Raw genomic sequence first — 227,218 nt, 5'->3', positions numbered from 1 at the left:
CGCCGACTGCCTGTCAAGAGCTCCTGTCGAGGCCGGACCTGCCTGTATTGAAGACGACGACGATGAGTGTTTCCTCGGCGCTTTGGACGTCAGCGACATGGCAGCACTCCAACGAGACGACCCTGAACTGCGAGCGCTCATCGATCACTTAGAGGGACAAGCGAGTTCGGCTCCCCGTGCTTTTCTAAGAATCCTGCATACATTCTCCATGCGGCAAGGGGTGCTGTACAAGGAGAACTTCGTCAACAACAACACAGCATGCATGGCTGTTGGTTGTTCTTGCCAGCCTTCGAGATGAAATATTCCAAGGATGCCATGACGACCCAACGGCTGGACACCTTGGCTACAGCAGGACGCTCGCCAGGATTCGAGAAAAGTACTACTGGCCGAGGCTACCGAAGACCGTTCACCTATACATTCGATCATGCCATGAGTGTCAGCGACGCAAGAAACCGCCGACGAAGCCGTCAGGACTTCTGAACCCGATTTCTCCCCCGTCTATGCCGTTCCAGCAGATCGGAATGGATTTACTTGGCCCTTTCCCGCCGTCAACGTCGGGAAACCGCTGGATTATCCTCGCGACCGATTATCTCACACGGTACGCCGGGACGAAAGCCCTTCCAGCAGGCACGGCTGTTGAAGTCGCCAAGTTTTTCATCGAGTCCATCGTCCTCCGGCACGGCGCTCCAGAAGTTTTGATTACAGATCGCGGATCATCGTTCGTGGCGCAGCTGACCCAAGAAATCCTCCGACTCAGTCACACCAGCCACCGTCGTACAACTGCGTACCACCCGCAGACCAACGGGCTGACGGAAAGACTGAACAAGACAATCGCCGACATGATCTCTATGTACGTCGACGTTGAGCACAAGACGTGGGACGAGGTGCTGCCCTACGTCACGTTCGCCTACAATACGGCGCTTCAGGAGACCACTGGATTCACCCCTTTCCAGCTGGTACATGGTCGGAAGGTGACGACCATGCTGGACGCAATGCTGCCCCATGAGCCATCTGACAATCAGAGCGACGACGCCCAGGTGGTTGCTCAACGCGCCGAAGAAGTCCGCCAGCTCGCCCGACTCATGATTCAAGACCAGCAACGCGTCGACGCGGGCCGCTAAACCCTTCGTCGCAGGGACGTTCACTTCCAGCCCGGAGACAGGGTGTGGGTGTGGACGCCCATCCGTCGCCGCGGTCTCAGCGAGAAGCTTCTGAAACGCTATTTCGGACCCTACAAGATCATCCGACGGCTCGGCGATCTGAACTACGAGGTCCTTCCCGACGGAACGCGCCCATCGTCAAGACGTCAGCCGCGACCCGAGGAGGTGCACGTCGTCCGGCTGAAGCCGTATTACGAACGATAGAACTTTCTACTCTTGTCGACGAGTGAACTGTGAACTCTGAACTGTGAACTGTGGCTCGCGATTCTGCTGTCGTTTTGTTTTGGATTTTTTTTTTTTTTTTTTTTTCGTTTTGTGCTGCATCGGGACGATGCGCTTTTAAAGGGGCCCACCAACACTTTTTTGACCGGTTTGAAGTTGGCGCTGAAACGGAGCTCCATGAAAGCAGGAACACCGAGGAAAAAAAATATTACAGAAATTCGCAATATTTTGTGAGCTATTAGAAAACTAAATATTGCAGAAAACAACTTTAAATAAGCAAAACATTGCGCTTCATAACGTAAAATGAAACAGTATAGCGATTGGAGCAAAGCGTTTGGCCAACGGGAGCAAAGCATCGGCCCGGGCGATTGGAGCAAAGCGTCGGCCCGGTCGGCTCGTCGGCCATTAGGCCTAGCTGCAACCATCGTAGCTTTGGGATCGGGTTGCCATCATTGATGAATTTACCGGGCTTATCGGATTTCGAGTGCGGAGCTGGGCGTCGCGCCGCACGAGGACACTCCACGCATGCGCCGCGACGCGTCTCTGCCTCAGTCCGCTTCGACTGCCGCTGAAGACTCGTCTCCCGCAACTCCGCCACCGGAGCCACCTCGGCGAGTAGGAGCTATAGCGGTCCCGTTTGGCAAAAGCTGGATCCCGTCGCCGCACTTCACTCGAACAGTGAAAACTCTGTCACAGCATTAAAAGAAAATAAGGGTTCCCCTGGCTCCTCTTACTGCTTTTAGTTGACCGGGACCGGGGGCACACAAGTGAAAATACGATGCGCGTTGACTACACGGATCACTTGTCGTCTGCTCGCGATGGTACGTCGCGGACGCCGCTGGGAGGCGCGCATGAGCGACGAGGCGTTGTTTTCGCCCTTTTTGAACTTTACTTTGCAACTTTATAAGCTCTATAAAAATGACTTGTTAGAGAAATAACGACGGTTAACGTGTGATATACTTTATTTCGCTTCAAAATTCCTGAGACGGCTCTCGCCAATCACGAAACCCAGAGAATGTGACGTATTGTGAAAGGGAGCGCCGTTATGCGCGCGCATTCGGCACCTCGCGGCGCCACCGTCGGAGGAGGTGTTTCCGAGTTGTCAAATTAAAATATGATGCGCTAATATTTTCAAACTCTTTCGTTGTCCACTGGGTTTCCGGGACCACTAGCGTGTAGAAACCGCAAAAAAAAGTCGACGCTCAAATACTGTTGGAGGGCCCCTTTAAAGGGGGGATAATGCCGCGCGCAGGGTCACGGACTTCTAGAACTTTCTGGTTTATTCTTGCTCCGGACAAAACTTCTATCGTTTATCCCTGCTTATGTTGTTCTAGGAAGTGCGTGTTCATTCTCGCCCGGAGCGGGCTACGCTCGAACCTTCTCCGCCGAATCTTCGAGATAGTGACTCACTCTAGATAAGACGCCGCTCGCGACCTTGTCGAGTCAGTTTCGCCCCAGCGCTCGACTCTGCTGTCTCGCCGACTTCGACGCTCGCGACGCTTTGTTATTATTTTCTATTCCATTTTGTTTTGGCACAAGTTCGCCACATTAAACGTTTATTTCTTCCTGTTTATTTATTGTTATTCTGGTCACCACCCGTGACATTATGCCCGAAGCATGTTCGAACATGTCGGCACCTTTGCACTACTTGCATTATGATCGTGTCTGCAGACAGGTTTTGTATGACCAATGTGATATGACAGCCATGCTAGAAAAAAAAAAAGCCTCGGACAGTGTCTGCACATTGTATTTTGTATGATGTCTACTGGCAGTGTGACCAGGGTCATAGCCTCTTTTCACCCTCCACCGCATGGGCGCTGCCATCTTGAAATCACGTGATGCGGCCGCCATTGGGTTGCTTCAACTTGTCGCTCCGCTCTCCCGTCCGCGCCTTGGCGGATGCGTTGAATTCGTGTTTTTCGTCGCGTTTCACCGCGTCTCTTGCCTTACTCCGTAAAGTGTCGTCCGACACTTCTACTTACCATGCAATTGCATTACATCATTATGCGCGCAACTTCTGTAATTGATTTTGTAACACGTTTTGAATATTTTTTACCGTCGGCGTGCGGGATACCTGTGAAAAGGTTTTATAGGAACGGGAATCAGCGTTAGCACTTGCGCACATTGAGAACATATAGGACTTGAAGAGAGCCTCGAGGGTTCAAATACCAATAACTTATGAGAACTGAAGTTTGGTAACTAATAAGGGCGGAACATTTGCAATAGGAAGCCCAATGTTATTATATATATATATATATGAGTGCGCATTGGTGTCAAGGAAGAAAACAAAACCACTCAGCGTAATTAGCCACATGTTTTTCCTGAAAAAATGGTGTTTTGTAGTTCCAACAGATCGAAAACAGTGTCTTTTGATTACACTAGGGAACTAGTGGACAGGGCGCGGGAACAAACATTTAGTTTGAATAATTTTTTATGCTAGAAATAATGGTACCTTAGCATTAGGCAACTCGTTTGTTCGCAAAATCACACCTATATCTGTTTTACGTTCTTAATCGCGTGTGTGATATAAGCATTCGCTTTATCGGTTTATTTATGAATACCACGGAATTGTATATCGTGCTTGGTCCCATGTCCATAGTTTTCAGTTGCTTTAGTAATTTTTTTAATATAACCATGCAATTTCAATTAATTTATTTCAACACAAATAATTGGACTCCCCGCGTAAGAAACTACCACAGCCAGCTTGATAGTGCCTATGATTCATAAAATGTGACGCCGAAAAGAATCCCTCTGCATGAAAATCACCGGAGTGCAGCCAATTGTCGACGGCGCATAGGGAGTTACTTTCAGTAGATGGCGACGTCAAAATGTGCAAAGAGCATCGTTTCAAATCAGTGAACAGCTTTCTACACAGGTCCATTGGGTGGCGCCTGGCGTTCGACTTCAGCCAAACTTATCAGAAATCATTTCTTTTGCGCTCTTCGATTTCATTCGGCAAATTTTACGTAAAATGAATATCAGACTTTATTTGAAGCTGGCATTCACTTATCTTACCATTCTCATACCTTGAGAACGTCGTAAGCAAATGTCCAAATGACAAAAAGTTTATTTCATAAGGCCAATATTTTGAAATGCTGTAAATGAGTACTTTAGTTAAAGAAATTTTATAGTCAGCATAGGCTGGTCTATCAAAATATTTGTCGAGAGCTTAATTTCTTCAAATAAAACAGGCCGAGACAATATCACTTTTTTATATTATCTATGTGATTATATTAAACTCGTCTAGTCATTATAAAAGACATTTCCAGTCTCGAAGTTAGAAAAGGTTGGTGTACGGAAACCAAACATCGAACAGTAAACTTGTCAGTTCATCTGTTCTTGGTGATTCAGCAGATTGTTAATCATGTTGTCGACCTGATTTTTCACTAAGCACTCAATTAATATAGTCTGTTGCAATATAAGATGATCAGTTCAATATCTGACTTGAGCGCGAGCTATCTACTTCCGTACCGCTCGGTGCACGCACAGCCAAAGCACGGCGGCAGGCAACGAGCGCACCGTGCAGGCGGAGCTTGTCCTGCTCTTTATTTTTTTTTTCTTGAAATTAGTGTCCGCGGTTACGGTCGTGAACTATGGTACTCCTCCCTGTGCATCAGCGCAGTTGTTTCACCGCCGAACCTGGCCGAAATTAATGATGGACGGAATCAGACGCATATAGTGTTCGTAAAAAAAGATCGCAATTTAGGCTCGAAACCACTTCGTGGTTTGCCAAGTGGCTCAATATTATTGTTTCATTCGCTGTGTGCTACTAGAAAGAAATTCATATCGCAAAATTAATCGAAAGTGGCATAAAACAGCATCACAATCGCGTGTACGTTGAAACCGAAACCGACCAAATTGAAGCAACCTAATGGCGCCGAGTGCGCCAGCGCCCTCTACCCGCCGCTCAGGCAACTACTGTAATGAAAAGGTCTATACGGAGAAAGCCTGGCACATCGACGACGGAGCCATAGAGAGCGCGGCCGCAGGAAAAAGGAGAGGAGGAGCGCGCCGAACGGTGACCAATATGGCAGCGCAGAGCAGAAAGGGCAGACCTAGACAGCGAGCGCTTGGGTCATGAGCGGCCGCTCCCCGAACCACGCTTGTTTTTGTGTTTTCGTCACCGTCGTTTTTGTACTCCGGGAGAAACGGGCGCGGCGATTCGAAAGGGCGCAGGGAGAAACGGGAAAGGGTGGACGTTGAGTTTCTCCTCTCCACAATAGCAACAAGAAAAGAAAAAAAAAAAAAAAAGATTGTTTCTGCGTTTGGCCGCTTGCTCTTTTGCGGCGCTAGCGGACAAGGTTCTCTCCGCTCCCGTTTCTCCGCCCCTCCTTTCCCATTTACGGCGGCCGTCTTTTCACACGACGCGCCAGGCTTTCTCCGTATAGAGGAGGCTATGCCAGGGTCTAAGAACCAGGGGGCGTGGCGATTCCCAAGCATTTTATAAACGCTCCCGGCAGTCAGTGACCCTGGGGCATTAGTCGATCAGAACGCCAGAGGATAAATCACGAGGTAAGAAGCGTGAATGTAATAATTCCCGTGGCTCTTAAGTTGTCGGTGATAATGTTACGTAAGATATTTAAAGTGTAAAACCGATGTCACACTGTTCTGACATTTTTATTATATAACATTTAAGGAGAAAAATAAAGTATGTTTTAATATTCACTCGTTAATTATCTAATTAAATCAACACCTATTACTATAATGACTTTTACTAGAATCAAACTACGAGGAATATGCTAGTATACTTCTATACATTTATTTTAATATATTAATTACTGTTTTGTAGCCATTCAAGTTCAGCGCCATGGAAGCGAAGCCTTAATAATAACTGGGGTTTTGTGGATATTTATGCAGCGTGTAGTTGGTCAGCCATTTAAAAGTTGCGACGAGTCACTCGCTGTAGATGAGCAATTTAGCCAGTGCAGTACAACCGCTAGCCTGGGGTCTTTAACGTGCACCACGCAGTAGTGATACACGACCGCACGCCGGTACGATGCTCATCCAGGTCGAAACGGGCAGGGGTGGGGCTCGAACCCAGGATCCCTGGGTTCTGCAGCGCGAGCTTTCGCTCCACGCGCTTCGAGCTGGGTGTGCGCTTCAGCCCACTCGGCCACCGATCCCCGGAGCCGTATCAAGTGTCGTGCAGCAAAGTAGACGTTGCACGCGCCCCGGCGTACGTTCCTCGGCTTTTGAGCGCGCCGCGCGCCTCGAACGCGCGGCGCTGCTATTCGCCGAATTCAGTCACGTGAGGAGCTGTATCCACATGCCATGCATGAACGCGCAACTCTGGCTCCCGTAGGGAGCCTATACAGAAACTTTAGTGTGCGCTAGCCCACTCCGCCACCGATCCCCCTAGCGGAGCCTTATAGGAACATTGACAGGGCATTTATGCTCGTCTGCTGGGACACATTTCCTGTGCGCTCCTAATGTGCCAGAGTTTGTGTGCAGGTAAACAAAGGAAGACAAAGAAGACGCGAACTGGGCCGATCAGCGTGTTCCATCGTCTATATGTTTTAGGCTTCCTAAATGATCCGTGACGCGGGAGAGTCATGCTGCACTCTGGAGCTGTAGCCTGGCTGCCAGAAAGTTATGGACGCGGCCGGCCGTACTCCTCGTTAAGTCTAGGCATATTCTAGCGAGTTCTGTCGCTATTTCTATGCAGTGCTGAGAGGCACCACTTCGTCAACGCGGCGATCGAAATCGAAACCATGCAACGCCTCTCCAAGGTCAAAGGTGCTCCATAGTGCAACGCGCGCACTGTTGCTTGCAGAGATATATATTGTTAACGTAGCAGCTTGGGCGAGTTGGTTGCTCATATTAACACAGATTACAGCGCACCACTGCACAAGTACACTCACACCATACACTTCCTCCTTACACACAAAAAAGAAAGGTAAAATCAAACGAAATGCGATGTTCGTTTGATGTTTCCCTTCTTTTTTGTGTGTAAGGAGTGAGTGTACGGTATGACTGTACTTTTGCAGTAGTGCGCTATAGTGTGTGTTAATGCTTGCGGCGATTTTTGGAAGTAGTGTATTGGGCTAGGCGGTTTCAGTCGCGCTCACTCTTTTTTCTATGGTCAGGGGGCGTTCAAACTATAGCGCACCAAATATATTCAAAGTCGTGGGTCATCTAAGTCACACATTCTATGTTAAACGTACAAAAAAATAGAACCTCATTTTCGTGGCCTCCAAGGAGCTGAAAATACGTTAATCGAAATAAAATGCTTCACAGGTCACAGGAACTAGATGCACTACAGGGTGGCCCTGTAGTGTTGATGAACTACGCATCGCCGAGCGCTCATTCTCCGCCCAATGGTAGCTCCAGAGCAGACTTGTACACGTCACTAGAAAATAGTAAGGAATTACATTTACAATTACTCAAGGCTAAATTGTAATTTATTACAATTACAATTACCCGACCATGAAAGTAAGTGACCGTTACCCCAAAAAGTAATCCGTTACTTTCGTGGCGTTACTTTCAACAATATTGTCTCCAATTAAGAAACAAAGGAATAAGGGTTATTCATATTCTTATTGTTGCAACCTGTTCCACTTGCGCACAGGCGGCGGTGGAGTATCGGGTATCGTTAATGGAGTCATCGGACCGATCGACTAAAATTCCCCACTCTCGAAATCGAAAAACTGTAGAAGTCATCATACATCTAGCCAAAACTAGAATAAGAATTGAGTTATGTCCATGTTACTATATCGGCATATATTGCCAGACAATAGCAAAACACAGTTGTAACAGTAAGGTGATAATTAAATAATAAATAAGGTTTGGCTCGATATTCTTCTTCCTTTGGTTCTGAACAGGTCGAGCCTCGGTTGAGACGTTGGTGAAAAAAAAAAAAAGTTTCCAGTAAATAAACATAAGTAATCGAAAAAAAGGACACTCATAACAACAAATAATTAAAACGTCGTTTAAAAAATATGAAATGTAAACGCACGTTTGCCGTGTGTACCTTGTTTGGTGCGGTTCAAAAACGCACGGAGCACAAATCGACTGCAGTTTACTCCGGTGTTCTCCAGATAGACGTCCGCTGATGCCACGGGCAGCGAAGGGCAGAGTACTAAGTTAGCCGCGCTATGGCCCCACTCACGAGTTTCACTCTCTCCCCAAGCCCAGAATATCAAGTCTACGTCAGCCACTATTGTGTTTATTTGTAAAAATATCTGCTCCAGATAAGGTGCGTCCTGCCGGGGGAAAAACAGGACGAAGAAAGGAAGACTATAACCATTTTCAAAGTGCTCGCAAAAAGCTGACTCTCAAAAAGGGTGACTTAGATCCAGATAACCTGGCTGTAATTCACAAATAAAGTGGGCCAACTCTAGAAGTTGGACCATAAAAAAGTAAGCAGCTTTTAAAACAGGGTGAAACAAGGTGAAAGAAAAATATATATCCTGTTTTCGGAGAAGATAATAAGTGTGCAACAACGAACGAGGATGCTTGTGGCAATAGCACCTTCACGTATTATCACATCTTTTTTAGTGGATTTTAGGGTATACGGAGCGTTGTCTGGCGTTGTGACGTAATGAAAATGGTCGTAGTCATTATAAACGAGAAAGACATTGTAAATTCTTGTCTGTGCATTTACCGTCTGTAGCTTCTCGAAGAGGTACACAATCACTTCGCGTCCTCATCTCCCCGTTTTCGATCACAAAAAAAAAGGAGTAAAAAAAAGTGGATATAACCTGCCGCCCCCCCCCCCCCCCCCCCCCTTTGCTCTTTTTCTTTTTTTTTTGTAAAAATGTCTTTATGGGTTTTTTGACATTGTTGTTAGGGTCTAAAAAATAGATTTAGGGGCTTAGTGTTGCAAACAGAAAAGGCTTTGCGGGGGGGAGGGGGGGGGGGGTTGTCCTAACAAAAAGTAACGAATTACAAGGAATCGGTTACGTAAAAAATGTAAGGGAATTACTTTAAAATTACTCTAGAAAATATGTAATTATTCCGTTCCTAAATTACTGATAAATGTAAGGGATTACAAGTAATTCCGTTACTTGTAACGGATTACGTACAAGTCTGCTCCAGAGGTCCGAACCGGATGCCAAAGTTTCAGCACGAACCGATATCTCGTTCAAAAGTTATAAGGGATTTTCTGGGCATTTCAACGGGAAAATGGTAACCGACGGAGCTCTGGACTATATGCAGTTTTATCAGTGACCACGGAAGCTAGCGCTCGAAATAAAGTGTGTGTGTGTGTGAGGGGGGCGGGGGGTGGAGTGGGGAGAGGGGGAGTGAAAACAAATTAAAATTGAACAAAACAACCATTACCACGATTTTACTTTTATAGATGGTTTATTATCACTATTTACCGTGTCTCCCCACATTCATTCACAATTCCTGTCTCGAAGCAATAGGATATGTTGACACAATCTGATGAAGTAGTAGTAGCTATACAGTGGCATAGATCTACAGTGTCGATGTAAAATGCACTAGAGAATCGGGCGCCTGTCCGTAGTAAACTCAAATTTTTAACGAAGGTGGGTTTTAATCGTGGACGCTTTCCTATGAAATTTCTCGGCGCAGCTCCGTTCCTGTGAAAAGTTATAACAATGATTCTTGGTAATTTAAAAAAAAAAGTTTACCACCGGTGGACGCGGTTGTCCTTCGGGGGTAAGCATCCACCGGCGATGCCCTTTTTAATTTCAGCATGTTTTCTGTTTCTAATAGGGCGCCCGCCTGAACGTAGCAGGCTGGGTCGCAAAACACCAAACGATGTTTCGAAAACCAGACACAGAAACATAGGCGAGAATGCCGCGATTCTTTGATGTCTCTGACGACCACCGCAATAGCGGCGCTTCAACACAGACTGCAGTGCGATCTCTCCCCTGACAACCTGTGTCGCCTGCAAAGGCCTCGTCTTCCTAGGGAGTTGGGGTACTTTATTTCCTCAACTTGCTACATCTGTAGGCAATCGCTCGTTCAAGAAAAAAATATTTTTTTTTTGTGCAGATTATTTTTTTTGCCTCGCGCTTCGGCTTTCCCCACGCAAGCAAATACCCAATCCTTGTAGTTGCTTAGATTGCCAAAACAACACAAAAAACAAAAAACGCCGCTGCAAGAAGAAAAAAGTTAGAAGAAATTTTTAATAAGAATAATTTTTATTTGCACAAGAAAGTTTGCCCACTCAGCGGCGTGCAAGGCTAGACTGAAAGGTTAGTACCCTTACGCATGTGCGCCTGCTAGACCGCCGCTGAGTAGGTGTAAACATAAACAAACAGTAGTCGTAAGTACAAGCTTAGATAAGAATAACACATATACACGTATGGAGACAACCAGTAATCATAACCTAGAGGGGAAGATAAGAAAACTCGATGTGCCCCAACCCACCCCCACGCAGACCACGGCGGAGGCCCCAGCCACAAGTCCAAACCCGCGAGCGCACCGCTGTCTGTGGCGCACCCTGCGCAGCCGAGCCCGCAACCGCGGCCCCCGGCACGCCCCGCCCCACGGTGACACGGAGCGCGCGCGAAGACCCTTGGGAGAACCCCTTACGGGCCATCAACTTGTGAACAGATGCTGGCCGTATCGTCTGCATAGCTCACGGGATTCCTCCCTGCCCCGCGGAAGAGGCTTGCGCTCCCCTAGCGGAGCAGAGAGAAGCTCACCTACGCCTGCAGGGATCGCGGACAGGCCATGCTTTACAGTCCTGGCATGCAGTGGCTCAGGCTGGCCAGTACGTCTATTCACACGCACTGCCGTTGATAAGTAAGACCCAGTCAGTGAGCCGTCAAGAGCGCGGCAAACCAGGCGCACGTGAGCCATTCTCCGACGTTGTTCAAGTGGCCGCCACCCCGCAAGTTTGAGTCGGGTTGAATAATCTCCGTCCGTGGAGCCCGAAGCGCGTGCGCAAAGCGTCCGGGAAACGCGTCTCTGCACGCTCTCAATGCTATCCACGAGATGGCGCTGAGACGGAGACCACACAGAGCTACAATACTGCAACGAAGGTAGCACAATCGAGGTGTACAAGGTGCGGAAGGCCGAGGGTCCAGATGGCCTGGACTCCCGAGACACAGACCCCATGGATCGTCGAGCCTTGGCCACGACACTGCCATATATGTGGACAAACAAATCCGGTGTTCTCGTAAATGTGACCCCTAAGATGGTGAGAGAGTCGCATGTGGCTAGTGCCACACCGAGCAGATGGTAGCAGGGTTTGTCCACCTTACGGGCGCTGCTGAAGCGCATCACGGCACTTTTCGCGGTGCTAAGCCGCAGGCAATTGTCAGTCGCCCAGCATTTTATGCTGTTGATGTGGTCTTGGAGGAGGAGGCGGGTGTCGGGGGAAGTAAGTGGGGCCAATATTGACGTGTCCGCGTACTGGACGAGAGGGAACCTGCCGTCCCGGGCATGTCATTGACGTAGATTAAAAATAGTGTAGGACCCAGGACCGACCCTTGCGGAGGGGACGTTCATCGCAGCCGAGCGCGCACTTCGGTAAACGACTTGTTGGATTCTTCCGCTCAAAAAGTTCGACAGCCACTTCAGCAGGAAACCCCGGATGCTGGCGCCCGACACCTTGCGTAGCAGAAGACCGATCTCGAGGGTGTCGAACGCGTTGCTGAGATCACGCTGAACAAGATCTGTCTCTGTGCGATTGTCGATGCAATTGCTTACAAAATGGCTCAGGGTCGCCAGGGCCGTCTCACAGCTACGGTTGTGTCTGAAACCATGCTGTGACTGCGATAAGTAGCCAGTGCCCTCAAGGAAGTCGAGAAGCTGGCCGTTCACCACGCGTTCGAATGTGCGACAGATGATCGATGTTATTGAAACCGGACGATAATGCGTGACGTCGTCTGTAGGCTTTGCTTTCCCCTTGTGAATAGGGGTGACCAAGGCGTGTCGCCAGGAAGCAGGAACAGCTCCCACATCTAAAAGACTTTGAAGAATGCACACAGGCGAGCGAGGGCAAATTGTGCTGCGTGATCATCCTGAAAAAGGCAGGTGCCACACCGTCTGGGCCAGGACATGGCGAATGCTTGATCTTGGACATTGCAATGCTCAGTGCTTCCGTTGAGAAAGTGATCTCCTCCAGGCTCGAAGCATCGGTGCCAGATGATGATGGTGCGAAAGCAGCGGAATGCGCAGACAGCCGCTGTCCGTCGGTGTTGTAGACAGACGAGAAGTGGTCTGCGAAGAGTGTAGCAATCTCACCGAGGGCATCGATCATTCTGCCGTTGGCGCTAGCTGGGACGTTGGTAAGGGCCTTCTGAGGCGACTTACGTACGACCAGAAGACCTTAGGGTCGTCCTTTGCTTTTTGTGCTATCGTGGAGGTGTAGCGCTGGTGTGTGACATATATGGTAGCCTTTAGAGCGTGCTCTGGGAAACGTAACCGCTCAAGAAAGAAGCAAAACAAAGAAGCCGGCTGACTGGGTGTACAAAAACTGTGCGCTGCGCGTTCCCCTGCATCGCCAACCCGCAAGTACAGTATGAAAGTGTCCCAGGAAAATGATCAAGCAGTTGAAGAGAGGAGATCTCCCTGACCGTGCTATGCAAGCCTCTGGCGCCGGCTTTTTTTTTTTTTCTCAATTTTTTTAGAGCTGCCACGTCCGCGACACTTTGCTTTACTTTGTAACTTTTTTCCGGAATTTCGATGGCGAAGGTCGTGCCGTGGTTTGGTGGGTAACCACCCGTAACAAAAACAGAGCCACGTGCTTTCCCTTAGCCAAGTACGTGGCTTGGCGGAGTTGAGCAACAATGGGAACACGGAGGGGAGGGGGTAGGGGGAGGGGTGTAGGCATTGTTCAGTAGCTTTGAGCCAAACGCACGGGGGCTCAGCATATTTCCCTGCGCCCCTCAGAAAATGTCAGCGGAAGCTCAAGCCCCCGTTGACCCCCCCTCCCCAAACTCTATGCAGCCAGAAACTTAAAACGGACAGAAATGGGCCCCATTTTCCCATTGAAATTTTCAGAAAATCATTTATAACCTTCGAATAAAATATTGGTTCATGCTGAAACTTTTTCATCTGGTTCGGACCACTAGCACTACCTTTGGGCGGAGAATGAGCGTTCGGAGATGCATAGTTCATTTTTGCGATGAAAAAAAACCCTGCAAATCTTTTTCGGGGCACCATGGTATGCATCATACTCAATATGGTGACGTGCCGCGGGCTGGACGACGCGATGGCGGTGCACTACTGACCAACGTTGCGATGTACGTGGGGCCGCTACTTCGGAACTGTCGTTCGTGGTACCGGCCAATCGATCTTGAAGCGTAGATCATTGAGGGCAAGGGATATGCAAGAGCGAAACGATCGCACGACAAACGGTGCACCAACTTCGTTGTCGTCACCTTTACACGAGAAAAAAGCAAGAAGAAAAAAATAAAAAACCGCGGCTTCGTGTATTGGCGCAACTTCCTGCCACTCTCTACTCCTCGGCATTTCTTCCTCCACCTTGAAACAGGTCATCCACATATCGCAACCATGAGCTTCCTTGCTCATGTTCTGGTATCGGTATGAAGAAGTTTAGTTTTCCTCTTTTTTTTTTTTGCTTTATTAAAAATATACTTGCTCTTGCAAAATATTTATTGGGTAGTCTCCTGACACCATAATAAATTGCCTGGCAAATATATATATATATATATATTTGCAGCGAAGCTGTTTATGGTTAGGGTTCTGTGGATTTTTCATGTGCGTCAACAAAAACTCGCAGCGCCCTCTCTTTGTTGTCATTCCAAGTGCTTGCGTCTCTATAGTTTCCTTCCGCCCTCCCGGGGTGGTGGTCCCGTCGCGCGTGTCTACTTTCTTCCAGCTTCTCGGCGCGGCGATGGTCATCGACGCGAATGTATATAGAAGACCAGAAGGAAAAGTTGTCGCTCTCTATTTTCAATTTCACTTCTGTTCTCTAGTCGTAATGGGGAGGCCGCGGATAGTCCGGTCTCCCGAAGAGCAACGCGCCTACGAGGAGCAACGGCGGGAACGGCAAGGATGTCAGCGGCGGCGGCGGGCAGCAAACACCACCGATGAAGATTGTGCTTAAATGTGTTCGTATCTTTGCTAAAAATTCTGTGTCACGTCTATGTCTTGTTTTAAACAGCTTTGCTGGTAATTCACCTTCACAGAGGGGAATGTAGTTGTCAGTGGTTTTTTGAAGAGTGTAAACTAGCTATATTAGAGCTGCCTCTTTAAGCCGCGGTCCCACTGCTAATCCACCACATAAAAGACGGTCTGTAGATACTGTCTGATCCGTGTTTATTTCTTGTAGGATGGTCCTGTCACCGTATCTTGTATGATGTATGAGAAAAGGGTGCTACAGCAACCCCCTTAGGCAACATCTTTACACCCTTAGGGTGTTAGAACAACACCCTTAGGATGCTGATGCCTACCCTACAATTAGAGTGCTGGTGATCTTAGCAGTTACCTATAAAAATATATTTTTAAGTCGAGCAAGATGTTTAAAACAACACGCGCCACATGCAAATATCACGCGTCCAAAAACAGCAAATATGGACACGATGAATCAAGCACGAAAGAGGAATCACGACACTGTTGACTGCTCCACCGCCCTCTAACTCGAAAATTCGAAGCCAATTCGTGGGAGACAGCTTCCGCAAATTCCGAAGATTATGAAAAGTTGCTTTGTTCTCGTCAATATTTAGCGTAAAAGATAACATGCCTAAGTTCAAGGAATGTTTCTCCGAGTAAAAAGCATTCTGACATGTATTGCTTAATTGAAAACGCCGTTAAAACAGCCTCCGATATTGCTGTTTGACGTGGGTGTTGCGAACGCCCTTCAAATATGAAGGGTATTTGCCTTACTTCAACGTAGCACACCCTACCACAGCCTTTTTACACACACTAAAAATGAAGGCCGTGCCATGCAAGAACGCCCTATTTTACGATTAAAAAGGGTGTATTACTCGAAATAAGGGTATACTGAGAGGATGTTGTAATGAGTCCTCTGGAAAGCTCTCTTTACACTTCTTAGCCTGAGAGTTGTGGCAGTAAACCATCCAGTACTTAATCAACAGATGGATGTATACAAATATGCTCACCCGACGGTGCTTTCTGTGGTATCCTGCCACGAACGTCTGCACCAGCACAAAAGCCATAAGAGGAAGGTCGCCTTCATATTAGAGGCTCTCAGCGCTCACGCTCTGTCAATTACGAGGTGCCGCATTCTCTGGTTTTGTCTTGGCGAAAACCTGTCTCTCTTTCTCTTCGTATATCTACGTACCGTAAATGGGCAGGAAAGATGTATAGAATCAGGAACTTTGAGATGATCCCGTGGTACGTTACGAGGCGTGAAATATCTAGCAAAGGCACGGTTTTTATTATCGATATAAACGCTAGCTCCTTCCGGCAGCAGCTTTCGCCTGGGTTTGGATTTCTAACGATCGTTGATGTCCTTTATAATTTTTTTTTCTTCAGGAACGCGTCCCGGATAGCGAAAGTAACAAATAACAACATGTACCTTTTTTGTCGTCGAAGGGTGTTCAAAAAAGCTCCAACCAGGGCGTGCCGGATAGCATTTTTCGTGATCGGCGGAGTCGTTAAGGCCGATTGTATATATCAAAACGAATATATATAAAAAAAGAGATACGGCCTTGTGACATCAGAAAAATTGGCCAACTGCCTTGTCTGAAGAAAACGAGCGGCTTCAGGAAGAAACCTGCCGTCGTCATGAGCCACAATGTAATAAAACGCATAAACATTTGAAATGATGGTTTTGTAAAGCGTTGTTATCAACGTCACGACGAAAATATGAAACGGTCAAGCTCAGCGAGGTACTACCTTTCATATCTTTCGAGAGATGGACCAACGCAAACGCATGCTCACGTTCAGTGTCGTTCCACGGTCATTTTGAGCAATGGGCTTCTAGCATTAACCAGGCGACGCCACCACTCGTTGCAAGCTAGAGCCATCTCTCGCTAGAGTTTGTTTTTATTACTGTGGCGGTTCAGGCAGGTTGAAGTTCGCAGAAATCTATAGGCCGGCTAAGTTTACGTACGTTTTTCTAGAATTTCTCACGTAAAAAAAGATTAACGGTTGGAGAAATCTGACAAGAATACATTTATAATTCGGTTGCGGAGTGAAGTGTCTGAAGGGAGTGGAAAAAAAATTGAAAAAAGGCATTGTTAATATTTTGCTATTTATAGGAGGTTTATTATCGCTACCTATAACGTGTGCCCGTAAATTCAGAGGACGAGTGGGCCTCTTCAAAGTCATCAGCATTCCAACCCGATATCATCTCATGACCCCTTTAATTATTGACTTTTTTTCAATTCATATATTTACTCATATCTTACATATGGGGGCTTGAACAATAAAGCAAAACACACAACAAAGTAATCTTGGTGGTTAAAGTATTTAGGGCTCAAATCGCCTCGTCCACCCTCTTCTAATAACTGAACTCTCGTGTACCAAACTAACAGACTTCTGCATACATATAATACAAGAAATAATTAAGACTAAATGTGATTCTGATATAGCAAACTATCATTTTGGGCACATTCACGGGCATTCCTTATGAAGATCAAGGAGGTATTTTCAAACCCCTCTCCTGCATCCTCTGTTTTAAAGGTAAAATGTTTTCATTAGTTTTGGAAATGGTGTTGTTTCTTCTAAGTTCAGTAATTGAGAACCTCCCAGCCATTTAGACGTATTACTTTAAGCCATAAGTGACCAGACTGACTCGGCCTAAGAGCCGAAAACAAAACCACAAAACTTCCAAGGGCCGCCTGAAAGAGCAAAGGCGGGGGAAAAGAAAAGAAAACGGGAGGGGCGTCCAAACATTTTTTTAAACCAATAAATGAAGCTTGAACTACTTTAGATCTATCCAAATCAAAAAAGTCCAACTGCACGTACGTATGGTAGCGGTAGCACAGGACCAAACCACAACCTGTCTCAATTTAAAACTTGTTCCTTTTCTCTTCTAGGGTAAGTGCTCATGTGACCGGGAGGGAGGTGGGAAAGGAGGGGGGAGGAGTTGATACTAGGGAGCCACGAGCCGCACTTCAACACGCAGAGAGCCGCAGCTTGGCCACCCCTGCTCTAAGCTAAGAACAAAAAGTCATACCTCACACGCTGTAAAAAAAAAAAAAAAAAAAAAAAAAAAAAAAAAAAAAACAGCGACAGTGTCATTTTATGCCTGGCAGAAAAGGTGTCTCGCACTGGCAGATCAGACACGGGCTCCAGAGCAGTTGCTTGCAGTCACTGCCTCTCGAAAACTTTTGGGGGACCTCTCAAGAGCCGGCTCCTTGAAACGCCTGTTAGTGATTAGAAAAGAATGCTTCGGGAGGTTCACCGATATTTCTTTTTGCTTTTTTTGTCATTTGGGAGGAAACTTTTCATATGGAACTACGTTAAAAGACCAAAAATATATAAAAAATAATGTGTAGCATGTATGTTGCTCATGTAGCCTTCGGCAACACTGCACAATAGAGGCCGTGGCCGTCCTTCCGTCTGGTTTCAATTAGAAGAGACCTCAAAGGGACCGCCAACGTCGACAGCTTTGCTCCCTCCGACAAGGAGGGTGGGAGGCAACGCTTCATTTTGTTGCTCTGGCACAGCTTTTTACAACGAGCTCACAAACACCAGCTCGTCTAAAAAAACCGCTTCCCCGTCGAAGAAAAAAAAAAAAAAAAAAAGGGGTGGGGGTGTGGGAATTGGCACGACGTCACAAAGCCAGGGCCCAGTGCTCCTCGTAGTTTTATTCCACCTTTAAAGGGGCACTGACACCCGAAAATCGAATTTTTTTTTATTGTCTAAAACGATGCAAGTTGCAGTCATAGACACGCAAAAAAAAAAAAAAAAAAAAAAAAACACCCGCATCGCGAAAAAAACATTTTTCGCGCGCGCGCGCGCCTTTTTATTTTTGGCGTTTGATTCTCCCGCCACTCGCCTCCTCGCTTCTTTTGATTCGTGACGTTAAGAATCCTGAAATTGAGAAGCTTTGTAGGCGACATCTCTATAACATTTAATAACGGCAATCCTAAAACATGTTTTTTAACTCAACTGCGAACGCACTACGGCCCTTCCTTTTGAAATACCAAAAGTCGGAGTCCGTTGTGGTGCCGTCTCCTGGATTTGTATCCTCCCACAGAAAACAGGCGACACCGCTGAAAACCGGTCCGCCGGCGCTGGCTCCTCCTTTCCTCCTCACTTTGGGTCGCCATGGCAACAGCACGGAGTCGTGAAAGAAAGTGGACTCTCAGGACTCCGCAATATTTGACGCCAACGCACCGGCGCGGATAGCGCGGGAACTTCGAATTCGGCATTTGGAAATTGTTTTTTTTACTTCACAAATACTGAATTCACAGATTTCAAATTTTGAGGGTAATGTCCCGGCATCGTTTTCAATCGTTTCGGATAATAAAAAAAAATGATTTTGATGTGTCACCCTTTAAGGCCCGTTCACACTCTTGTGACCGAGTAAGACCGAGAGAGACCAGACCGGTTTTTAAGCCCCAGCTCCGCTGCAGCGCATCCGGTCCTAGGAAGTCGCAAAAGGCTTAATAACCGGTCTGGTCTCTCTCGGTCTTAAAGGGATACTAAAACGAAATTTCGGCGCTCATTTTTTGGTCTATATGTGTTCAAAGGAGCAGTATCACATGGAACATACCAATATCTTGTTCAAAAAGTCACGAAAAGGAATTTTAAAACGAATTAAACGATTAGCAAAGAGCACCTGGTGGATGTCGCTAACGCCTCGCTTGTAATGCCCGTCTAGGAACCTTGACAGCTAGTGACGGAGGTTGTCTCGCCTCCGGCCACGACGAGAGAAGAGGCGCAGGAGGAACTCCCCTCTTCCCGAGAATGCCTTTTGTTTGTCGCAGAAGTCGCTATTGTCCCCCTACAAGATTACAGAAGATTAACCCATCACTCAAAATTCGTACAAAAGCAGCCGCTTCGGTGGCTGGAACGACTATGCCATCCTCTCGACGTCAGCCTCGCCGTAGCTTTGCTCGTCCTGAGACGACCTACGTCACGATTGCGTTGGATGTCACGTGGTCTCCGCTGGGCCTTCTCCGAGCGCTTGCCAGAGTGGGCCGTTTATAACGAAAAATACGGCCACCAGGCTCAAAATTCAAACGTGCGATTGTCATTTACGGATAGTGTGGATCATATTGAACCTATTTTTGAACACGACGGTAATATCAAACTGCATGTCTATAAGAATCGAAACGTTCGAATTTTTCGAATTTTAGATCCAAAAAAATTTGAAACATTTGAATCTCTCGAATTTAAAGTTAGGAAAGTTCGAAATATTCGAAGTTCTCGAACCTGAAGTAAAAAAATATTCGAAATACCGAGAGAAACCAGACCGGATTTAAGCCTTTTGCGACTTCTTAGGACCGGATGCGCTGCAGCGGAGCTGGTCCTAAGAGATCGCAAGAGGCTTAAAAACCGGTCTGGTCTCTCTCGGTCTTACTCGGTCGCAAGAGTGTGAACGGCGCTTTAGGTCTGAGTAGGGTGCCTACATGTTTCCGCCATTCCGCTGTTTAGGGTGGCGACAACGTTTGCGACAAACCAGCGTTGCTTACCTCGTTACCAAGGCAACCTCCGCTGTTTTCGTCGACCATTTTGTCACTTTCGCCGGTCGTGCGCTCGAACTACGCCGCTAATCCTCCTTAGGGCTAGGGAGCGCTCACCCCTCTCGTTCCGACGGCAAGGTTTCGGCGTGCAATACCGGTCTGTTGCGTTTCATTTTGTCGCGGGAACTCGCGTTTTGTTACAACCAACGCACACTTCCTGCTCGCAACTTCAAAATATGAAACACCCGAATAAAGAGAGCGACAGCCACCACGACCGCCATCCCGCTGAGCCTCCGACTCGTCTTATGAACGGAAACGGAAGTGGCTTCACAGTGTTGCCGGTGTTTCGAGACTACAGAAACTCAACGTTGTGTACGTTTAGCGTAATAAAAAGTGAGAAAAAATGGCGGTAAGAGAGGATCTGGGAAAGGGTAACAAGAAGTTGGCGCCACCCTAAAGCGGAGCGGAAGCATGTAGGCACCCTAGGTCTGAGCTCTTCTAAACTAAAACCGAATAGCATAAATATTTTTTTTTAATTTCTGGGGATTAGAATTGCACTTCCCTTAGCCCGTACAGCCCGTACCTTAATTCGGCCCTGGGGTAGAGGGAGGCTTTGAGCCAAATGCAAGAGGGCTCAGAATATTGCCCAGCACCCCCTGGAAAATGACAGCGGGTGTTCAAGCCTGAAGTACCTGAAGTTATGTGATCCTCCTAACTCTCAGAGCTTTCTTTACACTATTTTTATAGAGTTAAAAACATAAGCAGCAAAAGTCAATAGACGGTTTATCGTAAGAACAAAAAAAGGTAAAAAAAAAAACACGAAAAAAATCTATGGCTTACAATACAAGCCACCCCTCTAGGAGCGTCTGTCCTTTTTTCGCATAGTGTCATACGTTTTTATTTATTTCACAAAGAAGTGGAGGCGCATATTTGCATAAATCTTCACAATGTGGTTCATTAGGTGAAGCGTTTGCGCGTCAAAGCCAATGAGCATAAGAGGCCTCAACATTAAGAATAACAAAAAATCGGTAAGGTTGTCCTCATCCAACTGTTTAACGCGGAAGCATTGAGTGGATGTTTCCTCCAGGGATAAACGTTAAGGGGGGAGGCTGGTCTTTAACTTTTTGTTTTTTATTTTTCATTGATCCTGCTGAAATTTAGAATACTGATGTATTTCTCAGTGGTGATTTCAAATATGCAACTAGTTTTCAGATAGCTTTACTAGATCCCGAGTTATTAACAAATTTGTCATTTTCATTAGGTCATCCTTACGGGCCTTTAGCATAAAATTGTTCACAATGTATCAGAAATTTTTATAGGATTGCATTCACCAAGACATGTTTTGTGCGGTGATGCTATTTTAAGTCTAATCTAATTATATTACATTGGTAAAACACATCTGCAACCAAGTTGCACAAAACGGGAGGTTATATCTTTTTGAGACTAATTAATTAAAATTATTGTATGAGATAAAAAGCAACAAAAATAGCATCACCGCACAAAACATGTCTGGGGGAATACAATTCTATAAAAATTTCCGATATATTCTGAAGAATTTTACGCTAACGACCCGTAAAGAGGACCTAATTAAAATGACTAATTTATTTATAACTCAGGATGTAGTAAAGCTATCTGAAAACTAATTGCATATTTGAAATCATCACTGAGAAATACATCAGTATAGTAAATTGCAGCACGATAACTGAAAGATAAAAAACGCGAAGTTAAAGACCAGCCTCCCCCCTTAAAACCAGCTTGTTTAATGATTGAGAAGGATACAGAATCCCTCCTATTGTCAATAATAACAAAATCCCGCCACCGTATAGATCTGGTTGCAGAAGAGTGGGACGGAGAAAAAGCGTGACGAGTTCAGTAACTGATATGTTTTGTGTGTGTGTGTGTGTGTGTGTGTGTGTCCGTGCGTGTGTGTGCGTGCGTGCGTGCGTGTGCGCGGGTGTTTGCGTAACATTTTTTTTTTCATGCGAAAGGTTTATGGGCCCCATTACACGAAAATCCGGCGTCGTCGGCCGCGCGACCGAGCGTTGGTACCAAAATTGGCCGACGGCGCAAAAAGTAAAAACATATAAAAAAAATGATCGGATTGATGTCAAATTTTTGAAGGAGGTTTCTGTAAACAAAGTAAATTAATGGCTTTAAAAAGCAAATTTGGTGCATTTGGGTCTGGGTGGGAATCGAACCCGGACTTCCGGGGTGCGAAACGATCACGCTTCCCTGGCGCCAGAGCGGCTTTTTTTTTTTTTTTTTCTTTATTGCCGTGTTTTAGCAGGCTAAAAACGCAAAAACAAATCCAAACACACACACGAGGTGAGACAATGCTAAAATGCAAGCCTGCTTTTGGCCAGCACGATGGAGTTAAAATTTGCTCATTGTAATCAACCCTTCAATACACGGAAGCCACTCAGGCACGCTCTGCTGGGCCTTATAGGTTTCAACGAATGATATAATGCTTTCCCGGAAATAATCCCCAGCCTCACGCGCATCCTGTTCAGCATGTCGCACAGCCATCCGACACCTCCAGATGCTGTGCAGGCCCAGTAGCATAATGCAATCTACCGGGACGTCTTCATCGGTCTCTACGGGCAGGAACCTGATCCCATGCTTGTCTAGCGGGAAGTCTTTCTTCAAGGTGCGCTGGAGGACATCCCACAGAAAGACGCCATCCCAGCACTCCAGGAAGACATGTTCGATCGTCTCCGGTTTCTGACAAAGGAAACAGTGTACACCCCAGGGAACAAACAGTCCCTTCTCCTCCATCCATGTTTTGACCGGTAGGGTACCGGTGTGTAGTTTAAAGAAAAAGGTCTTCACACCGGGCGATACTAACATTCTCTTCACGCGTTTTAAGAAGTCCTGTCCTGGGCCTGCACAGTACAGAGCTCTATACAAAGGAACAGGAAAAACAGCATCACAAACATCCTTATACAATCTCTTGCGGGTTACTGTACTCAAATATTCAATTGAAAAACGAGTTAACCAAAACCGGCATGATGCAACCACTTCCTTGAGGTAGCCATGAATACCACCTGACATATAAGTTGAAGAAACTACCAACTGGGGCATAACCCGACCCAATGTCACTTGGCACACAGTGCGCAGAAAGGGATCGCTAACATCGCGAAAAAACAAAAAACGGTTGACTACTTGACGCAAAAACAGATGTGACAGACCTAGTCCCCCTTCGCGGACTCGCCGAAAAAGGTTCATTCTGCTCGTACGCTCCCAAGAAGAGCCCCAAATAAACACTGCTAATACTCGATGTAACTTCTGCACATTTGCTCGAGAACAGTGCAACACTTGAAGCACGTACCACAACTTGCTCACAAGAAACAAATTGCAAACGGTGGTACGTGCGAAAATTGAAAAACCGCTACCCCTCCATTTTTCTGCTTTATCTCTAACCTCCACCGCTTGATTACGCCAATAATGCTCGCTATCCCGATAATGCTCAAGGGGAACGCCCAAATACTTTGTTGGTGTAGTTTCCCACTTAATGTTAGCAAACACTCTTGGAGTCAAATCCCAGTCACCATGCCAAAAACCCAGGCACTTATCCCAGTTCACAGCACTTCCGCTAACGCGGCATAACCGTTTGACTATGTTTACGACTTGGTCTATGCTCTGGTGATCCGTACAGAACACAGCAATATCGTCAGCATAAGCTAAGACACGTATCTCAGTTGACAAAAAATTAAACCCTCGAACACTGTAGCTTCTGATGATACTTAAACATAGTGATTCAATGTAGATGCAAAAAAGCAGCGGTGACAAAGGGCACCCCTGGCGAACGGAACGTTGCACATGGATACGCCTTCCAACGGAATGATTTACTATAAGGCTCGTCGTACATCCGCTATAGGCCATACGTACCCCTTCCCGAATAACTGAGCCAACATTAACATGGTCTAAAACTGATAGCAACACGTCATGTGGTACGCGATCGAACGCCTTCTCTAGGTCTAGTTGTAGCATTGCTACGCCAGTGTGCATGGCGTCACAACACTCCAACACACTCCGCGCAGTATGAATATTTGTAAATATCGTTCTCCCTTTTATCCCGCATGTTTGGTGAGGGCCAACTATATCTGTTATTACTGTCTGTAGCCTTTTGGCCAATATTTTCATCAGTATTTTGTAATCTACATTTGTTAAACTTATGGGACGATAAGATGTAACACGCCGAAGTTTTACGGTGTCCTCTGTTTTCGGGATCAAAATAGTGTGAGACGACAAAAAGGAGGGAGGGAGAACACCAAGGTCAAAAGCCTCATTGAAAACATCAGCTAAAACTACAGAAAATTCATGCTTCAAGGCTTTATATAATGCGGCGCTGAGTCCGTCAGGTCCAGGAGATTTTCCTGGGTTCAGAGCTTCAATAGCGGTCACCACATCCTCGACTGTGATCCGGGCTTCTAGAAACTCCTTTGTCGCATTATCTAATCGCGGCATAAAAAGTAAGAAATCATTTTTGAAACCATTGAGATCAACCGCAATAGGTGCGAATAATTTACTATAATAATCGAAAAACGCACGCTCGATTTCCGCTTTCTCGCTTGTAATTGCCCCGTCACGTTCAATCTCGGTTATCACATTTCGCCGGGCGTAGCTTTTCTCGATGCTCAGCGCTCGTTTAGTGGGAGCCTCCCCCAAAGTCAACCGTTCGGCTCGCGCTCTCACGAGTGCCCCGCGATAACGGTTTTTATCTAGAAGCTCTATTTTTTCTTTCAAAGAATGAATGTCATCTTTAAATGCTCCGGGATTTCTGCATTCCTCTTTGACCAACGTCTGCAAGTTCGAGCGCCATAACGTTTCGTTCTTTCTTTCTTCGTGTTTAATTATACCAGCTCTTTCTAACGCCCTCATTTTTAGTTGCTGTTTAAAAATTTCCCAGTTAGCTCCACATTCAAATTTGTTTCCTGTACTTAACTTTTCTACAGCTTGCTTGACAAACTCCATGAAAGCGACATCCTCCAATAGCTTACTGTTGAATTTCCATAATTCCCATTTAAAGGTTTTCCTATTTTCAGTTTTACCACCGATACAAAACTTAACCAGACAATGGTCACTGAAGGAGACAGGACTCACAACATAATCGCGACATAACGGAATTAATTCCAGCGAGACGTACACTCTGTCTAAGCGGGCGTGGCTTGTGCCTTGAAAGTGGGTGAACTGAACACCCCGACCGTTACTAACACATTCCCCAACGTCTTCTAGGTCAAAATCATTTATTATGGCCCTCAAAACCTCTGTGCTCGCGTCATTATGAGAAGAGGAGCTGGTTTTATCGTGTGCTGAGCATACAGAATTAAAATCGCCAACCAAAATAACGAGTCGCTGGGTGTCACAATACTGCCGAATATTCTCAAAAAATACACGCCTCTCGTCAACTCTGGTAGGTGCGTATATGGAAATAACGCGCCATTCCAAACCTGATAAAGAAAAATCACAAACCACAAGCCTTCCCAACTCACACGTCGTTACAGTTTGAATAACTGCTCCTAAACACTGGCGAACGAAAAGAACACACCCCGCTGACGTCCCATTCGCGTGACTAACGCAAACGTCATAACGTGTTGTAAAAGGGCGCACCATACGCTCCGTACCGTCCTCACTCTCGACTTTCGTCTCCTGAACAGCGACTATGTCTAGGTTCTGCTCTGTTACAAGGCGATACAGCTGGCTTTGTCGTCTTCTGGCTGCGAGCCCTCGAACATTAAGGGTAGCAATTCGGAGGGACCTTTCTAAAGAAACCATAGTCTAGTGTATAGGCACAGACGGAGCGCACGGCGCTTACCACTCTAGTTCCACGGCCGGCCCGGTGTGTTCCCATCCCGCCAGTGCTCAAGGAGCCTGCTTATCGCCGCGTGGAAGCGACGACGGCCGTGGCAAGCTGGCGACTCGCATCTTCTTCTCAGAAGAACCGCTGACTTTCCACTGCTTTTCCAGCTGACTTAGCCGTCGCTCCTGCGATGCCGCGAGAAGATCGTCACAGCGGCGCTTTGACGTCGCCTCCTCGACTTCCATCCCAGAGGAGCTGCTGTTGTCTCCGTGAGCTGAAGCGCCCTCTCCAGCGGCGTCCACGTCCTTGGGGACTGTCTTCGGCGACGCCGGTTGTCGGGTCCCAGTGTTTGGAGTTGACGTTCCCTCCTCTGGCTTCCCACCACTCGTCTCGGCGGCCGGCTCGGGTTGAGTCACATCAGGCGCCGCCGCGCGTTCCGCCTCGTCCTCGTCCATAAGGAGCTCGTTCTGGTCCCCGTCCGTACCACGCCCGACTGCGCCCGCGTACGAGCGGGTGCAGTCTGCCTGCACGTGTCCGTATGCGCGGCACTCGGCACACCTGGGTACATGGCAGACTTGTACGTAACGCGTTACAAGTAATTGATTACTTGTAATCAATTACAGTTAAGTGTAATTTTGTAACGCTTCAATTACATTTGTCAAGCTGTAACGCTCGGAGTAATTCAATTAATTTTTTTCTGTAATCAATTACAAAATCAATTACACAATTACCAATTACATTTTTCATCCCACAATTTTTTTTTCTCACAAAAATCAGCATAGTCACTCAGCCATAGAGCAAAAATGATTGACATTTTTTTAACATCTAAAAAAAATAAAACTAGGATTAGTCGGCAAATCCTTTTTTCTTTTACGCCACGCTCTTCTACAAGCGCGCCACCAGCCTTGGCTGGGGAGTTCCGGATCTCGTTGCAGATCGCTGATAAAGTCGACGGGAAGCGGGAACTCGCTATTGACTTTTTAGTGGGCTTTGTTCCTTAGGTCGACGCGTCAGCTACACGACAAGGTCCGGGTCTGAAAACAAAAAAGGGAACAATAACCAAACAAAATTGTGTACGCAATATTTTACTGTGTATTTGTGTATTTCTGTCATCGCAATAAAAAGTAACGTGAAAGTAACTTGAAAAGTAATCAATTACTTTGCAGTAATTGTTCAATTACTTCTGGGAGGCAGTAATCAGTAACGGTAATCGGTTACTTTTTTGACTGTAGTAATTGTAATTGTAATCAGTTACTTTTTTTCAGTAACGTGTACAAGTCTGGTACATGGCAGTCACGCCGTATATGCCCCTTGGTACGGCACCGTAGACAAATCGGAGCCCTTCCAGGGACCACCACCAACACCGTGCCACTGCCGAGGCGCAGCTCAGTGTTGCCAGGTCTACTGATTTATCAGTAGATCTACTGATTTTGTTCCGGGTCTACTGATTCACTGAAAAACAAGAAAATCTACTGACTTTTTTTTGTAAACATATTAAATATTTATTATATGGCCCCTTCAGTTCCCAGTGTCGCCCATCAAAGGAAACTCATAATGTCCCAGAATTAAAAATGAAGCACTGGCTAGATGGCCCAGAAGCCCGTCCTATTCGAGTGACGTAGCCGTATATTCATCTATCTATTCACCCAGAGCAGGTTCGGCAGTTTGGGCAGGTTCGACGGTGACATCCGGGCCAGAGCCATATATGGAGAGAGTTTGGCTAGTCTATGATCTCGCCGTAACGTCCCTCTCCCGAGTGAGCCAATCAGCCCGCGGCGCAGAGCGAAAGGTGTTTGCGCATGCGCCTGAACTCTCGGCTGCTCCTATACAATCTACTAGAATAGCTTCGAGTTGAGCGGAGAGAGCCGCAATTTTCATTCATTCGTTCGGCGGAATGCATGGGATCGACATCCAAATTTCAGTTATTTTCTTTTATTTGGCAGGCTGTGGCAAGAAAATGATATAATCCTATTCCTCGGTGGCTTAAAAAGCTAACGAATGAAGTTTCTCCACGTTTGAACGCAAACTTTGGGTCAGGCGAAAAAGAAATAAGCCCGCAGCAGACGACGCGTAGCCTCAACAGTGCTCCGGACCAATAGCGTTGCTTCAAAAACCTTCCTCAGCCCAGTAAGGAAAGATGGCAGCATGCAGAGGACTTCCATTGGACATGTTCGCGCGCACTTGCCGGAGCGTCTTGTTTCGGTTTCGTTTCAATAATAGCGACAGGTGAACGTCGCACTGTCGCCTTCATCTGTGATCCCAAAAGTGCCTCAGTCTGGATTTCAAAGAATAATCCTCGAAACAGTCAATAATGACTAAAACAAAAACATTTATGGTGCCATTTTAATTTGTTCTTCATATAAAGTTACTCGAGAACTCGTCTTGTTTTTTTCTTTCATTTTTATTTGTGTTTATTACCATGTTATTTGTTACTCTATACTATTTATTCGAAGTGTGTATTAATGGAGATAGCAAAACATGGCAAAACACACATTTCGTGGAATCTACTGATTTTTGTGCAAATCTACGGACTTTTTAGGGATCAATCTGCTGACTTTTTTTTTCTCCATCTGGCAACACTGGCGCAGCTGGTGCGGGAGCCGGTCGAGTGTGACACCTTCACGAAGCACCAAGCGGACGAGCCGAGTGGTAGACTCGACGCCTTCGAAGTCGGGCACCCTCCACTTTTCCCGCGCCACCTCCTTTACCTCGCCGTACTCTCCGAAGTCTCGTCGTATTGTGTCGTTGGACACGTCATATGCAACCCAGTGCAATTTCAGACGAACTTCTTGCCTTGTAGGGTCCACGACAAGGCAGGTCTTTTCCTTGACAAGGAGCTGCCCAGCGTCGAGCAGCTTCTTCTTCGCCTCGTCCGAGCGCATATCTAGGAGCCAGACATGAGACATCTGATATGCCCCGATTCCGGCGACCTCCCGGATCACACCGACGTCTTTCAACGGCTTCCGGAAATCTTCAATCCTGTATGGTCGTCCGGCGATGTCGGAGTGTAGTACAACTGCACGCTTCATCGCCTCACCGGTTGGCAGCGGGGGCAGAACAATCCTATATTCCTTCGGTACGGTAGTTGCCGAGTCACCGCGGCCTTGAACGGCCGCTATCGCTGCTCGCACGGAGCCCATTCTGCGTCCGCTCCTATCGGCAGCCAGAAACAGAATCCGCCAGGGCGGCTCCACGTTTCTGGCTGACTAAAGGTGTGCCTAGTGCGTGCGTCGTTGCGGACACCGAATTAACAGAAATAACTTTAATGCATGTCGAAAACATCAGTCGAAATCTTTTCTCCAAAGGGACTATAATGCTTTCGCATTCCTACACGTAAGCAGTCTTAAGTGTTTGAACGGTATTAGCGCACACGTATGGAGAAGAGAGAAAAGACAGGAAAGAGCGCTCTTTCCTGTCTCTTCTATCTTCTCCATACGTGTGCGCTAATACCGTTCAAATGTTTAATTACCAACTAGCCAAGTTATCAACCCTTTTACAGTCTCAAGTGCCTCTGCCGAATTTTTTTGTAACTGCTCTAATCAAAGCCCTATTAATCCTTATATTTCCAAATAGGGTTTCTGCTCTAATCAAAGCTCTATTAATCCGCATATTTCCAAATAGGGTTTGTCAAATAACTTCATACTGCATGTTGCAAATGCTGTCTTCTATGTAAGGGACTTGAAGTAACCGAATACAATTGTGTGAGTTTCAAATGTCAGGGCTATGCAGCATTAAAACACTTTATTAATGACGTGCACTAAACAAGATTTGATCGATTGCTGCAGTATCAAATACTAAACTGTTCCCAATATTAAGTGAACAGCGATATCGTAGGTCAAATGTTAAAGTAGTTTACGCTGTTCTCTTTCTTATTCCGATTGTGATGTTCTTGGCGTTGAGAACCCCAAACCCTGTAACAAACTCCAGCGGCACCTGAAACAGAAAGAAAAAAAAAAACATTCAGGAGTATAGATGCCTATTGTCTTTCTTAGTTATAGGCGCTCCATATGGAATAAGACTTCGAGGAGCCATGCCCACCTTTGTGTTTTTGGTACGAACGAATTCAACGCAGTGAACGGAGTGCAGGAGGGACAACTTGACAGCCTCGAGGGCGAACCTCATGCCAATGCAGTTCCGAGGTCCCGCTCCAAACGGAAGGTATGTGTACGGGCGGATACTGTCAATGTTCTCATCACTGAACCTGTTGGTCAAATATCGAAAACATACAAGTCAATCCATTTGATGCAAAGCCTTCTAACTCACACGTTTATCGTCGATGTTTGCCCAATTAATTAGCCGCCTTCGACATAAAAGTGCTGTTTCAAAATAAAATAAAAAGTTAAAGATATTATCTTTTTGCACAGATCTATCACTTAATGATTTGGGATAGTAGATGCCGACACACGCTTCTGAGGTCACATTGCTGCGGTGGCACTGCCGTCAGCACGACACCTGTGCAGACGCATCCCCTCACACGCACGTTTCTGCGCATGCGCAGGGTCCCCGCCAGGTGTGCGAAAACGTGGGCTTGTTTGTAAACGATGCTTTAGTCTACAGACTTCTAAATATATATTTAAAACGTACATCATTTCAGCTCACGGTGAACCGCAACGGAAGCTATGAGCAAACTTTGTCGATTTATCGCTCCACGCATAGGACATACTTCGCGCTCACCACGTCGCTTCGCCCAGCTGGAATGTCAGGTGACACCCTCCGAGCTACGGATTGGTTCCGGTGGCTCGTAGAATCCATTGCGTTTCATCGTAAAGTGAAACAAAGAATGTCTCGAAAGGTCAATTTTCGAGTTCGACCAGGTTGTACTTTTTCGAAGTTTTAACACGAAGTTTAACAAAAGTTAAAATGCAGATTGTGTCAAGTTCGACTTTGCGCGCATGCGTGATGATTGAGAAACGAAATGACGCCACCTGGCGGGGGATACGTGCAACATTTGTTGGGTGTAATGTTTCACCGTTTCGCATTAATACACTCACAAAAGTATTAAAAGCACGTATGTTGGCGTCTATATTGTGTGGAGATTGGTAATCACTTCATCTAATATAAAATAAACAACTGTATCAATTATATATTTCACAAATTTAAAAATTTCGCTGCATAAGTTGGGCAAGACTGTCCATGAGTCGAACTTTGTCGAAATTAGCTGAATGTCCGAAGGTTCGACGAGCCAGTCGAACCTCGAGGTTGGAAAACAGCTCGCGACATTCGCACCTAAAATGAATATATATATATATATATAAAAAGAAAACTGTTACACGAACCTGTTTGGGTCGAAAGTTGCGGGATCAGGAAAGTATTCCGGGTCGTGATGCATTGAATAGATTGGTACGGCAACCACGCAGCCTTTCGGAACTTTGATTCCGGTGTCACCCAGAACGTAGTCACTGAGAGCAGCTCGCTCTATCCTATTAAAATATCAATATATATATGACACCAATGACAAATATAGCATATTTTGATAAAACTTTAGGCACGCGATATGATGAACAGTGAACCAGTGCCTTACCGAACTGCGGGGGGATACATTCTCAGTGATTCTGACACGACGCCGTGGAGGTATTTAAGCTTTGATACAACATCCAGGCTTGGATCCGGTCCCTTCATGTAACAAGAAGAGAAGCATGAAAGCATTCTACACGCATCTACGAGTTCAAATGCAAAGATTAGCCAGAGTTCTTGAAAAATGATGCATCCTGTTATATTCCTGGTGTTTCTGCAAAATCTTTCAGGCATACTTAAAAATAACATGTTCGAGAAAACAAGAAACTATTTTCGGGAACGAATCACCAGCCGCCGCGGACGTCATAGATTTAAAAAAAGATAGCAATTAGCAAAATAATTACCTATATTGTACTAGTACACTTTTTAACTAGCGAAAATAAACATGTTTCAATTAAAAATATGCTTATCGTCATTGCAAAACTCTCAATCAGTAAATTTTATGACGACGTAAATCACCTGGGAAGTGCGGGTGTGTGCTTAAGTTCCCACTTGTGCAGATGTAAGGCCGGCGTTGTGAAGATGGGGATTCTAAGAATATCATCCGCACTTTTGCGCCCCCGCCTTTGATTCTGCTGCACGGGTGGTAACTTTAGCGCGCTTCTACGCTCCTAACGTGCCTCAAGTCGTCGAACAATTGACGGATTAATGGAATATGGGTGTTCAATGACGCTCAGCAAGTTTCTACTTGGAGCCATGTGTTCATTTTCGCGAATTAAGAAGTTAATTAGTAACTTCTACGTAAATGTTTTTCTAATTAGTAGTTGTTTTTTTCACTCCTCGACGTTTGCCGTGGGCAGCAGTTGGTTCCTGTAAAAAGTTTCCTTTCCTCCCGACGGCCATAGTCTAGAAAAATTTGGAAAGTCTTGGCAGAAACACCCGGTAGGTTGTTTTATTTCAATTAGGCATTTTAATTAACAATATGCCTCTTCAGTTCTTGTTCATTTTAATACGCATTTTATACCACAATATATACTTAGTGTAATTATATTTATTTTGGTATTTTCATCCTAGTAACTTTATAGTCATATTGGCTCGTTTCCTTCGAGATGTTTTCTTGATATACTGCACAACCTATGTGATTATACTGCTAACGCCATCAGCCTGCATAATCAACCGAATCTTATGTGTCATGGTGGCATTTCCAATGAATAACCTGCCAATGTTGCGGCACTATTCAAACCTTTACTTAAAAAAACAAAACAAAAAAAACTTTCAGCCTTTCCGCTCTGGTGAAGGAAGAAGACCAGCGGAGCTGTACACTGGAAAGTAATGGCCGGCCACAAGTCGGCAAGGCAGAATGAAAAGGCTGCTGCCATCTATGAGCGACGGCGGCAACCAGATATGTGGCTTGCCGGCGTCGCTTATAGATGGCGGCAGGTGTCCAGAGTTCGGTGTCTTCATTTCTTTGCGGGGGACACGATCCTGGGGAAACTAGCCCTGAACAGCTCCGCTGTAAAATTATAATTTTTTAGAAGAAAAATCTACCCTCAGAATGCACTTGTTCTTTTATAAATTGTAGAACAGGTATTAATTTTATCAGGATGCAGTAATTTTTTCAGTAAAATGATTCAAGTTTCCTATATCATGTTTCACCGAACATTGGCCAACGTTCCCAGCGTAGTAAGATGTGCAGAAAGGCGATTGGTACCGTAGTAGTCAATGCTGAGGGTCCAGTTTAGTGAGGTATACATAGAGTTTCGAATAATATAGTGTTTAATTAGTGTTGCATGATTAAATTTAAATTAGCAAAAGCAAACAATATATAAATAAAAACTTGCTGAGCGTCATCACAAATCATTAAATTGGTAAATTTTTGAACTACTTAAGGAGCTCGTGGAAAGCGTGGTAGAGCTCGAAAATTCCTGCTCTAGCTATGCGTGCTAAACTGGCACACCGAAAATGCTGATAAGAAATAAAGAAAAATGAGCAGGCGCAGAAGGAAACGAAGCACGCACTTTAAATCTTTCTGAACTTAGCTAATATCGTGGTGTTTCATGTTGTAGCGAAAATGTATAATTGTATTGTTTATTTTAAGAAACGAACAACTTCATTATACAAAAAGAATGAAACCTCGGTTACCATAAACGCTAAGTGTCACCTGATAATCGCAAGAAGGGAACGAGAACATAACCTCTCCAGTCGAAAATAAAATTGCCTTCCGCCTGTTTTCGTTCGCTGTTTCCTTTAAAGGATGAAATACTCCAAATACTCCAAAGCTATTATTTTCGACTCTAAACAACAGATGTGGCGCATCACTAAAACCCAAAACTAGAATAGAAAACACAAACACGAAGGAAATAACCGGGTTCAGATTCTTTGCTTCGGTATTGATTGCCAGGAGCCGGTGTCTTGGAAGCAGGAAATGGAACTATGGTAACGTCTCCCCCCACCCCCCATAGACACACACACAATAAGAAAAAGTGGTGCGGTGCTTCTGTTTTTTATGCGCTAGAGTGAAAGCAGACGGCAAATGCATCTGTTTTCTATGCGCTAGAATGATCAGACGGCTAGAATGAGAGCAGACGGCGCTTGAATGAAAGCTGACGGCCTCAGCCTTGCTACGGTTTTTGGAGCCAAGTGATAGCTTCTAAAGTTTCGCGTTATGGATGGTCTGTTACGCAAGCTCGCGAATTGGGTCCCCACAGGTCAAAATCGTAACTACTAGCTAGAAGAAACCGTATAACAAATTGTAATTGAAATGTACAGGACTGGAACGAGCTACCGGGCGATGTTGTGAGCAGAGAAAATTTTGCCGCTTCAGAGGATAAGCTGGAGAGGCGAACTTGCATTATACCGAAGCTTTGAGTGTCTTGCTATTATTTTTTTTCACACACCCTAAAAAAAGTGTACAAGGTCGAATGTTACACGGTGCACTCACGTGGGTTGTGCTAATTTTATGTATAAGAGTGTGATTGATATGTGCTGTTTTTTTCTTTCCACCCTAGTAACTGCCCTGAACAGGATGAACAGTGTATGTGGATAAATAGCCTAGATAAATAAATAAATAAAATTGCCTAGAGGCAAATTAGTGAATTTCTTGAATAGTGACGCCATACGCGTTATTTAAATTAAAGAGACGCAACCCAGAATTAGATGTGAACAGTCCCTAAGGTACATACATCATTTTTGTAATTTAGCGTTTTATGCGTTCTAGTTTTGAAACTGATTTAGAGTCAAAAGTTACGTTTTTGGTGGTTATGTTTCAAATTGACTATACTCATAGTGTGTCTGAGACCGGTGTCGGAACGTATGTTGATCTTTTAAGTACAAAATTAACGGAACGAACCGCGTCTAACCTATGCAACTTTTAAAGAAATAGGATTACTGTGCATTGTCAGGTCTAAGAGCACACTATTTCTAATGGAGCAAACATTATATTCTCTCCCCGTATATTCCAAATGGAAAAACTTTTAGAGGTTGGCCACTAGGAACCAGGACATCTCCCCTCGGCAATCACGATGCCTGCTTTTGCCTAAAAAACACTGCCAATGTACGTGTTATATAGCTATCATCGTCATATAGATGACCATGGTGTTCAATGAACAAGGCGAGCATGTTGTATAGAAAAAATCAGTTTCAAGGTTTTGTACTAGATGCATATGAATGTGTAATTGAACCAGACTTGTACCTTACGCATTACAAGTAATCAAATTACTTGTAATCGATTACTTTTTGGAGTAATTTTGTAATCAGTTGATTACTTGTATTAGGCAGTAATCACAAGAGTAATCAGATCACTGTTTGAAGTAATAAAAATTACTTCTAACGATTACTATTTTTCTATTTTCTATTTTTTCGATCCCCCCCCCCCCCCCCCCCCCCCGCGCACACCTTTTTTCTGAAATGACAAAAATAAAATTTTCTTCTTTTTTCGAACGAAAAAAAAGAAAGATTTTTGTGCCGCTGTAGGAAACGAGGTCAACCCCTTTGTATGTACATTTTCTGTGGAAAGTTCGTTTTTTTTTTTTTTCCGAGCTGGTACTGGGAGTGGGAATTCCCCAGGAAAGCCCCAGGGAAGCGTAACAAAGGCCATTCAGGGCGAAGTCAGAGGGAGCAGAATCAGACTTGTACGTAATCCGTTACAAGTGACGAAATTACTTGTTATCCCTCACATTTATCTGTAATTTAGTAACGGAATAATTACATATTTTCTAGACAAATTTTAAAGTAATATATTAAAATTTTTATGTAACGAATTTGATGTAATCCGCTACATTCTTTTAGGACCCAACACTCCCCCCTTTTCTAAATAAAAGGTTGTTTTTATTTTCGTAAACTCGAGCGAAATGACACTGTCAAGCGAATTGACCGGCGCAAAGGGAGGCTTGCCACTCTTCAGTTCCCAAAGCCTTTTTTGTTTTGCAAAACCAAGCCTCTGAAGTTTTTTTTAGACCCTAACAACAATGTCAGAAGGTCCAAATGCATTTCTACAAAAAAGAAAAAAAAAAGGGGGGGGGGGGGGAGCAAGCTATACCCGATTTTTTTAGTGCCTTTGTTTTTATTTGCGATCGAAGACGGGGAGAGGAGGATACCAGGTGATTGTATGCCTCTTCGAAAAGATCGAGATGGTTAGTGCACAGACAAGAATTAACCATGCCCTTCTAGGTTATAGTGACTACAACCATTTTCATAATGTCACAACACGAGACAACGCTCCGTCTGCCCCAGAGCCTTCTGGTCTACCCTAAAATCCACTAAAAGAGATGTGATAATATGTGAAGGTGTTATTGCCACAAACATCCTCGCTCGTTCCTGCACACTTATCTTCTTTTCTTAGAAAACAGGATGCCTTTTTCGGTTTCTTTTACCTTATTTGACCCTATTTTAAAAGCTACTTGCTTTTTTTTTTTTTTTTTGTAATGCAACTTTTAGGGCTGTCACACTTTATTTGTGAATTCCAGCCAGGTTATCTGCATCTCAGTCACCCTTTTTGTGAGTCAGATTTTTGCGAGCACTTCGAAAATGGTGTCTTTTTTTTTATTACTTATATTTATATATTGTAAACTATTTCTTATTCACCAATTTCTCAACCGAGGGACGAACTGTTCAGAACCAAAGGAAGAAGAATATCGATCCAAATTTCATTTATTATTTAATTATCACCCTATATGCCGGTATTGTCAAATGTACATAAATAAATTATTATTCTAGGTTTGGCTAGATGTATGACGACTTCTACAGCTTTGCGATTTTGACAATGGAAAATTTTAGTAGATCGGTCCGATGACTCCGATAACAATACCCGATACTCCACCGCCGCCCTTGCGCATGCATCATATCGTTATCGGGGGCATCGGAGGTTTCGCAAGGATCTACTACAATCCGCGACAACTTTTCTTGGCAATGCAGTGGAAGGCAGAGGCCCGCGTCACCTCTCCCATTTTAAATGTACGCAGGCTCTCCTCCTCCCCCATTTCCGGGGAGAGGAGGAGAGCCCGCGCACACTCAAAATGGGAGAGGGGACGCGGGCCTCTACCTTCAACTGCATTGCCAAGAAAAGTTGTCGCGGAGTATACAACTCTCGAATATCAGGCAACGGCTGCGACGACGGAGCTTTGCTCTATCTTCGAGGTAAATAGTACTTCCATTGCTTCGCTGAAAAAGCTCAATGCAGAGCACAAAACATTCATGAGGCACAATATGGCACTCCCGTCCAGTGCCTCAGTTCAAAGGGTTTTCAGCGTAGCAGCAGACATATTTACAAGAAAACGTGAGAAAATGGGTGACGCAAACTTTGAGCGACAACTCTCTAAAACCCCCTCCGCCCCCCCCCCCCCCCCCCCCGCCTCCCTCCCCCCAACTGGCGAACGCCCAAATCATTAAACTTTTTTCAAACGACTTCTATGCTTGTGTCCGCACTGTGAAGGTGCAACGACCACGAAGTGCGAACCCGTTTTTTCTTCTTCAATACTTGTGAAAATGTAAAATATAGGTTGGAAGTGGTTCGTTGTTTTGAGCGCTAAAGATGTAAGTCTTCCCACAATGAAGTAATCGGAAAAGTAACGGTTACTTCTTAAAGTAATGTCCAATTGCTTTTGCTGTCGAGTAATGAAGTAATCTAATCGAATACCTTTTCGCCAAGAGTACTAGTAATTGTAATCGATTACTTTTTTGAGTAACGTGTACAAGACTGAATTAAACAAAGCTAGGGCTTAACAATCGTACGTCAGCATAGCTTAAAAATAACCGAGAATTCGGACAAGACACTGCAATGGTGGAGTACTTAACCTTTCGCCCGACTGTACGTCTGGAGTTGTTATAAACAAATCCAGCCTTTTCAATTTTCTTTTTTTAAAATCTAGTAGTTTTACATGCATGGCGGTGTGTTACGAGTATGCATCCAACGGCTTACGTGTTGTCTGAAGCACTCATCCGCTTCTTCTCTCAGTTTCGCTTGGATTTCGGGATGCAGCGCAAGAAGGTAGACAGTGTATGAAATAACGGATGACGTCGTGTCTTGGCCCGCAAGAAAAAAGAGAACGCACTGGGCCATGGCCTCGTCTTCGGTTAAGGCTATAAAAGTTAAAGAACATTGAAAATTAAGAAATGTCAACAACGTCACATTTATTAATTTCATAGTGTTAAGCAATAATGACGCTAGTTTGCTTGACTAATCTTGATCGTGTACATCAGGGGTCGGCGTCCGGCTTCCTGCGGAGCAATATTATACGGTCCCCGGCACACCATTAAAAAAGCCCCCCCCCCCCCCCCCCCCCTTCAACACACGTACAAGAGGTATGTATTTTCGGTTGGAAACCCGGTATAACCAATCGAATTAACTCTGAACAAGTTCGAGAGATTTTCCAGATAGAAGTCCTTGATTATCTGATACCTGAATAGGCAATGAACTGGGGAATGCATCTGTAGCGAACGACCCTGTTAAGTTTTCCGCTGGCCTCCATGAACAACATATTTTAAATCTACGAAATTTTTGCAGAGGCCTTGATCCAAGTGTTTTGGACAGCCGTGTTATCGTGGTCATCGCCATTTTGAATACTGTGGCGCCATCTAGCGAGCGTCAGATTCCGCAGCCATGCCGAGTGGTTAGAAACTTTGGGTGTGCTGGTTGAGCGCTCCAAAGTGCTGGGTATCCGACTTAAGGCGCGTATTGTATTCTTGTGTGGCGCGAATGCTGTTTTTCAACTCATTGGGAACATTTCTTGGCCTGCGTTGTGGCATCCGCTAGTGCGGCGATGCCGAAAAGAGCGGCACTGAACGCGGCACTGAACGCGCAACCGTTAGAAATCGGACGGGAATACTCAAAATACTATTTCAGTTAACAGCGATTAAATTTTCTTTCAGTTTTTTTTTTGTCGTCTTGTTTACAACACTGCAATATAATGTGAACAATATACTTCGATTGAGAGTGTTAAATACAAGTTAAATACAAGAAATGATAAAACATGAAGGACAGACAAATGTGTTTTGTCCGTCCCTCATGTTTTATTCTTTCTTGTATTTCATGTGAACAAGGAAGCGCGAATTAAGAGAATTGCAGGGAACGATTGAAGGCAGCTCCCTCCGACTTGCAGATGTTTATAAAGGTTTCAATTGAGGATTCCGTGTCGACAAGCGTGTCTTTTGTCTAGAACTGAAAACAGCGAAGTCGAGATGGGCCCATTGATATAGAGAGTCGATCAATGATTCAACGATTCGAAACCGATGCATGAGCATGCTTCAGCAAATACAAATTGAAGTGTGTTTTGTTTTTCAGCTACATTATTTACTAATTTGCAAAATAAGAACACAGTCGCGTTGTGACATTGTACGTAAGTTCACAGCTCTATGCTATGGCGCAGGAGACCGCGATTAAGAAAGACCAGTAGACCTAACTTTTGGAGAATTTTCGGCCACACCCGGCGGCGGAAATGAGTCTTCAACTAAGCGTTGTAGATAATAAACTCGAGTCATTGTTACCACTGTAATATATAAGCATTAAGATAAATAAAGTTTGAAAAGTTAAAAGCTGAAACAGCGGCTGTCACGAGAAAACTTGCGCCCACCTTGCGAGCGTAGCCCATGTTCATCGAGGGTAGAGAGGTAAGTTCGGTGAGCGCTCTTTTTGCGAAATGTTCCGAGCGCACTCCAGAGGATGGTGTCGGGGAAAATTATTTTTTGTATACGGACGCAATTACTGCCGCCGGAGGTTTTAGTCATTTGGAAAGCAATGAAGTTTGAAGACATTGCAGCCGCGGTTGCCTTGTCGGATCTTGTGCGCGATACAGATGGCATCCGATAATATTCTGCGCTTTCGGCTGCTATTCCTGCAGCCTATCAACAAATAATGATGTCCCGATGATCAGAGAATTGTCGTCACTGATTCCTTGAGCTTTAACTACACTCGGAAGTAAGTAAAATAGAGCAAACCGCGAAGAAAATAACCGCCCTTGAAGGAACACCGGCGTCCATACAGGTATTTCGCTCGTTCCTATCCTAACCACTCAGGAAAGGAGGAAAGCGCCGGCAGCCCTTTTTACTTTTCTCTCTAGCCCTCTTTCAGTAAAACGGTCTATATCAGCGAAAATACTTTTACAAGATGAACACCGAGGAGTTAAAAGTGGTTCTTGCGACTGACAGATGAACACCTCCAAAGTATTTTACGACTCTGGGGTACGTGTCTCAATATGAATGTTTGCATCTTGGAAAGCAATAATGAACACGCAACACCTTACTGAGGGGTGACTCCAGCAATCTTCTGTTACGTCTACCTGGATCAATATGACATCTTGGCATATCACTTTTAGTATTAAAGTATTTTATCTTCCAATTTTTCAACTTGACCCCCCCCCCCCCCCCCCCCCCCCCCAACTTCCTCCAATCTCCGTCTCTCCGTCCGACCCGCTAAATCTTCGCTTTGTGATGATTTTGCCCACTGCAGCAAAAGGTTGCCGACCACTGGTGTAACTATTCTAGCTGAACAGATTCGAATGCTGTGAAAAGAGATGGTGCATCAACCTATCAGAACTTGGGTGCAGCAAAACCACGCATGTTCCGTGTCATGTATCCTTAGAGCAGTAATTATGAAACACGCAGTGCAGTGACATGTCGATTGGGTAGAAGAAAGAAATGAAAGAAATAGGCACCAGGGAAAGAGATACAGTTGAACTGTAGAGAGTAGGGGCTCTAAAAGGCGACATAAGGAACGAAAATGGTATAGTGGAAGCAAAAACAATTACAAAACGATGGCAAAAGATTAGAGGAAGAACGAACCAGGAAGTACGGACACTGAAAAATAGAGGAAAAAAATCGAAGAAGCATCAGGTAGAAGGGGGCACTCGAAAGGGTGAAACCAGACATGTGATAACTCAGGCGAGTCCTTTTGGCCAAAATTTGGGTTTTCTTTGGGAATAAAGGTCCTTAAAATACCTGAAGGAGCCAAGGTAGAGATAAACTTCACCTTCTTTCGCGACGGCTTGGGTGTCTTTCACCAATTTCGCCAAACAAGTGCCAAAGTTAGGCTTCACTGTTGATGGCTTGGCTGTTATCTGGCACGTTTGGGCATAAATCGCCAAAGTGCCGGATTCATGCATTACTGCTGCCGGATTCATGCATTAACGCCAAATATGAGTACTTTGGCACTAATGCCTTGAAGCAAACCAGTATTAGTCCCAAATTAAGAACCTAGGATTGCCCAGCTTGTACCAAGTTAGGCGTGGTACATGAGAAAGCACCGGGGAAAGGAAGGAAACTCAGCATGGCTGCGATTTATATCCAGCTGTCTTGCAAAACAACGTAGACAAAACAGACCTTTAATGCCTCCAAGAAAAGAGGTGTCCATCTTGATCTCCGAGTCAAGGTTGAAGAGTTTCTCTTCGGTCGATTGTGCAGTTTCAACCGTGGTTGTTATGCTACCGTCTTGGGCATCCATCATTAGTTGCAAGAAATCCTCTTGCCTCTAAAATAAAAAAAAGCAAAAAATAAATATTACAGATGGGTGTGCACAATGTTAAAATAACGATATTGTTGATGTTTCCACTCGCTCCCCCCAAACGTATTTTCATATTATTTTATCTTACTGACTTAAAGGGAATCCTTATAGAGAATTCATTACACAAGGAAGAATAAAAACAAAAACGCACGCACACACATACACAAGAAACACATCGTATCACACCGCAGAAAAGAGAACAAAAGCAACGCAAAAAGTGATACCGGGTTTTAGTCCATTAAGATATGGCCAGTAAAGTGATAATAACAAAAGTGTTAGAGGTGATAACTGAACACAAAAAGAAAACTATTTTAGTAATCTCGCGTTACAATGATGAAGTGAAATACAAGTTCGGGTCAGGCAGCCTTACAATGGTTTACATTGGTCTTTAAGTAAGGTAAAACTATGATTGTTTACAATATGATCAGGCAAATTGTTCCAGTCAATGATACAATATACTAAAGGGAAAAAGAAAAGTAATAGTGTAGCATTGCAATGATTCTAATTTAGGGAATAATTAAACCTCTATGCTGTTGTGTTAGTAAGGCAGAAATGAATACATTTAAAATTAAATGTTGCATAATAAGCGTCGTGAAAAAATACAATCTGTCTATTTTTCTTGCAGCAGAGAGAGGTTAATTTCTGCATTTCTTGGAATTTAATTGCAGGAAAACACTTCGGAAACACAAAAAAAACTGCGCGAAGTCGAGATAAATGCTCATCAATGGAGGCAGAGTACAGTACCACGTCGTCTAAATAACATAAACATGTTCCCCACCCGAGGCCGCGCAATAAGGTATCCATCGTTCTTTCGAATATCGCGGGTGAATTGCTAAAAAAGTGGCAATTCGGGCAGGTTATTTCATGATCACCTAGGTAAGCGCCCAAAAACACAGGTATAGTTCCACTGATTCTACAGATTCTTTCCAAACCAGGCTTCGCATCAAATACACGAAGGGCACCACGGGAATGGAGTTTGAAATACGTACACATCGCGACACTGCTAGCGCGAACACGACATCGGCGCATTTTCGCATTTACTTCGAAATAGTATTAGCGATCACGAAATGTTATCGCTTACATTATAGAACTAAATGAGCTCTTTCAGGAGCAATAATAACTTGGATTACATCCCTTGGTTTCAAAAAGAAAAACTGAAAAAAAACGACGATCGCTTGTTCGCGCTAACACTGTCGCGCTCTGTACCTTTGTCATGCAGCTCTTATATCGGCCGGACAGGCAAGTATTTCAATGATCGTGCGCTCGGCCCCATGCCGCGGCCACGCGAACCAATTCAAGTTCGCCGCGACACCTTGCCACTCACTGCAGCCGTTGCCCATGTGCCGCGTCATTTAGCGACAGCAGGTTTTTGGCTAGGTAAGCACAGGCACGTAGCCAGGGGGGAAGGGGGGGGGGGGCGTGGCCCGCCCCTCCCCCCCCCCCCGATATCTTTCATTATGCTGGGACCTCCTCTCCCCCTCCCCTCATACAGCATTTTGTCATAGGCGGCGGCCCCCCCCTCCCCTCCCCCCCCCCCCCCCCCCCCCCCCCCCCCCCCCACCGAAACAAAATCCTGGCTACGTGCCTGGGTAGGCAGATTAGGTTTGTAAAGAGTTCGAAATCAAAGCAAAGGGCGATAAGTGTATAAGTGACACGCAGGGACGGGCAGTATTTCAAATACAAGTATTTGAAATACGTATTTCAAATACTTTGTGTATTTTGCATTTGTATTTAATTACAAATTGAATAATGTATTTGACGTGTGTATTTAAATACTAAAACGTAGGTATTTCAAATACAATTGTAATTAAATACAATTTTGTGGGCGAAAATACATCCCTCAAATTTATTGTCACTGTCCAGAGCAGGAAGAAAACTACGTTCTGCACCGAATGCAGTGTCTCTCGATCAAGCACAAGCGTTTGGTGACTTTGTGATTACGGTGCTAGTCCAGTGCAAGAATAGTGACGAAATCGACGTTCACAGGCAGACTGGCTGAATAAGTGCCTGTGACACCTTGTGATGCTTTCCAGCCTGATTTCCATCCATGTTTTTGCCTGGAACATTCTAAATGCACGGGTCGTCCAGATTTTCGTAACTGGCGCGAGTTGCAACAATAAAACATTCTCTAGCTAAAGCTGCGCGCCTTGGTTGTCTCGGTTCTTTGTTGGTCTATACCAAAATGTAATCGTCAAAAAAAGCTGCTTGAAGCTCTGTACTTTTTTCATTTATTACGTCCGAGCTGATTACATTTTTTGTGATTATATTTCTATTACGTTACTAGAGCCTCGCACACTAACTCTCGAGTGTGCGATGCCAAATTAAAATGAGATACCCAGAAACCCGTTGCAGGTGCCCTGAAGTCGCTGACGCAAATTTTGAGGAATGTATTTGGAAAAGTATTTGGAGGAGACCAAATACATTTGGTTGTATTTGCAGCTTGTACTTAAATTCCTTTTTGGAGATGTAATTAGATTTGTAATTAAATACTTTTTTGACGAAGTATTTTGTATTTGTATTTCGATACATATTTGCATGTATTTTGCCCATCCCTGGTGACACGTCACTGTCTTTCCCGGCAAACTGGTTATTTTCCTTTGTTACGGAGGTTACACCGGAACTAGCCGTAACTGTTTTGTTGGCCTGGGGTATACATATATATATGAGTGTTTTTTTTTTTTTTTTCAAATAAACGTTAATTTTGAGTGCGCCCTTGTTTGTCTACTTTCTAGCCCGTGTGTTTTGGCGCGTGCATTGTAGGGCCCGAACGGCATTACGGGGAGTTGGTACGAGCCATCAGGTGTTACAAACGCTGATTTTTCTCTACCTCTCTCGTCCTCACTTAGTCGCCAGTATCCTTACCACATGACGAGTGATGAAAGGTAGCTGGCGCCATGCAATATAACAAGGACATCATCTATACGCGGCAAAGGATAAACACCTATTTTTTGTGATGCAATTTTAAACGACTGTAGTCAACACAGAATCACCGGCTACCATCTTTCTTTTTAAAAACTAGTACAACCGACGAAGTTCAGGGACTGGATGACTCTTCAAATATGTTTTGGTGTAGCCTGTCGTTAACCTCCTTTTAAATAACTTGTCGTGCAGTTTGGGAACCGCGATAGGGACGACTCGGTAATGGACGGTGGTCTCCTATGTCAATAGTTTGTTGTACAGTGCTGGTGTCACCTAAAGTTTTCGGATCGAAGTCATATATATCCTCGAAGCCATCTAGGAGGTTCATTAAGAGACCACGAGTGCAAACCAATAAACAAGAATCAATCATCGCAAGGAGGCACCTGTTCTGAACTTGTGTGGTTTGGTATGTGATGAACACGACTGGAATGGTGTGTCGCTAATGGTATTGATGTGCTGAATTTTCTCAATATCGGCCGTGGCTACACAGGAACCAGTGGGCAGAACTTGACCGATATGGGGTTTGTTGGTGATCCATACAGAAGTTTGGTGGTCACGCGAGGTAGCAAGTGCTGCAGGCAAGGAGATTAATTTTTGGAAAAGAAGTTCCCTTTTAGGCTCAAGTAATTATAGTCCTAGTCAGTTGCGTTTGCATTAATCTGGATGAGCACGATGGACAATGACGGATCGAAAAGCGACGGTTTCGCCGAGAATAGAATCCGAATGGTTTTCAACGTCACTTACATATACCTCGTTTCTCCCGCAATCAATAAGTACGTGATGTGTAGCTAAAAAGTCCAAGGATAACGCTCTAACTGCGTTAGATTCCTTCGAGAGTCAGTTCCAATGGTGATGGACACGGAAACTACGCCAACTGCATGAATCAGAGATGCATTAACACCATGTAGACCACCTCCTTTCCAAAGTGTACCAAGAAACCGTAATTTCTTTCTAACACTGTTCTTAATAATAGATAGATGCACCAGTGTCGATTCATTCCGTGAATCTCACCGTTCTTGGGGATATCTAGCAAGTTCAATGATGAAATGGTCAGTAAGGAATGTTCCTTAAGTCCACAAGCGGCTGCACCCACTTGAGTTGCTTCATTTAGTTTTCCCCGCGAATGAAGGCTTGGGAAAGGTCTGGTCGGACTGAAATGGTGAAGACGACCAATAGCCGGGTGAAGGGCTCCTGCTGCTGCGACCATGGTTGGCGGGGATGCTGAACGTCGCGGCGAGTTGAATCTAGTAAAGTAGTTTGTATACGATCGCCGTGATTAAGATTGTCGTAGCGGTCCTGGTCTAGATCATACGAAGAAGTTTGCAGCAAAGCGTAGGCGGTTTTTGAAGTATCCCACTTGCGACGATGACAATCCCGTGCAGCATGTCCTTATGTGCCGCAATAAAAACAATATGGCGCCGAATTTCCGGTCGATACTGGTTGTCTCAGCGGCGTTCTCCGTTGCTATTCCGCTGATAAAAAGGTCAAGAGGACTCATGAGGTTGATGCGAACAACGATGGTAATGGCGCAAAGGTGAAGCGGTTCATACTGTTTCTGTGAGTATCGGGGAGGAGGTCGATAATTCTTCACGAATGAGACGTCTCAGGCTGTCCTTCGTGACGGCTTGCTTGTTAGCAGCGAGGAAGGAGGGAGGCGACGGCAATAGTAGTGAGAATTCCTCTTTAATTAAGCCACTGACGAGGTTCTTCAGCTCGTTCGTGGGGCCAGTATGAGGCGACGCAGTTTTTTTATCCTGGAGACGGTAGATTGACTAGCGATGCGTAGGTTCCTATGCGCTTCCCATCGCCGACACTCAGGACTTTGAGTCACCATAGTCGGGTTCCGTGAAACGATCATGGCAAACGCGTCTTCCGCAATGCCTTTCAATATATGTCCTACGATCTCTGTCTCAAGCATGGCAGCATCGGTTCGCTTGCAAAGATTGTGGGTCGCCTGTCAATACCGCCCGACCAGGCCGAGTTCCATTCGTTCCGAGGAAGTCACACGGGGAAGCGCTACCATCAAGAAAGTTTTAGAGCGCAGCTCTTAGGGGCCCGTTCCCGGCTTGAGCGGTGTCGGCGTCGCCGTCGCCGTCGGCGTTGTTGTCGGCGTCGCCGTCGCCGTCGGCGTCGGCGTCGGCGTAACCAAGGTCATCCCAAGGTGACGTGGCCCCCAAGGTCATCACAAGGTCACGTGACCCCCAAGTCACCCCAAGGTCACGTGACACCCAAAGTCACGTGACCCCGGAGGTCACGTGACACCCCCAGGTCACGTGACCACCCCAAGGGTCACGTGACCTCCCCGATGACGTCATCGATGACGTCACCGGGGAGGTCACGGGTGACATCGATCGGGGAGGTCACGGGTGACATCCCGGTGACATCGATGACGTCACCGGGGAGGTCAATAAAGCGAACTTTTACGTAGCTGGCTAAAAGCAGCCCCATGGGGCTGCTTTTAGCCAGCTACGTAAAAGTTCGCTTTATTGAACATGTTAAATATGCGGCCCCTAGCTAAAAACACGAGACTTATATTCTTTGTTTATTTTTATTGGCTGACAGCTGACTGGCGTTGCTTTTCGAGTTTATTTCACTGCACTAATATTGCTGCGTGGCGCATTTAGAACTTCTACAATCACGTGGCATTTCATTACGAAAGTTGATATTTTCTTATGCAATCAAGAATAGAAACCTTTTACCAGTCAGACACTATTATTTTCTCCATGTTTGTAAGCTGTCTTGAGCCAAAAACAATGAGAAAGGTGGCCCTTAATTCTCAGTTACGTGTGTATCATCAGAGTATAAGCTTTAGAATACTACAACATAAAAAAGACAAATCACACTGTTGGACATTTTAGAAGACGGGCCCTGCAATCTTGTAACATGACCCTCGGTCCTAATCCACGACTGACCCCTCTGTATGTGTATCTGCTTCACAAGCTGGACAGTTGGACACCTCATCCTGCTCGCGCATCAAGGGGAGAGAGTATGTGTGGTGTTGGCAGAAACATTTGAAAACTGAGCTGACCGTTTTGCTTGTTTGAAGTGATTAAGATTTAGACAGTCGAGTGAAAAACGTTGTCAGAAGATGGTCGCCATCAGTGTTGCGGAATGGGGACCCCCATTCCACTCCCATTCCATTCCGGGGAATTAGAGTTTTCGATAATTCCATTCCTTTCAACTCCTAAGAATGGGGACACTGGGCCCATTCCCACTCCTGGAATGGCTGAATCGTTCCATTCCATTCCTCTAATTCCTAAACGTTAAAAGTATCACTTGGCAGCCGCATTATGTTGCAAGGTTGGACAGAAATATTCAAAAATGTATTCGGAAATACAAATACTGGGATAGATGAAAATAGTTGCTAAGATACTGATACTCAAGTCTCAAATATATCTGTAAAAATGTATCACGATACGTATCGGAAATACATTCTAAAAAGAGGCAAAAATTCTTTGGAAATGCAAATACACGATTACATTTTAGGGAGGGCAGAAATATATCTACTGATAATGCAATACATTTTTTCAAATTTCTTTGAAACGCCAACTGAGATGAGGCTTTAAGTTTGAAGTAAAAGTTGTTGTTTTTTTTGGTCCCAAAATTACTTTTTCGCAGGCTTGGCACTTCGCCTTGAAGGTAGTGGTTCCGGACGATGAGTCCTCAATGGGTTTAAAAAAACGTTCCATGAAGGACTGACTGCGGTCCCTTCCCTGGCATCCTGTCTCTCTGACCAGTGATGCGAAAAGACTTCGACCGGTAAACATATTCCTTCAAAACATCACCACTTCCCTGTCCAATAAGGGCACCCCTGTCAGCACTGATCACATGACGTCACGTTGGGATGAACTAGTATTCTTGAATCTGTAGGTGTTGCCTTGAACATGAAACTTTACCCACGCTGCTGTATGAAAGGACAATGCGTGCTTTCATTGTAGGTGACCTCGTTGAAGACCATGCAGGCAGTTGCATTTGGAATTTTCGAGAAATGTGGACCACCTGAAGCATACTGAAGCACATGTCTTATCTTCTGTTACGGTTGAAAAATAGATACGGTGGCATTCCTGTTGTGACGGTCCTTCCTGCCGACTCTCCGCCTCCAAAGCATGAATGGCAGTCATCAAGTTTCGCCTAGCATCATTCAAACAGAGACCTCGTGGATTGCGACCTGAGATGGCGGGCACAGGTGCGAGCTCTCCGAGAAACAGCGTGCTCGAGACGAGTCGCAGGAGTACGAAGTCTGGGTCGGAACAGCGAGGCCACGTCTGGCCTCCTTCCTTGGTATCGGATCACCAGAACAGCGGGTCACGTTCACGTCAACTGATGACATACCCTTGAGCCATGCAATATCACAGTCGCAGACGCATTCAGATATGTATTGAACTTCACTGGTGAAAGTCGCCACCGCCCCCCTCCTCCCCCCTCTGTTCTTTGCTTTGACGCTTGTTTTTTGTGTTGCATTTTTTTTTTTTTTTTGCGTACAAGTCTGGTAGGGCCTTACGCAGGTTCGCAGTATCCCGCTCATTTTATTTCTGAACAACCGACTCCCTGACTGGCTTGGTATAGCTGAACGTAATAAATAAATAAATAAATAAAATATAAAGAACCTGGCCCATTTCATTCCCATTCCATTCCGGGCAAAAGGAATTCAATTCCATTCCAATTCCATTCCCCTCAACGTTGCCGCCATTCCATTCCCATTCCATTCCGGGGTCGCGAAAATGCAGAATGATTCCGGAATCATTCCAACTCCGGAGTGGACACTCCGCAACACTGGTCGCCATGTTCTTGCTCTCTCCGCAACAAAACCTAAATGCGCAACATGGTAAAGCACACCTAAGGAGATACTTACACTTTTCTTTTCTTTGCGACCCTCAATAATCTTGAGGCAGAGGTCCTTAAAGTAAAGAAATACATCTGTGTTGAACGCCTTCAGTTTCAGCAGTTTGAAGACTCCAGGAAACAAAACTGAAATAAAGAGATGGGAAAATAGCTAGGTTGTTTGCGCAATACACAACTATGTTTAAACAAATTTAAGGGTGAGGCAATTTGGATCAAAAATAAAATGAAACCTGTGCTCTGAGGTAATGATAATAGAAAGCGTTTTAAAAAGTTATGATTCACCGTGAATATGACATTGATAATATCCGTAAACTAATGCAAGCATTGCCATCGTAGTATGATCAACGTATTTGCCTGCCAAGCATTTTAGAAAGTTATTCCAAAGTAACAGTCAGTGTCTAAGTTATACGCCCCATACTTCAACTAATCCTCTGTTTACATAGTACTGTATGACACTAGCATCAAAATGTCATGCATAAATTAAAACAAGCAATTAAATTCAAAATTGTTTGTTAATTTTATGTAGCGTGCACAGGCTGCCGAACCCCTTTGGCGAACAACAAGAACAATAAACTAATAAGAGCATAATACCGCAACCAAAATTGTTATCCAGCTAAAAGTATTGGAGGAACACTTCGCTCCTCTAATACTCGCTTAGCAGGAGCTTATATCTCTGATCGCATCAACAAATCACAAATATATTTTAATACCTAAAAAAAAAAAAACACCACTAGCATATCTATCAGACATTCTCAATATAGATGTTGTCGCTACACGTGCTACCAACGTTTACACCTTGTATACGTGGGTAGACATGTTCGCTTCTCAACGAAGAACCGAAAGCTGAGGTAATCAGAGCACGCAATAAAAACGGAAATACAAGAACGGGAACAAATTTTTTGGGAAACAGGACAAAAAAAAAAATAATGAAGAAAAAGAATGGTCGTCTCTAAAAGACAATCCCGGGCCCGAAATTGCATAAACTTACATAATACGCAGCTCTATATAATTTTAATTTATGACAAAGTGAGTGTGTCTTTATACCTTGTGGGACTGAACAGTATGCTGGTTGGTGGAGGAGGAGATAAAAGTAGACAATGTGAAAGAGATGATGCATTGGCGCCAATAGCTGCCTCATCATAATAGTAAGAAGACAAAGGTAAAGAAGTAGCGTCAAAAATAAAGTACATTATAGTCACAGCTTAAGAAAGACAGAGTGTGGTGAATCGAGGCTATTTTTGATATTGTTTCTTCGCCAATAAGATTGCGACATAAATCGATAACAACTCTAAAATTACGAAGTTGTTTGAAGATAAGAAGCCGCTCCCTGCGTTTGTTAAGCTGTCAGTCACTAAATAGAAGAGCGATAACGGAAATGTGCAAAATATACAAAAACAGAGCAAACGAAAGTGGGGACTTATACATACTCCTCCCTCCTCCTTAAATACCAAAACGCATTCATTCTCGAACGAAATGGCGTCAGCATCCATGATCACATCCTTATCGTTCCATTATATCTGTAAAAAAAATCTATGGTCTCTTTTTTTTATGAACGACACCTTGACCTGCGTGGTCTCTCATGGGAATCGTAGTAGAGGATAAAGAACGAACTCACGCGTTCACTTTCGTTTTCAAGACAGGAGTACAGCAATTAAAAATAAGTTCCCTTCTTAATTTTCTTTTTACAATGAATACGTTCTTCACTGCATATTTCATAAAATTAAGCACTTCACTCAAACTTTAACATTTTCTCACCGTATACAGAGGCCTGAATACCAAACGTTGCAATTAGAAACGGACCGAAAACAAATTGATGTTTTGTAAATCGGGCATTGCATTAAAGCAATATTCTACTTACACAGTAAGATTAATGGCAGCGTTATTTTGCCTGAAAAGGCCTGCCTGGCTTTGGTGACAAACTCATTGGTCTCCTGAGTGTGCGAGTCCAGTCTAGTGGCGAAAGCGCATCTGGCAATCACATCGAGAGCGTAGTTTCCGTAAAATCTGAAAATAAACAACCACATGAATATGAAAGGTAACCAGCAAAACGCATCCCCCATTCCGTCCTCCTCCCCCCCCCCCTCCCTCCCCCGCCCCCCTTCCAACCACTTCTTCGAAGAAAGCGCGAGGGCCGGCGCTGGCCAATCGGGACGACGGATCCTGCGTCGCGATGGGACCAGCGCCGGCCCTCGCGCCAACCTCGAGGAAGTGGAGGGGCCCCTCAATTGGAGGGAGGTTTGTGAATACGGCGGTAATTAAGTTCTTCCTGAGTTCTTGAGTTTACTACATGGTGCTTCTTTGACCTGAATTCTACCAACCAGAACACCAAACGGTACATACTTCAAATGTTTCCGAGAATGTTTCCATCCCGTAACTCACCCCTGGATTCACTCGCACAGTTAGGTTCTCATAGATACGGTCAATTCCCAAGGGAGCGTGTGAAACTCTTAACTTGGGTCCTTCAAGGTATGTATATCATAATATAAATTAAAAAAAAATCTCATTAATGCTTTTACGATTATATACGTCCTTTTTTTCGCAACAGTTTAAGCCTCCTAACAGAGATTGCAACAAAATCTCACAAATGATATCTATTTTGATGGCTCAGGCACAGATCATTGCTCATACGTATGTCCAAATCTTATAAATGTCAGATATTTTCATAAAACTGGACAGAGCGCGACCAGACCGTTATATTGAAACACTTTTGGTGCGATAATTTCAGAGTACCTCATGTCGTATCTAGATCACTTCGACATACCGAGCGCTATGAAATGCCTTTTGCTGTGACAAACTACGGAAAAAGAATTCGGAATTTTTATGTTCCCTATATATTTAATAGCCTACCGGACGATGTTTACACTGTGGACTCACTAAACAAACTGAAGCAAATGCTCCGATCTAAAAGTGCAAGTTTTTAACTGTGCTGTGTATGTGCATGTGTTTGTGTGACCATAATCGTTTATATTGTGATGTATGTTGAGCTTGGAAGCTTACGTGTGTGGGGACGCTTTTTAATCACAAACTGTAGGGTCTTGTCCAACAAGCCTTTTGTCTGGCTTTGACAGACCCGCCTCACTATGAAGTGAACTACACGCGTAAATAAAGATTATTATTATTATTATTATTATTATTAGTCTACTGATCAGTACGGCAAACTTGGCCCATAACTCCTTGCACCGCCTAAACAGAAGGAGAAAGGGAAGCTCGCAATAAATGTCGAATAAAATGCAATGCAGCAGGCGCATTAATAGCAAAAAGGATATACAAACCACGGGTACTTCAGCAATACTTCTAGATTCTGAGTCAAGAATAGTCATATAATATATTCATATCTAAAGCGAGGGAATAAATGATAAAATCTTTTTTTCCTGTATAATCAAGTTCATGGCTTCTTAACGCCGGAGGAGTTCGGAAATAAAAATTAGAGGGTATAAAATTAAGCCTCTACGTTACCTTTTACACGTCCTTACCAAGGTATTTTCCTCTCCGTCTTCGCTTTTGTAAGAACGTTCCTGGTAATTATAGTGGACACACTTTCTCGGTGTAGTATATCACTCAAGGCAACAAATAACTAGGGCCTGTCGTCCGCTTTTAAAATGGAGGATGTCACAAAACCCAAACTTTCCTTACAGCAGGCCATTATAAATTCAATCACAGCGAAGGTATTGCTGATCGCTACACCGGAGCATTTAAACTCTTTGAACGCACACTAGCGTAATGCTTTTTGAATATTTACAATGGGAAAATGGCAACTAGAGAAGATAACAAATACATGGAGATAAATGGCGTCAAAAACGGCGAACCTGTGCCATTTTTTTTTTTTTGAGAAATTTAAAGAATTCTTTACATGTATCTGATGAGATTGCGGCAAGCTCTGAAAATATGGCTTCTCTTCCGAACCGCTAGCGCTACATTTGGGCGAAATGATAGTGTTCTGTTATGCGTAGTTTTTTCTTGTAGTAAAAAACTAAGTCTGTTCAAAGGCTAATCTTGTCAGATATCATAACGAGTGCGTTCAGCGTCATAGAAAAGCCGTCCTGCACCACACCCAATCATTGAGAGGTCCACAAACCCAGGAACCACAAAAAAGAAAAAAAGAACCTTTAATACGCTTTCATTTGCAGTATTTATTCTTATGTGTGCCATAGAAGACACTATTTATTCATTTTGTACAAGATTCTTAAATATCGTATCCCCGGAATGAGCCCGTTCTCGGGAGATAGAAAAGAAAATGTTCAGTGCGTTCGTATATTCACTTACTGTTTAATGTCCAGCAGCTCTCCCTCTTTTTCAGCGGTCATTTTCAAGTGTTCTGCTGTTTTCCTGGCACAGTCGGCGATCAAGGAATTCATCTGTAGCAAATATTGTTGCGTCGTGAATTCAACACCAAATCACTTTTTTCTTGGAATAACCATTTGTTTAATTGAAATGATACATAAAGATAGGCCATTCGAAGATTAAGGATAGACAAAACGGCTTTAATTTTAATTACAATGTAGGCCCTGCAAATTTAAGTAACGCGGGGCGTGGCAAGTACCGTGCATCGGATTATCGCAAAAAATAAGAAAGCGGGATTGTACCAAAAATAACGTGAAAGAACGAGTTGCGATGCAAAAGCGTGAACATAAGAAACCGCGCCCTACGTTTGTTAGGTTGTTAGCGCCTAGGAACACAACTTGCCTACTGAAAGAACACGGCAAATTTCTCCGTCTTTTTTCAATTCAACATATGCTTTGTGGTTCTTGGTTTACGCCATTCTCAGGGAGAATTTTACGCCATTCTCAGGGAGCGCACTGCTCTACATTTATAGCAAGTATTCTTCACGCGTACTAAAATAGATATATTGTTCAAAACTAAGCATGACTTATCTACGTGTCTCACTTGTTTGACTTGATACTGAGCAAAGGCCGTTCCCTTTATTTATTTCCTTCTTTTACTAGATTCGGCTCATCTGGGTACCAACAATAATAACCAAATTTATAAAAAAAATCAAGATTTTTTTGTGGTAATCACGTCAGGACTGCGCATGTTTAAGCAAGAATGGGCCATTAATGAGTAGAAAGAGACATATATATCTGTGCACGATTATGCTGCCATCTGCATTAGGACACCCATGGCCAGTATGAACGGCGCATTACTACTACTCCACCTTCAACGGGCGCTCGTGCGTGTATATCTTGCGGCGTATCCATTTTTGGTCGCAGACATATCGCGGCATATATTTGCCTCAAAAGGTCCTCTAAACGCCCATTCTTTCGCTCTCTTCTATATTGTATCAGTTACACATCCGTAGGGGCGCCGTGAGCAGCCAACAATATTGGAATGCTGAAATAACCGATTGTTTGATTACACTGATGAAATGTAGATTACGATTGCGTGTTGGAGACTGTTGAAACCGCCGTGTCATCAAACACGAGCTGCGCGGGCTCCTCTAGAATGAGCCATATTTCTTTCTCTCCAACAATATAGTACACAACAACGCCTGTCCTGTATACTTCTTGTCCTTGTCTCTCTGTTGCGCTATTTTATATGTTTTACTAAGATGAACCAACTAGCCCAACAACGTACCCTACTAAAAATCTTTTGATTTTTGCGTCACCGGTGCGTTAAGTTCAAGAGCCTTCGACAATTTAGCCGCATACGGTGTTGTATACAAGTAAAGGGCGAGAGGACCTTCACTGTGCAGCGCAATATATATTTAAAGAAGGCATATATCCCCCCCCCCCCGCCCCCCCCCCCCCCGGGCCCCTTCAAGAATAGACCACTTCAAAGTCGCAAGGAACTCAACACGCACAACCCACAGCTAATCGCAAACATAACTGTGAAGTAAATATTGAAAGTTTACTGCCTAAGAAGTTATGATGTTGGGTCTCACGTACACTTTGACTCTAAGGAATTGAAACGGTGAAACCTAAGTCCATGCTCAAAAATAAAATATTTGCTTCAACATCTATTAAATAACGGCACAAACCTTGCGCAGCTTTCCAGTAGAGAACGCGGGGCTTGCTGCTGGTCTGATTCTTCTCCATCTCTCGACAGGGAGAATACTCATCATGTTGTCCAAAAGAGAATCGTTGAAAGTAAACGCCTGCGCATCAGAATTACTCTCACACCCTCTTCACCTTACATGTGAGCACAGCCAAAGGCTACAGGAGCGACACACGCACTTTGAGTGTGCCTGCCTGCCGTGCACCCGCGATTGCGCAGTAGAAACCTTATACAAGTAAACGTAAACATGGCGACGCGTGTGGATTTGGATATAAGAGCAAGTACGACCCCGCTCCTAGCCATTTCGAAACGGAATGATTATAGCAGCGCAGAAACACGCGGGAGTTACGCGGTAAAACAAGGAAAGCACGTGTCGTGCCAAATACTAATGAACAAGCAGGAGATAAATTGGGCATGACAAAAGAAAAACGCTGCCACTGCACAACCTGCACATTAACGCCATGGCTCGACACCTACTCCCTTCCTTCCTCATTCGGTAATTTCTAGTAGTAAGGTAGAGAATAAAACTAATTAGCGCTTAAGCTAACTTATTTTCTGAGAGTAGAGACTTCTTTAGTTAGCCACGCTTCAAAAGCTAGTCTGGCCATCGCGGGTTGAAAATGCTTTGTCTGGGTACCAGTTTGGCAACCATGGTCACGCCTTAACAAGACTTGCGCCACCTCGGCCGGGTGGCGCAGGCTACCGCCCGTTATGACGGTTACGTTCATTAGCATCCATTTTTCCCGACTTGGCTATAGAATGATCTACACACTCTAGTAGCAAGGTTACGGCGCCCAGATGCCATACTTGCAAATGTCTATACTCCCATGCACCTTATGACAGACCGCAGCACCGGGCGCTTCGAGCCATCGCAGCCCAAGCGGCTCTATGAAAGTGTCACGGGACGACGCGCCTCGCGCATCGCGCATCGCTCTCACTGATCTCTATTGTAGTAGGCTGGATCGCGGACCGTGGCCTCGGCAGCTTGGGCCGAGTGTCGCCACCGGCGGCCATTGATTGACACCAGCCAATGCATGGGACTCTATGGGAAGGACGAGAAAAAGTTCCGCTTCCTCCGTTTTTAAGCTGTTGTCGGCATTGAAACTTTTTGGCTGCTTTTCGATAAGCACGTCAAATAGCTTGCGTACAAACATTAAAACTGACAGCCCTTGCAGTTTTTAAAAATAATTATTTTGTGGTCGAGGGTGACTGCGCTGGGCAAAAAATGTAGTGCAGCTGAATGAGGCGAGAGCCAGGCACGTAGCCATGGGGGGGGGGGGGGGGGGCATGGGGCCCGCGCTCCCCCCCCCCCCCCCCCCCGAAATCTTCCATATTGCTGGGACCTCCTCTCCCCCTCCCCCTCATACAACATTTTGTCATTAACGGCCCCCCCCCGAAACAGAATCCTGGCTACGTGCCTCGCGAGAGTTACCTAGAGTAATCGCGGAGTCGGTGGCGGTTTCGTTGAGTTGGGTTCAGCAGACGACAAGCTCGAAAGATTTGCTACGCGGAATTCGCTCACTCCCGGAAAGCCGCTGTCGAGATGGAACTTCTTTGTCATTCAACAACTTCTGGGCTTCCCCGAGGACGGTCTCATTGACGGCAAGTTCCTTTGTTTACTCCACTACGAGAGCAAGCTTGCCAGCTCAGCCGTAGATGCTCCGGTACGTTTGATTTTTTAATCAGCGACCGAACATTTGACAAATACCGATTCGATCTCCATACACCCGACATAAGGATCGCAGCACACCATAAAATACTCGCCTCCGAGCACAGCGTATATGCTTCAATATTCTTATTTGTGTGCGTTTCTCTCATAGACTTGCGTGTATTGCCTGGTGTCAAGCAATGGCCGCCGGTGGCGACACCGACGGGCTCCCGATCCGCGATCCTGCCTACTACAATAGAGATGAGTGATCGCTCTGGTTCCTCCCGAAGGCCACGTGACGCTCACGCGGCATTTCATTCGCTTGAACTACTCGCGGCATGGTCTGCGGTCCATCGTTAGGCGAAACACCAGTATAGGCACAGATATACATATATACTAGAGAGTTTTAGGGAACCGTTTTTGCACATCCGATACGCTATGATGGGCCCTCCGGTACAAACTGCGCATGCGCTACCACGAAAGACTCGCACATGCGCAGTTCGTACCGGAGGGCCCATCGTACCATATCGGATGTGCAAAAACGGTTCCCTAAAACTCCCTACTGTCGAGCCCGGTTATAACGAAGTCAACGGAAATCGGAAATCACTTCGCTATATCCGATATTTCGTTACAACCGATTTCGGGTAAGAAAGTGCAAAAGGGAACGAGAAATCGGGATCGACACTCTGTAGACACTATTTCCTTATAACCGACTTCGTTATAACAGGACTCGACAGTATATATACATATATTTATATATATATATATATTTTTTGCGTAATGGCATTTAGGCTGGTTGAACTCTCAGATATAGTGATGAACGGCGTGTAGAAGTCAAACTTTACATATCTCACTCACCCTTCTATTCGGCAAAGAAGGAAAGTCTTTCACGAGAACGCGCTTCACCAATTCCGGATCGGCCACAAAGAGCACGGGTTTTGTGCCTTCATAGACGCTGCAAGTAGGTCAAAAGAGCGCGGAAAGCGTGATTAGAACTTAGTTTTAAAGTCTGGGAAGGATGTGTGGACTCACCCAAATAATTTCCCGAATTCAAGGTATCTATCCTGGTCCATTTGATGAAATGGCTGAAATAAATGTCAGTCATTAAAATACACCAGGCACGAAATATTGCGTGAACCTCAGATTGCATGCCTCTTCGTGGTAATTGCGTTGCTCTCTGTAGAGCTGTTAGATATTTTACGATAAATAAAACTTCAGAGGACCAACTTTAGATTTTTTTTTATATATAAAACAAGCATACAAGGAAGAAAATACTCATATATGCCTACATATTGCGATGTAATGGGTTTTCACACACAAAATAGAATGCGTGTGTTCGGTATCTGCATCAAATCATGAACTGCGTGGAGCTAATTTTTCAGAAGAGTTATTTATTGTGAGGCATCGTTATTTTAATTTACTTTTAAGTTATAGAATACAAGTAAGGAGCGAGAAATGGATATCTCTGCATGCAGTGCAGACTGTTAGTATATCCACATAGTATATGGCTATACCCGTTATTCGACTATTATAGCTTAAGAATAGGCACATAGAAGCAAACACTGTCCGAAGTGTTTGAAGATTCTCTACCAGACACGCATCAAGAAATTCACGGCTCCATCATTAGTTTTAACGTGCTTACTTCAATGAATATAGCTCAGATTGTTCGAGAGTTGTACAGAACAGGTTTGTTGTTAGAAACTACCGCGGATATTGTTCGCAAATGCCTTCGTTGTGGAGGAACAGCTACGTTTTCGAACTGGTAATCCACTAAAACTTGCTATTCGCGTCTCCAGCTCGACGCTCGCCCTCCCGCGGCGGAAACGGGAAGCGCTCGAGTGAGGGTCCCCCGATCCTCCTGCTCAGCGGGCATGGCGGAACTGCTCGCGATCATGGCTCGCAAAATGTCATTTCCAATGCAAACAACACTCTTCACTGTCCCAACGTAGTGCTGCAGCCGGTATGGGATTGTACCTGGAGAGTTTTAGTATTGCGCATAGAAGCAAACGCAAGCGGTGTGCGTTTGCGTTAGAGTTGCGTGCCCCACGTTGTGCGTGCGCCTCATCGCCATGCGCCATCCAAGACCGCCATTGCGGGCTCCGCGCACGCGCTGTGTGGAACACGCAAAGCTAACGCAAACACACAGCACTTGCGTTCGCTCGAATACGCAATATTAAAACTCACTACTGTTTCACCGGCCTCCAACGCCAACGAAACGTGCTGCAGTGAGCAGACGTGCAAGCAGGTGGGCGTTCCTTCGAACTGGAAAGGTTGAGCTAGGCAAAACGACGGCGAGCAAATACAAAAGTAAATCAATGTTATAAAAAAACTAATAACTAAAAAAACAATTTATTTTTATTTATTTTTTTTTTTGGGGGGGGGGGGGCATTTGGTTTGGAAGTATATTAGTGGCGACTCTGGACGTTTCGCCGATTGTCAAATGTGTCGGCTTTGATAGCACAACATACTTTATCCACAATTAATGTAATTTTACATGAATTTTACATTAGTTAAAATGTTCATATTTATTTTAGACTATTTTTTTAATTTTATTGGTAATTAAAATGCAGCAATTGGAACCAGTGAGGATAATTAGCACAGTTTTCATTGTCATATTTCTTCGCGCGTTTCAAATTAGATCGTAACCAACAAATCATATTAGAGCTTGAAGAATTACTTATTCAAATATGTGAATTTTAATATTATTATTTTTAATACAAATCGCGGCAATGTATGCCCCCAATTAACACCAACATCACGAGAATACTCTATTTAACCATAATAGTCTTTCCAGAAAGGTATAATTCTGTTTTCTTTTCAGCATATGAAAAACTCTGACATAGTTATCAAGAAAGACAAACAGTCAAACACTGGATGTGATATGAAGTCCTACGCGTCACGCGGTGCTATAAAACACACACACACACACACTTCAGCTGTCTGACTCGGATTCCGTCTTCGGGTTGTTGCAGTGAGAGCAGCGTTTATTAGTTTATGCGTTTCGTGGACATATTGTAAAAATTTGAATTATTCTCTTATCCTTGTGCTGGGATAATTGTCATTATTTCCCATGACGATTATCTGAGCGAGAAAAAGGCAGCGAGAACGCACATATATCAGCACTGATTTTTTCAACTACAAATATCAGCCTGGATCGAACAATATGTCACAAAATAAAGTTTCCGCGAACAACTTTTCTAAGTAAATAATTACGATGTGAGGCACATCTTGAGTCATGAAAGAATTCGAAATTAAGACCTATATCGAGAAATTAAATTCAAAATAGAGGTAAGTTTCGGTTTCGCTCCAGAATAAAAACGCGCATCCTTCCGTAAATAATACGCTAAACACCGTTCTTGTTTTCAGGTTAAAGAGGTGACCTGCGCTCATAAAACATTAGCTTCCTCGTATTACCAGAAATAATTTATGTCGCTCAGTGAAGCCAGCACACTAGACAGGCTCAACAGCGGCACGCATCTCTGACCCTCACTAAACCCGCCATCTTGGAAAATGAGTGGCGCCACCTATAGTTAGTTGGAGTCGCGAATACCTAGAATTCAGTTTATTTACGTACTTTTAGAACATCCAGAATATAATTCTCACCTTGAACATCATTCGTCGCACAGCTGCAAATATGAGAGAGAATTCTTCTTGGATGACATTCTGGTCTTTCCAGTAGTTTCTGTGTCTTGCTGCATACCTTAGAAAAAGCAAAGAACCAAATGAAACTCCACATATCTGCATAAGGTCTGCAGGATATACAGTATTTGACCCGAAGGGCAGGAACCGCGAGAATATTGAAAAAAAGCCGATTTCTGCACCGCAGAAATCGGCTTTTGTTTTGTATTACCACATTCTACTCTCGATTTTATAATGGTGTTGCTGGAATGTGGTAGAACGTTCACTGCACGGGTGTAAATATTCATTACAACCCAACGTATTAGTAAATTTTAGGAAATTGACAACATACCCCATAAAATATCAAAATAACAGTATGCCCTCCAAAATACTGAAAGGTTCTTGAATTCCATCACCAATCAAACTTCCTGTGTATTATTGAGGAAGCATTACGCGATGTCATCCAATAATCAAACAGTAAAAGTATCACTGCGCTCTTGAAAAAAATAAATAAATAAACCGAGAGCACCGACATGCGGCGAAATGTCAAAAATGATTTTTTTAAGTACTTAATAAATATCCTTGAGTCCCAATCTGGCATTTTGAAACCGGTTTGGATTCTTTTTCATCTTGCAGAGATGCGTATTATGTTGGTTTGCATTTTGCCTAACGCGCTATTACGGCCGCATAGAGCTACGCATACAGCGTGTAAGTTCGCTCGCTCCTTACGCACCCCGTGCGTTTGTTTACCCCCAAATCCGTCCACGTGCCTTTGTTTCCCCCCGACCTTAACCAACGACAGCGCGCTTGGTTGCCTCGTTATCGTGCGTTCCCTACGCGTTATCTATGTTGTCCTTTGATCGGCGTGCCCGTCCTCGCGTTTCCTATCCGCCAAAGACGCATTTTGGAACACTTGCTGGCCGTATTACACGGAGAGAAAGTTAATACTCTACGGCTAACGCCTACTTATATTATGTATTTTTAACGTTAGTCCCCACTGACGTATTCGCTTTTTTTACATTACCGTAGTCCTAAACAAAGCTAAATCAGCAAACAATTTTCGTACACTAGTACGAAAAGAAAGGAAAGAAATGACACCACCAGGAACCGCAATACCTGCAATCGTCTATACGTCCACGTACACTGACGCGCGTGAATTTATTTGCCTACTTAGTCAAAGAAACACATACTATATCCTATTAATTTTATTGTCACATTTGTACATCCGTCTGCTTTACCCTTTAACCACAGTGTACCTTTCCGAGACGAATGATCAACAAGAGGTTTTTGTCAGCAAACCCTGTCGCTATTTTACCACTAATCACTTTGTTGAGCATGGTTCTCAATATGCTCCTTCGCACACTATTTTATTCTTCATTTACACCGTAGTCATTCAGAAATTTAAGGGGCACTGACAGGTCAAAAAAATTTTTTTTTAATTATCCGAAACGATTGAAAACGATGCTAGGACATTACTCTCAAAATTCAAAACTTGGAAATTCAATATTTATAAAGTGAAAAAAAAAAGAAAAAAAAAAAATTAAAAGCCGAGTTTGTAGTTCCCGCGGGGTCTGCACCAGTGCAGTGACGTCAAAGATTGCGTCGTCCTGCAACTCGAGTTTCTCTCACGCCTCCGTGACTGCCGCCTATCGCTGTGAGCACATGACGCTTCACTTTCGAGTTTGAAGTTCTTTTAGGGCCCTTTCAGCGATCTCAAATTCTTTGGAACGGTGCGAGGCCGAAGATAACGCGAAATGGCTTTTGTGAGCGACGGGAGGGGCCAGGTCGCGCAGGTTGTGCGTGAAAGGGTGCCCCGGCAGTGTCGCAACCAAAACTACGGTACATAGACACCAAACCTAGTTACTTTTACCGTTTGACAACTTCCTTTTCGAAGTCCGAGAGGACGTCGGACACCTAAAAAAGAGAACTTCGTCCGATTCCCCAACTCGCCGATCATCCTCAGTGCTACATGCGTCTAGCGCCGCCATGTTTTCCGAGGGACGATAGAAAGCCAGGAGGCGACACCACTCCGGACTCTGATTTTCGGTATTTCGAAAAGAAGGGCAATAGTGCGTTCGCATTTGCGTTAATAAAGAGCATCTTTTACGAATGCCGTTGTTAAGTATCATAGAAATGTCACTTACAAAGCAACTAAATTTTATAATCGATTACGTCACAAATAAAAAGAAGCGAGGAGGTGAAGAGCGGGAGAGAAGGCCGCCAAAATAAAAAAAGGTGTGCTCATGCGCAGAGAACGTTTTTTTCGCCTTTTGGTATATTTATTTGCGGGTCTATGACTACAACTTGCGTAGTTTTTGACAAAAAAAAACAAAAAAAAAAACGACCATTGAGGTTTTAGTGCTTCTTTAAGAAATGTGGGTCCTTGCTTATTGTGTCCACGCTTTCTGTTTTGTGATCTCTTTTTTTACTGCTCTTTGCGGTCGACGCCGGAATCTTACAGGCCGTGGCGCGATAAGAACTCGTCACGCCCCCCCGTTTTGTAGGCTGTCGGTGGCTATACCGGAAACCTCGTGGAAACAATTAGCGCAAGACGAAGATACGAACAGTACAAGCGCTACTATCAACTAATTGTTTAACATTAAAAAAAGGCGAGGAGAAAGTGAGGAATGTTTTCATTAAAAGAAGAAATGAGAGAATGTTAGATTGAAAAATGCATCATTAATTTCCTCGTCTTGTCTTTGCCCTTTCCGCTAATAGGCTCGGCAACTATCGCGGAGCGATGACCGCTAAACTGTTACTCCTCGTTATGAAAGTTGGTGAACCAGGGGTTTCCCCACAAATTGAAATTAGGGGGGGGGGGTCTAAATTTCTAGGGGGGGCATTGAGAGTAGAGGAGTCGTTGCGAATTAAGGGTGTGCCTTCAGAAAAACAAGGGGGGGGGTGTACAACCCCCCCCCCCCCCCCCCCCCCCCCTAAAGGGTCTGTAGGGAAATCGGGAAATCGTTGCGGTGAACCGAAATCGTTGTTTCCCTCTCTGAAGTGTATCTATACCTACGTTCTGCCGAGCCCACGGTCATGCCTAGTTGCTATTTGGAAATGGCTGCTCTTACGTACATGTGGTGACATTGAATCCAATCCGGAACCCCTCACTAAGGCACAAAGTGAATAACTTTTGGTTAAGTATTCACATCATTGTACAAAAACCTTGAAACTGGACAAACTGCTCTGATGGACCAAGTAAAGGTACTAGGAGAAAAGCAGACGCAAACGGACATACACGTAGCTAGTCTGTCCTCCCGAGTCACAAACCTCGAAGCTGAGCTGGTTTCCTTGAAGTTAAATCCTGCGCCGGTTTCTGCTGAGGATCCTAGGACCAGTGTCGCTGAATCTCAGCTGAGGCAACTAGAAGCACGCTGCGACGACACAGAAAGTCGCTCACGCTTGCTGTTTTATAATCTTCCTGACAAGGCAACGGAAATTTGGGCCGAATCAGAGGAGCTCGTTCTCTCTGTGTGCGCCGAAAAACTTGGTATTCAGTTGGATGATCTTGCCATAGACAGAGCACATTGCCTTGGTTCCTTCAGCCCCGAAAAACAAAGACAAATAATTGCAAAGCTTTGTTTTTTCTAAAACATACAAACCACTCCTTCGGCTGGTTTCAAGCTGAATGGCAGTACTACGTCTATTGGCGAAGACTTTCCGGCAAACCTACGCGTTGCCAGAAGGAAATTGCTTGCGTTTGTTAAACCAAACAAGTGTCGTTTTAGGCTGTGATTTGATAAGCTAAACACGGATTGAAATTGTTTCGTTTATTATTATACCAACCGATGTGTCATTCCCCCGAGCGAATAGCAACCCAAGAACTAAGAGCAGGGGTGCCAAACTCGTCGAACACAAAGTTTGGGCCGAAGTTCACGGAACGCACCGATTGGACGATCACGACGATGACTTGGCGCTTTTTTCGGCGGCGTCCAATCGACGCGCTCCGCTAACTTCGGGCTCCAACTTTGTGTTCGACGAGTTTAGGGCCCCATGGGCCCTAAACTCGTCAAATACAAAGTTGTAGCCGAAAGTTGGCGGAGCGCGCCGATTGGACGTCGACGAAAAAAACGCGAAGTCATTGTCGTGATCGTCCAATCGGCGCGCTCCGTCAACTTTGCCTCCAACTTTGTATTTGACGAGTTTAGGGCCCCAGGTCTCTTCTGCTCCTCTTGCTTCGTCAATAAAGCAAACTGACGAAACATTCTGCTGTTACTCTTTTTTTTTTTACTAATACAAGGAGCTTGCTTTCTAAACGTGACAACCTGTACTCTCTTATCGGTTCATTGCAAACCGATTTTGCTCTTCTAACCGAAACGTGGCTGACCCCCGAGGTTCATGACTGAAATATTTCCTTCCAACATAAATTATGCAATATACAGATGCGATAGGATTAACAGAAGGGGCGGGGGAGTACTGATAGCGATAAAGAACCGCTTGTCGCCATCGTTAGTGATTGGCTTGGAGATGGTTTGGATTTATATTTTCATCACCTTTAGCACAGACACTGCTTGGACTTTGTTACAGACCACCAGCCATAAGTAGAGACTTTGTTCCTTTATTACACGAATGTCTTAGCAACTTATTTTCAAAATGTCCCCAAAGCAACTCCTGTACTTCTCGGTGATTTTAACTATCCCGCCATTAATTGGTGCACCATATCTGCCAGCAATAATGAATCAAAACAATTTATGGGTATGTGTTTAGATTTCAACCTCAATCATGTCAATAATCAACCAACAAGAAGCACTGTTCAGGGCAGCAACATACTGGTTTTGTCTTTCTACAGATCCTAGTATTAATAATAACCTTTCATTACTTTTTTGGCTCAGTGATCACCTCAAAGCACATTCTAATTTTTCCTTTCTTCTTACACGCAAATGCCTTCACCAGAAACACATTAGAGATGATAATAAAGCTTACAACGCTTGAATTAACACTGAATTAGAAATATTTTATGAATAATTTCGCGAAACATTTCGCTTGCGCACAGTTCAACAAAACTGGATCCAATTTAAAAACAAGTAATCCTTTTAACCCGGAAATATGTAACCCAATATTAAAACCGGCGGGCACAACCCAGTGTTCACTAAAGCAATTAATAAAATAGGCAACACAAATAACAGGTTATTTAAGAGGGTAAGCTATCACCCGCCAATAAGGAGGCACGGGATAAACATGAAGAATGTGAAAAATTCTGCGGAGAAGAAATTGCAAACGCAAAATCGAATTTTTATGAAAAAGATCTATTAAAAATATTGTCCGACAATCCCAAACAGTTCTGGCATATGATCAATCCTAAACCTTTCGCCCCTCTCGTTGTCACAATCATTGAAGGACTAGCTTTAACTGACAAGCAGTGTGCTGATTGCCTAAATAAATAATTAGTTCTGTATTTACCAACGAAAACCTTAATACTGTTCTGGAGATTCATATTCCTAATCACCCGTTAATGGAAGCGATTATTATCAACCCGTTCGGTGTCTTGAAAACTATCGAATTTCAGGAACTTACCTCAAGTACAGGAAATGACCTCATCAATTCCAAGATACTATTCAACACTAAACACATATCAACTCTCTTTCTGTCTTACATTTTCCGTGAAACCCTTGGTTCTGGTTACATTCCCCTTGATTGGAAAATCTCCAATTGTCATCCCTATACGGAAGTCCGGAGACCGAAATGCACCTCCTCATTATCGTCCCATATCGCTCATAAGTATCCCATCCAAAATTATTGAACACATCATATTTTCAATTTTTATAAAATATAATGAGTCCAATAACTTTCTCAACGTTAATCATCATGGATTTAGGAAAGGACCATCTTGTGAAACGTAACTCCTAGAATTCGTACATAACATTCGCTTTAACCTTGAACATGAAACACAAGTCGCTACCGTATTTCTTGATTCTGCAAAAACCTTCGATAGAGTTCCTCATAATCATCTTCTTGCCAAACTTCACCATTTTAAAATTGATCTCCTTATCTCCGCCTGGATATCGAAATTTATTTCTGGTCGCTCCCAATACACCGTCGCAAAAAGGCTCGAGGTACACCTAAGCACTTCTTATGAGTTGTGAATGCGAAAGCACGCACGCCGCTCTTCGCTCCCCTCTTTAATCTGCAGAGTACAATGCGCTGACCTTCGGCGTGGAACGGTGGAGCCGCTGCTTCGCGGACGCGCAGCGCCATCGGGTGAGCGATCGTTTAAACTGTAATGTGCCTTGCGGCGCGAGGAAGCAACACACAGCAACCTATAGTTCCCAGCAGAACGAACCTCTCGGTTTATAGCCAGCCGGCAGAGTGAGTTCCCACGGTTATACCCCCTCTCGTTGTAACTTGGCAAAGGGGTGAACGATAAGCCCCAGACTGCGTGCCGAAGGCTTCGAAATGCGCGACGTACCCGAGCGCAACGCACACATATTGGAGCATGACGCAGCGAAAAGCCTGATACTTCTTCGGAGTAGAGGCGCGCTCCGGGGATGCGCACTCACGTTCCCATTGGCCCGCCAGGGCCGTAGCTTCCGCTGTACTGGCATGTTACGCAATCATGGCTTCCTGGGATACCCAGTACCCCAGGAAGCCATGATTGCTTCAGCCATAGGCTTGAGCCATAGGCTATGCGGCGCCACCAGAGTATAAGCTCACGTTTGAACAATGCACCCGCCACTCCCAGGGGTACTCAATATTTCTTGCTTCAGTCGCTGGATTGCGCCAAACCAAACAGCATTGCAGGTTGCCTATTCCATGCGCCGTATATATTGCCACGCCCCGTACAACCGATAAGAGGCGAGCGAACACGGTGATCAGTAATAACTAGGGCTGGGCGTCGATTAAAAATTTTAACCCGATTAATCGCCATCCTTTAATCGATTAATCGGTCTCGTTTATTTCTAAGATAATAATATTGTTTAAAAGTAAAAATTCCATAGATTTTTTAATTTTTTTTTTTATTTTGCTGGTTATCTGTTAACGGCGAAATAATTTCGGTTATGAATCAACTTCGATATACAGTTAAAAACAGTTCAAAAGCACTCACTCTCACAGATTATTACTTCAGCTCCATGCAGAAAACATTGTTCGTTGATAATCTCCGGGTAGGAATTCGACCTCCTTTGGGATTGCTCACAGTAGTCTCTACTGCGCTAAGCGTACACTCGCACGGCGTTGAAGTCGCTGGGGCACGTGTGATTTTTTGCACTTGTCTGGAGTAACAAATCTCGCTCTTACAGTTTACTATAAGTTAATATTTCACATAAAAAAATTAAAGTTTTCACTTCATATATGTGTTCTCGTCTATGTACGCATGGTGAAAGCGTTTAATTGGTATTTTATTTTGGTTCGTCAAAATTTTACCGATTAACCGGTTAAAAAATTAATCGCGATTAAAGCATTAATCGATTAATCGGTAGGTTAATCGATCAATTGCCCAGCTCTAGTAATAACAGAACAGCGTGATAATGCATTCAGGATGACACCACAGAAACTGACGCGCAGCGGCCAATGGGAGCCTCGTCGACGCGTGCCAGCCAATGGGATTGAAGTGTAAAAGGTGCCGTTGGCTAGCTTCGCGCCTGGTTTCATTAAGGTGCCGTTTTGCACGGTTTCAAAACTGATGACGTCGGCTCGCTCCATGAGACAGTTAATGCTTTCGCATCAATAACTCAGAGTCTAACGTAACATCAGGCGTCCCTCAAGGTAGCGTACTTAGACCACCTCTTTTCCTAATCTACATTAATGATCTCCCTCTCTGTGTCTCTTCCACCATCCGCCTTTTTGCAGATGACTGCGTAATTTATCGCACAATCACGAATACTGACGATCATTGACCTCTGCAAACCGACTTATCATCCACTGCTCATTGGTGTGACAAGTGGCAGATGTCCCTGAACTTAGGTACATTCTAACTGCTAACTTTTTCTCGTATTTTATCACTATCCTCTTACACCTACAATATTAACGACGCAGTACTCAGTAGTGATTCACCCTACAAATATCCTGGCCTTCCTATAACAAGCAGTTGAACATGGATCACTCATATTAATCACATAATCGCTGAGGATAATAGAACACTGGCTTTTCTGCCAAGAAGCTTAAGACCCCCCCCCCCCCCCCCCACCCCCCCCTCCTCCTCCCTAAAGTGAAACAGATCGCGTACCTAAACTTAGTCCGCCCAAAGCTAGAGTACGCTGCATCTGTATGGTCCCCGTGGCAAAACTGCCTTAAACGAGAACCAGAAAGTGTGCAAAACAGAGGTCTGAGATTAATTTTTTTTTATTATTCTTTTCACATTAGTGTTTCTAGTTTGCGAGAGCGAGCGAATCTTCCTGAGCTAGCTTTTAGACGGAGGATATTTCGATTTATTCAGTTTTACAAGGTCTACCACCTCAACCCCACGCTTATAAAAATTGGACTCCCAGGTACAATTTTGTTTTTCCCAAGAATAGACAACAGCTGCATAATAAAGCGCAGATTTGCCTCCACCACCTCCTACACCAATTCTTTTTCCTTTTTGACAATATTAGAATGGAATGTTTTACCTGATAACGTGACGACTAACAATGTTGACGTACTTAAAACGCCACTAGGTGAACATTTAGGTCCCTGTGCAAACGATGCTGAGTCTTAGCATGTTAATAACGTGCCCTTCATTTTTTTCTTCTTTTTTGTGTTTATTTGTATTTTTCTTATCGCTACTCACGGGCTTGCATTACTATGTTTCTATATTGCAATGTTTAGTTTCCCGTTCCTTGTGTCGCTCTCCACGAGTTTCTATTACTATGTTTCTCTATTGAAACTTTTAGTTTCCCATTCCTTGTAATGGGGCCTTCGAGGAATTATGAAGTACATAAATAATTGTTTTGACGGTGTTTATCCGGTTAGCCCAGCGGTTAGTTTTGAATGTACCGAGTATACTCTGGGATACTGTCTCCTCGTGTGTTTTGTCTTTCGTGCCTGCATGATCTGAGTTCTCATTGATCAGCTGCAATGAGTGGCGCATATCGCTCCCTTTCCTTTCCCGGGTAGTCACCGCTCCGCCTATTTCGGCCATATCAAGTCAAATCAAATCAAAATATTTGATTGGGCATCTGCATTCGCACTCTCTAAAAACTCTGGAGCTACTGCTGTCCCCTAGGGGAAACTAAACGCCGCCATCTACGGAGGAAGCTCGGCGATTAACAAAAACTAATATGCTAAAATAATACAAAAAACAGTCCTAACTGTGGCGCAGAGAATCAAGTCCGGGCCCTGATAAAATGAAACCGAGCAAGGACGGGATCAAACGCAACGTCGCATTGCTTCATCCCTGAACAAGACGCACACTGTGCCCGTTACGAAAGCGATCGGGGATTTTATCAACATTGACGTTTTGGAGGACATCTCGAGGGATACATCGCACGAGACGGCCGGCAATAACACGAGCGCAGCACTCGGGCGACAACGTCTCGGGAGACGGGGACGGATATAAGCTGACGAACGAAGAATGCTCGAGCATATTGGGGCAATCGACCTTTATCGAATTTCAGTCTGGCCACTTTGATCGCTATCATCATCTCTGGAACGGCGTCGGTGCCGTACTAATGGCGGTCTTTTAGTGACTGATAATGGAAGACGTCGAAGATGTTCCTAAGCGGATGATGCGAACCCTGCACCTTTCGGGGGGGGGGGGGGGGGGGGGGGGGGGGGAGTTTGTACGACGCGACGTAGAAATGGAACACAAGAGCTACGCAATCGTTTATTTCTAACTCATTTTCAGTCGATCAATCTGTTGGCGGCACACAATCGACTTTAAATCCCCTTGGTGTATACCATTTTATCGAGGCGTCTGTGTGGGTTGGAGTTTTGTTCTCACTGCAGGTTCTTGCTCACTATCGAACTGAAAGTTATCTAGACATAACTCACAGTGAACAATTCCTCGCGTGCCTTTGACTTGCGAAAGTGACGGTGACCGATAAAATACAAGTTCATTTCCGCCATTGATATTGCAAAACCTAAACTGATATATGAAACACCAGATGGCACTGTATTTCGGAAAGGACCTATTATTGGCCAGCGTTCTAAACGAACCAAGGGAGGTCAGTTACTGGCTGGAATTGGGGACAAACAGAAAAAAAAGTAAAAAAAAAGAAGAGACCGAGCTCATAAGTTACCGGTAAATGAAAGTGTTTCGGGTAATGTAATGAATAAAATAAATCTCGAGTACGCAGCTTGTTTGAACTCTATTAGGTTTCATACTAAATATAATAGAGTTCCTCACAGACCTGAATTTGTAAATAAATGTCTAATATCCTTTGTTCTTGGTGTCAATATACAAGATAATAAATACGCGCATACTACCTGAGAAATTCTAGGAAAAAGTGCTCAACGCGTCGATACATTCCATAGAAGAATAATAATAAAAATTTTAGCTATTCTGCAGAGAATTATTTTTTTCCTAACCATATCACACGTTGGGGTGAGTTAGCGGCCTTCAATTTAATTTGGAGGTACCCGGTCACGTAGGGTACACTTGCATTCAGTCGGTTCCTCGCATGAAACAGTTCTTTCTTTGGCGGCAAGTCCGATTCCCTGATTGAGCATTATAACATCATTACCTGCTCCTAATGTATTTCCATGTGCAGAGCTCTGGAGAGAAAGCGCATTTAAGGTCATTTCACGAAGAGTCTGAACAAACAGAATAGGCTGTGGATGTGCGCTTATGCACAAAGCCAGTTGCTTGAACCCACGTGCTACTCAGAAGGCCGTTCCTAGAAACGCAAGGTCGTTTATGTCGACGGTCTTTCTGATTTATTCGCTCTGTCGACGTCGTGCTCTAGGAAATTAATGGACAAAGCGTGGGATGAACAAAGTCGTCTCAGGGTCTTTCTGAACACGCAGCGGTATCATAAGTGAGCACATCCCCAGGACAAGGACCTGTCATGCACGACAGCACAGATCAGCTGGAGGTTGGTAGTCCCAATGTTTCACTAAAGAATCATTTTCATTCATTAGAAAACCGAGCTTGTTTGCTAAATAAGACAACGTCTTGACGCAATTATGCAGTAGTTCATTTTCCGTATCATGTTCTTTCGTCCACGGTACACGCTCTTTGAAGCCGAAAGTAGAGATTACAGGAGTGTGAACGGAGAAAGCAATAGCAATATATGTTTGTGTACAGAGGATATAATCATATAAGCGGGCGCTCTCGCTCTTAAATGCAACGTCCAGTGCACAACGTTCAGAAATATTTGATATATAAGGTTCAAGGTTTTAAAGCAGGACCAAAATATTTCTAATTGAGGGTTCTATTTTTTTTTATTTGCTTCAAAAACACTGGGAAGGGACGTAGTTATTTTTAGGTAGACAGTTTGAAAGAAAGTAACCACCTTCAGAGTGTTAATTTAGTTCTCCTTCCGTACCACTTTGATGAAAGTTTGGTATCCCAAGCCTCCGCCGTTTTTTCATCGGGTAATCTGTATTGTTGCTTATAGACATGAGCCAAACTATATATACTGTTTGCAAATTCAATTCAAACTACGACTTCAATATATCATGTTACTGTATTAACCGATATACTCATAATTTCTTTGAAGTACTTGGCTCTAATAATAATAATATTAATAATAATAATAATCTTTATTTTTCGGGTGCCCTAAAACGGCCGAGCGGCCTTCTCTTAGGTACACCAACTCGTACAATAAAAACTCTTAAACAAAAATCCTACTCATTAAAAAAGAAATTGATACGCATATACACTGACGCACTATGAAGTGACCAAAAGTTCGTCCAACTGACAGCGAAATGTAGGCAGGGGTGTGGTGATGTCAACTTGAGGTGGCACAATGCTGTTATATAATGTCTGTAAACGAGAAAGAGGTGACACACGGCATGGTGAGCAAATATCAAAACAGGTGAGCTGTCACGTCGCGCGGAAAGGAACATGGAAATTGATTTTACTAATAAGCCATGAAGAATCAATGGCACCATTAATGATCTTATGCAGGAATAGCAAGTCAAGGACTGTTCTTCTGTGTGATAAAAGCTTCAGCGATAATCTATTCAGTAAGCATTCATAGTCATAATACACGCGTCGTCCAATCCATCTATCATAAACAATTCGAATAAATCTTTTTTGCACACGTTCTATGATCAAAGCCTGTGTTACAGATATTGAATTCCAAATCACAGAAGCAAACTCAAGCCTTGAAACCACTAAGGAATGAAAAAGATGTATTGAACAATGGGGCTTTTTAAAATGCTTGGTCAAACGCGATATAACTCCTAGAACTTTCATTGCAGAGCTGACAACAAAAGAGACATGGTTTTTAAAAGTTAATCCGCAGTCAATGAACACACCAAGATCCCTTACAATTGACACTTGTTCAATCGGATTTCTCTCAAGATGATAAGTGTTATTTATGATCGCACGCCGTCAGACAAAGATATCACCTTTTTTTTAAAGGATTAAGAAATATCTGATTTTGTTTACACCACTGTGCTATACTAGACACATCATGTTGTATCAGATCACAATCTAAAGGACAGTGAACACTCTTGAACAACTTGATGTCGTCAGCAAATAAAAGTAGTTCAACGTTATTTACACATGACGCTATATCATTTATAAAAATTGGAAACAGTAGAGGACCCAAAATTGAACCATGGGGCACGCCTGATATTGAAAAAAACTCTTTGGAATAGCTGTCAGCGACCCGAACACTATTTGATCGAAAAGACAAATAACTCTTAAACCAGTTACACAATTCTGGACAGACACCATACAGATGTAACTTGGACAAAAGCAACACGTGACTCACTTTATCGAAGGCTTTTGACAAATCGAAGTATATTGCATCTACTTGTTCTCTCTTTGAGACAAACGGCACACAGTAATCTAAAAAGGTACACAAATTTGTTTCCACAGACCTACCCTTTAAAAAACCGTGCTGCAAGGGCGTTAATTTTTGACGGAAATAAGAAGTCATCCTGCTATGCACAACAATCTCAAAAACCTCGGAAAAAGCACAAAGCAGAGAAACTGGACGGTAGTTCGCAACTATAGATGCGTCACCGCCTTTTAAGATAGGAACAACAACTGCTTTTTTCCAGAGCGAAGGGAAAACGCCTGAACTGAGTGACATATTAAAAATGTGTTTCAAAATAGGAATGAACAGCTGACTGCAACCTTTGATAACAAAGCCTGGTACACCATCCACGCCAGAAGAAAACTTGGGTTTTAACTTTCTTATCGCCTCGGCAATATCAAGAGAGTCCACCCTTATGGAACTGAAAACATCGTGACAAATCAGCTCCTTACCCTCCGGTTGAACTGATTGCTTATTGTCAGAGAAACATTTGGCAAAATAATCAACGAAAACATCTGCAACTTCATGAGGTGATGAAACATAACCCGGGGCGTTATCTGAACAGGCACGTAAGCAGATGATAGGACTAACGTCACGTGTATGTTAACATACACGTGACGTGCTTCGTGAATTGCTTCGTGTACTTCCAGAAAGTCTTCGGGCGGCGAAATAAGCTATTTTCTACGCTCTCAAGATGCATGCGTTTATCGCGCTTGAACAGTTTCTTCGCCAAGGCCCGAAATAAACTGAATTTGGTGTACATAATTACAAGAAGAGGCGCATTTTTTATAAAGACGGTGGAAATGTTCTTTCTTGACCAAATAACATTTTAAATCCCTGGAAAACCATTCAGGATATTTGGATGGCTTTGTTGAACGCTTCGGTACAAAAGTGTCGATGGCATCTTTTACAACTGTTGTTAGAGTCTCGGTAGCACGATCGACATCAGACATGGCGAGAACGTTAGACCAGTCGAAAGTTTCAATATATTTATACAAGCCAAGGTAATCTCCTTTTAAAAAGCTGTAAGCTAATGGCTTTGACGATATCCGCGACTTCCACAGAAGAGATAACTGCACTATTAAAGGTGGATGAAACTTATCAACTTGTACCAAAGGATCGGAAGCCAGACTTAAGCTTAGAATGTGGACATTTGAAAGAACGAGATCTAAGGTATTACCTGCGCAATTCGGTATTGAATTTAATTGTTCTAGACCACTCAAGTTAATAAAAGACAACAAAGAAAAGGCCTTTCTAGCTGTTAACGTATTATTGTTTAAAACTTGCAATGACCACTCTACACCCGGAAGATTAAAATCTCCGTATATCTGAACACGAAACTTGTCAAAATCGATCTGCTTACCGAGAGATTCAAAATGTTCAACAGAACTGAAGTAGTTACTGACCGTCATCCTACCACCAGCAGTAGGATGAATTATCGCACCGGTGAGAACCACTTACCCATCTACTTGCTCCAAAAACCTATGAGTAGATAATACACTCCATCCGACAAAAAAATCACAAATTTCTCAAACCTCACCGCTCTACGCTAGCCTTACCATTGGGCAACGAACAATAAACACACTATTGTAGCTATACTTAGAAAATTAGTGTTGGAAATCGTGTAATGGGACATTGTGTTTAGAAATACGATTAAGGTTGGTTTACACATTCAAGTTTGTGTGTTATCTAGTGCGTTATGGTCGCTTAAAACGAGACCGCTTACGACCGGCTCAATCTATAATGTACATCTCGGAACACTTTCGATCCGCGTATCACTGGACTGAAGGTTTGGCTGTATTTTAAATATCACATCTAGTCATCCTCTATGAGAAATGGTCGCTTATAAAATTACTAGCATAATTTCAAGCGTACGACGAAAGGGTCTTGCGCAAACAAATGAGGAAACATACAGAGGTCAAAAGCGCTACCTGATAGATGGTGCGATTGTGTTCTTTTTTCATAAGCGGTTACAAGCAAGCGCCACACACTCTCTCACACTCAAACGCCAATCTGTAAACCAGCCTTAAGAGGCAAGCAAAAAGGAAGAAAAAACGCAACAAAAACAGGTATTTTTGTAGAGCAGTCATAACGATATGTGCAGGCTAACCTTTCTATACTTTCGTCATTAACGCCAGTCGATCAATCACTCTTTTTATCAATATATATTTAGCTCAGTGGCCCAATTTAAAACACGTCGTATTATAAACATTCACATCATTGTCGACGACGTGACGCGTCCACTACCCAATGTATACAATTAATATATTTTTCAGCAAACACCACTTCCTATGTTGAATATACCTGAGACTGGGGTAGAAAAACATAAAAGTCGAAGAAACAGAACGGGACAGGACGACGTCTCAAGACGTCGTCCTGTCCCGTTCTGTTTCTTCGACTTTTATGTTTTTCTACCCCAGTCTCAGGTATATTCAACATGGTTAACATCCACCAGCTCGCCTGCACCCTTACTATTGTACCACTTCCTATTTTTCTATAATTTGTGGCATTTCAAAGGATCACATGGCCTCGCTCGTAACCTTGATTTTATTTTGCATGCAATGTGCCGTGGCGTGGCAGCGTCAGTTCGACTTTTATCCAGGTAGCACAGTTCTTTGGGACAAAATTTGATTTTGGTTTAGGAATTCAGGGCCTTACAAAGCCCGAAAAGCCAAGGTAGAGTCCAACCTGACCTTCTTTGGTCAGAGTCCTGATTGACCAAACAAGTGCCAACGTTAGACTTCACTGCTGGTAGTTTGGTTGTCATCTGGAACAGCTGGGCCTAAACCGCCAAACAAGTTTGAGACTTAGGTTTCACTTCTGCTTGGTCGTTTCTATATGAGAACTTTGAGCGTAAATTGCCAAGCAAATTTTATATTTAGGCTTCACTGATGGATCTTTGTTTCAAACAAGGCATTTCTGGCTTGAGCCCCGCACTTTAACGATATTGAGTCAAGCGAAAGAAAAGTAATAAAAACGAAAAAGAGAAGTACTTCGACAATAACACCTTGGAGCAAAACCGTATTAGGCCCAAGTTAGCTTCCTAGGATTGCCAAGCTTACGCCAAGTTAGCGATTCACTGGCGTGACACTGTTCTTAAAGCTACATCTGATATGCTGCTCCCCAAAGTTGCGATTTCACATCGGCTATTCTTGATGAGGAAGTTGTGTATGTTGCTTCGTATTAATAAGAAAGGTATTTCCTTCCTTGACGTATTAAGCGGGAGGAGGAGAGTCCGTATGGGTCACGGCGCCAAAGGAAAACAGCGAACCAGTCAAATAGTTTAAGATTATTTTGGCTAATTTTTTTAATATTTCAAGCCTGAGCTTACATGACAGTGAGCTATCTATATTAATTAATTAATTTATTTATTTTTATACTCTCAAGGCCCAGAGGCTCTGCGGAGAGGAGTGGGTGATACAGATGAAATCGTTGGCAAACTTCTTGAAGTATGTAGTGTCCTGGATGGACACGATGGAGGCAGGGAGGTGGTTCCAATCGTTAGATGTTCTTGGAATAAAAGAGTCAAATAGATGTTCGTATGGCAGGACGGCTTGCCAACCCTACACTGGTGATCGTTGCGAGGTGACACATATGAGGCATGAAAAAGTAGTTGATCTATTAGAATTGGGTTAGTATAATAAATTTTATGGAAAAGACAAAGACGAAAGTATTTACGGCATAAAGTGAGGTCAGGTAAGTACAAAGTTGTCTTCATTGACGAAACACTAGCAGCACGAGAGTAATTAGAAAGGATAAAACGGGCTGCTCGGTTCGGGACTAATGCGATAATGTGTGATAATGTTACTTGTCCCGGATCCTAAACGGTATAGGCGTATTCGAGTTTTGGCCTGACTAAGGTTTTACATAATTTCAGCTTGACCGGAAGATTAGCGGAACAAAAGTGGCGGCGCAAGAACCCAGGAATACGATTATCATTTTTAAAGATATAGTCGACGTGCATGTTCCAGGAAAGGTTATGAGTGATATGAATGCCAAGATAGTTGTATAAAGCAACAGAATTTAATGGTATATTATTAAGGATGTATATGGCAGGGTCAATGTTTTCAGAGAGTCGGGAAACACGCATGCTTTTACATTTAAAAACGTTATGCTTAATTAGCGATTCAGCGCACCATAAATATCTTATTTATGTTAAAAATCACAAATAGTAATCAAAAGAGCGCTAAAATAATGTTCCGAGACATTGAAGACTGTGAGCTTTTACCCAGTTTCGACATGCATTTAAGGAAATTTAAACAAATTATGCTCTATATAAAGTTTATTTATGTCACCATCAACGAATGCTATATTGAGGAGTATAGAAGATGTGCGCATATTTAACGGATTCAGTTATTTAATGAAATAATTTTGAGCGAATGTTTTATAGAATAATAATATATCAGCCATGTAAAACTTTATTTTTGCTAAAAAACAAAGTGCTATTAAAAACTGAATATCAAATACTGGAAAACGTTTTTTCAATCGTATTATTTTTGCGCCTATTCAGTTAATGAAATTCGAAAGAATTAGTTGAGCGTTTCGTAAGCTCATCTTCCTGCGGTAGTCTGGAGAAATGAGGGTTATTTTGAAAGTGGAGAAATTCCCTTTAGTGTCTAAAATACACGCAATAGCCACATAAATATTGGTGTAAGTCAGTGAGTGCTTCAAGCGCTTGTGGGGATATGTGAGAACGTATCGCCTTATGGACATCACAAATACTTTCAATGAACACAAAAGATGGGAATAATTAAAATGTCAGGCGAGATTCTTTTTTTCTGAACGGAGTTCTTTTGTATACTCTCTGAAATAGTTTTTCGCTATTTATACTGAAGTGCTTAAAAATCTGATTTTCGGAAGCATCTATTTGAATCGACCCTCAAAAAGCGACTTCATCAAGTACAAGGCCGTTACTTGATATTTCTTGAACAACAAACAACCTGGAATTAACAAACCACCATTAAACAATACATTTAGAAAGTCAGTTGCAAATAGACCTCTACTTCTTTGTTTTTGCTCAATATGATGGTTATTTTATATCCTTATTGATTTATTCTTTTACGCTCAACATATCGGTTATAATAGAATCGGAAAACCCCTTTCACGAGAACTCTTCTTTGTAGAAACAACTTGCAAACAAACACTCCCGCCTATTAAAAATACCACATTAGCCGTAAAGTGGGCGCCGTGAGCGCTCCCCCGTCCCCCTTCTTTTTTTTTATACCAAAAGAGTCAACTGTACTTACAAGTACAGCAGGACCAAGGCAGTCGCCACTAGAATTATCCAATCCGGAACGCCCAGGAACTTCATCTTGCTCCAATCGAAGTCTTGTTTCGCGCGCGCAGAAGGGTCACAACAGCGCAGAACAAACACCTGCAAGTATAATTTCTGTTTTTTCCGCGTTCCTTACCTAATGTCAATGCGCAATGACACAATAAAGAAAGCTAACCGAGTCGACAAAAGACAAAGCCGGAAATGAAAGCACTAACCGAAACCGCAGGTACCACAGTCGCCTCACAACAACAAAGTCACAAGAAGGTGTCCGGCTCCACTCGAGCATCAAGGGTAACTGGATGGAAGGCAGTAAAGGCGCTACTCGCACGGGCTGGAGAGGGGACACGCCGAAAGCGAAGGGCAGCTCGGGCAAGGGAAAAAAATATGCTGCCCTTGAGCGACACCGCCTCGCGTGTGCATGGCAGTCGCTGATTATCTTTTTGTCGTTGATCGGAGGGAGAGGGCACTGGACGATGTCACAATATCCTGAAGAGTCTTTCTTTGCGACCGCCCTGAGACTACGTCAATCGGAGGCGGATTGCGTACGCCGTTCGGGTCGACGGAGTCCCAGATGATCGTAGACTATGCATAGGGTTCCATATTTTCGCGGTTATTAATCTTAGAATTCGAGAGTGTTTCGTAAGGGTTTATTTTTTGTGCAGATTCGGTGTTTTTCGGTGGACAGTGCTAAATGTACAGAGTAGACGGACACAGAAGAGCAACAAAGAAAGTAAAGAAAGAAAAGAAGGGACATAGGAGCACAGAAGATATGATGAACTAAGGTATGCAATCTAATAAAACAATTAAAGTAAAGAGTAGAACTACTAAATACATTCCATGCACACACACACAAAAAGACGCTCAGACATGCACGATTTACATTTCTGAAACAAGCCAAATAAAGAAACTGCTTTTTCGTTTAATTTTATTCTCTAAAGCTAGAAAGAAACCATTTTTTAGACCACCTGAGACTGGGTGGAAGAAACACGACGACGTCTCACCTGCGACGTTGAGACGTCGTCGTGTTTCTTCCACCCAGTCTCAGGTGGTCTAAAAAATGGTAAACTTACACCAGCTCGCCTGCGCCCTAACTGTTTTTTCTAGAAAGAAAATCAGACCTTTAACACCTCCAACGAATGTGCCTTCTTATCTACAAGTCAAATGTAAGAAATTATCCGCAGCTGATTCTGCATTTTCAGTCGTGCCTGCAATGTTGCCATCTTCGGCACCCATCATAAGTTGCAAGAAGTCGTCCAGCCGTTAGAAAAATGAAAAAAGTAACCACTTTAGGGTACACACCGGAACAAAAACTACACAGAGCGTAAAAGCATAAATCAATAAGGATATAAAATAACCATCATATTGAGCAAAAACGAAAGAAGTAGAGGTCTATATTGCAACTGCCTTTCTAAATGTATTGTTTAATGGTGGTTTGTTAATTCCAGGTTGTTTGTTGTTCAAGAAATATCAAGTAACGGCCTTGTACTTTATGAAGTCGCTTTTTGAGGGTCGATTCCAATAAATGTTTCCGAATATCAGATTTTTAAGCACTTCGGTATAAATAGCGAAAAACTATTTTAAACAGTAAACAAAAGAACTCCGTTCAGAAAAAAGAGAATATCGCCTGACATTTCCGTTATTCCCATCTTTTGTGTTTATTGAAAGCTTTTGTGATGACCATAAAGCGATATGTTCTCACATATCCCCACAAGTGCTTGAAGCCCTGACTTACACCAATATTTATGTGGCTATTGCGTGTATTTTAGACACTAAAGGGAATTTTTCCAATTTCAAAATAACTCTCATTTCTCCAGACTACCGCAGGAAGTTGAGCTTACGAAACACTCAACTAATTCTTTCAAATTTAGGGAACTGAATAGGCACACAAATAAGACGATTGAAAAATGTTTTCCAGTATTTGATATTCAGCTTTTAACAGTACCTTGTTTGTAGCAAAAATAGTTTTACACCGCTGATATATTATTCTTCTATAAAACATTCGCTCAAAATTGTATCATTAAATAACTGAATCCGTTAAATGTACGCACCTCTTCTATACTCCTCAATATGGCATTCGGTGATGGTGACATAAATAAACTTTATATAGAGCATAATTTGTTTAAATTTCCTTAGATGCACGTCGGAACTGGGTAAAAGCACGCAGTCTTCAATGTCTCGGAACATTATTTTTCCGGCAGTGCGGTGACTGGAAAATCTAAATTGAAATGCTTAGCGTGCTTTATTATATGGCAGGTTAGTGCACAACCATCGTCTTATTATTTAGCACGTCAACTGGGATTTGAAAATGCCTTACCTTTGGCAGATCTATTTAGTTATTTCTATTATTGCAGAAATAAGTCACAAACATGTGATTACAAAAATTTGTACATTGTCCGTTAGGCACAAGATGAAAAAAACACATTATTTTTAAGAACGATTTGACAAAGTAACACAGTAAGTAATATGGCATTTATTTCTCAGATATTGTCACGAAGGAACAGCCAAGGAAACAAAGAATAATTGGGGAAAATGAAACTTTAATGGGGCGAACTTGCGCCCAAAAATAAAAAGGAAACTGAAGATAACAGGAGAGCGTCGCGGGCGTCGAAGGCGGCCGAAGAGCAGAGTCGAACGCTGAGGCGAGACTGACCCAGGATCGCCATGCGGAGCCATTTATGTACCGTTGGTTTCTGGAACAGTCGGTTTAGAAGGTTCGGCGGCGAGAACATTCGCACCTCGAACAAGCAACAAGATTCTCGAATTTACTAGAACACTAAATTGCAAGGATAAACAAAAGACGCGTTGCTCCCAGGAATCGAACCCGGGCACTTCGCGTGGGAGGTAGGCACGTTAACCATTGGGCCACGTCCGCGCTGCCTACTGCGCGCGCAGCCATATGTCGCTGACAAAATATCGAACTACAGCGTGCGTCTAAGGCGTTGCACATCACCACGGTGTCGGGGGATCGGTAGCCGAGTGGGCTAGCGCACACCAGCTCGGAGCACGTGGAGCGAAACGTCGCGCTGCAGAACCCAGGATCCTGGGCTAAATCGCCACCCCTGCCCGTTTCGATCTGGATGAGCATCGTACCGGCGTGCGGTCCTGTATCACTACTGCCTGGTGCACCTTAAAGACCCCAGGCTAGCCGTTGTACTACACTGGCTAAATTCCTAATCTACAGCAAGTTCCTCGTCGCAACTTTGAAATGGCTGACCAACTACACGGTGTTACGTGTATAAATATCCACACAACTCCAATTATTATTTACCACGGTGTCAACCGCTCCGCCGAAACGGCTGAAGTAGTTCATCAGGGCATCTTGCGTCGATCTTCTTTGCAAAAACCCTGCGCGATTGCGTTACACAACCAGCTTTTTACACCAACTGTTTTCGTCTAGGGGGATCCACCACTTCCAACCCAGACCGCAAGAAGATCCAACTGTTCTTCGTCCGAAGTCAATCCCCACTCACTGTCGCAATCTCACGCACAAACAGTCGCACAAGTCCTCACAAACATCACCGCAGTGCGCCAGGTCCATCGAGGACTGGTCCCGCTCCAATGTTCAGCCTTTCATAAAATGTGTCCGGTCGCAAAAAACAAAAACAAAAAGAGAATAGACGACCGTCGCACTACTTGGTGCCCTCGGCGGAATTGTCCTCGTCATCCCTGTGGTTCGGCGACGAGTCCGGGCTCACGTCTCTGCACAGCTGGCCGGGGGGACCCGAGTCCGCGCAGGGCCCGAATGTGGGTCCCGGGAGAGCGGCGAAGAAGCCCGGAGGATCCGGGAAAGGCCCCAAGGCGTGACTCGGGCTCAGGTAGTGGGGAGACCACAGCCCTTGGCGTTCGTTTTTGCTAACTTTTGCTAATCACCCAAGAGTCAGGGGAGCCTACTCCGGGTGTACTCAAACGCGCTGCACGTGCTGGCGTATGCTGCAGTAACTGTTCTGAAACAAAAACTAGAACCACTAAATAAGCTAAGCTTCAGGTAGCTTCAGAATAACGATGCCGAGGCATCTTGGTGGTTACAATGACTGTTACCAGTTCCCTGGAACGTTTTCTGCTCTCGCAGGAATCGCAGAGCAAGACGACATCACCTGAGCTTTCTGATACTCTGTCCAAAAGCTCATGAATTCGCATTTTCTAACCGTAACAATGGTCATTTCCACCCGCTCTGCACTAAGCACCGAAATGGCGGCGCCCACGAAAGAATGGAGAACTAGAGGGCCAATATTCTAAGCGTATCTAGCAAAAACCATTAAGCGAACGGGACTTTGCCCGTGCATTTGTCACCGCCTCACTGTGATTACTTATTTTGATTCTTTTCTACGAGTACTGCTAAGGGTGGTTGTAAGGGTGTGACTACCGAGCAGAAAATCGAATCTATGCCACACGTTCATGACGCCGCGTGATGGCGCTCGCCCGAGGGTCTCGGTTCTCTATTGCAGGTGCGGTAGAGAAGCGCTGCGGTTCCGCAGGTCACAAAAATCGCCCTCGAAGTGCAGAAAGTTGATATTTTACTACTCGAAAATTCCAGTTTATCTATTGAAGTTTAAGACGCTAGAATGGAGTGAATACCAACTGCAAAATTAAAACAAACTTTAACAATCTTGCGCTGGCGCCGTAGCGTGCTTTTCACTCTAAAACTTGACAGCGGCATTTTTGTTCTATTTTTCTTTCTTTCATATATTATAGGGCTGGGCGTCGATTAAAAGTTTTCACGCTATTAATCGCCACCCTTTAATCCATTAATTAATCGATTAATCGGTCTCGTCAACATCCATGCATAATATTTTTAAAAAGTCAAAAAATTAACATTTGTTTTCTCGTTTTGCCTTTGCTGAACCTGACGTAAAGGGCCTAATACACAAGTTTTATTATGAATCAACTTTGATGTGTAGTTACGAACAGTTCGAAGGCACTGACACATTATTACTTCAGCTGCATGCGGTAAAAGGTTTGGTGATATTATCCGGCAAGAGGGACCTCCTTTGATTGTTCACACTATAATCTCTCCACTTAAGAATGACGAAAAATCGGTGAGGTTATCTTCATTGAACTGTTTAACGCTGAAAAAGTGAGTGAATGCAACCTCCAGGGATGACACCAGCTTGTGCAATTATTGTGAACGATGAAAAAGCCCCCCCCCCCCCCCCCCCCCCCCCACCCCTTTCCAATTGCCTATAGGATAAGAAATCCCTCGTCCTGCAGATGTCCCTGCAGAGGAGTGTGACGAAGAAAAATGGGTTTGAGTGTATTTCCAATTTGTGTTGGCAGAATAACTGTTGTAACTGTTGTCTTCTATGCAAGAGACTTGAAGTACCCGGATGTATTTGTGTCAACTTCAAAATCAAGGCCACGCAACGTCAAAACACTTTATTAATGACCTGCAGAAAACACGATGCGCTCGATTGCTTCAGCATAAAATACATGACTCTCATTGATTATAGCATTATAATTGCAAGATCCATACTTTTTATCATTTACTGTGAACGGAACTAACGTAGATAAACTGTTAAAGTAGTTCACGCAGTTCTCTTCCTTATTCCGATTGTGATGTGCTTGGCGCTCAAAACCGCAGATCCTCTAACAAACTCAAGCGGGACCTGGAAACGAAAAAAAAAAAAACACATTCGGGTGTATACATGCATGTTGTTTTTCTCAGTTATGGGCTCTTCATATAAAATGAGACCTCGAGAAGCCATGCTCACCTTGGTGTTTTTGGTAGGAACGAATTCGACGCTGTGAACGGAGTGCAGGAGGGACAACTTGACGGCCTCGAGGGCGAATCTCATGCCAATGCAGTTCCGAGGTCCCGCTCCAAACGGAAGGTATGTGTATGGGCGAATACTATCAATGTTCTCATCACTGAACCTGTTGGGGAAAAAATAGAAAATATACAAGTCAATAAATTCGATCCAACACCTTCTTTCTAATACGATTATCCCCGAAGTTTGTCCATTTAATTAGCCGCATTAGACACAAAAATGGTGTTTCAAAATAAAAATAAAGTAAATACATTAGGATCTGCACAGGTATACCTGCTAAAGATTTTGGATAGTAGATGCCGACACACGCTTCTGGCGTCACACCGCTGCGGTGGCACTGCCGTCGACATGACACTTGTGTAGACGCACGTTGGCGCGCACGCGCAGTACACCCCGCCCCGTCTAGGAAAACGCAGGCTTGATTATAAATGGTGCGTTGTTCTATAGCAGTGGTTCTCAACCATTAATGTTTCGCGGACCCCTTGTAGATTGGCGGAGATGATGGTGGACCCCGTTCGGGGTGAGGGGAATAGAAAGGTATAGATTAATCATGACAATGATTTTATAAATGAATATAACTATTTTATAGTGTGAAGTAGACTTATCTCAACGACATACACATGAGAGAACTCACCCGAAAATTGAAACGTTTCTTCTCAATGTGAAAAAAAGACAACTTATATTGGCGGGCATGACTAATGAGACAGGGGTTCGCGGACCCCCATTTGAGAACCACTCGTCTATAGACTTCTAAATATAAATGTAAAACGTACTTCATTTCAGCTTATGATTAACCGCAACGGAAGCTATGAACCATTTTTGTCGATTTATCGTTCCGCGCGTAGCACATACTTCGCGCTCCGCACGTCGCTTCGCCTAACTGCAAGGTCACGTGACACCCTCCTCCGAGCTATGGATTGGTTCCGGTGGCTCGCAGCATCCGTTGCGTTTCATCGAAAAGTGAAACTGAAGATGTCTCGAACGGCCAATTTTCGAGTTCGACCAGGTTCTACTTTTCGGATTTTTAACGCGAAGCTTAACACACGTCAGACTGTAGCTCGTGTGAAGTTTGACTTTGTTCGCACCCGTGATGACTGAAAAACGAAATGACGCCACGTGGCGTCCTTTCGTTTCGCAATTGCTATATTTTTTAGTGTATTGTTTTCGCTGTTTCGTATTAATACACTTACAAAAACATTAAGAGTATATAAATCTGCGTCTATATTGTGTGGAGATAGGTAATCACTTTATAAAATATAAAATGAACAGCTTTTTAGATTATATGTTTCACAGAATTCAAAATATTGGTGTTGAAGTTGGGCAACGCTGTCCATAAATCGAACTTTGTCAAACTCAGCTAAATGTTTGAAGGTTTGACGAGCCAGTCGAACCTCTAGGTTTGAGAAAACTTCACAATACCCTACGTAAAACAAATATATATATATAAAAAAACTGTGACACGAACCTGTTTGGGTCGAAAGTTCTGGGATCAGGAAAGTATTCTGGGTCGTGATGCATTGAATAGACTGGCACGACAACCACGCATCCTTTTGGAACTTTGATTCCGGTGTCACCCAGAACGTAGTCATTTAGAGCAGATCGCTCTATTCTATTGAAAAACAAAACAAAATATATGACAGCAATGACAAAGATGGCATATTAAGATGAAACTTTAGGCACGCGATACCCTGAACAGTGAACCAGTTGCCTTACCGAACTTGCGGGGGAAACATCCGCAGTGATTCTGACACGACGCCGTGGAGGTATTTGAGCTTCGATACAACATCCAGGCTTGGATCCGGTCCCTTCACGTAACAAGGAGAGAAGTATGAAATCATTTTACAAGCATCTACGAGTCAGAATTGCAAAGATTAGCCAGTGTTATTGAAGAATAAGTCATCCTTTTATATTCCTGGTTTTTCTGCAAAATCTTTCATATATATCTAAAAATAGAGCGTTCGAGAAAACAAGAAACTCTTTTCGGGAAAGAATTACCAGCCACAGTGGACGTCATGGATTTCAAAAAGACAGTAATTAGCAAAACAATTACCTATAATGTACTAATTAACGTTTTAACTAGCGAACATAAAGATATGGCTTCAATTAGAAATATGCTGAGCCTAATTGAAAACCTCTCAATCAGCTAATTTTATGACGACTTGAATCACGAGGGCAGCGCGGGGGTGTGTCAAGGTTACCGCTTGTGCAGCAGGTGTAAGGCAGGCGTTGGGAAGACGCGGATGCTAAGAATATCACCCGCGCATTCGCAACCCCGGCCTTGCGTCTGCAGCGCAAGCGGTAACTTTAGTGCGCGTGCATGCACCTCACGTGCTTCAAGTCGTCCCACAATTGACTGATTTATGGGCTTATGGGTTTACGATGAAGCTCAGCAAGTTTCTACTTGGAATCATCTGTTTATATTCGAGGATTAAAAAGTTAATTAGCAACTTCTACGTAATTATCTTGCTAAGTATAGTAGGCATTTTGCAATCCTTGAAGTCTGCCGTGTGTGGCAGTTTGTTCCCGCAAAAAGCTTTCTTTCTTCTAAACCGCCCTAGTTTGAAAAGTTTCGGAACGTGTTCGCAGGAACACCAGGCAGGCTCTTTTGATTTCATTCAGCCATTTTAATGATCAGTATGGGTCTTCAGTTCTTGTTTAGTGTAATAAGAAGATTATACTGCAATATATACTTGTCATGATTATAATTACTTTGGTATTTTTATCCCATAAATGTATATTCTTCTTGCTCGGTGCCTTTGATATATTTACTTGATACACTGCACAACTTGTGTAATTATACTGATACCGACATCAGCCTGAATCATCAACCGAATCTCATATGTCTGGTGGCATTTCCAAATATATATTCTGCCAATGCTTGGTGCTGTTCTCAGATGTTTTATTAAGCTAAAATTATTTAAAAAAATGTGCATGAACGAACTATCCCCAGGATACTCTTCATTTTTATAAAATGCAGAAGATATATATTTATTTTATTAGAATGCTTTAGTTTCTGCGGTAAAATGATTGTCTAGATTTATCTCATGTTTTAGCGAACATCGGCTAACGTTCCCAGCGTAAGATCATACAGAAAAGCGATTTGTGCCGTAGTAGTCAATGGCGAGAGGCCAGTTTAGTAAGGTATACAGAGAGTTTCGAATAACATGGCCTTTAAATAGTGTTGCATTATTGAATACCAACTAGTAAAAGAAATTGATAGTCTTAATTAGAAACTTGCTGAGTGTCATCACAAACCACTAAATTGGTAAATTTTAGAACTGCTTAAGTATACTCGTGGAAAACGTGGTAAAGCTCAAAAGTTCCTGCGTGTTTTGCGCGCACCAAACTGGCAGACCGAAAATTCTGATAAGAAATGAAGAAAACTGAGCGAGCATGTTAAAGTTTAATGCATTTTTGAGACGCAGGAAAGAATGATGCACGCACTTCAAATCTTTCTAAGCTTAGCTAATGTCCTTGTGTTAGGTGTTTTGGCGGAAATGTATAATTGAATTGTTTATTTTAAGAAGTGAATACCTTAATTACACAAAATGAATGCAACCTAAATTACCATAAAGGCTAAATGTCACTTGATGATCGCAATACGGTCGCGAGAACATAACCTTCCCCGTAAAAAAATAAGGACTGACTTCCGCATGTTTTCGTTTGCTGATTCTTTTAAAATATTAGAATTCAAAGTTAGGGTTTCTTTTCGACTCTAAACAAGGGGTCTGGCGCTTCACTAATGAGTCCCCTCCCTCCCTTAAAGGGCCCATGAAACAATTTTTGGGTTGGGATAAATCATTTTAGATTGGGATTTTACTAATAGAACATCGTTCAGTGGGCCAAATGAAAAAAGGTAGAAAGTCAAAAGCCTGACATTCAGTGCGAAAATTTGAAAACACAGCGGACTATTTCGTTCCTTCTCCCCTTCGTAACCGCTCTGCCTTTTCACTGGGATACATCCGCGGTCCCAAAAGCGTGTCATCGGGTCCAAACTGACGTCACACAAAACCGGACCTCATTTAGTGCCTTCACCCCTAAGCTGACATTGTGGTGGAAGCTACGCGCGCTTGCCGGACCAATCAGCCACCTCCGTTTCATCACCTGACTTCATTCTCTGCAGCCACATTTGCCACGCTTACGTGGCAAAAGTGTGGCTAGCTCAAGGAGCACGTAGCTTCCACAGCACTGTCAGCTCAGGGGTGAACGGGCTAGGGAAAGAAACTTTTGTCTGAGTTTTGAGCGACGGGCTAATCTTCTAGGGGGAGAATGGATGTGTCCGGGGATTACACAAACCAGGTTCCGAGCGAGAGGGGCCTCCCTTCTTTTCGTCTTCTTGAACCGTTTGGTGGAATGCGCGATTTATGAGTTGAGGAGGAAAGCGAAACAGGAAAAAGTTGGGAAAGCGTTTCATGACCCCTTTAAAGATAAAAAAGCGGTGCCGTACATGTATTCCATTCACTAGAATGACAGCATACGGCAAAGGCTCAGCCTTGCCAAAGTTTCTGAAGCCACGTGATAATCTCCACAGTTGCGCATTCTGGTTGGTCTTTGACGTAATCTCGGAATTCGGGTTTTCACAAATCAAAATCGAAAGTATCATTTAGGAGGAACCGTATACCATATTGTAGTTGAACGGCACAAGACTGGAACGAACTACCAGATGATAAAGTGAGCCGCGAAAATGTTGCCGCTTTAGTGGATAGGCTGGGCAGGCGATCTTGCATTATACCTTAGCTTTGAGTGTCTTGCGATCATTTATTTTTGCATGCATTCTCAGAAAGTGTACTAAGTCCAACGTTACACCCAGTATTCACGTGGTTGTTCTAATTTTATGCATAAAAATGTGATATCAGTTAGGTTTTTTCTTGCACTCTTGTGACTGCCCTGAAGACGACGAAAACTTTAACTTGATAAAGAACACATGAATAAATGTGCTTACAGGCATTTACCGAATATCTTGATTAGTAATGCCATACTTGTTATTTAAATTGAAGACAAGAAATTCATAATTAGATGTAAATTGTCTCATAGGTACAACCATCATTTTTGTCATTTGGCGTTTCATGCGTACAAGGTTTTGGAATTGATTTCGTGTAAAAAGTTAAGTTTTTTGATGCTGATGTTTTGAATTTGCTATAGTTGTAGGGTGTCTGAAACTGTCGTAGGAACCTTTTGTTGAAGGGTGGTGAGCTGAGCTAGTAGGTAAGCATTACACATGGTTACAGTCAGCGAGCAACGTGAGGAAACTGTAGAAGAATACGGGAGACAGGATAGACGCTAAACTCACTACTCAGTATTTCGTCTACAGCCGAAGCGTTTAAAAACAAAACATCCATCGTTCTTTTACTTTATCTAAAGGGAAGTTTTGCTTTTAAATGCTTCAATGCACTAAAGCCATTGCCTCGAGCCCTTGAGTTCTCGTGATATGAGCACATGCCTGTTAAGTAATATCATCTTCTTTCGTCTGCTCTTTTGGAGGAAATATTCAGTTGTGAGATGAGCGTCTATCCTGTCTCCTGTATTCTTCTACAGTTTCCTTACGTTGCCCGCTCACTTTAACCTTGTATAACCTTTTGTTGACCTTTTTGAGCACAAAGGTAACGGAACGAGCCGCGTCTAACCTATGCAACTTTTGAAGAAATAAAATGATTGTAGTTTTCAAGATCTAATAACATAACATTGATTTTTTAACAAACATTATTTTTCTCTTCGTTTATTCCACCAAGCCAGATTTGAGCGGATGACCACTAGAGACCAGGGCATATCCTCTTGGCAACCACGCTGATTGTTAGTTAGAGGCAAGCTAAAGAGGTTCTTGAAAAAAAACGAAGAAACAAGGTAAAGGTGAGTTTTAGAGTTTTTTTTTATCCCGTAAATATGAATATTACGTTCGTGTTCCCCGTGTTCTAAGAAAATGTAACCAAACGTGAGAAAAGCACGAAGAACCCCGACCAGTCGCTACGTCACAAAATGATATTTCGGCCGCCAAAGGCGTGTCGCTCGTGTGGGCAGAGCGTGCAATAGCAAGATGCCAGGTATATTACCCCGCACTGACACCAGTTGTGCAGTTTTCTTTCTCGTTTATTTTTTCCTTTTGGAATATAGCAAGTGTCCGCGAGCATAACTTTGGTAAGAGCTGAAGATGCGCCAGAGCGGAGATTCTGAAAACTGCATTTATAACGTAACGCTTCGGGAAAGTGCTTCAGCGGTACTTTGAAAATGATTTCCTTGCACCAAATTGAAGAAAAAAAAAGAAAATCTCAATACTTGTGATCCTGGAGGCCAAAGGATGACGATTTAAGTACTTTTACTCGAATGCAAAGCGCTTCAGGTTTTCTTTAAAAGTCTAGGTCTGAGTTTCCTTTAGCCTAAACAACACAGTCAATATAGTATTAAATAGCCATCATCATCATAGAGATATCGATGGAGTTCCATGAACAAGGCGAGCATGTTGTATAAAACCATTCAGCTTCAAAATGTTTTACTAGAAGCATATGATTGTGATATTGAACAGACCTATAAAGTTCTTAACAATCTTACGGCGGCATAGCTTAAAATGAACCGAGCACTTGGACGAGGCATTTTAAGTGTAGAGTAGTTAACCCCTCGCCTGGCTGTACGTGTGGAGTTGTTATAAATAGAGCCAGCCTTTTTCGTTTCCTTGTTTTGGAATCAATAAATTTTACACGCCTGGCGGTGTGTTACGAATATGCATCCAACGGCTTACATGTTGTTTGAAGCACTCATCCGCTTCTTCTCTCAGCTTCGCTTGGATTTCAGGATGCAGTGCAAGAAGGTAGACAGTGTATGAAATAACAAATGACGTCGTGTCTTGACCCCCAATAAAAAAGAGAAGACACTGGGCCATGGCCTCGTCTTCAGTTAAGGCTACGAAAGGTGAAAAACACTGAAAATTAGTAAATGCCAACAACTTTGGTTTATTTATTTCATAGTGTTAAGCAATCATAACACTAGTTGTTTGCTTGACTAACTTTTTGACCGTGTAAATCAGCGGTCGACGTCCGGCGGCCAGCTGAGCAGTAATGTAGGGCCCCATGCACACCACCAAAATTGACCCCTCCCCACCACACACACACGCGCACAAGGACAAGAGGTATGTTCGGTTGCAGACCCAGTATAACCGGCCGCATTAACTCCGAACAAGTTAGAAAGATTTTCCAGATAGAACTTCCTGATTAGCTGATCCAATGACCTGGAGAATGCATCTGGAGCGAAGGACTATTGTAAGGTTTTCCGCTGGCCCCCCTTAATTAAAGATCTAGGAATCTAGGAAATCTTGCAGCGGCCTTGATCGAAGTGTTCGCTAGAGCACGTATATATCTGCCAACTTAATTTTACAATATGAAGACTGAGGAGTTAAACGTGGTTCTTGCGAATGAAAGATGAGCACTTCCGAAATATTTTACAACTCTCGGTTCAGTGTTTCAATGTGAATGTTTGTATCTTGGCAACCAATATTGAACACGCAAAATCTTACAGAGGGGTGACTCGAGCAATTGTCAGTTAGTCTGCCTGAATCAAGATAACGCCTGTGCATACCACTTTTAGTATCTGATAGCTTTTTTAATCTTCACTTCCTATAAATCGAACCGCCCCCTCCCACCCCTTTCTCCAATCTCCGTTTCTGCGTCCGGTCCACTCCGCCTCCGCATTGGGGCGATTTGGTCCACTGCAGCAAAAGGCTGCCGACGACTGGTGTAAATAGTCTAGCTACACAGATGCAAACGCGGTGAAAGGAGATCGTGCGTCAGACACAACTCAGGCATCGACGTATCAGAACTTGGGAGTCACAAAACCACGCATGGTTCCACGTCATGCATCCTTTGGAGCAGCAATTATGAAACACGCAGTGCAGTGAAATGTCGATTGGCTAAAAAAAAACACATATGCGTGAGGTAAAAAGATACTGGTGAACGATAGAAAGCGTGGGCTTTAAAAGGAACCATAAGGGATAAAAATGGTTTAGTGGAAGCAGAATAAATGAAGAAAAGATGGAAAAAGACAAGAGGAAAGAAGAAACCGGGAAATGCAGACACTGAGGAAACGAGGCAAAAGACTATGAGAGGCATCAGAAAGAAAGGAGCACAGGAACGGTGTGAAACCAGGTGTGTGATAACTCAGCTCAGACAGTCCTTTCGGCGAAGTTTTTTTCGTTTTCTGAAAATAGAGGGCCTTAAAATACCAGAAGGAGCAAAATTTGAGACAAACTTCGTTTGGTAACGGCTTGGGTGCCTTTGCGCTATTAAACAAAACAAGTGGCAAAGGTCGGCTTCACTGCTGGTAGCTTGGCTGTTATCTGGCACCTTTGGGCCTAAATTGCCAAAGCGGCCGATTCAGGCTTTACTGCTGGTTCTTCGATTCATAGATGGTATCTTTAGATCAAGTCTGGCACTTAGGCATTTATGCGGCGAGCAAGAAAAAACTTATAGAAACGTCAAAGAAATGTACTCTGGCACTAACTAATGCCTTGGAGCAAAATTCTCTCAGGCTAAAGTTAAGCATCTAGTATTGTGAAGCTTGTACCAAGTAAGGCGTGCTACCCGGAAAGCACCGGGAAAGGACAGCCGGTTTAGGATGTGTATCCAACACATGTCAAATAATTTTGTCTTGCAAAACAACGAAGACAAAACAGACCTTTCACGCCTCCAAGAAACGAGGTGTCCGTCTTGATCTCCGAGTCAAGGTTGAAGAGTTTCTCTTCGGTCGATTGTACAGTTTCAACCGTGGTTGCTATGCTACCATCTTGGGCATCCATCATAAGTTGCAAGAAATCTTCTTGCCTCTAAAAAGAAGAAGTAAAAAAAAAACTTTACAGAAGGGTGTGCACGATGTTAATATAATGATATGATTGATATTTCTACTCGCTTAATTCCCCAAACGTATTTTCACATAACTTTATCTCATTGATCTGAAGGGCATCCTTTTAAAGAATTTATTACACGAAGAAGAATTAAAAGAACACAGGATACACAACTTACCACTTAGACGTAAGAAAGGAGAAGAAAAGCAACACAAAAAGTGAAACAGGATTTTAGTCGATTAAGGTACGGCCAGTGAAGCGATAATGACAAAAGTGATAAAATGATCGCTGAATACAAAAGAAAAAACTATATTTAGTAATCTCGCGCTACAGTGTTGCAGTGTAATACAAGTTCGGGTCAGCAGTTTTACAATTGTTTACATTGGTCTATAAACGAAATGGCATTATGATTGGCTACAATATGGTCAGGTAAATTGTTCCAGCCATTGATGCAAATTGTTAAAGGGAAAAAAGAAAGGTGTTAGTGCGGCATTGCAATGTTTCTTCACGCTGAATTTCACAATACCTGAGTGATGTTAAATTGATACGGCGGAAATAAATATACTTAAAATGAGAAACTGTGTAATAAACTTCGTGAAAAATGAAAGACGTTTACAACTGCCCGTAATACCGAATTAGAGCGCAGCTCTTGACGAGGAGGAGAGGAGGAGGGTATGCCCTCTCCTTTCCTCCTCTTTGGAGGAGAGGAGGCAATATCATCAGCTGGAAACATGAGACTTATAATCCTTGCCTACATTTCTTGGTTACTTAGAAACAGTTGACTGGAGTTGCTTTTCGAGTTTATTTCACTGAACTACTTATTGCTGCTTGGCGCACTTATAACTTTTACAAGCATGTAGCATTTCATGGCGAAAGTTTATCGTTTCTTACGTGACCAACAATCAAAACTTCAGAGAGATTTTACAAGTCAGCGACTATTCTTTTCTGCATGTTTGTAAGCTGTCTTGGGCGAAACACAAGGGTATAGGTGGCACTTATTTCTCAGTTACATGCGTCTCATCAGAGTATAAGCTTTAAAATACTGCAACATGAGAGAAACAAATCACACTCTTGGAAATTTAGAAGACGGGCCCTGCAACCTTGGAACGTGACTCTCGGTCCTAATCCACGACTGACCCCTCCGTGTGTGTATCTGCTTCCACAAGCTGGACAGTTGTCATCTAATCCTGCTCGCGCATCAAGGGTAGGGGGTGCGTGGGGTGTTGGCAGGAACTTTTGGGAGGGGACCTGACCGTTTTGTTTGTTTTAAGTTATTCAGATTTTAGACAGTCGAGTTAAAAAATGCTCCCGGAAAATGGTCGCCATGTTCTTGCTCCCTCCGCAACAAAATCTAAATGAGCACACGCACAGACACACAGCTGGAGAGATACTTACACTTTTCTTTTCTTTCCGACTCTCAATAATCCGGAGGCAGACGTTCTTAAAGTAAAGAAATATGTCTGCGTTGAACACCTTCAGTTTAAACAGTTTGAAGACTCCTGGAAACAAAACTGAAATAGAGAAACAGAAAATAGCAAAGTTGTTGGTGGAATGCGCCAATATTTTCAGCACATTTTTAGAGTGAGGCAATTCGGAGCAAAAATAGAACGAAACTTGTCCTCTGAGTTCACGATAATGCAAAGTGTGTCGAAAAGTTATGATGCACCGTGAATATAACATTGATAATGTCCGTGAACTAATGCAAATATTGCCATCTGCCTACCAAGCATTTTAGAAAGTTATTCCTAACTAGCGGTTAGTGTCAAAGTTATACGTTCCATACTTCAACTATTCCATTGTTTACATAGCACTGTATGACACTAGTAATGCCATGCAGAAATGTTAACAAAAAAGTAACTAGATTCAAATATGTTCGTTAACTTTTTGTAGCGTGCGCAGGGTATTAAACCGCTTATGTCGCCAGCAAGAACAAGAAACAAGTAAGATTACAATACCATAATCAAAACTGTCATTTAGGTAAAAGTATTAGGGGAGCAATTATTTTCTTCTATAGTAGGAACTTATATTTCTGATCGCGTTCACAAATCACTAACATAGTTTGGTGCCTAAGGTCCTCGCAATAGCAGGTTTCTCAAATATTCTCAATATAAATGTTGTCAATACACCTGATGCCAACTTTTACTCATTGTGTACGTGCGTGGGAATGTTTGCTTCTGAAAGAAGAACCCAAATGGTGAGGCAGTGAGAGCACGAAATAAAAAAGACGGAAATGCAAGGCTGTGAAATAAATTATGGAGATATAGGAGGAAGAGAAAAAAAGGAATGGGTCGTCTTTAAAAGGCCACAATCCCGCTCCAGAGATTGCATAAAATTTCATACTAAGTTTAGCTCTATATATTTTTAATTTACGACCAAGTGAGTGTCTCTTGAGAACATGTAGGACTGGACAAAATGCTGGCTAGTGGACGAGGAAATAAAAGCAGAGAAAGGGCAAGGAGAAAATGCATTTGCGTCAATATTTGCCCATAATATTATAATATTTATATTAAGACAAGCGCAATCAAATAGAGTCAAACATAAAGGCCATTATAGTCACAGCTGTGTTGAGTCGAGGGTATTTTGTTATCGATTCTTCACCAATAAGATTGAGGCATAAACGTTTAACAACTCCAAAGAACAAATTATGAAGTTGCTTGTCTATAAAAAGCCACTCCCTGCGTCCGGTAAGTCAGTCACTGTACTGAATTGAAGGTCGATAAAAGAAATCTGCGCAATATACAAAAAAACAGAGAAAAATAGAGTGTGGACTTATTGATACTGCGAACTTAAATATTAAAACGCATTCAGTCTAAAATGAAATGGCGTCAGCATCCACGATCACATCCTTGTGGTTCCATATTTGCCTAAACAAATCTATGGGTCTCTGTATGAACGATGTTTTGATCCATGTAATCTCTCAAGAGATTGGCAGCAGAGCAGGAATAACGAACTCGCGTGTTGGCTTTCGTTTCCGAGATAGCCGAGATGAGTGAATAGCCATTAAAAATATTCCTTATTCAATGTATTTTTTCTTTACAGTGAATACGCTCTTCGCAGCATATTTTATAAAACCGAGCACTTCACTCAAACTTCCCCTTTGTTCAGCGTATACAAAAGCCTGAATTAGAGACTCCAGACCGAAAACAAGGTGATGTTTTGTAAATCGGGCATTGAATTAGAGCAATATCCTACTTACAGAGTAAGATTAATGGCAGCGTTATAGTGAATGAAAAGGCCTGCCTTGCTTTGGTGACAAACTCATCAGTCTCTTGAGTGTGCGAGTCCAGTCGGGTGGCAAAAGCGCATCTGGCAATCACATCGAGGGCGTAGTTTCCGTAAAATCTGAAAATAATCAACCATATAAGTTTTAAAAATAACCAGGTAAACGAACCCCCCTCCCCCTGCATCACTTACTGAGCTTTTGCGTTTACTACTAGGCGCTTCTTTGACGTAATATCTAGAAATCACAAAAACCAAATGGTAAAGACTTGAAATGTTTTCATGAAACTTTACTTCCCATAACTCACTCCCGGACTCTCCTGCAAACTTAGATTCTCATAGATCCGATCGATTCCCAAAGGAGCGTTTGGAACTCCTATTTGGGTGCTTCACTGTATGTATCTAATGATTAAAACTAAAAAAGGCTATTTAGTGTGTCTACAATAATGGACCTTTTTTTTTTTTCTGCAAGAGTTCACGCCTTCTAACAGAGTTTGTAAAAAAATTATCATTAATGCCCTTTCTTTATTTTGATCGATCTGGCACTAATCCCTGAACATAATTATGTCCATGGCTTATAAATCTCTAATATTTCGATAACACTGGGCAGAGAGCAAACATTAGTCGGATCTAAATAAGCAACTTGGCCCATTACTCCCTGCACCACTTAAGCAGAAGGCGAAAGGGAAGCTCACGTTAATGATGTCGAAAAAAGGTAATGCTGCCGGCAGCATTAATAGCACAAAGGAAATACGGACCGCGGGTGCTTAAGAAGCACTTTTAAATTCTGCGTCAAGCATAGTCCTTTATTATATTATTATTCAAAGCGAAAGAATAAATGATAAAGAGTGTTTTTTTTTTGTCTGTATAATTAGGGTCGCTGCTTTGAAACGCCCGAGGAGTACGGAAACGAAAATTGGAGGGTATACAATTAAACCCCTACGTTACCTTTTAAGTGTCTTTAGCAAAGTTTTTTTCCTATTTGCATTCGCAGGTATACATTAACTTCCTCGGACATTATACTGTACGTACATTCTCGGTATATAACAGTTAAGACAACAAATAACCCAGTCCTGTCGCCCGCTGTTAAAACTTAGGATGCCAGAAGAACCAAACTTTTCTTACGCGGCCTTCAGTAGTCAATTACTCCGAAGGTGTTGTTGATTTCTACACAGGACGATATCACCTCTATGAGCACACACTATCGTAATGATTTACGAATAATTTCAACGGAAAAAAGGAGGGGTGCCGAAGACCACAAAGATGAAGGACGTCGGAAACCGAGAACGGATACCATTTTTGTACTGAGACATTTTAAAAATCCTTTACAACTATTTGATCAGATCACGGCAAGCTCTGAAAATTTGGCATCTCCTCCGAACTTCTATTGCTACATTTTGGCGGAGAGATGCTGTTCGCTTATGCTTAGTTCATTCTTCCAGTAAAAAACTAACTTTTTCAAAGGCGAATTTTGTCAGATATTTTGTCAGACGAGTGCGTTTAGCGTTCCTGTAAAGCCGTCGTGCAATCAAAACAATAAGAGGCCCAGAGCCCAGAAACCATAAAGAATTTTTAAAACGCTTTATTTTGCAGTATTCATTCTTTTAAGTGCCATAGAAGACGCCTTTTAATCTAAAATATTGTATAGCAGGAACTTTCCCGTTGTCGGGAGGTAAAGAAAAATGTTCAGTGCATTCGTATATTCACTTACTGTTTAATGTCCAGCTCTCCCTCTTTTTCAGCGGCCACTTTTAAGTGTTCTGCTGTTTTCCTGGCACAGTCAGCGATCAAGGAATTCATCTGTAGCAAAATGGTGTTGCATTGTGAGTTTGAGACACTATCACTCCCGTCTTGAAATAACAATTTCTTGAGTTTCCCATGGACCATATCCGAGATTGTTGCAACAATCTCGGATATGGTCCACACGAGCCATCTATCATCAGACGCCAATACCCCGTATAAAATTCAATGGTGAAATTTGCTTTCTTGTTATAAAATAAAAAGAAGGGAACATTTATCAAAGAGCCTCCATACATGGTTTTTTGGTGGCCGTTGACATCGCCTCGACACAAAGAGAGAGCTTAAAGAAAGAGTTGAGGGTGGTTTCAAATGTAATTGAAATACTGCTTAGTTTGTATGGCAAATCTGGAAAGAGGGACAGACTTTGCAGTCTTAAATTAATCTAAGCAGACCCCCGAAAAATGTAAGCGTTGATTAAAGAGGCCGGTTACCATGAGCGACTTTTTTTAGCTAGGTAGATTCTGGGTAGTAGCATTCAGAAACGTTCCTGAGCGCATTCTGCACGACATACCTCCACAAGCCGCACCGAGGGACCGTACTTAAGTTTCCACGCAAGGATTTTGCTCCTCATGTTGTCTGCGGTGTGGCGCAGCGGTTCAATAAAGAAAAAAAGAAATGTGTGGTGCCGCGGTTAGCACGCCGGGCTTATATTCCTCTATCCCAGGTTCTAGCCCACTGGAGTACGTCCTGTCTTGGGGGCAGCGTGGCGCTATTGTGGACTATCGATGCCTATTGAAATCTTCCTTTTTTTTGACTCGTGCTTTTTTATATTTGTTCCAACCCGCGGACTTAAAACAATTTCGGTATTTAAATTGGCTTTTCGCTTTAGTGTTGAAGACTTTTAACTTTCGTCTACATATTTTTCATTTATCTTTTCCCCACTCTTGCAAACCAGCATGACGTTACTTTTCGCAATTTTTATAGGGTGTGTTTCAGGGTCTTCGCGTTTGCCTTTTATATGTTTGCAATACAGGGGAGAAAAAATCGGGAGCTATTCTTATACCTGACAATCCGGAAAAAATCGGGCTTTTCAGAGTCATTTTGGAATGCAAGTCTTCAAATGGTTATATTTAGAAAAGATCACTAATTTAAAATAAGATTCATTACAGTGTGTCGGTGTCAGTGCGTGATTATCTCTCTTTACACTAATAAAATCAAACAATGTAAAGATAATACCAGTGTTGTCGGTGTAACCGAAAAAAAAAAAGAAACGAAACACGTTTCTCGTTACTTGCGAATAAATGCAACGCGTTACTGACGCGCGTTACCTCCAAATGAAAGGGAGGCGTTACCGTTACCGTCACGGATAAAAAGTAAAGAGTTTTAGGGAACCCTTTTTGCATAGCCGATGCGGCACGAAGGGGCGTCCGGTACGAAGTGCGCATGCGCTACAACAGATGAGTTGTACATGCGCAGTTCGTACCGGAGGACCCATCGTACCGCATCGGGTATGCAAAAATGGTTCCCTAAAACTCTCCAGTAACGCACGTTTATTGGCAACAGAGTTCGTTTTATTCTTTCTGTTGCCCATCATTGTTACCAACACGCTCTTCAGTTAATGTGAACGCACGTTACTTTTTGATCTATGATTTGCCACGTTTTTACTCTTTTTTACGTTACAGTTGTTCATAAGTTCCATATTTAAAGAAAGGTTATTTACATCCAGAAACGGAATATATCTTATCTTTTTTACAGTTCCACTAAATACTCATGGACAAAAAAAAAAAAAAAAACGCAAAGAAAGCGTGAAAAAATCGTTCAGTCTTTCCGCTCTCGTGAAGAAGGAAGACCAGCGGAGCTGTACTCGATACACTGTGTGCTTCTTCGTCGTCGTCTGTTTTTCGCGCTGTTTCCTACGACGAATTCCCACCAACGCGCCCAACTATCCGTTCTTCTATTATAGCTGGAAAGGTTGCCGCCATCTACGAGCCACGGCGGAAACCATACTGGTTGTGTGCTTGCCGCCGTCGCTTATAAATGGCGGTAGCTGTCCAGGTAGGTTTGTGTCGACATACACGGACACGATCTTGGGGAACCTAGCCCTTAACAGCTCCGCCCTAAAACGCAAAAAGCTTAAGGTGAATTCCGCTCGCAGATCTCGAGCGCTCCAAAATCGCTCCATTTGGAGCGCGCATATTCCGCTCGCAGATCTGGCTCAAGTTATGGTGAATTCCGCTCGCAGATCTCGAGCGCTCCAAAAGCGCTCCATTTGGAGCGCGCATATTCCGCTCGCAGATCTGGCTCAAGTTGGTCATCTTCCGCTCGTAGATCTCTGGCAGCGCCCGCTCCACGGAGCGCCCCAAACTCCGCCGAACTTGCTCTGCGGGATTTCACAGATCTCTCCGGAAATTGACAGAGCGGCCCACGTGATTTCCGTCTAAATCGGCGGTGCGCATGCGCGGCGAGGTTGGAGAGATCGGCGGGCCGGTCGGGCCACGGTCGGGTCGTGGAGTTGGATCTGTTCGGGTGCGTCGGTTGTTTACTCTGGACGGTGACGGCTCGAATGCTTCTACCTCGCGTAGATCAGGGATAAAAAGCCGGGAATGTGGAGCGTGGCAAATCGTAAGCGCTGACATCTGTGATCACCGAGGAAGAACGAAAAAAAGAACGACAGAAAAGCCGGAGGCAGACGCAAGGTTAGGCCTATTCATTCTGCAGCCAGTGATTGTTTACCTTTTTACACTGCATTCCATCGGCGTTTTCCCGTGAAATAAAGCAAGAAGTGGTTAGGCAACGACTGCGCAAGTGATGGTTTGTTACCTCTGTGTTTATTAAAGTCGTACTAGCAATCTGAACTCCACCGCTGGCAATCGCTGTCCGTGCCCCGCCGCTTCGAGGCGGCCGAAAGGTATGTGACGGTGCCGAACGCGGACATCTTCGCTATTTGTGACATGGGCGCCGTGGTACGTATAATTCCGCCCGGCCTGTGTCGCGTGTTACTTCTGCAGCTAAGCAGTGACAGTCGTCACTGGTCGTCGGAAAGATCAGCCGGCTGAGGCGTTGGTAAGCTGGTCAAGTTCGAGCAGCGGCCATTTTGAACGGCGGAAGGAGAAGGGGTGGGGAGGGATGTGGGGGGAGGTCGCTCCAAAAATGCTAGTTTATCTTCCCCTCGTCGATACGGAGCGGGTCCCACGGAGCGGAATTTCGCCTCCCTCGCGGATTTTGGAAAGCGCTCCAGATCTACGAGTGGAATTCACCATTAGTCATCTTCCGCTCGTAGATCTCAGGCAGCGCCCGCTCCACGGAGCGCCCCAAACTCCGCTAAACTTGCTCTGCGGGATTTCACAGATCTCTCCGGAAGTTGACTGAGCGGCCCACGTGATTTCCGTCTAAATCGGCGGTGCGCATGCGCGGCGAGGTTGGAGAGATCGGCGGGCCACGGTCGCCACGGTCGGGTTGGTCGGGTCGTGGAGTTGGTTCTGTTCGGGTGCGTCGGTTGTTTACTCTGGATTGTGACGGCTCGAACGCTTCTACCTCGCGTAGATCAGGGATAAAAAGCCGGGAATGTGGAACGTGGCAAATCGTAAGCGCTGACATCTGTGATCGTGAGAGGAAGAACGAGAAAAAGAACGACAGAAAAGCCGGAGGCAGACGCAAGGCGTTTTCCCGTGAAATAAAGCAAGAAGTGGTTAGGCAACGACCGCGCAGGTGATGGTTTGTTACCTCTTTGTTTATTAAAGTCGTACTAGAAGTCTGAACTCCACCGCTGGCAATGGCTGTCCGTGCCCCGCCGGTTCGAGGCGACCGAAAGGTATGTGACGGTGCCGAACGCGGGCGTCTTCGTTATTTGTGACATGGGCGCCGTGGTACGTATAATTTCGCCCGGCCTGTGTCGCGTGTTACTTCTGCAGCTAAGCAGTGACAGTCGTCACTAGTCGTCGGAAAGATCAGCCGGCTGTTGGTGGGCTGGTCAAGTTCGAGCAGCGGCCATTTCGTACGGCGGAGGGAGAAGGGGAGGGGAGGGTGTGGGGGAGGTCGCTCCAAAAATGCAAGTTTATCTTCCCCTCGTCGATTCGGAGCGGGTCCCACGGAGCGGAATTTCGCCTCCCTCGCGGAGTTTGGAAAGCGCTCCAGATCTACGAGTGGAATTCACCATTAGAAGGCTTGACGTCAAGAAACACGAAAAAATTTAAGTGTACTTTTTTGAAGTCAGGATAAGAATACGTAACGAGTAACGTAACTACATAGCACGTGACTCGAAATTAGTAACGTAAGTATGTTACCCGTTACTCTTTTCAAAAAGTAACGAACACGTTACAACGTTACCGGAAAAAGTCAGGCGTTGTCGGTAACGCTGTTACTTCTAACGCGTTAGAGCCAACACTGGCATAATGCGCCGAAACAGTGGTGTTTGAACTCGCATGATATTTTTTGTTTCCCAGACTTTGTTTTTACTAATGATGTCTACATAGATGTCTGAAGATTCGGCTCCGGCACCACTTTTAAGCATTTCACCCCCATTGTACTCCCCATCATTCATTTCCCTACAAATGACCGGAGGTCAAGGTGGCGGGAAAGCAATTAAAATACGTTAGAAAAAAAAACAAAAAAACTTCCATTTTCTTTTGAAGTAGCCCAGGTTCGTTTATAACTTGAAACATTGTCGGCACGATATTCCTTAGATAAGGTCTGTACGTAGCTTTCATGGACTTGCTTTTAGTCTCCAAGTATTATTTAAGCTCGTTTGGAAGCGAATATGCATTCGCGGTCACACAAATTATAAAAGATTTGTGTCTAACGACGTTGGGGACACATGGAGAAGTGATCCTAGAATGTCTCTTAATTTCCTGACTTTCAGCTGCTTTTCGGTTCGAAGAAAAGTGTTTTCAGGGAGAAATCGGGTTTAACCAGGTTTTTATGAAACTGGTTCTGCGTGGAAAAAATAGGAAATATCGGGGTTTACCCCAAGACGAAGGACCTTGGGTATGATTCATGGTGTTTATACTGTCCTTCTATTATTTAAGAGCTATCTAGGGGTCCAGCTATTATTGAACATAAACCAGCATGCACTCGAGTAAAAAAAAGGGAAAAAGAAGAAACAAGTGCTTTAATATGTTTTGTTATTTTCTAATCCGCGTCAGCAAAGTTGGCAACATACAGCGATGAGCGATTACGTATGTGCGAGGGACATATCTACAGGGTATCACAAAAAAAATGTACAGGGTTTCTTTTACCTTAAAAATAAACCAGGCATCGCTGAACGCTCATTCTCCGTCCAAAGGTAGCACTAGAGGTTACAACCAGATGCCAAAGTTTCAGCCCGATCCGATAACTTAATAAAAAGTTATAAGTGATTTTCTGAAGATTTGAATGGGAAAATGGAGCCCATTTTTGCCCGTTTTCGGTTTCTGGTGCCATAGAGCCCCATGTATTAAAAACTCCGTGGGCCGCCATTTTCCCATTGAGCGTTTCAGAAAATCACATAACTTTTGAATGAGGTATCGGATCGGGCTGAAACTTGGGCAAATTTTTATTGTAGTTTCCTATTAACCCATAAATCTAAACGCAGATAATAAACATTCGGTACTGAAAGTGCTCATATCGTCTCAATCGTGCCTTCATTTCATTAATATTTTCAGGTCGTTCTATATGTTGGAAACTCGATAGACGCACCACTAAGCAACTCTCTTCTAGAATTTGAAGTGCACACCTCGCTTGATTTCTCTGAAACACGCAGAGTGGTCGGTGTGCTTTAAACCGTTTAGTTATGCTTGGACTTTCGGCGTGAATCGTGCAGTAATATATTTTTTTAAACTAAGACAATGCTATCAAATTTTTATGAGCAAGCTTGTTTTCTTATTTATACAGCTGCGGAGCGGGGTTCATTCAGTGGTCCAGAAGATTCCTGGTGGTACCGTTTCCTTGTTTTGAATCGTATATACAACTTCGCCAGGTTTTGTTCTTCGTCACATACGTCACCATCCTTATAAACATATGTTCACCCCGGTCATGCCTAATTGCTTTCACACCAAGTCGAGTGAGTTTTTAAGTCGCCGTAATTGTTCCTCAGGCGGTAGAACTCAGCTAATCGCACCTCGTGCAGTCAACCCGAAGACACAGAGTATGACTTTTGGCGTGACCAACGTACCCGCTCAGATATGTGATGCTGATGGAATCCGCTCCAGTACCCTCCATGGCCCAGTCCGCTCTCCATATTAAGTTTACCGATGCTCAGAAACGCTATGCCGATGCGGCTTGCTCAGCTATATAATCCGGTCCGCTCTGCTATCTGCTATTGTTGTAATGCGCGTGATAAGCAAGGTGGCCCAGCGCTATTCGCATTTGATGAACAGATGTCAAGATTCAAATAACTGACTCGCTTTTTATTTCGCCATACCCTTCCCCGATCAAACGGAAACAGTGGAATAAGATTCTTGTTTGTTTTTGCTTCGGGTTCATTACCAAATGTTAGATTTAGAATTCGGTTCTGTTCTGGTTTGGTCCGGTTTTCGGCTCAGGTTTGAGTTCGGTTGACAGCCTGGCACAAACGTCAATTTACCTGTTTTTGGTATCACGAATACCGCCTTACTATGTTCCTTCCACTAATATTCAAGTGGTAAATAAATTGGGGACCAAGCTCAAACTTCAGCCATAACAACGCACAACTGTGCTGTTGCGTTTTTCGTTACACCAGCAAGAATATCATAACCCGACGCACGGGACGAAGACCTGTACTCTTACTGAAACCCGGTAAAGGGTTCAAGAGATGAATTAAGGGGCTCGGGGAAATAACCAAATTGGATATGATATAACAATGATCGGATGAACAATAATCTTGAAGAATGATAGCAAAATAATAAAAGAGGGCAATAAAACCATCAAGTATCGAATATAAAACTACGATGGTTCTAAGCTTCATAAGTTTTATTTTTATACTTACACACCTAGCTTATTTCGTACGCTCAATCCATTTTGCCCCTCAATATTCATATCTGTTTTCTCTCTAAAGCACACGGAATAAATGCAGAGGAGTCAGTTTGGAGAGAAACAATGAAGGAAGATGAACGGTGAGAACTGGATAAACCACAGTGCAAGGGAAGACGCGCACAAAAAAGCGTAGTCTTCTGACTGTATAGACCTACACGCGCAGCGGCTCTGTTTACCAACACGGCCGGAAGGCCGCGCATGCGCGGTAGCTATGTGGGCAAAAGCGACTCGGCCCTCCGTGTTTTCGCCATTGCGTTGTGTGGCGTGCGCTCGCTGTTGGCGTTGTAGGGACGCTTCTAGCTTTATTTGTGAATCGTATTTCCTGGCAACGTATGTCGCATGCTCTGTCCGACTATTTGAGCTCGCTACCCGAGCCTGAACGGCGGCATATCGAAACAAACTGTGCGTGGACGGCGTTGCCCACGAGGATCCGTACGCCGTAAACAAGGCCTGCTGGACTTCCGACGTGAAGTTACTGCCACCGAAGTCGATGGCTCATGTCGTCGTTTATTTAGTTTTTTCGCCAAGCCAGTTCACGGCCGACACGGAGCAGGCGTACAAGTCTCTCGAGGCCTACGATTACTTCGAGTCGGTTTCCGCACTGCCGGCGGGATCAGCAGACCGTGGGTCTGCGGAAGTGTATTTATTAATTAAATAAATACACACAGCGTCTTCGAGTCAAGGTATGCTATTTTTCCTAGTCTCATGACCACAAGGCATGACAAGCAGGAACGCTTTGTCCGTTCTGCAGTCTTGGCGGTAACACGTTACAAGTAACGGCGTTACCAGGAACGCGTTACTTTTTTCAGTAACGTAGTAACCTACTCGTTACTTTTTCGACACAGTCACGGGTAACGTACTTACGTTACCATTTCAAGTAACATAGTTAGGTTATTCGTTACTACAATTACACTTCAAGTTTTTCTGTGTTTGAGGCGTCAAGCCATGTTTTTCTTTGCGTTTTTTCTCGTCAGTATTTAAGTGAAACCGCAAAAAGAGATAAAGTAATTATGTTCTGTTTCTGCATAAACATAATATTTCTTGATATATGAGCTTAAGCATACCTGTATCGTCAAAATCATAAAACTTGTTAAATCATAACTTAAAAAAAAAGTAACGCAGTAGTAACGTGCCTTACTTTTTATCGGTAGCGGTAACGCGTTCCTTTTATTTTTAGGCAACGTAGCTCAGTAAGGCGTACCTTTGATTTGCAAGTAACGAGTAACGTACTTCGTTACTTTTTTTTTTTTTTTTGGCGACGCCTACAACATTGGCGTTCTGTCGCCGATCCCCTTCTGCTTGGTAGCACGGGCGTAGCGAGCCTCCGATAAGCGCTTGGCCGGAGCTTTGTGCGCGAACACCGTGGGAACAAAATCCGGGTGGTCTCAATCAGAGGATGGTTTCCCTGTACATAAGCAAGCCTCGGGACGGAGATTGAAATGGAAGCCGCACTTGCCTCCAAGAAAGTTCTTGCCGCACAAACGCGCGAGGCGACCATAATTTTCGATACACGGATATTATCCACCTTCTATGGCTTTCAGAGTCTGCCGGCAACTTGTAGAACCTCACTCCGCTACTTTTCTTGTACATTTCGGTGAGATTAACGGCAACACAGCTTCGCGGCATGCTGAAATACTATGACGCCCATGCGAAACGTGCGCTCTTTTGCCCACACCCCTCGGCTCCGGCGCGATCGCAGCGCCGCCGCAGCGCCGTGACGTCAAGCCCGCGTGTCGGTGTATACCCTCGGCGATTGATTCTGAACGCTTTTTTTTACTATCTTCTTAACATGATTAGACACGACTGTGTGAAAAAGCCTTCTAGGATGAATCTGGTTTCTCAGCGAAGTTCTGATCTTTTTCGCGTCTCATTTCACGTTTTCGTTATTTTCCACGATGTTAGCGCCTATTGTCCGTGATAAGCGGACGTTTTTGTTTCTTCTTTTTTATCGCTCGAATGCTTCTCGCACATGGCGCAGCACGCGGCCGCGGAAGCAGACGGATAGCGCGAGGAGAGGTCACTGGCGGACCGTAGCAGATCGCTGAAGGGAGGGACGGGAAGGAAGGCCGGGATTGTGATCGACGCGCGAAGCTAAGCTTTGAAAATGCTTGAAGGTCGAAACGCCACGTGTCGCTAAAATCTGGAAGTAAACTGACCGTGTCCCCGATCGTTGGTCTTGGATTAGAATGATATATTGAGATAGCTCATTCAAAGCTATAGGATAGATAAAGCGCCTTTAATTTTAAATTCACTATAGTAACCGAAAGCTTAAAAACGCGTAGCTTGTCCAGTCCCAAGCATCGGATATTCGCAACCACTAAGAATGCGGCATTAACTAAAAAGGCGCGAAAGAACGAATTGCGATGCAAGAAGCGTGAACATAGTAAACCACGCCATAGGTTTCTTAGATTGTCAGGGATTATAAACACTACCTCCTTAGTGAAACAATACGGAATATTTCTCAATCTTCTTTTTGGGTAAACATACGCTTTGTGGTTCTCGGTCTACACCATTCTCAGGGAACATTCGTTATCCTCATGCTCCAGTTTACTGCTCAAGGTATAGATCAATTATTCACGCACCCGGGACTAGAAATATTGTTCGAAACTGAGCCGAAGTGTGAATTTTCTATGTCACGGTCTTACTCATTTTATTTGATTCTGAGCAAAGGCCGTTCCCTTTATTTAGTTCCTTTTCTTACAAGATTTAACTCATCTAGGCACAAGCGTATATATGACACCCAAATTCTCAAAATTAATTCAAGATTTTATATGGTACTAACGTCAGACTGTGCAGTGTTAAGAAAGAAAGGGTCATCAATGAGTAGAAGTAGACATGAATGTTCGTGTCCAATTATGGTTGCATTTACATTAGGACACCCAATGGTGAGTGTGAATGGCGCATTAAAAGTACTAAACCTACGACGGGCGCTCTTGCCTATCTTGCGGCGTATCCATTTTGGTTGCACACATTTTGCGGCATATATTTGCTTTGCAAGACGCCTCTGAATAATATTGCGAGACTGAATGGATCGATTGCTTTATTAGACAAGGAGAATGTACATTATGCTTCTGTATTCAATACTATTCGAACCAGCGCTTCATAAAACACGTGATGCGCTGGCCTGTTCAGCCATAACCCTTACTTATTTCTCTCTAACAATAGAGTACATAGAAACCTTCTTTTTTGTTTTACGTTACTAGTGCGTAACGTTCAAGAACCCTCGACTTTTCGGCAACAACCAGTGGTGATAACAGTCGAGGGGACCTTCATTGTGCTGTGTAGTATACATACAAAGCAAGGGGGGGGGGGGGGGTAGGGGGGTAGGGAAGGGGGTATATAGCCCCCTTCCCTCCCCCCCCTCCCCCCCCCCGCCCCCAGCAACACACGACTTGAAAATCGAAGAAATTGAACACGCTCAACCCACATACACTCGCGAAAATAACTATGAATGAAATATTGTGAGTTTACTGCCTCAAGAGTTATGACGCTAGGTCTCTCATCCTATCTAAACAAGTGAAATGATCAAACCTAAGTCAAGGTCAAAGATAAAATATCTGCTCGAAGACCCATTAAATAGAGGCACAAACCTTGCGCAGCTTTCCTGTAGAGAACGCTGGGCTTGCTGCTGGTCGGATCCTCCTCCATTTCTCGACAGGGACGATGCTCATCATGTTGTCCAGAAGCGAATCGTTGAAACTTATCGCCTGCGCATCAGAATTACTATCACACTCTCATCACTTTAGATATGATCAAAGACTAGAGGAGCGAGATACGCGCTTTGAGCGTGCCTGCCTGCCGTGCACCCCCGGTTGTGCAGTGCGAACGTTATACGAGTAAACATGGCAACGCGTGAAGCTTTGGGTGCAAGCGCCAGTACGACCCCGCCCTAGCCATTTAGATTTTTATCAGAATTAAACAAATAAAATTTGCACAATAAGGGCTCTGGACTCGCAATACTATCATGGTGCCTAAAACGCGTCTCCGATAGGTATGCCTTCCACTTCCTCGAAAACTATCACCCTTTTTCCGCCCGATTACACGATAGAAGTGTCGTGTAGATGACGTAGATTTTAGATAGTGTCCAACTCGAAGCGTCGTGAGAGTTTCCAATTTAATGGGAGAAGCCTCTTTCGGAGACTGACTGCAAGTGCGCATGCGCCGTGTTGTCACTTGGCGAGGAGGAAAGGAGACGAAAAGGAGAAGAGGCTTGCAGACGATCAAAGCCTTTTCCCCCTCCTTGGAGGTCGTAGTGCAAACGCGGCCCATACACCACATGACCATCACCCAGCAGTTAGAAACTTTCTGTGATACAGGCTCTCTAGTATCGAGCTGTTGCCTGTCGCGACCCTGGCGGTGGGGCATCAGCGGACACGGACATAGCAGACGCTTGTTCTGCTGTAGCTCGCTCTCAGCTGGTCAGTCCGCGGAAGTTTCTGGAGCAACAAATTGGGTCGCCGCGACAACAGCAACACTTACATTCGCGCGTCTTTTTTTTTTTTTTCTTGCTAGTCTTGTATTTTTTTTATTTATTTCTTTTTTTGCTAGAATTGCCATAAGCGACAGCTTGACACGCCGGCTCCTAGTACCTAATTTATTTCCACATGAGGACCTATGCATGAGCGGTATGGTACAGAACAGCTGAGGACACGTGACAGGCAGCATATATCTGCCTGTAACGTTGTGTGTGTTGTGAGAAGTTGTGTGTATCGTCCGTGTTTTTGGGTACTTCTTTTTCCTTCTTCTGGTGTGTCAGGTTTGGTTATATCTGTAATTCGCCCAGCTTGCCTGCACTTTAATACTTCTCTCAGCGTAATCTTACTTCAGCGACTTACTTGCCCATCAACAATGGAGATATCCGATACAATCTTGAGGCAGTCACTCTTTGTGGCCGATATCTTCACATAACAACTTTGCCTATACAGTAATGACTTGCGCCGAAATTCCTCTTTACCAAAAAGTATTTCGATCGACGTTAGTGCGCCCGTAGTTCAACGTACAGGTTACACCCAGAGTTGTTTCTTGGCGTGAAGATACAATCCCTTCAGTGGCTAATTAGGGATTCTATAAATTTATTTCACCAATTTTAAGCGTCTTTTGGTCGTGTTTTTCTAATGGTTAATCTTTTCAGGGTTGTTTTAGAGCCCCTCGTGCTTTTTAGTCCAGCAGGCGTGAAATTAGTGTGCAAGACTAAGACTAACTAATATAATAACTAATAATATAAGACTAACTAATATTTGTAATTTCTCACTCTCAAACTTATCTGTTTAATATAATTTGCGATATAAAAATTGACATCAGTGAACAATGCTTGTATCGTGAGAAATAAAAATAAGCACAGTGATTGTAGAAGTTCAGGAGCACGCGGGAAGCTACTTGATAAAAGAAAAGACTGTGTCATGTGAATCATTAATAAAAAAAAAAAGCCGACGATACATGTGTCATGGCCTGAACAAGACGCTGTCACTACTCAAGCCAACACTCTCAGAAGAAAAGGTATATTCTTACACCCCTTTTCTCATATACGACACCCCAAATCTCCATTTCGACGTACAGCGCGCTGACGTCGAACAGACGGCCTCAACTTTTACGAGGTGATTGAGAACGGTGAGGTATACCTCATTAAACAACTAAAGTGCGTATCACAGACTACAAAAAAGAAACACTGAGGTTTTGCAGTAATACCATGGAAACCCCGATAACTTTATTTTGTAATCGATAACACGTACATTAGGTATTTCAATGAGTTGTACTACTCGGCTATCAAGCCGCCTGTGAAAGTTGGAAATTTCACGTCAGGGCGCTGTAAGTCGAACTGAAGTTTTGGGGTGTCGCATATGGGACAAGGGGTGTAAGGATATACCCTTTTTTTTTCTCAGAGTGAAACCTATACATAAACACCACAACTAGAGACTCACTTCCTTCCTCATAGGATAATGTCTAGTAGAGAGGAGAGAATAAAATGTATTTGTACTTAATGCTAACTACTGCCTGTGACTACATACTTATGCGAAGCAGCCACCACGGGCACGCATTATCAAGACCTGCGCCAACTAGACTATGTGGCGCAAGTTACCACCCGCTCTAAAGGGTACGGCCGTTAGCCTCCATTAATCCTGACTTGGCTATAGGATTACCTACACACGCTAGTAGAAAGCTAGGCTGCGGTAGCCAGATTCCGTACTGGCAAACGTCTATACTCCCACGCACCTTACGATAGGCCCCAGCAGGCGACACTATATGAGCCACCGCACTCAATGCGGCTCGAACGCGCCAAGCGACTACGCGCCCCACGCATCGCTCCATCCCTCCCGAAAGTCACGTGTTGCCCACGCGGTATTTCATTCACTTGGATGGCTCTCAGCATCGTCTGCGGTTCATCGTGAGCAAACCTCAATATCCACACAGATTAAAAAAAAAACACAAAAAAAACAAACAATGGAATTAAGGCTCGCTGAACTCTCAGAGATAGCGATCGATTGCGTGTAGGAGTCAAACTTCACATATCTCACTCACCCTTCTATTTGGCAAAGAAGGAAAATCTTTGACCAGAACGCGCTTCACCAATTCCGGATCGGCCACAAAGAGCACGGGTTCTGCTCCTTCATAGATGCTGCAAGTAGGTCAAAGGGGCGTGGAAAACGGGATTAGAACTTAACTTCAAAGTCAGCGAAAGATGTGTGGACTCACCCAAATAATTTCCCAAATTTACGGTATCTATCCTGGTCCATTTGATGGAATGGCTGAAATATACGTCAGGCATTAAAATACAACAGGCCCGAAATATTGCGCGAGCCTCAGATTGCATTGCTCTTCATGGTAATTGCGTCGCTCTCTGTACAGCTATTAGATTTTCTTCAATAAATAAAACTTGGTTTGACCAACTTTAGTTTTCCATATATATATATATATATATATATATATATACAGTAGACTCTCAGTAAACGGAACTCCAAGGGACCAAAACAATTTGTTCCATTTAACAGGAGTTCCGTTTACTAAGAGAGATGTAAAAAGTGCCGATTTTATGTGTGCACACTCTCTTAATACTATTTTATGAATGTCTAAACACTATGAGGTGAATGTAACTCATAGTTTTTTAGAAAGCAAGGAAACTACATGAGGTTTTTACATAGCATTCACAAGTTTATTAGGCAGCAGTTAATCACTGTGGACTGAAAAATGCATCAATTTTCTTTTGTTTGAGTCCTTGCATCTTCATCTTCAGAATCTTTTTCTCCATGTCACTTAGGCTTTGGAGAAACACTTCCGATTCTGGCTCCTTAAGCCAACAAGAGTTTGGCACTAATCCGTGCCAAACTCTTCTGCTTTGGCACGGATTAGTGGCCCGTTGATGGGAATGCTCTGGCTCCGGGCTCCCCTAAGCCACAAAACCAGGCACTTCTCCAGTTCTTCGTGGTCGCCGTGTCGCAGACGCTTCCTTTGGGGGGCCCGAATCGCGAAGTTTCGAAGGCATCTTGTAGTTTGTCCTTGTCGTGCAGGATCCTCGTTAAGCTGCTTTTCGGGACGCCGTGCTTCGTCGCGAGCGCCGTCTTCGAGTATGAGCCGCTTTCGAAGTCAAGAATGACGTCCATCTTCTTTTCCAACGTCAGCGCATGGTGTGCCCGCTTCTGTGTCGCCATTGAAACAACGGAGGCAAGGCCTCAACTTCGCGAGCGCTTACTAGCCACCGAAGTTGGAAGACACCAACGCGGCAATGAAGCACGATAGGCACCACGACGGCAGGAACGATGCGGCTGTACCCTAGGCAACTCGAACAGAGACCGAACGACTTGATCAAGAACAGCAGTGTTGCATTCGTTGCGCCGACTACCAACGAGGCGAGGCCAACGAGGCTTACGAGGCTAGAAAAGAAAAAAAAAAGAAACAGCCGGAACCGGAAAGGGCTGATGCTCATGGCAATGGGTCTGCCAGAAGTTCTATTTTCGGTTCCGTTTACACAGTGAAGCGCAAATTTTAGTTCCAATTACCGAAAGTTTTTTTACCTTATCTGAATACAAAACCAACCAACTTACGGGCTACTGTTCCGTTTAAGCGGCAATTCCGTTTAAGCGATTTCCGTTTATCGAGATTCTACTGTATATATATATATATATATAACAATCACACAAGGAAGAAAATGCTTCTATAGGCCTACATATTGCGAGGTAATGGGTTTTCACACAAAAAATTAAATACGCGTGTTAGGTACCCGCATCTAATCATGAACTACGTGGAGCTAATTTTTTAGGAGAACCATTTATTGTCAGACATCGTAATTTAAATTTGGTTTTAAGCTACCGAATAAGTAATGAGCGAGAAATGGATATGTCTACATGCAGTGCAGGCTATAAGTATATCCACGTAGTATGGCTATCACCGTTATCCTACTATTATAGCTTACATAGAAACAAAAACTGTCCGAAGTGTTTGAAGATAATCTACCACATATGCATCTAGAAATTCACGGCTCCAATCACTAGTTTTAACATGTATACTTCAAATCATATAGCTCAGAGCGTTCGACAGTTGCACAGAATCGGGTTGTTTTTAAAAACTACCGTGGATATTGTTTACAAAGGCCTTCGTTCAAAAGGAACAGCTACGTTTTTGAATTGCCGGTCCATTAAAACTTGCTATACCTGCAATTCAGTTTATTTCCATCCTTTTAGAGCATCCAGAATAGAATTTTCACCTTGAAGATTAATCGTCGGGCAGCTGCAAATATGAGAGAGAATTCTTCGTGGATGACATTCTGGTCTTTCCAGTAGTTTCTGTATCTTGCTGCGTACCTTAGAAAAAGCAAAGAACCAAATGAAACTCAACATATCTGCATCGAGTCTGCAGGATAAAGAATATTTGTCCCGATAGAGAGCAACCATAAGAATATTGAAAACGTTATGACCTGCATCTCAGATATCGGATTTTGTTTTTTATTAGCGCACTCTATTCTCGGTTTTATAAACGCTTTCAGGCAGCTGTGCATGGGCGCCGCCATACCCGACCTTCAATTTTTGTTTCCCCTTATTCCGTTGCTTCACTTCATCATTACCACAGCAGGACAGGTTACTGCCACTTTAGGTGCTACTGCGTCCTTCTCCCCAGCCTAGGCCTTTGTGGTGGTTTGTAAACGCCCGCTTCAGTGGCTTGGCATCTGGGTAAAACAAGTGAAGGTCGGCTATGGCGGCTCAATCTCATGCGTATTTAAGGCGTCTATAAGGGTGTTGCTGGAGTGTGGTAGGCGTTCATTACATGGCTGTACAGATTCATTACAACCCAACGAACTAAGTAGATGGCTTTTTTTAGCAAATTGACAACATACCCTTAAAATATCAAAATGACAGCATGCACTACAAACAATCAGACCGCCTTTTAAATTCTATCATAAATCAAACTTCCCTTGCATAGCACTTCGAGCGCGTTACGGAGAATGCATTACACGCCGTCATCTAATAAGCAAATAGTAAGAGTATCAATGCGCTTTTGAAACAAAAACCCATAACACCAGCATGCCGCGGAATTTCAGTACAGGTCTATTTTAAATATTTAAGAAAAATTATCCAGGAGTTCCACACTGACACTTTGAAGCCGGCTAGGCTTTTTTGAATCTTACAAAGATACGTATTATGTTGGTTTGTATAGTGGCTAGAGTCCATTACTGCAGCAGAGCTATCATACCATTTTAATTTACTTTGATTTTAGAGTGATTTAATAATTTTACGGGAATTCACTCGTTACATTTCTTATTTATTCACCATTAGCGTGTTTGTATTTTTGATAGTTGTTGGCGCTGTTCCATAGTCCTTAAATAGGCTAAAAGATGAGACAATTAGCATGCACTAGGGAAACAAAAAAGTGGCACTGCCCGCCAGGTCGCCATACCCTCAATACTAATACGTCCATGTAAACTGACACACGTGAATTAATTTGCATACTTAGTCTTGAAAATACATAATCTATTCCATGATTTCTACTTTTCTTGTGGCACATTTGCGTATCTGTTCACTGTCTTCACTGAGAACACACCTTCCCGAAGTTAAAGATCAACTAAAGGTCTTTGTCAGCAAACCATGTCTGTAATCTAGCATTTACCACAGTCTCAAGCATGGTTCTCAATATACCCCCTTCGCAGACTGTTTCATCCTTCATTTACACTGTAGTCATTGACAGCTTAAAGGGAAAAGGGGGATCGGTGGCTGAGTGGGCTAGCGCACACCAGAGCACGTGGAGCGAAAGCTCGCGCTGCACAACACCTCGGGCTCAATCCCCACCCCTGCCGGTTTCGATCTGGATGAGCATTTTACAAGCGTGATGCACGTTAAAGACCCCATGCTAGCCGTTGTACTGCACTGTCTAAACTTCTCATCTACAGCTGGGAGACTCGTGGCCCGTTTAGGTAGACCATGATGAAGGCAACAAGAGGCTATATAAACATACATACCCAACCGAATTTGTTTAAAGGGAAACTGAAGCGGTTTTGTAAATGGGTAAAAGCATTTATATCGTCTTTTTTTTGCCTCCAGGATCACGAATATTGGGACTATTTTTCAGCTTGGTGCACGGAGGCATCAGAAAATAATTTTCAAAGTGCCGCTGAAACCCCACCTTCCCGGAGTGTGGTGACGTAATGATTTTTCAGAATATCCGCTCTCGCGCATCTTCAGCGCCTACCAAAGCACTCTCGCTAGTTTCAACGAGGTAACAAAAAGACGTCACGACTGGAGTCAGTGCGGGGGGAATTATACCTGCAAGCTTGCAATTACACGCGCTACACACATGAGCGACACGCGCTTGGCGACACAAAGATTCTAGTGTGACGTCATGACTGGTCAGAGGTTTTTCGTGTTTTCTCGTATTTAGTTACAGCTTTGGGCGAAACGAACGTGATATTGCCGCTCGCAGGGTCGAATAAGTAACGCTCGGTCACGGAATTCTAGAAGACTCGCGTTTTTTTAAGGCGAATGCCTTATATGTCTTATTGTTCAGTCGACCTTCAAAGTCCTTGAGCGAAAACACGTCGGCGACACACAAGACACAAAAACACGTCGGCGGCACAAAAAGGTACCAATGAAACGGCGCCAAAAGTGCGTCGTCAGGGAGTACGCTGTCTTCGGAGGTTCGCTACCACGTTTACATCGGCGCTTGGGCTTTCGCCTTCAAGTCGTCTTAGGGATTACATAAAAGACCCTGTGATTTTTTTTTTCAGTTCACTGTTCATCCTCTCGCTGCCTTCATTTGCGGTAATATTCAGATTCATGGAATACAAATACTCTAGACTTCATTACTAACTCGTTTTTTTTTCGTTTTTTTTTTTTCAAGACCCCTTTTTGTTCCTTCTCAAGAAAGGCTCGTCGAGGCTTACTGTTATCACGGTTTCTGTTTTGTAATTTGTTTTTTTGATGCTTTTATCGGTCGAAGCCGGACTTTTAGTGGCTGACGAGTGATCACAAGTTTATCGGATTTCCCCACGTCCAGTGTCTATTAGGTTGCCGGTGACTCGACCGTGAACCTACGCAATTAGCGCAAAGGAAAAGGACAAGACGAAGGTACGGACCGAGCTAGCGCTACAATCCACTATTCGTTTAAAGTACGAAATAATAAAGACAGAAAAAGTTACAAATCTTTTCATGCCCACAACAACAACAAAAAAAGAAAAGAAATAATGGTACACTGAAAAATGTATCTTTTTCGTTTTTTCGCTTGCGCTAATTGCTTTCACGATGTGTATACGTCTAGCCAAACACTTAATTGGGACCGTAGTGAGTCTACTGTGGGGCAACTTTCTCCGTGTGAATTCTGTCGTTCACACCTGTATGAGTTTTCATTCATCAGCGGTGCGTACTGGTCCCTCCCGTTTCCAGGGTTCACCCAACACCCCCAAAATAATCGATGCCTCCGCATCGCCTCCCCTCCCTTCATGAAACGTCATCACAGTCTTCTCGTGCAACTCGACTATTGGCCCCGAGTCTGCCCTTCGACGCTCTGATTGCACACGAGCCCCGGTCGAACACTGACGCAACACTCGTGCCCAATCTCAAGCCGCGATCGAACTGACTGTGATGACGGTGTGGAGGCCTTATGCATATCTAAGTGGTGTTGGTTCGCCTCGGTTATCCTCTTCCGGCCATATTGGGTACAGAAAACACAGGGAAGTCAAATAAAATCAAACGATTTTATTGCGCATAGGAATTCGCACACTCTAAAATATCTGGGGAGAATACTGGGGAGAATCAAACGCGGCAATCTACGGAAGGAGGTCGGTGATTAAGAAAGTTAATAACATGCTTGATCAAATTATAGGAAAAGGCCTAAGCTTCGCCTTTAAGAGCGGAACGCGATAGCTAATCAATCAATCAATCATTCAATCATTTTATTTTTTCAAGTCAAATTCAAATTCGACTTGAACGGTCCGCTGGCACAAAAGGCAAACAGGTTGCCTGACGAGGTGCCAGCGGCCGGTAAGGACGGCAAAATCCAGCGGCAAATACAACATATGGTAAAGCTCCGCTCGTTCCCAAGCCGTACAAGCGTGTCTAGTGGGTAGCGTGTCTGGCTCGCAACCGAGGGGTTGTGAATTCGGATTCCTCCTTCGCCTAAAATTCTTCATTTTTTTTCTTTATTTTAGGGCAAATGAGTTACTTTATACATTGAAATTATTTCAGACATGCCGCGACCTTTCATTCGCATTACATGTCATGTTTTAATCACTTTCAATCCACGCGGGACGTCCCGTTAAGCGCGAGCGTTGTGGGTTGTTTGAAATTCCCGCGTGAGGTCATGTAACTGTAACCGTCATGACCCTACACTCCAAGAAATGCCTGCGCCTCTATTTACCCACAAAAGACTCAAAGAGCATATCACTACGATTTACGGAATCAGCTCAGCGATTGATGAGGATGAACATCTGTTTAGATCTAAAAATGAAGTCTGCACTGTGGCACTACGCATTGCAAGCGTGACGCTTTGCATTGCGTAATGCCACAGCGCGGACTTCCTTTTTGAAGTCTAAACGGATGTTCCGCCTCATCACACGCTGGGCTGATTTCGTAGATCGCAGAGATTGGCTCTTTCAGTGTTTTGCGGGTAAGTGGACACGCAAGCATTTCTTAGAGTGTATCAACCAATCCTGAATTTTCGCGTCCCGCCGACGCCGGCTTTTCTTTCTGTGACAGGAGCACCTTAAAGCTATCTATTAAAAAAAAACAAAAAAAAACAGTCTATGCTGTGGAACGGACTATAAATCCGAACCACAATTTAAAAAAAAAAACAAAAAAAAAAAAAACAAGCAAGGAAGGGCGTGATTGCGACGTGACTTCATCCATGAACAAGACGCACGCGGTGATCATTGCAAAAGAGCTCGGGGATTTTATCAACATCGGCGACTTGGAGGACATTCTGAAGGACATATCGCACGAGACGGCCGAGGATAACACGAACGCAGCACTCCGGCGACAACGCCGCCGGAGACAGTGATGGAGACGGATACTGGGTAGGCGAAAGCTCATGGAAGAATGCTTGGGAATATTGGGAACCAAGAATGTGAGTGTTGCTCACAGACATGAGCCAAACTAGATCTACCTTGGGAACATTTCATTTTAAGTGCGACTTAAATATATCATAGCCAGTACAGTCATAATTTCTTTAAAGCACTTGACGTTAAGAACTAAAGCAGTTACTGACCGTCTCCCTGGTATATCAGCAATAGGATGAAATGCCCCATCGATGAGAACCGCTTACCCCTCTGTTTGCATTGCAAACCGCTCCATCCGACAAGAATCAGCAATTGCTCAAACCTCAACCGTCGACGCTAGCCTTACCATGAGACAACGAAAAACCAACGCACTATAGCAACAATACTTCGGAAAATCCGTTTTGGGAACCGCGTAATGGGGCATTGTGCTCTAAAACACTATGAAGGTCGGTTCACGCATTTGCATTTGAGTGTGATTCAGTGCGTTTGTGTCTCTAAAAGCGAGAGGGCTTATGACCGGCGCAATCTATAATTTAATCTTTGAACATTTTCGATCCGTTTATCACAGGACTGAAGGTTTGACCGTATTTTCGAAATCACATCTAGTCACCATCTATGAGAAATGCTCGCTTATAACATTATCAGCATAATTGCAAGCCTGTTGCGTAATAATGAATGTTACGTAAAAAATTAGGAAACAAATAGGCAGGTCGGAAGCGCTTCCTGATAGATGATGCCATTGCGTTCTCGTTTCATAAGCGGTTACAAGCGAACTTTACGCTCCTCTCACACTCAAATGCGAACCTAAAAACCAACCTAAGAAACAAGCAAAAAAAAATGGCGACCAAAATGGGTATTTTCCAAAACCACTAATAGCGATACACCATTGACACCAGTCAAACAATCATTCTTTTTAGCAATACATATTTTACTGACTAATGCAATCTCAAACACGTCTTATAGAAACATTTCCCGGTATTGTCGACGACAGGATGCATCTCTTACCCTATGTATACAATGAAATTTTCCAGTAGACAGCCCTCTGCTAATTTGCTATACTTTAATCGGAGTAAACTTTCTGTGGCGATGCAGTCAAAGGTAAAAGCGCGTGCGCTCGTGCACTTTGAGCGTCGATTAAAGCCGAGTATGCGCGCTCCTGGAAACGTGCTCCTGCACAGCTTCGGTATGCGCTCCAAGTGCGCGAACGCAGGCGCTCCTACTTTTGACTGCATTGCCACAGAAAGCTGACCGCGAGTATTGTTATGACATCTCAAAGGATCACACGTGGCTTTGCTCGTAGCATTGGTTTATCTTGCGTGTAACTTGCCGCGGCGTGGCGTCGGCCCTGATCCAAGTGGCACAGCTCTTTTGGGACAAAATAGGAATTTTGTTTGCGAATCGACAGGTTTTCCCGCTCATTATAATTCTAATGTTGGTCACTTTAATCCAAGTGCCGTTTAATTTAATTCAAGTGCCATTCAATACAATACTACCGCTACCCGCGTTAATCATGGGGTCGGTCAATTTAATCCGCAAAATATACATGCACTCTTTTGTCTTCAGTGGTAGTTTTTCGCTTACACTTTTGATAAGTTCAACTAATTATTGATACAACTATATTTTGTTGGGGACCACTGATTAGGCGTGTGGAAACGAGTCCGTCTGGGTCACGGCCTCCAAGAAAAACAACGAACCGGGCAAATAGCATCTTAAAATGATCCTGTTTTGTTTTTAGAGCGCAGCTCTTGGGCGCCCGTTTCCGGCTTAAGCGGCGGCGCCGTAACCGTGTGTTGCATTATGGGACCTTTGCTATGATGACGTCACGTGTGACGTCAAGAGGGCAAATCTTTCCCGCTAGATTTGGCGGGAAATTTTCCCACCAAAATTAGCTGGAAAATTTTACCCTCGTCACGTCACACGTGACATAACGTCTGACGTCACACTTGACGTCATACATGACCCTCACCTGCTCGTCCTCAAGAGCTGGGCTATAATTCGGCATTACAGATAATTGTGAACGTCTTTCAATTTTTTTTATATTTCAAGTTTGAACTTATATGACAGCGAGTGGTGTGTAGAATTACATATCTTAGTTATATTAAAATCATATATTGTGATCAAAATGGCGCTAAAATAATGTTCCGAAACATTGAAGACTGTCTGCTTTCAGCTGGTTTCAACATGGATCTAAGAAAACACAAGTAGAATATGCTTTATATAAACTTCATATCTGCCACTAGCGCCGAATGCCATATTGAGGAGTATCGAAGAGGTGAATTTATTGAACGGATTCAAAAATTTAATGAAACAATCGTGAGCGGGTGTTTTATAGAAGAAAACAAAGATATCAGCATTTTGCTATGTAAGACTGTTTCTTTTTTTGCTAAAAATGAAGTAGTGTTTGAAACTGAATATCGAATATTCGATAACGTTTTTCAGTGCCTTGTTTTTGTGCCTAATCAGTTCACTAATGTTGAGAGAATTAGTTGAGTATCTCCTGCGCTCAACTTCATTTGGTAATCTAGAGGAATGACAATGATTTAGTAAGCGCAGAAATTTCCTTCAGTGTATAAAATACATACAAGAGCTATATAGATATTTGTGTAAGCCAGTGCTACAAGCGCTTCTGAAAGTATGTGAGAACATAGCCTTATGGACATCACAAAATCTTTCAGTAAACACAAGAGATGGGAATACCGCAAATCTCTGGCCAGTATTTCCTTTTTTATTTTTTCTGAAGAAAGTTTTTGTTTTGCATAATGTTTTAAATCATTTTTCGGTATTTTTTTTATTAAAGTGCTTAAAATGCATATTTTCAGAAGCATTTATCTGAACCAACACTAAGAAAATGGATCCATACTGTAGAATGCCGTTACTTCATACTTTCTTGTAAAACAAAAAATCTGCACTTAGCAAACCACCAGTAACCATCTTGAAATGCAGTTCGAAACTTAGATTTCTACATTTTTAGTTTTGCTCGATATATAGTTGTTTTATAACCTTATTAATTTATTCTGCTACGCTCAACACATCGGTTATATACTCCGTTTCACCTTCAGTCCGAGCACAGCGGACGCTAGGAGCTATCCCAGCCAATCCAGCGTTGAGAAAGTGTCATGTGACCTTGAGCTCCCTGCGTCGCTCTGGCCAACCGAATGGTCACGCGATTTTCTCCCGACGCTGGATCGGCTGGGATAGCTCGTGGCGTCCAGTGCGCTCGGACTGAAGGTGGAACGGAGCAGGGCCGTAACCAGGGGGGGGGGATAGGGGGTTCTGACCCCCCCCGAAATTTTTTTCTGGGTACGGCCCTGGTCGGTGCACTTGCAGCCAGCCGATTTTAATCTCCACCTCTGCGCACGCGCAGTGGCACCGGTCGGCTACCGGGTACCAAACCGGGACCGATTCTTCGGTTTGCTATAACTCTCCATTATATGCCACCCATGCACATGATTCATAGGCGAAAATAAGACAAAATGGCCGCCGTTGTCCTCGAAAACCCCCCCCGAAATTTTTTTCTGGGTACGGCCCTGGAACGGAGTATAGTAGAAGTGGAGAGCCCCAGTCAGAAGAACTCTTTCTTGTAGAAACAACTTGTAAACAGAAACTCCCGCCTATTAAAAATACCACCTTAGCCGAAAGTGGGTGCCATGAACACCCCCCCCCCCCTTTTTTTTTTTTTACACTGAAAAAGTGAGAGCTTTACTTACAAGTACAGCAGGACCAACGCAGTCGCCACCAGGATTATCCAATCCGGAACGCCCAGGAACTTCATCTTGCGCCAATCGAGGTCTTGTTTCGCGCGCTGAAGGGTCACAATAGCGCAGAGCAAACACCTGCAAGGACAATTCGAGTTTTTTTCCGCGTTCCTTACCTAGTATCAATGCGCAATGACATAATGAAGCAAGCTAAGCAAGACGACAAAAGACAAAGCAGGAAATGAAGACAGCAACCGAAACCGTAGGTACCCCAGTCGCCTCACAACAACAAAGTCACAAGAAGGTGTCCGGCTCTTCTCGAGCGTCAAGGCGTAACTGAACGAAATGCAGTGGAGCCGTTACTCGCAGGGGGCAGAGAGGGGACACGCCGAATGGGAAGGGTAACGCGGGCAAGGGAAAACAATATGCTGTCCTTGAGCGACACCACCCCGCGTGTTCTCTTTTGGTCCTTGATCAGAGGGAGAGGGCACTGGACGATGTCACAATATCCTGAAGTGTTTTTTCGCGACCGCCCTGAGATTACGTCAATAGGCTCCTTGCATTGACGTCACATCGCACACTTTTGAACACCAAGTAAAAGGAGGAGAGGGAAGCTGCTTTTGTAAGAATTTTGAGTGACAGGTTAATCTTCTATAATATTCTGGGAGGAGAATAGCGACGCCCGTGCAAATCCGGGAGGCTCCAGATGAGAGGGGAGCTCCTTCTTCTCCTTTTCTCTGGAGGACATCGGAAATGACATCATATGCAAGCCATGTATCGGAGGCGGGTTGCCTACGCCATTTGGATCGACGTAGCCTTAGATGATAGTAGGTTATGCATCGGGTACCGTGTTTTCAGCGTTATATTGTTCGAATTCGGGGTGTCTTGTCGGATTTTATTTTTTTCCGCACATTCGTTTTTTTTTCTTTTTGTAAATTTTTGGTGTTAGGCAAAAAACCGGTGTTAATCGAGGCTTATGTGGAATAAGACACGGACATGGCAACCCCCCCCCCCCCCCCCCCCCCCCCAACTCCCTTTTTCAGGGAACATAAGCGCCTGAACTGAACATTTACACAACGCCCCGGTACGAGACAAAAACGAGATAAGGTGTGTCGCCCCGAAGGAAGAAGCACCCTCGCGGACAGTTAAATGTAGGCTTTTTTGTTCCTCTTCAAACCAAGATTATGCTGTAGAAAAGCTTGGATTTCTTTTATTCAGGCCAGCTCCGATTCGGCGTATTTGGGTTTTCCCTGATTTCGGTAAAACCAGCCCGGTAATAAAAGGGACATTGACACCCCCCAATTTTTTTTTCCTTTTTTTTTGCAGGCGATTTACTATGGTGTCGAAATAGTACCCAATCGATATTTTGCAACAGTCATGTATTTTTTTAAATAAAGCCAAAAAACGCAACTGCTCGAAACCGAAACCCCCGCACCGCACGGAGAAGTGGAGAGGGAGTGGCGGAAGGAATCACGTGGCAACACCCAACCATGCGATCTTTTTTTTCTTTTTTTTTTTTCACACGTAGCAGACGGAATACGAAATGCGTCACGGGATTCGTTCGCCGTGCGATCCCTTTGCAGCTATGTTTGTTCCGCTCGCTGTTATGTACTTCAAGTTGATTTGGTTGGTGCTAGTGAGTGCCAGTGGTGACTTCCCGTGATCGGCTCCGAAAAAAATACTACCAAGATGTTGCGTGAAGAGCAGCCTCACATGGCCTACATCTGAAAGTGGCATTCTGCGGCAAAGTGCACAAGTTTCCGAAAGATCAACGGGTCGGGATCAATGGCTGGCTGCAATTCCTGTAGAACAGTTACGGGAACCTCGGAAAGCGGACGCTACCGGATTCATATGCTCCTTGCATTTTATCGAAAGTGACTACTTTGAGTTCGCAGGTGTCAAAATTGAATCCAATACCATTTACTTCAGCGACATTTCGTCCACAACAATGTCTTTTTCAGTGATAATAGTAAGAAAAGAAATGTAAACATCGGAAAATATTGGACGAAAAAAAAAAAAAGAAATGGCTCGCACACACTAGGGATCGAACCCGCGCCCGCTGCGTGTGGAGCGGACGTCTTTCCACTGAGCTACGGAAGGAACTTTTTTTTTTTTTTTATTTATTTCCTTTTTTGTATTTTGACAACAACACTTGGTCAAAGAGCGCTTAAAAGACCGCCAACCTAGCTTCGGCTGACGCGGTCGGTTAAAATTCTCTCAAGGTTACCAGATTATCTAACAGTGGCAACCACTCACACCCGGGACAGTGTATCTTATAAGCGTCTCTCAGAGTGCACACATTTTGAACAAAATAACTGCGAACTGGCTGTGCATCAATATCAGCATGCCTTACAGCCATTCGACTTCGCCATATTGCGTGCAGGCCAAGGAGCATCACTATATCATATGGAAGTCCCTCCTCACAGTCTACAGACAAAAAACGGATTCCATGGGTTGTTAACGGTAGGTCTTTCTTTAACGTCCGCTGTAGTACGTCCCAAAAAAAGATGGCATCCCAGCATTCCAGGAAGACATGCTCTATGGACTCCGGCTTTTTGCACAAAATACACTGTGTCGACCAAGCAACGAACAAGCCTTTCTTTTCCGTCCACGTTTTTACCGGCAGCGTCCCTGTATGTAGTTTGAAGAAAAATGTCTTTACAGTTGCTGGGACGACCATCTTCTTTACACGCGAAAGAACATTTTGTCCTGGGCCTTCCTGATACAGGGATCGGTATATTGGCACCGCAAACAGCATTTCTTTTAAATGTTTTGACAAGCACTTTCTTGAAACTGTCGAGAGATATTCAAATGAAAATCGTATACCCAAAAACTTTACCGAACTTACAACTTCTTTCAGATAGCCGGTGACAGTGTAACACCCGTCATCAACTGAAGAAACCACAAACTCGGGCAGCTCATAAGGGAATACCACTTGAAAAAAAGTCCGTAAGAAATCATCTGTTGTGTCTCTTAGAAATAAAAAACGGTTCACGATTTGCCGCAGAAATATATGGCACAAACTAACACCTCCAGAACGAACAGTGCGGAACAGACAGCTTCTGCTGGTTCGCTCCCATCCTGAGTTTCACACAAACACTGCAAAGATGCGGTGCATTTTTTGTACATGCAACCGGGAACAATGAAGTACCTGCATGACGTACCAAATTTTTGCCAAAAGAAATAAATTGCAGACGGTTGCTCTGGTGAACACTGATAATTCTCGTCCACCCCACTTGGTTGTTTTTTCTCTAAGCTTTGATGTTTCCTCGTCCCAGTATTCGTTACTATTACGATAAGATTCCAAAGGCACACCTAGGTACCGAACTGGCGAGGTTAACCACTTTATGGTCTCAAACAAGACCGGCGCTGATGCCCACTCTCCGTGCCATAACCCAGAGCACTTCTCCCAGTTCACCGAGCTGTTGGTGGCCGCACGAAATTCCTTGGTTATGGCTATTACATTACTCACACTGTCTGCGTTTTCACAGAATACAGCCACATCATCAGCATACGTCAGAAGACGTACTTCGCTGGAGTGCAACCTGAAACCTCGCACATTTTCACTCTGGATAATCTTCAAACAAAAGGGCTCCAGAAACATACAAAACAAAAGTGGCGACAAGGGACATCCCTGCCGAACAGACGACAATACTGGTATTCTTTCAGTCACACTTTTGTTCACTATCAGCTGTGTCGAGCAGTTTTGATACGCCATCCGTATTCCAGCTAAGAGGACGTCACCGACGTTTACATGTTGCAAGATACAAAAAAGAATCTCATGGGATACACGGTCGAACGCTTTTTCAAAGTCAATTTGAAGCATTGCCACTTTGCGGAACATCAAATCACAGCACTGTAAAATACTACGAGCAACATGAATGTTCGTAACGATACTCCTGCCACGAATACCGCACGTCTGATGCGATCCAACGATCGAAGTTATAATTCCTTGCATACGCCTGCCCAAGACCTTCATGAGTATCTTGTAGTCGACATTCGCTAGCGTGATTGGTCGGTACCCTGAGACTGACTGAAGCTTAACCCGGTCGTCACTTTTCGGGATAAGAACCGTATACATGCGCAAAAAGGATGGTGGCAAAAGTTGTTTAGTATAGGCCTCTTTGAACACATAAAATAAGAAAGAGGCGGCTTGGTCGCTAAACATTTTATAAAAATCTGCAATTATACCGTCCGGGCCTGGCGATTTTCCATTTTTTAATTCGTCAATCGCTTTATGTATCTCGTTCATGGTGATCGGCTCTTCTAGTTTTTTCCTTGTCTCTTCTTCTAACCGGGGCATTGTTGAAAGGAATCTTTGTTTAAAGATGTCTATGTTCGTACTCTTTTTGCTGAGAAGGTTTCTGTAATAATCTACGAACGCTTCTTCCACGCATGTCCTATTGCGTGTAAGTACGCCGTGATAGACAATTTCCTCGATTTCATTCCCCTTCGCATACTTCATTTCATCACTCAATGCTCTTTTTGTAGACATCTCCAAAACCAATAGCCTTTCAGCGCGTGCTCTCACTGTAGCCCCTCGGTATCTCTCCTTATCTATTGCCTCCAGTCTACTTTTTATATCTGCTATATCATCTCGAAATAATCCGGGCATCTGGCATTCAAGGTTAAGTAACTTTCCAAGATTAGAACGAAGTTTTTGTTCGTTCTCTTTTTCGATGTGCTTTAGATTTCCTGCTCTCTCAATTGCGCTCATTTTGATATCTTGTTTAAAAAGTTCCCACTTTTCTCCCCAGCTAATGTTCTCTTTATCTTTATACTTGCTGAAAGAGTTCTTTACCGTCTCACTAAAAATCTCGTCTTGTAACAGCTTCGCGTTTAACTTCCACAATTCCCAGCTAAATTTCTTTGAATAATTTCTTCTCCCTCCTAACTGTACCGAAACTATACAGTGACCGCTGAACGCGACATGATCGACGTTATAGTTCTCGCAGCAAGTTACAAGCTCCAGGGACACGTACACTCTATCCAGTCGCGCATGGCTGGTTCCCTGAAAATGCGTAAACGGAAGACAACCCGGGCTCGACGCACACTGCGCCACGTCTGCAAGTTCACAATCATCAAGCATCTCCCTAAGTAGGTCAGCACTCTGATCGTGATACCGCACTGTGCTTACTCTGTAGCACAGACACAATTAAAATCCCCGAGAAGAATTACGTGCCTATCGCACTTCAGATAGTTGCAAAAGGATTAAAAAAAGGAACACCTTTCCCGAACAGAATTCGGGGCGTACACACACAGGACACGCCAGTTAATGCCGGAGAAAGAAAAATCGCACATTACTAATCTGCCTGATTCACACGCGACAACACTTTTTTCCGTTATCCCAATTGACTTTTTGAGAAAAATACAGCAACCGCCTGAATTCCCAACCGCATGACTAACACATGCTTCGTAGCGGCTCGCGAAAGGTCGCATCATACCCTCGGCCCGGTCGTCGCCCCCTACCTTAGTTTCTTGCACTGCCACGATGTCCAGCTCTTTCTCAGTTAGGAGGCGGTATAACTGGCACTGCTTACGCCTGGCCCCAAGGCCCCGCACATTTAGAGTGGCAACGTTGAGTGGTCTCACGAGGGCGTCCAGAGCTTAGTTTGGGTTCGGCACCATGAGCACGATGGCACAGCAGGTCCTTTCATTCGGCCAAAAGATCCTCGCGAGGCAAGGAAGACGACCTTGGCTTTGACTTTGGCCCTCTTTTCATACTCTTTGGTGCGTTCCGCTTTTTTTCGATGCGCCTCCACGTCGGCTCTCCATCGGATGCCTCAGTCGATTCTTCGTGCCTCCGCTTGCTTGTCGTCGTGTCCAGTATCATATCATTGTCTTCATCTCCTACGTTGAAGACTGGTGGCACTGCAGGTACCTCTGCTGCTCTCTTTGGGTCTTGCAGAGACGGGCTACCTTCCTGCTCTTGGGTCATCCCAACTTCTTCTTGAAGGGGGGTTGCTCGTGCTGCATCCCCATCACTGGCTCCGGAAAAGCAAGGATCTCCCTTCCCCGCCTTCGTCGTCGACGACGCCGCCTCCTCCGCCTCCGCTTCGTCCATCACCATGTCGTTGACATCGTTCCCGCCGTTCTTTGCTGCGGCACCGGCGTAGGTCTTGGCGCAGTCTTTATCTACATGGCCGAAGCCACGACACTCAGTGCACCGAGGAGTCTTGCAGTCACGCCGGACGTGCCCCTTGCATCGACAACGAAGGCATATAGGCGCACGCCCGGGCACAACAACCAGGACCACACCTCCGAATAAACGCAGCTGGTGTGGGAGGCTGTCTTCCGACAAGTCCTGACGAAGCGTCATCACGACAGTTAGGGTCGTCGATTCAGCGTTCAGGAGACCGTTAATTTTCCACACATCCCGGACCACTTCCTTGACGACGCCATAGGGCTCGAAGGCCCGACGAATGGCATCGAGAGGGGCGTCAAACGCCACCCAGTGTGTCTTGACTCTAATTTCACGCCGGTTAGGGTCTATCACCAGACAACACTTGCCTTTGACTTCAATTGTCCCGGCACTCAGCAGCTTTTCCTTTGCTTCTGGGGAACGCAGCTTGAGCAGCCAGACGTGGTTCATCTGATACACGCCCAGCCCAGCCACGTCCGGCAGCAAACCCGCCTGTTCCAGCGGACGCACAAAATCTTCCGCTCGGTAAGGCCTCCCTGAAGTATCACAGTGCAGCACAAGGCTGCACTTCATCGATACGCCTGTTGATAGCGGCGGTAAAACCACCGCGTAATCCCGAGGAACCGCCGCCTGAACAGATTTACCACGGCCGTCGCTGGCCGTTATCGCCGCTCCTGAAGAGCGCTCCATCACGCGTCCGAACAGCACGATTGCCAGAAGCGGAATCGTCGGCCACTTCCTCCCCTTGGCTACGGAAGGAACTGTTTCGCTCGTAGTAATGGAGCCGGTCGAGTGTATGTCGGAAAGTTTGCTGCCGATTCCTCTCCCGCACATGCATTTCCGGCTTCAAGTCGGGCAGCACCACGCATTGGCCACATTTGCACCTAGTAAAGGAACCGTAAGCGTGCGTATTCAACTCGAAGTACGCACTTCGTGCTTGATGTTTGAGCGAGCGGTGTCTTAAGCCACGAGAACAGACGACGGCTCGGCGACGTCTTCGTGCAATCGGCTTGCTGGTCGGGCGTGTCGTCCGGGGTGAATATTAATTCTTTCGATCGGCCAAAAATTTCTCCTTTGAAGGAAGACAGAATACGCTGGTATCGTGAACGACAGTTCTGAAGTAGAGGTCCCACGCCCGTCGTCCGCTGCCATCCGTAGTCCCACGCTACGCGAAACGACGCCATGAATGTTGAGAATCATGCAGTAAACGCACAGAATAGACCCTTTTACAAATTCAGCGCCATCTACCGGAACGGTTGCAAAGCTTCGCAGGTGGGCGTGGTGCGGCGTGCGTCCGCCATAATCATGTATGGTCGCATCGGCGCTTGCTCAACGTACCCTACATCACCGACACCACTGCCACCACTGCGGCCACAGAAGGTGTTGCGCGGCTGATACTTCGACACACTCTGCTTCTGCGATGCCTTTTCATTGCTGTGTGCCGCTGTGTAAGCAAAAAGGACTCAAGGATGCCTCTGCCTCGAGGTTGGGCGGTGCGCTCGCGGTTGGGTGGTGCACGCACGCGACCGCTGCGACAATCGAAACGGAAGAGATCCCGCCAGATTAGTAGCATGGAATGATATAAGCCGTCTCGTGCTGCTTCTCAAGCGCTAGCGTGACGGAAGGGAGCATGCACCTGCACCCTTTTCTTTTTGTAAACAGAAGCGATGTTGCTGGGCTTGGGGGATCGAGAGAACGTTAACATTCGGGCATTTTATGTGACCTCTCGCGAATTTGTATACTTTTTTTTTTTAAGGTATTTTTGTTCGGCATCCCATCTGACCCCGCTCTCCGAAAAAAATGGGTTGTTGCAATAAAACGTGACGAAGGCAAGCACTTCTTCATTACGAAGTACATTAAGATTTGCTCAGGACACTTTCGAGAGGGTGACTACACTCAGAACGTCGCTAGTAAACGCCGCTACCTCAGACGCCAAGCATCTTTGCTTTCAACGTCGAGAAAAGGCCGCCCAGAAAGAAACCACGAGTACGACAGGCGCCGCCGTCAACGCCGAAGTTTTCTGCCGCTGATGCCGGAGTGACGAAGGACGCAATCGCCGATCCGAGCAGTCAAGACGCGGTGAGCGAACCCGCTAGTGAAGAGGCAAGCTACGCATTCGCCGATCTGACCGGTGGACACGCGGCACCTGGGGCGTCGAGCCAGAAGAATGCAAGCGGCGAAATCGTCACTGTCAACGCTATGGAAGACTTCACCGCTGACTTCATGTGCCACGCAGTCGCAACTGAAGACAGCGTAGTAAACGATTGTAGCATCGACGACTGCGTTAATGCTGCCACAGGCGCAGTCCTCGACCGGGCTGAAAGTCTGAAATGGGCGACAAACGTCTGGTCCACGAGACTGTTAGACTGCCAGCAGCAGCAGTGCTCGTACTCGCGATGCCGTAGATGTTCATGGCGGCGTTGGCGGCGTCTTCCTCGTACAATGTGGCCAGCCGTACTTTTAAAGACTGTCACGATGACAATGATGATAGCTATTGAAGTGGCCAGACTGAATTTCGGAAAGGGTCTGTACTGCCGGTTATCTGTGCAACCTTTTTTCAATCAACGTATTTGCAGCTTTTTGGAAGCCACAAAAAATGGGTTCCATCCATTTTTTTTCTATTTTTAATATTGACTGTGTGCCTTCAAAGACCCACGAATTTGAATAAATTTGGTGGTCACTTCGAAACCTTAAAAAACGGCCCGTGACCACGAAAAAAAGAGTGAGCGCGACTCAAACCGGCCAGTTCTCGATCGACGGTTTTCGGGCGGAAAGAAACCGAATTTCGAGCCGCAAATTCTGTTCTGGGTATTTGGGCTCTCATATGTCACGTACAGCTAAAGACCTCGGCGAGCATAAATACCCTGTCAGTGTCCCTTTAAGAGTCGGGGCTTATCACTATTTACCGAAAACACGGAACCCTTGACCCTAAAGGGGTATTCACACCCCCGGCACGCGCGCATCACGAGACAAAAACGCAAGGCTTTTGCACATCGCAAAGCCTGACGTTTTCGTCGTGGCATGCGTGTGCCGGGGAGAAATCCCCGGGATTTCTCCCTCGTGTGAAAACCCCTTTATGCACGTTCGTTCGTGCTTTAGCAAAGGGAAGAGCGTATACACAAGCGACCAGGAGATGTAGACGTCGCATGGAATACCGCGGTAGCTCGGCTCTCTCTTTAACCAAGCAGAAATTGAGAGTTTTATAATAGGGTGCCCCAACGCTTGGGTTCCCCTGAGAATTTGGAGAACCCAAACGCAACAAGGTTTTTTTCTTTCTTTTTTGCAACGCAGCGCGGCGCGCTTACGTTTCCCGTTTGTAGCGCCAGTGCGGCTAAGGAACGTAATAATAAAAAAAGAGAACTATAAAAAAACGTAAAAAATATGCGCTTAGCAAGCACTTTTTGTTTACAAATAAGAGTTAAGGTAAAACCAAATCGAGCCAGCTAAAACAAGAGACAATCTAAAATCAGTATAAATATTGTTGGCAGTATTCAGTCAAAACCATCCAATCCATAGCACTGTTATATAGCGCTCGTTCTTGAATTTTCTTGGCGTTCCAAGATTTAGGCCCTCAACTATGCCGAAAAAAAAAAAAAAGAACGCAAGCGAACATACCCTGCAAGCAGTTGCTTTATTTAAATCTGAGCTGAAGTGAACTTGAGGCCTTCGAAGACTTGTTTCTAATTAAGTTACAGGTATCGTGGCTCAAGTGAAATCCGCTGGAAGCCGCCGATTAGCGATGCGTTGCTATGTCACTGGTGACACAGTCTCTTTAGGCTTAAGAACGGCAGGAATCAGAAGACGATCTTTAAAATGGGGCGATCCCACCGGTCGTTCGTTGTGACTTGAGCGAGATAAAGCGAAGCGAAAACCGGCTGCGCCATTCAATGGCAATGAACGTGGCTAATATTGCGGCGACCATGGCGAATTTGCTCCGAAGCGAGCGGAAAGGCCGCCGCCATGTCTGCCGACGGAACCCGGCCCCCAGGAAATTGACCCGAAGCTTTCAAGTTTTGAGCGAATTAGGACTCTCTTATGGTACGTTTACATCTGAAAAGAAATCCGCTGCCGCGCGAGCGGATCCGCTCCCGGCGGCGGCGGCGACGAGCGGGTTGTGTTTACATCTATTTCCTTCGAGCAGTGGCGGCAGCGCCGGCTGCGGCAGCGGTTCCCGTAACGTCTCGTCAAATATGACGAGAAGGCGCGAGAGTTCCCGCCTCGGCTCTCTCTCTCTCTCTCTCCCGGGCGTTGCTGCTCCCGGAAGAACGCGTACTCGTGACGTAGGCACCGTCGCGCCGCGCAAGAATAGGGAGTTTTTGTAGATCGTTTTCGCTGTCCCGCAAGGCCCTCCGCAACCCGCTACGATAGCGGGAACTCCACAGTCAAGGCTATCGGCGCGCAGGCGCAGTAGCAACTTCTTCGTTGCGGAACGCTTAGCGGAAAGGGCAGCGCGGTCTACGAAAACTCCCTAATGTCACTTCCGGTCAGCGAAACGCCTCGTTCGGCGGCAGAAATAGACCTGGACCAAAACGGCTCGCCGCCGCGTTTTCCGCCCAGCGTTTCGCCCCAGCGGCAAAAGCTGGGCGGATCCGCTAGCGGATCCGCAAGTGTAAACGTACCATTAGGTCGCGTTTCCGCTCTTCTTTACATTGCGTCCTTTCAGACGCTCTGCGAGTGCCCGTGGACAGACGCTGGGGGTAAGGGGGGTGGGGGCGGCTGGCAGAAGCTAGTCTGCGCCTGTCGATCATGCCTGGTGGGACGCTAGGACACCGCTTCACGTCAGCAACAAATGGTCGCTTCTCGCGGACGCTACAGACCTTTCCAGCGGCAGTCTCGAACGAAGCGATTTACAGCGCGCGCCTCCCTGGTTTTGAGAGGATACGTCAGTGTTGCCCGACTGTGCTGGGCTGTGGGTTTTCTAGTTAGTGGGCTGTGGCAGCTTGCGTAGGCGCACTTCCGGACGTTGGTGGAGGCTAAATTGCCGCGTTCTATTTTGTGTTTTGTGTTCTATGGCGAATAGAATTTCTCGGGGTTTTTAAGAATGCATCGTACTATTTTTGGGAACAAAAACGAAGAAATGAAAGCTGTTTTGGTGAGTCCATGCGCGGCAGAACAAATGCAACTGGAATGTTTGTTTCATATCATGTTGATCTTTTTACGGCACCATACACTGAGCCGTCTCAGTCTACAGAGGTCTTAACCGTCGAAAATATTTGACTACACACGATATCCGAACTGCATGAATATTCCCCGCCCACAACATGAAATTCAACGAGTCTCATCAATCGAACAACATATATTGTACGTACCCCATGGTGCCGCGTTATTTGAACAGGATTTGAGAAAGATCTCAGATAACACAACATAGTGTCGACGATAGTCACTTCACGACGATCGGATGGAATCCGGCGTGTTTTGGGGCACGTTTTGAAGAGAGCTGCTTTTTTTCATAGCTTCAAAGCAAATGAACGACCGTGTCTATTCTGTCCCCACACCCCGGACCCGACCGTATCAGCTATTTTTCGAGAAAGCCGGAACACAGACGGGAAGGCTTTTTAAAGATTATCTCAACTAAAATAATCGTCCAAGAACGTTGAACTGCCTGCGTCGCGTGCTCCTTGAAGTTCACTCTCTTCGTTCGTTTCCTGCGAAGGCCGTTCAGGCAACGAGCCCTACTATAGTCCCTGGTTCTCACAGTGGAAGATGACACACAGAGGGTAAGCATCCTAAACAGGCAAATAAAGTAAAAACTTCAAAGAAAAGCCGGCGAATTCCGAATGCACAACGCCGGTGTGGAGCCACGCTGACCGGGTTTCTACAGCTTAGGCGGGTGGCAGAAATTTCTGGCTGATAGGGGTCGCTCGATTCGGAAAAATGGCGGCGGCCAGAGAGGCGTCCCTTTTGTGGTCGCGTAAAGGAGGAAGTGGCCGAGTGGGCTAACGCGTCTCAGCTCGGATCGTGGAGCGAAAGCTTGCGCTGGGAACCTCCTGAGTTCGATTTCCCACCGCCCCCTGCCCGTTTCGATATGAATGAGTTTCGTACCGGCACGCCTTCGTGTTATCCCTACTGCGTTATTCACATTAAAACCCCAGGTTAGCGGTTCTACTGTACTGGCTAAATTCCTCATCTACAGCTAAGAGACCGATTACCTGTCGAAACGCGTGGATCAAGGCTGTATAAACATAACGAGCAAACTTTCTTTTTTTTTTGTCGCGTCGGATGGATGGATGGATGAATCCGCCTGAGCCCTTTGGATCGGGCGGTAGCTCACGCCACCCAGCCACTTTGTTTTACCATTTAAGCTTAGAATATTTAAATGTGAAAACTATATTCACTCCGCGCTGAAGAGAAAGTGAGGCTATAAAACCCCCTGGCCATTAGTTAATAAGAAAATACCTAGTTTTCTCTCGCTTTATACCACCATTCACTGAATCTTTGCTTGGTAATCTCTACTGTCTTGAAATCCACTTTTCCTTCGCTATCTCTAAAACCCAATGACTTTATTAAATCTATGTTGTCTTTGGTAGGCATAGGGTGAATCCCTTTACAGTAGAGTATCAAGTGCTCAGCCGTCTCGTCCTCCTCTCCACAAGCAGCGCACACTGTATCCATTTCCTGGTTCTTCGCTCTGTATATTCTGGTTTGCAAAACACCTGTCCCTGCCTCAAACAACAATGAGCTTCCCTTAGAATTGCCATAAATGCTTTCTTTGGCAATAACCGTTTTGTTTAGTCTATAGCTTTCCAGAGCCGTCTTTGTCTGCATTCCCTCTAGCCACCGATCTCTAACTGAGACCTGCTCTTCCGTAACTCCACAAAAACTTTCCTCTTAATTTCCTAGTGCGCTGTCTCTACTTTGTGTCTATACTCCTCATGTATAAATAGCTAAAAACATTTCGTGCCCATTGCTCCCCATCCATTTGCCTCAACCGATCCTCAAATTCTATCTTGCTCACAGCTTCCCGCCCTCAAATGACGCTCATCCCATGTCTCCTTGTACTCCTTGGTTTGGCGTTTTGCAATGTTTCCCCAAAGCCAGCCTCACTACCCCACGCTGTTTTTTCTAGTCTTGCATGCACATCGGATTTCATGCATAGCACTGCGTTTCAAAAGTCAAGCCAGGCACCATGACTCCTTTCCAAATCTCTCTCACCACCTCATACCTGTTGTAATTCCAAAGTGCTCTATTTTTCATTACAGCTGCATTTCTGTTGCCCTTACCTATTATATACTTTTCATGCTCACTAAGATATTCTGCACCATCACATATCCATACTCCTAGATACTTGTATTTACCAACTCTCTCAACTGTAATTTTCTGTATCTTCAGCCTCTCAACTTCATCATTGTTAAAAATCATGACTGCTGATTTTTCAGTACTGAATTCTAAACCTAATTCCTGTCCCTCCCTACCACAGATGCCCATTGATTCCTGCAACTCTCTCCTGTTGTTAGCCATTAGCACGATATCATCCGCATACATCAATCCCGGTAAGGATTGCTGAATTTTTTTGGCCTAGCTTACTGTAAGAAAGGTCGAATCCAAGCCCACTCTTCTCTAGCCTATCCTCCAATCCTCTCAGATACAACATAAACAGCAAAGGCGATAACGGACACTCCTGCCAAAGGCCTCGTCTTTTCTCTATTTTTCACGTGGCCTTTCCTTCCCATGTTATAATCACCTTATTATCATTGTAAATGTTCCTTAATATGCTGTTAGTATTTCATCTAGGTTTAAGCTCTCCACTATGTCCCACAGGTTTCTTTGGTTCACTTTTCATAGGCACCCTTGATATTCAGAAGTGCCAGCCAGAGCTGTCTGTTTTCTTTTTGCGCTATTTCTATACACTGTGTTAGAGAAATATATTGTCCTCCACCCTTCTTTATTTCCGAAACCCGTTCTGTAACTTGCCCAGTATGCCATCACAATCTACCCATTCGTCCAGTCTGCTCTTTATGATCTGCATTACCAACCTGTAAATAACTGGTGTCACGGTTATGGGACAATAATTCCTAATATCAGACTTATCTCCCTTTCCCTTATATATCATACTCGTCCTAGTAAGCCTCCACTAATCTGGAATATTTCCTTTTTTTTATCATAGTGCTCACTACCTCCCTTAGTTTTGCCTTAGATTTAGGACCCAAATTCTTCAACAGCTTGATTGGGATACCATATGTGCCTGTCGACGTGCCACTAGGGACTCTTCGTTCCGCCTTTTCCCATTCTCTGTGTCCAAAATCCGCGATGTCACAAGGTGGTTTTCGGTTCTCCTACCTTCCACATGTACCCGTCCCCGAAATTTCTCCTCCATCACTGCTCCTATATGTCGTATCGCATCATCTCCCTCTAATTGATGTCCCTGTCTAGCTTGCGTCATTTCATTGAGTGAGTTCAAGTGCTCCCAAAACTTCTTGGCTGCCTTTCTATCTTTTTTGCTTACATTACTCATCCATTTCTACCCCTTTCTCTGAATTTTCGCATTGATAAAACTGGATGCCTCTCGGCGACATGTTATAAAAGTGTCCCATTTTCTTTTTACTTCCGTTTCTGACTCCCCACTACGCTTGGCATGCCTGTGTTCTTTAGAGGCTTCCTGACGTTTTTGAATCGCTTGCTTCACTTCTTTGTCCCATCAGCTTTTTGGTCCATGTCCTTGTTTCCCCTTCCGTTTACTCTGAACTTTGTCTATTTCCAGAGCAAAAAAGTCTAGTTAGGCTCTCTTAGGTCCAATCTGCATACCGCTGCCCTGAAACTGCTTCCTTTATTCTTTCAGAAACTATTTCCAACTCTTTGTTCTGCAGAAAGTTTGCTTTGAATTACGTTGTCTAGTTTCGCATTTACTTCTCTGGCAAAATTCAGCTTAATATTGTCCCGAATGACAAATGATGAGGCGAAGAATAACTGAAGAAACTAAACGTTTAATCAGGCGAACTTGTGCCCAAAACAAAAAGTAAAAACAAAAGATGAGAACAAAGCGTCGCGGGCGTCGAAATCGGCGTAACAGCAGGTTCGAGCGCTGGGGGGATATTGACTGCAGATCGCCACGCGGAGCCCCTTATGTACACGCGTTGGCTTCTGGAACAATCGACCTGGAAGGTTCGGCGACTAGAACATTCGCACCTCGAACAAGCGACAGAATTCTCGAATTCACCAGAACATTAAATTGCAAGACTGAACAAAAGGACGCGTAACTCCCGGGAATTGAACCCTGGCTCTTCGCGTGGGAAGCAAGCGCGATAACTATTAGGCCACTGCCGCGCTGCCTACTTGGCGCGCGGCAATATGTTTGTGATCACTACCAAGACTTCTGGAACCTTCTTCATCTCTTTTCATTATTTGTAACTTACCATATATTTTCTGTGACGTGACTACGTAATCTATAGTTGAATGTAGATTGCCAGTTTCCCACGTTATGTGCCCGTAACAGTTCTGACTGGTATTAAATAAAACTAAGTCATGCTTTTCCACCAGTTCTAGTAATATGCTTCCAGTTGAGTCCGTATACTCATCCAGACCCTCGATGTGGGCATTCATGTCTCCAATAATAATTATTTCAAAGCCTTCCCCTAGCTCACAAATGTCTCTTGATATGCAATCAATCATTTTTCTGTTTTCCTCTTTAGCACATGTCCCTGTCCATAATAAACAACTCCAAGGACTGTTGATTCCCCAGCGACTTTTCCTTTCAACCACAAATGTTTGGCGCAATCCTTTCTGATCTTTTAAAAGTTCATGTTCTTCTTAATAAATGCTCCAATTCCACCTCCCGTCCTCGTTCCCTTCATTTTGTTGCATCTTCCCCACTGTTACGTTTCCGGGCAGCCCATCGTGACGGAGACTGTAGTTGGTCTGACTGCGTTTATTGCATCTCGGCAGCAGGACGAAGAAGTGCCACGCGCTGCTAGTCGCAGCCGCTTTTATCGGTTCCAACACGGCACTATGCGCCGCTGACGCAGCAGGTTGACGGCGACGCCCTCGCTAGCGTCGATAAGCGAGGGTAACAAAACAACAACATAACAACTCCTCCCCCTTCTAGGGTACAATCGAAAACCAAAGGTTCTCCCCATCCAGGCCTCGGCAGTTCAACAAAGCGAAGAAAAGACGGAACAGACCAGTCTTGGTACATTCACCAACGTTCATACCCGGACAACACACTTGTGTAACGAAGACAGTCCGGCTTGATCTGTAGCTTCGCTTGAACAAGTTCGGCGGCGACAAGTAGGACACCACGTGTTTATCACTAGCGTCAAAACAGCGTTCTTGACGATGCTCCGTCTGGACAGCACCGCCTGAAATCGAAGGCGACGCTTGGTGTCTTCCGCCAATCACCGGTAGATGAGGCATGGCTGCGACACTTGTTCGACCGGCCGTCGGGAAAGATATAGTCGGGTGCACAGCCGAGTCGAGGGTCACTGGGACACTTGTCAGAAAGGCTGTCAGGGAGGTGCGTCAACAGTACAGGCGAGCCCAAGGTGACTGGAAAGCAGGGAGGCCGACAACGACCAGAGGACCACAGAACGGCAGCGGTGCCCGAAACATTATCCCCATTCTCCGAGAGCTCTGTTCTACAAAAAATCGCCTGTGATGTCCCTTACGTAACCAGACTTTTTTTAGGAAACGTTAGAATAAGAGAATGAGACTATTTACAAGTCGTTAAGAAATTAACGTATGTACAAGTGTGCAAACGAGATAAAGAAAGAAAATCGAACGGGGTACTTAGGTGTGCGTCGACTCGAGGAGTCAGCGTTGGCGTGCAAGTTTCCTTTTTTATGCCTGACCAAAAAGAATACTCCTGGAGCGTCGAGCTCCATCGCAACAAGCGACCGTTCTTCTGGGACAGCTGTTGCAGCATTGTGAGCGGTCGATGATCAGTAATTAAAATGAATTCGCAACCAAACAGGTAACAGCGAAGCCTCTCTACCGCCCACACAAGGCAAGCACATTCCTTTTCAATCGTACTGTACGCTTGTCCTCTCAAAGTCAGCTTCCTGCTGACAAACAAAACTGGATGCTCTTCCCCTTGGTCATTTTCTTGGCTAAGTACAACCCCAAGCCCTTTATCGCTTGCGTCACATTGCACCAAGAAGGGCCTTGTGTAGTCTGGGCTGGCCAGCACGGGTCGAGTGACTAACGCACCTTTTAAAGCCTCAAACGGATTCCGCTTCTGCTCATCCCATTTGATCATGTTCGGCTCTATTTTCTTAAGGGCGTCCGTCAGCGGGCTCGCATTTTCAGAGTACTGGGGAATGTACTGGTGGTAATAATTCACTAACCCAAGGAAAGACATTAGTTTTTTTTCTGTTTGCGGCAAAGGAAACTCCTCAATAGCCTGTACTTTAAGCTCCTGAGGGCGTCTTTGCCCTTTGCCAACAACGTGCCCCAAGTGTAGCACTTCGCTGTGCCCGAACTTGCATTTCTTGGCTTTGACTGTTAGGCCTGCGTCTTGCAGGCGAGAAAAGACCTGTTGCAAATGCTGAAGGTGATCCTCCCACGTATCAAAAAATCGCCACGTCGTCGAGGTACGGCAGAGCGAAGGACTCTGTTCCCGCGAGAACCTGGTTCATCAACCTCGAAAATGCATAGGGAGCATTTTTCAACCCAAAGCTCAAAACGAGCGGCCTGAAAACACCGAATGGTGTCATGAACGCTGCAAGGCCGCTGGCACGTTCGGTAAGCGGTACTTGCCAGTAACCTCTCACAAGGTCAATGGTTGAAATGAACTTCGCCTTGCTCACTTTTTCAATGCACGCTTCTATGTGGGGAATCGGGTAAACCTTTGTTACGGTCACTGCATTTAGCTTCCTGTAGTCCACGCAAGGCCGTGGATCTTTTGCCAGGGCTCTCGACCAAAATCATAGGACAGACGAAATCGCTCTCGCACCGCTCTATTCACTTTAGTTCTAGCATTTGGGGCCCTAAACTCGTGAAACACAAAGTTTGAGCCGAAAGTTCTCGGAGCGCACCGATTGGACGTCGGCGAAAAAAGCGCCAAGTCATCATCGTGATAGGCCAATCGGTGCGCTCCGTCAACTTCGCCTCCAACTTTGTGTTTGACGAGTTTAGAGGTCTTGGTCTACCGATTTCTATAACAGCTTTTCCTGACGTGGGAAAAAACGATAGGCTTTGCACTGAATCGTAGACTGACTTGAGAGTTCGATGTCATACTCGACCAAGTTCGTCCTTCCGGGGACGGTGGAAAACAGATTTTGGTACTTGTCAAGCAAGGTAGTAAGTTCCAAAAGCTGGCCCTGACTCATCCGTTTCTTATCGATTGTAGCCTCTACAATCTCAGCGACAGTCAAACTCCCACTAGTTTTCCCCAGCTCAGGAATATGAGCTTTCCATTCCTCCGGCTGGTTCACTGCGATGCTGACAAATTGCACTCGTTCTATGTACGGCTTCATCAGGTTACAGTGGAATATGCGAACCTCTTTCCTGCGACCTGACAGCTTAACGACATAGTTTGTCTCGGAAAGTTTCTGCTGAACTGTTGCTGGCCCCTCCCATTGGACTTCTAGCTTATTTGCTTTGGCCGACCGCAAAAGCAGCACCTTGTCACCTTCCTTCAATGTGCGAAGGCGGCTGTTCTTGTCGTAATACAATTTACCACGCGCTTGAGCTCTCTCCATGTTTGCCTCAACCAGCTCTCGCGTCCTGTGTAGTTGATTCAGCAATGAAAGCATGTACTCCGCCACCGTTGGATTCTCGGCTTCGCCTTCCCAGCCTTCTCGCAGCAATCACAATGGCGAACGCAAATTTCGCCCGTAGACTAACTCAGCTGGCGTAAAACCACACTCTAAGAAAAAGTGAGCACCCCCCCTAGTCATCGTGCGTTTTGACGGATGTAACTACCCCACAGGCTTACCTAACTATCCACTGGGCTCGAGCCATTGAGAGTTAGCACCCTGTTGGAAGGTGACAAGCATGGGGTAGTCACGTTTTATAAACTCTTGAATTGAACATTCAAGTGCATGCAGTCGTTTAATAGTAAAAGTCACTTCAAAAATCTCAAAAAGTACTTAAAACTTGTTTTCTTTGTGCGTTGGTTATTTTTATTCAAATTTAAACCACTCGAAACAAGCGTGTGGCTCATTTCGCCTAAACTGGCAGAAAACAAACAAGTACAGGCAACATTGGTACGCACCTACTAAAACCCGAGGCAGATAAAAAGTATCGCGGTTGTCCTTTTTGGTTCCGTCGCGGGTTTTGGCGTCGTGCTCGAGGAATTTTACCAAATCTCTAGAAAAGCACAGAAAGCTACGCACAGGCGTGAGTTGACTTGAATGTTCGTTGGACGAGATACTCGTGTCGTCTCTTATTGTGCGGTTCAGTAAAGAGCGTGCTCTCAATAAAGGTGTGATCGGTCAGTTCTGCGTGCAGTTCAGTTGCAAATGGCCTCCTCGGTTCCGCCCAACTTGCGCTCCTGTCGTACCCAATTTTTTTGCTTGCAAGTGCAGTGAAGTATGAAGCATTGCACACCACGACTCAGGCTGGACGGGACGAACCTACACAGATATCTGCGATCATGTTCGTGTATTTCACTATTTCTCTGTCTCGGGTTACATGATTCGCCTTCACTGGCTCATTTGGCACATTTCATCGAGCATACTCGATAAAAAAAAAATTGCTCAAACAAGCGTGTGTCATCCAAGGCGGAGTACTTCGAAAGGGACTAGGATTTCAGGCCTTCCAGCACGCGTTCCTTTTATCTATATAAAAGATTCCAAGTAAATTTCCAAAAATAAGGCATTGGCAAACATATACGTGCTATTTGTTTTAGATTTTTTTTTTTTTTTTTTTTTTTTTAGGAAAAGTACTGCTGGAGACGACAGCAGGTGCAGCGCAGAGAACTATGTTCTCGGCGTTCTTTGATGCTGAACAGCTCATTCACACTGGAAGCGGATCCGCATTCGCAAAGCGGTTGTGAGCGCGGTTGTATAAAGATCCAGTCCAATTGCACGCGCACTTGATGTCATGGAGTGCGCGTGCAATCGTACTGGATATTTATACAACCGCGTTCGCAACCGCTTTGCAAACGCGGATCCGCTTCCAGTGTGAATGAGCGGTAAGGCCGGTTCAGACACTTGCGTTTGAATGAGTTTGACAGCTTTGCGTCGAGAACCGAAAGCGACTCACCGGCACGACTGTGCTTCGTATGAAGCGTGGAATCCAATTCAAGGAATCATCTTCGCACGCGATGTAAGCAGCAGGGATGCCCTGGTTTCTCGCTGCCGCAACGCAGTCAGACGCAGTCAAACGCCACTGTCTGAACCAGGCTTTACATAATTTAGTACACGTATTTCGCGTTCGTTGCAGGTGAAGGCACGGGCCCGAAAGCGGCAATTCTGCACTGTCCTCTTGGCGCGAGCGCGAGCGCATAGAACGCATATTTGAAAGACACGCGCTTAAGCAAAAACAATTGTAGCGAAAAGAAGAAAACTGAAACAACGCTTCGGGGAGGACTGACGGACGGGCTTTGCTAGAATCACCTGCGCGCGCTCAGTGTACTCAACATTTACTCAACCGCCGCTGAAGTCATTCGGATATGTAGAAAGAGAAAAGAAAATGCATCAGCGTGTTCAGAAAGTTGTGATTGCAGAAATTGTTTTCGATAATTAATACAATTAATTAAACCGGCTTCTGTATACTAAAAGTGTAGGCTAGCGAGAAAACGAAACTGATCAAAACGTGACGTGTAGCAACTATTCAAATTTATTCATAACCTGCAGTTGACTTTTGCAATGGATTACATTAGAGATACGAGCGCTTTCCTAAGGGCAGTAGAGGAAAATAATATATACGCGTAAACCTTGCACAGTCTTTTCGTATTTATGCAAAATATGACAGTGGTCACCATCCTAATCGGTCACAGAAAATACAGCAGTATATAAGTTGGCGGTGTCGACTAGACGTGTGTATAGGAATGTACAGTGTCAATATATCATATAGTACCTTGTGCTGTGTCTGAACGCGTTCCTGTGTAGAATGCTATGGTGTCTGTATGTCGGGTATGTGTGTAGTAGAATATGTACATACGTGAATGTCTGGCGAGGCGTTGAACACAAAGATCGTTGGTTTCGTTTTTTTCTAGTTTGAGCTCTGTCCGTTAGGTGGCGCGTGGCGCCGCCCAATTCAAGGAGTCGCGCGTTTATGTGTCTACTTATTTGAGTGAAAAACATGGAGGCGTTCCATGGCTCTACGGAGCTGACGGAGCAGCCCCAAAGGGTTCGGTTCTCAGCCTCTCGTCCCAGTGGGATCAGTCTCATAGCCAGTTGAATGGGTGTTCCGTGCGGTGGATAGCGCGAAGTGCGTGCACAAACGCGGTGAGGATTACCAGGGACTTGGAAGTGGATAACGAATGCTAACAGGTGAGCAGGAGCATTGAACGATCGGAATCGACGCCGCTTAAATCGGTGATGCTTCGCCTCGCCGCTGTCAACCGAAACCGCCGGATCACTTGCGGCAAGCACAGCAAGGAGACGCTCTGTTCAATAAAGATATCATTCCATTTGTCGCTATACGATTCCTTTCTTGAATGTTTTCTGGTCGCGAAGTAAATTCAGCCGGCCGCGCGAAAGCAGTCGCGGACAACACCCTCGAATGCCCCCCCCCCCCCCCCCCCCCCCCTTCCTTTCACATCGTCGCCTCTACTCGTAATACGTGCGGTGTCCGTGGTTCGAGGCGCGTTTTGGAGTGCTTCAGTGCGCACGGAAGGCCGCGAACGGGCGCACGCACTTGAGAATCGTATTTTAGCAAAAGCAGTCCAGCTCGCTAGGCCTTACTCGTACTGCTCCACCGTCGCTTGCCAGCCGCCATGTTGCTTTTGGGGGTGCTCACTTTGACAACCTGTTGATTGCGTGCCGTGTGATTACCCGTGGGGTTGTCAGTATAACGAAGGTGGGGTAGCGATATCTGTGACGGCTTCTGACTACCCCAAAGCTAGTACCCCACGACAACCCTTTTGTTGAGAGTGCAGTCGACTCATGAGCGACGGTTCGCAGCGCGAAAAGCATCGCAGGCAAAGCCAACTACCAGTCCTTTCCCTGATCGTGGCACAGGGCCCTGAGAACGAAAATAATCCCTGGAGAGGGATTATACCCCTCTTATTCCCCCTCTCCAAGGATTATTTTCGTCATCGTTGTCCAGCTCGCTTGCACCTTTGCATTTAATTGCATTATAATCAGGCCCTGAGAATACATTTCATTACCGAGTGTGCCCTCTCCACGATGTTACTTTGAGGGTGGCTTACTGAGCTGTGGAAAAGCTTTATACCACATTTCTCAAGAAAGCTGGTCGTTAAAGCGCTTGTAAAAACGCTACCGAGATCACACTGGATCTCACTCGGGAACCCGATATGGGAAAATACAGTCAGCAAGTTGTCCACTATTTCTACCGAGGTTTGTTCCTTCAGAGGAACGGCTTCTGGAAACTTGCTAGCTGGGCATAGCATAGTCAGAATATACTTAAAACCTGTCTTCGTTGCAGTTAATGGCCCTACGACATCTATCACGAGCCTTTTAAATGGCTCCGAGATTATCGGCACTAGGGTGAGAGGCGCCTTCCTTCGTTCGTTCGGCCTTCCCGTCCTTTGGCATGTGTCACAAGAGCGAACAAACTCTTCTACGTCCCTTAAGCACCCCGGCCAGTAACACTCGGCTAAAAGCCTACACTTTGTCTTCGTGATGCCCAGGTGCCCGGACCATCCTTCTTTATGAGCAAGCTCAAGAAGGTCACCCCTATACCTAGAAGGGACTACGAGTTGTTCTACTTCTTTGCCGGATTTGTCCTTGAAGTTACGGTACAGAATACCTCTGCGCTCGTAAAAAGACACGTTCGGTGACAGGTCTTTACCCACGCTCTCTCGGCACTTAGCTAGTGACGCATCTGTTTTCTGTTCTGCGATAAGAGTCATCTTATCAATACTCGTTAGAGCTCGAAAATGTTGGCTCTCTGGTGAAACCAGCGTAGTCATTCCCGATCCCGCAGTCGCTTCGTCGCGATATGCGTCGATGTCTGGGGAAATCAGCGTAGTTATTCCCGATTTCGCAGTCGCTTCCTCGGGAGAAGTAGGCCAAGTTCACACCTGCGAATCGGCGGGCGAATCTGCAAGGATTCGGCCGCCGGGCGTAGCGTCCACTGTGCATTGCCGCGGCCGATTCCGCTTCGGCGGCAGCGCATTGGCTGTAAGTGTGAACCAGGCCTAATACAATTTCCTTTTCGCGTGCTTCCTTCTTTTTTATCGAGCGAGTTACTACTAGGACAGGATTCATGTCGAGCGCGACACCAGACTCGCTCAACTGCTTTGTACGAACAGCTGGGCAACACGCCATCGGAAAGCGCTGCATCCATGTCTACTACCAGGAACGGTCCGCTTAGTTTGACTTTAGCTACGGGCAGGCTATAAGACCGACCTTCCAAAGCCTGGCGGATCCACACGCAATCACCCGTGAAATCCGATTGCTTTACTAGCGATGAATGTACCACGTCGTACGTGGCTCCAGTGTCTCGCAGACCTTTGCAATGTGTACCGTTTACTTTTATGTTGTACAAGTAAGGCTCAAGTAGTTCCTCAGGATTCCGCAGACTCAAGTTAACTGGACACACTTTAGGCACACAACAACCCGCAGCCACATGTCCAGCTTGGTTACATTTATAGCATCGAATTGGTTTTCGTTCTTCGAACGACTTCCTTTTGATTTTCTTGTCATCCGAAGCCATCTCTACCGTTTCTGGTGTCGGACTGTCCGTAGTAGGCTCGTACTTTCTTGAGCCTGAGTGGTCCCACTTCCGCGGCTGATTTCTGGCCAATGTAGGCTTATCGTCCGTTACCTCTCTGCGCCTGGAGCAATACTGATCAGCGTAATCGGCAGCTTTCTGGATATTTTCGACCTCGGGTAGGTCTTGGATCCATTCCTTCAAGGTCATAGGAATAGAAGAGAAAAACGGTTCCAGAGCTAATTGCTTCAGGATTTTTTCGCGGTCCTCAAATGCGTTGGCCCCACGAAGCCAGCTTTCAAGAGAGCCTTTAAGCCTGTAAGCGAACTCTGGGTAGCTTTCCTTACCGTCTTTTTTGGTTTGTCGGAACTTTATCCTGAAGGCTTCAGGCGACAACCTGAACTTTCTCAGCAGGCTCGATTTCACGACAGAGTAGTCCTCTGCTTCTTCGGGGTCCAACCCAGCCATAAAATCGGCTACTTCTGCTGGTAGTAAACTCAAAAGCCGTTGCGGCCAGCTCGACCTCTCAAAACACATCTTGGTGCATGTGCGTTCGAAGTTGATGAGGTAAAGACCCAAGTCCCCTCTGACACGAAGAGGCTGCAGCAAGCTTCGCTTCGAGTGGGGACGGCGGCAACGCACGCAACATGTCGTCTAACCACTTCCTTGTTGTCATGCAGCTTTTGCTGATTGCCGGCGGGCGTACTCTCGATTCAACTGCACCATCACCAGAGACATCGGGAACAGAAGCAAACAAAGCAGCGTGTCACTTTGGGCAACTGGACCACGTGGTCTTCGGCTTCGTTACGTCATTGACACAAGCGCCATCGACTATAAGAGCCACAGCCTGGCCTCAGGCCATCAGCCCCTTGGGAGGCAGGCCTGCAGTTAGCCGAACTCCTACCCGGCGTCCGCAAGAAGGCCAACACGCCCCCTCTGGTTCTCAAACCAGCTGCACAGGAACAGCTAGCAGCAAGGTACCCTCGGCATCTACACATATACACGGACGGTTCGGTGGACACGTTTCAGCAAAGCAGCACGGCAGCCTACCACATCCCGGACTTACAAAAAGACTGGAGCGCCCGCACTACTCACATCGTGTCGTCCACGACCGCCGAGCTGCTGGCGATCGCGGAAGCCCTGACTGCGACGAAGTCGCTGCCTCCACAACGAATCGCTGTCCTCACGGACTCACGTGGAGGAATTCAGCGCATACGCAAACCTGGTCCATGCCCCACTGCCAACGAGATGAGACGGGTAGTCCGCCAGCTTGAAGAACATGGACACTCCATCTCGCTCCGGTGGGTCCCATCCCATGTGGGCCTCCGCGGAAACGAGATCGTGGACCGCATAGCCTTACGTGCCAACGACCTCTCTCCTACACTAAGGGCGCCTCCTGATCCCAAGCGCTACCAGCAAACCATTCAGGCTTTCTTCTCGGATCTTTCCCCCTGGAGCAGCTCAAAGCGGCCACCTTGCCTGACCCAGGGGTTAAACCGGTCCGACGCGACGCTGCTCTTCCGACTTAGAACAGGGAGCGCATACACAGGGAGGCTGCTCCACCGGTTTGGACGCAGAGACACTCCGCTCTGTCAGCGGTGTGCGGTCACCGAGGACGAGGTTCACATAGTCTGGGGCTGCCCTCTTCACGAGGAAGCTCGGAAGACGTTTCTCTCCGCCCTATCCTCACAACACATCCGACCAATGACAGCATCAGACGTAGTTTTCCCTGAAGGTCCCAGGCATAGAAGACGGATCATACAGTCCCTCCTACTGGGTTTCCTACGAGAGACCGGTCTAGCAGAGCAACTATGACGCCCCTCCTGCTCTTCCGCTAAGTGCCACTAGCCCAGTTCGGACTCGCTAACTGGCTCACTGAGACATGAATGCTGCTGGTTTCTTTTGCCTTCCCCCCCCTCCCCCCTACTCACCTAAGCCCCATCTTTTCCCCTCCTTTCATCCCAGGGCGGAACAACGCTTGCACTCTTGGCAAAGCTAACCCTGCCTTTCCCCACATCACGACACCCCCCCCCCCCCCCCCCCCCCCAGGCCATCAGTGGGCACGGCGGCAACGCACGCAACATGTCGTCTAACCACTTCCTTGTTGTCATGCAGCTCTTGCTGATTGCCGGCGGGCGTACTCTCGATTCAACTGCACCATCACCAGAGACATTGGGAACAGAAGCAAACAAAGCAGCGTGTCACTTTGGGCAACTGGACCACGTGATCATCGGCTTCGTTACGTTATCGACACAAGCGCCATCGACTATAAGAGCCACAGCCTGCCCTCAGGCCATCAATGGGCACGGCGGCAAGGCACGCAACATGTCGTCTAACCACTTCTTTGTTGTCATGCAGGTTAGTAAGAAGCGTTTTTTCGAATTCAAGAGCAATTATGTTTGCCTTGTAGTGCTGCCGTGCCCCGGCTTTTTGTTATGTATTGTTGCCGACTGTGCTTACTCCGTACGCTATGTATACTGCTGTTAGCTGGGGACGTCGAACTTAACCCGGGCCCGATGACGGATGCTCAGGCAAAACAGTTCGCTGATATGCTGAAGCTTCTCCAGGATCTTTCGACGCGCTCAGTCAAGATAGAAGAGGGCCAGTGTAGCCTGATTCAGACGGTTAACGAAATCAAAGCTAACCAAGCACTAATCGAAAATAAAATTGAAGTAATTGGCCGAAGAATTGATTCTGTTGAGTCGGTAACAACTGATATCCGGAAAGAACTCACTGAGGTATACGAAGTAATCAAATCTGTGCAAGAAGACAACGCGTCTTTACAAAGTCGCTTGGATGACTTCGAAGATTGGTCGAGACGCAAAAACCTAATTTTTCACGGAGTAACAGGGATTCAAGGTCTGACACATGGGCACAAACAGGAAGTAAAATTATTGAAATACTATCTCGTTCAGTTGACCCCAGATAACCTTGGAGAGCATCGATCGTGCCCATAGATTGGGATATTTCTCGGACGACCGATGCAAACCGGTTATCGTGAAATTCGCGTCGTACAAACTAAAAGACAAGGTTTTATCGCTCCGTTCGACGCTGAAAAACGCTGGGACTACAGTGAACGAGGATTTCTGTCTGGCGACACGACAGGCAAGAAAGAAACTTCTTCAATTCGGAACCCATCTCAAAATCCAACCTTCAAACTCCGGTACAACGAACTTCTTATTGGCCAAACAAGCTACTTTTATGATCCGCTTACTAATAGTGTACAACAAGCAGACCTGCGCATTGGCGGCTTGTCTGCCTTACTATCGCTGGAAATAACCAAACTCAAAATGCCAGTCATGCAGCACCTACGTTGTAGCATGTTGCGAGGGGTGGTGGCCCTATTGAGACATCGTCCTCTGCGCAACTGTCCATTATTTTTACGATTATTAGGAGGGTTATTAATAAACGGGACGACCTTTGTTCAATAATTGACTCATCAAATGCTACTATTGTTATTTTGACAGAAACTTGGCTGACAAGTAAGATTTGTAACAGTGAAATTTTGCACTATCAAACGAAGTTTAATATCTATCGGCAAGTTAGAGTTGGTAAAAGTGGCGGCGGTGTTATGCTCGCTGTGGCTGATATTTCTTCATTTCTTGTAAACGTTGCCACGAATCTGGAGATCCTGTAGATTTGCATTTGTTTAAATCATCGTAAATATGTTTTGGGCGTTTGCTATCGTGCTCCTTCGAGAAGATCTACCTTTGTGTCTGACCTTCATGACGTCGTGATTGCTGTCACAGTCCGTTTCCCTGACGTCCCAGTCTTAGTGTTAGGAGACTTTAATTATCCAAACATTACGTGGTCAAACGACGGCCCCTGTTGAAATACGTTTTCCACAGAATCCAATGACTTTTTAAAGCTGTGCGCCGATTTTAATTTCACTCAAGTTGTTACGCAGCCTACTCGGGTTACTTGTTCTTCGGCCACGGTGCTGGACCTTGTGCTGACGACGTCACGCGAGCTTATATTGCCTCTCACGTACCTACCTGGTCTCAGTGATCATTCATTCTTCCACTTTGATTTTGTTGTTCCGGTGTGTCGCTCTCCAGTGCAAGTAAAACGGATATCTGACTATGCCCGAGCCAATTTTGGAGCTATTAATCATGAATTGGGTACTTTTTTAGCGATTATCCGCGTAATTTTTCTGAGCGTTCTGTTGACCATAATTGGATGTTGTTCAAAGAAAACGTGGCCTCCCTTACAAATAGATATGTACCTGTACGAACTGTACGTAATTACACTTCCTCCTTATGGTTCAACCAGACGCTCAGAAGGGTCTCAAATAGGAAAAAGGGATGTTTCGTGCTGCAAAGTTATCCGTGTTTCCCAACGCAGAGCATCGTTGGGCAGCATATTAGTCTCCTGCAGCAGTGTATAAGACGTCTATTGCCGAAGCCAAGCTCAATTTTTTCGAATGTACCCTACCCACTATGTTGCGCAACAACCCTCAACAATTTTGGAACGTCGTAAACCCTTCTGAGAGGCTTGACGTAGTGCTGAACAACGAGGATGATGAGACGATAGCGGCGAATGAGTGTGCAGCTGTGCTAAACGAATTATTCACAAAATCATTTTCGAATTTAACCACTAATTCCTATCCGGATGTTTAGGAATACAATATTTGTGCTATGAATTCTATTAATATAGAATGTGCCGGTATAGTGAAAGTTATCGCCAACCTTAAACTATCGTCATCGTGTGGAATTGATAATATTAACTCGAAGTTTCTCAAAAACACTACTATGTATTCCTCTATTATCTTAACAAAGCTATTTCGGCAATTACTCGAACTCGGAAGCCTTCCCGAGGACTGGAGGGTGGGGAAGGTGATTCCTATCCATAAAGGTGGTGACAAATCCAGCCCAAGTAATTATCGCCCGATTTCCTTAATAAGTGTCGCTTGCAAAATTTTAGAGCACATAATCTATTCGAATCCCGTTAATTTTCTTAATTCCCATACATTCTTTTCTCCTGCTCAACATGGCTTTAGAAAACTGTTCTCGTGCGAAACTGAGCTATTTACACTTCCGCATAATCTTCACTCTTGCCTCGATCGTTCAGCTCAGGTTGAATGCATTTTTTTAGATCTCTCTAAGGCATTTGACAAAGTTTCACATAGGCTTCTTTTGTATAAACTCAGCAAACTGAACATTGACTCTCATGTTTTGACTTGGATCAACGCCTTTTCAACTAACCGATCTCAATTTGTTCATGTTAATGGCATTAACCCACACCCCCCTCCTGTGACTTCTGGTGTCCCCCAGGGTTCACTACTCGGCCCTCTTTTGTTTTTAATATATATTAATGACCTTCCTTCGCATATCTCATCCTCAGTTGGTCTCGTCGCAGACGATTGTGTCATTTATTCTGAAGTAGCTAACGATTTTGACGTTCTTGCACTCCAGTCTGACCTTGACAGTATTTCTCGTTGGTGTGATAAATGGCAAATGAAACTCAATATTAACAAGTGCAAATCCATGAGAGTATCACGTCAAAATAACACCTGTCCCTCGTACCATATAAGAACTGTTGAGCTGGAATTCGTGTCCTCATTTAAATATCTTGGTGTTCATATCACTAACAACCTCTCATGGAACATTCATATTGAGTATATAATTAAAAACGCTAACCGCATGTTGGGCTTTCTAAAAAGGAACTTCTCTCTTGCCCCACTGTCCTTAAAACTACTTCTTTACAAATCATTGGTCCGCAGCAAACTTGAGTATTCTTCCGCTATCTGGGACCCCGGTGTAACGCTTGCATTATAATTAGAAGCTGCTCAAAACCGTTCTGTTCGATTCATATCGCACATCTAGCGTAACAGCAATGAAAACTACCCTAAGCTTGCCTGACATCTCCCTACGTAGAAAAATATCTTGTCTATACTTATTTCATAAAATTTACCACCACAATGAAAATCTTCGTCAGCGTCTGTTAACACAACCATCATACGTGTCATCACGTTTCGATTATAAAAATAAAGTTGGCATCCCTCAGTGTCGCACCTCAAGCTTTCATCAGTCTTTCATACCCATGACATCACTGGACTGGAATTGCCTTCCCGCGCCTGTTGCCAGCATAGCCGAGAGTGCCGGATTCAAAGCTGCACTTTGCGAATATTTTTTGGATTTTGGTTGACAGTGTTTTGTTTTAACAATGTTCTGTTTTTGGATTTTTATGGTTACCTGCCTAATTACTGTTTGTCTTTGTGTGCAATTAGATGTGTGTGTCCACTCCCCTCTATAATGCCTTCGGGCCCTGAGAGAATGAATGAATAAATAAATAAATATCCAATTTTGAAGCACTGCCCCCAACCGCACTGGCCTCACCAGCGACCTTTACTTTTTGTTAAAGCATTTCTAACTCGAGATCCTCTTTCTTTCGTCTCCTCTGCACCTCACTCCAACATTCGGAAATTTCGTCGGCGTCCGAGCCACAAGTTTCAATGGCCTTGATAATCTCGGGCTTTCTCATGGCCTTTGCGACCTTTAAGTCCAACTCTTCCGCCAAGAGCATTAATTCAGGCTTCACTATCGCCGCGAGATTCATCGTGCCACGCTTTTGAAATCCCGAAAAAGGTCTGGCTGCCTTCGTCCCGTTCCCTTGTCACCGGCACGGTGACAACCTACAAATCAAATATTTCGGCTGCTCGGGAACAAGAACAACGCCTCCGGCACTCACCAACCGAATCCGCAGGTCCCCGGAGCCGTCGGTCCTACCACTGCCACCAGCTGTTACGTTTCTGGGCAGCCCACCGGAGACGGAGACTGTAGTTGGTCTGACTGCGTTTATTGCATCTCGGCAGCAGGACGAAGAAGTGCCACGCGCTTCCTCGGTTCCAACACGGCACTATGCGCCGCTGACGCAGCAGGTTGACGGCGACGCCCTCGCTAGCGTCGATAAGCGAGGCCAACAAAAGAACAACATAACACCAAACATAGTCAGGGCTGCAAGGTGGCTGTTCCATGTCTCTGAGATGTGTTTCCACAAACCCATACACCACCAAATCCTTCTTTGTTAGTTGCTCCTCTACCTCTTCCCATTTTAACCTATTTCTAACACCCTGCGTGTTAATATATCCAGTGTCTGATTGTGCTGTTCGTTTGTACCCGTTCTTACGTTTTCTCCTCTTTTTAACCCTGGGTGCCCCTCCTGACTTTGTTGGGTTTTCAGTTAGTTTAGTGCCCCCAGGGCCCTCGGTCCCCCCAAAGAAGCAGTCCCAGTGCGGCCCATCCTATTCCCCACCCTGTAACCCGTCGCCTCACTGTAGTGAATGACATCTGCGAAAAAGCGAGAGCCAGCCTCGTACACTTCCCTCGGCCAGGGGGCGCTGTAGACGCTACAGCGCCCCTTGCCCGAGAGAAACAGCCCTATAGGGGCCCCACGCTATTCCTCGAATGTTCCGTTAGGGCGAGCGCCAACCCGATACCCAAAACTCAGTTTATGTTCGGCGCATGTGCAGTGGGAGGCCCCTATTTCTTTTGGGTACCCCAATTCTAAAACTCTAATATCTGGCCAGTATCGCATCTCTGATATCTGGCCAGTATTTCAGCTTATGATGGACTCCAGCGGACGCCATGAACCATGTCGGAGCCAATTAAATACTGTGTGAGTGTCGGGCGGCCTTCGGCAGGGGGTCGCGAGGGACGCGTAGTCACGTGGTACAGGGCTGAATTGGCTGGGATGGCTCGTAGCGTCCTCTGCGATCAACAGTAAGGTGACACTGACACGAATTCCAGTTTTTCCTGTTTTTATTTTCCTTTAACTTTCCGCCAATAGGGCTGTGTGGCGGCGTCCGAAGGTCGCCATGTTCGGGGGAGTCCCCTGTGGGATCGGGCGCTCAAGGTCGCTTGGCCGGCGCGTTTGTCGGGCGCTCTGGGAACAAATATTGTTTTCCCGGATTGTTAAGGGTGACTGCCGGGGGAAGAGGGGAGCGTGGGGAGCCCAGGAAGGCTCCGACATCCGCCGAAGGGCGAAGCAACCCGAAATAATGTTGTTGTTGTTGTTGTTGTTGCTGTTGTTGCACCTTGAAGTCTTGTTTCCCACGCCTCGGCGAGCGGTGGCTCCTACGCGGAAGTACAGGGTCGTTCCAAAGTCGATGTCTCCGCAAATGTGCTCGTGTTGTTTTTCTTTCCTTGCGCAAAACTGAGAGCGCTGATTGGCTCTAAGAAGCTTCATCTTGATTCGTCAACTTATGGTCCGCAAAACACTCATGGTATGCATATATAGAGGGCGTTTGGCGAGAAACGGCGATCTGCGCTGGGAACCCTCTGAGTTCGATCCCCGCCACCCTCGCCCGTTCCGATCTGGGTGAGCTTCGTACCGGCACGCTTCTTGTAATCACTACTGCGTGATACACGTTAAAAACCCCAGGTTAGCGGTTGTACTACACTGGCTGAATTTCTCATCTACAGCTAAGAGACCGATTACCCGTTGAGGCGTATCTCCCATCAAGGCTGTATAAACATACAAAGCGAGCCAGTTAAAAAAAAAAAGAAAAAATGGGAAACGGGGATCGCTCGCCGTGGTAGGGGTACCATCTTCCGGTGGAAGTTGGAGACCGCGGAGCTGGCCGGGGCTCCGCCGGTAATCGTTTTTTCCTTTCCCGCGTCGGGATTTTCCGTAGTTCGGAACTTTGGGCCGAGGCCTCAGTTAGCCTCCGGGGGGTCTAGGACTTTTCGGCGTAGGGCGTTTCGGCGTAGGGCGTTTCGGCGTAGGGCGTTTCGGTGCACGGGCGTTTCGGTGCACGGGCGTTTCGGTGCACGGGCGTTTCGGTGTACGGACTTTTCGGTGTACGGAATTTTCGGTGTACGGACTTTTCGGTGTACGGACTTTTAGGTGCGCGGACGTTTCGGGGTGGGAGTTTTCGGTGCACGGAAAATCCAAATCACAATTTTTTTGTGTGTTCTTTTTTTTTTTTTTTCTCTAAACATAATAAGCACTATTTTAGCTAAAAAATTTTTTCGCACTTCATAAATTTTTAGACTTGGCCATCCATTTACGGCCACTTACTGATATACGACCTAAGTGACTTTGTTAGGCGCAGTACCATCTTGCGTGAGGATTGGGGACGTTGGACGTTATGGTTCGTTTTGTCGGTGTCTCTTTTCCAACGTACGCACTAGTCGCATCACATGTCTCGGGTAATTTTCAACAATCTTAAAGGGGTGATGCAACAATTTTTGCACTTTGCGCAAATACCACTTAGTACGGACCCCTGACGTTAATGACCTATGAAACACGCGTTCGTTTTTCACCCCACGCAATAGAAGTCCCAGAGAAAAATTAAAGAAAAACGACCAGGCGTTCACCCCCTCAACTCGCAGCCGGAACAAGCGGCCACGGGATCTGGAGCCGATTGTGGGTTGGCAAAACACAGGACACGCGCTGAGTTCCAGATACTGCTATGGCTCGGCTATTGTCGTCGTTGCAGCGATTGGACATGGGCCACTACCCGAATGCTTCTCGAGCTAGCAATTATCACGAGCCCAAATCGAGTGCCCACGCAATGCTCGGGTCCAATCTATGAACCGCATTTAAATATCGTCATTGGGGTGTACTGTGATCCCCACGTTACGTCATCAGATTTTGCGAAGGAGAGATTGAATGAAAATGATCGCTTTTGTCCTTGAATTTTCGCCGCAACAATGGAGTTTCTTGGGTAGTGGCGTTGCGTGCGAGTATCCTTGGGTCCCACTAGCGCCAGTAAGCTCGTGTGAAGTGAAAAAAATATTCCAATCGAATATCGTTGCACCGCTCCTTTAAGCTTCTTGCTGTTGGTGCCTCTCCTACACAGCTTACCAATAATAAGGCCCAAAAGAGACACCGGCAAATTAAACATAATGTCCAACGTACCCAGTCCTCCCGCAAGACGGGGCTGCGCCTAACGAAGTCACTTAGGTCGCATATGAGTAAGTGACCACAAATGGATGACCAAGTCTACAAATTTATAAAGTGCGAAAAAATAAATTTCTAGCTAAAATCGTGCTTATTACGTTTAGAGAAAACAAAAACAAAAAAAAAAAACAAAAAAAAAACCACGTGATTTTGATTTTCTGTGCACCGAAACGTCCGTGCACCGAAAAGTCCGTGCACCGAAAAGTCCGTGCACCGAAAAGTCCGTGCACCGAAAAGTCCGTGCACCAAAAAGACCGCACCGAAACGCCCTACACCAAAACGTTCTACACCGAAATGTCCGGATCCCGCCTCCGGGAGTTGTTTTAGCCTACGGGCTTGTGTGTGCTTGCAGTGCGGTGCGTGCTTTTGCCTGCGGGCCTGGTTGTGGCACTCCGGTGCGAGTCTGTGCGTGGTGCGGTGTTTCGTGCGGATCATCTCTCCGATCGCCAGACCAGTGTTCAGCGTCCGGGAACTCAGGTCGACCTTCGGCAGCGTCTGGACTTAGATTCCTCACAGGTAATACTTTTATGTTGTGTTTGCCTGTATCCAATGCTTTCAAGTTCCTTATCTTTAGTCTTGTCTTTGAAAACATGTGGTATTGCTGACCGGGATGTCGGTGCCTGTGCCCCGATATTTTGGCTAGACTGCTCACTGTGTTCGTTATTTTTTATATCTCCTGTTGAGGCCGTGCCCGGCCGAGTGACGCGTGTTTTGAAATATTAAATTTATTTGTTTCGTTTTATAACTCAACGTGTCGTCGCCTCTCCACCAGCTTCTACACCAGGCGTGGACCTATCGACCGTCACCGCGGTCTAACCTAAATCTTCTGTACTTTTTAAGTAATTTTTGTTAACCTCGGAATGGGTTACTTTTATTATTCTATTTCCTCCCCACTTCGTGACAGACACGGAGCATGCGAAGAGAAACAGAGAAACCCACTAATCCATCAAACCAGAGCTCGGTGTTTTGACCTCTCCGCTCGCTCCCGGCTCCTCCTCTACCCCCCTTTCTCGGCGCAGAGGACTGAATTTCGTAGCGTTAGCTACACTGGCCGATGTCGAGCAGTTTCGCGTGGCCCTCATAATGAGCCATGCTCATTATGCGGAGCGCGCGGCGGCGGCGGCGGCGGAGCTCCGCATAATGAGCACGGCTCGCATAATGAGCACGGCTTATTATGAGAGCCACGCGAAGCCGCCGCCGCGCCCGTCTCCCCCGCCTCGCTGATCTGCGCATTACAGAGGAGTGACGTCGTAGCCGCGGCAGACGCACTGGCGCCGCCGCGTGCCCAGCTGTGCGCCTCCGTTGCGCAGTAGCCAAGTCTGATGCTGCACCGGAGCCGCTTGATAGCGCCTCTCATTTTGTGTGCATAAGCTCACGCTACGTATATCCTGGCATAGCCCAGCTAAGCCACCGCAATTTTTATTTGTATGGTTATACTTTATACAGATGGGTCCCCTCCCACGCCCCAATAAAATATCGAGGATTTATTTAGGCCATTAGACCAAAACGTGTGCACTACTCACTGCAGGCGACTAAATTACTCGCAATAAATTATTTTCACAGTAATTGTCGTAAACGTCCGATTATTTTCCCGGCGTAATAATTTGTCAAAAATGTGTTTCTCAACTAGAAAATCTACTTTAGCCGTTACCAAGATGTAGGCCCCCTTCCCCATCTAATCCCGAACTCCGTGTTTTTTATCAGTAAGTTTATGATTGAAAATATATTTTTTTAATGCACACGTCAGCCTGCTGGAAAGAAAAAAGTATCAACAGATAGAAGACAAGATGTGGCCGAAGATTAGAAATGTTAAGCAACCAGCAATAATACTATTTTTTTTTTAAGGGCTATTTTCCCCAGGATTGTGACCGGTACCAAACAAATGTTGACACCCATGGCCGACACAGCACTCTGGTTGCCGCCGTCGCTCATAGACGGCGGTAGCTGTCCAGAGTGTTGTGTTTGCCGGTTGTCTGCTTGCCGCCGTCGCTCATAGATCGCGGCAGCATTTCTTCAGAGGAAGAAGAGCGGAAACGGAACCAGCGGGCGATGTGCGCAGCAGCGTGAATGGTTTCGCAACCGCCGTGAGGCCGCTCTCGCCTAAAGTTACTCTGCGTTAAGCGCTTCAGATGTTCCTCGCAAAAGAAGAACAGATCGCTCTCCTGGAAAGCCACCGCCGAGAACAGAAGCTACAGCTCCGCTGCTCTTCCTTCTTCACCACAGTAAAGAGGCTGAAAGTTTTTTTTTTTATTTTTTCGAATGTTACGCAACTGTTAGAACTTCATCAAAGACATGGAGGCCGGTTAAAGAATAGGTGGATGTTTACTACGCGTCAGGCACGTATGCCTGCCATAAGAACGACTGGGCGCGCCGCGTGCACCCAGTCCCCGTAGGATTTTGACTCGGGTACGTTTGTTCAGTGAAATTTGTGTACCCTTAGTCCAGGTTCTTCGGCCCCCTCTGTGTAAAATCTTAGCTCGATACGTTCAAAAACCGATTTATGTGGTCCCTAAAAACAGCCATCGATCCCTTTGACTCATCCTGTAGTATCGCCAAAGAGCGATCGATGTTATTTATGGGGTTGGAAGTTTTTACTACGACCCAATTCCACATCAGTATATAAGTATGAGAAAATCGGCAACATTAGCCTACGTTTAACTTGTTCGAATAAACGAAAGGAGGGACGAGCGCTGAAACTGCAAATTTACTGACAAACGAGGCCCAGCAACACCAACCACCGCAAACAAACGAACTAAAATGCACAAAAACAATGGGCAAAAGAGACCGCACACCACATAGATTTAACAAGTACTATGCTTCGTTCTACCTTACCTAGAGATGCATCCAGCGCTACGATTTGATGGGACCCATCAGACGTCCTCAAAAGTGCACTATCATGGTGGTCATCATGTTTTTGTACGTGTTCTATCATCGCTGAACCAACCAAAAAAAAAAAGCCCTAGTGACGCTGTTTGATTGTTCCCATTACCTCTTAGTGTCAGATGCATGCGGACTTACGCTGAAACGAAGTATAAGAAACTATCTCATTTTCGTGCAGATAAAGAAATGTTTGACTTATGCTGCTATCTACTCTTTATCGATCTCGAAGGCCTCTCGAAATATTTTTACCTTTCATCTTTCCTTCTTTCAGTGCCTTGAAAGCTATCAAGGTCAGGATCACAAAGGGCAACCGGGACAATGCAAAGGAAATAATACCCTGGTCATCCAGACTTAGATAACGTTCAGATTGGGACACGGCGCGTTTGTCACATGCCGATTCGTCATAGGGCAACTGGTAATAGGCCCATTCGTCACAGCGGAACCTTCGCCATAGGATAATTCGTAACTCGGGCCGCCTGTCACACAGTAACCCAAAATTTGTCATGGTTCTTTCTAGTTGGGTTTCTTGAAAAATTTGGTTGACCGTGCCAAACCCGTACAAGGTCTTCAAGGTTGATCGCGGGCAAAGACTCTGTAACAGGTGCTGCAGTTCCGGGTATTAGACCAAAGGTCCGACATTCGGAACGGAACTAGAAGTAGTAGAAAACAAAGAAACCTCGCAAAGAACCTAAGCCATATTTAGAAAAAACGAACAAAAAGAGTTTGTCTAAAAGTATCGCCAGGTCGTCATTGTTTGCTTTGTTGTTGTACGCGTGTCACCCGATTCACCCAGATTCAGGAATTTCGTAGCTGCTTTCCTTTTTTCGGATGGCGGATGTACCAGGGTTTAAGAGAAACGTCATTTTTGCATGGGATCTTACTCTCGCTTTTGAAATGGAGTTGATCACAACAGAGAGGGGTGGAGCTATGCTCCTCCACGGCGGACACTCTTACACTCGTATTAAGTCTAACGAACCGACGCTCTACTGAACCTGCAGGCAAAGGACACTTTGTAAAACTAAAGTTGTAACTGACCTAGCCATAACTTGTATACAATCCTACTCGAGCGACCACACGCAGGTCGGTAACCCAACCGAGCTAAGTGTTCTCAGAGTCCGTCATGAGTTGAAGCTAAGAGCAGGTAAGTTGCGAAAAGTTGTTTTTATATTCCCAGTTTTGCATAATAAGAACCAACTTTTGAATGTGCTTCTTGCTTGCAGTGGAAGGACGCCTAGCACCACACCAGATACTTTTGGATGCAGCCTCCTCCGTAGCGGACGACACTGCCTCGCAGATTCCTGCTGCATCCACACTACGGCGCACGATTTGGAAACAGAGGCAGCGCGCGAATTTTGTGTACAGTGTACCATCCTGCAGGGCAGACATTCGAATGCCCGCAGAGTTTAAGGTAAAGTGCTTTCCTGCGTCATGTATTTGATTTTGTAATAACTGTTCCAACTTCATGCAGGTCACAGCCAAAGGAGATTTGTTTGTCCTGCACGACAGCGGTGACGGCGACAGCGAGAGACTTCTCACCTTTGCAACTGAGCGCAACCTGAGCTATTTGGCCCGGGCAACACCCTGGTTCGCAGACGGAACCTTCAAGGTCACCCCTGAGCAGTTCTACCAGCTTTACACTGTGCATGCAGTCGTCAACGGTGTAGTAGAGCTTATGGTTTACGGCTTGCTGGCCAACAATCAGAAACCACCTACAGAAGGTAAGCACTAAAAGTTACAAAAACGGATCTCTCGGTATGTCAAATATTGTGATTTTGTCTACATAATTGTTACTTTTTTTGTAATACTGACTACACAGAATTGTTAATACTATTTTTTGTTCAAGGTTCTTCGATGTGCTGCTGGGCCGCGTTGGGACCCACTGCTTTGAGGTGGTCTTCACTGACTTCGAGATCGCTGCCATCAACGCCATAAAAGCCATGGCCTCTAGCGCAAGGATTCGGGGATGCTTCTTCCATTTATCCCAGTCGGTATACAGGGAGGTGTGCTCTAGCGGTCTTCAGAGTCGATAAAATGCTGATGAAGAGTTTGCTGTTAAGGTACGCAAAATTATTTCGTTCTTTTTTATATATATATAAACTGCGTTTCAGACTAAAAAACATTTACTTCCGTTCCGTGCACTTTCAGATGAGAATGCAGCCTGCACTGGCCTTCTTGCCAATTTCCGACATCCCAGAGGCATTCCAGGACTTGGTCGAGGTTTTCCCCTCGGAGGCTACACACGTGGCGGACTACATTGAAGATGTCTACATCGGCAGGCCCCGTCGAAACGGCCATGTCTACAGTCATCTTCCTTCCGACAGCTTGGTCAGTGAGGGAATCGACATTGGCGGAAATGCCAAGAACAAATAACAGCATCGAGGCTTGGCACCGAGGACTGCGGGTATTAATCTAATATTTCCTAAGTTGTTTGTAGCAACAAACGCGAATTACATTATTTCGTTGGATGGGCGGTGCAGCTGGTGTTTCGACGTAAAATAACTAAACCTTTCTAAGTACTAATTGGGGGCGGAAACTTAAAATATATTGTCACGAAATTACAAACAAAAAATTCAAATTCTTTATCATCACCACTGCTCGGGAATGAAGAGAGAGAGAGAAAGAGATGAATCAAGACGGGGCCTCCGGGATTTCTCCAAAATATGATGACTGCATACATGACCGCGTTTTATGTCTTCCGTCACCCATATGTTGTTCTAAGTAAAGATACGCTTCATAGTAAAGCTGTGCTCGTGCTTTCTGCGGTTAGTTGCGCACTCAGTGAGACTATACAGTAATAACAGTTTGTGCGTGTTTTTCTTTCTTTAAGAGCAATGTGGGCTGCAGCTCCCCCAACATCTGGGCCTTCCTGGGATGTGTCAAGAGGGAGCAGTCCTTGCCGGAAATGAAATTCGCTCAAGCCGAGGGCGGCACTACGTCTTCAAGGGTGTCGAAAAAGCACGCTGACTGCAACAAGCGCCTTCAGATTGTCGACAGCCACTACGACTGTCGCAACCGTCTGGAAATGTTGAGGGCAGCAGCCCCCGAAATATTGCGTTTTAAAATGCTGACTACTCGACTAATAAACCTTTTGTTTTCAAGTGTAATCATGACGCACTTGGTATTCACTTATAAATTAGGTAATGGCTTTCATTGCACCCAGCTGCGGTAGCATTTGTTATACGTCAGCAATGATGGGCACCAGCCCGGTGTAAATGAATATTAGCGTAGTCGGTTTCGCGACTCATTGTGTATCAAAGGTCTTGCATTATAGTCAGAATTTCAACAAATAAATAAACTTGGAACTTTCATTTCAGTGCCTTTTCTTAAATTTCATATGACGAATTCTCCTGTAACGAGTTCCCCTATGACGAATTGTCCTAAGTGACCAATTGCCCTATTACCAGTTGGCCTATGACGAATCGGCATGTTACGAACGGGCCTACACCCGTTCAGATTATTGCCAGGAGACAAGTTAAATATAAATCCTATTCCACGGACATCTCTAGCTCTTCACAAAACTGAAATAAAGTTTCTCAGTACATGTTGAATCAGGGTCCATGTGGTCGGCGGCTCTTTTGTTTGTTACTTATTTCTACTTTTGTGCGTTTTTTTTTTTGCGTTGGTTGTTGTTCGGCTTTCTCTTCCAATAAAATTCCTCTTGTCAGTCAATGCTCGTCTTGCGTGCTTCTTTCGCTTGTCTTTGTGTTTTTAGAGCGCGGCTCTCAGGCTCCCGTTTCAGCGTTTCACGGCGTCGGCGTCGGCGTAACTGCCCCGCTAAATTTAGCGGGAAATTGAATTGATGTTGAGGTCACGTGACGACAATTTTCCCGTTTAATCTAGCGGAAAACTGAAATTTCATGGGTTACGTGACACGAAGTTCTGTGACGTGATTTTCCCAGCTAAATTTAGCGGGGAAACAACACCGATTAAGTTTCCCCGCTAAATTTAGCATTGAAAATCACGTCACATGACTTCGTGTCACTTCACCCATTAACAAATTCAGCGGGAGGAGGAGGGGAGGAGAAAAGGAAGAGGAGGGATGAGCATGAGGAGGGTAGGAAGAGGAGAGGGCACGGAGGAGGAGGAGCATTCCCTCGTCTCCGTACCCTCCCTCCCCTCTTCCTCCTCAAGAGCTGCGCTCTAGTTTCGAGATGCCACGCAACACCGGCGCCTACAGGCGGCTCTTGGCAAGTGCATCTGCACGGCAGTCGGAGTTCCTACACCCCCGATTTTAAAATAGAATAGAGTGCCCTTTTCAACTCCTTCGACGAGCGGATAAGAAACCACAACCGCGCCCAACTTCACCGGCTCACAACCTCCGCACATAACAGAGCCATCCTCCATCTGCTAGGGCACTCTACAGACTATCTGCCCTCCCCATTTCCTCGAATCCACCTCCTTGGGACGGCATTCTTCGTCTCGTCGTTCACCTCATACCCTGCAACATGGATCGACGTAAACCTGAGGTTACGCGAAAAAAAAAACAGCAGGCACTGCAAACATTAAAGCATAATTAAATTCCCAGCGACCACCAACTGAAAACATCATAACAAATCAAGCGCAGTCCGCTGAACGCATTAAGAATAACATTCCACGAACAACAAAAATATAGAAAGCATTAACAAAATGCGACGAGCTCTTTGTCATATTCCGAACAAACCGGTGTTTTGAGTACCAGGATATTTCAAGTTCCGATATTATTTTTATTGATTTAGCAATGCTCACCACGTTTATATAACTTGAGGATACTATCGCAGGGTAGACTACCGTTTGGTGGCCATTTGAAATTGGTTTCTTGATTTATCTTAGAATTCGGGAGTGTTCTGTAAGGGTTTATTTTTTCCGAAGATTCGGTGTTTTTCGGAGGACAGTGCTAAATGTTCAGAGTAGACGGACACAGAAGAGCAAAAAAGAAAGTAGAGAAAGAAAAGAAGGGACGTAGGAGCACAGAAGATATGATGAAATAGGGTATGCATTAGAATAAAATAATTGAAGGAAAGAATAGAACTACTAAATACATTCAATGCACACACACACACAAAAAAAAAAAAAAACGCTTAGCCATGCATGATTCACATGTCTGAAACAAGCCAAATGAAGAAACCGCTTTTTCGTTTAATTTTATTCTCTAAAGCGAGATAGAAAATCAGACCTTTAACACCTCCAACGAATGTGCCTTCTTATCTACAAGTCAAATGTAAGAAATTATCCGCAGCTGATTCTGCATTTTCAGTCGTGGTTGCAATGTTGCCATCTTCGGCATCCATCATAAGTTGCAAGAAGTCCTCCAGCCGTTAGAAAAATGAAAAAAAGTAACCACCTTGAGATACATACCTGTACAAATACTACAGTTTGTCACTAGTGGTTTTTCAGGTGTAATTTATTAATATATTAATCCTATATATCTAATGTGGAGAGCAAGTTGTCTGCTTCTTGCGTGGGAGTTCCGGTGATGTCAGAACAACGCCGAGCTTTCATTGGCTTCGATTGAATGGATAGTGGGTAGGCCACAATGCTAGATGCCTTGAGGTCTGCCCACAATTTTTTTCTATCACCCAATAAGAGTTCGGCGTTCTGGCATCATCATAACCCCAGTGCCAAAAGCAGGCGAACTTGCTTTCCGCATAGTTTTCTCAAAACGTAATGCAGCTGCCATGTCCATTAAATGATAAGAGAGGACATCAGAAAATACGAATTATGCATTTAGTCTGATATAGGGTTAGATATAACAAAATACCTAGAGGCAAGATGCGGAAAGTACACATGCTTCGTCAAACATATCTATTAAAAAAATGATCATAAACGATTGCAGCCTTCTACACGGCGCCTTTTGCGTCTTGCGGATATTACATTTAAGGTGCTTTTTCTTTTCTTTTGCTGCTTTAGACCAGTTAGTACGAGGTTGTCGGAACGGATTCAATCTCACATCTGGTTCAGAAAGGAAAGACTAAAAAAAAATCGAAATTAAAACTGTTCAAAAGGATACACTTGCGTTTCTTAAGCAGCAGACACAAAAAAAAAAAATTTGCAGTGGGAAAATAAGTATTTTGTTCAGAATAATAATTTTGTTAATGTGGAGCAAGGTTTGTGGTTCCAAATCCGATTTCATTTGTAGAATAGAAATTGTCGAACCTGAATGCACGCCCTGCCATATTATGTTTTATGTTTTTATTGTAGCAATTACCATATGTTTTATATATAATGAAAAGTAAATGATAATTATGCCTGCAAAAAGAAATCTCACACACACACACACATACACACACAGATACACACACATACACATACATACATACACACACATATACATACATACACACATACGTACACACACATACATACATACATACATACATATATATATATATGATTGAAGCTTGTGGGGCCGGTGATTATTGAAATACACAAGAAAGATCCATGGACTGAACAAAACAAGGAAAGCTTTAGTATCGTTTCGAGAGGAGGCCTTTTTTCTTCGGAATTACTATTGAGGGAACTTGGCACGATATTTTTGTAGTCCCGCGAAGTAAACAGTAACAGCAAACACACACACGCACACACAGACACACCCACACACGCACGCGCACACACACACACACACGCGCGCACACACCCAGATATATATATAGTACTGAAAGGATATAAACAAGTTTGTTTTAATGCATCCAATAATAAAAAAAAATATATATTAGAGTAAAAGACGAGTTAGCATTTGTCTCTTGTTTGATGTCACGGTAGTCTGAACTGAAGAGTGAATTTTGTTGGCGTGGTAACACATTGCCCTTGTGATTACAAACCGATTGCATGGTGATTAAAATCTTATAATAAAAAATAACTAAACATTAGACATTCTCTACCGCCGGTTCCGGCAGTGGGGTGACTGAAAAATCTAAATTTAAATGTTTAGCGTGCTTTATTAAACGACCACGTTAGTGCATAACCATCATCATACTATATAGCACGTCAACTGTGCTTTAGAAGTGCCTTACCTTTGGCAGAACTATTTAGTTATTTCTATTATTGCAGAAATAACAGGTACAAAACATGTGATTACAAAAATGTGTACTTTGTCCTTTAAGCACAAGATGAAAAAAAAACCATTATCTTTAAGAACGATATGACAGAGTAACACAGCAAACCGATGTTGCATTTTATTTCTCAGATATGTCGCTGACAAAATATTGAACTACAGCAATCTTAGTTGTATAATGAGTACTAAAAATAATAACGTATTTAAACACTAGATTTCAGTTTCATACTTAGCTCTATGAGTGCAGACGCAAGAAATAACCCTCAAAATGAACCCCACTAAGCCTCAAGCATTTTTACTTACTTCGGGAAGAGGCATTGATTTCGCTTCGAATTCATCTGGCTTCAACGTAGATTCGTGCCATGTTATACAATTCTCACTGTTTTCAGATGAACCTGATCCATCGTTTCGATCGATATATTTTACGAGGTAATGCGAATTATAGCTTAAAACGAATATTGTCCTTCAATCATAAATTGTTTACGTCCATATTTAAACGTTCTCTTCGGCGGAGCACTAAGCATGTGGCATATCATCTGCCTTTACCTGCGTATGCTAGGAGTAAAGCCCTGACATTGGAACGTAAACTAGGCAGATTGCCATACACGTTAATATGTCATACACCTCAATTTCCTTTCCGAATCACGATGATTTTGAGACAGAGGCTTTTGAAGTAAAGAAATATATCAGAGTTGAAGGTCTTTACTTGGAATAGTTTGATAACTGCCGCGAACATAGCTGAAAGAGACGTCAACGGAACAAAATTTATACACAAGACAGAAATATTCTGAAGTTCTCAAAATGGTAGCATTCAAGGAACATTGTATAGAAACAAAATATTTCATTGCAAAACATGGCAATAAAATAATATTAGAGAATATTAGAACCATAAGAACGGTTAGAATAACGTGACATGGTACTCGACATTTAATATTTGACAGTTGCAACTAACATAAGGACAGATTTGCCCACCAAGACTTGGGAAAGGTATTACAAATACCCGGCTTGAATTGTATATGCTTCATATGTTACATCATATATTTTACAACCCGTAACGCAAGCGTTAAAAAAGTTCATTTCCAATAGTTTAGTATTGAATTGAATTTGGTAATCTTGGTAACTGTATATTTTTAAATCATTTTTGGGAGAGCTAGCATAACTGCACAAATGACTTAATATACAGACGAAAATTCAAAATTTAAGAAATTTTTCGTGTGTGTGGCGGGCTATGAGCTATCATAAAGACGACACGACGACTTTTTCTGTCCTAACAATATAGCTAACTAAAGAATTTTGAAACATTTATGTAGCATGAACTAGATTTGGAACTCTCCAGACGATGAATTGGTGTACTGTCTTAACAGAATCTTTCCCATTCTGACTAAATTCATAAATGTGAATGTTTAATAATAATAGTTTCATTTGCATATAAATAGGGTGGGACCTAAAGAAAAAGTTGTACAAGCACCTTGACCGGTTTTCAGCCCCCTACAGGCACACAGCAGCGGAGAAAAAAAGGAAAACAAATTACATAAATCAAATGCTTAACCAAACACACACTCACACAAACAATACACACACAGCCTACTGGATAATTGCTGAAAGTATCAAAACGTTACTTTGATAGAAAATATGCCAGAATCTCGCGAATGTTGCAAGACCCTATATCAATATCAAAGCTCATGAAAGAACGCAATAATATTGGTAGTGTCCTTGTGATCCTTTGAAAGCCATAATCTGTTCGTGATATATTTCTACCACCCAGCTATCTGGGTGACGAATAGAATATGATAAAGCATTTTCTTCTAAGTGACACTAAAAATAATAATTTGCGCTCTACGTGCTCCGAGCGCAAACCAGCTTGGAGCACGTAGAGCGAAAGCTCGCGCTGCAGAACCCAGGACGCTGGGGCAAATCGCCACCCCTGCCCGTTTCGATCTGGATGGGCATGGTACCGGCGTGCGGTCATGTGTCAATACTGCGTGTCGCGCGTTAAAGACCCCAGGCTAGCGGTTCTACTGCACTGGCTAAATTCCTAATCTACAGCGGGTGACTCGTCGCAACTTTGAAATGGCTGACCAACTAGACGCTGTATAAATATCCACAAACTCCAATTATTCTTTACCACGGTGTCAACCACTCCGCCGAAACGGCTGAAATAGTTCATCAGGGCATCCTGCGTCGATCTCTTTAGCAAGAACCCTACTCGATCGCGCTACATATCCAGCTTTTTACACTAACTGCTTTCGTCTCGGAGGATCCACCACTTCCAAACCAGACGGCAAGAAGATCAACTGTTCTTCATCCGAAGTCAATCGCCACTAACTGTCGCAATCTCACGCACAAACAATCACACAAGTCCTCATGAATATCACAGCACTGCGCTAGGTCCATTGAGGACTGGTCCCGCTCCAGTGTTCAGCTTTGCGTAAGACGTGCCCGGTCGTAAAAAAGAAAACAGACGACCGCCGCACTACCTGTTGCCCTCGGCGCAATTGTCCTCGTCATCCCTGTGGTTCGGCGATGAGCCCAGGCTCACGTCTCGGCACAGCTGGCCGGGGGGACCCGAGTCCGCGCAGGACCCGAATGCGGGTCCCGGGAGAGCGGCGAAGAAGCCCGGAGGACCCAAGAAGGGCCCAAAGGCCTGACTCGGGCTCAGGTAGTGGGGAGACCACAGCCCTTAGCGTTCGCTTTTGATTACTTTTGCTAATCACCCAAGAACCAGGGGAGCCTACTCCGGGTGTACTCACACGCGCTGCACGTGCTGGCGTCTGCTGGAGTAACTGTTCTGAAACAAAAACTTAAACCACTTAATAAGCAAAACTTCAGATAGCTTCAGAATAACGATGCTCAAGTAATCTTGGTGCTTACAATGACTGTTGCCAGTTTCCTGGAACGTTTTCTGCTATCGCAGGAAACGCAGAGCAAGACGACATTGCCTGAGCTTTCTGATACTCTATCCAAAAGCTCATGAATTTGCATTTTCTAACCGTCTAACCGTCAAACCATAGCGCCCTTAGGTTTGAAGACCCGTGGCTTCGCTGCGCTTTCCACAGGAGCTAAGCCTTTTCCTTGTTTTACTTTTTCCTCAGGTAAGCTCGCTCTTTGAGAATTTTATAGAAAAAATACACCACCTGTGGTGAATCGGAACGGAACGCGATAGGTTCAAAAAACAAATTTTGCGGTCGATTTAAAGAGCCTGGCCGCTCCTTGATGCACGCAGTATTGATGAACATGATTGTAAACCTGAGACTGGGGCAGAAAGAGAACATAACAGAAGGTAGTAAAAGAGGAGGCAACGTCTCAAACTCAGCTGCAAATTGAACATGATTGTAAACCTGAGACTGGGGCAGGAAGAGAACACAACAGAAGGTAGTAAAAGAGGAGGCAACATCTCAATAGTCACTCTGACTATTTTTTCGGTCAGCTGCAAAGTTTATTTCGAACACGCTTTATATACCCATGTCCAACACCGTCTCTACAAAAAAAAAAAAAAAAAAAAAAAACACAAGACAAGAGGACAATGACACTTGGGTAAACCTTCTCTTATCTCCCTTGACCTTGGCTGTGGGACACTCACACAAAGGGTCACATTCTAGCATAACCACCGCCACCCGGCGAACGTAGGTGAAAACACTACTGAACACAAATAAAGGGTTTGACCTTAAAAGGTGCGTTTCCTCTAACAAAACACTCAGTCCAAAGAAACAATACTATACACTGCTAACAGCCGAAACTGGGGCCATCTCCAAAAATGAGAACGACATTGCCCTCCTACCACGAACCACAAATGGATAACACAGCGACTTTCTCGAACAAGTCCAAGGATACACATATAAACAACACTAGTAGTATAAAAAAAAACAAAAAAACTTTACAATCGTAGAAGTTGTAAGCAATTTTTGTAAACAAAAATTGTAAAAAAAAAAAACTTTACAAGCGTAGAAATTGTAAACAAAAAAAAAAACTTTACAAGCGTAGAAATTGTAAACAATTTCTACGCTTGTAAAGTTTTTTTTTTTTTTAGAGTACTAGTGTTGTTTATATGTGTATACACTCCGTGCGGGAACTATAGGGGGCGCTTTGAAAAACGCGCGCAGCGCCGCTAGCGGAGGAGCTGGCGTTGGACTGTGAGGCGCGTTCAGCAGCCTGCGACGCCTTTTCGCATGCCAAGCTGTGGCGGCGGAAGCGCGCACGGACGAAACTTTTGCTTTTTGAGCCGATAAGTAGAGGGTGACGTTGCATGAGTGCTGGGGCAGAAGGGCATTTAGCTGTTCTCCACTTCTTATATATTGAGCTTGAGTCGTTATTAGAGGTAATTTCTCTAGTTGCGGCAGAAAAAAGGAGTTGGAGCAATTTTCCGAAAAACAAGACGGCCGCCACCATAATTGCTCTTAGTGGGAAATTTGTTTCCCTCGTCGCTGTAAACCTAGGACTGCTGGAATGATGATATCTGGAGGCGAGTGAGATGTTCACTAAGTTTGTGCACGAAGAGTGACAAGTTTATTTAAGACAGCACGTGTGGAAGTTTCGTTTCTAACGAATAAAGAAATCAAGCTGTACGGGATATCCAATATTGGACCCAAAATGTTGTGTTATAGCGGGCTGTGCAAAGTGCAGATTTGGGCACACAGGTGCTTGAACTTGACAGTAACATGACACAGCACTTAATATACAAAAAAAGGTGGCATAGGGAAACCAGGTGAAAATTTAGTTTGGGTGGCGTAACTCATTGGGAACTGGTTTTTAACATGAAAAGGCTGTCAAGAGAATACCACTCGTCGTGGGAGGTGGAGACTTTACAGGTACGAAGGGACTAGTGGACTGTACTCCCAATTGAAACAACTTTACGAAAGGTGGTTCCAAAGCCGAGAAGACAAAGTTGTCGGCCAACACACGCTTTGGCCGCCAAGGGCTTTTGCGGTCAGCTGTTGTGTAATAACCTGTTGTACGAGGTGCTGATTTTCGGCGCACAGGTACTTTGACATGACCGTTACTTGGCACAACACTTATTATAACAAAAGAGTTGGCATAGAGAAACCAGGTGAAAATTTAGTTTGGGCGGCGTAACTAAATGGGAACTGGCTTTGACCGTCAAAGGCTGTCAGATGATACCACTCATCGTGGGAGGTGCACACTTTACAGGTAGGAAGGGACCAGTGGACGGGTACTTCCAGTTCAAACCACTTTGCGATAGGTGGCTCTAAAGCCGAGAAAAAAATTGTTGTCTACAGAACTCAGGGTATCCGCGTTTCCACATCCAAAATGAGGCTGATCAAGAAAGGAAGCACACCACATAAACTTCCATACTCAAACGTCGATTCTCCAGAGATTTCGAGTTTCATTGTTGTTTTCTTTAGATTTAGATTTGTCACTTTTTCTACCGTTCCAATCTTTCTTCGTGAAGTACAGATTGCGTGCCATACTTGTCCGGAAATATCATCGACACGTACGATAGGGACGAAACTTCTTTGGAGGGCATTTCTCCAACGAAATTGGCACTGCGTACCCGCGAGTGTGGGATGGCATTTCAGTTCGTCCCATCGGCGCTGACACATGGAGGCGTTACTGGTACGAAAATAAACGCAGAGCGCAAAGCGGCAGTGTAGAGTATGTCAGCCGTGCCGACACAGTGACAGACATGATCGGGAGACCAAATTTCTCGCGTAGTACGGCATGGGTCCATCGTTGTCGCTGTCCCACAAAACATCGCCGAGGTGAAAAGCTGTGAAACTTTATCCCCACGAGATAGTACGCATAACTATTGAAGCACTTAATGACGCAGCACAGGCAGCACTTCATGCTGTGAACCCAGCGCAACCGCGCCACTCTGACTTCAATGCGTACCAACGTACGCGGCGTGGTTTCGGTTTCGTTTTCTCTGGGGTTCTCACTGCTTACCTTCGGTACCGGCCGCGCGGCGGCGCGCCAATCGCGTCGCACGGAGTGTATACTTGGACTTGTTCGAGAAAGTCGCTGTGTTATCCATTTGTGGTTCGTAGTAGGAGGGCAATGTCGTTCTCATTTTTGGAGATGGCCCCAGTTCCGGCTGTTAGCAGTGTATAGTATTGTTTCTTTGGACTGAGTGTTTTGTTAGAGGAAACGCACCTTTGAAGGTCAAACCCTTTATTTGTGTTCAGTAGTGTTTTCACCTACGTTCGCCGGGTGGCGGTGGTTATGCTAGAATGTGACCCTTTGTGTGAGTGTCCCACAGCCAAGGTCAAGGGATATAAGAGGTTTACCCAAGTGCCATTGTCCTCTTGTCTTATGTTTTTTTTTTGTATTTTTTTGTAGAGACGACGTTAGAGATGGGGTATATAAAGCGTGTTCGAAATATACTTTGCAGCTGAGTTTGAGACGTTGCCTCCTCTTTCACTACCTTCTGTTGTGTTCTCTTTCTGCCCCAGTCTCAGCTTTACAATCATGTTCAACTTATACCAGCTCGCCTGCACTCTGATTATTTTTACGGTATTGATGTTTGAAACGCTAGATTGGAGTGAATAGGAACTGTAGAATTAAAACTAAATTTAACAATCTTGCGCAGGCGCCGTGGCGTGCTTTTCACTCTAAAACTTGACAGCGGCATTTATGTTCTATTTTTTCTTTGTTTCATCGTTTAGGTGATTTTTTTTCCAGGGTACTGTAATATAATCACCTGGTGGGCTAGTTGGTGGAACATTGTAATATATATAGCAGAAAAACGACGACAAGAAGAGGGACAGAGAACAAAGCGCATCTCCTCTGTACCTCTTTTACTTGTTCTCTTCCTTCCGCCGTATCGGATAGAATTCTGCCAAGTGCGTAAAAAATCATAAATTTATAAAAAAAAAAAAAAAAAAAAAAAACGTCAGGTGCTAGGGCACGAATTATAGATTATGGAGTATCTGAATTTATTCGAACTTCTGAAGTCTTTGAGCTTGTTAGCTCTTTAAGAGTGTCTGTCCTTGTTTAGCACACTGTCGTTGCGCGTTTTTTTGTTTTCTTTAACAAGGAAGTGGAGGCGCATAATTGCATAGATCTTCACATTATGGTTCGTCAGGCGAAGCGTGTGAACGTCACAGTCAATGAGCATAAGAGGCCTCAGCATTGAAGGGGGGGGGGGGGGTGCAAAAATTTAAAATTAAAAGAATTTGCATCTTGCATTTTTACGCTGTTTATCGTGTCCCGGAGAATACAAAAAAACATCTCCTTCAATAAAAAATGTCGCGATTTCACAGCATAATCGCAAAGCAAAATTCGAGCTTTTTCCCCCACCTGCAGCCTCCAGTGGCAGACGAAGGAACTACGGCGAAAAGCTTACGTGACCTCGCTCGGCTCTAAGCTGCAGCATAACGCCCGCTGATGTCAGCAGAGAAAGGGAGAGTAAGCGTCCTCCGGGAGAGCACACTGAAGCCTACATGGCACCCGAATTATGTCACTAGGAGTGTGACCAGGTGTGACCCTGAAGACTTGGACTGAGTTGAGGGGTGCCAGAAATGCCAATGTTTATCCTTTTTTTACACAACAACAAGGACACGCAGGCGAAATCGGTTTTCTGTTGTTTACTTCAGAAGTGTCAGAAAACACCTTCCACAAATGTTTGACCGAACTTCGGAAATTGTTGCACCCCCCCCCCCCCTTTTTAAAAATGACGAAAAATCAGAGAGGTTACCTTCATTCAACTGTTTAACGCTGAAGAAGTGAGTGAATTTATTCTCCAGGGATGAACACCAGCTTGTACAATGATTCTGAACAATTGTTACACCCCCCCCCCCCTCTCCCCCTATTGCCTTGGATAAGAGAATCCCTCGCCGCACAGATTTCGCTGCATAGGAGTGTGACGAAGAAAAATCGGTTCGAGTTCAGTGACTGCTACGGTGTGTGTGCGTGTGTGTGTGTGTGTGTGAGAGAGAGAGAGAGTTTGTGTGCGTGCGTGCGTGCGTGCGTCCGTGCATATGAGCGAGCGCGTGTGTGCGCGCGTTTCCGTAATCCTCTTTTTCATCACAGCTCTAATCAAGGCCTTATTTAACTCCAGATATTTCCAAATTGTGTTGGCAGAATAACTGTTGTAAATTTTGTCTTCTATGCAAGGGACTTGAAGTAACCGGATGTATTTTTGTAATCTTCAAAAGCAAGGCCAAGCAAAGTCAAGACACTTTATTAATGACATGCAGAAAACACGATTTGCTCGATTGCTTCAGTATAAAATACATGACTCTAATTGATTAGAGCATTATAATTGCAAGATCCATACCTTTTATCATTTACAGTGAACAGAACTAACGTAGATGAACTGTTAAAGTAGTTCAGGCAGGTCTCTTCCTTATTCCGATTGTGATGTGCTTGGCGTTCAAAACCCCAAATCCTTTAACAAACTCAAGCGGGACCTGAAAAAAAAGGAGGATAAAAAAACACATTCGGGTGTGTACATGCACGTTGTTTTTCTTCATTATGGGCGCTCGATAAAGAATGAGACCTTGAAAATCCATGCTCACCTTTGTGTTTTTGGTACGAACGAATTCGACGCTGTGAACGGAATGCAGGAGGGACAACTTGACGGCCTCGAGGGCGAATCTCATGCCAATGCAGTTTCGAGGTCCCGCTCCAAATGGAAGGTATGTGTATGGGCGAATACTGTCAATGTTCTCATCACTAAACCTGTTGGGAAAATATCGAAAATATACAAGTCAATAGATTCAATCCAACACCTTCTTTCTAATACGATTATCCCCGAAGTTTGTCCATTTAATTAGCTGCATTAAACAAGAAATGGTGTTTAAAAAAAATAGATTAGGATCTGCACAGGTTTATCTGCTAAAGATTTTGGATAGTAGATGCCGGCACACACTTCTGGCGTGACACCGCTGCGGTGGAACTGCCGTCGGCACGACACTTGTGCGGACTCTTCCCCTCAGGCGCACGTTTCCGCGCACGCGCAGTACACCCCGCCCGGTGTGGGAAAACGCGGGCTTGTTTGTAAAGTGTGCGTTGGTCTACGGGCTCTTAAATAAAACAATAAAACGCACTTCATTTTGCCTTACGATAAACTGCAACGAACGCTACGAGCCACTTTAGCCAATTTAGCGCTCCACACGTGGCACCTACTTCGCGCTCCGTACGTCGCTTCGCCTAACAGCAAGGTCACGTGACACCCTCCTCCGAGTTATGGATTGGTTCCGGTGGCTCGTAGCATCGGTTGCGTTTCATCGAAAAGTGAAACTGAAGATGTCTCGAACGGCCAATTTTCGAGTTCGACCAGGTTCTTTTTTTCGAATTTTTAACGCCATGTTTAACAAAAGTTATACAGCCGCTTGCGTGAAGTTTGACTTTGTGCCCATCCGTGATGATTGAGAAACGAAATGACGCCACCATGCGTTTTTGCGTTTCTCAAGTGCTCTATTTGTTGAGTGTACTGTTTCACTGTTTCGCAATAATACACTTACAAAAACATTAAAAGTACTTAAATCTGCGTCTATATTGTGTGGAGATAGGTAATCACTTTATAAAATATAAAATGGACAACTTTATAGATTATAAGTTTCACAAAATTCAAAATATTGGTGTAGAAGTTGGGCAACGCTGTCCATCAATCGAATTTCGTCGAACTTAGCTAAGTGTTCAAAGGTTTGACGAGCCAGTCGAACCTCTATGTTTGAGAAAAGTTCGCGATACCCTACGTAAAAGAAATATATAGAAACTACTGTTGCACGAACCTGTTTGGGTCAAATGTTGTGGGATCGGGAAAGTATTCTGGGTCGTAGTGCATTGAATAGACCGGCACGGCAACCACGCAGCCTTTTGGAACTTTGATTCCGGTGTCACCCAGAACATAGTCATTTAGAGAAGATCGCTCTATCCTATTGAAAAAAATTCGATATATTTACAAAAACAGGTATATGACAGTAATGGCAAAAATAGCATATTCAGATGAAACTTTGGGCCCGCGATACGCTGCACAGTGAACGAATTGCCTTACCGAACTGCGGGGGGAAACATTCGCAATGATTCTGACACGACGCCGTGGAGGTATTGGAGCTTCGAAACAACATCCAGGCTTGGATCCGGTCCCTTCAAGTAACAAGAAGAGAAGTATGAAAGCATTTTACAAGCATCGACGAGTTCGAATTGCAAAGATTAGCCAGTGTTATTGAAGAATAATGCATCCTGTCATATTCCTGGTGTTTCTGCAAAATCTTTCATACATATCTAAATATAGAGTGTTCGGAAAACAAGAAACTCTTTCCGGGGAAAGAATTACCAGCCACGGTGGACGTCATGGATTTCAAAATGATAGTAGATACCAAAACAATTACCTATAGTGTACTCATTAACGTTTAACTAGCAAAAATAAAGATATGGTTTCAATTAGAAATATGCTGAGCTTAATTGAAAACCCCTCAATCAGCAAATGTTATGACCACTTGAATCACGAGGGAAGCGCGGGGGTGTGCCAAGGTGTGCAGCAGGTGTAAGGCAGGCGTTGGGAAGACGCGGATGCTAAGAATATAATCCACTGTTTCGCATCCCCGGCATTGCGTCTGCAGCGCGAACGGTAACCTCAGTGCTCCTTCGTGCGCCTCACGTGCTTCAAGTCGTCCCACAATTGACTGATTTATGGGCTTATGGATTTCTAAAGAAGCTCAGCAAGTTCCTACTTGGTATCATTTGTTCATTTTCGCGAATTTAAAGTTAATTAGCATATTCTAGGTTAGTATCTTGCTAATTAGTACGCATTTCGCAATCCTTAAAGTCCGCCGGGGGTGGCAGTTTGTCCCTGCAAAAACTTCTGAACCGCCGCAGTTTAAGGAGTTTCGGAACGTCTTCGCAGGAACACCAGGCAGGCGCTTTTGATTTTAGGCATTTTAATGATCAATATGCGTCTTACGTTTTTGTTTATTCTAATGAGAAGTTTATACTTCAATACATACTTGTAGTGATTATAATTACTTTGGTATTTTTATCTTATAAATGTATATCCATCTTGCTCGTTGCCTTCGAGATATTTACTTGATACACTGCGCAACTTCTGTCATAATACTGATACCGACCGCAGCCTGCATCACCAACCGAATCTCATGTGTTTGGTGGCATTTCCAAATATATATTCTGCCAATGCTTGCTGCTGTTTTCAGATGTTTCATTAGGCTAAAAGTTTATTTTTTTTACATGGTCAAACTATTCTCAGGATACACTTCATTTTTATAAAATGTAGAATATTTATTTATTTTATTAGGATGCTGTAGTTTCTGCAGTGAAATGATAGTCCGGATTTATCTCACGTTTCAGCGAACATCGGCTAACGTTCCCAGCGTAAGATCGTACAGAAAGGAAATTTGTGCCGCATTAGTCAATGACGAGAGTTCAGTTTAGTATAAGGTATACAGAGAGTTTCGCATAACATGGCCTTTAATTAGTGTTGCATTATTCAATATCAATTGGTAAAGGTAAAGAGATAGTCTCAATTATAAACTTGCTGAGTGCCGTCACGAACCACTAAATTTGTAAATTTTAGAACTGCTTAAGTAGCTCGTGGAAAACGTGATAGAGCTCAAACGTTCCTACTTGTGCTACGCGCGAAAAAGTGGCACACCAAAAATTCTAATAAAAAATTAAAAAGATGAGCAACCATGTTGAAGTGGAATGCATTTTTGAGACGCAGGAAAGAACGAAGCGCGCACTTCAAATCTTTCTAAACTTAGCTAATGTCCTTGTGTTAGGTGTTGTGGCGGAAATGTATAATTTAATTGTTTATTTTAAGAAGTGAATACCTTAATTACACAAAAAGAATGAAACCTCAATTACCATAAACGCTAAATGTCACTTGATAATCGCAATACGGTTGGAAGAACATAACCTCCCCAGTAAAAAATAAGGACTGACTTCCGCAAGTTTTCGTTTGCTGATCCCTTTAAAATATTAGAACTCAAAATTAGGGTTTCTTTTCGACTCTAAACAAGGGGTCTGGCGCTTCACCTAATCAGTACCCTCCCCCCCCCCCTTCATACTAAAAAACGTGTTGCCGTACATCTGTATTCCATTCACTAGAATGACAGCATACGGCAAAGGATCAGCCTTGCCAAAGTTTCTGAAGCCAGGTGATAATCTCTGCAGTTGGGCGTTAATTCTGGTTGGTCTTTGACGTAATCTCGGAATTCGGGTTTTCACAAATCAAAATCGAAAGTATCACCTAGGAGGAACCGTATACCATATTGTAGTTAACCGGCACAAGACTGGAACGAACTACCGGATGATAAAGTGAGCCGAGAAAATGTTGCCGCTTTAGCGGATAGGCTGGGCAGGCGATCTTGCATTATACCTTAGCTTTGAGTGTCTTGCGATCATTTGTTTCTTGCATACATTCTCAGAGAGTGTGCTAAGTCCAATATTACACCCAGTATTCACCTGGTTGTGCTAATTTTATGCATAAAAATGTAATATCTGTTATGTTTTTCCTTCCACCCTTGTGACCGCTCTGAACAGGATGAACAGTAAAATTGATAAATAACATAAATATATAAAACTGCTTCAGGTGCTTACCGAGTGTCTTGATTAGGGATGCCATAAGCGTTATTTAAGTTGAAGAGACGGAAGCCAAAATTATATGTGTATTGTCATTAAGGCAGAGCCATCAATTTTGTCATTCAGCGTTTTATGCGCACTAGGTTTTGGAAGTGATTTCGAGTCAGAAGTTACCTTTCTGAGGGCTATGCTTCGAATTTTTTATAGTTGTAGGGTGTCTGAGACCTTCGTAGGAACCTTTTGTTGACCTTTTAAGCACAAAGGCAACGGAACAAGTCGCGCCTACCCAATGCAACCTTTGAAGAAATAGGATTACTAGTTTGCCAGGTCTTAGAGCATAACATCGTCTTTTTAGGAAAGATTATTTTCTCTCTCGGTTTATTCCAACTAGAAAGAGGTTTAAGCGGATGGCCACTAGAAACCAGGAAATCTCCCCTTGGCAATCACGATGTGTGTTAGATAAAAGTAAGCTAAGGAGGTTCTTGAAAAAAAAAATATAAACGAGATACAGGTGAATTTTAGAGTTTTTTTATCCCGTAAATATAGATTTTTACGTTCGTGTTCATTGAAAATGTAACTAAACGCGAGAAAAGCACGAAAGACTTCGGCCAGTCGTTGCGTCACCAAATGATCTTTCGGCAGCCAAAGCCGTGTCGCTTTTCGGGCAGCGCGTGCAATCGCAAGCTGCGAGGTATATTGCCCCCGCACTGACATCAGCCAAGACGTTTTTTTTCCTCGCTTTTTTCCTTTTTGAATATAGCAAGTGTGCGCGGGGATAGCTTTGATAAGCGCTAACAACGCGCAAATGCGGCGATTCCGAAAACTCCTTTTATGACGTAACGCTTCGGGAAGGAGGTGCTTCAGCAGCGCCTTAGCAATGTTTTCCTGCACACTCCGTGCACCAAATTGAAAAAAAAAATTATTTTAATAATCGTGATCTTGGAGGTCAAAGAAAGACGATTCAAGCGTTCTTACTCGAAGGCAAAGCGCTTCAGCTTTTCTTTAAAAGTTTAGGTCTGAGGTTTCTTTAGCCTAAATAACACTGTCAACATACGTATTATATATCCATCACCATTATATAGATGTCGATGGTGTTCAATGAAGAAGGCGAGCATGTTGTATAAAACAAGTCAGCTTCAAAGTTTTGTAATAGAAGCATATGAATGTGTATTTGAACATACCTATAAAGTGCTTAACAATCTTACGGCAGCATAGCTTAAAAATAAACCGAGAGCTTGGACGAGACATTTTAAGGGTATAGTAGTTATCCCTTCGCCTGACTGTACGTCTGGAGTTGTTATAAATAAAGCCAGCCTTTTCATTTTCAATTTTCGCTTTTGAAATCGAGTAGTTTTACAAGTTTGTCGGTGTGTTACGAAAATGCATCCAGCGGCTTACATGTTGTTTGAAGCACTCATCCGCTTCTTCTCTCAGCTTCGCTTGGATATCGGGATGCAGTGCAAGTAGGTAAAGAGTAAACGAAATCACGGATGACGTCGTGTCTTGACCCGCAAGGAAGAAGAGAACGCACTGGGCCATGGCCTCGTCTTCGCTTAAGGCTACGAAAGGTAAACAACATCGAAAATTAGTAAATGCCAACAACGTTGCTTTACTTATTTCATAGTGTCAAGCAATAATGACGCTAGATGTTTGCTTGACAAACATTATAATCGTGTAAATCAGCGTTCGGCGTCCGGCGACCGCTGATTTACACTACCAATAATGAACCCTCCAACCCTCCCCCCCCCCCCCCCCCCCCCACACACACACACAAGGACAAGAGGTATGTTCGGTTGCAGACTCAGCATAACCGGCCGCGTTAACTCCGAACAAGTGTGACCGTTTTTTTTTAATCTTCCATTTCTACAAGTAGACCTCCCCCCTCCCCCTTTCCTCCAATCTCCGTTTCTGCGTCCGGCCCGCTCCGTCTCCGCTGTGCGGCGATTTGGCCCGCTGCAGGCAAAAGGCTGCCGACCAGTGGTGTACACCCGCCGGCGATATGAAGGTGAACGCCGGACCGTCGACCGGTGCGTGCTATCAGCGCCATGACGCGGCTGCCGTGACGGCTCGCTTTCTTATCGTTCGCTTCGCCGAGATTAAGCGCTTGGATCGAGCGTTGTTCTTATCTCTGCTATAACTCCCCGCAGAAAGCGCGGAAGTGGGTTTCGATTTCCGCATCGCTTTTTGTGGGCGCCGTGCCCACGTCGTTGCCGACGAATGATTTGCACATTGCTCATGAATTAGAGCGGACGTTTTTCGGCATAGTTTATCAGTAACTCAACCGCTTTTTCCATCCATGACAGAACGCAAATAACTGTTCATTTCAAGAAACGGAAAGTATAAGTTACTTTTTGGTTTGTTCCGCAGCCTTCCAGTTTAGCACCATATCACAACAAAAAACTACTAATCTCATTGTCTACCAATAGCATCTGAAACGCTCCTTCCGCAATCCTCGCGCTTTCTGCGTGAAGTAGCAGCAGGGCTGAGGACAGCGCTCGATCCAAGTGCTTAATCTCGGCGAAGCGTGCGATAAGAAAACGAGCCGCCACGTCATCCGCGTCATGGCGTTGATAGCACTGACCGGTCGACGGTCCGGTGTTCACCTTCATATCGCCGGCGGGTGTACAGAGTCTAGCTGTACGGATTCAAACGCGGTGAAAGGAGATCGTGCGCCAGGGTAACCGGACAAAAGCACACCGGACAAAAGCTCACCGGACAAAAGCTCACCGGACAGAAGCTCACCGGACAGAAGCTCACCGGACAAAAGCTCACCGGACAAAAGCTCACCCGTTTTTTGACAGACCCGGACAAAAGCTCACCCGTTTTTTGACAGACCCGGGCAAAAGCTCACCTCGATTTCTTTTTTTCACCCTACCTGGGTGAAACACGGGCTGAAATAAAGTGCGGGCGCAATGAACATTGGACCATTTTTAGGAGAACTTGTACCTCATCCAACATTGAGTTGCGAATTTTTTAAAAAATACTTTGAAAGAACGGGAGTTTGGCCTATTGGAAAAGTACAAGACAGATGGCCAATTTAGAAAATTGTGCGGGATTTTAGATAGGCTCGGGTTCCTTCCACCACAGCTCGTTCCACAGGAAAAAGTCTACCGGTGACATCGGCTACCTGCTGGACTACTTTGACTGCACGTATGTCAACGGCCGCTTCTGTTATGCTTCTGTTCCATCTGCGGCGGCACCCAGAGCGAATTGCTCCCTTCGCCTGACTCTGCGCCGACGGCGACCGGAGTTTCCCCCGGTACGGTGGAATATGTACGACACCGCTCTTCAAGATAAAGACCGGATGAACACCTGCGATAGATAGAGTACCGGATTCCAGAAGCTCGTCGGCCACGCCCATCCAAGCGTCTGGAGGCTGATTGAATGCCTAATGCAAAATCAGGCGCTCGTTGCCACGGCATTAACGAAAGCCCGGAGAGGTGAGCCCACTGTAAAGCGGGTGCGAAAAATTACTCTGCACCTGCAGAATCGTCTTAGAAATATTTGCGAGGGCTTGCATGTACATCGATATCTACCAAGACTGCTGGAGCTAGTGGGGGACTGCATTCGCTTCTAACCAATCGATAAATAAACTTGTTTCTACTAAAATCAACAAACCATGCGCCTGTCAGATTTAATTTATCGTTGCCTTTTTGTGTCGTACGCATGCACCTAACTTGTCCGCACTCGTGTTGAGACCAACATGAAATTTTCTCGTGGCGAGCTTTTGTCCGGGTCTCTGACAATATGGGTGAGCTTTTGTCCGGGTCTGTGAAAAAATGGGTGAGCTTTTGTCCGGTGAGCTTTTGTCCGGTGAACTTCTGTCCGGTGAGCTTTTGTCCGGTGAGCTTTTGTCCAGGATTCGTGCGCCAGACACAACTCAGGCATCGACGTACCAAAACTGTGGTGTCGCAAAACCACGCATGATTCCGCGTCATGAATCCTTTAGAGCAGTAATTATGAAGCACGCATTGCATTGACATATGCTGCCGATTGCGTAGAATAAAGTAATATGCGCGAGGGAAAGAGATACAGGTAAACGACAGAAAGTAGGGGCTTTAAAAGGCGACATAAGGGATAAAAATGGTTTAATGGAAGCAGGATAAATTGCAAAAGGATGGCAAAACAATAAGAGGAAAAAACAAACCGGGAAATACAGACACTGAGAAAACGAGGTAAAAAAAATTGGAGAGGCATCAGAAAAAAAAAAGGGGGCACAGGAACGGGGTGAAACCAGGTCTGTGATAACTCAGGTAGGACAGTTCTTTCGGGCAAAATTTGGGTTTCCTCTGGCAATAAAGGTCCTTAAAAGACCCGAAGAAGCGAAGGTAGAAATAAACTTAACGTTCTTTGGCGACGTCTTGGGTATCTTTCACCTATTCCGTTAAACAAGTGCCAAACGTAAGCTTCACTGCTGGTAGCTTGGCTGTTATCTGGCACCCTTGGGAATAAATCGCCAAAGCGGCCGATTTAGGCTTTACTGCTGGTTCTTCAGTCCATAGGTAGTATCTTTGGATCAAGTCTGGCACTTTGTAAATTATGTGGCGAGCCAGAAAAAAACCGCAGAAATGTACTCTGGCACTAACTAATACCTCGGAGCAAAACCGTATTATTCTCAAGTTAAACCTCTAGGATTGCCAAGCTTGTGCCAAGTTAGGCGCGCTACCAGGAAAGCACCAGGAAAAAAACAGCCGACGTATGATTTGCGTCCAACACATGTCAAATAAGTTTGTATCGCAGATCAACAAAGACAAAACAGACCTTTAACGCCTCCAAGAAACGAAGTGTCCGTCTTTATCTCCGAGTCAAGGTTGAAGAGTTTCTCTTCGGTCGATTGTACAGTTTCAGCTGTGGCTGCTATGCTACCATCTTGGGCATCCATCATAAGTTGCAAGAAATCCTCCTGCCTCTAAAAATAAGAAGTAAAAAAAAATTACGGAAGGGTACGCACAATGGTTAAAATAATTACAATGTTGATATTTCTACTCGCTCCCCCAGACATATTTTCATGTCATTTTCTCTTCTTGACCTCAAGGGCATACTTTTAAAGAATTCATCACACGAGGGAGAATTAAAAACACAGGACACACGTCTTATCAATCAAACGTAAGAAAAGAGAAGAAAAGCGACACAAAAAGTGAAACAGGATTCTAGTCGATTGAGGTACGACCATAAGGCGATAATGACAAAAGTGATAAAAATGATAACTAAACAAAAAAGAAGAAATATATTGGGTAATCTAGCGCTACAATGATTCAGTGATATACAAGTTCGGGTCAGCAGCTTTACAATTGATTTCTCTGATCTATAAACTTTTAAAATGGCATTATGGCATGTGGTCAGGCAAATTTTTCCAGTCACTGATGCAAAGTGCTAGAGGGGAAAAATGAAAAGTGTTCGTGCGGCATTGCAATATTTTTATTTTGCTGAATTTCACAATACCTGGGTGATGCGAAATTGATACGGCGGAAATAAATATACATAAAATGAGAAACTGTGTAATACACTTCGTGAAACATGAAAGACGTTTACAACTCCCTGTAATTCCGAATTAGAGCGCAGCTCATCAGGAGGAGGAGGGGAGGAGGGTATGCCCCCTCCTCTCCTCCTCTTCAGAGTAGAGGAGGCAATATCATCAGCTGGAAACATGACTTATATTTCTTGCCTACATTTCTTGGTTACTTAGAAACAGTTGACTGGTGTTGCTTTTCGAGTTTATTCCACTGAACTACTTATTGCTCATGGTGCACTTAGAACATTTACAAACATGTAGCATTTTATGGCGGAAGTTTATCTTTTCTTACGCGATCAAGAATCCAAACTTTAGACAAATTTTACAAGTCAGGAACTATTCTTATCGGCGTGTTTGTAAGTTGTCTTGGGCGAAATAAAAAGATATACGAGGCCCTTAATTATCAGTTAAATGCGTCTCATCAGAGCATAAGCTTTAGAATACTGCAACATGAAACAGAGAAATCACGCTCTCGAAAATTTAGAACACGGGCCCTGCTACCTTCGAACGTGACCCTAGGCCGTAATTTACGTCTGACCCCTCCGTGTGTGTATCTGCTTCCACAAGCTTGGCAGTTGAGCCCCTAATTCTGCTCCTGCATCAAGGGTAGAGGGTGTGTCGGGTGTTGGCAGGGACACTTGGGAAGCAACCTGACCGTTTTGTTTCTTTGAAGATATTCAGATTTTAGACAGTAGAGTTAAAAAAAGTTCCCAGAAGATGGTCGCCATGTTCTTGCTCCCTCCGCAACAAAACCCAAATGTGCAACGTGGTAACACAGACCTGTAGAGATACTTACAGTCTTCTTTTCTTTCCGACTCTCAATAATCCGGAGGCAGAGGTTCTTAAAGTAAAGAAATACATCTGTGTTTAACGCCTTCAGTTTAAAAAGTTTGAAGACTCCCGGGAACAAAACTGAAATAGAGAAACGGGAAAAATAGCCAAGTTGTTGACGCAATGCGCCAATATTCTGAACACATTTTTAGAGTGAGGCAATTTGGAGCAAAGATAAAACGAAACTTGTCCTCTGAGTTCACGATAATACAAAGCTTGTTGAAAATTTATGATGCACCGTGAACATAACATTGATAATATCCGTGAACTAATACAAATATTGCCATCGTAGTATGACCAACATATCTGCCTACCAAGCATTTTAGAAAGTCATTCCTAACTAGCGGTCAGTGTCCAAATTATATGTCCCATACTTCAACTATCCATTGTTTACATAGCACTGTATGACACTAATAATGTCATGCAGAAATGTTAATAAAAAAGTAACTAAATTGAAATATGTTCGTTAACTTCTGTTAACGCTTTTGTCAACACCCAGAACAAGAAACAAGGAAGAGTACAATATCGTAATCAAAATTGCCATCTAGGTAAAAGTATTAGAGGAACAATTATTTTCTCATCTAGTAGAAACTTATATTTCTGATCGCATTCACAAATCACAAACACAGTTTGCTGCCTAAAATCCTCTCGATCACAGGTTTATCAAGTAATCTCAATATAGATGTTGTCACTACACCTGCTACAAATTTTTACATATTGTATACCTGCTTGGGAATGTTTGCTTCTCAAAGAGCCCAAATGGTGAGGTAGTAAGACCACAAAATAAAAAAAGACATGAAATACAAGGATGTAAAAAAAAACTTTTGGGAGATAGGACGAAGAGAAAACAAAAAAAAAAAAGGAATGGTCGTATTCAAAAGGCGACAATCCCACGCGAGGGATTGCATAAAATTTCATACTCGGTGTACCTCTATATAATCTTAATTTACAGCCAACCCAAAGTCTTTTGATAACTTGTAGGACTGGACAATATGCTGGCTAGTGGACGAGGAAATAAAAGCGGAGAATGGGAAAGAGACAACAAATTTGAGTCAATATTTTTCATATAATAATAATAATTATTATATTAAGAGAAACGTAATCAAATAGCGTGAAAAATAAAGGCCGTTATAGTCACAGCTGTGGTGAGTCGAGGGAATTGTGTTATCGTTTCTTCACCAAAAAGATTGCGGCATAAACGTATAACAACTCCGAAGAACAAATTATGAAGCTGCTTGAAGATAAAAAGTAACTCCCTGCGTTTGTTAAGTTGTCAGTCACTGTACTGAATTAAAGATCAATAGCGGAAATCTGCGCAATATGCAAAAACATAGAAAAAGAAAGTATGGACTTATACACGCACCCAAATTAAATATTTAAGACGCATTCAGTCTCGAATGAAATGGCGTCAGCATCCAGGATCACATCCTAGTCGTTCTATATTTCTCTAAAAAATTATATGGCTGTCTCTATGAACGATGTTTTGACCCATGTGTTCTCTGAGGGAATCGTAGTAGAGCAGGAATAACGAACTCGTGCAATCGCTTTCGCTTCCGAGATGGGTGAATAGCCATAGAAAGCATATTCCTTTCTTATTTTCTTTTTTTTTTCACAGTGAATAAGTTTGTCGCAGCATATTCGATCAAATCCGGCACTTCACTCAAGCTTCCCTTTTGTTCACCGTATACAGAAGCTTGAATGCCAAATGGTTCAATTAGAGACTCCGGACAGAAAACAAATTGATGTTTTGTAAATCGGGCATTGCATTAAAGCAATATTCTACTTACATAGTAAGATTAATGGCAGCGTTATTTTGCCTGAAAAGGCCTGCCTGGCTTTGGTGACAAACTCATCGGTCTCCTGAGTGTGCGAGTCCAGTCGGGTGCCGAAAGCGCATCTGGCAATCACATCGAGGGCGTAGTTTCCGTAGAATCTGAAAATAAACAATCATATGAGTTTTGAAAATAACCAGCTAAACGCAACCCCCCCCCCCCCCCCCCCCTTTGCCTTTGAAATAATAGCTTCCTGAGCTTTTGCGTTTACTACTAGGCGCTTCTTTGACGTAATATCTACAAATCAGAAAACCAAACGGTAAAGACTTTAAATGTTTTCATGAAAGTTTACTTCCCATAACTCACTCACGAATTTCCCGCAAACTTAGATTCTCATAGATCCGATCGACTCTCAAAGGAGTGTTTGAAACTCCAAATTGGGTGATTCAATGTATGTATCTAATGATTAAAATTAAAAAGGCTAATTAATGTGTCTACGATAATCAACCTATTTCATTTTTTTCTGGAAAAGTTCACGCCTTCTAACATAGTCTGTAAAAAAAAATTCATTAATGCCCTTTCTCAATTTTGATCGCTCTGGCACTGATTGCTGATCATACGTTTCTCGGTGGCTTAATTATAAATCTCTAAAATTTCGATACAAGCTGGGCAGAGAGCAAATATTAGTCGGATCTAAATAAACAACTTGGCCCATAGCTCCTTGCACCGCTTAAGCAGACAGCGAAAAGGAAGCTCGCATTAATGATGTCAAAAAAAAAGGTAATGTCGCCGGCGGCATTAATAGCACAAAGAAAATACGGACCATGGGTGCTTAAACAGAACTTTTCGATTCTGCGTCAAGAATAGTCCTATATCATATTAATATTTAAAACGAGAGAATATGTGATAAAGTGTGTTTTTCCTGTATGATTAAGTTCACTTTGAAACACCTGAGGAGTTAGGAAACAAAAAATAGAGTATACAATTAAACCTCTACGTTACCTTTTAAGTGTCCTTAGCAAAGGTTTTGTTTGTTTGTTTGCTTGCTTTTGTTCGCGGGTATAATGACTTCTTCGGAAGTTATACTGGACATACATTCTCAGTATATAACAGTTAAGACAACAAATAACCCAGTCCTGTCGCCCGCTGTTAAAACTTAGGATGCCAGAAGAACCAAACCTTTCTTACGCGGCCTTCAGGAGGCCTTTGTAAATTCAGTTCCTGCAAGAGTGTTGCTGATCTCTACCCAGGACGATATAACTTGTATGAGCACACACTAGCGTAATGATTTACGAATATTTTCAACGGGAAAAAGGAGGGGTGCCGAAGACCACAAATACATGGAGAGGAAGGACGTCGGAAACCGAGAACGGATACCTTTTTTGTACTGAGACATTTCAAAAATCCCTTACAACTACAACTCTGAAAATTTGGCATCTCCTCCGAACTGCTAGTACTACTTTCGGGCGGAGAGATACTGTTCGGTTAGGCGCAATTTATTCTTAGAATAAAAAACATTAAAAAAAATAAAAACGAAGTTTTTTATATGCAAATTTTGTCAAATATTGGAACGAGCGCGTTTAACGTGCCGGTAAAGCCGTCGAGCTAAACAGACGATAAGAGGCCCACGAGCCCAGAAACCACAAAGAAGATTTAAAGCGCTTCGATTTGCAGTATTCGCTCTTTTAAGTGTTTTAGAAGACGCATTCTCATCTAAAATATTGTATAGCAGAACATTTTTTGTTGTCGGGAGGCAGACAAAAATATCCAGTGCACTCGTATATTCACTTACTGTTTAATGTCCAGTTCTCCCTCTTTTTCAGCGGCCATTTTCAAGTGTTCTGCTGTTTTCCTGGCACAGTCGGCGATCAAGGAATTCATCTGTAGCAAATTGTGTTGCATTGTGAATTCGAGACACTATAACTACAGTCTTGAAATAACAATTCCTTGAGATTCCCAATAATCACAGACATGGTCCACTCGCGTCATCTATCTCCGGACGCCGATAACCTGTCAAAAATTCACTGGGAAAATTTAATTCCTTATTTGTTATAAAATAAAAAGGAGGGCACAGTTATCAGCGCGCTTCCAGCCATGGTTTTTTGATGGGCGTTGACATCGCCTCGACAAAAAACGATAGCTTAAAATAAGAGTGGAGGGTGGTTCCAAATGCAATTGAAATTCTGCTTAGTTTGCATGGGAAATGTGGAAAGAGAGACGAACTTTGCAGTATAAAATTATTTAGCCAGACCCCCGAAAAATGTAAGCGTTAATTAAAGAGGCCGGTTACCTTGGGCGACATTTTTTAGTAGGTAGATTCAAGGTAGTACCATTTCGAAAAGTTCCGGAACGCATTTTGCACGACATACCTCCAGGAGCCCCACCGAGAGAACGTACTTAGGTTCATAAGCAAGGTCTATGCTCCTCATGTTGCCTGCGGTGAGGCGCAGCGGTTCAATAAAGAAAAAAAGAAAGTGTGGCGCAGTGGTTAGCGCGCCGATCTTCCATTCCCCTATCCCGGGTTCGCGCCCACTGAAGTTCTTACACTCTTGGGTGTAGCGCGGCGCTATTGTGGACCATCGCAAAGTAAAACCAATTTTCGTACTTGAATAGGCTTTTCGCGTCAGTGTCGAAGATTTTTTTTTTACTTTTCTCTGCGTATTTCGCATCCATTTTTTTCCCACTCTTGCAAACCAGCATGATGTTACTTGTCGCAATTTTAATAGGGTGTGTTTTTACGGTCTTCGTATTTGCTTTTTCTTAGTTTGCCATGGAGGGGAGTAAAAATCGGGAGCAATTTTTATGCCTGACAATCCGGAAAAAAAATCAAGTTTTTCAAGGAGTCATTTTTGAATTCAAGTCTTGAAGGGTTATATTTAGAAAAGATCACTAATTTTAATATAAAATTAATTGCGGCGCGTGGATTTGAGTGCGTGATTATTTTTATTTACAGTAATAAAACTAAATCTAAAGATAGTACCAGAGTTGTAGACGTTATTTAAAAAAAGTAACGAAATACATTTCTCGTTACTTGCAAATAAAAGGAGCGCGTTACCAATAAAAAGGTAACACAAGTTACTTTTTGAATTAGAAATTATCACGTTTTACACTTTTGACGCTACAGGCATGCATACGCGTCATATTTAAAGAAATATTATGTTCATCCAGAAACTGAACATAATTTCCTTATCTTTTTTTACAGTTTCACTAAATACTCACAAAAAAACCGTTAAAAAACGTACAAATTTATATGGCTTGACGCCTAGAAACACGAAAAAAACTGAAGGGTACTTTTTTCAGTCTTGGTAAGAATATGTAAAACGTAACGTGAATAACTTGCACGTGTCTCGAAGTAAGTAACTATGTTATACGTTACTGTTTTGAGAAAGTAACGAGCACGTTACCGGAAAAAGTAGCCCGTTACCGGTAACGTCGTTACTACTAACGCGTTAAAGCCAACACTGGCATGATGCGCGGAAGCAGTAGTGTTTGCGCTTGCGTGATATTTTTTGTTTCCCAGACTTTGTTTTTAGTTAGTTATGATGTCTACATAAATGTCTAAATCAGAGTGTCGAACCGAAATTTTTATCGGTTCGGTTCCGGTTCGGGTTCACGAATTTCGGTTCAGCTCCGGTTCAGTTCCGGGGACCGAAAAATAACGGTTCGAACCGGTTTGAACCGGTTCGAACCGGTTCGAACTGGTTTGAACTGCTAAACTGAGAATATGTTTTCCGCGTTCCTTTGGCTATAGGCACTTCTCAGGAGTGAAACGAGTAACTATATACCTTCTTTTTTTTTATTTGTTGAATCCACTTTTATTTTCAGGTACTAAAAATAAATTGCGTTGTTTCATTTGGATGAAACAGCAAATGAAAAGCTAGATTAACATATATGACTGAACATCTATTTCATTTTACCTCAGTCGCATATATTTTACCTGAATCTAAAGGTTATCAGTCTGGTGTGTCGCCTAAAATGCACGTGATTAGTAGACCATTGCATCGCAATATTAAAAGTCCAGTCCTATTGTGCTCTTGTACTTAAAAAATTAATTACAGTGCATACAATCATAAAATAGGCACGTTCTCGCCATATATATACTGAAATCTAGATTATAAAATGCGTTTCACAATATATATGATGACGATACAACTAAGCTAAAAGCAATAATATTTTCAAAATGTCAGGAAAGTTTTAGGACAAACCCTTTTAGTCTACCTTTTATAGAACACTGAGCGGCAAGCACAACACTTGATTTCCTGACTAATATTGTTTTCATTCAGAACCATGACACAGGCGAATAATTATGCAGAAAAGAGTGACCTTCGTATTCAGTACAGATCTGGCCTATAAAATAGAGCGCATTGAAGTGCATATTTTCGACATAGCTTGGCGTTTGATGTTTGTTCTTGACAAGATGCCGGTCAATTTACTTTGTAAATAAGCATCACCCTTGCTAATTGGTGATTTGTTGTTAAATACAACAAAGTAGTATTTTATAGTCTACTCGACATTACAGCTGCTTCATTGGTCACTTTCTGACGGTCTGCGTGCGCAATTGTCATAGTTCCGCCACGCGCCACTGTGTGCTTTGTTTTCATCCAGCCCACAGACACATAAAATCGTTGTTCATCAAATAAAAGAAGCTACAGACTTCTATATGTTTGAGAAGTTGAATACTCGTCAGGAACACGTGTTATTTAAATCAGCTTCAAAATGAAAAAAAAAAATTGTTAAGTTTCTTTCAAATAACTTATGCAAGTGCCTCTCGAGGATAAAAATGCCGGAAAAGATTTCCAGAGCATATTTCAGATAATGTGTGGGCGCATTAACTTATGATGTATATCTTTAGGGTGATAGTCCCTTTATCTATGTTATCAAGTCTTCAGGTAGTAAATAAATATTTGTATTGTCATCAAACAATTTGACTGTAATAAGTTCACATAACCGCTTGAGACCGACACGGGAGGACGATACTCGAAAATAGCCATCCGTTGAGTCTGCGGAACGCGCTTATTTGTTCGCTCTTTGGCAGTGTAAAACACCGCATCGCGGGGTATGCCAAAAAGAACTGTGTGCTTACGTAATAGATTTGAAGGAGACTACACAAAATGGGCAGAAATAGAGATAATAAATGACATTCTTCTAAATAATACCATTCAAGACGCCAATTACTGCAAAAAGAAATATATAGGAATGCATGTTTTAAAAGTAAACACGTTTGACAGAACTCCGTCTGGTTGGGTCAAAAAGTTGAGAAATACAGACTTTCACAAACCAAGTCCTAAACATTTAGTGGCCCGACGTTTCAATTGGTCGAGCTCAAAAGGTCAAAAGCCGCTTAACCCTCGGCGTGTGTCAACGGACTAGGGCACTTGAAGAAGAAGTGGGTGAAGCAAACGACACACCGTAGATAGAAAAGGAGCTGCTGCTCTCCACGTGCAAATAGTCGTGCACTTGTTTTGGGGCCTAATTTTACAACTCCGTGCCGTAGTTTTGCAGGATCACGCTGTCTGCTCTGCGCCGAAGATGCGGAGCAGAAGCACCTTCACAACACATGAGGTTTTTAACTCCCCCCCCCCCCCCCCCCTTTTTTTTTTTCTTTTCATTTGACGGTGCTCCTCTACAGAACACTTTTTAGTTCTGAGAGACTCCCTCCTCTATTTGGGGGTGCCAATTCGACAATTATATTTCTGTCAGTTGTTTGTAGTAATTCTCCGTTTCTTTTATTTTGCGCCCAAAAACTGTGAACTTTAAACAAAACTGCGAGGTCTTGAGCGACTGCCGACGTTCGGCCGTCCCTCAAAGGCCACTAGAATCTTTTTTTTTTTTTTCAGGTATTTCTGTTTTACCCATTTGTAGTTCTATTTATCATCAGATTAATAAGTCATATTTAGTCCTTTCAATCTTTTTATTCTCGGGGACAACTTTCTGAGACTGTTCACCAACAGCGAAAACATGTCTGAGTGCCTCAATGATGTGTGCATGTAAAATGATTCATGCAACAATTTTTGCACTTTCAGTAAATGCCGCTAAGAGGTAATCTCCGACATATTAGTTTCCTTCTCTGCTCAATGGAAGACGCAGAAAAAATAAAGGAAAGAACAGCTTTCCCTTTCTCAACTCGCAGTTGGAACAAGCCGCGATGTGATCTGAAGCTAATTTTATACACGGGCGGACTGGAAGCGCGCGCTCTCTCTCTCTTCTTACGGCCCTTGCAATCGCCCGGGAGTCAATGGCATTTTTTCTCCGTATGTAGTTCACTTGCTTGCCGTCAGGGGCGCAACCACCTCACCCCACTTCACCCCACTTGGAGAGTCCCTTCGAGCTGCTTTGCGCTGGTGTTCGAGCTTCGTGGGTTGTTGTTTTGGCAACTTTGGTCTGGTGTACGTCGGTGGCTATCTGGTGAAACTCATTAGTGAGTTTGGGTGCGACGCCTGCGTTATGCTGTTGACTACGAGTTGATCCTCTGTTTGTCTCATTCCAAGGCCAGGATAAAAGCGGACTTCATTATCCGAATCCCAGGTTTCTCGCACTTCTGGACAACATTGTTGCTTTTTTTTTTTAAAGGCTGTTAAGCACCTTCCGCGTACAAATGTGCACGAAGTTCTGCAACTAAATAGGGTGCAACTCATTGCACCCTATCTTCAAGACGCGCCAATCCTAAGTTGCCCAGAAGGCATTGACAACAGTCACTCAAAGCGCTTGGCTAGTTTAATTTGCAACAAGTTCCTCAGAATACTTCTGATTAACCATGCAAAGACGGTCACTGACAGAAACGAAAAATCAGCTTGATATGTGCACAAGCCCTCGAGGAAGCACTTTAGGCTGTATGATGCACTGTGCAAAAATTGTGTAGACTACTACACCCTCGTCTAGAGCAGCTGACCGACTTCATGTGCGGCCTATGAAATGATGATGCAGACCACGGCAATAGATAGATGGGGCCTGCTTACATTTCACGAGAGTGTACGAATTATTTATCATTTAAAGATCCTCCACGTAGAAGGGGTCCGTCTCCTCCTGTTCTTGGGTTGCAACAGAAGTCCTGGAGGTAAAGACGAGTATAGTTTTTCCGCAATCGCATTCGCTGTCTCTACTTACTACTTTTTACTCTTGAATCTCTTGGAGATGTGCGTCAAATATTCACCGTTTTGGGCTCGCCAGAAGCGAATCAGATAGTGGCTGAGGGTCTAAACGTAAGCATCAGATGTCAAAGGCTATAAAAATCTCTGCCGGAATTGCTGCAGTGCTGAGATACACTGTCAGACGCGTTCTGCGCAAACTGCAAAGGGTAGCCCAAGGGTGAGGTGACAGCGCCCCCCGCGAATTGCGGCGGGAGGTGGCGATTGTCCCAATTGCAAAGGCCGTAAGAAGAGAAAGAGCGTGCGCGCTTCCAGTCCGGCCGTGTTCTATACCGCCAGTGTTCATCATAGTCATGCGCTGGGGTTGGCAAAAACTAAAGCATGGGTTGAGCTTTAGGCATTATTAGAGTTCGACTATTCTCATCTTTGATTGAACACGAGTCAACATGAATGTTTGGCGATGCTGATTGTCAAAAACCCGAGCACTTGGCTCGGGCTCATGACAACAGAGTACGTCACGGTGTCGCATTACTCGCAGTGAGAAGTCGTGATGGCATGTGACGTCACGGTGTCAACAACGCTAATACATCTATATTTCTTTGGAACTCAAGAAGGTAGGGCGAGGGGAAAGATTGTCGGGGAGGAAAAAGCATACGAAACGTTGGAGAATAGAGGGGGAAATTGACGTTCTGAATTTTAGTCGACTTGACGCGGTGAGACATGCGACTACACGACGGGACCACGTGACGTGACATTATTTGACAGCATGTCTTGAAACCATGACGTCACGTGACCACGTGGCACATGATTAACCGCAGTGCCAATACAAAAGCGCCACGAAAACCCGCAATTTCTTATACATTGCAATTCGGTATGTGACAAATTGATCACTACATAGAAATGCCAGCTGCCAATTTTTACTTTTCAAACACTCACTTTGTAATAAAACGAAAATTACCGTGAACCGTTTTGAATCGGTTACCGTTATATTTTTTTCCGGTTTAGTTCCGGTTCAGTTCCAAGATGGCAGCGAAGATTTCGGTTCGGTTCAGTTCCGGTCCGGCTAAAAATAACGGTTCTGTTCCGGTTTTCGGTTCGGTTCGGTTCCGGTTCGACACTGTGGTCTAAATATCCGGCAATGGCACCACTTTTAAGCATTTCACCCCCATCGTACTCCCCAACCTTCATTTCCCCAAAGATGACATGAGGTCAAGGTGTCGAGAGAGCAATTAAAATACGTTAGACAAAAAAAAAAAAACACAAAAAAACGTCAATTTCTTTTAGTAGTAGCGCAGGCTCTTATATAACTTAAAACATTATCGTCACGATATTTCTTAGATAGGGTACGTGCGATCAGTACTTAGCTTTTATGGGCTTGCTTCCAGTCTCCAAGTATGATTTAAGCACGTTTTGGAGCAAATATGCGTTGGCGGTCATACAAATTAGAAAATATTTGTGAAATTTGAACTAACCCCTTTGGGAACACATGTAGCAGTGATCCTATAATGTCTCCTAATTTTCTGACTTTCAGCTGGTTTTCGCCTCAAAGAAAAGTGTTTTCAGGAAGAAATCGGGTTTAACCAGGTTTTCACAAAACGGGTTCCGGGTACAAAAATAGGAAATATCGGGGTTTACCCCAAAGCACCTTGAATCATACCTTGGGTATGATTGATGGCGTTTTTACTGCCGTTCCACTGGCATATCATTTAAGAGCTATCATGGCGTCAAGCTAATATTCAACATGAACCTGCAGCATGCACTCGAGTAAAAAAAAAGGAACAAGAGATATAATATGTTTTGTTAATTTTTGGTTTGTGTCAGCAAACCTGGCAACATAAACCGACGAGCCATTAGACATGCGCGAGCGACATATCTACAGGGTGAAACAAGGAGACGCCAGGCTCTTTAAATCGACCGGAAAATTCGGTTTCTTAACCTATCGCGCTACGACTTTGTGCAGCGTTGCCCACAGTTGGTGCATTTTTGTTGTAAAACTTGCGAAGAGCGAACTTACCTGAGGAAAAAGTAAAGAAAGAAAAAGGCTTAGCTCCTATGGAAACGCAGCGACGCCACCGGTCTGCAAACAACACTGCGCCGTTTCGCACAGGAGACAAGAGATGGCGCAACAAACGCCACCAACGAACGAGCATACGGCGCCGAGAGCAGGCCTTTTTAGCAGACGATCATTTCGACTCAAAAGCGGCGCGCGTTCCGCAGGCGGCGACAGTCGCAGAAACAAAAAAGACAGGCGCGGTAACAGCAAGGAACTGCAGTTCCTTGTCTGCAAAAGGGCCGGCTCTCGGCGTCGACTGCTCGTTCGTTGGCGGCAGTTGGCGTCGCGACCGCTTGCGCCATCTCCTGTCTCCCGTGCGAAACGGCGCCGTGCTGTTTGCAGACCGGTGGCGTCGCTGCGTTTCCATAGGAGCTAAGCCTTTTTCTTTCTTTACTTTTTCCTCAGGTAAGTTCGCTCTTCGCAAATTTTACAAAAAAAAATGCACCATCTGTGGGCAACGCTGCACAAAGTCATAGCGCGATAGGTCAAGAAACCGAATTTTCCGGTCGATTTAAAGAGCCTGGCGTCTCCTTGTTTCACCCTGTATATATGACTTGCACAGCACGTCCGCCATACTGGTGTCAGAAGCCTGCCGGTAACGCAGTGGAAGCTGCGGTGTCACGCGTCAACGAGCGTATCGTAACTTCTAATAATAGACTAAAGGCAATGCTGCCAGGGCCTAGGCAACGGTTTATAAAAGGGAGAATTTTTATTGTAGTTTCCTATTAACCCATATATGTAAACGCAGATAAAAACCATTCGTTACTGAGAGTGCTAAAAAATCTGAATTGTGCCTTTGTTTCATTAATATTTTAAGGTCGTTCTTCTCGACAGACGCACCACTAAGCAGCTCTGTTCTAGAACTTAAAGCATTCAAAATAATATAAACAATGTGCTTGTCGCATAGAGACGTGGTTTCCTCCCAGCACTGAGCACACCTCGTTTGGTTTCTCTGAAACACGCAAAGTGGTCGGTGTGCTTTAAACCGTTTAGTTATGCTTGGACTTTCGGCGTGAAGGCGTGCAGTAATTTTTCTTTTTTTAAACTAAGACACTGCTATCGACTTTTTATGCGCAAGCTTGTTTTCTTATTTATACAGCTGAGGAGTGCTGATCATTCAGTGGTCCAGAAGATTCCTGGCGGTACCGTTTCTTTCTTATGAAGCGGATATACTAGATCGCCATGTTTTTCTCTTCCTCGCATATGTCGCCATGTTTATAAAGATGTCTTCACCCCGGCCATGCATAATGGATTTCACACCAAGTCCAGTGAGTTTTTAAGTGCTTGATTTACGCCTTAATTGTTCCTCAGACGGTAGAACACAGCTAATCGCACCTCCTGCAGTCAGCCCGAAGACATAGAGTATGACTTCCGTGTGTGACTAATGTTCGAGGACCGTAGAAAGGCACCGATGGATACCTTCGACAAGGTAGTCATCAACACCAGCACATCAAAAGTACTAATGTTTCTGAGAAGTGCATGAACTAATCGTCGGAAATTAAAAACAGCGCGGAAAGACGAGGACCAGACAAAGAAGTGACACGGACGTAACTAATCGGTTCGTGGCACTCTAACCGGTGCTTCACCTGATGGGTGCGGCCGGACTATCTTCTAAACTTGAAAAACAGAATGACAACCTAATCAAAGCATATTGCAAGATGGAGAACGTTTGACCTTATTGCTCTATGCGTCCCGCCTGAAAAGCTATGTACAGCCTTCATTCGCTTCTTTTTTTTTTCTTCTCATGCGCCTATATATTTTTACCTCCTCTCCTCTTCCCTCAAACGGAAAAGCTCACCTCGCTTCATGTAGACTACCATTTTGCCCCACACTTTTCATTTCTTTCGATTTTATGCAATTAATTGTGTTTTACTTATAGTACAAGGGGGAGGGTAGAGGTTTGTGGAAGTAGAAGCGGGTAGAGGGACTTTGATTGAGAATGGTGCTTTGTGGGTGTAGGGGCGAAAGAAGCTACGCTTTGAAGATGCTTGAAGGTCTATATGCCACGTTTCGCTAAAATCTGGAAGTAAACTGCCGTGTACCCGAAATTTAGCCATGGATTAGAACGATATATTGAGATAGCTCACTCAAAGGTATAGAATGGACAAGGCGTCTTTAATTTTAAATTCGCTATATTAACCGAGAGCTTAAAAAACATGAAGCTTGTCCAGTCCGCAGCATCGGATATTTGCAACCAATAAGAATGTGGCATTATCTAAAAGGACGCGAAAGAACGAATTGCGATGCAAGAAGCGTGAACATAATAAACCACGCCATACGTTTCCTTGACTGTCAGGAACTATAAACTCTACCTCCTTGCTGAAACCATAGAGAATATTTCTCAGTCGTTTTTTGGGTGAACATACGCTTTGTGGTTCTTGGTCTACGTCATTCTCAGGTAACATTTGTTAATCTCATGCTCCAGTGTACTGTTATAAGTATATAGCAATTACTCACGCACAAGGGGACTAGAAGCATTGTTCGAAACTGAGCCGAAGAGTGAATTACCTATGTCATGGTCTCATTCGTTTTATTTGATTCTGAGCAAAGGCCGTTCCCTTTATTTAGTTCCTTTTCTTACAAGATTTAACTCATCTAGGCACCAGCGTATATATAATGCCCAAATTCTCAAAATTAATTTAAGGTTTTATAGGGTACAAACGTCAGGGCTGCGTAAGTTTAAGAAAGGAGGGGACATCAGTGAGTAGAAGTAGACATAAGTGGCCGTGTCCAATTATGGTTGCATTTACATTAGGACACCCACTGGTGAGTCCGAACGGCGCATTAAAAGTGCTCCACCTTCGAAGGGCGCTCGTGGCTATATTGCGGCATATCCATTTTGGTTGCACACAATTCGCGGCGTATATTTGCTTTGCAAGACGCCTTTGAATAATATTGTGAGTCTGAATGAATCGATTGTTTTATTACACAGGAAGAATGTACATTGTGCCTGTGTCTTCGAGACTGCTCGAGCCAGCGCGTTACCAAACACGAGATGCGCTGGCCTCTTTAGCCATGAGCCCTACTTATTTCTCTCTAACAATAGAGTTTATACAAACTTTTTTTATTTGTTTTACGTTACTAGTGCGTAAAGTTTAAGAACCCTCGACCTTTCAGCAACGACCAGTGCTGATGACAGTTGAGGGGACCTTCATTGCGCAGCGTTGTGTACATATAACGCAGTTGCCCATGGCCCACTTCCCTGCCCCCGCCCCCCAGCAACACACGACTTGAAAATCAAAGAAATCGAACACGCTCAACCAACATACGCTCGCGAACATAACTATCCATAAAATATTGTGAGTTTACTCCCTCTAGAGTTATGACGCTAAGTCTCTCATCCTATCTAAACAAGTTAAATGATCAAACCTAAGTCAAGGTCAAAGATAAAATATCTGCTCGAAGACCCATTAAACAGTGGAACAAACCTTGCGCAGCTTTCCTGTAGAGAACGCTGGGCTTGCTGCTGGTCGGATCCTCCTCCATTTCTCGACAGGGATGATGGTCATCACGTTGTCCAGAATCGAATCGTTGAAACTTAACACCTGCGCATCAGAATGACTATCACACTCTCATCACTTTCGACGTGATCAAAGCCAAAGGCTAGAGGAGCGAGATACGCGCTTTGAGCGTGCCTGCCTGCCGTGCACCCGCGGTTGTGCAGTGCGAACGTTATACAAATAACCATGTCCACGCGTGTAGCTTTGGGTACAAGCGTCAGTACGACCCCGCCAGTACGACCCCGCCTTTAGCTATTTGGATTTTGATCAGCATTATACAAATCACGTTTGTGCAATCAGGGCTCCGGTCTCGCAATCTTATCTCGGTGCCTGGAACGCGTCCCCGACTGGTATGCCTGCCGCGTCGTCGAAGGAGGACGCTGCAGGCATACCACCCGATAACGCCATGGAAGAATCATGTAAATTACCTAGATTGTAGAGAGCGCCCAGCACGAACCGTCGTGAGAGTTTCAAATTTAATGGCGGACGCTTCTTGCGGAGATTGATTGCAAGTGCGCATGCGCTGCGTTGTCACTTGTTCAGGAGGAAAGGTGGCGAAAACGTGAAGAGGCTTGCAGACGAACAAAGCCTTTTCCCCCTCCTCGCAGCTCGTCGTACAAACGCGGCCCGTACACCACGTGACGCCGACCCAGCAGTTGGAAACTCTCTCTGTAATACAAGCTCTCTAGTATCGAGCTGTTGCCTGTTGCGACCCTGGCGGTGGGGCATCAGTGGACACGGACATAGCAGACGCTTGTTCTGCTGTAGCTCGCTCTCAGCTGGTCAGTCCACGGAAGTTTCTGTAGCATCGAATTGGGACGCCGCGACGGCAACAACATTTGCTTTCGCGCGTCTTTTTTTTTTTCTGAACTTTTATTTTTATTGTTAAAATTGCCATAAGCAACAGCTTGACACGCCGGCTCTTCTTACCTAAATTTCACACCAAGACCTATGCATGAGCCTTATGGGACAGAACAGCTGAGGATGCGTTGCAGGCAGCGTAGTCTGCCTGTAACGTTGTGTGTGTTGTGAGACATTGTGTGTATCGTCCTCTTTTTCGTATCCTTCTTTTTTCTTCTTCCGGTGTGTCAGGTCTGGTTATGTCTGCAATTCACCAGCTTGCCAGTACTTTTATATTTCTCTCAGGGTAGTCATACTTCAGCGACTTACTTGCCAATCAACAGTGGAGATAACAGATAGCATTGAGAGGCAGTCACTCTTTGTATCTTCACATAACAACTTTTCATTTCATCATTTCATTTATTGATACTGTCTGCCCATTGGGCTATTACAGGAGTGGGTATACAAAAATAAAAGATGAAAGTAACCACTATACAAAGAGTAATTAAACAAGACAGTGGATTGCAGAAGACCGCTTCATACACTTGAAAGCGCACAAGAAAAAGTTACAAAACTGAAAGCAGCACAGGTATTAAAATTTCACAAGAAAGCAGGAACTTGGTCCGTATTTGTACGATTACGGCTTTTCACGGCTGTCATATCCGACAATATTATGTATACTTTCTAAAAAGGCATTAAGGGATGTTGACGAGACAGCAGAATCGGGCAGCATATTCCACTCTCTGATGGTTCTATGAAAAAAAATTTAATTTAAAACAATCATTTTGTACAGATGGATTACGAATGAACATGCTATGGCGATGCCTTGAGGATTCGTTAGTGCTCTTTTCGAAGTAATCCGATTTGTTGATATTTATAAAGTTATGTATAATTTGGAAAAGGAATTTCAATCTTTCGTACTTGGTCCTCGATTCTAACTTTGCCTATATACAGTAATGACTTGGGCCGAAATGCCTCTCCCCCGAAAAGTATTTTGATCGACGTTAGTGCACCCGTAGTTCAGCGTACAGGTTACACCCAGAGTTGTTTCTTGGCGTGAAGATACAATCCCTTCAGTGGCTAATTAGGGATTCTATAAATTTATTTCACCAATGTTAGGCGTCTTTTGGTCGAGTTTTTTTTTATTCCTTTCAGGGTTATTATAAACCCCTCGTGCTTTTTGGCCCAGCAGGTGTGAAATTGCTGTGAAAGTGATGAATAAAAACTAACTATTAGTGGTTCTTTAACGAATAGCAAAATTTTTACATTCTCACTCTCAAGCTTATCTGCTCAAAATAATTTGCGATATTCAAATTGACATCAGTGAACAATGCATGCATTGTGAGGAATGAAAATAAGCACAATGATTGTAGCAGTGCAGGATTACGCGGGAAGCTACTTGATAAAAGAAAAGACTGTGTCATGTGAATCACTAATAAAAAAAAAACCGATGATACATGTGTCATGGCCTGAACAAGACGCTGTCACTGCTTAAGCAAAACCTCTACATTAACAACATAACTCGACACTTACTCACTTCCTTCCTCATTCGGTAATTTCTTGTAGAAAAGAGAGAAATTAAAATGTACTCGTACTTAATACTAACTTACTGTACATCATTACATACGTTTGCGAAGCAGTCACGCTTCAAAAGCTAGTCTGGACATCGTGGATTGAAAAGGCTTTATCTGGGCGCCAGTTTGGCTACCACGGGCACGCATTATTGAGACTGGCGCCAACTAGACTATAGGTGGCGCAAGTCACCGCCGTCTCTAAAGGGTACTGCCGTTAGCCTCCATTAATCCTGACTTGGTTATAAGATTACCTGTACACTTAGTAAGTAAGACTGCGGTGCCCAGATGCCGTAGTGGCAAACGTCGATACTCCCACGCACCTTACTATACAGGCCCCAGCAGGGGACACCATGAGCCACCCCACTCGATGCGGTTTGAACGCGCCACGCTACTACGCGCCTCACGCATCACTGCCCTCCTCCCAAAGGTTGCGTGATGAGCACGCGGCATTTCATTCGCTTGGATGGCTCGCAGCATCGTCTGCGGTTCATCGTAAATTAAAACTCAATATACGCACCGAAAAGAAAGATATATAATAGAATTAAGGCTAGCTGAGCTCTCAGAGATCGCAATCAATTGCGCGTAAAGGACAGGTTCAACCATCCCACTCACCCTTCTATTTGGCAAGGAAGGAAAATCTTTGACCAGAACGCGCTTCACCAATTCCGGATCAGCCACAAAGAGCAGGGGTTTTGCGGCTTCGTAAACGCTGAAAGTAAGCCCAAAATGTGTGGAAAACGTGATTAGAACATAGTTTTAAAGTCAGCGAAAGATATGTGAACTCACCCAAATAATTTCCCAAATTGACGGTATCTCTCCTGGTCCATTTGATGAAATGGCTGAAATATACGTCAGGCATTAAAATACAACAGGCCCGAAATATTGCGCGAACCTCAGATTGCATGCCTCTTCGTGGTAATTGCGACGCTCTCTGTAGAGCTGTTCGATTTTCTACAATAAATAAAACTTCAATTGACTAACTTTAGTTGTTTTTTTATACATAAAACAAGCATACAAGGAAGAAAATACTTCTATATGCCTGCGTATTGCGATGTAATGGGTTTTCACTCAAAAATGAAATACACGTGCTAAGCACCGGCATTTAATCATGAACTACGTGGAGCTAATTTTTATGAGAGCTATTTATTGTGAGACATCGTAATTTAAATTTACGAGCGAGAGATGGATATCTCTGCATGCAGTGCAGACTGTTAGTATATCCACATAGTATGACTATCACCGTTATCCTACTAATATAGATTAAAGATAGACACATAGAAACAGACACTGTCCGAAGTGTTGGAAGATTACCACATACGCATCTAGAAATTCACGGCTCCGATCTTCAGTTTTAACAAGTGTACTACAAATCATATAGAGTTGCACAGAACCTGTTTGGTTTAAAAAAAAACGAAAAAAAAACTACTGTGGATATTGTTACAAAGGCCTTCGTTCCAAAGGAACAGCTGTTTTTGAACTGCCGGTCCATTAAAACTTGCTATACCTGCAATTCAGTTTATTTCCATCCTTTTAGAACATCCAGAATAGAATTTTCACCTTGAAGATTAATCGTCGGGCAGCTGCAAATATGAGAGAGAATTCTTCGTGGATGACATTCTGCTCTTTCCAGTAGTTTCTGTATCTTGCTGCGTACCTTAGAAAAAGCAAAGAACCAAATGAAGCTTCACATATCTGCCTAAAGTCTGCAGGGTAAAGAATATTTGTCCCGATGGGCAGCAACCGCAAGAATATTGAAAACGTTATGGTCTGCATCTTAGATATCGGCTTTTATTTTTTTTATTAACGCATTCTATTCTCGGTTTTATAATGGTGTTGCTGGAGTGTGGTAGACGTTCATTATATGGTTGTAAAGCTACATTACAACCGAACGTATTAAGTAGATGCCCTTTTTAGCAAATTGACGATATATTCCTAAAATATCAAAATGACAACATGCACTCTAAACAACCAAACCGTTTTCAAATTTCATCATCAATCAAACTTCCTATGTACAGCACTTCGAGCGCGTTATGGAGAATGCATTACACGATGCCATCAAATAAGCAAACAGTAAGTGTATCGATGCGCTATAAAACAAAATCTACAGCAGCGACATACTGCGGAATTTCAATAATGGTCTTTTTTCAATACTGAACAATAACTATCCAGGACTTCCACCCTGATACTTTCACGCCGGTTAGGCTTTTTTTTAAATCTTACAGAGATACGTTTTATGTTGGTTTGTATATTGGCTAGCGTCCATTACTGCAGCAGAGCTATCATACCATTTTAATTTACTTTGATTTTAGAGTGAGCTAAATATTGTTACGGGAATTCCCTAGTTATATTCTGTCTTTATACACCTTAGCCACCACTAACGTGCTTGTATTTTGAGAGTTGTTGGCATTACTCCATAGTCATTAACTAGGCTAAAAGATAAAACCAGTAGCATGCATTAGTAAAACAAAAAAGTGTCACCGCCCGCAGGTCGCCATACCCTCAATAGTCGTACGTTCATGTAAACGCACGTGAATTCATTTGAAAACTTAGTCATGAGAATACATAATCTATCCATGATTTATACTTTTTTGGGACACATCTGCGTATCCTTCCACTGTCTTTGCTCACAGCACAACTTCGCAAGGTGAAGGATACGCTAAAGGTTTTAGGGGCGAAGCTCCTTAGGGTCTAGCCTTGTCCATCCGTCCGGCGTCCGTGCTCACATCGATTGCCATCTAATCTGGCTTCTTAAAAAAAAAGAAATAAATGTTTGCGTAGTCGACAGGATTCGAACCTGCGCGGGGAGACCCCAATGGATTTCTCGTCCATCGCCTTAACCACTTGACCACGACAGCGGGACGAGTAGGGGGCTCTGAGATGTTCTAATAACTCAAGAGCTGGGGTTACTAAACGCAACCCGGAACTCGGCACTACCTATGAGCAGTACAAACAACCAGCACCATCAGCTCTACTTATGAACAATAAAATCAGTATCATTAGCACCACCAGAGCTTCGCCCCAGTCAACATCATTCACCACGTGGAGATGTTGTGATTTGTTTCTCAGTAAGCCACGTCTTTAGTCTACCACTTACCACACTTTCACGCATGGTTCTCAATGTACTCCTTCATAGACTCTTTTATTCTTCATTTACACTGCAGTCATTGACAGCTAAAAGGGAAAAGGGCGATCGGTGGCCGAGTGGGCTAGCGCACACCAGAGCACATGGAGCGAAAGATCGCGCTGCAGAACCCAGGACCTTGGGCTCAATCCCCACCCCTGCCCGTTTCGATCTGGATGAGCATGTTACTGGCGTGAGGTCGTGTGTCACTACTGCGTGATGCACGTTAAAGACCACATGCTAGCGGTTGTACTGCACTACAACCGCTACAACCAAAATTTGGTTGTGTATGCAGTACAACCAAAAAAAATTTGGTTGTACTGCATACACAACCAAATTGTTTTTAAAGGGAAACGGAAGCGGTTTTGTAAATGAGTAAAAGCATTTATATCGTCTTGATTTTGCCTCCAGGATCACGAATATTCGGATTATTTTTCAACTTGAAGCACGGAGGCATCAGAAAATCATTTTCAAACTACCGCTGAAACCCTACTTTCCGGAGTGCGGTGACGTCATAGAATGATTTTTAAGAATATCCGCTCTCGCGCATCTTCAGCGCCTACCAAAGCTATGCATGCGCACTTTCGCTAGTTTCAAAAAGGTAAAGAAATAAGACGTGCACGCGCTGCCCACACGAGCGACACGCGCTTGGCTGCCCAAACATTCTAGTCTGACGTCACGACTGGGCGGATGCTTTTCGTGTTTTCTCGCGTTTAGTCACATCTTCGGGCAAGACGAACGTGATATTGCCACGCGCAGGGCCGAACAAGCAACGCTCGGTCACGGAATCCTAGAAGACTCCCGTTTATTAAGGCGAAAGCCTTATATGTCTCATTGTTCGATCGACTTTCAAAGTCCTTGGGCGAAAGCACGTCGGCGAAACGAAGAGCACAAAAACACGTCAGCGACACAAAAGGTACCAATGAAACGGCGCCAAAAGTGCGAGGTCAGAGAGCGTGCTGTCTACGGAGGTTTATCACGTTTACATCGGCGCTTGGGCTTTTGCCTTCAAGTCGTCTTAGGGATTACATAAAAGACCCTGTGATTTTTTTTTCTCCAAATCACTTTCCATCCTGTCGTTGCCTTCATTTGTAACAATATTCAGATTCACGGAATACAAATACTCTACACTCTAAAAAAAGCCCGTGAGTCTGCTTTCCCGCACAACACTCGAAGAGTCAATCACCGGAACTTACGGATGCAGATCAGCGAATGACGACGCCGAAACATATGTTTAGAACAAAAAACGCAGTCTGAGTTGTGACATTAAGCAATGCAAGCGTGACGTTTTGCATTTTGTTTTTTTCCCATATTTACTAGCAAAAGACTCAAAGAGCCAATCCCTACGGTTTGCGGAATAATAAGTTTATTTCGACATGCATATGTTTGGGAGGCTGCGGCAAAAGAAGACACGAAGTCCTCTGACGTGGCCACCAGCCCCCATTACAGCACTCGGCACGTACTTCTAAGGATACCGAAAAAAAAATGAACATCAATTACCGAATTCACATCAAAATAAGTTTACGGATGAAAACATTTGAAGAGTCACAAAGTTTAGTGAAAAATAACAAACACTGTTACATATAATTGATCACATTTGCACATTTGAACTAATGGCACAAGTGGCAGGTGCATATTATTCGATTGAAAGAAAATATAATTTGATAATTTTCCTAAACATCTGGAGATTGCTACAGTGTTTGAGTTCCATAGTTTGTTCTAACATTTTGTTTGATGTAAAAAGTGTGTCTAAGAGTGTAATCGGCAGGCTTATGAAGGTAGGCGTTGAAGTAAGAGGTCTCATCCCGCTTTATCTCGTCAAATATAATGTTCGCTAATTTAATAGAAAAAACATGTCCGATGGGTAATAGCTTGTATATTTCGAATGTGGGCGATGTATGCTGAATATAACCTAAATTATCTATGAACCTAACGGCCCTCTTTTGTAAAAGAAAAACTTTTTCATTGTTTGTTCTTGTCGTGGTTCCCCAAACTAAAAGACAATACTGTAGGCGGGAGTACACAAGAGTATAGTAAAGCTGCAGTTTAAGCCAGTTTGGTAACAAGTGTCTGACTTTATTCAGTATACCAATTGAACGTGATATATCACATCTAATTTTGTTTACATGGTTCGTCCAACTTAAAAACTCCTCAAACCAAACACCAAGGAACTTATGAGCCGAAGTGCTTTCTATCGTAGAGTTTAAAAATGTAACATTCAACTTACGCTGAACAAGTTTATTTTTGGACCTGAATATAACATTTTGTCTTCGCTGTGTTTAACTCTAGTTGGTTAGACCGCAACCACTGAGATAGCTCATTAAGCCAGCAATTTGCACACTGTTCAATTTCATCGAGATTTGTCCCGCAAAAGAAGACGTTGGTGTCGTCCGCGTACAGGATAATATCGGGGGTTCGCGGTATATTAACTATGTCATTTATATATGCCAAAAATAACAAAGGTCCGAGGATTGAACCCTGAGGAACGCCTTACTGTATCAGGGAAGTTTGTGATGTAAAACCGTTTATAGATGTGAATTGTCTTTGAGCTGATAAGTAATTCTTGATAAGTTCGAGAGCTAATCCCCTTACACCACAGAAGAATATCATGCTTTATAGAGTCAAAAGCTTTCCGAAAATCTAGGAATATACCGAGTGTGTAAAGTCGATTTTCTATGTTACTTATTATTTTGTTTTTTATGCATAGCGAAGCTGTTTCTGTAGATTTTCCTTTCTGAAACCCATACTGACAAGATGTTATAATATTATTGTAAAGAAAATATTTAGAAAACCTAGTATTTATTACCTTTTCTGCAATTTTTGAAAAATAATGGAAGCACTGATATGGGCCTGTAGTTGTTTAGGTTAGTTAATGTACCACCTTTGTGTATAATACAAACTCTAGCTAATTTCATTTTATTAGGAAATATACCAGTTTCAATAATTCTATTGCATAAATGTGCTAGAGGAGAACGAATCCAGTCTTTTACTGCTTTGATGGGGGCTACCTTGAAATCATCATATCCAAAGGCGCTGCTGCACTTCAACGAGACAATTATATCATTAATTTCTGTTTCATTGGTGGGAGTCAAAAATATAGAGTTAGCTAAGTTCATGGTTATGTACGTTTCATAGTTGCTGTAGTCCATTAATGTAGGAACACTGCCACCTGCAGTCAAAAAATGCAAGTTGAACCTCTCGGCCAGTGACGGGTGAGAATATGTCTGATCATCTATTGTGAGTTCATTTGGTATGACATTAGGGACAGCGGATAGTACGTTTTTAACAGTCTTCCATACTTTTTCTGGGCTGTTTTTATAGATACAAATTTATTTGTATAATATCTAACTTTCGCTTTTTTTTCAAATCTACAGTCAGTTTATTACGTTGCTTTTTGTATTCAGTTAAAATATTAAGGTCTCTAGTTTTGATAAATTTATCGAACAGCTCATTTCTTGCTTTTATTGTTTTGTATAACCCTGCAGTAACCCATGGTTTCTTTGATTTGTTGTGCTTTTTACATTGAACCCGAGGAAAAGCTGAGTCATAATATTCTCTTATTCTTTCCACGAACTTATCGTACGCTTTATCAGGGTCTAGTTCGGTTAGAACATCGTTCCAGTTATCGTTCGAAATGAGTATGGTAAACTGTTCAATATTTTTTTGGTTACTAGTATGGCGATAAGTCAGCTTTTCATGTGCGCTAGATTGCTTACTGCCCGAGTTCTTCCAGCAGATAAAACAAAATATAATAAAATGATCGCTTAGATCCACCGAAAATACGCCTGCTCTTGTGCCATGAGTTTCATAATTTGTTATACAAAGATCAAAGTTTCAGTGTGTTCCGTTATTCTCGTAGGCATGTTGACTAAGTTTGTACAACCAAAAGACTCTATTATTTCAAGAAATTCAACTTTCGGCGGTTCATGAGACCGCAAGTCTATACTAAAATCGCCTACTAGGACAATCTGAAAATTCATTGAAGTAACATACTCCAGTAAGCCTGTAATGAAACTAAAAAATATACTAAAGGATCCGTTCGGTGGCCTGTATATTGCAGCAATAACCGTTTTAGAACTTTGAACGACTAATGATTCATGATTATAATCAACACCCGTGAAGTCTGGAATACTTTTATATTTCAGACCTTCGCGCAAATAAAGTGACACTCCACCTCCTTTCCGGCTTGTACGATAGATTTGTTCGCTCTTGAAATTTTTGAAGTTGATAACATCACAGTCTCCGGTAAACCACGTCTCCGTGGATGCCAAAATATCAAAGCTATGAGTTAGTGAACTTAAAAATATTTCAATCTCATCACTTTTATTTCTAATCCTTCTCGCATTTAAATGAAACAGAGATATGTTTGATTTGTTCATCAAGGTTTCACATCGTTTCAGTTTATTAAAGGATTCACAGTTATAATAACAGTTATCAGTATAGGATCCTTCCATTTCGTAGATAACACATATCGATTGGTTTAAAACATTCCGTGTATCTCTGCAAAATAGTCTTAGCTATTGGTCTATTTTGTACAATACCAGCGATACAATATCAGCGAATAATTAGGCGGAACATCTGTTTACACCTAAAAATGAAATCTGCACTGTGGCATTACGCAATGCAAGCCTGACGCTTTGCATTGCGTAATGCCACTGCGGGGGAAAACCCCAATCCTGAATTTTCGCGTCCAACCGACGCCGGCTTCCCTGCGACACGAACACCTTGAAGCTATCGATTAAAAAAAAAAACAGTCTGTGCTGTGGAACGCATTATCAAATCCGGATCACAATAAAAAAAAAATGTATATATATAAAAAAAAGAGCAAGGAAGGGCGTGATTGCGACGTGACTTCATGAACAAGACGCGCAGGGTGATCATTGCGAAAGAGCTCGGGGATTTTATCAACATCGACGATTTGGAGGACATTCTGAAGGACATATCGCACGGGACGGCCGAGAATAACATGAATGCAGTACTCGGGGGACAACACCGCCGGATATGGTGACGGAGACAGATACTGGGTAGGCGAAAGCTCAGCGAAGAATGTTTGGGCATATTGATGCAAGCATTTGCCAGTATTCAAGAAAAGAAAAGTGACCGAGCTACTGAAGGTGTCTTTCTTTTCTCACAAGTTACCGGGCAAAAAAAAAAAGGTGTCGGGTGATGTATATGAATAAAACAAATTTCGAGTACGCAGCTTGCTTGATTTCTAATTCGTTTCATACTAAATATAATGAAGTGTCTGAGAGACCTGAATTTGTGAATATATGTCAAATTTTGTTTGTTCTTGGTGTCAAATACAAGACGAGAAATATGTAACCCGGTAAATTTTGGAAGAAAAAAAAAGTGCTTAACGTGTAGAGACATTTCATAGACTGATATTAAGTATTTTCGCCTCTTCTGCAGAAAAAAATAGATTTTCTTTTTATCACTAGGACACTTGTGGCAGTGTACTCCGCTGCCTCCATTTTACGTTGGAGGTATCCCTTCATGTAGGGCACCCTTGTATTTAGTCGGTTGCTCGCATGAAAGGATTCCTTCTTGAGCGGCAAGTCCGAGCCCCTGACTACACATTCGAACATCATTACCTAATCCTAATGTGTTTCATTGCGCGGAGCTGTGGAGAGGAAGTGAAACTTAAGGCCACTTCGCGTAGAGTCTGAACAATCAGAATGAGGTTGTGGACACGCGCTCAAGGGCACAGCCAGTCGCCTGAACCCGCGTGCGGCTTACAAGGTCATTTCTAGAAAAAGCAAAGTCGTTTGTGTCACCAGTTTCTCTGATTTATTTGCTCTGTCGACGTCGTGTTCTGGGAAAATTATTGACATAGCGCAGGATGGATAAATCCGTTTCAGGGTCTGTTTGAACACGCAGCGGTGTTATAAGAGCACACCCCCAGCATAAGGACCTGTCGTCCTAGAAAGACAGCACGGACCACCTAGAAGTTGGTAGTCTCAATAGTGCACTAAGCAATTACTTGCATACATTGGAAAACGTAGCTTGTTAGCTAAATAAGACAACAACGTTTTGACGCCATTATGCAGTAGTTCATTTTCCGTATCATGTTCTTTCGTCCAAGGTACACGCTCTTTGAAGCCATACGTCGAGATTACAGAAGTCTGATCGGAGAAAGGAATAGCTCAGTGTATGTTTGTGTACAGAGGATATAAACATTTACACACTTATTACATTTAAACACTTATACGCAACACGAAGCATCACACACTAAGCGATTTATTATGACCACGAGTCACATTATGATTGCTCTTTTGATTACTTCGAGTTACTACTAAAACAATTCGCCATATTTGACATCTTGATGACTTGATTAGTTTGAGCTAATACTCAGCCAATTGATTTGTCATAAGCTTGCGGTCAGGTACGCACGCACCGACACAGCGGTTCCCGAGAGAGCTTTTCTCCGCTCGACCGACCGGCCCCTGAGAGTTACGAATTATTTTACCCGGCTCAATTGCAGCGTCGTCGGCGGATGTTACCGCACGCTTCCATATGTTCCGCGAAACATTCGTTGCGCAATGTTGGATGGTATCCTGGCAATCTAACCATAGCACGGCAAATACTGCTGCCCCAACTGGCTGACGTATTGCCTCGCGTTTGCACCACTCCACGCCACCGCGAGGTAACCCTCGGCACGAGGGTTTAAAAGGAAGACGAGACGGAGACCAGACAATTTGGGACCAGCGGCCTGGACAGACGCCGACGCCGCGCCTTCATCATTATTCTAAATTCGGCCATATCTTAATTAATAAAACGTTAGTGTCCTTAGCAACCGTTCCAGACCAGTTTAACTTCCGAGTCGAGTTTGGAACAACCCAAGACGCTACAAGCTTAATTAAAGCGATGATTATTAGTTTGATTACTTCAAGTTACTATTTACTCAATAAACTTTATGCCAGTTAATTGGCATTGGTGTGCCTCCCTTCACTACTTCGAGGTACTATGTAACCAGTTCCTCTATTATTAGCTCAATTCACAATATTATTATTTTTTTTACTACTTAGAGTTATTTTTGACTCATAGATCTTAATATGGCCTAATTGACATCATGATTATAATATTAAACTGTAGAGTAATATTCTAACGATCATTTATTATGAACTCAATTGACATTGTGATTACTATTTTTATTACTTTGAGTTACGATTGACTCAATTAACTTTAATTCGGCCTAATTGACATTTTGGGGACTCTCTTGATTACTTCGAGTTAGTATGCCACCAGTTCATCTATTACGGGCTCAGTTCCCATTATTATTGGAATTTTGATTGCTTGGAGTTACTTTTGACGAAGTTGACTTTAATTCGGATTAATTGACACTGTATAATGTCCGTTTTGATTCCTTTGATATTCAACCAAATTTTTTTATTCAAGCCTAGTTTACTATATGATTACTCTTTTGATTACGTTAAGTTAATAATGACCGAGTTTACTTTAATTAGGCCTAATTGACATAGTGATGACCGTTTTGATTATTTTGAGGTAATATTCAACTAGTTTATTTATTAGAAGCCCAATAGACATGATGATTAGTATTTTGACTACTTTGAGTTACTATTGACTCAATGGACCTTAATTCGCCATAATTGACAGTTTGTTGACTCTCGTGGTTACTTAGTTAATAAATCACCAATTGATATATTATAATCCCAAATCACTTTAATATTACTCTTTATTACTTCGAGTTACTTTTGACACAACAGACTTAATTTCGGCCTGCATTACACTTTGAAGGCTCATTTGATTATTTTAGCTAATATTCAACCAATTGATTTATTCGAAAGCAATTGTTGACGTTATTATTACTATTTTGATTACTTTGAGTTACTATTTACCCAATACACTTTAATTCGCCCCAATATAGATTTAAGTGAATATTTTGATTACTTCAAGTTTTACAACCAATTAAACAATTATAAGCGGAATTCACTGTAATATTACCTTTTAATTACTTCAAGTTACATTGGCCTGATTGAATTTGATATGGCCTACGGTACATTCTGTTGACTATTTTTTTCTAATGCTCAACCAATTTATTTAACAAAATGTTTAGCTCGGTTTGTTGGTTCATGATTGGAAATGAGCGCCAAAGGAACAAGGACAGGTGAAGAAGTGGACGACAACACGGGGCGGGCACTCGCAACGGAAAGTTTATTAGAAAACACACATGCTTCAATACCTCAAATAAACCTAGTCACTTCCAGCTTCTCCCCTATCTTTCTAAATATAAAAGTTCTTTATCTGATAAGGCGAATGACGGCTCGCTGATACACATATCGGCCCCTCTTGTTTTGATGACGAATACTTCGTGAATCTCTCTGGTTGTTTTTTTGCTGCGTCGCCCCAGGATGATTGTGTTTGACAACTTCGGGGTGCACGGGCATTGATCACAATGCACGGCCATATGGCCTCACGCTGACGGTGTCTGTTTGATAGTTGCCGCGTGCTCCCTCGCACGATCAATAATAATTGGGTTGTGTCTGTGTTTATACAGCCTAGAACTTGGTCTGCCTCACAGGGGCGACGAGTCTCCCAGCTGTAGATGAGAAATTTAGCCAGTGCGGTACAGCCGCTAGCCTGGGGTCTTTAACGTGCGTCACGCAGTAGTGATACACGACCGCACGCCGGTACGATGCTCATCCAGATCGAAACGGGCAGGGGTGGGGCTCGAACCCAGGATCCCTGGGTTCTGCAGCGCGAGCTTTCGCTCCACGTGCTCCGAGCTGGTGTGCGCTAGACCACTCGGCCACCGATCCCCCCCTCGCACGATCATTAATGCAGCGGCCTGTTTTCCCTACATACTATACTCCGTTTTACCTTATGTTGTACCGCAGACAAGGCTAGAAGCGCGAGCTCATAGCATTGGGAGCTACTCTTTAGGCACGAGAGCTTGCGTCGCCGAGATGTGCCCTAGAGCAAGGAGCTCGCGCTTGTATCCTTTCCTGCGGTACATCATAAGGTGACACAGAGTATAGTTGCTGCATTAATGATCGTGCGAGGGAGCACGCGGCAACTATCAAACAGATACCGTCAGGCCATATGGCCGTGCATCGTGATCGATGTCCGTGACCCCGAAGTTGTCAAACACAATCATCCTGGGCGACGCAACAAAAAAGCAACCAGAAAGATTCACGAGGCATTCTTCATCAAAACAAGAGGGGGTGATATCTGTATCAGCGAGCCATCAGTGGCCTTATCAGATAAATAACTTTTATATTAAGAGAGACAGGATGGACGCTGGAAGTGACTAGGTTTATTTTAGGTATTTAATTAAGCATGAGTGTTTTCTAATAAACTTTCTGTTGCGAGTGCGCCCTCGCCCCGTGTTGTCGTCCACTTCTTCACCTGCCCCTTTTCCTTTGGCGCTCGTTTCCAGTCAATTTATTTATTATGAGGCTAATTGACATTATGATCACTCTTTATTATTTTGAGTTACTACTGACCCAGTAGACTAATTCGGCATAATTGATATTCTGGTGACTCTCTTGCTTACTTCGAGTTATTATACCACCAATTGGTCTATTGTGAGCTAAAATGACATTCTTATTGCTCTTTTCATTACTTCGAGTTACTGTTGGCCTAATTGACACTATAATATATTTTGATTACCTTGAGCTAATATTCAACCAACCGATCTATTATGATTTACAATGAGCTCAAACTCATCAAAGAAGTGATTGAAATGTGACTTTGACCGAATTATAGTTTAGTGGATCAAAAATAACTCGAAGTAATCAAAAGTGTAATAATAATGTGAATTGAGCTCATAATAGACCGATTGGTGACATAATAACTCTAATATTCAGGAGTCACCAAAATGTCAATTATTCCGAATTAAAGGTCAAATGGCTCAATACTAACTCAAATTAAGCAAGGTAATAATCATATATGGTACCTGTAAAACGAAAAAAAATCAGAAGGTCAAATGAACTTCCCCCAAGTTATATTTTTGTCAATAATTTTTCGAAGTAATCAAAGAGTAATCCAAAATGTTTGTGTAACTTTTATCTTGTAATTCATGCCATTTATGAGCAAAAGTAATTAGAATTGCAAGTCATACCTGCATTACGCTTTAAATAAAGTCAGATCTGTCAATAATAGCCCGAAGTAATCGAAAGAGTTATCATATACTGCAATTGCGCTTTTGTCGTCTGAATTGTATCAGCAATAAGTCGAACTCAAAAGAAAGAGTAAACAAAACGTCAATTTAGCTAAATTAAGGTCGAGTGCGCCACTAAAAACTCGAGGTTACCAAAAGAGTAATCAATATGTCAATTAATCTAGGTCAATCATCAGACCAGTAACTCCAATTAATCGAAGTAGTGATCACAATATCAGTTGCCCCAAACAAAATCTAATTCTATAAACAATTGCTCTAGTTATCAAAAGTTTAAGCGAAATGCAACCATTAAAGTCAAATAAGCACACACACACACACACTTACACTCCCCCACACACACACACGCATATATATATATATATATATATATATATATATATATATATATATATATATATATATATATATATATATATATATATATATATATGGTAAATTAAATTCACTGACGCCAGGACTGCTTTGGGTAGCACTGGGATTAAAATGGATGGCGCTTGAATTAAATTGGATAGCACACGTATTAAATTGAGTGTCATTTGGATTACAAGGAGTGTGAATGCTGAAAGCCTGAACAAGCCAAGGTAGAGCCAAACCTAATCTTCTTTTGCTAGAGTCTAAAAATCTTGATTCCGATTCGCCAAATATCGTCAACGTTACGCTTTACTGGTGGTAGTTTGGCTCTCATCTGGCATCTTTGAACCTAAATCGCCAAACAAGTTCATGACTTAGGTTTTACTTCTGGTTCGTCGGCTTTTATATGACAGCTTTGAGCCTAAATTGCCAAGCGAACGCCATATTTAGGCTTCACTGATGGATATTCAGTTGAAACATGTCATTTCTGGCTCGAGCGTGGCACTTTAGTGACTATGAGGCAATCGAAATAAAAGTAGTAGAAACGCCAAAGAAAAGTGCTTTGACGCTAACACCTTGGAGCAAAATCGTACTAGGCCCAAGTTATGTTCCTAGAATTGCCAAGCTTGCGCCAAGTTAGGCGCCTCATTGGTGTTATTCATGTAGCCTAAAGCTTGTCTTATATGCTGCTGCCCGAGGTGGCGATTTCACATCGGCCATCTTTGATGAGAAAGTTATGGCTATAGTTTTGTGTGCCTTTCTTTGACCTATTAAGCGTGTTGAGGAGAGTCCGTCTGGGTCACGGCCTCCGAGGAAAACAGCGAACCGGGCAAATAGCATCTTACAATGATTCTGTTTTGTTTTTAGAGCGCAGGTCTTAGGCGCCCGTCTCCGACTTGAGAGGCGACGCCGCCGGCGTAACCGTGTGTTGCATTATGGGACCTTTGCCATGATGACGTCGCGTGTGACGTCATGAGGGCAAAACTTTCCCAATATATTCGGCGGAAAATTTTCCCGCCACATTTAGCTGGAAAATTTTACCCTCGTCACGTCAAACGTGACATAACGTCTGACGTCACACATGACCCTCCCCTGCTCGTCCTCAAGAGCTGCGCTCTAATTCGGCATTACAGATGATTGTGAACGTCTTTCAATTTTTTTTTATATTCCAAGCTTGAACTTATATGACAGCGAGTCGTGTGTACATATCTTAGTTATGATAAAATATATTGTGATCAAAATGGCACTAAAATAATGTTCCAAATCATTTAAGACTGTCTGCTTTTACCTGGTTTCGACATGGATCTAAGATAACACGAGTAAAGTATACTTTATATTAACTTCATATCTGCCACCTCATATCTGCAACGGATTAAAAAATGTAATGAAACAGTCCTGAGAGAGTGTTTAATAGAAGAAAACAAATATATCAGCATTTTGCCATGTAAGGCTGTTTCTTTTTCTTTTTTTGCTAAAAATGAAGTGGTCTTTGAAACTGAATATCGAATATTCGATAACGTTTTTCAGGCGCCTTGTTTTTGTGCATAATCAGTTCACAAATGTTGAGAGAATTAGTTGAGTATTTCCTGCGCTCAACTTCATTCGGTAATCTAGAGAAATGACGGTGATTTAATAAGCGCAGAAATTTCCTTTGGTGTATAAAATACATACAATAGCTATATAGATATTTGTGTAAGCCAATGCTACAAGCGCTTCTGAGAATATGTGAGAACATCGCCTCACGGAAATTACAAAATCCTTCAGTAAACACAAGGGATGGGAATACTGCAAATCTCTTGGCAGGTTTTATTTTCTGATTGAAGTGTTTTTTTGCATATTGTTTTAAATTGTTTTTCGGTATTTTTTAAATAAAGCGCTTAAAATGCATATTTTCGGAAGCATTTATCTTAACCAACACCAAGAAAATGGCTCCATAATGTATAATGCCGTTACGTCATATTTTCTTGTAAAACAAACAACCTGCAGTTAACAGACCACCAGTAAACGATACATCTTGAAATGCAGTTCCAAACTTAGATTTCTAAATTTTTATTTTCTTCTCGATATATAGTTGTTTTATAACCTTATTAATTTATTCTGCTACGCTGAACACATCGGTTATAATAGAAGTAGAGAACCCCATTCACAAGAACTCTTTTTTTGTATAAACAACTTGTAAACAGAAACTCCCGACTATTAAAAATATTACCTTAGCCGGAAAGTGGGTACCATGAACACCCCCCCCCCCCCCTTTTCTTTTAACATTGTAAATATGAGAGCTTTACTTACAAGTACAGCAGGACCAACGCAGTCGCCACCAGGATTATCCAATCCGGAACGCCCAAGAACTTCATCTTGAGCCAATCGAGGTCTTGTTTCGCGCGCGCAGAAGGGTCGCAATAGCGCTGAACAAACACCTGCAAGTATGATTCGAGCTTCTTCCGCGTTCCTTACCTAGTATCAATGCGCAGTGATATAATAAAGAAAGCTAAGCGAGACGACAAAAGACAAACACGGAAATGAAGACACCAACCGAAACCGTAGTCTCCTCACAACAACGAAGTCACAAGAAGGCGTCCGGCTCTTCTCGAGCGTCAAGGGTAACTGGATGGAAAACAGTGGAGGCGCTACTCGCACGGGGCGGAAAGGGGACACGCCGAATGCGAAGGGTAACACGGGCAAGGGAAAACCATATGCTGCCCTTGATCGACACCACCTTGCGTGTGCATGGCGGTCGCTAATTCTCTTTTTGTCCTTGATCGGAAGGAGAGGGCACTCGACGATGTCACAATACCCTAAAGTGTTTTTTTTTTTTTTTGCGACCGCCCTGAGATTACGTCAACCGGAGGCCTACGCCGTTTGGGTCGACGTAGCCACAGATGATAGTAGGTTATGCATCGGGTACCGTGTTTTCAGCGTTATATTGTTCGAATTCGGGGGTGTGTTGTCGGAGTTTATTTTTTTTTTTCCACACATTCGTTTTTTCTTTTTTTTTCTTTTTTTGTAAGTTTTTGGTGTTAGACAAAAAAACCGGTGTTAATCGAGGTTTATGCAAAATAAGACACAGATATGGCAACCTCAACCCCCCCCCCCCCCCCCCCCCCCCCGCCCCCGCGGCCCTTTGTTTTTTTTTTCTTCAGGGAACATAAGGGCGTGACCTGAACAATTACAAAACGCCCGGGTACCAGAGAAAAACGAAATGACGTGTGCCGCCCCGAAGGAAGAAGCAACCTCGCGGACAGTTAAATGTACGCTTCTTTGTTTCTGTGCAAACGAAGGTAATGCTGTAGAAAAGCTTTCATTTTTTTTATTCAGGCCAGCTCCGATTCGGCGTATTTGGGGTTTACCCTGATTTCGGTAAAACCAGGCCGGTGGTTAAGAGTCGTGGCTTATCACTATTTACCGAAAACACGGAACCCTTGACCCTTATGCATGTTCGTTCGTACTTCAGCAAAAGAAAAAGCGCATACACAAGCGACCAGGAGACGCGGAAGACGCCAGGAATTCCGTGGTGGCTCGGCTCTTTATTTAACCAAGCAGATATAGAGAGTTTTAGAATGGGATGCCCCAACGCTTGGGTTCTCTTAAGAATTTGGGAAACCCAAACGCAACAATTTGTATGTTGTTGTTTCTTTTTGCAGCGCAGCGCGGTGCGCTTATGTTTCCCGCTTGTAGCGCCAGTGCGGCTAAGGAACGTAATAATCAAAAAAGAAAACTATAAAAAAACGTAAAACATATACCCTCAGCAAGTACTTTTAGTTTAGAAATAAGTGTTAAGGTAAAACCAAATCAAGCCGGCTAAAACAAAAGACAATCTGAAATCAGTATAATTGTTGTTGGCAGTATTCAGCCAAAATCATCCAATCCCTAGCACTGTTATTTGGCGCTCGTTCTTAGATTTTCTTGGCGTTCGAAGATTTAGGCCAACCTCCCGACACAGAGCGAGTTGCGCGGCCGGAACACGGATGGCGCCACCATAGAGGTGTGCAGCAGCGCACGCGTGGTCGGAGGCGTTCATTAGTAAAAACTAAACAAAACAAAAATGAATCGATCTTCATTTAGCTCTAGATATGACTGCATATTATTTCACTAAATACAAATTACGTATTTTTAAAAATATAACATAGTTTTTTTTTTTAAAGTTCGTATCAATATTACACTCCCAAAATTTTGCTTTTCTTGCGTTTCGAAAGCGAAACCGCTGCCTGTGCGCATGCGCGCTTGCGCTCTGCGCGCTCTGAAACCGGTGGCACCGGTGGACCGTCGTGGAGGCATCCGTGGATCTGCTCGGTGCTTTCGCGTTTTCGCTGGCTTTCGGTGCGTCAAGCGTCGGCGCCTCGATCATGGCACTGCGCGAGCTTCGCACTCTAGGGCAAGGGGAAGGCTTTTCGTGTCTTTGAACCACCTCATTCGTGCGGTTACGCAAAGTCGTACCCAAGCAGCGTCGGGGGCATGAAGCACCCGTTCGTTTGGATCCCAACTGACGACGGTGAGTATGAAAGTTTTCACCCCAACAGAAACTTTTCCTAAGCTTATCTTCCAGCCACAAATTGCACCATTTGAGGGTTTTGTACTTTTAGAGCACAGCTCTTAGGCGCCCGTTTCCGGCTTGAGTGACGTCGCCGTCGGCGTCGGCGTAACCGCGCGGTGCATTTTGTAAAATATCCCATAATGCACCGCGCGAGCCCCCCCCCCCCCCCCCCCCCTCCCCCCGAGGTCACGTGTCGTGCGATCCTGTCGTGTCAGCGCGTCGTGTTAGCGCGAACACTATGTCGTGTTTGAGCTAACAGTGTCGCACATTGTATCTTCGCTGTGGCCCCTATTGCTAACGTAGATACTGCGCGCATTATTAATTTTTTTTTCGCAAAGAAACGCTTGTTTAAAGTGACAGTGTAAATTGTTTTTCCTTGTCATGCAAATGACTGAATAAATGCGTCAACTATTGCGAAAAAATGCTGCATCTGTTTATATTCCCTGGAATTTTATGCCGACGACAAGTAACGGACTGTCAACTGCTGGATACAAGGCAGGCAAGCAGAACTTACTATTCTTTGCCATAACAAGTGGCATGGCACGCGCGAGCCATAAATTTCCAAACAAAGCCTACCGGAAGGGAGTAGCGGCAGAGCACGGCGGAGGGACTGCGCCATGTTGAATTTTGAGCGGCTTCGTCTTCGCAAACTACTAGGAAGCCGCTCAAGCTAGCTCGACAGTGTAAAGTAATAATTAAAACGTTAGCACTTCATTTTATGAACATGGTTCTCGCTGCTTATTTTAGTTTCGCATTCTATTATTAGAGCAATGAGGCTTCGATTCGTTGCAGTAATGAGCGCCTCCGACCACGGAAGCGCTGCTGAGCGGTTTGCCCAGAAATCGACTCCATCGGGTCTATGGTAGTAACCTGGCACTGTTTAGGCCCTAAACTGTGCCGATACTGAGAAGAACGCAAGCGAACATACCCTGCGAGCAGTTGCTTTATTTAAATCTGAGCTGAAGCGAACCTGAGTCCTTCGAAGACTTGTTTTTAATTAAGTTACAGGTATCAAGGCTCGCGTGAAATCCACTGGAAGCCCCCGAGTAGCGACGCGTTGCTATGGCAATGGTGACCCAGTCTCTTTAGGCTTAGGAACGGCAGGAATCAGAAGACGATCTTTAAAATGGGGCGATCCCACCGGTCGTTCGTTGTGACTTGAGCGAGATAAAGCGAAGCAAAAACCGGCGGCACCATTCACTGGCAATAAACGTGGCTAATATTGCAGCGACCATGACGAATTCGCTCCGAAGCGAGCGGAAAGGCCGCCGCCATACCTGCCGACGGTACCTGGCCTTGAGGAAATCGACCCGATGCTTTCAAATTTTGAGCGAATTCGGACTCTCTGAGGTCACGTTTCCGCTCTTCGTTACGTTGCGTCCTTTCAGACGCTCTGCGAGTGCCCGTAGACAGACAATGGGGGGGAGGCTGGCAGAAGCTAGTCTGCGCCCGTCGATCATGCCTGGTGAGACGCTAGGACGCCGCTTCACGTCAGCATCGAATGGTCGCGTCTCGCGGACGCTACAGCGCCCCCTGACCGAGAGGAACAGTCCTATAGGGGCCCCACGCTATTCCTCGAAGTTTCCGTTAAGGGAGAGCGCCAACCCAAAACCCAAAACTCAGTTTGAGTTCGGCGCATGTGCATTGGGAGGCCTCTATTTATTTTTTGGCCTATCTAGCCAGTATCGCATCTCTGATATCTGGCCAGTATTTCAGCTTATGATGGACTCCAGCGGACGCCATGGGTTATGTCGGAGCCAGTTCAATACTGTGTGATTGTCGGGTGACTTTCGGGAGGGGGTCGCTAGGGACGCGTAGCCACGTGGTACAGGGCTGAACTGGCTGGAATGAACCGTTGCGATCCCTGCGCTCAACACTAAGGTAACACGGAGCATGCGACAAGAAACAAAGAAACCCACCAATCAATCAAACCACAACTCGGTGTTTTGACCTCTCGTCTCCTCCTCTAACCCAGTTTCTAGGCGCATAAGACTGAATTTTTTGTATGGTTACATTTTATACAGATGGCGGTCACCTCCTACACCCCAATAAAATACCGAGGATTTGTTTAGGCCATTGGTACAAGACATGCGCACGACTCACTACAAGCGATAAAATAACTGGCAATAAATTATTTTCGCAGTAATTGTCGTAAACGTCCGATTGCTTTCCCGATATAACAATTTGACAAAAAATGTATTTCCAACTGGTAAATCTACTTTAGCCGTTACCAAGTTATACGTCCCCTTCCCATTCTAATCACGAACGCTGTGTTTTTTATCCATAAGTTTATGATTGAAAATATATATTTTTTAAATGTATGAGTCAGCCTACTGAAAAAAAAAAGCCTATCCTTAGAAGAGGACAAGATGTGACCTAAAATGATAAATGTTGAGCAGCTAGCGCTAATGCGAATTCTTTTTTTATGTTGCTCAATTGTTAGGACTTACTCGCGGACATAGGGGCCAGTCAAAAATAGGTTATGATTACAATGCAGTTAAATGCAAAGGTGCAAGGGAGCTGGACAAGAACGACGAAAATAATCCCCGGAGAAGGGGAACAACAGGGACAAAGGACAAACACAAATGTCCAAACACAGCTAGGTGACTGGTGCGCGACCTCTTCGGTCGCGCACCTGTCAGCGCAGAATAGGTGGAGGTTTACTTGGCGTCAGGCAGGTAAGCATGCCATAAGTACGATTGGGTACGCCGCGTGCACCCAGTCCCCGTTGGTAGAGACTTCAAGTTTCTAATTTCTACGTTTTTACTCGGGTATGTTTGTTCAGTGAAGGTTGTGTACAATTTATGCACGTTCTTCGGCCCCCTCTGTGTAAAATCTTAGCTCGATACGTTCAAAACCCGATTTATGTGGTCCCTCCAAACAGCCACCGATCCCTTCGACTCACCCTCTAGTATCGCCAAAGAGCGATCGATGTTATTTGTCCGGTTGGAAGTGTTTACTACGACCCCATTCCACAATAATATATCACTGTGAGAAAATTGATAACGTTAGCCTACGTTTAAGGTTTTCGAAATAACTGCTTTAACAAACCAGCGCACAAACACACGAAGGCAAACGAAAAGAGTGACGAGCGCTGACTGATAGCTGCAAATGTACTGCCAAACGAAGCCCAGCAGCACAACCACCGCAAACAAAGGTACAAAAATTGACAAAAGAAACAGGGAAAAGAGACCGCACACCACACCAGATTTAGCAAGTACTATAACTTCGTTCCACCTCAAGGGAAGATACATCCAGCGCTACGATTTGGTGGGACCCATCAGCCATGCTCAAAAGCGCACCATCATAGTAATCATCATGTTTCTATACGTCATCGCTGAACCAATCGTTAACAAAACGTTTGAGTGACGCTGCTTCGTTTGTCCCATTACCTCTTAGCGTCGGCTGCGTGCGGACTTAAGCTGAAACGAAGTACAAGAAACAATCTCATTTTTGTGCAGATAGAAGTGTTTGACTTGCGCTGCTATCTGCTCTCTCTCTCTCTCTCTCTATATATATATATATATATATATATATATAAATAACTTTTTGCAGTGCTTGTCTCTTTGCTGGAAAGATTTGTTTCATATTTGTAAAGTAGACAGTGTTTTCCTCTATGAATCTAATAATAACTGTTATTTACTGCATTGGCAAAACGTTTCATCTGCAGCCAAGACACCAGGCGCTCATTGGGGGTGATGAACTCTCCGCAGATTAAACGTACATACAACGCAGTTATTCATGATTACGGTTAACCTTCCACATAAAACCGAAACACCCTTTGAGTGAAAACTTGCCCTGAAGCTCATGTGTCTTAACCGCGATGGCCGGCCGCATGGAGCCCTCAACACACAGTTCCACGCCTTCAACGGGAGCAACCAGAATATCGCCTACCCCTTCCACCTGCACCTGATTTGCTTGCCTAGCACCCGCACTCGGACAGTTTCGAGCCATGTGGGCCGAAGACCGACACAGAAAGCACCTTTTTACGTTATCGGGAGTCGACGACAGCCGCTAAATCGCTGGATATCCTGACCTATCCAACTACCGTCATCGTTTGACTCTGCCACGGGCGCTCCTATTGGATGCCGGCGACGCGTCGCCATTTTCGACTCATGGCGCATCCCACATCAAAACGAGCACGCGTTTATTGGTATGATGTGGGTGCCGGTGACGCGCCGCAGTTTGCGAAGCACGCTCCTGTTGGTCTACTCTCAATGCCGGTTGTCGGCGATGCTCCGCCTTTTTTGGCTAAAGTGCGTCCAATCACGCACACGCTTGGCCGGTACTTGTTTATAAGATTCATCCAGCGCTTTAGCCGCCGCCGGTTTGCGGGCACGGTCTTGCGCTCCGGAAAGGAAATTTGGGAGTTTCGTTACTCGAGTGTGAAAGCGTTCAGTGGCCCTAAGGGATACTATGTCAATAACTTCCGACACCTAATTGTAAAGTAAACATTTATCTCAATGATACAAAATTTCAGTTATTCCTTGCCCCGTCCCCGGCCCGCAAAAAATTCCCAAATGGATCCACCATAATTCGTTAATTCATAAAAGCGCAAAAGAAACGATATCGACTAACAGGTAAAGCAAGACGAAGACTGTTATCACCAAGACAGTCCAATCCGGTAGTCCGAGTAGCTTCATGCTGACTGGATAAATAAAAATTTTATTTGCGGCCGCTGAACACACTCAGCGGAATTCAAAACCTCGAAGGTAACGCGCCCTTTGCGCAGAGGTATCCGAGTCCTTCAAAGCGATGCGCAATGCGACTAACAGTCAGCCAAGGACGGCGACCTAACACAAACACAACCTTCGGCAGGACCTCGCAGCGGTCCTTCAGAGAGAGTGAAAGGCGCGTGGGCCGACGTCCGTATTTCTACCGGTCGGGAGAGGATCTTCAAAAGAAGGAAAGAGGGAAATAGAAACGAGCGGAAAGTTGCCATCGTTTGCGTCAGTGCGGGTGTAGGAACCACCTCGATCGCCGAGATACCGCACTGGTCGTTAGCGTGCATGCAGCACTGCGGTGACCTCTTGCAGCAGACTGTTTACTGACGCGCATTTTGTGATTGCACAGATGATGGCGACTGAGCTGATAACACAAATAACGGCGTAGTTTCCAGCTGCAGGTCATAGACCTGATACGTGAACTCGATATCTAGGAATGACTCAATCTCTGTAAAATGTATTTTGCTTTGACCTATCACACAGGACGGGCGCTAACTCACAACTGATTTTATTAGAGAAAACACTGTCCCTTTTATACACAAGATCGTATGCAAACCCAAAACTGCACCCAATCACCACTCTCACAAGCAGCTATCTAGAAACATTACTTCTTTCTGGAGCAAAAAGAGAGAAGGCATGCTAACGCATTTGTCAGCTTTCCTTTTGATATAAGACGCCTCTATAATTTCTCTCTCTCGGTCTTATCTTTTGATTTCTTTAAAAACTTTGTTTCAGCCAAAAGAGGCTTACAGTCCGCACATCACCTGCAGTGGTCTGCCAGGTGTCCCCCCGCGTTGTTGCGCACAGAAAGATTATGCTCACGTGCCCTATCGTTAGAACAGAGGCTGGTTTGTCCAATATAAACTTTTCCACAGCATAATGGAATCTCGTATACAACGTTAGTCACACATTTAGTGTACTGTACAGCGTGCTTCTTAGAGCAGAGTGCTTTTCTGCCGTGTAAGCATCGAACAGATTTTCGAGAGCCTACAAGGGGCTGAAAGAACAACATTTACATCGTACACCCCGAGAAAAAGGTTGGCCTCAAGGGACTAACGGCAGCATTTGGTCCTCTGAACTCCCAGTTGCTCATTTTTCTAGATTTTTCATATTTTCATTAGCTGCATCAGACATTTCATTGTAAGAATATATTGTAAGAATATTTCTATGCCAACAACACGGTGGGGAAAGCGTGCGTCCAAGGCGTTACACATCACCACGGTGCCGGGGAATCGGTGGCCGAGTGGGCTAGCGGAAACCAGCTCGGAGCACGTAGAGCGAAAGCTCGCGCTGCAGTGGGCTAAATCGCCACCGTGCCCGTTTCGATCTGGATGAGCATCCTACCAGCGTGCCGTCGTGCGTCACTACTACGTGGCGCGCGTTAAAGACCGCAGGCTAGCGGTTCGACTGCACTGGCTAAATTCCTAATCTACAGCGGGTGACTCGTCGCAACTTTGAAATGGCCGACCGACTACACGCTGTATAAATATCCACACAACTCCAGTTATTATTTACCACGGTGTCAACCGCTCCGTTGAAACGGCTGAAGTAGTTCACCAGGGCATCCTGCGTCGATCTCCTTTGCAAGAACCCTACGTGCCTACAATGACTGTTGCCAGTTTCCTGGAACGTTTTCTGCTCTCGCAGCAATCGCAGAGCAAGACGACATCACCTGAGCTTTCTGATACTCTGTTCGAAAGCTAACCGTAACAATCGTCATTTCCACCCGCTCTGCACTAAGCACCGAAATGGCGGCGCCCACAAAAGAATGGAGAACTAGAGGGCCAATACTCTAAGCGTATCTAGCAAAAACCATTCAGCAAACGGGACTTTGCCCGTGCATTTGTCACCGCCTCATTGTGATTACTTATTTTGATTCTTTTCTACGAGTACTGCTAAGGGTGGTTGTAAGGGTGTGATTACCGAGCAGAAAATCGAATCTATGCCACACGTTCATGACGCCGCGTGATGGCGCTCGCCCGAGGGTCTCGGTTCTCTTTTGCAGGTGCGGCAGAGAAGCGCTGCGGTTCCGCCGGTCACAACAATCGCCCTCTCGGTGCAGAGGGTTGATATTTTACTCAAAGTAAAAAAAATTCTAGTTTATCTATTGAAGTTTGAAACGCTAGATTGGAGTGAATAGGAAATGTAAAATTGTAACTAACTTTAACAATCTCGCGCTGGCGCCGTGGCGTGCTTCACTCTAAAGCATGACAGCGGCATTTATGTCTATTTTTCTTTCTTTCATAATTTAGGTGAACTATTTTTTTTCCAGGGCACTGTAACATAATCCCCTGGTTGGCTAGCTGGTGGAACATTGTAATATATATAGCGGAAAAAACGACGACAAAAAGATGAGGGACAGAGAACAAAGCTCGTCTCCTCTGCCCCTCTTCTACTTCTCGTCTTTCCGCCGTACGGGTTACAATTTTGGCAAGTACGTAAAATATCATATGTTTATAAAAAAATTGTCGCGTGCTAGGACACCAATTATAGAATATGGAGTATCTGAATGTATTTGAACCTCTGAAGTCTTTGAGCTTGTTCGCTCTTCAAGAGCGTCTGTCCTTGTTTAGCACACTGTCGTTGCGCGTTTTTTTTTTTTTCTTAAACAAAGTGTTGGCGGTGCATAGATCTTCACATATGGTTCGTCAGGCGAAGCGTGTGAACGTCAAAGTCAATGAGCATGAGAGGCCTCAGCATTAAAGGGGAAGGGGGGGGGGTGCAACGATTTTAAGATTTAAAGGATTTGCATCTCGCAATTTTTGCGTTGTGTATCGTGTCCCGGAGGATACAAAAAACATGTCTTTCAAAAAGATGTCGCGATTTCGCTGCATAATCGCAAAGCAAAATTCGAGCTTTTTCCCCCATCTGCAGCCTCCAGAGGCAGACGAAGGAACTACGGCGAAAAGCTTACGTGACCTCGCTCGGCTCTAAGCTGCAGCATAACGCCCGCTAATGTCAGCAGAGCAAGGAAGAGTAAACGTCCTCCTAGAGAGCACACGGAAACCTACATGGCGCCCCGAATTACGTCACTAGGAGTGTGACCAGGTGT

At 44.1% G+C, this 227,218-nt stretch overlaps 4 protein-coding genes across 5 annotated transcripts; all 4 read right to left on the bottom strand.

Moving 5' to 3' along the window:
• Positions 1–29,370: 29,370 nt before the first annotated feature.
• LOC115327181 (cytochrome P450 3A24) lies at positions 29,371–78,539 on the bottom strand. The gene is made up of 15 exons (XM_029988136.4): positions 78,432–78,539; positions 78,228–78,355; positions 60,119–60,215; positions 57,548–57,600; positions 57,374–57,470; positions 54,851–54,967; positions 53,140–53,231; positions 50,735–50,880; positions 48,887–49,002; positions 40,935–41,082; positions 37,540–37,700; positions 31,192–31,283; positions 30,947–31,090; positions 29,709–29,871; positions 29,371–29,603 (listed from the first exon to the last, which is right to left on the bottom strand). The coding sequence occupies exons 2-15, from the start codon at positions 78,290–78,292 to the stop codon at positions 29,523–29,525; spliced, it is 1,572 nt and encodes a 523-aa protein (XP_029843996.4). The 5' UTR covers positions 78,293–78,355; positions 78,432–78,539; the 3' UTR covers positions 29,371–29,522.
• Positions 78,540–83,614: 5,075 nt separating this feature from the next.
• Positions 83,615–158,611, bottom strand: LOC8053809 (cytochrome P450 3A8). 2 transcript variants are annotated; one of them, XM_040499284.2, is made up of 15 exons: positions 158,556–158,611; positions 121,970–122,095; positions 113,487–113,583; positions 111,482–111,534; positions 111,308–111,404; positions 108,382–108,498; positions 97,776–97,864; positions 96,042–96,187; positions 94,241–94,356; positions 92,680–92,827; positions 90,752–90,912; positions 85,735–85,826; positions 85,487–85,630; positions 83,965–84,127; positions 83,615–83,859 (listed from the first exon to the last, which is right to left on the bottom strand). In XM_040499284.2, exons 2-15 carry the CDS (start codon positions 122,032–122,034, stop codon positions 83,779–83,781), a joined length of 1,569 nt encoding a protein of 522 aa, XP_040355218.1. In that variant the 5' UTR covers positions 122,035–122,095; positions 158,556–158,611; the 3' UTR covers positions 83,615–83,778. The 2 variants fall into 2 exon arrangements, with proteins under 2 accessions (XP_040355218.1, XP_029832599.2); XM_029976739.4 differs by lacking the exon at positions 158,556–158,611 and adding an exon at positions 122,213–122,329.
• LOC120836966 lies at positions 144,131–146,354 on the bottom strand. Its single transcript, XM_040206106.1, has 3 exons — positions 145,514–146,354; positions 144,845–144,998; positions 144,131–144,164 (listed from the first exon to the last, which is right to left on the bottom strand). Exons 1-3 carry the CDS (start codon positions 146,352–146,354, stop codon positions 144,131–144,133), a joined length of 1,029 nt encoding a protein of 342 aa, XP_040062040.1.
• A 15,147-nt stretch (positions 158,612–173,758) lies between the features above and the next one.
• LOC115317152 (cytochrome P450 3A24-like) lies at positions 173,759–217,320 on the bottom strand. The gene is made up of 14 exons (XM_040206076.3): positions 217,201–217,320; positions 202,856–202,952; positions 202,085–202,137; positions 201,911–202,007; positions 198,813–198,929; positions 188,039–188,127; positions 186,262–186,407; positions 184,440–184,555; positions 182,893–183,040; positions 179,530–179,690; positions 175,589–175,680; positions 175,326–175,469; positions 174,108–174,270; positions 173,759–173,999 (listed from the first exon to the last, which is right to left on the bottom strand). Exons 1-14 carry the CDS (start codon positions 217,263–217,265, stop codon positions 173,919–173,921), a joined length of 1,569 nt encoding a protein of 522 aa, XP_040062010.1. The 5' UTR covers positions 217,266–217,320; the 3' UTR covers positions 173,759–173,918.
• Between the last annotated feature and the right edge of the window lie 9,898 nt (positions 217,321–227,218).

Source organism: Ixodes scapularis, unplaced genomic scaffold (genome assembly GCF_016920785.2).
Source record: "Ixodes scapularis isolate PalLabHiFi unplaced genomic scaffold, ASM1692078v2 PGA_scaffold0__279_contigs__length_252992795, whole genome shotgun sequence".
Lineage (NCBI taxonomy): Eukaryota > Metazoa > Arthropoda > Arachnida > Ixodida > Ixodidae > Ixodes > Ixodes scapularis.
This window is presented reverse-complemented; position numbering and strand designations above follow the sequence as displayed.

Bases quoted from the DNA above. Each gene is read 5' to 3' on its own strand.
- LOC115327181 (XM_029988136.4), bottom strand. From the start codon at position 78,292: ATGAAGTTCCTGGGCGTTCCGGATTGGATAATTCTAGTGGCGACTGCC. The intron at 53,232-54,850 runs GTTTGTGCCGTT...TATTTGCTACAG, and splicing joins CTACTGGAAAGCTGCGCAAG to ATGAATTCCTTGATCGCCGA. The intron at 41,083-48,886 runs GTAAGTATCTCC...TTTTTATTTTAG, and splicing joins GTCGCAAAGAAAAGAAAAGT to AGGCAAGAGGATTTCTTGCA.
- LOC8053809 (XM_040499284.2), bottom strand. From the start codon at position 122,034: ATGAAGTTCCTGGGCGTTCCGGATTGGATAATCCTGGTGGCGACTGCG. The intron at 111,405-111,481 runs GTGAGTCCACAC...ACCTACTTGCAG, and splicing joins AAATTTGGGAAATTATTTGG to CATCTATGAAGGAGCAGAAC. The intron at 108,499-111,307 runs GTGAGTGAGATA...TCTGATGCGCAG, and splicing joins CTTCTTTGCCAAATAGAAGG to GCGATAAGTTTCAACGATTC.
- LOC120836966 (XM_040206106.1), bottom strand. From the start codon at position 146,354: ATGTGTTTTGAGAGGTCGAGCTGGCCGCAACGGCTTTTGAGTTTACTA. The intron at 144,999-145,513 runs GTCGGTCTTATA...CTCTTATCGCAG, and splicing joins GATCCGCCAGGCTTTGGAAG to AACAGAAAACAGATGCGTCA. The intron at 144,165-144,844 runs GTATAGGGGTGA...TTTCGTTCTCAG, and splicing joins CAACTCGTAGTCCCTTCTAG to GGCCCTGTGCCACGATCAGG.
- LOC115317152 (XM_040206076.3), bottom strand. From the start codon at position 217,265: ATGAAGTTCTTGGGCGTTCCGGATTGGATAATCCTGGTGGCGACTGCG. The intron at 202,953-217,200 runs GTAAGTAAAGCT...GCTTTTTCTAAG, and splicing joins GCGTTGGTCCTGCTGTACTT to GTACGCAGCAAGATACAGAA. The intron at 183,041-184,439 runs GTAAGTATCTCT...TCTTATTTTTAG, and splicing joins GTCGGAAAGAAAAGAAGACT to AGGCAGGAGGATTTCTTGCA.